Source organism: Mesoplodon densirostris, chromosome 3 (genome assembly GCF_025265405.1).
Source record: "Mesoplodon densirostris isolate mMesDen1 chromosome 3, mMesDen1 primary haplotype, whole genome shotgun sequence".
In the NCBI taxonomy this organism is placed as follows: Eukaryota; Metazoa; Chordata; class Mammalia; order Artiodactyla; family Ziphiidae; genus Mesoplodon; species Mesoplodon densirostris.
Genome location: NC_082663.1, coordinates 95467326 through 95755683, shown reverse-complemented (window position 1 = coordinate 95755683; position 288358 = coordinate 95467326). Strand labels below are relative to the sequence as shown.

At 38.4% G+C, this 288358-nt stretch overlaps 1 protein-coding gene across 1 annotated transcript; it reads right to left on the bottom strand.

The window, feature by feature from the left end:
• Window positions 1-57740: 57740 nt before the first annotated feature.
• KCNN2 (potassium calcium-activated channel subfamily N member 2) lies at window positions 57741-243507 on the bottom strand. The gene is made up of 9 exons (XM_060091854.1): window positions 243486-243507; window positions 241360-242642; window positions 240638-240733; window positions 196817-197235; window positions 102992-103133; window positions 83803-83913; window positions 67443-67570; window positions 60905-60974; window positions 57741-58028 (listed from the first exon to the last, which is right to left on the bottom strand). The coding sequence occupies exons 1-9, from the start codon at window positions 243505-243507 to the stop codon at window positions 57741-57743; spliced, it is 2559 nt and encodes an 852-aa protein (XP_059947837.1).
• Window positions 243508-288358: the final 44851 nt, after the last annotated feature.

Below are 288358 nucleotides of genomic sequence, written 5' to 3'. Positions count from 1 at the left end.
GATGTTATCAGGCATGTCAAGGCATTCTAACATCTTAAATAAGCCAGGCCAGGCTCAACATGTGCCTGATCATTTCTTCTCCAAGGAGAAAATTCAAGTCCTATCTTTTTAATCAGCTGAGCATCCTACTGGCTGCAGTTCTCCTCACTATTCGCACTGTTCCTATGGTTACAAGTCATTAGTTCTTTTAGGGAACTAGATGCCGTCTGATTCGTTACTACATATGTGTTTATTGTTTCCTCCCTTCCTTCCTCTTTCCCTTCCCTTCCCTTCCCCTCCCTCCCTCCCTCCCTTCTTTCCTTCCCTCCTTCCTTCCTTCCTTCCTTTCCTCTCCTCATTTCTTCATTCATTCATTCATAATGACTCTTTTCTATTTGCAAGACATTGGGTAATGTGCCACCAGGGATAAATAAGAAGAAAAAGATGCCCATAGTCTACCAAGAAAGATCACATTTGTATTCATATAATTATAATGCAATGTAGAAAGTGATACAGGCCATGAGAGTGATGTGAGGGCCAGCAGGAACTGAGAAGATGGAGAAGTCTCGTCTAGTGAAAAAAATCAGGAAACTCTTCATATCTTTATTTAGAAGTCTGAAAGTTTTATGGTGAAGAAAAAAAATTGATTTAAATAAGAAATATATCAGGGGCTGGAATTTAGTATGCTGATAGCCTGAGATAATTTGTTCTCCTCTTCCTATTTGAATTCATAAGGGGATTTTTGATGTTTTATTCTCTTAATCAGACCAAAGCATCTTGATTGCAATTAATCTATATGAACAAAGATCTGTTTTACTACACTCTTCTCTCCCATAAATATTTCATAATATCTGTGAAATCAATTCCAGAATTCTAGTAGAGAAACACTTTTTTTTTAAATTAATTAATTTATTTATTTTTGCTGTGTTGGTTCTTCGTTTCTGTGCGAGGGCTTTCTCCAGTTGTGGCAAGTGGGGGCCGCTCTTCATCGCGGTGCGCGGGCCTCTCACTATCACGGCCTCTCTTGTTGTGGGGTACAGGCTCCAGACGCGCAGGCTCAGTAGTTGTGGCTCACGGGCCTAGTTGCTCCGCGGCATGTGGGATCCTCCCAGACCAGGGCTCAAACCTGTGTCCCCTGCATTAGCAGGCAGATTCTCAACCACTGCGCCACCAGGGAAGCCCTAGAGAAACACTTTTTAAGAATTTTTTTTAATAAACATTGGACTTTCTCCTAATTAGAACAGAACAAAGAATCTTGGAGGTACAGGGGTCTTCAGAGACTATTATCTAGGTTAACTTACTGCCCCCACTTCATAGGTGAAGAAACTTGGGCCCAGAGAAGCAAAGTAACCTGTGTCTCTTGTAAATGACCAAGTTAGAAATGGAGCATGGATGAGAACCAAGCTTCCTTGTTTGCCTTCTCATGTTACCACATTTCCTCTTTTTTATAAGTGTATGGACTGTAGATCAAGTCAGCATGGGTAATGTATATGAAGTAGAACTGGGAGAAAGGTAGCAGCAGGAAGATCAGTTAGAATTTCTATTACTACAGAAAGGGTAGACAGTTTTTGTAGAAATAGCTTCTTTCTCATCTCTCTTCCTTTGCTTATGCTCATCCTTCCACACTGTTGCCACAACTTAGGAAATGACGGTTACTCCTAACATCTACATGATACCCAAGTAGACAAACTTGCTTCTCAGTATCGTTGGGTAATTCCCACACTCATACTTCTCATTTTACTCAAGGTCTAAGTGTGGATTTTGTTTTACCTCTACTTATTCCATCTTTAATGCTCTTCCTTTTTTTATGTAGGTCAGTGTTTCTAGTATATATTTTTTCCTTCTCTCTAAAGAACTTCTTTCAACATTTATTGCAAGGCAGGTTTATTGGCAACAAATTCAATTTTTTATTTGTTTGAGCAAGTCTTTATTTCTCCTTCACTTCTGAAGGATAAATTCACAGGGTTCAGAATTCTAGGTTGGTTTGTTCTTTGAAAAATTTAATTATTTCACTCCACTCTCTTCTCGTATGCATGATTTCTGAGAAGCTGAATGTAATTCTTACCTTTGTTCCTGTATGAGTAAGTAAGGTGTTTTTTTTCCTCTTGTTTCTTTCAGGAATTTTTCTTTAGCTTTGATTTTCTGTAATTTGAAAATGATATACCTTGGTTTCATTTTTTGGGAGGTATTTATCCTGCTTGATGTTCTCTGAGCTTCCTGGATCTTGGATTTGGTGTTTCACATTAATTTTGGAAAATTCTCAGGCATTAGTGTTTAAAATATTTCTCTGTTGCTTTCTTTCTTCTCCTTCTGGTATTCCCTTTATGTGTATGTTACGCTTTTTGCAATTGTTCCATGATCCTTGGATATAATATTCTGGTTTGTTTTTTGTTTTTTAGTCTTTAAGGATCCTATTGCTATATTCTCTAGCTCAGAGATTCTTTCCTCAATTATGTCCAGTCTACTAATAAGCCTAAATGTAGTCTTCATTTCTGTTACAGTGTATTTGATCTCTAGCATTTCTTTTTGGTTCGTTCTTAGGATTTCCATCTCTCTGCTCACATTACCCATCTCTTCTTACATGCTGTCTCCTTTATCCATTAGATCCCTTACACTGTTGTTTTAAGTTCCTGGTCTGGTAATTCCAACATCACTGTTGTGTCCAGTTCTGATGCTTGCTTTGTCTCTTCAAATGGTGTTTTTTGCTTTTTGGTATGCTTTGTAATTTTTGTTTTTATTTATTTATTTTTTTGATAGCCAGACATGATGCAGCAGGTAAAAGAAATGCTGTAATAGGCCTTTAGTAATGTGGTGGTATGGTGTGGGGGATGAGGAAATGTTCTAAAGTCCTATAATTGTCTCAGTCTTTCAGTGAACTACAAAAGTATCTCTCATTTTTTTCCTCCTCCTTTAAGGGGGACAGGATGGCTAGAGGGGGTTGAAGTTGGGTATTTCCTTTCCCCAGGTCATTAGGCTCTGATAATACCCCAGCAGGTTAGGCTCTGGTTAACTAGTTTCCCCTGAGATCAGGCCTTGTTAAGAAGAACAGAGTGCTGTGGCATATTTCAAAATGGTCCCTTTTCTCCTACTCCTGCCTGAAGGCTGAGGAGATCTTTTTCTTTGGTATTTACATGAGAACCTGGTCAAGCTCCTGCAGGTAAATCGTACAATATTGTGTGCCTCCCACCCCCATGACCAGATTCCCCTGAAGTTTTTAATTCTCAGAGTTGTCCTCACTGAGCCTCCAACAATTCATCAATTACAGTTCAGGTTTTCCTACCCTGGCACCTGTTCCCATGGGAGTTTCTGCTCATGAGCCTCTGATCTGGTAAGCCATGACTCTATTTGCCTGTCTCTCTCTCCAGTCTTGGGGCAATGTTTTGCCTGGTGTCCTCTCCACTCGTAGGTATTTAAGAAGAGCTGTTGATTTTTCAGTTTGTTTAGCTTTCTATTTGTTGTTAGGACAGAGTGGTGACTTCCAAGCTCCTGAGATCCAGAAACAGAAACATAAAAAGTCTTAAGTATGGGTTTTGAAAGTTTCTTCTTTATGGTTTATTTCACTAAGCTCATAGTAGTTAGATCCAAAAGAGGCACAATCAATCCTCCCTACCCATATATAAATAAATGTGTGTGTGTATGTGTATAATGTGTATGTGTTTTTAATTAGAAGCTCCGAGGGCATACTTGTTTCATTCCACACCGAATTTACTGAGCAGCTATGCTTCAAAAGTAATAGCATTATTCAGAAGTGTATTTGCGTTTACCAACACACACTGAATTAACGATTATGCTATAGCTTGGTGATGCAGCTGTAAAAAACCTAGGCAGAACAAAGAATGGGGATGAAGCTTGGAATATATATTTTTGTGTAAAAAATAATTTTTGTTTCTTTTGGTCTGAGAAGTCTCTGATACTGCGGCTTTGAGAATGCTTACAGTACTTTAGTCCAATCTCATGATACTTAAAGAAGGCTTGGCCTGAGGAAAGTATTCAGCATTTAGCTCAGGAAATTTAGTAAAATGTGGTAAATTCATTCTGGAACTCAAACTGCATCAACTGAGTATAATGAATGCATGGCACTGTTAGTAGGCACCATGGTAATTTTGCTAACTACAAAGAAATAAAGTCTTCCTCAAGGATACAGATGTCTATGTATATTGGTGAGAAAATATCGAACCAAACTCTGACTTTTGGAAAACATAAGTAAGCTGCAGGGGTTCTCAACACTTAGTAAGTTCTTTTCTTACTATTTATTGACTAAATCTTCTCTTTCCTGGACTGTTTGGCCTTTTATTCCTTACAGCCAGCAACCTGGGCTTCAGCCCAAATTGTCCACTCCAACCAGTCATTTCTAAAGCCTCTCAAGATCCTGACACTTTTCTTTTGTCTGTGGTCTATGGTGACTGCTTAGGGCTAACTTGTTCCATTTACTGAATTTTTTTTACCCTTCCTAGTCACCAGCTTAGCCTGTATGCTAACCCCCATCTTGATTTACTCAACATATTACTCTTCCAGAGACATCTCTGCTATGCACCTGACTTAGAACACTGTTACATCTCTCTGACTAAGCCCTGTCTCTTCCTTCATTTGTGAGTTTCTTGAGAGCCTACTTCCTCCACAAAGTTTCTTTCTTTTTTCATTTGTGTCTTCCTCTATTTGCTCCTGAGCACATGATACCTGCCCATAAAATAAACTGAAAATTCCATTTAGCTTTTTATCTTCCTAGCTGATTGTCACTGTAGCTCTTTGTCTATATTTTTATGTTTTTGCTTATGGTAAAATGGGTAGGTACAAGATTTAATATTTCAAAGTTTTCATTTATGTGGAGAGGTAGAGGAGAGTGAATTATTTGAAAAGCAGTTGGCCTGAATCATGATACATAGTATACACAGGAAAGACCTCTGTCTAGTACAAAATTCCTTAAAGAATAAGGCCTGGGTCAAACCCCATTCTCAGAAGGGTACATGTGATTCTAAGGCCAAAACTCACTCTCATAATAATTAGTGACCCCGTTTGTAGCCAAACTCTCAACTAAATGAGCAAATATAATCCATATTTTAGTGTATACTGGTTTATAACATTTTCTCCCTACAATTTGTAAATAACTTGACCAGTACAGCAATACCTATAAGATGTTAAATTTTTTTACATGTTGTAACTGTTTTTAACAATCTTGAGATAAGAAAAAATTTTTGAAGGCAGAACCTATCATTTAAAATATTGATAAATTTTACTAACATAAAGTTTAACTTGGTATGAACTTTCCCAACTCCATGTATTCTATGAAGGCAAAATCTTGCCAGAGTTAACAAAAATCTTGCCAGAGTTAACAAAAATTAGAATTCTCATTAGGCCATTCCCTTTTATATTCAGGCTTATATCACCATTATCAAAAGTGTTTACAGTAAAAATTATACACTCCTATTCAAGGGAAAGTTTAACACATGGGATTTCCCTTGTTCTTGAACCATACTGAGCACCAGGAAGGCCATATGCTTACCACAGGAGGTGGGAAACAGACAAGGATAAAGGGTAACCCCACCATCAAGGTGTCCATGGATCATACCTTTGCCTCTAGCTTTCCAGATGTCCAGAAACCCCATATCCCCAGGGTATTCTAAGTCTGATTTGATTTGATTTTCTATAAAATTTTATAAGATTTATGACCTCAAATGTAGATTTTTTTTTCCCATCATGGCTTTTTGGTTTCCTTCAGTATTTTCAATTTTTTTATTCTTTTCTCAATATTTATCTTTCCTCCTTTCCTTCTTTTCTTCTTTCCTTCCTTCCCTCCTCTTTCTTCCTTCTTTCTTTTTTCCTTCCTTGATTACAGAGGTTGAGTCAGTCAGATATTTCAGGTCATTACTCATGACCTTGATTGGTCCCTGAACATCCTCCTGTATTTTTTTTCCATTCTCATTTGCCACTTCTACTCTACAGGCCTCATCTTTCAGTGTTTTATGTATATCTTTTATTTGTGTAAATTATTACAAAATAAATGCTTTCATTTTTGTGCATGTGTGAGGGCTTATACCCTTCAATCCTCAATCTGTTTTATTTATTTATTTATTTTTTTCTTTTTTTGCGGTATGCGGGCCTCTCACTGTCGTGGCCTCTCCCGTTGCGGAGCACAGGCTCCGGATGTGCAGGCCCAGCGGCCATGGCTCACGGGCCCAGCCGCTCCGCGGCATATGGGATCCTCCCAGATCGGGGCACAAACCCGTATCCCCTGCATCGGCAGGCGGACTCTCAACCACTGCGCCACCAGGGAGGCCCTGTTTTATTTTTTTCATGCCCTTTTGGCCATTTGTGACACATCCATTTTACTATCTATGTCCATCTAGCTTGTTGCTTCTAATTGCTGCACAGTACTTCTGTAGAATGCCTTCACGTAGTTTATTTATCCATTTCCCTCAGACAAATATCTAAATTTCCTCCAAGTCCCCAATTCCACAAATAATGCTAAATAAACCTTTTTATGCAATTGTTACAAATCAGAGCAAATGTTTACTAGGAGTCACAATACATGTAGAAGTACCTCTGTCTTAATACCAAGTGTCTTAAGTAACAAGTCCTTGGTTAAACCCCGTTCTCAGAAAAAAACAAGGATTCCAAGGTCAAAATTTATTCTGTAAGTCTATATTCCCTGTAGATTGTGGCCATTGAAGTCTCTACTCAGTCAGTTAACGATTGAATAGAGATTTCTTAAATGCCTTGAATCAATAAGTCTTTTAGTCTTTGTTGAAGGTTTTGCGTGTGCGTGCTGGACCATGCATTTAACACTAAGGCAGCTTGCAAGTCTACCTTAACCTTTACTTTCTGCTTGTGCAGGGTCTCAAGGTCCACCAGAAGAAAGAGCTTAGCACCCTGTCAGGTGTTTCCTGGTCATATGCATAGCCCTGAACACTTGTGTGGCCTTCTAGATCTCCAGAAATATGTCAGAGCTTCTCAAAGTCAACTGTGAGTATCTCATTACTCAGATCTTCCTTTCAAATGTTTTGGGGTCAGGTTCTTGTTTGTTCAACTAGTATCATGGCTTTAGGCAGCTGTGTTTTTAAACAATTGTCATATATTGTTTTTGACAAACACCCTAGGTATGCGGCTTTTTCTGCAGGTAAACTTCAAGTCACGTCAAATAATGACAACGTTCTGAAAAGTTATTTAAAAAATTTTTTTCTGGGAAGCCATGAGATAAACCAAATAGCAACAATGCCCTGGTGATGGGACTTGAGGAGTGTCAAGGCCCCTTAATCCCCCTGTGATGGCAGCCTGACTGCAGGTTTTACAGCTACTGCATATGCAAGACTACTGGTTTTCAAGGTTACATGGAACTTACAAGAGAGGGATGGGAGTAGGCCAAGTTAATATTCCCTAAACACTGCCATTCTTAGTGAAGTTTTGCAGTTTTTCTTGAATAAGTTGCTCCTCACATTATTGTGAGCCTTTGGTTAATTTGCAGAGTTCCTAAAAAGTTGAGTTTGAAAAATTTACATGTGTTTTTACTGATTTTTATGGAAGAGCAGACTTATGGAGGTCCTCATTCTACCATTCCAGAAGTCCCAGCACTTGCATTTTTAAAAAAGTCTTAAGTATAAATCACTTTTTAAGACTTCTGTGGCTTCATCAAGTCCATGTTTCTTATATATTAGGAATTACAGATCCAAATTTCTACAGGAATCAAATGGGTGCCACAGATGAGAGAATGAGCTTGTGATAAGAATATAGGGAGTGATGGTAGGTACCATAAGCCCACCTTAGGGAGTGGCTCCTTCTCAAGTCCAGCCCATTGGTCTGCACTTGGAAATAGGGACCAAATATTGCCAGATTTTCCAGTTTACTGAAATAAGCAAGAAATTCAGATTTAAAAAGGAAATGTCTTTACATATATTACATACATTATTTCATGAAGCCTAATGGCACACTTCTGTGGATCAGATTCTACTATCAGGTCATAGACTTGTGTCCCTTATTAATGATTAATGATGGTATGAGCTAGGCATTGTCTTCATTTTTTTTTTCTTAGAGAAAGTAATATTAAGCCAAATTCTTTTCTTCATGGTAATTGTCCTCTATTTGTTATGTGGAGGGAACTTTTTATGAGTCCCATATTAGGAGTTTTGTTTTTAATTCATTTTGCAGAAGGGGAGGTCTATCCTTCTGGAGTTTTTGACAGGAGGCATGGGTTGCTTCTGGATAACTTCCTCTTTCTACCCCTACCTATAGGTCTCTCAATATGGTCTGATTGTGTAGACCAGGGCAAGAGTTTGTGTGTCTTCATCAACTTAGTAGTTACATAATACAATTCTGGAAAGGGTCAGCAATTGAAAGATGATGATTTGATTCTTATGGGATCTTGCTTGTGAGTTTTTTGGTAATTCTTTGCCATTAGCAGCCAAAGTGCTCTCTCTTGAAATATTCAGTGTTCAACTACAAGCATAACGAAGGACCACACTCTTACAAAGAAAAGTAGAGTTGGCAGGGAAGATCAGCTTTCTTTGTTTCAAGCAGGAACTCATTTAAACTATCTCAGACCTGACAGAGATGTTTTTTGGACTTCACCCACTTATTCTAGGAAATGATAAGCATTGTGCTTTGCTTACCTAACTCTAAACTGTAGCAGCTTGCCCTGAAAGCTTGTGAGTATTCAGTAAAGACAAACAGTTGATTTTCATTCTAGGCAAACTAATATAAGGTTATCTTCTATCCTACCTCGCCCAGCCTATGGAATCCCCCTGTGAATTAATCTTTTTTTTTTTAATTAATTGTGTTGTTCCTTCCTCTGGTCATTGCCATTGCTCTCTGTCAAGCCTTCTCTCATGCTCTAATGAGGCATTGTAAAAGAAGAATTACTCTCAGTTCTCTTCCCCAACAGAGATATATGCTTTTTCTCCCCTCTAGAATCCATAGCTTTAAAGCTAAAGTGATACTTCTTTGTGACTGTCCCAGTAATAAACCATAAGAACTTATCTTGCCATGAGGGTCAAATATAGCTGGGCAGCTTGAGGTGATGCATACCCCATCTGAAAGAGTAGACAGAAATTCTCTTTCCAACTTAGTTGTCTTCTCCTACTCCTCACTGGCAAAGATCAAACTACTGCTGATCTTTGGCAAACGTAGGCTGGATGTTAAAACCTGTCTTTTTTTTTTTTTTTTTTTTTTTTGCGGTATGCGGGCCTCTCACTATTGTGGCCTCTCCCGTTGTGGAGCACAGGCTCTGGATGCACAGGCTCAGCGGCCATGGCTCACGGGCCCAGCCGGTCCGCGACATGTGGGATCTTCCTGGACTGGGGCACGAACCCGTGTCCCCTGCATCGACAGGTGGACTCTCAACCACTGTGCCACCAGGGAAGCCCAACCTGTCAATTTTGAAATGGGTAGAAAAAGAGAAAATGAAATGGTTGAGGAACAAAAGAGTTTGAGAAGGAAAAGTCTAATAAAATTAATTTGTGAACAGGATAACTAGAGGTTGGATAAAATATCTGCTTTTCTGGATGTGGGAGGAGTCAGAAAATATGACTTCTAGAATTATCAGTTGTATATCTGAAGTGTAACTCGAAGAGACAGACTGCCACAGAAATATCCTATTCTCCCAAATAAGCACCTTTTTCTATGAGAAATGAAACTCAATGTGTCAAGAGGTTAAGAAGACACACCACAGACTGGGAGAAAATATTTGCAAAAGACATATCTGATAAGACTGTTATCCAAAATATACAAAGAATTCTTAAAATTCAACACTAAGAAGATGAACCCAATTAAAAAACGGGCAGAAGTCCTGAACAGACACCTCACAAAGAAGATATATAATGGACAAATAAGCATGAGAAAATATGTTCAACATCCTATGTATTTAGGGAATTGCAAATTAACAGTGAGATACCCCTACATATCTATTTAGAATGGCCAAAATTCAAAAATACTGACAACACCAAATGCTGGTATAGATGTGGAGCAACAGGAACTCTCATAGATTGCTGGTTGGAATGCAAAATGGTACAGCCCCTTTAGAAGACAGTTTGTCTGTTTCTTAAAAAAATTAAACATACTCTTTCTATGAGATCTAGCAGTCACACTCCTTGATATTTACCCAATGAAGTTGAAAACTTATGTCCACACAAAAACCTGCAAACCAATGTTTGTAACTGCTTTATTCATAATTGCCAAAAGTTGGAAGCAACCTAGATATCCTTCAGTTAGTGAATGGTTAAATAAACTGTGATACATGTAGACAATGGGATATTATTCAGTGCTAAAAGGAAATGAGCTGTCAAGATATGAAAAGACATGGAGAAACATTAAATGCATCTTAGTAAGACAAAGAAGCCAATCTGAAAAGGCTACATACCATATGAGTCCAACTATATGACATTGTGAAAAAGGCAAAATTATGGAGACTGTAAAAAGATCAGTGTTTACTGGGAATGGGAGGAGAGTGATAAATAGTGGAACACAGGATTTTTAAGGCAGTGAAACTGTTCTGTATGACATTATTGTAGATACATGTCATTATACATTTGTCCAAGCCCAAAGAATATACAGTACAAAGAGTGAACCTAATGTAAACCATGGGCTGTGGGTGATAATGATGTGTCAATGTAGATTCATCAATTATAACAAAAGTACCACTCTGATGTGGTGTGTTGATAATGGGGGAGGCTATGCATATGTGAAGGCAGGGGTATATGGGAGCTTTCTGTACTTCCCACTCAATTTTTCTGTGAACCTAAAAGTGGTGTAAAAAATAAAGTCTGTTTTAAAAGCCCCTCAATATGTACCATGGGGTTATATTGTTATGTTTGGTTCAAAAAATGGGAAAAGCAACTACTGGGATTGCAGCAAATCATCCTAAAGTTTGTTTGCATATTTAGCCCAAGTAGCTTTGTGTTAAGACTTAATGAAAACTAAAATAGTAAACATAGTTGATCAGATGGGCAAGATATATGATGAGAACCTTCTGAGTGGGAAATACTAAGTTCTCCCATGTGGTATTTGAAAATGTTTCTCTTCTCTTTCCACCTTTAAATGTGAGTACATTCATCATTCTGGTTTATTTATTCACATTTTCCACCATGTATTTTTTATAAAGGTGGTGTTGCCAAAAACAAAAGCATTAATCTATTGGTAGCCTGATGTGGGACAATTAATTAAAACTTTTAAGTTAGAATCAGTTTCTCAAAACTCCACACTCAGAGATGGGCTCTTTATTTCCCTGGTGTTTCCAAGGCTGGAACCTGCCCATTTAAAAGAAAGGAAAGGAAAAAAAACCATGTCCCTCTTCTGGCTATAATTTGGTGGTGTGACATGGAGGAGTAGCAATTCTAGATGAGATTATGGAAACCCACTCTATGAATGCCTCATTTTGCTCTTTTGATTGATCACAAGCCTGCTAGTAAATTTTTTTATGTGTAACTTTTTAAAAATAATTGAGCCCTCAGTAAATATGGGTACCTTTCTAAAAATTTTTATTTATTTATTTATTTACTTACTTACTTATGTTGGCCGTGCTGTGCGGCTTGTGGGATCTTAGTTCCCCAACCAGGGACTGAAGCTGTGCCCCCTGCAGTGGAAGTGGGGAGTCTTAACCACTGGACCACCAGGGAAGTCCCTATGTATAACTTTTTAATATATAATTTATTACTGAAGTTAGAATTCTCCCAGAGTGTTCTCGTCTATCCCTCAGATGAAATGCACTTGCTGCTCCTCTCGGACTTGTTCTACCTTGCCACTCTAGTTATCCTGAGGTATGTTCCTGGTACATTCAGAGTTAGCCAGACTTTCACAAAACATTGGATCCACTCCAGCATTGAGATACTCAGGAAAGGATTTAGAGTCCTTGAAGTAGTTTTTCCTCCATCATAAAGGAGATATTTACAACAACCTTGGGAAAGTTCTGACCGCTAGGGCTTTACAGATTATACACAGACTGGGAAGGGAGCATGCTTTTCATGATGGCTCTAGACTGGATCACTCTTGGATGATTCAAAACAAGATATTTAAAGACAACTTTATAAACCTTAAGTTCTAGATAGGAATTTTTATTTAGGTAAAATTTTCTGTTCAGTCATAGTTGAGGCCTTGGTTGTATTTGTCTCTCCCATGGGCACTTTTTTTCCACTTCCCTGTGAAGAGTTACGAGCACAAGTCCACAGTGGTTACCATTCAGGTACTGCTGCTCTCATAAGACTTTGGTGGCCTAATCCCTGGCACAGCACATGATTTTACAATTAGTAAAATTATGGCCAAAATCTGCTTATCAAAATAACTCTACAGAAAATCTTGGGGCAATGGCGTCCTCAATATGTCGAGTGTCTTTGTACAATTATAGTTCGATATATATAATTGCTGATGATCACCAATGGAATGAATGAGTGCTTAGAAAAATATAAGATGTGTTTAGTTCATGAAAGGAAAAGGTGGCTAAATACTTACTAGTCATCAAGTATATTAGGCCTCACATTTTCCCAGCAACTCAATCTTTCACTACTATTTAAAACTCTTGTAAAAATAATAAGAATTATCAATAATTTAGTAAATATTAAAAAAAAAATTAAAAACAGTATTATTCAGTGAACAGAGGGAGGTGAGATTATATGGGGAGGAAGACATAATCCTGTTAGTGCCTCATTCTGTGACTAAACTAGCCCCTTTTTTATTATTTTATTTCCAGCACCTGTAAAACTGATACAAATAATTCTGTCTTGTACCTTCTCACCAAATCATCCTAAATTTTTTTTATGCAACACTTTGAGTACCTCTAAGAGCAGTGATATAGAAACATAGCCCTATCTCCTTCCTCAAGCCTCAGCATCTTTTTTTTTCCTGGTTCCTGGTAAGATTCTTGCCCACAGTGACTGAAATCCAGGGCAGCACCCATACACGTTCTGCTCAAATGTATTTGCTGTTGATAATCATATGTGTGGTTGAGTCCACCCAAGACAAGTGCTCCCCTTTCTTCTTCTGGTGATATATAAGCTGCTGAATAAAAGAAATAAATGATTTTATGTTAGGATTGGAACCATATTTTAAAAAATGTTCCTAAGTAGAAAAGCATAAGAAAAATGAGAAAACCCTTTTTTTTTTTTTTTTCCAGTCTCTGAGCCTTGAACAGAGGTTTGATGCTCTAAAAATGTTTGACTTGGATCATGCTAGGGAAAAAATTGTACATTTCTTTTTAAGTAATGCTCTTGTTCACATCCTCCTTGCTTTCACAGAATATCTCTTTAAATACAATGGATTTCCTCATTCTCAGCCAACTTTTAAGAGTAGAGGTCACTTGCGTTATACTGAGGCAAGGTTACAATTTCTTCTCTGCAGAGGCACAAAGTTCTTATTCTGCAAACTTCTGCCTTCCCCTTCTCTCCTCCCAGCTACCCAGTCATTCCCAAAGAGGATAATATTAATATGGTAGATCTGGGGAATCTTCATGGAGTAGCTCCCCAAAAGTTGAGACTTCTCATAGAAGAGAAGGAGAAGGAGAGAATCTTTGGGGCTTGCTCTTTATATCGAAGTAAGTCACTTTCTCATGATAAGATGGCAGCTCCCTGCCACAGTTACCCACTCTCTAACCTAAAGACCTTCTTCAAGGACCCTGTGCTACTCTGGCCCAGATCCATCAGAGACCCACCATTTTTTCATATTTAGATAAAAGTGTGTTAAAATTGAAAAAGGTGGCTCAACTCAATTGTCATCTCTTCAAGAGAGCATTTCCCAGACTTTTAGACTGGACCCTCCTATCCCCTGGTATATATCTCTGACTTAGACAGTCACCATTGTATTGAAATTGTCTTATGGTATATCTGTTATCTTATGTATTTCTGTACCCTCAATTCCTGGGATATTGTATACTTTGGACACTGTACAACTCCAGGGTAACCATTCATATTTGTAGTCATCTTAGATCTGTGTATTTCTTATAACAGCTTTCAGGTGGATGGCAGTAAAGCATCTTGAGAAAGGGGCAGCACTTTGTGTTTCTTTAAATGGTGGCATTTGGACTTGTGACAGAGCTCATCTTTTTCATTGTTTTATCCTTGCAGTACAGAAATAGACAAGGTAATATGAAATTTAAACAACATGTTTGTGGGATAAACAGGTGAATGAATGTATTATGCTCTCAATAAGCACTTTTCAAACCAAATTAAGGTATCCAGTTTTTTGCTGCATTCCAAATCTATGCTCTCTTTCCAAATACTTTTTCTCAGTGGCTGTATGTGTACATAAACAGTTATAATTTCCTGCATTTCTGAGTGTGCCTAAATGGAGTCATACCTTTTCAAACTTTGGCTCTTTTTCACAATGTTCATTTATCACTTCCCAGACCAGTCACCCATCCATAACAAAAGGCCCTAAGTTGAACTGGCTCTGGCATTTTTAAAAACAAATCCAGTTTGGACTTGAGTTTCCCTCTTAAAATGCTGGTTTGTTAGGAGAACATCATTTAAGGTCCCCTTAGATCCATTAAAGCTAGTGATATTTTAATTAGCTTCAGTCAACAGGATTGATTAGAAGTCAACGAGAGCAGCTTTAGTGTAGTGGCAGTACACTTGGCTGTTTTTCCAAACTGTGTTATGAACTTAGTGAGTATAAACTTACATTTGTTCAATAGTTTTGTCACCCTTTATGGTAAAGGGTGTAAATTAGTGGCATTTAATAAAAAACACATGTATAAAAAGTACATAGTAAATATTAAATAGGCATGAATATATGATTACTAGAAAATAAACTTTCCTAATTATACAAAATTATTTTTTAATAACAAGGAAAAAAGGTAAAAGGCATCCCTAAAAACAATTAGGCCTTTTCTTGCTACTGGAAAGGAAATTATTTTTAATGTCAGATTTTTTCATTAAAAAATATATGGTTATTTTATAACTAAAATAATATAAAAATGTATAAAGAATTAAATTATTTTCTCTCCTTTGTCTTCCCTATGATAACCTAGTATGTACCTTTACCATTATTCTTACTCATTAAATCCAGGTACAATGTTGTTCATAAAAATGAGAGCCTACTGTACATGTTTTTCACTCTTTGCATTTTTCATTTATCCATGTATAATAGAGAGCCCTCAGGAGAGTGGCTAGAGATCTAACTTGTTTTTATTCCATGCCTGCATTATATGTTCTAGGATGGATATAACATAATTTATGCAACTATTTTCTTAGTATTGGATATTCAGATTGTTTTCCACTATGAGCAGTGATTCAATAAATATCCTTTGTCTTTATACATTGGCACTTCTTTTTCCCCCTCTAATAATTTCTAAAGTGGAATGTCTGGGTCAAAAAATGTATATTTAAAAATGTTACATTTTAAAAATATTTTAAAATATTCTTCTGAAATAATTACAAAATTATAAAATTTTAAATATTCTACTGAAAGGTTATAATAGCAGGCAGTTTTCAGACTAATTCCTTTTTTTTTTTTTTTTGACTTAACACAAATTTATTATTTTACAATCTGTAGTTCAGAAGGTCATTGCCAATGGCTTAAAATCAAGGTATCGGCAGAGCTGCATTCTCCTTTCTTAAATTCTTCAGATAAGTCTAGGTTACTTGAAGAGATCACCATTTTAAAAAGTTGTTTTTCAAAGCAACATGAAATATAAACCTAACTTCCATGATACTGTTCTCTCAAATCTATATTTAGTGTTTTTTTTAAAAAATAAGCATCTGACCTATCTAGAAATGTAGAAAATTAAGTTCTATAATCATGATTTAGGATACTTCATTTTACCTAGAAACATGCAAAAAATAAGGTTCAGGATTCATAAAATTCATCAAACTAAATACAAATTAGTAAATGCTGTACCTGATTCCAAGACATTAGTATATATCACATCCATATTTATTATTAGCGAGTAGGTGGTATCATACTAAGGAATTCACTGGACCTCCCTCTGATGGTTACATTCTCTCTGGAAGTGAACTTTATTACCTCATAGGGATGGGTCTACTCCATGACATGGAGGAGGAGAATGCATTTGTAGATTGCACAGTAAGTAAGTTAATTACATTAAATTGATGTTTCTGAAAGTGTGGTACATCCACCTCTGGTAGTGTGCAAAATCAATTTGGTTGTAAAAACAGATTTTTAATTTTAATTGTACTAGAATTTTAGTTTTTTAAATATGAACTGGAAGAAACAACTGGAATAGCAAACCCATGATTTCATATATATTTATGTTTATATATATACATCTGTGTATATACTTATTCTCACATATATGTATTTGTAAACACACATATTTTGCTTATACAATATTAAAGTGGGTATTTAAATTCAAAATGTAAACCTATTGAAAGAAAAATATTAAGTACAGATGATATATATATATATATATTTATATATAATATTTTTTCCATTTAACAAATAACTATCGAGTACTTACCAAGAGCCAGATGTTCCAGGGGCTGGGGATAAAAATGATAACTTCAATCCAGCAAAAATGGTGAAGCTGCTGTAAAAATTGTTGACGTTTGGGAAAACTTTTGAAAACACACATACCCATAATTTCATTTTCAACCAGAATGACTAAATCTAACGTGTATAAATGTTTTTTAGTATCAGCACTACATAGGTAGAAATCTCTCTATTTAACTTTCACTAACTAGTTAGAGTGTAATAACTGATGATAGTCGACAAACTGTATGTTGTCCAAACACAATAGAAGTTTATTTCTCACTGTTGTAATAGGAACGAGCAGGAGAAGAGGTTGGCAGGCCACCCTCCTTCATGCCATCTTTCAGGGTGGTAACGGGTAAGGGCTCTGCCATTTTCCACACAGAGCTTCAAGCCAACCCTGGGAGTTGTCTTCTCTCCTGACAGCTGCCAGAGGAAAAGACCATGTTAGGTTTTGTCATCCAGGCCTGAATCCAACATAGAACTCTTCCCCTCATATGCTTTTTGCAAGAACTCACTCAGGAGACCCAGCTGACTGCAAGAAAGACTGCAATGGGTAGGCTACCTATGACCATGAGAGAAAAAAAGAGAGCAGCCAGCAAACTCTGCCACTGTGGGTACCTAAATGTTCAGGGAGTCATCATAGTCTGTCTCCAATTCCCCAATCTTGGAATAATTATAAAGGCACCCTTTGGGTTATGCATGTAAGAAATAATGTAATACACATACTTTATTATCCTGTGGACCAGGATGCTGGGAAATGTTTATGATAAACACAAAATCTAATACCAAGATGGCTTAGAAACATTCTCTCTTCTTTCCACAGCAGACATGTCCAACGACTAAGCTCTATTGTGTCTCCACCTGCTCATCCTCTATACTCCCCATTTAACCTGTACAAACTGTTTTCTGCCTCTACCACTTGGCTGTAGGTTGACTCTCAAAGTCCATGTGGATTTTTCTCACCATTATATCTAGTGTATTCCTCTCGTCACTCATTCTCTTTTTTTTTTTATATTATTGACTACTACTCTTCTAATTAGCTATGTAAGAAATAAACAAAATGCCAGTGCTTCTGTAATAGCAATAGTATCAAACACAATAAAAAGCACATTACTTGCCAAGAACGAGTCTATGAGTATACAATTATTAATTAATCTTCATAAAAAGCTTTATGGGATACATCTGTTCTTAATCCTTTTTATAAATGAAGACGCTGAGGCATAGAGAAGTTAAGTGACTTGTTCAAGTTCACACAGCTAGTAAGTGATGGGACTGAGATTTGAACTCAAGCAGCCAGTCTTTAGATTCTGTGTTATCCTCTATGTTATGCTGATTTTTTTCCTTCATTTCTATTGTGAGCCAAATTCTGCCAAATCATGGAAACTTAACTCAACCTAATTTGTGGTAAATTCATATTTTCTCACTCAAATCAGAGCTCTTCCCCATCTTCTCCTTCTCTCCTAGATTTCAGGTTTCATGGAGTCCTACATAAAGTCAGGGCATGAGGGAGTGGTGAGCAACTCGTTCTCATTCTCCATCAGTTCATGCTGGCATTTGGATATTAACCTCAGTGTTTGTGGTCACTGTTACCCCTTTGCACTGCTCTCTATACTGCATCCTGTCACCTTGGACTTGTTACCCCTCAGTATCTTGTCAAAGGAATACATTCTGCTGAGGCTCAGAGATCTCTGCTTTCCCCTCAGACCCATCTCTCTTGATCCACCTCTATTTTAGGGCAGCATGCAGAACTTGAAACTCTGCAAGGCTATCCACCTTCTATACCCCTCAAAGGAACAGCCACACAACTTCCCTCCACTCTGGAATTTCTGGACATAACTGGTATCATATTGGCTTTCCCATGAGTCACATGGCAGAGGGTAAGACTGCCTCTTAGAGATCCCCTGGCATCTAAGTCTTTGTTGGTCCACTCTTCTCTGTCTCTGCCTTTTGGAAAAGTCTCCTCATCATCCTCTGACCTTTGAAAGTTTTTCCTCTTTTGCCTTCTTTGCCAGCTTGTCCACCCTGCTTTTCTGTGTCTCTGGTAGATTTCTTTCCTTTCTCCTTGACTCCTTTTATTCTTCCTGTCTCTAATTTGCAGACCTTCTCTAATGTTTAGTTGTCAGTTCTAATTTATTTCCCTGTCAGGGAATTCTTTATCTTTTCTCTTATGATTTCAACTTTCATTTCTTAGGGACTCCAAAATCTGAATTTCTACTCTTTATCTTTCTCCCAGACTCCAGTCCCTAGTGTATATAGACACCTTCGCCTAGATACTATGATTCACCTTCAATTAAACTAGACCTGTCTCAAACCAAACTGACCATCTTGTTTCAAAACTTGGGAAGCAAGTTCTATTGTGTTCTTATTCACTAGTGCCCTTCCAGGATTAGTAGAGCCTTCTAGTTAACATGCACTCAATATCAGTTGAATGAATGAATGCTTATTGAAGGTCTCATGCCTTCTGTCTTTCTGTTACATTCACAACTTCCTCATGGTTATACTGTTATCGTCTAATTCTCTCTCACCATTGAAGTTGATTGTTGTAAGATTTTGCATTTATTCTCCTTTTGTTTGACTGATTTGCTGGGACTGTTTCTCTCTTAGCAATTTTTCCTTGCTTGTTTAATTTGTTTGCTGATTTAGTTTTAGTTTATTTGTTGGAGACTGTTTCCCTTGTTTTCAAAAGCTTTCCCTCTGGTTTCTTTTTTTGTGGGATTAGAGATCCAGGTGCTTCAGAGTTCTGTGGTTTCCCCCTGACCCAGGGCTCTGGACCAAATCTTCCTCTAGATGGTGATTCTGACAGATGTCCAGAAAACTTCTATGTGAGTGTATTAGTTAATGTTCACCAGAGAAACAGAACCAATAGTGAGTGTGTGTCTGTGTGTGTGTGTCTGTGTGTGTGTGTGAAGAGATTTATTATAAGGAATTTACTCACTTGATTATGGAGGCTAAAATGTCCCAAGTCCTGCATTTGGCAAGCTGGAGACCTAGGAAAGCCAATGGTATAGTTCCAGTCCAAGTCCAAAGGCCTGAGAATCAAGAGAGCCAATGGTGTAAATTCTAAACTGAGTTAAAATTTGAAGGCAGGAGAAGACCTATGTATCAGCTAGAAGACAGGCAAAAGTAGAAAACAAATTCTCCCTTACTTAACTTTGTGTTTGATTCAGGCCTTTGGCAAATTGGATGAAGCCCATCCATTTTGGGGAGGGCAATCTGCTTTATCCAGTCAACCAATTTATATGTTAGTCTCATCCAGAAACACCCTCACAGACTTACCCAGAATAACGTTTAACCCAATGTCTGGGCACCCCATGGCTCAGTCAAGTTGACACATAAAATTAACCATCACTGTGAGTAAATCCATGAATGTGTGGTCATGCTAGAAAATAACCCTAACTGCCATCAGTTTGTTTTAATGTGGTGGGCTATATTTGGTTCATATTTATTCCGGTATTATATTCTATTAAATGAATGTACTTCAGTTTATTTCTTCAATCTACTATCAATAGACATCTGGTTAGTTCCATTATTTTTTAGAATGATAAACAGTGCTGCCATGACCCTCATTAATCCTAATCCTATTCTCTATTTTAATGCTTCAGTTCTTCCTGTTTGAGTTTCCCAAAACACCACAATTTGAATAGTTATGTCTATAGCACATGGTAATCATGGCTGCTGAGCCTCATGCTCCCCTACAAAGATTTTTTTTATGGGGAAAAGCCCTGCCAAATGCCCTTACATAGAAGTCTACATTCTTCTGTCCTGGCAGAGTGGAGCCTGAGGAAAGAGAGCTTCTTACAAAAGTGACCACAGTAAAGGGCAGTGTGAGATGGGAATATAATATGGTCTGCAAATCTAGTCCAGAAGAAAAGAGTAGGTGAAGAAAGAACCTGGTTCATGAAAAGAACTAGGCTTTTTAGACTGAGTATGGACTTCACTGCTTAATATATCAGTAAACTGGAATTTTTTCTTCATTTCTCTGAATCTGATTCCTCATCTGTAACATGGGATAATAGTGATTGCCTACCAGGATTATTGGAGGAATTAAAGTAATAAGATAATATTGCTATATCTAAGAATATTCAATAAAATAGTCCATTTTCTTTACCTTTGGGTCTATTTCCAAAAAAAAGTAATTTATATCACAATAACATAGATTATGGTGGAAATGTTCTCTATATGTATGGTCATATATTAGTAAACTCAAAAATAAGTTTTGAGCAGAATTATAGCCAGGCGCCTAGTATCTCTGTAAGAGGAACGTAAATCAATTTCCTGGAGATATTTCTCCTTTTTTTGGCCAGAATTCATTACCAGAAAGTTTGCAAAGTGCTATTCATTATGTCCGGGCCAGTAAGTGAATGTATGGCTTTTCGAATAGGTGAACTGTCAAAAGCTGAGGATGTTATTAATGTCTTGTTTAAAAACCATCACTGTCAAAGTGGTGCCAGACTGGGGGAGCCATGGCCACATTAAGCACCTAGAAAGAGGCTGTCAGTTAAGTGGGCCACTGGCACTCAATCATGTGTCCTTTTGTGACTGACTTCACTCTGATAGTGGGCGTTATATTTAATGGCTAAATCATTTTTCCTTCCAATCTGACTGGAAAAGAGTAAAACATGGAGGTAATACTATGTTATGCCAAAGGGGGACATGAATCAGGGAAACTGATACACTGAACTTTTAAACTCTGATTTTCAAGCTTTTAATACCATTTGGTGAGTGTGATTATCCAGTTTGGAAATTTGGAAATGATCTGCTCACTGAGAAGTCAATACTTTATTTCTTAAAACTGAAAAAGTATTGGAATTGTGTTTTCTCAGGGTGGTTCCCCTGATATTGGTAAAATTCTCTTGCTAGTCCATGATGGTGGTGATTTATTTTCATTGTCATTGCATCGTCCAAGCTCTTTTGAGAGTAAAGGTAGCATTCCTGTAGGATCTTGAATGCTTTGTAGTGTTTCAACAGAAGGATCATGACATAGTTCATAGAATACTGGCCTGAATCTTAAGGACCAATCATGAAAGAATACTTACTGAATAGTTATCATGTGCCATGCAATATGCTAGATGGTAGGGGCTTGATGGTAAGTGAAATATCCTTGCTCCTGTCAATCTTCAAAACTACAAAGGTAACAGATATTAATGAAATAATCACACAAATCTAAAGTTATAGTCTGTGATGAGAGAACTAAAGGAAAAACACATACAAATACACACATATACATGCATACACTCAAACAAAAGAGTTGTACAGTGTGGTGGAAATAACAAACTATTTAGAATTAGTTAATTCAAATCCTAACTCTCTTATTGGCTATGTCATCTTGGACACATCAATTAACCTGTGATTATTTTCTCTTCTGTTACAGTGAGAATTGTGAAAAAATCAAATTAAAACCCAATGATATATAAAGTGCCTGGTGCTATGCATGGCATAAATAAGCACCTAATAAATTGAAATTAATAATAATACTTTGAAGTTACTGAAAAATAGTAATATTAACTCTTTACAAAGTTGTCACTCACTTCCTGTAACAGACAAAGGCCTGAAAACTTGGAGTAAAGCAGGTTCTTTCTCTGTACATGGGTATGTGTTTGTCCATTGGATATAATTTTCTTATTGACTTACACTGTAATTTTAGAGAATATTTATCTTTTTTGAATAATGTGTGGCTTTTATCTTACTTCACCCTAATTTTTGCCCTCCCCTATTCTGTCTGGTGCTAATTATCTACTGTACAGCATCATTCCAGTGAAGTTAGGATGTTTTCTTTTAGAGTGGGGAATATTAATACAATGCAAACCATGACCTTATATTCACAGATTTACTTAAAGCAGGAACCACCAATGCATTTCGCAAATAATGTTTCCTTTACTCTGGCTTACGCTTAAAACTGTGGCATCAAACATGAATATATTTAGTGTATTCCTTACACTTTTTCTTAGGATTGTACCATTTATGGAAGCAACACAAAGTTTTGCTTTTTTCTCTTAAAATGTGATTTTTCTTGCAAAGATTTTACAAGTTATTGTTAAAATCTGGAGTAGGGAGGATGCACTGGAAGAAGTTAAGTATACTTTTTATGAGAAAAGGTCAATAATCAAACTGATTGCTCCCCATTCACAGTATCAAGAAGACAAGTTTCTAGAGATCTGAAAAAAATACATAAAAAGTTCGGAAAAATAAATACACAAGTTGGAACACAGCTTTATCTAAAATATTCTTTATTTTTTGTTCTAAATTGAATATAATATGTGACTAAACTGGCTGCTATCGGAATCCAGATTTTTGGTTAATGCATTTTTATTAGCACAATAATAATTTATCTTTATTAATGACAGGAAATCCTTTATGTTTATAGGAAAATCTTTTTAATGTTTATAATCTATTTTTTGGTCTTGAGGGAGAGTCAAAGCAGCTAAATTCTTAGGTGTGCGATTACTAGTTTAAAGTTAGGACTATCTTTATAACCTTTTTATAGTGTAGTATCTGTATATTCCAGTAATATCTAAAAGCAAGATATTAAACCTCTCTTGGCCTTGGCTTCTTTTTCTGTACAAGTAGGAGGCTTGTAATGAAAGCATCATATCTCCACCAGAGGATGCTGGAGAATAAAATAATTGGTGTCAAAGACTTTGTGAAGCATAACTCAAAATAGGAGTGTTAATAACTGCTTGAAAAATTACTTGTGGTTAGGTCTTCCACTCCTTGGATCTCCATGATGTTTCTATGAATTTTTATAACAATATGTATGACAGCTATAGTTCACTGGTCATTATTTCTGAATTTATCTGCCTATTGGATTCTGTACTCCTTGAAAGAATTGCTTTTCTCTTTTTCTTTATTCATCTTTGCATTCTCAATCTTCATTTGCTGCCTAGTTCCAGAAATATTTGGATGAATGAATGAATAGTGTTGAGGTAGGGGATAGAGGATTTTGGCACACCATTCTTGTTTCTGTCAATGTTCATTTATCCATTCAGTCTTTTCCGTTTTCCAGCCTCCCAGAGGAATTGTGTAAGTGAAGGGACTAGTATTTTGACACTAATAACAGGAAACAACATGCTTCTTATTGGAGAGTTGTGGGATTTGTTTAGAAAATTAATTAATGAAAACAGGGTGAGAAGGAAGAAAATTTTCCTTCTAAGAAATATTAGTATCTCTCTGCTTGTCCAGGATATCATAATGACTGGGTATTTATTTCCCAGTGAAATTAGGGCATCCACATTCGGCACTGTGTGATGAGTATATCATTGACTTCATAAATTCAGGGACAATTCAAAGGAATCATGAAAACTGTTCAGTACAAACTGATACAGATGAGGAATTGGAGGCCTCGTGACCTCACTTTTCACATCAACTTAATGGTAGAACCTAACTTAATTACTTATCTGCCAGTTCCAGTGCTGTGCTCTAACCATCCCATCTAATTTGATCTGATAGGTTCTGGGTAATTGCTTGTCTGTTGAGTTAGAATGATCAGCTATGTGGGCCAATATGTACTTAGCTAATTTTTCAGAGCCTTGAAAATTGACATCTTGGATGTACACACATCCTTTTATCTTCCCATGGATAGGAAATAAGAAGAGGAGTAAAAGATGATAGCTTTTGCTAGAGATGTTCCTCCTTGTTAGATGGTCTCCCACTTGAAGGACCAAATAAGAATCATACAGCAAGTGGGCATAGGGAAACTATGTAAATCCAGCTCCTTACACTGGAAGGGAGAGTACAGGGTCTTGATGGAATATTGCTGGTCTCTGGTACGTTTCAGTAAAATGAACATGAAATTCTCCTCAGTTATCAGTAGAATGTAGTTTATACAGATTAGGAGAAATCCATCAACGCTGTCCAATTCTGGTCTGCTTTTAAGGAAAAGTGTTACTTTTTGTATTTCAGGCTGTGCTTGGTTACTTCTGGCTCTGATTCTGTTGTTTGTCAGAAAGGCTGAGGGGAAAGTGAATGTTCTGGAATAGACATCAGAAGAAGAATCGGACTTACGCATAGTTTGGGGACTTGTCAACCCCATTCATGTGCAATTGGTGTACAATTACGGACAGGGTTCTCAGAGGAAAACATTACACATCTACCACTGTCATTGTTATCTATTAAGCTTAAAGGCTTTCTAAAAAACAGATAGCTTCAACTCGTGATAAAATTCCTCACACATAGGGCCTCCCTGGTGGCGCAAGTGGTTGAGAGTCCGCCTGCCGATGCAGGGGATACGGGTTCATGCCCCGGTCTGGGAGGATCCCATATGCCACGGAGCGGCTGGGCCCGTGAGCCATGGCCGCTGAGCCTGCGCGTCCGGAGCCTGTGCTCCGCAACGGGGGAGGCCACAACAGTGAGAGGCCCGCATACCGCAAAAAAAAAAAAAAAAAAAAAAAAAAAAAAAAATTCCTCACACATAGTTATATGAAAGACACTGGAGTGTAATACAGCAATATGCAAGGTGACAAGCTTGCAGTGTAGGAGGTCTCATTCATGGATTTCTCAAGCATGGTAGTAAATATTTGCACTTATGGAGAGCTAGAGTAGATTGCATTCTCCCTGTGTCCAGGTTCTTTGCCATATGACCTTGCAGCTCCTTCCACAAGAGGTGGGGTATAATTTTTTGCCCTTTAACTTGGAATTCCTACGTGGTTTGCTTTAGTCAATAGAATGTTATTGAGTATAGCATGATGAAAAGCTTGGGAAGTATTATGCATTTGGTTGTACTCTCTACCTTCACCATGAGAAGATGCCAATATTAGCCACTGGGTTTGAGAAGGAGGATGAGTCATCCCAGCAAAAATTAGCAAACTACTAACCAATGCACATACTAGAGAGCTAGACATTACTATTGTATGACACTGACATTTTGTGGTTGTTAAATAATATTATCATGGCTATAGTTAACTGATACATACCATTTGGTTAAGCAGAGTAACCACTTAAACGTCTGTCCAAACGGAGATTTTTAAAAGTGAAATACATAATAAGTACATGGGCCAGTATATGTAAACTGGGACTTGTCCTAGGTGAACCAAGATGTATGACCACCCTAAACGTAAAGATCTCTAAGCTTTCATTAACCCTAGAAGAGTTCTTGATGTGTCAGAATTAAATAAGTTAAAAATAAATAAACATACTCCATTTTTATCTATTTTACTTATTTTCTTAAAATTTATTCAGTGCTTGCTAGGAACCAGACTGATGGCAAGTAGCTTACATTTGATTAGGGAAGATAAGGAATAGAAAAATTATTATGATCATATAGGCAATTGGCATTTGGGGATTTTACGATCAGTGTTAGGACTTGTTTAGGCAACCAAGTCAATGGCATGTAGAAATTTGAAATTCTGCAGGGACGTGGTTTAGAATTGCTTGTACCTTTAAGCTGGTATGCAGAAGGAATTAATACTTAGTGAGTGAGCCTAGCCAACCGCCTTGCATCTCCTACTCAACTCAGCCTACGTGACCTTTTCTTTTTGAACTTCTCATAACTCTTGTGAGTTAAGAAAAATGCTTCCTTGTAGAAAACTGTGACCACCAAGTGACAAAAACTATAATGAAGAGCTGTACAGATAGCTAACTTGTACTGTGGGTATGGACACAGGAAATGTAAAACTCCCAAAAAAAATAGAATTGGGAAAAAAGCTAGAAACTACAGGCATATTTAAAGCTAGGACCTACAGGGGGGTTAGTTTTCTTAAACTTTTTCATAGTAAAAGTAAAGTAAAAAGTATGCAAATGAATGATTTACCCAGATTTAAAGAAGAATTCAGATCAGGGAGTAACTGCAGCTTCATCACAGAGACCTCAGATACTCAGATGCATGTTCTGATGCTGCAACACACCACACAGAGTTGCATTTTGATTACAAGTTTGACAAAGACTGACTGACTAGATCATATCAGCATGGGAGGCAACCGAGCCTGGGACCTTTACCTTAAATACCTTGCCAGCCATACAGCACCATTCTTTTGTCCTTACGTTATAACTTATACAGGTTATACAATGAATAGTCCTGACAGGCATGCAGGGGTAAAGAAACTTCATGTATCAGTATTCAATATATGGCAGGTCCTGAGAGCCTCTTCCATCTTCAGGGTTGATGTTATAAGGAATAGAATGTTATTAGCCCACAGAAGGCTTCCTTGTGCTTCTTCTTATTAATATACAGCTCCTCTTAGTAATTGCTATCATGATTTCTACTCCCACACAGATTATTTTTGAAGTTTACGTGCAAGAATAATACACTGCTTACTATTTTGTGGCTGGCATCTTTTGCTCAACATCAAGGTTTTGAAATTCATCAATGTTATTGGATGTAGCTGTAGTTTTCCATTTTGATAATATCTCGTATGGATACACCACAATTTATTCTTCGGTTGATTGACATTTGGATTATTTCTAATTTATAACTAGGATAAATAATGCTGCAATGCATATTCTTGCAAAAGTCTTTTGTTACACGTATGCATGTATTTCTGTTGAATATATGCCAAAGCGCAGAATTGCTTAGTCCTAGAGCAACGTTATTTCTAAGCAAAAACTGACAAAATGTTTTCCAAAGTGACTGTACCAATTTATATATATTCTTCTTCAGATTCTTTTCCATGATAGGTTATTACAAGATATTAAATGTAGTTCCCTGTGCTATACAGTAGGTCCCTGTTGTTTATCTATTTTATACATAGTAGTGTGTATATGTTCATCCCAAACTCCTAACTTATCTCCCCCCAACCCCCACCATCCCCTTTGGTAACTATAGGTTTGTTTTCTATGTCTGTGAGTCTATTTCTGTTTTTAAATAAGTTCGTTTGTATCATTCTTAAGATTCCACATATAAGTGATAGCATATGATATTATCAATAAGTTTTATTGGCAATCTTGTGTATGTATACTTGTAATATTATTGCATTTTAAATTTCAAGTTCCCTGTTAAATGTAAGGTTTAGGACCTTTTAAAATATGTATTATCCATTTGAATATCCTCTTTTGTGAGGTGCCTCTTCATGTCTTCTTTATTTTTTCATTGGAATGTCAGTCATCTTTTTTTTCTTTTTTTTTTTTTTTGCGGTACGCGGGCCTCTTACTGTTGTGGCCTCTCCCGTTGCAGAGCACAGGCTCCGGACGCGCAGGCTCAGTGGCCGTGGCTCACGGGCCCAGCTGCTCCGTGGCATGTGGAATCTTCCCGGACCGGGGCATGAACCCGTGTCCCCTGCATCGGCAGGCGGACTCTCAACCACTGCACCACCAGGGAAGACCAGTCATCTTTGTTATTGGCAGGAAGTCTTTATAAATTCAGAAAGTGAACCACTAGCTGGTATGAGTACAGCAAATGTTATCTCCCTATTCTGTGGCTTGCCTTTTCATTATCTTAATGATATCTTTTAAAGATTTTGTTAATTTTGATATAGCTCAATTTGGCAGTCTTTTCTTTTATGGGTAGTACTTTTATTCTGCTTATGATTTTTTGTAATTCAAATTATGAGATTGTACTCCATTATAATCTTCTATATGCTGCATTGTTTTCTTACATTAAAAAATTAAAACTTGATAGGGTAAATAATCTCTTCTTCTTCAGAAATGTCTTGAATATTCCTGGCCATTTTAATTTTCATGTAAACTGTAGCTTGTCACTTCCCCTAAACAATGGCTGCTTGAATTTTTATTGAGATTTCTTTGAAACTTAGACCATTTTGAGGATAAATGACTGACAGTGATCCTCATGGTAATGAGTTATCTAATTCATTAACACGAATATCTCTTCACTTACATAAGACCTTTAAAAATTATTATCGGGACTTCCCTGGTGGTGCAGTGGTTAAGAATCTGCCTGCCAATGGAGGGGACAGGGGTTCGATCCCTGGTCCGGGAAGACCCCACATGCCACAGAACAACTAAGCCCATGTGCCACAACTACTGAGCCTGTGCTCTAGATCCCGGGAGCCAGAACTACCGAGCCTGCGTGCCAAAACTACTGAAGTCCGTGCACCTAGAGCCCGTGCTCCACAACAAGAGAAGCCACGGCAATGAGAAACCTGGGCACGGCAACAGAGAGTAGCCCCTCCTCGATGCAACTAGAGAAAGCCTGTACGCAGCAACAGAGACCCAACGCAGCCAAAAATAAATAAATTAATAAAAAAAAAAGTCCTTTGTACACTGAACAAAGAGAGTCACACTGGTTTAAAAATAAAGAGAGAATATTTCTCCTGTTCCATGTTTTTTTTCTTAAATTACTATCAATAATGTTTTTTGACTTTATTATTAGAGTTCTTATGTATGTTTTTATAGATTTATTTTAGGTATTTCATACTTTTGGCACTATTGTAAATTATATCTTTTTTTTTTAATTTTATTTTACAAATTTAATCAGTTATACATATACATATGTTCCCATATCCCCTCCCTTTTGCGTCTCCCTCTCACCCTCCCTATCCCACCCCTCCAGGCGGTCACAAAGAACCGAGCTGATCTCCCTGTGCTATGCGGCTGCTTCCCACTAGCTATCTACCTTACGTTTGGTAGTGTATATATGTCCATGCCGCTCTTTCACTTTGTCACAGCTTACCCTTCCCCCTCCCCATATCCTCAAGTCCATGCTCTAGTAGGTCTGTGTCTTTATTCCCGTCTTACCCCTATGTTCTTCATGACATTTTTTTTCTTAAATTCCATATATATGTGTCAGCATACAGTATTTGTCTTTCTCTTTCTGACTTACTTCACTCTGTATGACAGACTCTAGGTCCATCCACCTCATTACAAATAGCTCAACTTCATTTCTTTTTATGGCTGAGTAATATTCCATTGTATATATGTGCCACATCTTCTTTACCCATTCATCCGATGATGGACACTTAGGTTGTTTCCATCTCTGGGCTATTGTAAATAGGGCTGCTATGAACATTTTGGTACATGTCTCTTTTTGAATTATGGTTTTCTCAGGGTATATGCCCAGTAGTGGGATTGCTGGGTCATATGGTAGTTCTATTTGTAGTTTTTTAAGGAACCTCCATACCGTTCTCCATAGTGGCTGTACCAATTCACATTCCCACCAGCAGTGCAAGAGTGTTCCCTTTTTTCCACACCCTCTCCAGCATTTATTGTTTCTAGATTTTTTGATGATGGCCATTCTGACTGGTGTGAGATGATATCTCATTGTAGTTTTGATTTGCATTTCTCTAATGAGTAAAGATGTTGAGCATCCTTTCATGTGTTTGTTGGCTGTCTGTATATCTTCTGTGGAGAAATGTCTATTTAGGTCTTCTGCCCATTTTTGGATTGGGTTGTTTGTTTTTTTGCTATTGAGCTGCATGAGCTGCTTATAAATTTTGGAGATTAATCCTTTGTCAGTTGCTTCATTTGCAAATATTTTCTCCCATTCTGAGGGTTGTCTTTTCGTCTTGTTTATGGTTTCCTTTGCTGTGCAAAAGCTTTGAAGTTTCATTAGGTCCCATGTGTTTATTTTTGTCTTTATTTCCATTTCTCTAGGAGGTGGGTCAAAAAAGATCTTGCTGTGATTTATGTCATAGAGTGTTCTGCCTATGTTTTCCTCTAGGAGTTTGATAGTGTCTGGCCTTACATTTAGGTCTTTAATCCATTTTGAGCTTATTTTTGTGTATGGTGTTAGGGAGTGATCTAATCTCATACTTTTACATGTCCCTGTCCAGTTTTCCCAGCACCACTTATTGAAGAGACTGTCCTTTCTCCACTGTACATTCCTGCCTCCTTTATCAAAGATAAGGTGACCATATGTCCGTGGGTTTATCTCTGGGCTTTCTATCCTGTTCCATTGATCTATATTTCTGTTTTTGTGCCAGTACCATACTGTCTTGATTACTGTAGCTTTGTAAAATTATATCTATTTTAAAATTTCATTTTCTAATTATTTTTTGCTGGTACAAGAAATGTAATTTTTAGACATTGGCCTTGTAACCAGCAATTCTACTGAGTACGTTTATTAATTTAATGATTTGTCTGTACGTTCCTTTGGGTTTTTATTTATGAAATTATGACCTTAAAAAATAACAGTATTATTTCCTCTATTCTGATTCTTTTACCTTTTTTCTTCTTTTCTTGCTTTATAACACTTAGCAGACATCCAGTTCAATGTTTAATACGATGATGGTATTAGTCTGCATTCCTGTATAATTTCTGATCTTATAAAGAAAATTTTCTAACATTTTAACTCAAGAAATTTTGTTCCCGGCTTGCTAGCAGTTATATTTTAATTTAATATGAATGGATGTTGGATTTTATCAAATGCTTTTACTGAATCAATTGAGATGATAGTATATTTTTCCTCCTTTATTCTGTTAATGAGGTGAATTACATTGATTGCTTTCAAATATAGAACCATCTTTTCATTTCCATAATAAGCTCAACCTCTTCATGATAGATTTTCCTTGTTATATGTTGCTGAATTTGATATTTTTAAAAGTATTTTTCACCTATTGCTTTAAAATCAGCCTATACTTTTTCTTCTTTTTAATATGCATGACAGGTTTTGACCTCAAGATTATGCTAACTTCATAAAATGATCTGGAAAGGTTTTCTCTTTTCCTATTCTCTGGAAAAGTTTAAGGACAATTGGTAGTAATTTTCCATAAGTACTCAGTGAATTCATTGGTAAAGCCATCTTGGTTTGGGTTTTTCTTCATGGATATGTTTTTAATTATAGATTCAATTCCCTAATAATTATATTAGGGTAGTCATTTTTTTTTCTGTGTCTCCTCAAGTCAGTTTTGGTAGATTATTTTTTGTAGGAATTTTTATTTCATCTGAATTTTAATGTGTGTTGGCATAAATGTTTATAGTATATGACCTGTAACTATTTTTTTCATTCTCTGTATTGCTTATTTATCCTTTATCTCATATTTCTTAAATTACTTTCACTAAGGTTTTATCAATTTTATTAATCCTTTCAAAAAACATCTTTTAACTGATTCTCTTCACTGTAATTTTGATTCTTTTTTATTTCTTTCTGCTCTTTATTATGCTCTACCTTCTATTATCTTTAAATTTGATTAGTATTTCTTTTTCTAATTTCTTAAGATAGATAACTGTAGTGTTGATTTTTCAGCATCTTAATTTTCTAGTAAGAACTTTTAATATATGAAAACAATGTAAGGCATAATTGATAAGGTGCAATTCTCTCTCTTAGATAACTTTACCTGCATCCTAAAAACTTTGCCCCTTTTAAAAACCATTCATTTCACATATATTTTATTTCCATTGTGATTTCTTCTTTGATTCATTGTTTAGCAGTGTTTTGATTAACCTCCAAAGATGTGGAGATTTTTAGTTACATTTTAAAAGAGTAATTTCTAGCTTAATTCCATTGTGGTCAGAGTGCATACTCTGTATGACTTTAATCCTTTGACAGTTTTGGAGACTATCTTTGTGGGTGGTATAAGATCAATTTTTGTAAGTGTTCTGTGTGTCCTTGCCAATAATATGTATTCGTCAGTAGCTTACCAGACATTCATTTGTGTCTGGCTTGCTACTATGTTGGTCAAATCTTTTATAGCTATACTGATATTTTTTTCTTTTTTAGTCTGCTTGACCTCAGTGACAACTGAGAGAAGTGTGAAAAAAGTTTCTACTTTCTTTGATTAATACAGCTATGTAGGCTTTTTTGGTTCAGTATTCTTTATGGTATCCTTTTCCATCCCTTTAATTTCAAATGTTCTGTATTCTTATATTTTTGAGTTGTCTCTAGAAGTAGCATACTATTGGGTTTAATATTTTTAAATATTTTGATGATTTTTAAAAATTTGGATATTTAGTACATTTAATTTAATATAATACTGATATATATGGTTATAAATCTACTTTAACATTCTTTATATTTAATGTTTATCATTTTCTCTTTTCTTGCCTTCTTCTGGATTAATTTTTATATTCTACCTTTTTATCTTCTATTAACTTGTCATATGTACACAATTTTTTTATTTTACTTTTAATAGTTATCCTAGTGATTATGTGTCCTTCACTTCTAAATGTTTATTATAAATTTGTATTTTATCCCTTTCCTGAGAATGTAAGGATCTTAAAATTCTTAAATTCTCTTTATCCCACTTCTTACTTAAACACTATTATTTTGGGGTGTATATTAATGAAATACATATGGTTAAACCTCATAATTCATATTTGTTAATGTTTTCTACTGTCAGTGTTTATTTAAATATCCCATTCATTAATCCTTTAGATTACTACTCTTCATTTCTTAGATGTCGGAGCTTCTCTCTAGCGTAATTTTTTTTTTCTGCCTAAGGAAATCCCCATAGTACTCCTTTGATTAAAATACTTCTCTTTTAATTTTTCAAGAAAAATGTTTTCTTTTACATCTTTTTGAAGGTAAATATTTGCTGGTTATGGAATATTAGATTGGTAGTTATCATTTCTTTGCTTCTGTCGAAGTTAGATATCAATTGCAGTTTTGCTTCTTTGGAGGTAAAATCTTTTATTCCTCTAGTTTAAAAAAAACTCCTCATTTAAAAAAAAATTCTGCAGTTTTCTTTAATGTATTTTAGCTTTTTTTTTTTAAATTGTGTACATCATACTTGGGATTCATCAGTTTGTGATGATGTGTTTCTCAGTTTTGAAAAATTCTCATCCATTATACTAAAATATTGTTTCCAATTTTCCATTAACTCTCTTTATCTGGGGTTCTAATTATGTGTATATGAGATTTTCTCCCTACATTCTTATTACATTTCTTTTTCTCATACTATTTTTGTGTCTTATACTCTTTTCTGTGTTTATATCTTAAAAAATTTTTTTGACCCTGCATCATGGACATTTTCTCTGACATCTCTTCCATTTTACTAATTCTCCCTTTCATGATGTCTTATCTGATTTTATCTTTTTAATTTCAGTTATTTTATTTTCAAGTTTTAAGATTTTCAGTTGATTCTTTTTTTTCTTTCTTTTCTATGAAAAAATTCTATCTTCTGTTTTGTTGAACATACAGTTGACCCGACCCTTGAACAACACAGGTTTGAACTGTGTGGGTCGACTTATAGGTGAATTTTTAAAATAAATACATATATATATACTGTAAATGTATTTCCTCTTATGTTTTTCTTAAACTTTTCTTTTCTCTATCTTACTCTATAGTAAGTGTACAGTATGTAGTACCTATAACATACAAAACGTGTTAATCAACTGTTTACATTACTGTTAAGGCTTCTGGTCAGCAGTAGGCTATTAGTAGTTAAGGTGTTTTTGTTTTTGTTTTTTTGTAGTAGTTAAGTTTTTGTGAGTTAAAAGTTATGTGTGGATTTTCAACTGCACTGGGGGTCAGTGTCCCTAACCCCTGCATTGTTCAAGGGTCAACTGTATGGGGTTCATTTAAAATTTATGTCTGATAACTCCATTTTGAAGGTCTCCTATGGGTTTTTTTCTATAATTTATTGTTTTTCTTGGCTTTGTAAAATGTTGTTCTCTCTCTTTTATAACTGGTGATTTTTATAATTGGGTTCAGGATATAGTATGTGAAATGATTTAGAGATAATGGGGAGCCTAAAGTTGTGCTTTCTGTTTTATCATCCCTTGCAGAAGAGCTACTTTTTTTTTTTTTATCACAGAAAGGATGGGTACTAACAATCTGAATAACCTTAATTCTTTTAGAATCAGAAATGATGTACATCTGAGGTTTAGGCTCTGAAACAGGGTCAATTTCTAGCCCACCCTTATTGCTAAGATGTCAATCTCCCCCTCTTCCTTTGTATGCCCTGAACTCTAATCCCTGTTACTTTTTTACTGTGATTGTCAAAAGCTCTGCTCAGCTTCTCAGTGTGGAATTACAGAATTGGCAGATAATGTGGGCAAAAGTAGCTCCCAATGTTCTACTCAATTATCCAGCTTTCCTTTGTCTTGCAGATATTGACTTGTAATTCTTCAATTTTAAAAATTTTATTTATTGATTGATTAACTCTGTAAGAACTTCAAATGGATTTTTAAAATAATTTTTTTCTAGTTATAGTTTCAGTAAGAGGATTGCTCAGATTTCTTTGTCTACCATTAGTGAAAACAGAACTCTGTGTTTAATAGAACTTTGACTGTAAGAAAGGATCATAGCCTGAGCGTGGCATGGAGGGAATCAAGATTGGACATACTGGCAGGATTTGGCTGATTAACTTATCTAAAATAGAATGCTGTTTAGGGAGAACAGGGAGAACCAGTGTCCAGTAGGGCCAGATGGTGGGTGGGTTTCACAGATAGAACTTAGGATTTTATCCTGTGGGAGAGTGGTAAGACACTCAGGATTTTGGAGTTAAGGAGAGAAGTAATGTAAGTGGCATTTTATAAAAATGAATTTAACAGCATACAGTCCTGCATGCACTGATGTCACAAAATATTGTATCTGATGCCAAGAAAAGATTTTAGTCTCACAGGAAGTACACTATATTTTGAATATCATCATCAGTTCTTGTGACTGTTCTTGCTCAAACCTTATTTTCTGTAGGGCATCCCTTATTTTAGACTTGGGATTCAGAAGTAATTTTGATGAACTAGTCCCAGTATATAGATTATGTTAAAAGTCAGATAGCCACTGGGGAGAGAGGGTATTTGCTCCCTTACACAATGGAAATCTCAAGAGTCCTGCAAATTGATACATGTCTAAGCTATAGATCTGATTCTTGGACTCCTCAGATATCTGCAAAGAGATTACTTTAAAAACCTTTTAAAAATCATTGAGTATTTATGCTATTCAGTGCTTCCCCATCGAGGCAGATTTATAATGCACACATCCTTTTCTTCATCAGGGAAACTCCAATGCTTTGGAACTGAGAATTTCAGAGCCATAAGGAACTTTAGAAATCATCTTAGTTCAACCTCCTTAATTTACAGGTCTGGAACTGAAGCCCAGATTATTTATGGAATTTATCCAAAGCCACACAGCTGGCTAATGACAGAGCTGGAAGTATAACCAATATAATTTGGATAGTAACCTTCTAGAGCACTTTTTATTCCAAAAAAGATTTTAAGAGATCTAACAAGTTAAATGCAACTATGAATATATAAATCAGAAGATTAAATAGCAAATTATTAGTTTATAGACAGGAAGACATTAGTAGTTTTTAAAATTCTGTATAAAATTATTAATATGTATACCAGAAGTGAGCTTCAGGGTACCCCTAAAATCACCTACATAATGTTGTATTACATGCATTTGTCTCTGGTAAAAATGTTTTCTTCCCCACAGTTCTCAAAGGAGTCCATGAATCAGAAAAGACTAAGAACCACAGCTATAACTTCTTAGATGGTTGGAGTTACAGTATAGCATTCATTCATTCAACAGTATTAGTTTAGTGCCAATTAGTGACAGGTACTTTGTTAAAGCCTGGGAATACAGAGATAAATGATACTATTTCCTCAGTGAATGGCCCCACATTCTAGTCAGGGAGATAGGTAAGATGTGATGTGACAAGGAAGTCATACAAACTCCTGATTAGATGATCTGATTCCCAGTTCACTTCTTTATCTGTCAGATCAAGATCACATTGTTAGAGCCTGAGTAGAAAACTGAAGCAATAACAGAATTAATCTAAGCTAATCCAGGTACATTTTACCTGAACTCCGCAGAGACACATGTCTGGATTCCTATATAAGAGAATATGTCTTACCCATTTTTGGATTTCACATCCAATACAGTATCAAGCACATAGGAATGTCCTAATAAATGGTTGTTAACTTTTGCCAATATTTTTTTTTTTTTTTTTTGTGGTATGCGGGCCTCTCACCGTTGCGGCCTCTCCCGCTGCGGAGCACAGGCTCCGGATGTGCAGGCCCAGCGGCCACGGCCCACGGGCCCAGCTGCTCTGCGGCATGTGGGATCCTCCCAGACCAGGCCACGAACCCGTGTCCCCTGCATCGGCAGGCGGACTCTCAACCACTGCGCCACCAGGGAAACCCCGCCAATATTTTCTTAAATCACTGACCCATGACTATCTCTTACTGCCTTGCATGAAGTTAGCAAATCAGTCTATTTTTTTCTTAGAGATAATTGAAAATGATGGACTATGGCAATAAAGAAGCTAATCACTTGCATAGTTAAGCACATCAGAATGGTCATTCAGCAAAATTTACATGCTTGGATGATTTTTAACTATACCAAGTACAGCATTTCTTAAATTTGCAATGTCAGTAGCTGTCAGCTTCTTTGGGTGCCAAAGTGTCCTAAATTGCTAGTTTTATGAAGGTAACAAAAATAACATTAAAGCCCAAACACTTCTAAAGCTTTTCACTGTTGCTAAAGACTATGATGATGGAATAAATAGCAAATGTGGGTTTCATAATGAGTCCATGAAATTGAAAAGCATTTTCTCTGGATAACAGTGGCATTTTTCTTTATAAAATGTATGTAGCATAAAAAATAGAATCTCCACTGATGCTTTCATAGAAATTAGTTTCTCTAAGAAGGACATTGGACTCGTGGTAGTGTTCATTTACTTTAAACAGAATTGTCAGGAAACCCATTAGAGAACATACAGAAATTTATGAATAGATAATTCATCTTTGGACTACCAAACCCCATGGCATTTTGGAAAACTAAAAACCATTGCTCTAGTTCCCAATTTTTATGTGTGTTATGACATAAGGGTCAGTTTTACTTTTTAAAAATATGGATATCTAACTGTTCAGTCCCACTTGTTGAAAAATTACCCTTTTCTTGTTTAATTATCTTGGTGCATGTGTAGACACACACACACACATATACATTACATATATTCTCTCTGAATATTTATAAATTTATTTGTAACTTTATGGACTCTCTTCTGTTCCCTTGATTTATATATTATACCATTATATCAATATCACACTGATTTCAAATAAATCTCGAAATCAGGTACTTTGAGTCCTCCAGATCTTTTCTTCTTTTTCAATGTTGTTTTGGCTATATTAGCTTATTTGCATTTGCATTTCCATTTTTTAATCAGTCTGTCAAATTTTACAGAAATACTTGCTGAGGTTTTATTGAGATAGCCTTAGTCTATAGATCAATTCAGGGAGAATTAATGCCTTAACACAATATTAAGTACTCTAATGTATGAACATGGTATACTTGAAAGATTAGAGAACTAGAAAGCGTGAATACTCTGGGCAGTCACACAGTCAGTTGATGGCAGAAATGGAGGAAGTCAAGCATACTAGCCAACCAGTATATTGCTGAATTATTCAACCCAGCATCCTTAAATGTGTGTATACCATACATGCCTTCAGCTGGCTCATGTCTGATTTGAATGTGTTGTCACCTCCTGACTTTCAGAGTATTTCTCCTCACCTCTTTGAGCCATGTCTGAAACATCATTTCAATTATAATGTAAAAGTGTTTTCTCTTTATGCAGCTGCACTATGTTGTATGATATGTAAAGGAGGGAAAATGTAGTTACTGAGTGAAATATTTCAAGAAACATGGGTATCAGGATGTCTCTGCCATGATCTTAAGTTGATTAAAATGGATAGACTGGAGAAAGCTGGTGAAACAAATAGTAATGGTTCTGTGCATATTAGTGAAGAGTTTTATTGTCTACACAGGAATTTTAGACATTGCTTCATTTGTTCCTACTTTAGATAGAGGAGCAGAGATGCAGGGGGTTGATAAAATGTGGTTTACAAATCCCATCCAACAGAAGAGCGGTGTGTTTCATGGTTGAAAACTTTGGCTTTTCACACAAAAGATTTTTTTTCTTTAATTCACCTTGCTTGTAATTTATTTATTAGCATCCTGGAGGATCCTAGCTCTTCTATTTTATCTTCAGGCAGCCCTTTCTCAATGTCTGAAAAAAAATTTTTTTTTTTATTATCTCTTCTGACTTTGGAAGAAACTCAACAAATCATGTGGTTTCTCTGGACCTCTGCTCTAATATCTAATAAGATGATTCTTAAGGGTTTTTTTTAGCACAGAATACTAAAATTTATTCAATTAACTGAAAAGGAGATAGGAAAGGAGGAACAAAAACCAGATAGAACACTTAGAAAAAACCCCAGCAAGGTGTAGACTTACACTCAGCTACATCAGTGATTACATTAAACATAAATGGACCAACCATTTCAGTTAAAAGCAGAGATTATTAGACTGGATTAAAATTGAAAAGCAAGACCCAATTATTTGCTGTTTTCAAGAGATTCACTTTAAAAGTAAATACACAGACAAATGGAAAGTAAAAATATGGAAAATGATATCCCTGCAAATACTAATCATAAGAAAGATAGATTAGCTCGAATGATTTCAGACAAAGAAGACTTCAAGACAAGGAGAATCACTAGAAATGATTAGGGTCACTTCATAATGATAAAAGGTCACTTCCTCAAGAAGGCCACATTAATCTGTCCCTGATGGTATCTGCCTCACATGCCACCTCCTCTCTACTTCATTCTTAAGTTTGGACATGAGACAATAAGTAAACATGTTGCAAATGGCTCTGAGATTTGATGTTATTGCTTTACATAACACAGCACTGTGGCATATACCAGGCAAACACAAATACGACTCCGAGGGCTTGGAGGAGAGGTCATAGAGACCTCTACAAGAAGGCATTCTTCATGGGAGAGGTGAGGCAGGAAATTAAACAACTCCATGTGCAGCAAAATTTCCTAAAACTTTTCTTGAGCCATGGTTTACCAAGTCTCACATGACTCAGTAGCTTCTCTTATTCCCCTTCCCATCTTTTCATTTCTTCACTCCTCAATCTTTTCTACTCCACATTCCTCAAGTTACTCTCTTAGAACTATCTACCCCCTTCTTTGGGCTTGTTCCTTCATTCCTGATTCATTCCATTGTCCTTGAAGATACAACAGTAGACCCAGAGCCAAACTACTCCTTAGAAGGTGAGGGAAGGAGAATGTTTGGGAATATTTACATTTTATTGCTAGTCTCTCTACCACAAATGTCAGATGGACTTAATGTTTTAGCTTTGAGACCTCCCTGATGTAAGGACCCAGCTATACACAGTGAAGACAATTAACTAGAACAAAGGAATGGTGACCTTTTTGCTTCTGAGGCTCTGGGAGTGTGGAAACCTGTGAAAAACCTGGTCTTAGAGTTAGAAGACCAGGACTCAACTTCAGGCATTGCCCATTACTGGGTCTGTGCCATTGAATATGCTTAACCAGCTTGAGACCTGGTTTTGCCACCTGTAAAATGGTGTTCATTTATCTAACAAATTTTCACACAGTCCAGCACTCTGCCTGTCAGTGTGTATATAGAATATTTTAAGATTGATTTCTTCTAAGGAAGCTGGCAATATGGTTTGAGTAGAAGGACATAAACATAATTATATGTTAATTATAATAGTACATCAGTGCTGTTGTAGAGAAATGAGGAGAGTGGGAGGGAGCCCAGCAAATGCAGCAGCCCACCTTCCTGGGCAAGTCGTGCCATGTTTTAAATTGGTAGATGATATTTTTTCTAGATCATGATGGTGGGGATTTAATTCCCAGGAAGGAAATGCAGTTCTGGATCAAGAGGCATAAATTCCAATGCCTTCAGGGGCCAAGCAAGTGATATAAATAAGCCAAGAGGAGCGGGGGTAGGCAGAGATACCAAAGGAGCCTGTGGTAAACGGAAGAGTGTATGCCTGTTTAGAGTTATTCGAGCTCAAAATTATTTTCTAAAAACTCTACTGACCAAACTAACAAAAATCTGTGGGCAGATAGTGGTAATTCCATGCATAATGTGTGTGAGGAACACACTGTAGGATGCTCGGGGGTAGGGGCAGCTAGCACAGTCAGGGAAAGTGCAAGGGAGAAAGGACATTTGGAACTAGGTGTGAAGAGCCTAAGAAGTTTAGGATTTGTCTTGTAGACAGCAGGGAGCCAATTGTGTTCTTCCATGAGGAGGAATGACATAACAAAGTTTGTTTTGTAGGGTAGTTTATCTCCCCCCTCCCCCATCCCAGCCCCCACCCCAGCAGAGGATGCCAAGATCTCAGAGACACAGTGGTCAAACCCATGGGAATGGTGATGAGGCCTGAACCAAGGCAGTAACAGTGAGAATGGTGATGGGCTTAGTAAAAGGAGAGTTGTGTGATGTAAAATAAAGCCAGTCTTCTGAGTTCTCTCAAAAGGGTAATATGAGGGAAAGCAATTTGTAACCAGCACAGTGTGATGCGCATGGGAGGTGATGGTAACCCCTTACATGCATGGAGTGTGGCTGGGGTCAGGTGTGGAGGGACTGGCGTTCCCTTCGTCCATTGTCATGGCCTCCAGGCTGACCTCTTTTGTGCAGAAGACAGGCCCGGACCTCAGCCTAAACCTGGCCACTTCATCTGGGCCTGGGTGCTCAGACTTCTTGCTGCCCCCCGGATGGCTTCTTCTTTGAGCCTTCAATTTTCTTCACTAAGAGAAGAGGCTAAAAAGAGTAGACACTTATATCTTCAGAAATGTTACTCCATGTAAAAAATAACAACACGAATACATCTTACAACTTCTAGCCAGAATCTGTTAGGCTGCTGCTATGGCAACCCCAACAGAATAGATTCAACAAACCCCTACCCGATCCCCTGCCGAATCCATATACCTGACAGTCACCCTCCTAGTGAGGCTGTCTCTCTTACATTACACCCACTACGTGAAGATCCAAAGCAAAGAGACAGAAAATAACATCTTCTAACAATCTGCTTGTCATTTAGAAAAAGCTCCCTGTATAAATGTCATGGAAACAAGCTGTTCTTGCAGAGAGAAAAGAAGAAAGCCTTGCCTCACTTGCTTCCCTTTCCATTTTAATCTTCCTAATAAAAGGGTAACACAAAGCAAATGTTAAGTGTTTGAAAGCAAATATCCCTGGAGCCTGGCCGTGGTGTGGTTCAGCCGTGTTCAGCCTGCTGGAGGGCTCCAAGCAGCAGGAGCTCCAGATCAAGTTCTAGGTGAAGAGTAACTGACTGCTCAAGATAGTATCTTGAGAACACTTAGAACTCCAAACGCACTGATAGGAGACAAGGAATATTTTTCTTCTAATCAGGATCAAAGATGCTTGCTAGGATACTGGCTGCAAGGCCAACATATTTCTGTTCAGTTAACAAGCATTCACGGGCACGTAGCACGTAGAATTCACCAGGCTTTGATTCTTTGAGGGGTGCCCAGATAAACATGAGTTTGTTCTCTGTTCATGGGTGAGAGGTCTTCTATGTCTCAGCTGCAGCAAGAGGCAGGGTGTGTTAAGGACCCGAGGAAAATGTGGAAACTGTCTGCCCAGAGGAAGGAGCATTTATTTTCAACTGGGATGAGCAGTGAAGGCTACAGAGGAAGGAGTATTTGAACTGAGCCCCAGAGGAGAGTCAGCATTCTAATAGCCTTTGCACATATGAATATGAATGCAGAGACATGTATGGTTTTGTGTGTTATGTAAGTGGGGTAATAATTCATTTATTTTCCAAGTTTAAAAAGAAAACTATAATACTATGCCTTGGAGAGCTTTCCATGACTGTATTAGACCTATCCCATTCTTTTTATTTTCTGTAAAGAACTCTTCTTATTATACCTGCCCCCTATTGACTATACTTTCCTCTTTATAGAATTGAGATATAATTTCAAACTTACAGAAAAGTTGTAGAAATAATACAAAGAACTTTGGTATAGCTTTGAACTAAATTCCCTAATTGTTAACATTTTTTTCCATAGTGATTTATCAGTCTCTCTTCAACCCCCCACTCCCTGCCCGTTTTCTGCCTCACAGCAGGTGATATTTTTCTGGATCATTTGGGAGTAAGCTGAAGACATTAAGCTCCTCTATGATAAATTCTTAAACATGTATTTTTAAAGAACAAAGCCTTGTCATTTATAATCACAATATCTTTAGCAAAATAAGAAAATTTAAGATTGATACAAAACTATTACCTAATCCATAGTCCATATTCAGATTTGCCAGTTTTCCCTGTAAATGTCCTGCATAATTTGTTTTTTCTCCTGGTCCAGGATCTAATCCAGAAACATGACTAGCATTTAGTTGTTATATATATTCAGTTTCTCTTAATCTGGAATATTTCCTCAGTCTTTCATTGTCTTTTCTAAAATTGATAGTTTTGAAGAGTATAGGTTGGTTTTTTAAAAAAAATCAATTTGCATTTTTTTGGGGTCTGTGTCTTTGGACTGTCTGCTAGTTCCTCATCACTAGATTCAGGTGTGCATTTTTGGCAGGAACATCACACACATGATGCACCCTCCTTATTGCATCATATCAGGAGGCATATGACATTGGCCTGAACCATTATTGGTGATATTATTTCGTTTCCTTAGTTAAGGAAGTGGTCACTAGGTTTTTCTTTACTTTTTTTCTTTCAACAGTAAAATTACAATTAACCCTTTGTAATTAGTAGAATAAGGTATTGGGAGATATTTTGATACTTTGTAAAAATCCACACTGTTCTCCACAAACTTTCACCCACTATAAGGAAGAGTATTGCTTTTTTATTTATTAAGCATGGATTCATGCATTCTTTTTTTAATTTAATGGGTTATAAATGATTAATATTCAGTATTTTTGATGCTCCAGTTATCCCAGATTTATGATTTTATGATGTGTGCATCTTCAGGCTGGGCTTTGTGCCTTTTATGTCCTCATGTTCTCACTTGAATATTTCTTACTCTCAGGCATAAGATGTCCAGGCTTATCTGAAACTTCCCTGCCCTATTCCTGGAATCTGCATTTCTACAAGGAGGATGGTATTCAGTGTTTATCAGAGACTTGTTTAAGAATACAAGATTGGAGCACTAGGTTTGGGATTTTTTTTTTTTTTTTTTTTTTTTTTTTTTTTTGCTTCTAGGTGTTTTCAGTAAACAGAATTAGGAAACAAGCACACAAACATATGTTTATTTAAAAATATATCTCTATCTATTTCTGTATCCATGAGTCCATACTGACGCCCCCAATTCCATTTCAGTGGCACAAGGTTGTTCCCAGCCTAATGCCATTCTGCACTGGTAACTCCCTTCTTCAACAGTGAGAAACCTGGTCCCACTGTCCTCAATAGATTTACTCATTTTCTCAACCTTCCACTATACAGAAAATAGTTTCAGAAACGCTAACTCACTCTACTGCGAAAAGCAAGCCTAATAAATTTCTTTAGACTGAGGTTCTTAAAGGTCTGTTGATTAGTTGATACTGTACCGAAGTTAATTTGTTTTTATAAGTATACTCTGGTTATGTAAGATGTTAAAATTAGGGAAAGCAAAGTAAGGGATATAAGGGAATTCTTGTTTTTTGCAGCTTTTCTGTAAATTTATGACTAATACAAAATAAAAAATTGTAAAATATTACTAAGGTTATTCCCCACTCAACACACGCACTTTGATATGGTTCTATTTTTCTTTTGAAATACAATGAGGTTTATTTTGTTTGTATTCTGTTTTAGGGTTTTTCCCATATTCTTGTTGATAGAATTTTTTGAGCACAAAAATATTAACATGATTCAAAAAGTAAAAATTGTTAATAATATGCACGGATAAGTGTCAGCTTCTCCTCCCCATCCCTTCCACCCTATTCCCACCTGTGCCCTGTAGGTGTAGTTTCATTACTTTCTGGCTCATCCTTCCAGTATGTCTTTTTGCAAAAATAGGTGTACTTTTCTTATTTTTCCTTCTTTTTATACATATATATGTATACCGTTACATATATATATGGTTACACTTCGCTTTCTTGACATTTATCAGTAAATCCTGGAAGTCATTCCCTATTTGTTCAGGGAGATCTTCGTTGTTCTTTTATGCAGCTGCATAGTATTCCGTTTTGAAGAAACATTTTAAAATGTCAGCATTTAGACACAGATACACCAGAAATACAGCTACACGTGCAACAACTCCTACAGAACAACTACTGAACGCTGGCAGAAGACCCCAGACCTCCCAAAAGGCAAGAAACTCCCCACATACCTGGGTAGGGCAAAGCAGAGAGATTCCCGCAGAGAGGAGCGGTGCCGAGCGGCACTCACCAGCCCGAGAGGCTTGTCTGCTCCCCCGCCAGGGCGGGCGGCGCTGGAGCTGAGGCTCGGGCTTCGGTCAGAGCGCAGGGAGAGGACTGGGACTGGCGGCGAGAACTCAGCCTGAAGGGGGCTAATGTGCCACAGCTAGCCGGGAGGGAGTCCGGGAAAACTCTGGAGCTGCCGAAGAGGCAGGAGACTTTTTCTTCCCTCTTGGTTTCCTGGTGCGCGAGGAGAGGGGATTAAGAGCGCCGCGTAAAGGAGCTCCAGAGACGGGCGCGAGTCGCGGCTGAAAGCGCGGAGCCCAGAGACGGGCGTGGGACGCTGGGGCTGCTGCTGCCGCCGCCAAGAAGCCTGTGTGCGAGCGCAGGACACTGTCCACACCGCCCTTCCGGGAGCCTGTGCAGCCTGCCACTGCCGGGGTCCCGGGATCCAGGGGCGGCTTCCCTGGGAGAACGCACGGCGCGCCCCGGGCTGGTGCAACATCACGCCGACCTCTGCCGCTGCAGGCACGCCCCGCACTCCGTGCCCCTCCCTCCCGCCCGGCCTGAGTGAGCCAGAGTCCCCGAAGAGGATGCTCCTTTAACCCTGTCCTGTCTGAGCGAAGAACAGACGCCCTCCGGCGACCTACATGCAGAGGCGGGGCCAAATCCAAAGCTGAGACCCAGGAGCTGTGAGAACAAAGAAGAGAAAGGGAAACCTCTCCCAGCAGCCTCAGAAGCAGCGGATTAAAGCTCCACAATCAACTTCATGTACCCTGCATCTGTGGAATACATGAATAGACAACAAATCATCCCAAATTGAGGAGCCAGGAGTCAGTGCTGTGCCTCTGAGGTGGGAGAGCGAACTTCAGGACACTGGTCCACAAGAGACCTCCCAGCTCCACATAATATCAAACGGCGAAAATCTTCCAGAGATCTCCATCTCAACACCAGCACCCAACTTCACTCAACGACCAGCAAGCTACAGTGCTGGACACCCTATGCCAAACAACTAGCAAGACAGGAACACAACACCACCCATTAGCAGAGAGGCTGCCTCAAATCATAAAAAGTCCGCAAACACCCCAAAACACACCACCAGACGTGGACCTGCCCACCAGAAAGACAAGATCCAGCCTCATCCACCAGAACACAGGCAGTAGTCCCCTCCACCAAGAAGCCTACACAACCCACTAAACCAACCTTAGCCACTGGGGACAGACACCAAAAACAACGGGAACTACGAACCTGCAGCCTGCAAAAAGGAGACCCCAAACACAGTAACATAAGCAAAATGAGAAGACAGAAAAACACACAGCAGGAGAAGGAGCAAGATAAAAACCCACCAGACCTAACAAATGAAGAGGTAATAGGCAGTCTATCTGAAAAAGAATTCAGAATAATGATGGTAAAGATGATCCAAAATCTTGGAAATAGAATAGACAAAATGCAAGAAACAGTAAACAAGGACCTAGAAGAACTAAAGACGAATCAAGCATCGATTAAAAACACAATAAATGAAATAAAAAATACTCTAGATGGGATCAATAGCAGAATAACTGAGGCAGAAGAACGGATAAGTGAGGTGGAAGATAAAATAGTGGAAATAACTGCTGCAGAGCAAAATAAAGAAAAAAGAATGAAAAGAACAGAGGACAGTCTCAGAGACCTCTGGGACAACATTAAACGCACCAACATTCGAATTATAGGGGTTCCAGAAGAAGAAGAGAAAAAGAAAGGGACTGAGAAAATATTTGAAGAGATTATAGTTGAAAACTTCCCTAATATGGGAAAGGAAATAGTTAATCAAGTCCAGGAGGCACAGAGAGTCCCATACAGAATAAATCCAAGGAGAAATACACCAAGACACATATTAATCAAACTGTCAAAAATTAAACACAAAGAAATCATATTAAAAGCAGCAAGGCAAAAACAACAAATAACACACAAGGGAATCCCCATCAGGATAACAGCTGATCTCTCAGCAGAAACTCTACAAGCCAGAAGGGAGTGGCAGGACATACTTAAAGTGATGAAGGAGAAAAACCTGCAACCAAGATTACTCTACCCAGCAAGGATCTCATTCAGATTTGATGGAGAAATTAAAACGTTTACAGACAAGCAAAAGCTGAGAGAGTTCAGCACCACCAAACCAGCTTTACAACAAATGCTAAAGGAACTTCTCTAGGCAAGAAACACAACAGAAGGAAAAGAACTACAATAACGAACCCAAAACAATTAAGAAAATGGGAATAGGAACATACATATCAATAATTACCTTAAATGTAAATGGACTAAATGCTCCCACCAAAAGACACAGACTGGCTGAATGGATACAAAAACAAGACCCATATATATGCTGTCTACAAGAGACCCACTTCAGACCTAGAGATACATACAGACTGAAAGTAAGGGGATGGAAAAAGATATTCCATGCAAATGGAAACCAAAAGAAAGCTGGAGTAGCAATTCTCATATCAGACAAAATAGACTTTAAAATAAAGACTACTAGAAGAGACAAAGAAGGACACTACATAATGATCAAGGGATCAATCCAAGAAGAAGATATAACAATTGTAAATATTTATGCACCAAACATAGGAGCACCTCAATACATAAGGGAAATATTAACAGCCATAAAAGGAGAAATCGACAGTAACACAATCATAGTAGGGGACTTTAACACCCCACTTTCACCAATGGACAGGTCATCCAAAATGAAAATAAATAAGGAAACACAAGCTTTAAATGATACATTAAACAAGATGGACTTAATTGATATTTATAGGACATTCCATCCAAAAACAACAGAATACACATTTTTCTCAAGTGCTCATGGAACATTCTCCAGGATAGATCATATCTTGGGTCACAAATCAAGCCTTGGTAAATTTAAGAAAATTGAAATTGTATCAAGTATCTTTTCCGACCACAATGCTATGAGACTAGATATCAATTACAGGAAAAAAGCTGTAAAACATACAAACACATGGAGGCTAAACAATACACTACTTAATAACGAAGTGATCACTGAAGAAATCAAAGAGGAAATTAAAAAATACCTAGAAACAAATGACAATGGAGACACGACGACCCAAAACCTATGGGATGCAGCAAAAGCAGTTCTAAGAGGGAAGTTTATGGCAATACAATCCCACCTTAAGAAACAGGAAATATCTCGAATAAACAACCTAACCTTGCACCTAAAGCAATTAGAGAAAGAAGAACAAAAACATCCCAAAGTTAGCAGAAGGAAAGAAATCATAAAAATCAGATCAGAAATAAATGAAAAAGAAATGAAGGAAACGATAGCAAAGATCAATAAAACTAAAAGCTGGTTCTTTGAGAAGATAAACAAAATTGATAAACCATTAGCCAGACTCATCAAGAAAAAAAGGGAGAAGACTCAAATCAATAGAATTAGAAATGAAAAAGGAGAAGTAACAACTGACACTGCAGAAATACAAAAGGTCATGAGAGATTACTATAAGCAACTCTATGCCAATAAAATGGACAACCTGGAAGAAATGGACAAATTCTTAGAAATGCACAACCTGCCAAGACTGACTCAGGAAGAAATAGAAAATATGAATAGACCAATCACAAGCACTGAAATTGAAACTGTTATTAAAAATCTTCCAACAAACAAAAGCCCAGGACCAGATGGCTTCACAGGCGAATTCTATCAAGCATTTAGAGAAGAGCTAACACCTATCCTTCTCAAACTCTTCCAAAATATAGCAGAGGGAGGAACACTCCCAAACTCATTCTACGAGGCCACCATCACCTTGATACCAAAACCAGACAAGGATGTCACAAAGAAAGAAAACTACAGGCCAATATCACTGATGAACATAGATGCAAAAATCCTCAACAAAATACTAGCAAACAGAATCCAACAGCACATTAAAAGGATCATACACCATGATCAAGTGGGGTTTATTCCAGGAATGCAAGGATTCTTCAATATACGCAAATCAATCAATGTGATACACCATATTAACAAGTTGAAGGAGAAAAACCATATGATCATCTCAATAGATGCAGAGAAAGCTTTTGACAAAATTCAACACCCATTTATGATAAAAACCCTGCAGAAAGTAGGCATAGAGGGAACTTTCCTCAACATAATAAAGGCCATATATGACAAACCCACAGCCAGCATCGTCCTCAATGGTGAAAAACTGAAACCATTTCCACTAAGATCAGGAACAAGACAAGGTTGCCCACTCTCACCACTCTTATTCAACCTAGTTTTGGAAGTTTTAGCCACAGCAATCAGAGAAGAAAAGGAAATAAAAGGAATCCAAATCGGAAAAGAAGAAGTAAAGCTGTCACTGTTTGCAGATGACATGATACTATACATAGAGAATCCTAAAGATGCTACCAGAAAACTACTAGAGCTAATCAATGAATTTGGTAAAGTTGCAGGATACAAAATTAATGCACAGAAATCTCTGGCATTCCTATATACTAATGATGAAAAATCTGAAAGTGAAATCAAGGAAACATTCCCATTTACCATTGCAACAAAAAGAATAAAATATCTAGGAATAAACCTACCTAAGGAGACAAAAGACCTGTATGCAGAAAATTATAAGACACTGCTGAAAGAAATTAAAGATGATACAAATAGATGGAGAGATGTACCATGTTCTTGGATTGGAAGAATCAACATTGTGAAAATGACTCTACTACCCAAAGCAATCTACAGATTCAATGCAATCCCTATCAAACTACCAATGGCATTTTTCACAGAACTAGAACAAAAAATTTCACAATTTGTATGGAAACACAAAAGACCCCGAATAGCCAAAGCAATCTTGAGAACGAAAAATGGAGCTGGAGGAATCAGGCTCCCTGACTTCAGACTATACTACAAAGCTACAGTAATCAAGACAGTATGGTACTGGCACAAAAACAGAAAGATAGATCAATGGAACAGGATAGAAAGCCCAGAGATAAACCCACGGACATATGGTCACCTTATCTTTGATAAAGGAGGCAGGAATGTACAGTGGAGAAAGGACAGTCTCTTCAATAAGTGGTGCTGGGAAAACTGGACAGGGACATGTAAAAGTATGAGATTAGATCACTCCCTAACACCATACACAAAAATTAGCTCAAAATGGATTAAAGACCTAAATGTAAGGCCAGACACTATCAAACTCCTAGAGGAAAACATAGGCAGAACACTCTATGACATAAATCACAGCAAGATCCTTTTTGACCCACCTCCTAGAGAAATGGAAATAAAGACAAAAATAAACACATGGGACCTAATGAAACTTCAAAGCTTTTGCACAGCAAAGGAAACCATAAACAAGACCAAAAGACAACCCTCAGAATGGGAGAAAATATTTGCAAATGAAGCAACTGACAAAGGATTAATCTCCAAAATTTATAAGCAGCTCATGCAGCTCAATAGCAAAAAAACAAACAACCCAATCCAAAAATGGGCAGAAGACCTAAATAGACATTTCTCCACAGAAGATATACAGACAGCCAACAAACACATGAAAGGATGCTCAACATCTTTACTCATTAGAGAAATGCAAATCAAAACTACAATGAGATATCATCTCACACCAGTCAGAATGGCCATCATCAAAAAATCTAGAAACAATAAATGCTGGAGAGGGTGTGGAAAAAAGGGAACACTCTTGCACTGCTGGGAATGTGAATTGGTACAGCCACTATGGAGAACAGTATGGAGGTTCCTTAAAAAACTACAAATAGAACTACCATATGACCCAGCAATCCCACTACTGGGCATATACCCTGAGAAAACCATAATTCAAAAAGAGACATGTACCAAAATGTTCATAGCAGCCCTATTTACAATAGCCCGGAGATGGAAACAACCTAAGTGTCCATCATCGGATGAATGGATAAAGAAGATGTGGCACATATATACAATGGAATATTACTCAGCCATAAAAAGAAATGAAATTGAGCTATTTGTAATGAGGTGGATGGACCTAGAGTCTGTCATACAGAGTGAAGTAAGTCAGAAAGAGAAAGACAAATACTGTATGCTGACACATATATATGGAATTTAAGAAAAAAATGTCATCAAGAACATAGGGGTAAGACAGGAATAAAGACACAGACCTACTAGAGCATGGACTTGAGGATATGGGGAGGGGGAAGGGTAAGCTGTGACAAAGTGAAAGAGCGGCATGGACATATATACACTACCAAACGTAAGGTAGATAGCTAGTGGGAAGCAGCCGCATAGCACAGGGAGATCAGCTCGGTTCTTTGTGACCGCCTGGAGGGGTGGGATAGGGAGGGTGGGAGGGAGACGCAAAAGGGAGGGGATATGGGAACATATGTATATGTATAACTGATTAAATTTGTAAAATATAAAAAATAAAAATATATAGTGGGAAAAAAAAAAAATGTCAGCATTTACATTGTATCTGATGTTTTGCAATTACAAGTAATGCTATAATTTATGACCTTGTTTGTATATACTTTCATAATGTTGAAGTTAAATCTTCAGAGAAAAAACTTAAAAGTAGGATTTCTGGTTCAAAAAGAAATCCACTGTAGTTTCCTTAAATACTGTCAAATTTCCTTCCAGGGGGTTGGACCCTTTGACATTCCCACCTGCAAAGTATTGAAGTGCTTGTATACCCACTTCCCAGAAAACTAGGTTGTCAAACTTTTAATTTTTGCCACTTTAATGGGTGAGAAGTGGTATATCAGTGTAGTTTTAATTTGCATTTCTCTTATGGATGAAATGCATATGTTGTGATCTGTTTAAGAATTAGTTTATATCCCTTTTTGGTAAGTCATCTGTTTTTTTGCCCATTTTTCTATTTTCTATCAGGGTTTTAGAACTTTTTCTCTCAATTTTAGGAATTCTTTCTCTATGTTAGAGATTTTGGTCCTCGGTCTGTGATAAATGTTGCAAATATTTCTTCCAGTTTAATCACCTTCTTTTAAGTTTGCTTACCATCTTTTCTTCTATCACTATGCAATAGTTCTTTTATTTTTATGTAGCCAAATTAATCAGTCTTTTATTGCCTCTGGAGTCTAGAAAACCTTTCATTATACCTAGGTTTTAGAGAAATTCATCCATGTTGTGTTCTAATACTTGAGTAGTTTTAGTTTTCACTTTGAGCTCTCTGATTCATTTGGAGTTTAATCTTTTGTATGATGTAAAGCATGGAACTAGTATTATCGTTTTAAAAATGCCTACCTAGTTCCTCCAGGTCATTTATTAAAAAGTACATCTTTCATGTTTCTGTTAGTTCTTACGCCAATTCTGATAATATTTATTTTTCTTGATACCATGACTATTAATTTTTGGTTCATTTGATCCCTCCAGGCTGAAAGGGATCTTAAAATCTACCACAACAATTGTTTTTTCTTTTATTTCTGTTAGGTTTCCTTTACATGCTTTGCTCTTTAGTGCATACAATTCATGTCAGCTTTCTCTTCAGTGATCAATCTAACGTAGTCTTCCTTTTATAACTTCTTATTGTTTCTCTTAAATTCCATTAATCTGAAATGAATATTGCTACCACTGTTTCTGTTTGTTTGCACTAGCCTAAATTATCTGCTGTAATTTGGGTTTTAACTTTTTTCTATAATTTTATGTCTTTTCTAAAAAGCACATGGATGCATTTTGTGTTGAACTCAATCTTATAGTTTCTGTTCTTGAAGAGTATAAATTAAACCATCTTGTGTACTTGTCAGGCTGTCATGTTACATTTTACTTTGGACTGCTTGCTTTGTGCTTTCTCATTTTTGTGCTTTCTCATTTGTATGCTTTCTTGCTGGTATTTTTTGTTTTTCCAAAATCATTTTAATTTGTAGTTTTCTAATTATCAAAACCAGAAATGAAAACACATGTTATACCTTTATTTTCATCCTCTTTATAAACAAGTTTTCATTAAATACTGTTGCAAAGGGTTTTTCCTCTAAACATTTAATCTTCAAATAAAATCAAACACTGCTTCTTAAAAAGCAGTATTTGGCTTTTTACTAATCTTTCAGGTCCTCTTTATTATTGAAACAGAAAAAATATCCTCTTAATGTGATTCTTTCTAGAAAAGAGAGGGGACAGGAATCTAATGCAGGTACAAAGGATTTCACACTGGGGATATTGCCCAATCACTGGAAAATTTTTGTTACCTTTTTTTCTCCACTGCAGCCTGATTTAAGAGCAATAACACCTTTGTTGCCAGTGCTCTCTGTTAAGAGAATTATAATCCTCAAACTCCCTGAACATGGTTTAGAACATATACAAGTAATATAAAATTAAGGTTTTAAAGAAAGTAAGTGAAAATGCCCTATTGCAGTCATATTTAAGGGATGCCAAAACTTCCTTATAGTATATATTTTTCCCTCTACAAATTCAAAAACAAAAATATTAGCTCACTTAAAGCCTTTTATCTAGTCACTGTGTTTTCTCTGAAGCACCGTGGTTTTATCCAACAGAAAGGCTTATTTTGGACTTATATTCCCCCAAATATGAATGTTTGACATAACAATTCCATTTATAAGCAGTATAACTAATGAAAGTGAGAATGAATGAGGTAGAGGGATGATAAGTAGTCAGACTCAGAGTGACACGTCATCACATTATATGTGTAAAAACCGAAGAGACAGGCTGCGTCTACTCTAGCCCCCTGAAAGGGATAGTTGGTGGCATGGTGAAGATTCTGGGCTTTTAGACAGAATAATGTAGATTTAGAATGTTATGACCAGAAGGTGTTAGATTTTTGTTGTATGCTGTACCAAATGTCTTCTTCCTAAAGCAGTTTTGATTCTTTCTTTACAGTGAAGATGCCGATATCTTTATTTTACTGTCACGTCTCATCCCTCACCCTCCATCTGAGGAGGGCTGGTGGCCACAGTCTCTATAAGCACGTGAAGTGTTGGCTTGCATGACTGAGGGCTCAGTAACTGCCCAGTTTTAGCAGAGGTGATAGGTGGCCTTGCCTCAGAGCATGGATGGGAACAGAGTTTGTTCTGTGACCTGAGTCCCTTGTCCCTCATATCCGCAAAATATCCCACAGTGCATGTTCATTTTTTCTTTGAGTTAAAGTCCTCAAATATTTTCCTTCTTTTACTTTAGCTGAGGGTACTAGGTTTCCCTGCCCCAAAATATTTTTTTTAACTGTTAGGATTGATTAACAAGAAATATTTTGTTTCCAGATTTTTCTTTTTTTTTTTTTTTGGCCACGGTAGATGACCGCAGGGAAATTGATAACTAAATAGCTGGGCTATGGAGAGAGGAAAGAGTTGCTTTCCTAACAAGGAGTAGAGAAGGCAAGTTATTAAGAAAGTGGGAGGCCTGGAGTGGAAGTATCCCTCTGTTCAGCTTCCTACTTGGCTGTGGTCTGTGGACCACTACCTTCCTCACACTCAACTTTTAGCTGGAACTGAAGTTGAGCGAGCTCCAATCCAGTGGTCCTAACACTGCCAGGATGAGCAGGCCCACTAGTTTCTAATTACTTTTGTAGCTGCTTCCCCTCCCCCACTACCATGTAGGGACAGCAAGAACATTGGGTCAGAGGAAAACCCATAACTGGAGAAAAGCCTAGGTCAGGGGGAAAAAATTCAAAGTATTTCTAACAGTTCAAAATAAGAAATATCTGTGACATTACATTTTCCATTTCTGGGTTCACTGACTTGTGACATATTTAGTAGAAGAAGTATTAGAAAGCATCACTGACAGGGCTTTTTTGTTGTTGTTGTTTCCTGGCCTAAGAAACTGAAATAGGGCATGCCCAGCAGGGCCTCTCGCAACAGTGACAGTGAGGAAAGAATTCCTCGTGTCATCCCCATTGATGCAGGGGCTCCAAGCCTCACATCTTCCAGGACTCTATTTGTCAAACCACCAGTCTTATCATTTTTTCTGAATAGACTGCCTTGACAGTTCAGCGAGAACACATACACTGTGTCAGGGAGGGTTACACAGACAGGGAGAAGTATGTGAAGGCTCATAGACTTGAGCCTATAGGGATGGATTTGGAAAAGTAAGTGAGCCCTTTGGTCCAAGTCTTGGTTGATGGTACCAGCACACCCGTAATCAAGTATTCCAAGTCCTAAGCATAGGGCACAATCACCATCAGCATTTCTGGATCATTTTTGTGAAGCGATTTTCTGGGATGACAAGAAGAAGTAAGAGTATGACAGAATCAAAGAGCATGTATACCTGTTGATATTCTAGGACCACATTAAACAAAAAAACAGTGATAGCATCAGGAAATTAATAAACGAATCCAGAGTCCAGTAACTTGTTCTAAGAATTAATTAGGTGAGGGGGAGAATTTATAACTTCTACTGAGAGGTATTAAAATTATAATAAGCTAGGTAATATTTTAGGGGTGTTTAATATTTATTGCCTTATATTGGAAATAGCATTAAGAATCTCTACCATCATTTGGTAAAATAAATGCAAGGCTTTACAGAGCTCCACTGATATCTGTGTCTTTTTATATTCCTTTTGTAGATGAGAAAAAGGGGGCTCAGAAGGATTAAGGCTGTTCAAGTAGGTAGAGCTATAACAAGAAGCAGATCTCAGTTCCAAACCCAATTCTGACTTGTTTTAACCCCCTATTCTTTCCATTTTGTCATTCTACTTCTCAAGACTGGGCAAAGTTGAAAGACAGTAAGGATGTAAAACTTTAATCCATCTCTCAAGGTTTGAATGAAACCTAACCAACAGATTTTTCTCCCAGTCCCATATTGTTTTGGAATATAGTTATTTGATCATTACAGATACCTTGTTGGAGAGTCTCTTGGAAAACTGTTGCCAATGGAGGTGAAATTAGGGAGAAAGCATATGAAATTTCCTAGATCTACTACCTGTTATGACTTTGGTTCATTATTTTTTTTGAGAGCATAGAGTCTTCTTTCTAGTGGCTAACCCATGACACTGTGTATAAGTAGGGGAAATGAAGAAAATCATTGAGGAAGGTGGTGCTATTGTAATTCACAATGATTTGTGGTGGTCATATGTTCTGGTACTGGCTGTAGAGAAAAGACAGGCTAGGATGTGGTCAGTTGAAGTGTAACAGACTCAATTAACATTAGAAATTTTGGAAAACAAAGCATACATTAGAGAAAGTCATAGATCTCACTAAAGACTGGTTATCTAAGGAGCCCTCAGAGGATCTTTCTTAAAGCCATGTGGGGAGAGGCTTGGTAATATCAGGTAGAGTTGGGTTCAATTCAGCAAATCGCTGACCACAAGGTCTATGCAACAGATGAGTCCTCACCTCCTCTTCAAAATTGTGGTTATTTGGTATTGTTTAAAATACACAAACAAGAGATCATACACTTTTGTTGAATCATCACCAGTCTTCATATACTTTGCATAAAGAAACAGGAAAAGTAAGATCAATTTTGGACTAAAGAATTACATCCTACATGAGCTGCAGTTAATTGGGAATAGGAGAATAAACAGCAGACAATGAAATCTAAATTAAAACTCACATTCTCTTCTCTCTTCCTCAGCCAGAGGAACAATACATTATTCTTGCCCTAATCTTCTAGTATTCTGGGATGGTGGGGCTAATTGATCAGTAAGATGATAATTAAACTGAAATATCTGCTATTCGGCCTTTTAGTCACAGTAGAGATAGCATATACAAGAACTAACTGCAACAATTGCAAGAAATTAATCATCTTTTCACAATATCTCTTCCTTACATCCAGTGTTCACACCAAATACTTGATATATTCTTGTATGTTACCCAGAATAAAAGAAAAATTTTTATTTCATCCATGAAGTAGAAATCCTGATGGAGTAGGATTTTGCAGTTTGTTTAACTCAGCAGTATGTTCTGGTAAGCAGTGCTCTAATAGTTTTTCTTTCATTTATTTCCAGGCTTTGTCCTACATGACATATATAAGACGTGTGAAAGAGCTTCATTTTCAGCCACTCTGGATGGGTAATAAATGGTAAGTGACTCTCAGGCAATCTACAGGAATCATACTTTTATGTCCTTGATGTTGAATGGAAATGTTTGATTTTTGCCTCAATTATAGAGAATAGTTATGAAAGTGATTTTGTTCATTGAATTATGCAAGGTGATGAATGTATAGCTCTAGTTTTGTGTTAAAGAAGAAAAATACTTGGTATACTAGCAACTTGCAATGTCGTAAGGTAGACACCAAAGGGTATGGTGTAGAATAAAGGAGAAGAGAGCAAAAGCAGATTTCTCTGAAAATGAAGGAGTCATTTTTAAGTTTAGGCCAACCCAAGAGGGTTGGTTTAAGAGCTGTCCAAATGAAGCCTTATTTTTACGATGTGTTACCCTTACCACTGACCAGCTCTTCCTGTGGACTCTCCAGACCACCATATGAGGGAAATCCACACTCAAAGGTGGTTTTTCTAAATCCACTGGATTCTTAGAGTAAATTTGGAAAGAGATGTGTTTGCAGCAGGACTAACCAGTTCCCTTTCACAGAAACCCATCTTAACTGCCCATGAAACAAGCGTAATAAAACTTGTGAAATTTACTAGTTGCCATTCACCTCCCTGTACCAAACATGTAAACACAGACCAAGAGTACAGACCATTTGCCAGATGGTATGTGACATGTTAAGAGTTACACTCATTTATGTTGATTATGCTATTAGGAGCTACGCAATCACATGTATATGTGAATAAGCATGTGTGTAATCCAAACACTTAGAGTGCATCACGGGTCCCTCATGATAAATAAATACATGTGAAGAGATGAAATAAGTAGTTTAGATCTAAAATTCTGCAACATTAGTTCATAGACAGTGGTACACCCTGATACTTTCTTCAAGTAAATTTGCTGGTAAGCTGGGAATAAAATAATTCTTGAAAGCATCTGTGCCCCTAGTTTATCTATAGGCTTTGATGTAACAGCATCACTTTCCACATAATTTGGAAACAAACTGAATTAGAAATGAGACATGGTGAACTCAAAAAGAATAGTAAGCTGGCTGGGTCAAATGGTTTTGACTATAATATTTCATAATGAGAGAAAAGTCTTAGTGACTAGGGTATGGAGTAATTGAAAAGTTTCTTCCAACTGGCAAACTGGGAAATAAAAATGATCAACATGCATCAGGTGATAATCAGTCATTTCACCTTGAAAATAATGTGAGAAGTGAACCTTTAGAAATCTCAAGTGACCAAACAAGTATGTGCAGAAATTAACTTTTTTTTATTATATATCATATAATGTAGTAGTAAAGTCTGAAGTGCATGAATAAAAAGTTAGTGAAATTACAGGAGGAACAATCTATATAGCAATAATAGGTGCATTCCCTGTGCATCTGAAAGAAAAAAAAAAAAAGAGTTTTCACTCATTTTGGCCTAAAACTTAGTGTTCAGGTTCCCAGGATTCTGACATCAGAACCCGGATAACACTGATTAGAACCATAGGGGCTTTACAATAAAAGCTAAAATATTGACCATATGATGGCAAAAAGTCTTATTTTGTGGTTAACTGATTCTCTTCTAGCTACTCTCTGATGAAGTTGGTGGTGCTGTAGAGGAGGACCGCCGCCTCCTTGACGAGGACCGGGACCGCTCAGCATCGTAGGGGACATGCTTGTCGTAGTTCTCCATCTGAGCCTCGAGGAAATCTCTCTGTTGCTGCCTCATGGTCTGGCTTATGATCCCAGGTAGGGCATGGATGCTACCAATCAAAGTCTCTAATTTGGTTTCCAGGGTAACGATCCTCTTCTCAAAGTCTTCACTCCTTTCATTTAAGTCGGAAATCATGTCATACATGATGTTCTGGGTCTAGAAAACAGGATTGAGAGAATAAACAGATGAAGAGCGAAGGTTTAATTACACTTGCCCTGGAAGCAAACTATCAATTCTCAGAGCTTGAGGGCTGGTCTCCTTTCGGTGACATGCAATGCAACAGTGGGGTCAGCTAACTGAACACTTGACATGGCAAAACAAATTCAGTGTGTCCGTTCAATGCCAGGATTTAGGAAAGAAAGATCTTAGGCCTTAATTTGATCCAGTTGCAGAAAATGGTGTGCAGGTATTGCTGGTGGTATGTTGAAGGATTTTAGGTGGTGTGCAGGTAGACAAACATGTTTTGATTTCATATTTATGTATATATTTTAATGGTTGTTAGAAAAGTTAGCATGTCAAATTCATTTTGCAACATGTAATACTAATTAGGGCAAGGCTGATTTTTAAAAACAAGCCGATTTAAAGAACAATACATAACAGTACAGATGGTATTGGGATGTAGCAGAAATTTTGAGCGTGGAATATGAATGAAGTTTAGGACAAACTGATTTGATCAAGTAATTTCATAACTTAAAGCAATTAAAAATTCCTGAATATCTTTTTGCTCTCCTATGTTCCAAATTACAGGCTCTCCATTGGGTCAAATAGCATTTTTATAGATAACTACTGAGAGAATAAAAGTTAGGGGAGACACTAAAGTTACCAGTCCACCTTGTTGGCTATGGCTGAATCAGAACTAAGTGGTTTGAAATAGGAAAATGCTTTTGGTGTCCTAGAGAATTTTGCAATTGGTTGTCCTGATCAAAGGGTATTCATAACTCTGACTCCCAGTTATAGTTCTGGAAATAGCCAGGAGATGGGGAAAGAAGACCTCAGCGCTGATCAGCTCAGAGCCAGAGAGGGAAGGGGGTGGCCAAGAAGGGAAGGCTGGAGACATTAACCTTAGCCCAGTGCAGCCTTTCCCAAGCCTAGACCCCTTTGGCTAAGCCTGTCCTCCTATCTTATTTCCCTCTATAATATGTGCTCTTATCCTGCTTAACAACCTCTTAATGGTGATAAATGATGACGAACGGATTAAATAAGGGAGTTACTGTTCGGAACACAGGCACCACCTTTGAGTTTCGCCAGGAAGACAGAGTGCATTAACTTTAGACTATATGAGAGCAACATCCACTTGTTCAGAAAATACTGAACCCTTATGGCATGGATAGTCCTGCAAACATAATAAGCATGGCGCTAAAGAAATAATTGAGGGGCTTCTCTGGTGGTGCAGTGGTTAAAGAATCTGCCTGCCAATGCAGGGGACACAGGTTCTAGCCCTGGTCTGGGAAGTTCCCACATGCCACAGAGCAGCTAGGCCTATGTGCCACAACTACTAAGACTGCACTCTAGAGCCCATGAGCCACAACTACTGAGCCCACGTGTCTAGAGCCCGTGCTCTGTAACAAGAGAAGCCACCACAATGAGAAGCCCATGTACCACAACTAAGTAGCCCCCACTAGCCGCAACTAGAGGAAAAAACCTACGTGCAGCAACGAAGACCCAACACAGCCAAAAAAAAAATAAATAATTGAAAGACACAGACTCTTGCCTCATAGATATATAATTTTACTTCAAGAGTATATCTATTATATATAATAGTATATATAATATGTATTTATATATGCTATATTACATATAGTGAAATATATTATTTTCAAGGGGTCTCTTATTTTTTCATAAAAATACTCAATTTCTTTTATCATTTGATCTAGGAGTGGTGGAAGAACCTGCCCCATCTTTGTTCATGATGTGTCCCAGTGAGAACAATGTGTGTAAATACTGAGCACATCTTCAGGCCTCATATGTGTGTGCTGCCCAGCTTAAATGAATGATATATGATCTCCCAGGGGTAAGTCATTAAATACTTCACTTATCATCTTCTATGTATAAGATATCAAATATTCATCTTCAACATATTTATACAGTATGTATTATTGATATACATTTAAAAATGAATATAATTGTGTTATTTCATGGGACTAGGAAAAACAGATGTAATTTTTGGAGAATATACTGGAGGCTTTATAAAGGACATAGCAGTTATAGCAAACAAACAGCAGGACACAGGTCCAACTGAGAGTTGCCTCTTTCAAAGGATTCATGTTAACAGGCTCAACACTTATACATAAATCTATTCTAATGCCTGCTATAGAATTTATAACATTGAAAGGTAATGTTGTCATTGTTGACAAATATTCACATTTTGAAAGTGGAGTTCACTCGAGAGGAACAACCAAAAATAAACCAGATAAAGCATATAATTGTGATAGAAGAACTGGGGACTATTAATGTCCTTTTAAAAAGTGGTATGAAGACCTTGAATAGTCAAAACAACCTTGAGAAAGAAGAAAGGTGCTGGAGAAATCAGGCTCCCTGACTTCAGACTATACTAAAAATCTACAGTCATCAAGACAGTATGGCACTGGCACAAAAATAGACATGTAGATCAATGGAACAGGATAGAAAGCCTGTTGCTTAAAATATATAAAAAATAATTTTATTGATGAGTCCTATTTAGCCCTGAACCTCATAGTAAAACCCAGGACGTGGTTCTGCTCTCATAGAGATGAGACTAAACTACATATAAGCATCCCAAAAGTACTATCTCATAGTCCACTTACGTTTCTTACTGAACTTCCAAATCACTGCAAGTAGGAAAGCTTTTGGAATGGGGTTGAACAATGTATGTAGGGAAAGTGCATATTAAGTAAGAGTTTCACAAGAATTCTTATAAGTTGGGCCATCATGTCAGCATGGTTTGTTGGTTTAATTTGTTAAATAAGTTTGGGGTGGCCTCCTCCTGAAGCATTATTGATTTCTATGCAGTGGTTAGTTCCAATGCAGTCATGAGGGCTGAGACCCCAGCTTACCTTTGCCAGGTCCACCAAGGTATTTGCTTGATCATTCAGTTTCCTCTGCTCCATTTTTACACTTCTTAATCTAAAAGACAGAATCTGAAGTCAGAAAGGTTCCTTTTCTTCCCTACGACTATCATAAGCCTTCCAAAGAGCATGCACAAAATTGACAAGAGCAAATAACTGCATGGATAATGCCTTGAATATTTGGCGTAAAGTCCAAACTGGTTGTGTATCTGGTACAATGAGAAGCATGCTTCCCCAACACCGCAAGAAGAAAGGGACAGAGAAAGAGATGAGGTGTCCTTAGAACAACTATTTACTAGGTAGTTAAAGTTGAGCTGAGAAAGGCTCATAAGGATTTAACCATATGAGAAAAACCAAAACATTCCTTAAAGACCCAGTATCATGACAAATAGACATAGGAAGAAAATTGCAAAGCAACTGGAATTTTATCAATGTTGGAAGCAGTGAGCACCTTCCTATGCCTATGTGACCAGATACAGGTGTTAGCCCTGTTTAGTCTGAAATGGATTGGGTTAGGTATTTGAACCTGATGAAACACAGTGATAAGTGAGATTCTCATTAGCAAAGATAAAACTTTTATTCAACCAGCAGCAAGATAACTCAAAACACATAATTCTCTTATTCATCATTGTATTTCACTTGACTTTTATCTTAAACTGCCATTGAATTTGAAGGGAAGCCAAAGCCATTTCCTTGGGAGAACTTCCTTTAATTTTTACTGTAGATAAAGGCACAGGACAATTAAAATGCCTGACAGGTGGGATCTCTTCTACTGGTAAAGTTACCTTTAGAAACTTTTAAATGTCAATGTGTATATCTGATTGACAGTCAAAAAGCTGGTTTTCTTAAAGACACATTCTGAATGAGTACCTACTATTCCTTAACTTATTCACAGTAATATTTCAACAAACATTTACTCAGTGCTTGTTTTGTAGCAAGAAATTAAGATTTTCCAACCAGAGAAAAGTAGTTGATTGTCCTTTAAGCCAACAATTCAAAGCCATGCTCCAAATGAGAAGCAGGTCTCTCTGAGCTACTTTGTGAAAAATCCACGCTAACCTTATTACTTTGATGACGAATCCTTTACAAAGTATAGTGTTAATGCTGGAGAGAGTACGCTTGAGTATTTCCCAATTTAAATTAAAGGTAATTGGTTAAAGGGATAAAAAAAATCACAGGGCAAGATTTTACTGCCAGGGAGATTTTTGTAACACATGTTCATGATGCTCAGTGATCTTGCTCTGAAATGTGGATATCCAATATGTCACCAAATCTGCTCCACAGTGAAGAGACAGTGCCTTCTGCCAGTAAGAGTTGAACTGACACCTGCTTACAACATGATCTTTAACAGTCTGAAACAGTTTAAGGTTAGAACTTGTGACTATGTGTTTCTTTATTAGAAGACTTGGAACTAATTTAACTGGCTCCTTTTTATGCTATTATAGTGATGGAATATGTTTTAGTCTAAAAGAAATTTACAAACATATATTTAAATCTAATATGTTGTGGAGAAATGTTTCTCTAAGTACTTACAAGGGTTAAAATTCTTGATGTGTGCCTTTTAAAAACAAGTCAAAAAAACTAAAAAACCACAACAAAAAACCCAAGCAAATCATCTTTAAACATATGTGGGTCATTACAGAGAAATGTTCTAGAAAGACTAAGTGTCAGACATGTAGTCTGTCCTCCTTGGCCCTAACCTGACATTCAGTTTCTTCATGTATGAAAAGAAGAGGGTTCAATTAGGACTTTGCTTTTGAAGTGCTGGATTTATACCAATAGAGGTGTTCTAGATGACTAAATGATACTCAAACAAGACATTAAGCAATACTAAAACAGATGGAGAGAGAGTTATTCCCTTTAATTCTCTTCCATTTCTTGATTATTATAAGAAAAATGTCTCAGGCTAGTCCTATCCTGTTTTTATCTCCTAACAAACACCTGCTCTTCCCCTGTTTTTAAAAAAAGAGGGGGCAGAATCTCAGCTCAGAGCTTTCTGCAGGCAACAGCTTGTGGCTAGAATTCAATACCAGTGTTTCAGTTGTCGACTGATGTTACCTTTACCTCCCTCTCCTTGCTGGCAGTGATATATTTTTAAATCCACTTATGATAGGGATTTATATCAAGCTTTCTTTTCAAATTTAGGTAAGTCATAGCAGAGTTGGCACATGAAGTTCGGGGACATCAGAGCGGAAGCCTCCAGCAACTTGTGAGGGTAGCACAGCCCTGAGCCCTACTAGCCTGGTTGAAGGGCCGACGCTGGTCCCTTGGCTGAGGTGGGTCCTTCCTCTTCCAAACACCAGAGCCTACTTTACTTCTCTTGGATTACTCACTTATGTTTCTGACAGTAGAATTTTGCCCATCTTATATTCTGCTAATCTGGAAAGCTGACATAGAGTAGCCCTGAACTTAAATCGTCTTGCCTTGTTGCTGCTTAGACTGCCTTAAAGGTAGGAGAACTGGTACAAAAAGCCTACATAAGCTGCAGCTGCCAGAATAAAAGGTAACATGCAGTTGTGTATTTTACTGCTTCCCCCCACCCACCCCGCCCCAAAGAAAGAAGAATAAGAAACATATGTTGATTTCTTCCTTGTGAACTTCACTTATCACAGGAAAATATCATGATTTTGGAACACATTTCCATAGCAGCAATCAGACTACTAAAATTCACAAATAAAGGATCCACTTGGGTGCATGCAGCCAGTAGAAAATTCTGCGAATGTTGAAAGGAGCGGCTCACACAACTTACTTCCGAGCTCTATTTTCATTTTGTTGAAATAAAAAGACAAAACAAAAGAAAAGAAACTGTAAAATATTCTGGAACAAAATAACACAGAGTGCTGTTCATTCATGCACAGGGGGCTCGATTCATTAGCTGGAAGGTCCTGTTAAGATTCTGCAGGATTTTGGCATATTGATCAGAAAGAAACGCTATGCCATTATGTTATCATCCTTCTGCATCACTACTATACTCCCCCACCTGAAAGCACATAGCTTCCTCCAGAACTAGAGTTCGGAAGGAAGAAGTTGTATAAAGTCATCTTGGCCTCTTTGAAACATGATGTTCAAGTAAACAATAGGAGACATTTTTGCCTAGTATGAATAGGATATGGTTACAAAGATAATATTCTAAACAATAGGATTATAATTTTTTGAGGGGGGTATGTCTTTTCCAAGTTGGGGCTATTGAGAAGTCAGGGCTATTGAGAAGCCTGGTCTTCTGAAAGGGGGGTAACCTAACACTCTTCTGTTATAGACATCACGTTTATTGGATTTCTTGGCTGTGAGACAAGTTCATGTTAATTGATGGGTCTCTAGCTGAGACCGAAGAATGAGAAACTGTCAAGTTGATACCAGAAAAAGTGGTTGAAGTTACAGAAACAGAATGCTTCATGGCACTAAGTGACGATCCCCAAAGACAGCTATGTTACTGAAAAGAGGACACAGGCCTGCAGAGTTAGGCATCCATCAGAGACTAGCAAGGTCATGTATCCAGGAGAGAGGCTGGGAAAAGAGAAGGAGAGTTGAGATAGAGGAGGCTGGTAGAAGGGGAGAGAGCTACTGCAAAAGCTCTCTGGACAAATCAGAGGAGAGCAGAGGCCAGGAGAGCTCTAGCAAGTCAACTGGTACATTTTTCCTCAAGTGGCAAGGTCCGATTTCACCCGGTGCTGCCTGACAAGGCTGGGGCAGTAAAGGCCTTGCCCTTAGGAATCGAGCCCTGTGTGCTTTCATGTATGCCTTCACTCACTAAGTTCAGTGAAAGATAATTATGGATAATTAGCATACCCTATCCACACCCAGCCCATCTACTTTTCACAAAGTATAAGTACCCTCCCACCTCAAAGGAAACCCAACAGCCCCAAAACTAATTTATAAAACAATTCAGAACATTTTTGCGTTGTTTAAAGCTCATCTACTTTAGAAGTACACAAGGCTACAGAAGAAACAATGAGAAATGTCTGAAAGAAGCAGAAGAATCACATGTGGTTTCCTCTGTTACTCTACCCAAAAGCAGCATGCTGAACAACGCATGTAACCTATACCACGAAACCCTTCAGATCATGTCAGTACAGCTTGTAGCAATACGCCAATTGCCTAGGGACAGTTTTTACACTGAGTTTCACCAAAGATTTTTTGCCTAACATTTTATTATAAGAATGTTCAAACCTAAAGCAAAGTTGAAAAAATTTTATAATGACCACCCATAAATTGTTCCCCAGGGTTTTGAGTGTGAATGTATTCCAAACTTAAGAGTTCTATGACAATTTATATAAATATAGAAATACTCACTATTTACACATGGCTACAGAATTATATGACAAAAATTGTCAAAGTGTTTGCTTTTTTTTTGATTATATGGAAATTTATCAATGGCATCAAAGGCGAGTCACATTTCATTACATATTGAACAGGTAAGTTACACTAACAGGAAGGGACACAAATACAGTCCTGGAGGAAATGGGATGTGTGGATGCTCAACCCAAAGACTGACCCACTTGCCTACTTCCACGTCATCTCACATCCTTTCCATCCTGGGACACCACATTTTCTCACACCCGCAAAGGTAAGTTTTCTTTTTAATAGATCTGAACAATATAGGTTAGTATCGAAACATTCAAAGTACAAAGAATGATTTCTCCACAGTATACCATGTGTAACCTCTTGTATGAATGTTGGGGTTATTGTGTTGTACAGTTTGGGGGCTGTAGGAATGATCACTCTACCAGGAAATTTTACCAGGTGACCCTTGAGGGAGAGGTAAAGGCTCAGGATCTCTCAGGGGACCCACTCTCTTAGGTCTAAGCTTCAAGGAGTCAAGATGTGGAGGCAAGTGGTCCTAGGTGGTGGCACTTGGTTATAAAGGTAGCTGTGAGCTCCAGGGAGCGAATTCCTGCTTGTGAGCCAGATCAAATACAACGTTCCTCTCTGTGTTTTTCACTTCTACTCTCTCCCAGACTTTGACAGAGTACTATCTTAAACTTCTTTTCCTTATATGGGGAAAATGCATAGTTGTGTGTCCAGTCAAGTCCCAGAGCTAAAGGAGAAATAATGTCACTTTGGTGTTGGTGTCAGCAAGGGAAAGAACATGTGTGAATTGCTAAGAGTAGCAATGAGGACCAGCTACTCTACCATATGTGCAGAGTCTCCTATTTTAGAGCTCAGGGTACTTGGATTTTATTTTCATTAAGAAAGGTAGCAGGGGCTTTCCTGGTGGCGCAGTGGTTGAGGGTCCGCCTGCTGATGCAGGGGACGCGGGTTCGTGCCCTGGTCCGGGAGGATCCCACATGCCGCGGAGCGGCTGGGCCCGTGAGCCATGGCCGCTGAGCCTGCGCGTCTGGCCGCAGCAGTGAGAGGCCTACGTACCGCAAAAAAAAAAAAAAAAAAAAAGAAAGGTAGCAACTTCTATACAAGTACATGTATGTCTATAATTATAGACATATTCCACATTTTCAGTGATACCTATTTAAAAAGGAGAGTGGATGGCAGGTGAAGAGGTAAGAGATGAATGCTTGGTGATTTTCAACGGAATGTGAGTGAAATGTACATATGAATTCCCTAAATATGTAAAATTAACACTTCAGCCTCAGAGCTTCCTGTCTGCTGTACTAATTAGCTCTAAGAAAACACATCTTCCTTTCTAATCAGGATACCTAGTATTTACCTACCTTTCCATGATTACCCTGGTAGGTTGCATGAGAAAAGCCACTTTTCTGACCCACAAAATGTGATGCGTCTGCCCTGCCCCATATAGAAATGGCATTAAGAGCAAGGCTGCATGGCATCATAACTGACACCCGCATAATGTACTTACGGTAAGGATGCTGCCAGCCTGGGGGAGAAAGACCTGGTGCTTTCAAATTATCATTGAAACTTGCTAGATAGAGATTTGTACTTTACAAGTCTATGATGGTAGGTATAACAATAAAATGGTACGAAGGACTTAAACAACTTGAATAACAGTGGCCTCGATAAAGTCAGAATAATGACTGCAAGGTCTATAGGAACTCTAAAATCTATAATGAACACGTAGCATCTAGAAAATCCCCCAAGTCCTGATTAAAAACTAATTTAAAAATTCGAGTATTAAGTCAATTGTATGTACTACCTTCATACAAAGATGCTTGGCAGTATGTTAAAATGTCTGGGTGGATCATAACATGTTAAATTTCTTTAAAGACTCTGTAGTAGATACAAACTAAACATCTTAGAGCAAACTATATGAATAAGTAAATCAAGAAATACAATTTTCACTGAAATTATTGCTTCTATCTAAAAAAAGAAACTGAATAGACACTTTATATTATGTGACTATTCTCCCAATAATAAATGATTTTTAATCATCAAATGAACTGACAAATGAAATCCTGAGAAAAATTATGGAATTATTAAAATGCCAAATAACGTCTTCTGGGAACAACCATGATAATGTTCTCTTTTTCCCTCCCTCATGAAAGAAGAATAAGCAGGTGCAAGAATTAAAACCCAGAGATACAAATGCAGAGTGAAAGAGGAGAATGGTACTTACTGATGAATAGCTTGCAAGAATTTCCGTTGATGTTTTCTGACTTTTGCATGATCAATCTTTTTTACTAGCTTTGTATTTTTGTAGATTAGCCATGTTTCCCTGAGTACATTGGCAGCTGCATTTTTCACCTGTTAGGAAAAGAAACAAACACAGCAGTTGATAAATTCCAGAGCAGAATCCTTTGCAACTTGGCTGGGTGTCATACTCTTCATCCCAATGATCATGGTAAGCTCTAGCACTGTTCAGTAACTGTATCTCAAAAATTTTTTTCTTGACTCTGTGCCTTTTTAAAAGTACCTGTATTGGGCCTCCCTGGTGGCGCAAGTGGTTGAGAGTCTGCCTGCCGATGCAGGGGATACGGGTTCGTGCCCCGGTCTGGGAGGATCCCATATGCCGCGGAGCGGCTGGGCCCGTGAGCCATGGCCGCTGAGCCTGTGCGTCCGGAGCCTGCGCGTCCGGAGCCTGTGCTCCACAACGGGGGAGGCCACAACAGTGAGAGGCCCGCATACCGCAAAAAAAAAAAAAAAAAAAAAAAAAAAAAGTACCTGTATCTGTCTGGGAATGCTTACCTTGAAATATGAGGGGCTAATGATCTCTTTTGGAGCTAACTTCTACTCTACCCCATGAGGAACCTTTCAACTACCTTTTCTTTTTTTTTTTTTTTAAATCAAGAGGTGCTGCTTTCTTCACCTTGTATCGCAGTTGCTCTCTCCATGTTCTTCATTTCCCTGGAGAAAGGCAAAATGCCAGAAGGCCAAGGTTAACCCTGTCCTTTGCAAGCTTGTGCGGCATTTCTGGCTGTGCACTACAGGAAGGGCATGTTTCCACTGCTGAATGTACAAGAAGACCCAGTCATCCAGCCTCCCAGGTGACTTAGCAAATTGCATGCTTGTTAGCACACTTTAATCAACTGACAGAGAATCTGTGTTGTCATGATTTTGTTGGTAATTTAAATATACTGCGTTTCACACGGACAGGACAAACCTGAAGGATAAAGGCATTATAGTAACAATGCCAAGACTTACTGCAGCTGATGGAAGGTGTGAATACTTCTTAGTGAGACTTCAATCACTTGTTTTCTTGATACTTTCAAGTCTTCAAAGATTCCTGCAAGTTGGTAAGCCCTCTTCCTTGCTCACAAGGCAAGAACTGATGACCCAGAGCTTTCACTTGTGCTTGTTGTTAGCTACTTATTCTGGGAAGTTGAGTCATTTAATTCTTTTGAGTGATGGATAAAGGATGTCTCAAAAGGAGAGCTGCAGGCTAGAGGGGGGCTGGGTGGAGGAAGACAACTTTTTAAAGACAGGCAGCGTGGTGGGGTAAGACAGAACAGTGAACTGGGCTTCAGAAATGGGTTCTAAGTTCTTGACTGTGGACCAACCAAGTCAGGTCAAGGAGACAAGCTAAGCTTGCAGGATTTTAGTTTGCTCTAACATGAGAAGGTTAGAGAGAATTATTGTTAAACTCCTTTTCAGCACTTAGATTTACAATAAGGAAGAGTATTAAAATTTACCAAAACTATGGCCCAAGTATGTATGTGTATGTTTTCACTTTAGCAGAGAAAACATCAGGTTGGGTGGCTGATGGTGAACCCTTTTTCATGGCGCTGAGTTTTCTTTTTGAGTGAAATTGTATGGCTAGAACCCACTTTAAGAAAATGGCTGGTTTCTGAAGACTGCTTTTAGTTGTGACTTCCTCTGGATATTCATTAGACTCTGCATGGAGAACATTCTCCAACCAACAGAAAAATGAAACGCGGGATGTTGAGCACCAGCAGTGCATGTAAGTGACATGTCCACAGTGAAGTTAAAAGGTGTTCCAGTGAACTCTTGCTCTTTGTTCTTATGGAATCATTTCTCTTCCTCACAAGGTAAGAGTCACCATTCAGAAGGCTCTTCCATCTGACACTGGTCTCCTTTGCAAAGGTAAGGAACTGGATGTAGTGTAATTTGCTGAGGTTGGAGGACCTTGCTTTTATTTTTAATTAAAAACTTTTTACTTTATATCGGGGTATAGTTGATTAACAATGATGTGTTAGTTACGGGTGTACAGCAAAGTGATTCAGTTATAACCATTCAAGTATCCATTCTTTTGCAAATTATTTTCCCTTTTGGGTTATTACAGGATATTGAGCCGACTTCCCTGTGCTATGCAGTAGGTGCTTGGCGGTTATCTATTTTATAGACAGTAGTGTGTACACGTCAGTCCCAAACTCCCAATCTATCCCTCACCCCCACCCTTTCCCTCTGGTAAACCATAAATTCGTTCTCTAAGTTGCTGTTTCTGTTTTGTAAATAAGTTCATTTGTATCATTTTTCTTTTAGATTCTGCATATAATCGACATCATATGATGATATTTGTTTTTCTCTGTCTGACTACTTCACTTAGTATGATAATCTCCAGGTCCATCCATGTTGCTGCAGATGGCATTATTTCATTTTTTTATTTATGGCTGAGTAATATTCCATTGTTTATCTGTACCACATCTTCTTTATCCATTCCTCTGTTGATGGACATTTAGGTTGCTTTCTTGTCTTGGCTATTGTAAACAGTGTTGCAATGAACATTGGGGTGCATGTATCCTTTTGAATTATGGCTTTCTCTGGGTATATACACAGTAGTGGGATTGCTCGGTCATATGGTAGCTCTATTCTTAGTTTTTTTAAAGGAAACTCCATACTGCTCTCCACTGTTTTACCAATTTATATTCCCACCAACAGTGTAGGAGGGTTCCCGTTTCTCCACACCCTCTCCAGCATTTATTGTTTGTAGACTTTTTGATGATGGCCATTCTGACCCGTGTGAGGTGATACCTCATTGTAGTTTTGATTTGCATTTCTGTAAATAATGATGATGATGTGACGTTGAGCATCTTTTCATGTGCCTCCTGGCCATCTGTATGTCTTCTTTGGAGAAATGTCTATCTAGGTCTTCTGCCCATTTTTGGATTGGGCTGTTTTTTTTGATATTGAGGCACATGAGCTGTTTGTAAATTTTGGAGATTAATCCCTTGTCAGTTGCATCATCTGCAAATATTTTCTATTTTATGGGTTGTCTTTTCGTTTTGTTTATTGTTTCCTTTGCTGTGAAAAAGGTTTTGAGTTTAATTAGGTCCCATTTGTTTATTTATTTCCATAACTCCAGGAGACAGATCAAAAAAGATTTTGCTGCAATTTATGTCAAAGAATGTTCTTCCTATGTTTTCCTCTAAGAGTTTTACAGTGTCTGTGCTTACATTTAGGTCTTTAATCCATTTTGAGCTTATTTTTGGTGTTAGTGAGTATTCTAATTTCATTCTTTTACATGTAGCTGTCTAGTTACCCCAACGCCATTTATTGAAGAGACTGTCTTTTCTCCATTGTATATTCTTGTCTCCTCTGTCATAGCTTAATTGACCATAGGTGTGTGCGTTTATTTCTGGGCTTTCTATCCTGTTCCATTGATGTATATTTCTGTTTTGGGGCCAGTATCATACTGTTTTGATGACTGTAGATTTGTAGGAGGACCTTGCTTTTAAAGGGAGAGGAGTGGGAAGTGACTAGCCAGCACTGCCTGGGGTTGGGACAGACCCTCCCTGCTAGCAAGGAGAAGGGCTGGCTACTGGAAGTCTCAGCTCTCTGAGCAGATGTACTGCCTGGAGGACTGGTAAGGGCCCTGGTATATCCTCCCTCCCTGGTTTTATCAGCTCAAGACACAGAGTAAGAACCTAGAACACAGACCAGTGAGGCAGCGAGAAAACTGGGAAAGAAGTGATGAGACAAGAACACAGCAGTTGAACATAGCAGTGTTTGGAATAGAACACAGCAATTAATTTTGGTTTGGATTCTCATCTAAAGTCTATAAAATTTTCAAAGGTGATCCAATGCTTGTCCTTAATGTATTTTAAATGATTCTTTTTCTTTGGGATGGTGGGGGAATGACTGGAAGGGAGTAGGGAACCTCAATTTCAGAGTGTACTGTGGTGGGCGATAACCCCTGGACCTTATATTGTAGGATTTGTATTCACTAAACATGCAATGTAGATGACAGGCTGAAAAATAATTGACTCCACATCTGAAAATGAAATCCCTACAGCTGCTTTTAAGAACTGTGAAATATATCCATTTATGGCGAAACATCCCCTTTCTAACTAACTAACTCCCTTTCAAATACAGGAATAAATCTCTCAAAGCATCTTATTTAACTGCTACTTTTCAATACAGCAGAAACAAAACAATATATCCAAACATAGAAAAACTTATCCTCTACTGATAATAGTAGATTTTTTTCCTCCTCGGTTCCTCATAGAGTTGAAAGGGAACAGAAGACAGGGTGGAAACACCTCAGTGTTTTACAGGTTTGAAGGATGGGAATTGTTACATGAAAATGCTAATCCAAACTTACAGGAAAAACGGGGGAGAGGAGAAGTAGGTCTGTGCATTTGTGATCATTGAGATGAAAGTTTATTTGCAGTTAAGAACCCTGCTCTATAGTCATGTAACAATGTAACTCTGGAGCCCCTGCTCCACTTTCCAGGGCATTTACAAAGTTTTAGAGGTTACGTCATTGTTTCTCCCTAGCTCAGTGCCTTTGGCATAGCTGGTACTAAATAAATGTCTATGGTGTTAAATTTGGCACCATAGTAATTTGTATCATAAAAACTTCTAATCATAACCATAGATGCATATTTTATCAACCAAAGGACCCTCCTGATACGAAGGGTGTACAGGTTTAAAGACGAGACCTAGGATCTAAAGGGGTCAGAGCATTTCCATTTTTCAACAAATGTATTGAGTCTCTATCACTTGCTAGATACCCTGAGAGTTGGCACGAGGGATTCACAGATATCTCTCAATAATTAGTAGCTGTATTATATGTTGCCAATTAATGTCCCAGTGCCACTATGAAATATAACTTATTTCCTCTACTTCACAGAACAAGGAAAGTGAAAGGTGGGCCCTTTCTTAACAGGAACCTTCTCTTCCTCTCTCCATTTCCTGTACCCCCAAAGACACACTCACACAGGGAAAAAGGAAAATAAGAACATTTGTTCTACCTCACTAATAGACATGTACACACTGCTATATTTAAAATATTGATAGATAACCAACAAGGACCTACTATAGCACAGGGAACTCTGCTCAATAGTCTGTAATGACCTAAGTGGGAAAATAATTTGAAAAAGAATAGATACATGTATATGTATAACTGAATCACTTTGCTGTACATCTGAAACTAACACAACATTGCAATCAACTATACTCCAATATAAACTAAAAATTAAAAAAAATAGTGGTCAACTCAAATGCAAGTCTTTTATCAGAAAAATTTTGAAAGGTATAAAATAATCAGAAATTTTAGTAATAATTTGAGAAAACAAAGGCCCTATAAGCCATTTATACTATTAAAAGTAGTAATAGTCACTAGATGCCTTCAACCCACTTTCATAGGTATAAAGGACATGAAATGTTATATTGCTGGCTCCTAGGTAAATATTAAAGCTATCAGTAGTAAGGTAAAATATATTTTTTATGTGAAACAATACTTTATAAACCACAAAGGCTCTTAAAGCTGATTGACTGTTAACTGAATGTTTGCTTCGTTCAACCCTATATGATACATACAATTAGAGAGTTATTTAGCAGGCTACTTTGTTTATAGATTTCCTTTGCTTTTTACTACTTTCTTTTTCTTCCTCTTGCCTCTCCCTTCAGAGGCTTTTTTGAGGCAGGAGAGTTTCTTGCCTCTCATTCTGATAATTATAGTAAAATGTTGCTCTATATGCTGTGGGTGATGCCTCCAGGATGCCTGGAGGACAAAGTCAAGGCCACTAAGCCTGTGCAGCTTAGTAGGACATCATGTGCTCTCACTGCCCCTGCAGCAGTGGGGCTGGATGTGCTCAGGGCACCAACCTTTCTTGCCAGCCCAGTTCTCCTTGAGACCAGGTATCTGCGGTGGGGTGAATAGAACAAGGCAAGGTCAAGGGATCCATGCATTTGTATTTTAACCCACTGGGATATGTAGCCAAGCAGGATATAAAAGCTACACACAGTAAATCCTCTAGAATTTCTGTTCACTTGTTAAGAGATATGCAAGAAACAAAATTACATAATTACATATAATTACATAATAGTGTTCTTATTATGGATCTTATTGAGAATTCTTAACAGGATTGGAAACACCCACAGTGGACATTAATATGTATAATTATCCTTCATGGTACATCTAGCGACTTCAAAAATTATGCCTGGGTTCTCAGAATTGCTTGTTTTCAAGTTTCTTTCCAAAATGAAAGTAGCCAGAGGGCCAAACTCCAAGATTTCTTTTTGGTTCAAACCTGAATGAATAGTAATAATAATATATTTCCTAAAGCTTTAGCATGGTAAACACATTGCATCTGTAAGGTCATATGCTACAAATCTATTAAATAGCTGGTTCTGTCTTACTAAGCCTACTGATAAGTTAGTGCTATTATGCTTTGATTTTTGAAATCCTTAGATTATTTAGGTTACATGGACCTATTGGCCATTTTTGAATTGCAGAGTGTCATGTAAACTTTTGGAATTACATAGGACAATCCTCCATTAATGCTAGTGCCCAGTGAATTGTGTGTTCTACTTTCAAACATAGTATTTTATGTGGTTAATGTAGTCCCACAGAGAAATGATTTCTGTATAAAATTGTTCCTCAAACTTTGTACATGGTGGATAATTTTTCATGGAAATTGTTCAGTTTAGTTAAAATACACACTGGAAGGCTTCCATTTCTTCCTGGAAGAAGAATCTATCATTTAAAGAAAAGCAATATGAATGTTAAAAAAGTCATATTAAGATTTCAGAATGTCTGTGACCATTATCCCTTTTGACCATCAAAAAACTTTGATGTAGTATTTCAGGGGATATTTTCATTTTTAATCTGTCATCTTAGTAACTATGTATGGCTTTTAGGTCCTTGTTTATTCTTGGTTATTATAATAATTTTTAATCGATCATTCAGTATTTTAGATTTTTTTATTTAAAAATTCCATAAATAACTAAATGGAATCAATGACACTCATTAATTGATAACTTTGTATAAAATAATAGAGAGAACCATAAAAGGGCTATTATTTTCATATGTTATATTGAGTATAATAATGGAATGGGAATCATAAACTAGAAATTTATGTTTGATTTTAATGCCATTTTAACGTTTGCTTTTGTACTTAGTGACATTTTGCCTGTAAAAATAAGACCTGTCAGCAAGCCTGCTCGAGTGTCTTTCTCAGACCTATTAGAGACTCTGTTCGCAAGAAATACTTCAAAGTAGCTGCACTTTTAAGCAATAGTAGTGAGATAATAGAATTAATAAAGCATCATAAGCATGATGGAGAATGTGAATTTTGAAACTAGAACAGTACTTTTTACTGAAAAAGCTTTCTACCAACAATATGACTACTAATTCAACATTATCTACAGGGAGTTTATCAAATGTATACAAGAACTTATGACAGAAAAGCAGTAACATCAGAAAACCTGATGACTAGGGAAATGAGTTCTAGTCACAAAAACTAAAGGAAGGTCATCTAGATCCATAGATCTAGATCCTGAATCCATATTTCCCTAAAGGGGACCCAAGAGCAATATTAGCAAGAGCACAAGTGCATTTTTCTGCCAAGCAGGTAGAAACAGAAATTTCATCTGATTTACTGAAGGAACAGCATTATAAAAGCTTAAAATTATCTGATCCCTGGAATATAGCAGTTAACTCAGAACCCTGACTACATTAGGTCCAAGTATATTTTTGTGAAATGAATACATTATTCCCAGGAAGAAGATGACAATCAACTCGGGATGGTCAAAGAGTATCTGTTAAGGGGACTTGTCCCTGTCTCCAAATCTTTGGGGAATAACAAGCAAAAGCAGTGGTTCTCACTGTAGAGGTTTTGTCCCTTTAGGAGACGTGGCAAAGTCTAGAGGCAATTTTGTTGTCACAAGTTAGAGGAAGTGCTGCTGGCATCTAGCTTCTAGTGAGTGGAGGCCAAGGATGCTGCTATACATGCCACAATGCACAAGAAAGTCCCATACAACAAATATCCAGCCCCAAAGGCCAATAGTGCTGAGGTTGAGGGACCCTCAGCTAAAGTAGCTAAACTGTAAAATCAACCTGGAGTATCTCCTGAAAGAAACTGGGAGACTTCTGTGATTCTCACATACATCCTCAGCAAAAGCAGTATACAACAATGTTAAATGGTAGATTTTTAAATCAAAGCCCTTGTCTTTTCCAACTGCTAAAATGTTTCAATAATAAAGATATGGAATATCAATATCCCAAAGTAAATGTAAAGGAATTACTGTTTTTCCTTCTCAAACATGGGGAAATCTGTCTAAATATGCTAAGTTGTTTTTTAAAATGTTTTCATTATGTGGATTCTGTCACAAGTTTTTTTTTTCCTATTGAAAAGAGTTATGAGTACATGGGTATATATGGATTATACGGTGTTTTAAGGTATTTTTCTACATAGTATCTGAAGTGTGGCATTAACTTAATTCCTGTGAAAACAATCTTCATGATAAAATTATTTGGATTATACAAGGGACTTTATGGAAGAGTTTTTTTTGATATTGCACAACTTCTGATCCTTAAGATACACGAAACATGTGCTACAATTTTGGATTAGATGTGGACTAATAATGTAATGTGCACGTATTTTCATTTCCTATGATATCTTTGAAGGTTACAAGAACCCCAACCTTCCAATCAGCTCTTTTACCTCTCTCCTTCCACCCTCTGTGTGCTTCCCTGTAACATTTAGAAATGTTCACGAATTTAAAGAATGAATTCAGGAACTGAAGAAAATGAGAGAAACCTGTGTAAAGTAGAAGACATTCCCAAGTGGTAAATCCAGGTTGAAAGCATGGTGGCAACTAAGTGTCTTTGATCATCTAGAATTGTGTGGACCTACTAACTGCAATGAAGTCTCAAAATAGTGTCTGATAGATAAGATGTAGAGTGAGTAAAAACACTACAATTAGAATGCTGCTTGAGACCTCTCTTGATTCTTTTATGGGTAAATTATGACAACATATTTTGTTATTTCAATGGCAGACCGATCAGATTCCATGTTGAGGAGTGATTATATAGCAAGATGACTGCTGTAAAATAATTTTGTTATTTTTGACCTTGTTATTTTGGTGTCTCAAGTGACTATGAAGAGAGGCTAAAAATTTAGCGTGATACGAATCTGTTTCTTTTTACATGGGATACCTAGCCTCTGGGTCTTGGCTTCCACATTGGTATAATGGCTATGATCCTAGCACTTCACTCAGGAAGTTGTAAGGATAAAACAAGTGTGCCAGCCACTGCTCTAAGGTGACATGCTTAGAGCAGCAGCTGGCACAGAGAGAGGGCTGTGTAAAACCTGTGATGACTGTTTTCTCCTGTCTGGATGCCATACCATTTTCAACATCTTTCTATCCCTACCTTGGGGTCCCAAAGGTAGTGGGTTTTTTTTCTTTGTCTTTGCAACCCCAGTCTTTAGAACAGTGACTGTCTCACAGAAGCTCAGTAAAATATCAGTTGAATCTCCTTCCCATAAAATTTTTATAATACACTGATGGTATATTCCTTCCTACTCAATCCAATATTGGTCTCCTCTTGCATGCTGCAAACTTAAATGTTAAGTGTGCCTATTTTAGCTTTATGTGGTTTATTTTTATACTTGAGTAAATACCAAGGTTTTCCAATTACTTCCTGACTGACCTAAAGTTAGGAAGAGTTTATTCTCAATGTTAAAAAATGGAACTGACTCCAAGAATGCCTTAACTTTAAACCATATCATTTCAGCTTCAGAGATCAAAGTAAAAACTATTATTGCCCAACACTGAGAGAAAACAGGAGCCCCGGACAAGATGGTGGGGTAGAAGGACCTGAGCTCAGCTCCTCTCACAAAAACACCAAAACCACAACTAACTGCTGAACAACCATCAATACAAAAGGACTGGAACCTACCAAAAAAGATATTCTACTTCCAAAGATAAAGAAGAAGCCACAACAAGATGGTAAGAGGGATGCATTTGCCATACAATCAAATCCCATACCCACTGGGTCGGTGACCCACAAAGTGGAAAATAATTATATTGCAGAGGTTCTCCCACATAAATATATCACAGAGGTTCTGAGCCCCACATCAGGCTCCCCAGTCTGCAGGACTGGCATCAGGAGGAGGAGCCCCCAGAGCATTTGGCTTTGAAGGTCAGTGGGACCTAATCGCAGGAAATCCACAGGACTGGGGGAAGCAGAACTGCCAGTCTTGGAGGACGCACACAAGGTCTCATGCACACTGAAACCCAGGGGAAAAAGCAGTGACTTCATTAGAGCCTAGATCAGACCTACCTGCTGCTCTTGGAGGGTCTCCTGGGGAGGTGGAGGGGCAGCTGTGGCTCGCTGCAGGGAAAAGGACACTGGTGGCGGAGGTACTGGGGAGCACTCATAGGTGGGAGCTGTCTTGGAGGCTGCCACTTTTGATGCCAAGACCTTGCCCCACCCAACAGCCTGAAGGCTCCAGTGCTGGGACACCTTAGGGCAATAACACAGCACCACCCAACAGCAGACAGGCTGCTTAAAAGCTTCCTGAGTGCACAGCTGCCTAAAAACACACCCCTTGATATGGCCCTGCCCACCAGAGGGACAAGACCCAGCACCACACACCAGTGGGCAGACACCAGAAGCAAGAGGAACCATAATCCTGCAGCCTGTGGGACTGCAAACACAGAAAGTTAGACAAACTGAGATGGCAGAGGACTACGTTCCAGACAAAGGAACAAGATAAAACCCCAAAAGAACAACTAAGTGGAGATAGGCAAGCTACTTGAAAAAGAATTCGGAATAACGGTAGTAAAGATGATCCAAGATCATGGAAAAAGAGTGGAGGCACAAACCTAAAAGATACATACAGGAAATGTTTAACAAAGATCTAGATAAACAAAGAACAAATAACCAGAGATGAATAATACAATTACTAAAATGAAAAAATACATTAGAAGGCATCAGTAGCTGAATAAATCAGGCAGAAGAACAGATTAAGTGAGCTGGAAGACAGACAGATGGTGGAAATCACTGTGTCAAAGCAGAGTAAAGAAAAAGTAATGAAAAGAAATGAGGACTGTCTCAGAACAACAGTAAATGCACCAACATTCACCTTATAGGGGTCCCAGGAGGAGAAGAGAGAGAGAAAGACCCTGAGAAAATATTTGAAGAGATAATAGCTGAAAACCTCCTTAACATAGGAAAGGAAACACTCACTGAAGTCCAGGAAGTGCAGAGAGTCCCATATAGGATAAACCCAAGGAGAAACACACCAAGACACATCGTAATCGAATTGACAAAAATTAAAGACAAAGAGAAAATATTAAAAGCAAGAAGGGAATCCCCATAAGGTTATCAGCTGATTTCTTCACAGAAACTCTGCAGGGAGAGTCATGATATATTCAAAGTGATGAAAGGGAAAAAGCTACAATCAAGAATATTCTACCCAGCAAGGCTCTCATTCAGATTCAATGGAGAAACGAAAAGCTTTGCAAACAAGCAAAAGCTAAGAGAATTCAGCACCACCAGACCACCTTTACAACAAATGCTAAAAGAACTCTAGGTGGGAAAGAAAAGGACACAACTAGAAACAAGAAAATTACAAATGGGAAAGCTCATCAGTAAAGGTAAATGTACAGTAAAGGTAGGAAATAATCCACACACAAATATGATATCAAAACCAGCAATTGTGAGGAGTGTTCAAATGCAGGATACTGGAAATGCATTTGAAACTGAAAGAGACCAGCAACTTAAAACAATCTTATAGACTGCTTTATCAAGACTTCATGGTACCCACAAACCAAAAACCAACAACAGATATACACACAAAAAAGAAATCCAAACAACACTAAAGATAGATAGTCATCAAATCAGAAGAGAAGAGAACAAAAGGGGAAAGGAAGAAAAAAGACCCATGAAAATAATCCCAAAACAATTAAGAAAATGGCAACAGGAACATACATATTGGTAACATAACCTTAAATATAAATGGATTAGATGCTCCAACCAAAAGACACAGACTGGCTGAATGGATACAAAAACAAGACCCATCTATATGCTGTCTACAAGAGACTCACTTCAGATCTAGGGACACATACAGACTGAAAGTGAGGGGATGGAAAAAGATATTCCATGCAAATGGAAATCAAAAGAAAGCTGGAGTAGCAATTCTCGTATCAGACAAAATAGACTTTAAAATAAAAGACTGTCACAAGAGACAAGGAAGGACACTACATAATGATCAAGGGATCAATCCAAGAAGATATAACAATTATAAATATATATGCACCCAACATAGGAGCATCTCAATACACAAGGCAAATGCTAACAGCCATAAAAGGAGAAATCGACAGTAACACAATAATAGTGGGGGACTTTAACACCCCACTTTCAGCAATGGACAGATCATCCAGACAGAAAATCATTAAGGAAGCACAGGTCTTAAATGGCATATTATATCAGATGGACTTAATTGATATTTATAGAGCATTCCATCCAAAAAGTGCAGAATACACTTTCTTCTCAAGTGCACATGGAACACTCTCCAGGATAGATCACAAACTGGGCCATAAACCCAGCATTGATAAATTCAAGAAAACTGAAATCATACCAAGCATCTTTTCCGACCACAAGGCTATGAGATTAGAAATCAACTACAAGGGGGAAAGAAAAAACTATAAAAAACACAAACATGTGGAAGCTAAACAATGTGTTACTAAACAACCAATGGATCACTGAAGAAATCAAAGAGGAAATGAAAAAAATACCTAGAGACAAATTAAAACATGATGATACAAAAGCTATGGGACACCTTTAACAGGGAAGTTTATAGCAATACAATCTTACCTCAGGAAGCAAGAAAAATCCCATACAAACAACCTAACCTTACACCTAAAGCAACTAGAGAAAGAAAAAACAAAACCCAAAGTTAGCAGAAGGAAAGAAATCATAAAGATCAGAGCAGAAATAAAATAGAAACAAAGAAATAGAAACAAAGAAAACAATAGCACAGATTAATAAAACTCAAAGCTGGTTCTTGGAAAAGATAAACAAAGTTGATAAACCTTTATTCAGACTCATCAAGAAAAAGAGAGAGAGGGCTCACATCAATAAATGAAATGATTGAAATGAAAATGGAAAAGTTACAACTGACACCAAAGAAATACAAAGGATCATAAGACTACTACAAGCAACTATATGCTAATAAAGTGGACAACCTCAAAGAAATGGAAAGATTCTTGGAAAGGTACAATCTCCCAAGACCGAACCAGGAAGCAATAGAAAATATGAACAGACCAGTCACAAGCACTGAAATTGAAACTGTGATTAAAGAATGCCCAACAAACGAAAGTCCAGGACCAGATGGATTCACAGGTGAATTCTATCAAACATCAAGAGATGAGTTAACACCTATCCTTTTGAAACTATTTTGAAAAATTGCAGAGGAAGGAACACTTCCAAACTCATTCTATGAGGCCATAATCACCCTGATACCAGACAAACATGCCACAAAATAAGAAACTTACAGGCCAGTATCACTGATGAACATACATGCAAAAATCCTCAACAAAATACTAGCAAACTGAATCCAACAGTACATTAAAAGGATCATACACCATGATCAAGAGGGATTTATCCCAGGGATGCAAGGATTTTTCAATATTTGCAAATCAATCAGTGTGATACACCACATTAACAAACTGAAGAATAAAAACCAAATGATCATCTCAGTAAATGTAGAAAAAGCTTTTGACAAAATTCAACACCGATTTATGATAAAAACTCACCAGAAAGTGTGTCAAGAGGGAATATACCTCAACATAAGGACCATATATGACAAACCTACAGTTAATATCATACCCGATGGTGAAAAGCTGAAAGCATTTCTTCTAAGATCAGGAACAAGACAAGCGTGTCCACTCTCACGACTTTTATTCAACATAGTTTTGGAAGTCCTAGCCATAGCAATTAGAGAAGAAAAAGAAATTAAAGGAATCCAAACTGGAAAAGAAGTAAACATGATATGACATGACACTATACACAGAAAATCCTAAGGATGATACCAGAAGACTACTAGAGTTCATCAATGAATTTGGTAAAGTTTCAGGATACAAAATTAATACACAGAAATCTCTTGCATTCCTATACACTAACAAACAACTGAAGGTCAGAAAGAGAAATTAAGGAAACAATCCCATTAACCATTGCATCAAAAAGAATAAAATACCTAGGATAAACCTACCTAAGGAGGTAAAAAACCTGTACTCAGAAAACTATAAGACACTGATGAAAGAAATTGAAGAGGACAGAAACAGCTGCAAAAATATACCATGTACCTGGATTAGAAGAATCAATTACTGTCAAAATCACTATACTACCCAAGGTAATCTACAGACTCAATGCAATCCCTTTTAAATTCCCAATTTTCTGCAGTTCTAGAACAAAAAGTCTTAAAATTTGTTTGGAAACACAAAAGAACCTGAATAGCCATAGCAATCTTGAGAAAGAAAAATGGAGCTAGTGGAATCAGCCTCCCTGCCATCAGACTATACTACAAAGCTACAGTAATCAAGACAGTATGGTACTGGCACAAAAACAGAAATATAGATCAACAGAACAGGATAGAAAGCCCAGAAATAAACCCACACACCTAGGTTCAATTAATCTACAATAAGGAGGCAAGAATATACAACAGAGAAAAGACAGTCTCTTCAATAAGTGGTGCTGGGAAAACCGGACAGCTACATGTAGAAGACTGAAATTAGAACATTCTGTAACACTGTACACAAAAACAAACTCAAAATGGATTAAAGACCTAAAGGCAAGACCAAATACCATAAAAGTCTTCCAGGAAAACGTAGAACACTCCTTGACATAAATTGCAGCAATATCTTTTAGGCTCCACCTCCTAGAGTAACGAAAATGAAAACAAAATAAACAAATGGGCCTAATTACACTTGAAAGCTTTTTCACAGCAAAGGAAACCAAAAACAAAATGAAAAGACAACACACAGAATGGGAGGAAATATTTGCAAATGATGCGACTGACAAGGTCTTAAACTCCAAAATATACAAACAGCTCATACAACTCAACAACAAAAAACCAATCAAAAAATGGGCAGAAGACCTAAATAGACATTTCTCCAAAGAAGACATACAGATGGCCAGGAGGCACATGAAAAGGTGCTCAACATCACTAAGTATTAGAGAAATGCAAATCAAAACTACAATGAGGTATCACACCAGTCAGAATGGGCATCATCAGAAAATCTACAAACAACAAATGCTGGAGACAGTGTGGAGGAAACGGAACCCTCCTACACCGTTGGTGAGAATGTGAATTGGTGCAGCCCTGTGGAGAACAATATGGAGGTTCCTTAAAAAGCTAAAAATAGAGCTATCATAAGATCCAGCAATCCCACTCCTAGGCCTATATCTGGAGAAAACCATGGTTCGAAAGGATACATGCACCCCAATGTTCATTTCAGCACTGTTTACAATAGCCAAGACATGGAAGCAACCTAAATGTCCATCTACAGACGAATGGATAAAGATGATGTGGTACATATATACAATGAAATATTATTCAGCCATAAGAATGAAATAATGCCATTTGCAGGAACATGGATGGACCTAGAGATTCTCATACTGAGTGAAGTAAGTCAAAGACAAATACCATATGATATCACATACGTGGAATCTAAAAAGATGATACAAATGATTTTTTTTTCTTTGCGGTACGCGGGCCTCCCACTGCTGTGGCCTCTCCCGCTGTGGAGCACAGGCTCTGGACACGCAGGTTCAGCGGCCATGGCTCACGGGCCCAGCCGCTCCGCGGCATGTGGGATCCTCCCGGACTGGGGCACGAACCCATGTCCCCTGCATCGGCAGGCGGACTCTCAACCACTGCACCACCAGGGAAGCCCCGATACAAATGAATTTATGTACAAAACAGAAACAGACTTACAGACTTCGAAAACAAACTTATGGTTACCAAAGGGGAAAGGTGTGGGAGGGGATAAATTAAGGGTTTGAGATTAACATATACACACTACTATGTATAAAACAGATAAACAACAAGGACCTACTGTATAGCACAGGGAACTCTACTCATTATTTTGTAATAACCTATGTAGGAAAAGAATCTGAAAAAGAATAGATATATGTGTATGTATAACTAAATCACTTTGCTGAACACCTGAAACTAACACAACTTTGTAAATCAACTATATACTCCAACATAAAATAAAATGAAAATTTAAACCAAAGAAAAAACACTAATATTCCCCTTGGAGATACAAGGGTGGTAACTTACTCTTTTTGTCAGTTGGGTGTCCATCATGAAGTTGTGCACGTGCTTTTCTGCTTTGGTAAGTTCCAGCTTCCTTGCGACCACAGCTACCACCAGGGCTGTGCAACCAGCACCCTGAAAACCAGGAGGGAAAAGAACCCCGAAGAGTTATTATTTTTGGTCTCAAGCACATTAAACAATGTTTTGTACTTAAGTACATTACTATAGTTTTTAATCTTCAGATAGTTATCAGTGTCTTCCATCAATATGACAGAAACCGCATGGCCAATACGAACAAGTAACATGCCTTTATCTTGATGGTAAAAAACTTAAAATAGGTGAACTAAGAACACATGTGTTTGTATCAAACACATTTTAATCATAAGAAATAAATGGTAAAACAGCAACTTGCTGAACTTTCAGGGACTTAAAAATAGAGCAAATCAGTTATACATGGATATACAAATTAGTGATTAGCATAAATGCACAGAGAGGAAATCATTTTTCTCTAAAAATAATATTCTATAATCTTCTGTGCAGATAAGACCAGCAGGTCTTCAGGACAATCAACTGTGAAAAGCCAGGAATGGAAACTGATGCATTATGTGCACAACTTCAAACGTGTCCACATGCAGAACAGAAAGGATCACAGTGATCTCAATCTGGACAACAGACATACGTGAAGTGCTGAAGGTCAGGGATAACAGCCTTACTATTCCAGAGGTTTACCAGCATGAAGAAAGTAATGGGCTACCTTTATTTTGAAAAACTCAACAGTGGTCCTTTTTTGAATTATAGGCTATTGTGCTGATCTCTTAGGAAGAGTCGTGTGACACTGTATGGTGCCCCAGAGATTAAAGCCTTCCTGCTCCATGATCAAGGTGCATGCATTCCAAGTTGTGAGGTATGGGGTCTTCTTTGTTGAAAGACCAGTGACTACATGCAGGGTCAGGAGGCAAGGCTGGGGCACCTACAGGAGGGCCCAGGCAAGGAAGTCCAGATCTCCAGACAGAATCTCAACCTTGGGAGGACCACAGACAATCAAGATTGCCTAGCCGTCTCAGTAGTCAGACAACAATGGGGCACAGGCAGGACCTACAGAAGAGGGCTGCAAACAATGAGACTTTACAATATTTGGGGATCTTTCAACAGACTGGAATCCTTTTAAACTACTTTTAAATAGCATCCCTTTTATGTTAGCTAAGATGGTTAGGATGCTCACTGTATAGCCATCCAAGAGTCTCAAATTTGCACAAGGTAACCTGGTTTCCCTCATTCCCAATAGGTCTAAAAATCATGAGTTATAATAGCAACTCTGCCCCTTAAAAATGTGGTCTACATCTTAAATATCTAAGTTTGAGGGAATGGTTATTACTTGTAGCATTTCCTTAATATATTATGAATATATTTTTATATCTATAATATTTAAAGACAATATGATATTTAAACAAGCAAGTCAGAAACTTGTATACATAATTTGCTCCTAATTTTATTTTTTACAAGGAATTCATATTTGTGAAGCACAGAAATAAGCCCAGCTGTGAAAAGAGCATCTCTCTCAGTGGTTGGAATACCAGTAAGTTATTTAGTTCTTTGTGCTTTCCTGAAGAGTCCACATTTTCTACAATGAATACATATTACTTATACAAACAAATGCTTACACATTTCAAAAATGACAACAGTTTGTAGTTTAAGAAAACATCTAGCCTAACCTTTACATATCTTTATTAACCTTAAAAAAACTCAACCTAGGAAAATGATCTTTCTTCATACTTACTTTTGTTTTATTAAATAATTAATTATAATCATCTCCATTTGAATTGATAAATGTAATTTAGCCATTCAGTTACTAACCAAAGAAGGAATTTTTGGTCTCACTGAATGAGTTTTTGCAACAAATATGGCAGGAGGGACAAGACTGAGGAGAAAGTGAGAAAATAAATACACTTGCCCTGTCTTGCTACAACTGGATAATTACAATCATAGAAACATGGCCTTATTAGTAAGTTGATACTGTTTAAATATAATGTTTCCAGAGGGTTTAAATATCCCCTTCCACCTAGCTCTATGGAGAAATCAGTATCCTCTGGAGAAATCAGTATCCTCAGAAATGAAGTGGTACTGATGATAGGATCAGAGAAAGAAGCCAGAAGGTATTAGACCTACCTGGTTTAACGTTCAGATTTTAGAGATGAGGCAATTAAGGCAGAGTAAGTGATTATTCAATTATGAACTCAGAGTAGCATTGGTATATTTCCCACCCTTTACCTTATCTCATAATACTTTTCTGTATATGTAAGATCACATATATTCTTACTTGTGGTCACTTCCATATTCATGACACAATATGAAGCACTGTATTTCAAAGCAAAACAAATACTCTTAGAGTATGAATGTTTAAAAATTGAGGAATATGGTTAGTTACCAAAATAAGGCAAAACGTTATTCTTACTTTATAACTGGTGCAACTTTTAAATCAGTGTTTTTTAAACTTAAATGTGACTAGAATCGTTTAAAGCTCTCCATGTGATTCCAACACAAAGTCACTGCTTTAAGTGAAGGACGATATGAAAAGAAAATGGCAAACTCCATTACTTACTTTCTAATTTAAACATGAGGTAAAGGTTCTCTACCAGAGTCATTTCACTTATGAAGACATTCTGATAAACAAGGAGCATAAAGGAAGAGGACAGAGAGGACAAGGTCAGAAATGTATGGGCTGTGTGATAGCTATCTTGATATTTTGGGCTGTGTATAGACAATGAAAGCAAGTGATTTTTATGGCTGGATACGAATGAAGGAAAAGAATGGCCTTTGGAAGCATCTACACCTATTATGTTGACTTTCAGACACCTGCCGCAAAATCTAAATAAGTTACAGTATACTGATGAGAGGCTAGCCTGAATTGGTGGATGGGATCAGTGGCCACTCAGGCTAGCCTTCTGTACCTACCCACAGTGTGATGGCATTTGTTTGACAGGAACAGGATCACCTGTTGCATGTAGGCTCCCAGGCGTTCCTCAGTCAGTGAGCCAAGGGAAAGTCAAGAGCTTTTTAATAAGCAGCAGATATAAAAATCTGAGGGGCTTCTACCACTGGAGAGATAGCTATAAGCGGCAGTTGGCACTATAAGCTGAATATTGTTCTCCTCTGGCAGGAGGCCACTGCTGCAATTCTTCTGGAAAGAAATCAAAATCCCAACAGGAGTGGAAAATCACTGGTATCAAGAGCCTTTGGAAGTTGATTTTTATTTGTGCTTATTCTTGAGTGATATTTTTTCCCACTGCTGGCCCATTTCTTGCTGAGTGTTCTCTAGCTCACCAAAGTCTTGTGTATTAAATGATTACCTCTGTTGTAAACTAGAGAAGCAAGTGAATCTGAAATTAAGTAATTAGTGAAACCATTGCCTATATCCCTCATTCCATGATCCTAACTGTACCCTTTAAATTGTACCCCAAGAGCCACTTAGAAACCTCTTTTTCTTCAAAGTCCATTACTCCTTATATGTAAGTCTTATACCTCCCCAGGTTCTTAATAAATCATAAGAGGTTTTGATATGTATAGAATCGGGTTTCAAAAAAGTAACTTTAAAAAAAAAAACTTTTAGAGTTATGCAAAATGAAGCTGGCTTACCCCTGAAAGGTGCAAGGTAAGTTCCTGCCAACACATTAATTGTTATAGTAATTTAAGTAATGGCATGATGTCATTGTCCACTCAGTGTCTATTTCCTGGACTATTCTGTTTCATAAAATGAATAGAATGAAAGTAAATATGCTTTTACAACATTTTCTCCAAATCTTGTCATGATCACAATGGATATAGAAACAGTTGGGACTAACATATGTTATTCTCTGAAATTAAGATCCCTGCATGCCTTTAACAAGATGAGTCATACATAGTCTTTTCACCAAAGTCAGAAAATGTATCCTGGTTACTTTTCTCTCATTTCATTTATGTTATTAAGAAAAAGCTAAGCAAATAACTAACTTGCCACTTCAAGATGCTCAGACAACTAAAAACTAAATAAAAAACACAACAAAACATGGTGTTTATGATGCCAATACATTAAAGTCAAAGGTTTAGGTTTTCCTTGGCTAGTTTATCATCTTTCCTTCTAACAAATTAGATGTTGCAAGAGAGAGAGGAGTGGGGGAGAGAGGCCTTGTCCTTAGAAAAGATAAGTAAGTATTAATGCTCGTTGTGCCAGATCAAAGTGAACAGACAAATGACAATCAGAATGCATAAGCTATAGGTGAATCCCAACACCTGGAGAGTCTTAGATGCTGCCAAATTAAAATGCAGTCCCTGCATAGCAAATGAAACAGTAAAAAAAAAAAAAAAAAAAAAAAAGACAACCTACAGAATGGGAGAAAATATTTGTAAACAATGTGACCGACAAGGGCTTAATCTCCAAAATATACGAACAGCTCATACAACCCAATATCAAAAAACCAGGGACTTCCCTGGTGACACAGTGGTTAAGAATCCACCTGTCAATGCAGGGGACACAGGTTCAATCTCTGGTCCAGGAAGATCCCACTGGCTGCGAGCAAATAAGCCCGTTCACCACAGCTACTGAGCCTATGCTCTAGAGTCCACGAGCCACAACTACTGAGCCCACTTGCCTACAGCCCATGCTCCGCAACAAGAGAAGCCACCACAATGAGAAGCCCGTGCACTGCAATGAAGAGTAGCCCCCACTTGCTGCAACTAGAGAAAGCCCACGCACAGCAACAAGGACCCAACGCAGCCAAAAAGAAAAAAAGAAAACGACTCAATTGAAAAATGGGCAGAACTCCTAAATAGACATTTCTCCAAAGAAAACATACAGATGACCAAGAGTCACATGAAAAGATGCTCAACATCACTAATTATTAGAGAAATGCAAATTAAAACTACAATGAGGTATCACCCCACACCAGTCAGAATGGCCAAAAAGTCTACAAATGACAAATGCTGGAGAGGGTGTGAAGAAAAAGGAAGCCTCCTACACTGTTGGTGGTAATGTAAATTGGTACAACCACTACAGAGAAGAGTATGGAGGTTCTTCAAAAAACTAGAATTGCCGTATGATCCAGCAATCCCATTCCTGGGCATATATCCAGACAGAACTACATTCAAAAAGATACATGCACCCATATGTTCACAGCAGCACTATTCGCAATAGCCAAGACGTGGAAACAACCTAAATGTCCATCGATAGAGGAATGGATAAAGAAGATGTGGTATATATATACAATGGAATATTACTTAGCCATAAAAACGAACGAAATAATGCCATTTGCAGCAACATGGATGCAACTAGAGATTATCATACTAAGTGAAGTCTGACAGAGAAAGAGAAATACCATATGATATCACTATATATGTGGAATCTAAAATATGGCACAAATGAACCTATCTACAAAATAGAAACAGACTCACAGACATAGACATCAGACTTGTGATTGCCAAGGGGGAGGTGGGGAGGGAGAGGGATGGGCTGGGAGTTTGAGTCTAGTAGATATAAACTGTTACATTTAGAATGGATAAACAACCAGGTCCCTACTGTATAGTACAGGGAACTATATTCAATAACCTGTGATAAACCATAATGAAAAAGAATATGAAAAAGAATGTATATATGTGTATAACTGAGTGACTGTTGTACAGCAGAAATTAGCACAACGTTGTAAATCAACTCTACTTCAATAAAAAAGTAAATTAAGATGTAGTGCCTTTCTCTGTTGTATTCTTCTCTAATATAGCACATACACTGAAAGCCATGTCGGTCCCTAGTATGTAAAAGAAGTTCAAGCAGCTCGTTTTCCCCAAGATCATTTATCACACAGTGTTTGAAAAATTCAGAGAAGTGACATATTTTTACTTTAGATCACTGGTGATGTTGATCCTACTAACACTTCTAAGAATGATTTTGAAACACCACTTTGGGATCAAGCTTTAATAACTTAACACACAAGCCTATGGAGAGGGAAATTCCTTTAATAGCACACCAGGGAAAGGTTTTGATTCTTTCCTTATTTAAAAAGGCATCTACCAAAGATTCAACATAATAATAATAAAATTTATAATTTTTTTTGAAACTCCAGAATACTCACCATCACAGAGAAGAGCTCTGCCAAAAATTGCTAAAGTTCAAATTATTCCAGTGTTAAATTAATTATCCTCCTGGGTCTTACAATAGCTCCTAAAAGGTCAAACTTTAGTTTGATAGCTGATTGATTGCCTATCACTAATGAAAATTTCTTAACATATTTTGAAAAATCATGCTTTCTACTGAAAATGCACCTGTTAATAAAATAGCTGAAAGATTAACTTGCATTTTAAAATATTAACTTGTTCTTCAAAGGGAAGGTAAAATGAGTACTTGAAAACATTACCCATGTTTTTGTCCCTGGGGTTGACTGATTCAATATCCTAGAACAATAAATACATTTTTTAGTGCACTTGCCTGACAATTATTCTTTCATAACGATACATAAAACAAGCATTTCTGGCAAGTAAGAAAGATTCTATAAAACATTTAGCTTCAGTATAATATCCCATTGGAGTTTTACAAGATCTCTTTAGGTTATGAAAATAAACAACATTCAAGATAACTTTGAAGATAAAGTCCCTCTGAGTGTCTTCAAATGCAGTTGGCCCTTGAACAAGGAGGGGGTTAGGGATGCCCACCCTCCTTGTTGTTGAAAATCCGAGTATAACTTATAGTGGGCCCTCCATAGTTGTGAATTCAATCAACCACAGATTGTGTAGTACTACAGTATTTACTACTGAAAAATATCTGCAATAAGTGGATCCAGGCAGTTCAAACTGGTGTTGTTCAAGGGTCAACTGTATTGTTGATAGAAGGGCAGAGGTCAGTTAAAATGTTCTCATCCTAAGGAAGAGGGAAGAAGGTGTGTGTGGGTTTTTTAGTTCAGTGATAAAACCTGGGCTTAGGAACCCCAACTCTCCTTTAGAGTCATTTGCTTGTTTAGCTCCTTCTTGTGTGCTTTGGTGGCTGGAAAGAAGGAAGTGGTACATAAAACGGGTCATCAACAATGAGTCATCCTCAGGTTTAAATCTCCTTATTAGCAATGGCGCCAATGTGAACGCACGTATTTCAGAGACAGGAAGGGCAGCTCTGCCAATTCAAAGTGCTGATAGTTTAGAAACTGTAGGTGGAAGTGTAGAGACAATGAGTTGAATACTAGAAGGTCACAACAACTTTCAGCTATACTTGCCTGTACCTGGAAAAAAGCAACTGTCTTATTTCTTAAGAAATTTTCTTGGGGAGAAGTGAAGGTCTGCTTAGGGCAATGGTGGGGAATTTAGCTTTAGGACTGAAAAGGCCCATCATCCCCTCCAGCTGCTCTGCACAAAACAGAAACTATGGTAAGTATTTAAAGATACGCTCTCTACAATGAGGCTTGATTTGATGAGATTCAATGAACATGTCAGAAAGTACCAAAAAACAAAAAGTAAGGTAAAAACCTCTTCAAAGTTATTATTTGATATTAAACACCTCATATCAAATTGCACAAGACATATAAAAGATCCTGGGATTTTTTTTTTCCTTATTCACACATGCAACACCAAGGAATGGCTCTAGTCTAGTTTTTCAGGACTCCTACTTCTACTGGCAGGGTAAAAGTAATCCTTAAATGCAAAGACAGGAAGTAGCAGGAATATAATCATACTTTAGGTTTAGCCTTCTTTAATACCAGTCATTCTATTACTATAAGCTCTGGCTAATTTATGGCTCTCTTTTGGAATATCTTCTGATTGAATTAACATGGTAGTGTTACTACCCTTCAGGGTGAAAACTACTGAACTCTGACAATTGACTGAGATGCCATGTGACCTTAAATCAAGACTCTTTGATACCTGGTAAATTTGATGATGACAATTATGAAGTGTTCTTATCCTAACGTGGTGTAAAAAAGTGATTACTGTTTTTTTTTTTTTTTGCTCCCTGAATAAAATTTTAAAAAATTAACTGGTGTGATTTTTAAATTGTTACAAAGTGGAAAACCTTTATGCATTGCTTTTGTTTATACAGAATTACTGATGGGATGGAAGAAGCTTAAATTGCTCAGATCTGAAGTCACCTCACTTTTGTGGAGGAATACATAGTGGACTTGTTGAAATCTAGGGTTTACAGGTCACTATCAGTAGAGGACCACTTATCAGATAATAACCAGTATCCCTAGGACTGTGCAGATATTGCTCCATATTTAAAAATAATTTATGCCAAAAAATGCAGTCATCCATACTCTAAATAGTTAAAGGGCCAACAGGAGATGCCATAATTTTACAAAAGTAGAGAAGAAAAAATTAAAAATGAATGACTTTCATTTTAATATAAGACAAGAGATACTCTTACCAATGAGGCTGTATTCTACTCTTGAAACAAACATATATACCCATAGGTAAGGAAAAATGATAGCATTCAGCTTGTGTTGTATTTTTATGTACAGATATAAAATGGTAGATAGGGTAACTTTTTAAATGCTAAGCAAATCAATTACTTTATTATAAAGTTGGAGATACTGAGAAACTAGCTGAGATACTGACAAAAAGCTAAGACACCATGATGTAACACTGTTATTTGCCTGCCTTCAACCAAAAGGATAAAGCCATTTAAACTTCATCCCAGAGTTTATCGTGACATCCAGAACAATAAATCCTCAGCACCTCCTCAAGAAGTTGAAGGATAGGGGATCGGAATCAAGGTGGTGGAGTAGTAGGACATGGAACTCACCTCTTCCCACAAATACATCAAGAATACATGTACAAATGGAACATTTCTCACAGAACACCTACTGAACACTAGCAGAAGACCTCAAACATCTGAAAGGACAAGAAAGATCTCCAAGTAATGGGGTAGGATGAAAGGGGCTGTGCAATTTAGGAAGCAGAGCTGAAATCTTTGCCCACGGCTGTGCAAACCGCAGATTCACACCTCCGCATCTGGCTTTGTAAATGCAGTGCCTGTGGAACATCTGAATGGACAACTGGTGCTCCCACGGCTGGGACGGGTCTGGCCTTAGCAGCTGTGGGCTTTGTGGGCACGTACACGTGGGGGCTGGGCTGGGCCAGGGTCTGAGATGCCTCCATAGCTCCCACAGTGGGTCCAGGTGTGTGACAACTGCAGTCCTGGGACCTGACTTTAGCGGACCTGTGCTGGTGGCTTTGTGAAAAACAAAGACTGAGAAGCACCAGGGCTGATAGTCAGCATACCCATGGTTACAGAGGGGCCAAGGGCAGTACTAACAACAGTGTGCTTTGTGAGCCTGCACAATGGATGAAAGGTGACATAGCAGAGTACACTCACAGGTGAACAGACCCAGTGGAGGAATACTCAGTGGCTTCTCTCCCCGTGGGAGCACTCCAATCCCGCCTACCTCACACTGCATATCAGAAATGCAGCTCAGAAACAGAGCTAGGGGCTTCTACTCTAACAACTAGGGAGCAGACCCTGCCCTGGACAGGTCAGTGACAGCCACAGAGCAAAGAGGAGGCCCTGTTCAATATCCAGTGCAGGCTCTGGTCACCACAACGTCAGTCACACCTCCTATCAAGGGGATAATGGCCAGAATACACTGAGGAAAGAGGTGGCAGGCATCCATACTCAAAACAGCCTTGACACCGAAAAATACTAATGAGTTTACATGCAGGCTACACAGGGACGTTCCCACATAAAAATAGTCCTCCAAGACCACAGTAGATAATTGTTCTTCCTAAACTCATAGAGCAACAGAAATGTAAGTAAAATGAAAGCAGAGAAACCACTCCCAATTAAAAGGTCGAGATAATTCCCCTGAAAGAACAAACAATGAAACAGATCTCTTCAGTCTAATAGTCATCGAGTTCAAAAAGGAGATAATGAAAAATTTGAAGGAATTAAGAAAGTCTATTGACAGAAATGCATATTACTGTAAAAAGGAACTAGAAACTATAAGGAGGAGCCAAGAAAATTTAGAGAATTCATTTGAAGAAACAAAAGCTGAACTAAAGGCTATGAATAGCAGAATGAATAATGCAGAAGAACAAATTAGTGATCTAGAAGATAGAATAATGGAAATCACCCAATCAGGACAGCAGACAGAAACCCAAATGAAAACAGAAAGAAAGCAGTATCAGAGACCTATGGGATAACATAAAGCATGCCAATCTACACATAATAGAGATCCCAGAAAGAGAACAGAGAATTGAAAATGTATTTGAAGAAATTATGGCTGAAAACTTCCCAAAACTATAGAAGGAAACAGATATCCAGATACAGGAAGCACAGAGGGTCCTGAACAAGATAAACCCAAATAGACCTACACCAAGACATATTATAATTAAAACGGCAAAAGTTAAAGAGGATTCTAAAGGCAGCAAGAGGAAAACAAAGAATTAATTGCAAGGCAACCCCCATAAGGCTATTAGCAGATTTCTCTACAGAAATGATGCAGGCCAGAAGGGAGTAACAAAATATATTTAAAGTCCTAAAAGGGAAAAATCTGCAACCTAGGATACTCTACCCAGCAAGATTATCATTTAGAATAGAGGGAGAAATAAAGAATTTTTTATTTCTAAATTTATTTCTAAAAACTAAAATTTTATTTCTAAATTTATTTCTAAAAACTAAAAGAATACAGTAATACTAAACCTACCCTAAAGAAAATATGGAAAGGTCTTCTCTAAATAGAAAAGTAGCAAGAATCTGTAGAAAAGAGAAAATCACAATTGGAAAGTAAATCACTTAAATAAGACAGTACACAGATTTAAAAAAATCAAAAAAATTATGTGAAAGCAATAACCACAATGAACAGAAAAAGGATGAAAATGAAGATGCAAAATAGGACATCAAAATCATAAAATGTGGGGGAAGAGAATAAGAAAATGTAGGGTTTTTTTTCTAGAATGTGTTTGAGCCTATATGACTACCAGTATAAAGCAGGTAGATATAGGAAGGGGTTATCATACTTAACAAACACAGCAACCACAAGTCAAAAACATACAATAGATTCACAAAAACCAAAAAGAAGAGAACATAAGCATAATACAAAAGAAAATCATTAAACTACAAAAGGAAAAACAAAAAGAAAAAGGGACAAAGAAGAAATATAAAATCAATGGAAAAACAAGGTTAAAATGGCAATAAATACATATCTATCAATAATTACCTTAAATGTCAATGGACTAAATGCTCCAATCAAAAGACACAGAGTGGAAGACTGGATAAAAAAACAAGATTCTACAATATGTTGCCTACAAGAGACACACTTAAGGGCAAAGCACAGATAAATTAAAAGTGAGGGGATGGAAAAAGATATTTCATGCAAATGGAAAGGACAAGGGGGAGTCACAATGCTTATATCAGACAAAATAGACTTTAAAAAAAAGGCTATAAAGAAACATAAAGAAGGAAACTATATAATGATATAAGGATCAATACAAGGAGAGAATATTACACTTGTCAATATATATGCACCCAATATATGTACACCCGAATACATAAAACAAATACTAACAGACATAAAGGGAGACATTGACGGGAATACAATAATAGTAGGACACTTTAACACCCCACTCACATCAAAAGGTAGATCTTCAAGAGAGAAAATCAATAAGGCAACAGAGATCTTAAATGATACAACATAACAGTTAGACTTAATTAGGACATTACATCCAAAAAAACCAGAATACACATTCTTTACAAGTACACATGGAACATTCTCTAGGATTGACCACATATTTGGGCACAAAACAAGCCTCAACAAATTGAAGAGTATAGAAATTATTTCAAGCATCTTTTCTGACCATAATGGCATGAAACTAGAAATCAACCACAGAAAAGAAACGAGGAAAGAAACAATTACATGGAGACTAAACAACATGCTACTATAAAACCAATGGGTCAATGATGAAATCAAAGAAGAAATTAAAAAATACCTTGAGGCAAATGACAATGAAAACACAACCATACAAAATCTATGGCATGCAGCAAAGGGAATTCTTAGAGGGAAGTTCATAGTAATACAGGCCTTCCTTAAGAAACAAGAAAAATCTCAAACAATCTAACTCATCTAAAAGAATTATAAAAAGAATAATAAAACCTAAAGTCAGCAGAAGGAAGGAGATAATAAAGATCAGCAAGGAAGTAAATAAAGTAGAGATTAAAAAACAATAGAAAAAATTAATAAAACCAAGAGCTTGTTCTTTGAAAGGGTAAGCAAAATTTACAAACCTCTGGCTAGGCTCACCATGAAGAAAGAGAGATGACCCAAATAAATAAATAAAATACAAAACCAAAGAGGAGAAATCACAACAGATACAGTAGAAATACAAAAAAATCATGAGAATACTATGAACAATTATATGCCAACAAATCTGACAACCTCAAAAAACTGAACAACTTTCTAGAAACATACAGCCCACCAAAACTGAATCAAGAAGAAATAGATAACTTGAACAGACAAATTGCTAGAAATGAAATCGAATCAGTAATAACTACAAACAAAAGTCCAGGACCAGATGGCTTCACTGGGAAATTTTACCAAACATACAAAGAAAAGCTTATACTGATTCCTCTCAAACTCTTCCAAAAGACTGAAGATGAAGGAGTACTCCCAAAGACATTCTATGAAGCCACGATCACCCTGATGCCAAAACCAGACAAAGACACTAACAACAAAGAAAATTACAGGCCAATATCTTTGATGAATATAGATGCAAAAATTCTGAACAAAATATTAGCAAAGTGAATCCAACAGCACATAAGAATGTCATACATCACGACCAAGTGGGATTCATCCCAGGTTCACAAGGATGGTTCAACACACACAAATCAATCAATGTGATACACCACATCAACAAAAGAAAAGGCAAAAACCACATGATCATCTCAACAAATGCAGAAAAAACATTTGATAAAATTCAACATCTATTCATGATAAAAACCCTTATGAAAGTGGGTATAGAGGGAACATATCTCAACACAAAAGCTATTTATGACAAACTCACAGCCAGTATAATACACAATGGTGAAAAGCTGAAAGCCTTCCTGCTAAAATCTGGAACAAGACAAGGATGCCCACTCTCACCACTTCTCTTCAACAATGTAGTGGAAGTCCTAGCCATAGCAATCAGACAAGAAAAAGAAATAAAAGTTATTCAGTTTCGAAGGGAAGAGGTAAAATTGTCATTATGCAGATAACATGATAATATATATAGAAAGCCCTAAAGACTCCACACAAAACCTACTAAAACTGATAAACTAATTCAGCAAGGTGGCAGGATACAAGTTTAACATACAGAAATTGGTTGCATTTCTTTACACTAATAATGAAATATAAGAAAGGGAATGCAAACTAACAACCCCTTTTAAAATTGCACCAAAAAAATACTTAGGAATAAATCTCACCAAGGACATGAAAGACTTATATGCTGAGAACTACACAGCATTAATACAGGAAATTAAAGATGATTCAAAGAAATGGAAAGCTATCCCATGCTCTTGGATTGAAAGAATTAATACTATTAAAATGAGCATACTTCCCAAAGCAATCTACAGATTCAGTGTGATCCCTATTAAATTACCCATGACATTTTTCACAGAAATAGAACAAATAATTCTAAAATTTATATGGAACCATAAAAGACCCAGAATTGCCAAAGCAATCCTGAGGAAAAAGAACAAAGCTGGAGGCATAAACCTCCCAGACTTAAGACAATACTACAAGGCTATAGTAATCAAAACAGCAAGGTATTGGCACAAAAACAGACATACAGATAAATGGAACATAATAGAGAGCCCAGAAATAAACCTGCACACCTATAAATGATTAATCTTGAACAAAGGAGGCAAGAATATACAATGGAGAAAAGAAAGTCTCTTCAGCAAGTGGTGTTGTGAAAGTTGGACAGCCCCATGTAAATCAATGAAGTTAGGACCCACCCTCACACCGTACACAAAAATAAACTCAAAATGGCTCAAAGACCTAAAATATAAGACAAGACACCATAAAACTCCTAGAAGAGAACATAGGCAAAACATTCTCTGACATAAATTGTACCAATGTTTTCTTGGGTCAGCCTTCCAAGGCAAAAGAAATAAAAACAAAAATAAGCAAATGGACCTAATCAAACTTACAAGCCATTGCACAGCAAAGGAAACTATAAACAAAATGAAAAAACCTACGGAATGGGAGAAAATATTTGAAAATGATGTGACCAACAAGGGCTTAATCTCCAAAATATACAAACAGCTCATACAACTCAACAACAAAAAAACCTAGAGACTGGGAGAAAATATTTGCAAATGATGCAACTGATAAGGGCTTAATTTCCAAACTATACAAACAGCTCATACAACTCAATAACAAAAAAACAACCCAATCAAAAAATGGGCAGAAGACCTAAATAGACATTTCTCCAAAGAAGACATACAGATGGCCAATAGGCACATGAAAAAGATGCTCAACATCACTAATTATTAGAGAAATGCAAATCAAAGCTACAATGAGGTACCACCTCACACTGGTCAGAATGGCCATTATTAAAAAGTCTACAAATAACAAATGCTGCAGAGGGTATGGAGAAAAGGGAACCCTCCTACATTGTTGGTGGGAATGTAAGTTGGTGCAGCCACTATGGAAAACAGTATGGAAGTTCCTCAGAAAACTAAAAGTAGAGTTGCCATATGATCCAGCAATCCAACTCCTGGGCATATATCCAGACAAAACTATAATTCAAAAAGATACAAGTACCCCTATGTTCATAGCAGCACTATTTACAATAGCCAAGACATGGAAACAACCTAAATGTCCATCAACAGATGAATGGATAAAGAAGATGTGGTATATATATATATATATATATATATATATATATATATATATATACACACACACACACACACACACACACACACACACAATGGAATATTACTAAGCCATAAAGAATGAAATAATGCCATTTGCAGCAACATGGATGGACCTAGAGATTATCATACTAAGCAAAGTGAGTCAGAAAGAAAAAGACAAGTACCATATGATATCACATGTGGAATCTAAGATACCACACAAATCAACATATCTACAAAACAAAAACTGACTCACAGACATAGAGAACAAACTTTTGGTTGCCAAGGGGGGTGGGATAGGGGAGGGAAGAATTGGGAGTTTGGGATTAGTAGAGGCAAACTATTATATATAGGATTTGTGAACAACAAGATTCTACTGTATAACATAGGGAACTATACTATAGTCAATATCCTGTGACAAACCATAAAGGAAAAAGAATATGAAAAAGAATATATATTATGTATAACTGAGTCACTGTGCTGTACAGAAGAAATTAATACAACAGTGTAAAACAACTATATTTCAATAACATTTTTTTAAAAAGAGGAAGGATAGAAGAATAAGGAAAAAGTAAGTAATTGCAACCATAATAGTTTTCTCTTGAAGGGTAATGAGGGACCTTGTCTATTAGGCAATCCTATGATCTTAGGTTTTTAAAATAATACCCAGGGAAAAGGAAGAGATCTTTGTCTCTTAAGCTCTCAAATATTAGTTAGGTCTTGGTAAAAGAAACATTTCTACTTGACTTGTTTGATCTATCACAATGGAATTCTTGTTCAGGCATTTCAGTGTAAAAAGTCCACTTGTTTTAGTATTTTCATAATCATCTATGTATAGCATTGTAAACACAGCCTAAAACTCGTTTAAAAAGCTTTGCATGATTGTCTTGGATTTACAATTTACATTTCAGGCAAGGAGAAGTTATTTTTTGATAAGACCATTTGTTTCTCTCTTAGAAATATTCTGGAAAACTCTCTCTCCTCATGGTTTAACAATATATTTCTGCCAAGACCATGGCAGAAATGTCCTAAATCTTAATGTCCTTGGCTCCCAAAAATATAACTCATGACATAAATTAAGCTATTTAAAAATTTTAAATTACATTTTAATTTTGAGTTTTTACCAATGAAATGTGAGCATCTAAGGTGATCATATGAAATAATTCATTAGCTTTATGAAGAAATAATGCAGTGCTAATTTCTTTATGTCTACATTTTTGAAATAGGAAAGCTTTGTAGGTATTAGCATTCAGATCAGCTGTATTTTACTTCAAAGTGAAAAAAAACACATAAAGGTATAAATTCTATCAAAATTTCCTAAACACAAGAATAAGAAAATTGAAATATAAAAGAACACAAAGAATCATAGTACTTCAGAGACAATACACAAGATGATTCAGGGATGGCCCTGTGCTCTCCCAGGAGTATTGTGAATTGCGTTTCTTTTTCACAATTTATTAAAGGCCAGAGAAACACAGAGAGATGACTCATGAGAAATGTGACAATGTGTATTTTACCTAAACATGCATTGCAAAAGTCCCGGGGAGAATAGGCCGGAAAAAGAAAGAAAAAAAAAAAAGGAAAAAGAAAAAAAAGCCTGAAATTTAAAAAAAGTCATATCTAGCTTAGACAATCCCAAAGTAACAAACTGGTATTTAAACTTCCTGATATCAAAAGCAAAAAAAAAAAAAAAAAAAAAAAAATTGTCTGACAAAAGAGAAACACAATTCATCTAAAGGAAACTAACCTTTTATATAGACTCTGAAAAAAACTTATGTTTTAGGAAACTATATTTGTCAGCCACTCTCTGTAATAGTTTCTAGGTAACTGCAATACATAGGCTCTTCATCCCCAGGAAATTTACATGGGATATAACCAATTCCCAGAAGCTCACCCCCAGAAGACTACTCTGTGGCCTGACTCTGTGGGAATTTATTTGGCCGATGGATAGAGACAATGCAACTCTACACAGTACTTCAATTAGGCTAGTCAAAGAGCACTCAATTTCTCTATATGCAAGTAAACAATTTTTGATCGGGTCAATTGTCTGTTCCTTAAGAGTGAGATGGAATGGAGCTCCTCAGCCTAAGGACAGAGGGACTGTTTTCACCATGAGCTTAGAGGACAGCAGTGAAGTCACTGTAAATTTCACTGCATATAACATTTTTGTGTCCATATAGATTAAAAGTGGCTTATAAAATATTTTCTAAAAATAAAATAAGATCACCAGTGACACCTAAGCAAGGAAGTAGTTCAATTAACTAAATATAAAATTTGTGCTGTCAGATGAGATTTTGCAGGAGCTGTTCTTGAGACATTAGGGACAGAGAAAAAAATGAAGGAAAGATAAAAGTACTACAAGATCCAGGCAAGGTTAACCTCAAACTTGGCTCTGATCCGTGGCAAATGAAGAGGTTTGCATAAACCCTGAGTCATACCTGATTCAAGAATAAAAGGGGCGTATCTTGCCAAAAAGCAAAACCAAGGAAATTGTTTCTAAGAAGCATAAGGGGAAAGACTCTGCAATTACCAGTTCTGTGTTTATAAATAGCATCATTTATGTCCCTTGTGGGCTTATTACGGCCCTCCAAAAATACATCCATGCAAATTTTATTTCCCAAAGCATTATACTATATAATAAAATGCTATCTTTTGAGGAAAAAGGAAGTGATCCAAGAGTAAACATAAAGGACCAACCAATTTTAATGAAAAAAAATCACTAATCACTAATCACTGTACTTTTCTTTTACAAGCAAACAATGTTAAATTATGACCCCAAATTATATTTTCCACGAATGGTCATCTTGTTACTACTGTAACCTTAAAATTAGCCCTCAGGTTTTATTTTCGCATCTAGCTATTCAGTGCTACTAAGTGGGAGAAGAATGTTCCCACTCTATGTATGTCATGGGCACTCAGTCCTTCCAGCTAGTTCTGACTCTTGGAACAATCTTCCTAGGCAGCTGCTACAAGGGTACACGCTGCCCTGGCCACCATTCAAAGGCCCTCGCATGGGGAGCCTGTTCCTCTCCTGCCAACTTGTGGGTGGACACAATGAAGGCATTGGGCAGAGATGCCTAACTTCAGACATTCTGGGAATTTCCTGACTAAGGAGCTTCCAGTACTAGTTCACATCCTTCTGTAGGCAGGAGCCAAACAAGTATCAGGATAATGCTCTTTGCTGTAATCCAATGATAAAAAGAAGATAAGGAATGGAGAGAACCTAGGTCACTAAAAGTGGTGCATCTGGCTTAGACATTTCAAAGTTCACACCACATTATAATCAATTTTAGACAATTTGCTAGCCTTTCATTTTCAGACATCTAAAACAAATGGTACACACCAGCCCTGGCCACGTCATAGTGTGTAAGGGGCAAGGAACATGTCTGAGCCTGCTAGGTGTCCCAGAAGAGTGACACATCACCACAGGCAGCAAACCTCACTCAAGAGGTCCCCAAGATCTGGCCTCCCACCCCCAGCCTCATGCCACTTTTCCTCTTTACTCTGTACACTCCTGGCCTGGTGGCCTTACGTCAATGTACCAAGCTCCTCCTTGCCTCACTCTCTTCAAATAAAATATTTCCTCTTCCTGGAATGCCTTTCCTTCCCCCCACTTTGCCTGGCTACCTACCCTTCCCACCTCAGTTTAAAAGTCAGCTTTCCAGGAATTTATTTCTCTTAGTAGATCCCATTCTTCTCCCTCAGTCCCCTTGAATCTGATCAGAAATCTTACTTCCTCACATACTTGTCACAAATGTACATAATAATCATTTGTTAATTATTTTAAAAAGTAGGCATTCCCCTGTAAGCTCCATGAAGGCAGGACAGAGACAGTTCATCCCTTTCCTGCTATATTCTCAGTTGCTAGGCCAGTGCCATAATCGGCACTCAACGAGTATTTGTTAAAACGATAAATATTATCTAATTATATAATTGGAAAAAAATGTAATTCTTCCACCGTTCAACACATTGCAAGATAGTTATTATGGTCCACATTTTACAGATGAGAGAAGTACATTTCAGAGAAGAGGATTTCACTCAAGTTCACATGGCTAATAGGAAATGGCAGAACTCAGACTTAAAGAACTTCTGACCTTGAAGCTGAAGCTCTAAGATCAGATTTGCTCATCAAATTAGCACATAGCCCACAAAGAGCATTCTAGCAGCACTCTGTCATCCATGGAGCTTCACAATGAAGAGAATTAGGATAAGAACTGTTGATGTTCTCTCCGAACAGAGAACTGATTTATTTATGCTGCCTTCCTGATGTTTGGAAATTGAAGTAGCGTACTATGACTTATGCACATGGATGGAATGGTCTAAAGTACTTTCTTGAGTGTTCATCAAAGAGACAGAAAGTGAAAAGACACTTACCATAATTCCAGTGAGCAAACAGACTCCTTTCCCACAGTATGTGTTAGGTACCATGTCACCATAACCAATGGAGAGAAAAGTTATTGATATCAACCACATTGCTCCAAGGAAGTTGCTAGTAACATCCTGTTGATCATGGTACCTGAAAAATAGCAAACAAAGCCAGTCCTTCATAATTAATCTAGAGTAGGGCTGCCAAGGGCAGTTGGATTCAATACAGTGAGTTTACTAAGTAGCGTCTATAAAGTGCTCTATTTAGAGGTTTTCAAAGCTCATTATTATAAATAAAATTGTAGTTCTACCTAAGCAATCTGGAAGACATCAGAATTTCTCAACTTTAAAAATAATCTGAAAGAGAAACTGTAAAATATGAAACTTGCTTTTCTCACTGGTTTAAGTTGATTAATGCACATTTATCTTTGAATCCTGCTTTGGCCTTGCTCACAACTCATCCTTCCTTGATGCCCACTGATGTGCCCAACTTGTGGAACAATATGCAGTGCCCCGATCTCCCTCCTCACCTTTGTACCAAAAGGAGCCACGGTGTTCCCTTTGCTACCTTTATTTCTTAATGGGCCAACTCCTAGTCATCTTTCAAAATAAGTTCAGGTGGGAGCCTTTTCTGTCTATGCTCCTCCCAGCCCATTTTTGGGGCTCCCTCAGTATCCCATATATTCCTCCATCACAGGACTACATTGTAACTGTCTACCTGGAGGTCCTGTACTAGCCATCCTCCTTGAAGATGGAAAATGTACCTTTGATTGCATAATCCATGCCCCAAACTGGAGCTTAATATGTTATTACCTCACCAGATACACACAAAGAGTTTATAGTCAAAAAGAGGGAGAGGGATGCAGTTTACCCTCATTATTCTATGAGGTGTCAAATTTTTCTAATGAGAAGAAGGACTTTTATATCAGAAACAGATATAAAATTTTGCTTGAATTATCAGTGTTAAACAGTAACCCTGGCCCATCGTGGGGCACTATTATCCACCATGCATACAACTGTGAGGCCATGCAAGTTGTTACTTTAGAGAAACTTGCCCTGGATGCATGCTCTGTGTAGTCATGGGGCAGAGTAGCCCTCCTCCATGGCAGTCACACCCCAGACTCTCTCTCTGGTCACTTCATCCAACTTCTGTAAGGACCACCCTTTCTTCCCAGCTCTCAGGTACCACTGGAGATGGCTTTCCCTTCCTTATTTCTTGCTCTCCAAAGTGTGCTGATAATCCCCTAGCTTGCATTCACTCAGTCCTGCCTTTCAGTTCGACGATATGTCTGTGTAGCCAGAGCTGTGGAGGCAAGGAGGCTGCCCCATGACCCGAGCACCAGGATTGATCCCATATACAACCTACATTGGGCCAGTGCATTCTCTCTCTCTCTCTCTCTCTTTTTTTTTTTTTTCTGTTCTTCATATAATTCCAAGGCTTCTGCATCTATAGCCCAAAGTGCAGGAGGTTTATAGAGTATAAGCTTTCCTCTGCAGTATCATACCTCTGAAGGGGAGACTGTGGATCTTGCCTCTGTCTTTGGATACAGAAAGGCCTATGTTTAACACTTTGGCACCTTTGTTTTCTAACAAAGAAGAGAGAACTAAGAAATGGTATTTTTTGATACTTTGGTCTAGGGAAAGAGAAACCTCTGCTTGGAGTGAGTGGAACCCCAGAGTAAGGAAGAGTGACGGCATCACCGTATCTTCAAAAAGAAAATGGAAGGGCACGCACACAGGCAGCCAGCCCTGCTCAGGGGCATCCTGTGATTCTCTGGTGGTGGGAGGGCAGCAACCTCCACCATTCTACCCCAGGGAACTGCCACTATGACTTAGATGCAGAGTCCCTTCTTCCCAGGATGGCTGGGTGGAGAGGCTGTCATTGCCAAAAGGAAGGTCAAGATGTACTCATATTACTCAGCCATAAAAAAGAATGAAATAATGCCATTTGCAGCAACATGGATGGACCTAGAGATTCTCATACTAAGTGAAGTAAGTCAGACAGAGGAAGACAAATATCATCTGATATCACTTATATGTGGAATCTAAGAAAATGATACAAATGAACTTATTTACAAAAAATACAGACTCAGACATAGAAAACAAATTTATGGTTAACAAAGGGGAGGGGTAAATTAAGAGTTTGGGATTAACAGATATACACTAATATACATAAAATAAATAAACAACAAGGACCTATTGTATAGTACAGGGAACTATATTCAACATCTTGTAATAACTTATAGTGGAAAAGAATCTGAAAAAGAATATATATGTATATATATATCTGAAAAGAATATGTATCTATCTGAATCACTTTGCTGTACACCTGAAACTAACACAACATTGTAAATCAACTATAATTTAAAAAAAGATCAATTCCTATCTTTTTAGGAAGCCAGACGAGTGCATTTCCTCTGAGAAACTCTGTTAAATAACATGCACATAGGATTAGGGTGATGCGATCCATGCTGTAGTTCGGCTACAACATGAGCTACCAGGCTCTGTGGACTGCTCGGGGAGCCTGCTATGCCTGTGTGATGAGGCTTCCATGGGGCCAGGTGGTTTTTATTTCAAACAAGACCCTTAGAAGTAAGCTTTGGATTAATAACCCACTCATGATATTGGGGCTTTCTATGAATAGTCCTCATCAAGCAGTTGCCTGAAACAGGGAATACATTACCCTGGTGCGGGTGTGGGCTACATGAGAGAGGGGAGGCAAAAGCTTCACGGCCTATTCAATTTTTAATTGTGAGACAAAGTTTCTTCTTAACAAATCATGATTTACACAAAGATTTGATATGTGTAAGAGCCAATGGCCCTAATTCCCTGGTGCATATGAAATATTTGTTGAGCCCTCACTATGTGTTCAACACTTGACTTGCATTTTCTCATTTTACATTGATGTTTTAAGACATGGACAACCTTTCTGGCTGAAAAAGCTATACTCTTCACCCTTGCTATATCAACAAAGTGTCCTCAATCACTACCCACTTAGAAAATGTGACCACATCTGAGTGATAACCTCAAGTTATTGCTACATTGCTAGTGACCAGAACACATCTCTAGGCACATGGTGTTTCTTTGGTAGAGCAACTACAAAGAGGAGTTTGAGATTTCATACTGTAAACAAAGGTCTTTAAAGGGGCACCTTCACTGCTGGTGCCCACAGGTAAATCTTCTCAACTTTGGCAAGGGTGTGAAAGTCTTTCTCATCTGTTCTTCCTGAAGCACTTTGATTTGGTTTTCAAAGTTTAGAGCAGTAAATGACTTTGAAAGTTACAATAAAAAGCATTCACTGACTCTTCTTTAGTTACCTACATTTAATAAATACACAAGTTTTAAATACAATTTAAATACAAATTGCTCCCATCCTCATTAAACTCTTCACCATTCTCAAGTATTATGCCGTTATATCATTCAGTTATTATTTGTTATATGTTATGCACGTTATATTGGGTCAGATACTGTAAAGCTGTATTGAAGGGCCTAATTAGAAACAAATATCTTTCTAGGAGTTGGTATTTAAGGGCTTGGGGTTCAATGGTAAATTATCTTTTTTGCTTAACAAATAATGAACCTACCTGAAAAAATGGCTCAGAATGGAAAAATAACATTTCATACTAATGTTTTTGTTACATTCAGGCATACTTAGTCATGACTAGTCAAGAAAAGGCAGGTAATTAGGGACCACATTAGCTACTATTAGAACAATAAAGGTTTCTTTCTTGGCAACTCAGAAACAAATATTAGACTTATCAACAGGATGACGTTTTCACTTAGAACACTTCCAGGTTTTGAATTTATGCCAGAGTCACACCACTGCAAACGATTAATATATACAATTTAAATGGTTAAAAAATTTCAAAACGTTTCTTACAGTGTAAGTTCACGTCACAAACTTACTCAGACAATTCCGACCTTCTCCACAAGGGAGCTATTCTGGGAAAGACTTGAAGAAACGACTCACATGGCAAATTTCAAATTCTAATGAATTTGAATGCTTGTTTACTTAAAATATATTAAAGAAGATTAAAATTAGTGTAAGGAATGCCTACTGATTGCAAGCTTTTTTAAAAAAGGACTTTAGCGTTTAGGGAGAGGACTTATTGCTGTTTTACAGCATTGCGTGTTTTAGAGACTTAAAGATTGTAAGACGTTTTAAAAGAAGTACAACGTTCCTTTTCTTAGTTTCCGTTCATTTCTTCATTCATTCTCAACTGTGGGTCTACCACTGTTTCTTAAATCACAAATATGGCAGCTTTCCATAATATTTGTTTAAATTCACAAGGGTGATCTTTCCAAGAGCATTACTGAATTCTTCCCACTCAATGAAGCAGCCTCTGCCCATCACTCCTGCCTCTCCCACAGCACCATTCCATAAGTAACAGGAGCTCTGGCCATAGTAATAGCTGGCAGTTATGCCATCCTCTTCCTCAGCTCTTTCTCTACAGGTACATTTCCTTCTGCCTAAAACCACCCTCCCCCACCTTCCTAGCCCTGATTTGTACTTTGAGAATCTGCTCATAACTCCCCTTTTCCAGACTCCACATAACATTTTTAGCATGGTACTCTAGGCTGGACCATAGGTCCTTTCTCTGTATCCTGGGAGCCTCTTATAGATATCTCTCATGCCATCAGTCAATGTCAACATGGGTCATAACACATATAATGTATACTTTGCTTATCAAACATGCCCCAAGAATCTAAATTATAAAGAATTTGAGGACAAAGATTATGCCTTACTCATTGTTTTATCTTCACTTAGAAGAATAGAGCAGGGAATTGGTGTTTATTGAATTAATTAATATGACAATATGAAACATTTTTTCTCAAACTGACTTGCCCTTGGCCACAATGTTAGGCCTTCAGGATCACAAATATAGAAGTACAAAAGAGGGATAGAAATGAGTCTTTCCCATCAATCAATATGAATCAGATTTGTCATGTTATGTTCCAAGATCTGTAGGCAAATTATAAGTTATCTTTACACATGTAAAAAATATTCAACAATGGAAGCTTATAGCTGACAAACTATGTTTATTAATCCTTTTCCATTAAACATACTATTAATACTATGAATAGCAAAAATATCTTAATTTTCAGCTCTGATCTCAAATGTCAGCCTCAGTTATATATCGAAAAGTATTATGGAGATGCAAATGCATGTGATCAATCTATCATCAATTCTCTCTCCTGAATCCACCATTCTCTCCTGAAATATTGCTAAAATGATAGTAAGGCAATTTTAAAAAGGTATAAGCCCACAATAACAAAAAAAAAGGAAAAGAGAAATCAGAGAATGAAAAATAACACATTTTTATACAAACAAAAGGGCATGGGGAATTCTGCTTCCAGCCAAGATGGAACAACAAAGGACTGAATTCACGCTGCTTCTTGAAACAACTACAAAACCAGACAAATATTTGAAACAATATTGAACAAGACATAGATAATCTAGAAACAAAGAACAGTGATCCCTGAGAGATGGTAAACAGCCAAAGCGAGTCATAAAATTGCCCCAGCTTAATGCCTCAAGAAAGATTCCAGAATGTAGCTCAGGTATGGAAATCAGCAGAGCCCAGAGGTCTCCCCAAGTTGAGGACAGAGCTGGGAATACAGGGAGGCCATGAGTTTATAGGGCAAAAAACCAGAGAGGAAACATCTGCACAGAGAGAGATCCAGAGATCTGCAGAAAGGTCTCCTTGATTATTCAGCCAAGTACGTACTGATCGATATGCACAAGTAAAACTGCAAGGTTGGAGAAGTGAAAATACCATATGTAAAGGGGTACATTATCACTTGAAGGTAGACTGTAGTAAGTGATACAATGTCAGGGGAAGATAAAACTGTGACAATTTAGTTATAATATACCTAAGTGTATAGGTATGCTATAACTCCTAAAAGAATCATTAAAATAATACACCAAAGAGTAATAAGTGATAATCTAATAAAGGATATAAGATACAATAAAAAAAGATAAGCAATCTAAAAGGAGGCAGAAATGGAAAAAAGGAACAGAGACTAGATGGGACAAATAGAAAACAAGTAGCCAGAGGACAGATTTACCCAAGCATATCTGTAACCACATTAAATATAAATGGCCTAAATACCCCAAATTAAAAGGCATAGATTATTATAGAACCCATGGAAGGTTCACAACTTGGAGAAACCAGATGTCATGCAATGAGTGGGTAAAGTCCAAAGCTGAAAACAGGAGAAATTTTGACGTCTAAGTATATGGAATAATAGATGCCCAGGTGCTTGCCCCTGCCTGGTATTGCTAGACAACTAACAGGAGATAGAGGTTTGTTCATTGAGGAAACACTGGAGATTTTGATCCAGGCCCCAGCTAAGGTCAGGAAAGATGTTTTGGGCTGAAAATGTGGTAATTAAATTCAAGTTTCCAAGCTGAACAACAACATTCCCAGTTTACTTTCTTCACTCCCTGTTCTTGACCCTATATTAGAACTTACTAATACAGAGAAAGAATATATTTCTCTCTGGTGAAACAGAATAGGTTCAGTGAAAAGAAATTCATTACTAACAGCAAGGATTTTCTAATGAAAAATGCAGCTTTCCACTTCTCCACCCATAGTGAATTTCACCAGATACTAAGCTCCTCTCTCCATACAAAGTTTCCAATTCCCACTCTTGAACGTGAAAGACTAGCAAATGATCAGCATACATTGGAAGTATACTTTCTATAAAAAAGATACTGACAAAAATGGGAGGGGAAAGAAAGAAGGAAAAAGGGAGGAAACAGAATAATCTGCAGACAATGGAGAGTGATGGGGTGTGGGACTCCTGAACTTTCTAAGTTATATCATGGAAGAACTAAAGGAAAATATAACATCCATAAAAAGGAACAGGATGCTACAAAGAAGTGCAATTAAAGAATAAAAAAGAGGGACTTTTAAAAAACTTAAAATTATGATGAAAAAAATAATCGCAATACAGTTAGAATATAAATTGGTAGGAATCTCCCAGAAAGTAGAACAAAAAGACAAAAAGAGAAGGGAAAAGGGAGAACAAAGAAGATATATTCTCAGAGAACACAGAGTGTCTAACAACTAACTTCAAAAGAAGAACATAGAAGTGGAAGGAAAGAAATGATAACTTTTTTTTTATTTCTTTAGTTTTCCAGGAAAACTGGAAGCCAGGCGTCTCTAAAGGAAAGTTCTACTTAGTATTTGCACAGAGAATAATGAAAGACCTGTGCCTAGAGGGATCATTGTAAATTTCTAAATACTAGGAATAGAGAGATGATCTTTGAAAGTTTCAAAGGGGAAAAATAGATCACAGATAAACATTAAAAATGGTTGCCTCGCAATAACAGACATATGGGTCAATGGAACAGAACAGAGAGCTCAGAAATAAACTCACACACCTATGGACAATTAATCTTCAACAAAGGAGGCAAGAATATGTAATGCAGAAAAGACAGTCTCGTCAGCAAGTGGTGTTGGAAAAGTGGGATAGCCACATGTAAATCAATGAAGTCAGAACACACCCTCACACCATACACAAAAATAAACTCAAAATGGCTTAAAGGCTTAAATATAGGACATGACACGATTAAACTCCTAGAAGAGAACATAAGCAAAACATTCTCTGACATAAATCGTACCAATGTTTTCTTATGTCAGTCTCCCAAGGCAATAGAAATAAAAGCAAAAATAAACAAATGGGACCTAATCAAACTTACAAGCTTCTGTACCACAAAGGAAACCATAAACAAAATGAAAAGACAACCTATAGACTGGGAGAAAATATTTGCAAATGATGCAACTGATAAGGGCTTAATTTCCAAACTATACAAACAGCTCATACAATTCAATAACAAAAAAACAACCCAATCCAAAAATGGGCAGAAGACCTAACCAGACATTTCTCTAAAGAAGACATACAGATGGCTGAGAGGCACATGAAAAGATGCTCAACATCACTAATTATTAGAGAAATGCAAATCGAAACTACAATGAGGTACCACCTCACACCGGTCAGAATGGCCATCATTAAAAAAAATCTACAAATAATAAATGTTGAAGAGGGTGTAGAGAAAAGGGAGCCCTCCTACACTGTTGGTGGGAATGTAAACTGGTGCAGCCATTATGGAAAACACTATGGAGGTTCCTCAAAAAACTAAAGATAGAGTTGCCATATAATCCAGCAATCCCACTCCTGAGCATATACCCAGACTATATAAAAGCTATAATTTTCGAAAGCTATAATTCGAAAAGATACATGCACCTCTATGGTCACAGCAGCTCTATTTACAATAGGCAAGACATGGAAACAACCTAAATGTCCACTGACAGATGAATGGATAAAGAAGATGTGGCATATATATACATACGTATACATACAGGTACAATGGACTATCACTCAGCCATAAAAAAGAATGAAATAATGCCATTTGCAGCATCATGGATGGACTTAGAGATTATCACACTAAGTGAAGTAAGTCAGAAAGAAAAAGACAAATACCATCTGATAGCACTTATATGTGGAATCTAAAACACGACCCAAATGAACATATCTATGAAACAGAAACAGACTCACAGATACAGAGAACAGACTTGTGGTTGCCAAGGGGGAGGGAGTGGGAGAGGGAAGGACCACAAGTTTGGAATTAGCAGATGCACACTATTATGTATAGGACGGATAAACAACAAGGTCCTACTGTATAGTACAGGGAATGATTTCAATATCCTGTGATAAACCATAAAAGAAAAGAATATGAAAAAGTATATATATGTATAACTGAGTCGCTCTGCTGTACAGCAGAAATAAACACATTGTAAATAAATCAATTATACTTCAATAAAATTTAAAAAAATACTAAAAATGGTTGCCTCTAACATTATTTAATTGTATTAACGTGTGGGGGGGGCGGTGAAGTGGGGAGAGGAAGGCGGAGGCAAACTATTTCTCCCAGATTTGTAGAGGGGAAGGATGGAGAATCTGGGAGAAGGAACTGAACAGGAGTAATTCCAGCTCTCTCTCTGCTCTGCCTGCCCACAGAGCAGGTGTATTTGGTTCTCTATATGGTAAGCTTCCCAGGCCAGGGGTGATCCAATACAGGGTATAAAGGTTCAGCTATGACTCCATCTAACTCAGTGGTGAATCATCAGAACACCAGGCAGCCCACTGGGATATAGGTCAAGTGGTGGTAACCAGATCTGCTTCACATCAGTAATGAAGCTGATATTTTGCTGTCTGCCAATTGAAGACCCAGAGAAGTATGATAAATTATCTCTCTCCAAGCTCCAAATATGTGCATGGAGTTTTCACCTAAAGCAAAAGCAAATAAAATAAGTGATCCAATTAATTAAAACATATACAAAGAAGTTCAATGAAGGGACATATTTAGGTTCAAAGGAGAAAAGTGCTGAGTGCCAAACGGCTCAGAAAGGAGGGGTGACATGTATCTCTTATTTGCCACTGATCCATATCAGAGGGGCGCACCTGTAGCTGCATATTAGAATCACCTGGGAAGCACTGACAATTACCTATGCAAAAGCCCCATCCTCAATCAATGAAGACAAGAACTCTGGGGGTGGGGCCATGACAGAGATTTTTTGTTTTAAAGCTCCTCTGGTAATTTGTATGTGTTGCCAAAGCTGAGAACTAACTATTAGCTTTATTTCAGAAGTTCTCATTCAGTAACACGTTGAGCTTCTATATGTATAACAGAACTTTTGGAGGCACTGGGAACATGCAGATGGATAAAAAATAGTAAGCATTCATGAGAAACCTAAAATGCAGAAAGGGGGAAAACTGATTGCAAGAAATAATAAGGTAATATACAAGTTGTAATAAATGTGAATATGAGCAGCAAAGGTAGATCAAGAAAAAATGTATATAATAGATTAGAAGTAATCACATGAGTGTCGAATATAACAGTGACACCTAAAATTATAGTTTTAAACTAAAAAAAAAAAGTAAAATTTTGTAGGTCCAAACGCTTTACTAAAAACCTGAGTAAGGGTGCTCTAAAGTGAAAACACTTTAATTATATGTATAAAACTACTCAAATAATTTACAGAAATCCCTGCAGCTCAGACAATTTGAATTGCCCCAATCTGTGTGACTTTCTCCTAATCCCTTCTTCATACTCCTACTTTTTTCCCTATCGCTGAGTCATGAAAACACAGACATGACTTTAGGACCTCGGGGATCCCCATATAGACTTCCTTCAATACCAACAAGTATCCAGAGAAAAGCAGCAGAGACAGGCTGTGTAATGTTACCTATAAAACCTAACTCATTTGGGCATAAGCCAGATTCAATTTTTATTAACTGCCTAATTCTTTAACTCTAAAACACCAAAATGAGTTTTCTACTTTGAATTTATTTTGCTCCTTTAACCTTGCACTTTTGGAATTTTTTCTTCTCTTCTGTTAATTTAGAAAAGTCAAAAAACTAAACACTTCTCTCTCTTCCTCTCTCCTTTCCCCCACACTTCCACTTCCCCTCTTCCTTCCTCTCCCTTTCTCTTTCCTCCGTGCCTGTGTGTGTGTGTGTGTGTGTGTGTGTGTGTGTATTTCATTCACAATACAGATACAGAAGATTGGTCTTTGGGTAGAGACCATCAGTGGGTATGTCTGTCTAAGGGCATAAGCTTCCTATGAAATACAGCTCAAAGTCCCTAAAGGAAAAGAGTATGTAACAGAACATATATGGATTTTCAAATTTGAAGAATTACATTCCTTATGTTTCCCTGAAAAGATGACAAAATGTTTTATTGTCTGACTCTCTATTATTCATTTATGCATTTTCATTTGTTAGAATGAGTTCAGAAATGACATCTGTCAATAAGCTAACAGTCTTAGATCACATACCTATATAATTATTTGACGATTATCTATGTTAAAGACCTATAGGAACACAATGGTATCACATCAACATAAGCTAAACAGACCTGAAAAGACTTATCAGCATTCAGGCTCTCTTTGATAAAGGGGGTTAGTGAAATATGCCCAGCTCTAGGAAAGAACTTTCAGGTCAGAGAGCCATGGAGATTAAGTCTAGTTCCTAAAAACGAAGATGGAAGAAGAGCCCAGGGCATAAGTGTCCATCATGAGAGATTTCCTCAATGCAGAACTCTATGTAAGCAGCAGTGCTCAATCATAGTGCACCTTAAGATGCTCTTGCTTAAGATCTTGAAATATAATTCAAATAATACAACTTATCTATACACATGATTTATAAAACAAAAATCAATATAATATCCTAAAGGTAATATAGAAAAATAAGAGAAAATTAATTTATAATAAACCATGTATTTCAATATCTAAATGCTCGGGCAAGGCTAACCTAGAAGATTTAAGAAGCAGTCAGTTGTTTGCACCTATATGTAAAAGCACTTGAATACAGTTCAGTCTGATGAAAGTGTATGGTTCTGAATTCAAATGCCACAGGGGCATGGTCATACCTAATGTGATTTTCTAAAATGTGAAAAACTTCTGGTCAAATTCCAAATAAAACAAATGACAATTTTCCCTAAATTTACACACTAATAACATTATTTAAAAATCAAGCGTATGTTACAATTGAGCAAAATATTTTATGTTTATATTTTAAATGGATTTAGGTCTAAACTAAGAAGATTATAAATAGGTTTTTAGTACACAGAATGTCTACCAGGTGAGTCTAAGGTCAAATGGGATACAGAACAGTTCTTTGTTGGGTGGGAATGTCCCACACAAACAGAATACAGAGCATCCCTGGCCCCACTGATTGACAGCAGAAAACCCCTTCTCTGGAATGGCTCCAGGGAACAAAACTACCCCCAGTGAGAACCAGTGGTCCAGAGTTTCAGGGCAGCTGGCACTGTGCAAGCAACAGCCATCAGAAAATCTGGAGCTAGCTTCATTTCAACACATCTAGAGAGCAGTGAAACTAGAAAACCATGGAATTTGGCACAAATTATATTCTTAAGCCCCGGCTACTACCCAGGCTATCAAAAAAAATACCAAGTTCCAGAGCAATGTTATAACCACTGCTTGCATTTCCACCAAAGTTCTCTTCCTTCTTTGTTTCTTTACTAACTTCCCAACCAATAGTTATTTTAATTTTTCTGGAGTGAGGTCCATTCCTTCTACTCCTAGAAGCATCCTCCACGCACTGCTCCTCTAAGGGGAAGGTGGAAGCTGCGAGACAGACCTGGAGCCACACTTGGTCAGATCCAAGATTTCCTTACCAGAAAGTCAATTTTTCAAGCATTCCCTTACCAAAATCACTTAGTACAATTCATGTCTGACACACGGCAGGCTCTACTAATAGCAGAGAGAGCATGTCTACACTGACCTGGCAGGCTGTGGTTGTTGAAGCCCCCCTACCCCCAACCCTCCATGATTTTCCATCAGTGTGACAGCCCGCAGAGCTATTTACTTCCCTTCTGGGAAGAGCGGCGGGCAGACAGTCACTAGGTGGCAGTGCCACACTAATTTATCCCCATGGCTGCCTGGCTGAGTTTGGGCCGACCAGTGCCAGAGTCAGCTTGTGAGGGGACATTCCTGGGAATACCTTCAGGTGAAAGCCCCTCTCCTGGGCATCCTGGAAGAACAGGTTGTTCCATTGAAGAAACAGCCTCTACAACTGATACACACAAGCCCAGGGCCACTCCTACACCTGCAGCCTCAGGTGTTACCAAGCATCTTAGGGGTATCATCTGAGGTGAGAGAGAGGTTTGTGTATGTGTGGGTCTGGATATGCATTCCATTCTAGATCCAATTAATATAGATCTAAGGTAGCTGCATATCTTCACATTTCAACCCTCTGAGGTTCTCTAGATCAAATACCAGACCATACCTTGTAAATCTGTAAGAACAAAAAAGTCCCTGTGGATTTTTCTAACCAGGCCATGTTGGAATTGAACCAGCATTTGAGGATATAGACATCAGGGTCTTGTTTACTCACTCTGAGATCGAGTTCAGGAAGGGTTGCTCTATATTCAGAGGTAGTGATCGCCCACCGCCCCCCTTAGCTTCTTTACCCAAAGCAGCAAGTCTTAATGTCCGAGCCTCCCTTGCTTCTATTGTGAGACTCACCCATCTACCTCCCAGGTGGCTGCCAGCACTGAGATCACGAAGTACTAGCCAAATGCTACTTGATCAGTACATAAAGACTGTGTTTGTGTTCTACTTGACCAAATCCCTCTCTATGTATGGCAAAGCAGACACAAAGAAAAGTCACTGCTTTTGCAAGTGTGCCTTCTTGCACGCAGGTGAGGTGGCAAACATTGGGGTTTTTCCGAGCATATCGGTAGCTTTTGGGTTTGCTCCCTTCTGTTGTCACTGTGAATGAGCACAGTGACTGGTACCACTGAGACGAGAAAGAGTGGAAAGAGGACTGGGGAAAGGGAGGAGGGGGAGGAAGCAGTAAGTCGGGCGCTATCCTGGCACAGCAAAGTAGCAGGGGGTGAGGGTAGATCAGTCAACAAAATAAAGAGAGTAAGAAGAAAGACGGATTGTTCAGCAACAAGAAGTCCGAACAAGAAAAAGAGAAATATCACAGCCTTTCTATGCCATACTGTTCCCCTACTCCTCAGCTGCCCTCCCTCCCATACACACTAGGACTTCAATCCTCAGGTGGGCAGGGGACGGGGATGGTACATTTCTGTGTCCCAGCATCTATCATGCATTCCTGAGAAATTTTCAACATCTGTTTAGGGCTCTCAGTCAACTGGAAAAGAATATACCCCAGTGATCCCAATCAGCCCAGCTCTAAGTTGCCACATCAACAGTAGGCAATTATCACGAACTGAATTTTTTTTTTTTCTTTTTTTGTGGTACGCGGGCCTCTCACTGTTGTGGCCTCTCCCGTTGTGGAGCACAGGCTCCGGACGCGCAGGCTCAGCGGCCATGGCTCACGGGCCCAGCCGCTCCGTGGCATGTGGGATCTTCCCAGACTGGGGCCCGAACCTGTGTCCCCTGCATCGGCAGGCGGACTCTCAACCACTGCGCCACCAGCGAAGCCCTCATGAACTGATTTTAAAGCTTGAGTTTTCAAAATACAGCAAATGAAAATTCCAACTTAGAACCTATGATGACAAGAAGTTTTAGCCTCCAGCACTTCATAGCTCCAGACTTTGTTTCCTGGATGTCCTTTTATTTCTCAGAGAGAGATGAGAAGCAGCAGAGAGTCAGAAAACTGAGCCACCAAACCAAGAAGAGAGCAGAGAGAGCTCTCAGGGACACTGAGCTGAAGGTGACTTCAGCAAGGCTGAGGTGAGGGATCGCACACTTTCTGAGAAGGTCATTTGCAGGGTTCACCAGTTAAATTTTCCTATTTCAATTCTAAAAGTTCATCTTTGAGGGCCTAATTGCATCTTGCTTGATTGAGCATGAGCAGCTTAAATATAGACTGCAACACCAAAACATCGTGAACGGAATTAAAACCCAGGTCTAGGTTCATGAAGGAGGAACACATGTGGGGAACAGACCTTCCTCAAACCCAACCTACTGTCGCCAAGGACCTGTCAATCTTCCACTGTGTAAAGTCCTCAGAGGTCTGCAGTTGAAACAGTATGTCTGGAAAAGGGCCAGGGCCCCGCTGGATGGTCCCCCAACTCGCCGACTCTGGTTCCAGAAGACTGAGCCAAAATCCCTTCCCTAGGACTGGAAACGTCTTCTTCCCCCCTCTTTGGGGCTTGGAGGCTGGGAAAGAGGAGGAGGGGGACCTTCAAGAGGGCAGAGGAGTAAGACATGGAGATCACCTTCCTCCCCACAAATATATCAAAAATACATCTACGTGTAGAACAACTCCTATAGAATACCTACTGAACACTGGCAGAAGACTGCAGACTTCCCAAAAGGCAAGAAACTCCCCATGTACCTGGCCATGTGTCTGACAGGGTCTTAGTGCCCCGGCCTTGTGTTAGGCCTGAGCTTCTGAGGTGGGAGAGCCGAGTTCAGGACATTGGACCAACAGAGACCTCCCAGCCCCACGTAATATCAGTTGGCGAGAGTTCTCCCAGAGATCTCTGTCTCAGTGCTAAGAACCAGCTCCACCCAACGGCCGGCAAGCTCCAGTGCTGGATGCCCCATGCCAAACAACTAGCAAGACAGGAACACAACCCCACCCATTAGCAGAGAGGCTGCCTAAAATCATAATAAGTTCACAGACACCCCAAAACACACCACCAGACACAGCCCTGCCCACCAGAAAGACAAGATCCAGCTCCACCCACCAGAACACAGGCACCAGTTCCCTCCACCAGGAAGCCTACATAAGCCACTGAATCAACCTTACCTACTGGGGGAAGACACCAAAAACAACGGGAACTATGAACCTGCAGCCTGTGAAAAGGAGACCCCAAAATCAGTAAGTTAAGCAAAATGAAAAGACAGAGAAATATGCAGAAGATGAAGGAGCAAGGTAAAAACCCACCAGATCAAACAAATGAAGAGGAAATAGGCAGTCTACCTGAAAAAGAATTCAGAGTAATGATAGTAAAGATATCCAAAATCTTGGAAATAGAATGGAGAAAATACAAGAAACATTTAACAAGGACCTAGAAGAACTAAAGAGCAAACAATGATGAACAACACAGTAAATAAAATTACAAATTCTCTAGGGAGGCGGACCTTCAAGATGGCAGAGGAGTAACACGTGGAGATCACCTTCCTCCCCACAAGTACATCAGAAATACATCTACATGTGGAACAACTCCTACAGAACACCTACTGAACACTGGCAGAAGACCTCAGACTTCCCAAAAGGCAAGAAACTCCCCACGTACCTGGGTAGGGCAAAAGAAAAAGAATAAACAGAGACAAAAGAATAGGGACGGGACCTGCACCTCCGGGAGGGAGCTGTGAAGGAGGAAAGGTTTCTATACACTAGGAAGCCCCTTCGCAGGCAGAGACTGCGGGTGGCGGAGGCGGGAAGCTTCAGAGCCACGGAGGAGAGCACAGCAACAGGGGTGCAGAGGGCAAAGCGGAGAGCTTCCCGCACAGAGGATCGGTGCCGACCAGCACTCACCAGCCCAAGAGGCTTGCTGCTCACCCCCCAGGATGGGTGGGGGCTGGGAGCTGAGGCTCGGGCTTCAGAAGTCAGATCCCAGGGAGAGGACTGGGGTTGGTGGCGTGAACACAGCCTGAAGTGGGCTAGTGTGCCACGGCTAGCCGGGAGGGAGTCCGGGAAAGAGTCTGGAACTGCTGAAGAGGCAAGAGACCATTGTTTCGGAGTGCTGAGGAGAGGGGGTTCAGAGCACTGCTTAAAGGAGCTCCAGAGACAGGTGCAAGCCGCGGCTATCAGCGTGGACACCAGAGACGGGCATGAGACGCTAAGGCTGCTGCTGCCGCCACCAAGAAGCCTGTGTGCAAGCACAGGTCACTATCTACACCACCCCTCCCAGGAGCCTGTGCACCCCGCCAAGGCCAGGGTCCCGTGATCCAGAGACAACTTCCCCAGGAGAACACACAGTGCCTCAGGCTGGTGCAACATCACACTGGCCTCTGCTGCTGCAGGCTCGCCCCGCATCCTTACCCCTCCCTCCCCCCGCCCTGAGTGAGCCAGAGCCCCTGAATCAGCTGCTCCTTTAACCCCGTCCTGTCTGAGCGAAGAACAGATGCCCTCAGGCGACCTACATGCAGAGGCTGGTCTAAAACCAAAGCTGAACCCCAGGAGCTGTGCGAACAAAGAAGAGAAAAGGAAGTCTCTCCCAGCAGCCTCAGGAACATCGGATTCAATCTCCACAGTCAACTTGATGTACCCTGCATCTGTGGAATACCTGAATAGACATCGAATCATCCCAAAAATGAGGCGGTGGACTTTGGGAGCAACTGTAGACTTGGGGCTGGCTGTATGTGATTGACTGGTTTCCGGTTTTATTATCATTGTTTAGTTTTCAGAGTGTATTATAATTGGTAGATTTGTTTATTGAGTTGGCTGCTCTCTTCCTTTTAAAAAAAATATATATGTATATATATTTCGCTTTTCTTTGTATGACTTTGTCTGTATAGCTTTGCTTTTACCATTTGTCCTAGGGTTCTGTCTGTCCGTTTCTTTTTTTTTTTAATATAGATTTAGCACTTGTTATCCTTGGTGGATTTGATTTTTGGTTTGGTTGCTCTCCTCTTTCTTTCTTTTTTTCTTATTTTTAATTACATTTTAATGTTTTTATTTTTAATAATTAAAAATTTTTATTTTAATAATTTTATTTCTTTTTATTTTATTTTTTCCTTCTATCCTCCCTCCCTCCCTCTCTCCTTCCCTCCCTCCCTTCCTGTCTTTCTCTCTTTCTTTCTCTCTCTTTTTTTTCTCCCTTTTCTACTGAGCCATGTGGCTGACAGGGTCTTGGTGCTCCAGCTAGGTGTCAGGCCTGTGCCTCTGAGGTGGAAGAGCCGAGTTCAGGACACTGGTCCACCAGAGACCTCCCAGCTCCATGTAATATCAGAAAGGCAAGATCCAGCCTCATGCACCAGAACACAGGCACTAGTCCCCTCCACCAGGAAGTCTACACAACCCATTGAACCAACAATAGCCTCTGGGGACAGACACCAAAAACAAAAGGAACTATGAATCTGCAGCCTGCGAAAAGGAGACCCCCAAACACAGTAAGTTAAGCAAAATGAGAAGACAGAGAAACACACAGCAGATGAAGGAGCAAGGAAAAAACCTACCAGAACAAATAAATGAAGAGGAAATAGGCAGTCTATCTGAAAAAGAATTCAGAGTAATGACAGTAAAGATGATCCAATATCTTGGAAGTGGAATGGAGAAAATAAAAGAAACGTTTAACAAGGACCTAGAACAACTAAAGAGCAAACAAACAATGATGAACAACACATTAAATGAAATTAAAAATTCTCTAGAAGGCATAAATAGCAGAATAACTGAAGCAGAAGAACAAATAAGTGACCTGGAAGATAAAATAGTGGAAATAACTATGCAGAGCAGAATAAAGAAAAAAGAATGAAAAGAACTGAGGACAGTCTTAGAGACCTCTAGCACAATGTTAAATGAACCAATTCGAATTACAGGGTTGCCAGAAGAAGAAGAGAAAAAGAAACGGACTGAGAAAATATTTGAAGAGATTATAGTTGAAAACTTCCCTAATATGGGAAAGGAAATAGTCAATCAAGTCCAGGAAGTGCAGAGAGTCCCATACAAGATAAATCCAAGGAGAAACATGCCAAGACACATATTAATCAAATTATCAAAAATTAAATATGGGGCTTCCCTGGTGGTGCAGTGATTGAGAGTCTGCCTGCTAATGCAGGGGACACGGGTTTGAGCCCTGGTCTGGGAAGATCCCACATGCTGCGGATCAACGAGGCCCGTGAGCCACAACTACTGAGCCTGCGTGTCTGGAGCCTGTGCTCCGCAACGAGAGACCATGACAGAGAGGCCCACACACCGTGATGAAGAGTGGCCCCCACTTGCCCCAACTAGAGAAAGCCCTCGCACAGAAACGAAGACCCAACACAGCCAAAAATGAAAAAAAAAAAATTAAAAGAAGGCTCAACATTAAAAAAAAAAAATTTAAATACGAAGAAAAAATATTAACAGCAGCAAGGGAAAAACAACAAATAACATACAAGGGAATCCCCATAAGGTTAACAGCTGATTGTTCAGCAGAAACTCTGCAAGCAAGAAGGGAGTGGCAAGACATATTTAACGATATGAAAGGGAAAAACCTACAATGAAGATTACCCAGGAAATCTCATTCAGATTTGATGGAGAAATTAAAACCTTTACAGACAAGCAAAAGCTAAGAGAATTCAGCACCAAAAAACCAGCATTACAACAAATGCTAAAGGAAATGCTCTAGGCAGGAAACACAAGAGAAGGAAAGAACCTAAAATAACAACCCAAAACAATTAAGAAAATAGTAATAGGAAGATACATATCAATAATTACCTTAAATGTAAATGGATTAAATGCTCCCACCAAAAGACATAAACTGGGGCTTCCCTAGTGGCGCAGTGGTTGAGAGTCCGCCTGCCGACGCAGGGGATACGGGTTCGTGCCCCGGTCCGGGAAGATCCCACATGCCACGGAGCAGCTGGGCCCGTGAGCCATGGCCACGGAGCCTGCGCATCTGGAGCCTGTGCTCCGCAATGGGAGAGGCCACAACAGTGAGAGGCCCACGTACTGCAAAAAAAAAAAAAAGACATAGACTGGCTGGATGCATACAAAAAGAGGACCCATATATATGCTGTCTACAAGAGACACACTTCAGACCTAGGGACACATACAGACTGAAAGTGAGGGGATGGAAAAAGACATTCCATGTAAATGGAAATCAAAAGAAAGCTGGAATAGCAATTCTCACGTCAGACAAAATAGACATTAAAATACAGACTATTACAAGAGACAAAGAAGGAAACTACATAATGATCAAGGGATCAATCCAAGAGGAAGATATAACAATTGTAAATATTTATGCACCCAACATAGGAGCACCTCAATACATAAGGCAAATACTAACAGCCATAAAAGGGGAAAGCGACAGTAACACAATCATAGTAGGGGACGTTAACACCCCACTTTCACCAATGGACAGATTATCCAAAATGAAAATAAATGAGAAAACACAAGCTTTAAATGATACATTAAACAAGATGGACTTACTTGATATTTATAGGACACTCCATGCAAAAACAACAGAATACACTTTCTTCCCAACTGCTCATGGAACATTCTCCAGGATAGATCATATCTTGAGTCACAAATCAAGCCTTGGTAAGTTTAATAAAATTGAAATCATATCAAGCGCCTTTTCCGACCACAAGGCTATGAGACTAGATATCAATTAGAGGAAAAAGTCTGTAAAAAATACAAACACATGGAGGCTAAACAATTCACTACTTAATAACCAAGAGACCACTGAAGAAATCAAAGAGGAAATCAAAAAAAAAAAAACCTGGAAACAAATGACAATGAAAACATGATTACCCCAAACCTAAGGGATGCAGCAAAAGCAGTTCTAAGAGGGAAATTTATAGCAATATAATCCAACCTCAGGAAACAAGAAAAATCTCAAATAAACAACCTAACCTCACACCTAAAGCAATTAGAGAAAGAAGAACCAAAAGAAACCCCAACATTAGTAGAAGGAAAGAAATCATAAAGATCAGAGCAGAAATAAATAAAATAGAAACAAAGAAAAAAACAACAAAGATCAATAAAACTAAAAGCTGGTTCTTTGAGAAGATATACAAAATTGATAAACCATTAGCCAGATTCATCACGAAAAAAAGGGAGAAGACTCAAATCAATACAATTAGAAATGAAAAAGGAGAAGTAACAACTGAGACTGCAGAAATACAAAGGATCATGAGAGATTACTACCAGCAACTCTATGCCAATAAAATGGACAACCTGGAAGAAATGGACACATTCTTAGAAATGCACAACCTTCCGAAACTGAATCAGAATGAAACAGATAATATAAACAGACCAATCACAAGCACTGAAATTGAGACTGTAATGAAAAATCTTCCAACAAACAAAAGCCCAGGACCAGATCGCTTCACAGGTGAATTCTATCATTTAGAGAAGATCTAACACCTATACTTCTCAAACTCTTCCAAAATGTAGCAGAGGGAGGAACACTGCCAAACTCATTCAATGAGGCCACCATCACCGTGATACCACAACCAGACAAAGATTTCACAAAGAAAGAAAACTACAGGCCAATATCACTGATGAACATAGATGCAAAAATCCTCAACAAAACACTAGCAAACAGAATCCAACAGCACATTAAAGGATCATACGCCATGATCAAGTGGAGTTTATCCCAGGAATGCAAGGATTCTTCAATATACGCAAATCAATCAATGTGATACAGCATATTAACAAATTGAAGGAGAAAATCTATATGATCATCTCAATAGATGCAGAAAAAGCTTTAGACAAAATTCAACACCGAGTTATGATAAAAAATCTCCAGAAAGTAGGCATAGAGGGAACTCACCTCAACATGATAAAGGCCATATATGACAAACCCACAGCCAACATCGTTCTCACTGGTGAAAAACTGAAACCATTTCCACTACGATCAGGAACAAGACAAGTTTGCCCACTCTCACCACAACTATTCAACATACATTTGAAAGTTTTAGCCACAGCAATCAGAGAAGAAAAAGAAATAAAAGGAATCCAAACCGGAAAAGAAGAAGTAAAACTGTCACTGTTTGCAGATGACATAATACTATACATAGAGAATTCTAAAGATGTTACCAGGAAACTACTAGAGCTAATGAATGAATTTGGTAAAGTTGCAGGATACAAAAATAATGCATAGAAATCTCTTGTATTCTTATACACTAATGATGAAAAATCTGAAAGATAAATTAAGGAAACACTCCCATTTACCATTGCAACAAAAAGTATAAAATACCTAGGAATCAACCTGCCTAAGGAGACAAAAGACCTGTATGCAGAAAACTATAAGACACTGATGGAAGAAATTAAAGATGAAATAAACAGATGGAGAGATATACCATGTTCTTGGATTGGAATAATCAACATTGTGAAAATGATTATACTACCCAAAGCAATCTACAGAGTTAATGTAATCCCTCTCAAACTACCAATGGCATTTTTCACAGAACTAGAACAAAAAATTTCATAAGTTGTATGGAAACACAAAAGACCCCAAATAGCCAAAGCAATCTTGAGAAAGAAAAACGGAGCTGGAGGAATCAGCCTCCCACACTTAAGACTATACTACAAAGCTACAGTAATCAAGACATTATGGTACTGACACAAAAACAGAAATATAGATCAATGGAACAGGATAGAAAGCCCAGAGATAAACCCACACACATATGGTCACCTTATCTTTGATAAAGGAGGCAAGGATATACAATGGAGAAAAGACAGCCTCTTCAATAATTGGTGCTGGGAAAACTGGACAGCTACATGTAAAAGAATGAAATTAGAACACTCCCTAACACCACACACAAAAATAAACTCAAAGTGGATAAAAGGCCTAAATGTAACGCCAGACACTATCAAACTCTTAGAAGAAAACATAGGCAGAACACTCTATGACATAAATCACAGCAAGATCCTTTTTGACCCACCTCCTAGAGAAATGGAAATAAAACCAAAAATAAACAAATGGAACCTAGTGAACTTAAAAGCTTTTGGACAGCAAAGGAAACCATAAACAAGACGAAAAGACAAGCCTCAGAATGGGAGAAAATATTTGCAAATGAAGCAACTGACAAAGGATTAATCTCCAAAATATATAAGCAGCTCATGCAGCTCAATATCAAAAAAACAGACAACCGAATCCAAAAATGGGCAGAAGACCTAAATAGACATTTCTCCAAAGAAGGTGATATACAGATTGCCAACAAACACATGAAAGGATGCTGAACATCACTAATCATTAGAGAAATGCAAATCAAAAGTACAATGAGGTATCACCTCACACTGGCCAGAAAAGCCATCATCAAAATAATCTACAAACAATAAATGCTGGAGAGGGTGTGGAGAAAAGGGAACCCTCTTGCACTGTTGGTGGGAATGTAAATTGATACAGCCACTATGGAGAAGACTGTGGAGTTTCCTTAAAAAACTGAAAATAGAATTACCATATGACCCAGCAATCCCACTACTGGGCATATACCCTGAGAAAACCATAATTCAAAAAGAGTCATGTACCACAATGTTCATTGCAGCACTATTTACAATAACCAGGACATGGAAGCAGTCTAAGTGTCCATCAACAGAAGAATGAATAAGGAAGTTGTGGCACATGTACACAATGGAATATTACTCAGCCATAAAAAGAAATGAAATTGAATTATTTGTAGTGAGGTGGTTGGACCTAGAGTCTGTCATACAGAGTGAATTAACTCAGAAAGAGGAAAACAAATACCGTATGCTAACACATATATATAGAATAAAAAAAAAAAGGTTCTGAAGAACCTAGGGGCAGGACAGCAGTAAAGATGCAGATGTAGAGAATGGAGTTGAGGATACAGGGAGGGCAAAGGGTAAGTTGGGACGAAGTGAGAGAATGGCATGGACATATATGCACTACCAACTGTAAAATAGACAGCTAGTGGGAAGCAGCTGCATACCCCAGGGAGATCAGCTCTGTGCATTGTGTCCTCCTAGAGGGGTGGGATAGGGAGGGTGGGAGGGAGATGCAAGAGGGAGGGAATATGGTGTTATATGTATACATATAGCTGATTCACTTTGTTATACAGCAGAAACTAACACAACATTGTAAAGCAATTATACCCCAAAAAATAGGTTAAATTTAAAAAAAGAAATGATATATCTTGTTAAAACCTAGAAAACATACTTTTTTACAAGCAGAGTATATAAGGGGAAAGAAATGAAGGGAAGAGAGGAGAGAGGGGTAACACGGAAGAAAGGCCAAAAGTGGGGAAAGTGAATAAAAAATAGTGGAAATTATTACATGTAAAACTGTGGGAAAACCTAAATAAATGATTGGAGAAAAATCACTACATAAGCCAGGAAAACTCAAAAACCTTACTACCTTAAAAAAATTAAAAATCAGCCACATTTTCTAGCATCATGCACAAATCGATCCCATAGCCTTCACTAGTTCCTAGTACAGTTTCCAACTACTCCAGAAAAAGAAAAACCAACTCAAAAGTCTTTCATTATCCTTCAATTTTTAGTATTTTCAGAATTTAGAATGGTAATCGAAACCACTCCTGGCTGTATGTATTCCACCTGCAGAAGCAAGGCGGGTAATGTGTACACTCAGTAAAGTGGGTTATACACTCAGCTCGCCAAATACACTGGAGATGATTGCTGATGCCAGATACAGCAGCAGACATTTTCCCCCTAAAGAATCATAATTTTAGCTTGCCAAATGGGTGAGATTCACTTTTTTTAACCAGAGAATTCAGGAATCAATAAAAAGGAATACTGCAAATGGAAACCTTGGTGGAAAATGACCTCTGCACTTGGGCTGTGTGCATGTAACCAAAAGCCATCAAGATCAGAATTACAACAATCAAACAAACCCATGAGCTTAAGCCTAGGAGTGTAATGCTTTTCAGTCATCTCTTCATCTCTATAGTACTATCACATGGCAATGATGTGTTCTCCTTAAACTCTATTCTTGTTAAACTGCACTAGCCAAATGTGAACCTACCAAGCCAGAAACATTTCCCTCTGCTAAAATGACAAGACTGGGCTTATAGCAGCCAAGTGCAACAGCTGGATCTAAAAGCAGAGTACTGTGCGTGATGAACTTAGATGATGAAGGGGTAGCTATGGAGGTAAAAGTCAATCGCTCATCACTAGCTTTCTCCTCCATCCTAACAAATCTGGTTAAAAATTACCGTGTGCATAGTTTGGTAACCATAGCGTGCCCCAGGGGATAAAGTATTTGCATGGGTTCTACATTCGCTGTGAGGCAGTGTATAGGAAATATCTAACCTGAAAACATACAAATTAGAATAGGAAGCATGAACTATATTACAGCACTGTTTAAAAGAACTTTCTGCAAAAAATGTGAAAATATTCACTATCTGTGCTGTCCAATTCAGTGGCCACTAGCCACAGATGCCTACTGAAGATCTGAAATGTGGCTAATGAAAATGAAGAACTGAGTTTTTAATTTTCATTTTAACCAATTTAAAATTAAAATTAAATATCCATGTGGGGTGCCTGGCTGCCATATTGGACAGTGAGGACAAGCAGGCCACACAGTGGTAGGAGAGCCACAGAACACACATAATCATGCTTTAATAACACAGTTGTTTTAATTCAGTAGTAACATTCACCCTGAACTTTCTCTCCACCAAAGTGAAATTGGGTAAAGAAGTACAATATATTCCCTGACTTCCAAGACCTTAAACTATATATATATATATATAGTTTTTTTTTTTACATGATATTCCATGTTCCATTGTCATTTGGTTACTTATTTTCTTGTTATGCTTCTTGGATAAAGAAAGAAGTATTTTAAATAAATAAATTGAATTTGGATTACCTTGTATATATTAATTCATTCAGACATGCAATGCTCCCCGAGTTCAGAGAGACTGCGCCAGGTGCTGGGGCCAGCAGGTCAGGCAAAGTACCCTACCCAACAGTTCTGAAATCCACAGGGAGTCAAGGATTACCCCTAGTCTCCACTGGCAGGCAAAGCACCCCTGTTCTTTCTATCAGACCTACTTTAGTCCCTTTGCATGATCCTGCTCATACCGTGGGACTCAGCTGGTACCCCAGGAGGAATCCACAAAAAGATTATATAAGGGCAGGTGTCTTTTGAGTTGACTGCTTTCCAAATCAGACAACCTGAACACCAGAGTTCTTCTCTCATTGTCAATATTCAAACTCTGCTCACATGGCATACTATTGAAAAAATGACAGAAGCAGGCTCCATATATATTTACAAGATAATCCTGCATATTGTTTAGTGGTATGTATACTGATAGCCAATACAGAAAAAAAAAGTTATGGGAATGGGTGCATAGATGATCTCTTACTACTCTGCATCTTTTGATATATATTGACATTATTTCAAAACAGATGTTTCTATGGTGTGAATATTCTATTTATGCAGCTACTTAGCTTGCATAGAAATAGTTAAGAAGCAGTGTGAAGAATCATGCAATCCACAACGGTTTTCTTTTGCTTCATTTGATTTAATGAATGTTTGTTTCTGAACTTGTATATTTTACTTAAAAATAACATTTTCATAAAGTCTCTCACTGGTGTAAAGTCAGCTGAACACTTTTTTTTTTTTTTTTGCGGTATGCGGGCCTCTCACTGTTGCGGCCTCCCCCGTTGCGGAGCACAGGCTCCGGACGCGCAGGCTCAGCGGCCATGGCTCACGGGCCCAGCCGCTCCGCGGCATATGGGATCCTCCCAGACCGGGGCACGAACCCGTATCCCCTGCATCGGCAGGCGGACTCTCAACCACTTGCGCCACCAGGGAGGCCCTAGCTGAACACTTTATACAAGTGTTGACTTCTAAAATTAAAGAGGAATTCAGGAATAACTGCCACACCTTATTTTTTCTGAGTTAGTCAATGGAGATAAGGTTTACTGTGGGATATTTTCCTTTCTATATTAAGGATATTAAGGATTATATGATTCTCAGTTTATATACACACATTATTAATATAAGGCATGCTTATCCTGCAATCACTTGGCAGGTGTCACTTCATATATTGTCCAGGGCATATCTTTCAAACCTACAAATATATATATATATATATATATATATATATATATATATTCAGCTCAGGGACCACTGAACTTTGTTTTCTGAGAATGACCAGCACAGACATATGGTGGCTTAAGAACAGAATGTGATGTATAGGTAATGAAGACACACACTGAACTCAGTACAATGTGGGGTGCAAGGGAGAAAACTATTTCAGGGGCTATTTGGGGGTTGGCTAAGAGGAGCAGCAGGCTTCCTGCAGGTCTGTGTCCTAATCCCCCTGGCTCCAAGGAGAGACAAGAAGTACAGTGTTCACCATGACACTTGGGGTGCAGGGGTGCACACCAGCCTCTGGGGAAGCTCAGGTCAGTCAGCACTGAGACATATAAATAGTACAGCTTCCAATCTGTGCCATTTCTGCAGCACACTGCTGTCCTCCATCCAGACCCCTCTCCTCTGTCAAGGGTATCTCCAGACACCAAGCTGCCCTGAATCAGACAAGTTGAGGGTGACCTTTATGCCTCATCCCTACAATCAAGGAACCGTGATGTTCTGAGGCATCCACCTGCAAACATTCCTAAACTGAGCCATTTCTTCTTCACCTAGCCTCTCCGGTCTTAATTCCTGCTTGTCTCACACTTGGATTCTAAACTCCAGCTGAAGAACTTTCACAATTCATGGGATATATATTGCTCTCACCCCTCCAGGCCTCTGCACATGCTGTCCTTTCTTCTTATACCTTAATCCCCCCTTTAGCCTGGCTTCTGGTCCTTCGAATCCAGTCTACAAAGTCATGTCTTAACACTTATGCCCCTCTTCCTCCTAAGAGTGAGTCAGGCAGCCTCTTCTGGATGGACTCATGGCTCCTGCACTGCAGTTTACCACCCACCACTTGTCCATAGGGGTGCACACTGTTTCTGGTTCAAAGCTACATGCCCAGTGCTGGTTAGTATTGTGACTGATGCATAGTAGATAAACAATAGATTTTTTTAGTGAATAAACAAGTGAAAGATTGCCCATTCTCACTGTTGTATTCTAGGTCTGGGATGATGGAGGCTTAGTCAATTGCAATAGACATTTTCCCAGCCTCCTTGTCCCAGCCTCTCTCTCTGCATCCTCCTCCTCTCTATGTTCCCTGAGTTATGTTTCTAAAACATAAATCTAACAATGCTATTTTGTCTCATAATCTTGGATGGCTCCCTGTTAAAAAGAAAAGTCCCAGCTCCTTAGCATAATATCCAAGGCCATATACAACTTGGTCCAACCCACCATTCTTGCCATTTCTTCCCATCACCAGCTACATGCCGAACTCCGCTGCTTTTGTCCCTTGGCTTCTAATTGTCCTTATCTCACTTCTCCATCTTCAACATCCATCCCATCTGAGAAGTATCCCTTACTTCCCTGAGGCACAAGTCCTTACAGATGTCACAGCATTTGTGTTAAACTGTAATTTTATTTTGTTATTTATTTGCCTCTTCCACTGGTCATTAAGAATCCAAAGAGGGAAAGTCTCTTAAATCCCACTGACTAGCTCAATACTTGGTTCCAGTAGGAGCCCAATAAATGTTTGAATACTAAATTTCAACAAGTTTAAATTCTATATGCTTAATCACTAAAGAGATTTCAATTTTGGAAGTTATTTGCTTTAAATAGGAACATAAAGGCCGGATAAATCAAACTTAATACAGGTGCATTTTGTCATGTAGCCAAATAGTAAGATAAATACATTACTGAGAATATTTATCCCCATGTTCTCACTTCTAGTTTGTATTGTTTTGTGTTGTAATATGTGGCAATTTGCTGGTTGCTTATGGGTCTCAACATTAACAAATTAATGAAATTTAGTGAATGCAAAGAAAATCTGATTTTTATTAGTTTTGGTTCAATGATTCTAAACCTATCAAATTAATTAAAATTGTTATTAATCCCTTTTCCCAAGATAAAATGACAAATTCCTTAATGTGTAGGATACTATATATTAATTTGTGATTCTTGTGTTTTTGTTCTTTTCTTAACTCTTCAGTTCAATTTTGACTCTAGAAGAAAGATATTTCTTACATAATCCCAATGAAGCAGCACCTAATGATTCTAAAATTCTTTCCGTTTGTGAAAAATGAAGATTAAGTGACAAAATGCTGGAAATAGCTTATAGATTATGTACTGCAACATATATATAATTGAAAACAATTTCAAAACAACTGTTATTGCTGTATTAAATACCCCAAGTTATTACCATGTATGTATGCCACAGATAAATGGAAATACAGCTTAGCTCCAAAGGGTCTGATTACAAAATCCACAGGACAAAAGGTAACAAAGGCCTCTGAAGAAAGTGAACTAGTTGATAAGGCTGGTAAGTAACACAGTCACCTGATTTTAAGTGGCAATCAACAAAACACTTATTAAATAAAACAGGATGTGCCCTTGGCAGTACAATGGTTAGGACTCTGCGCTTTCACTACTGAGGGAGCAGGTTCAATCCCTGGTCGGGGAACTAAGATCTCCCACAAGCCGCGTGTGCAGCCAAAAAATGAAGTTTCAAAAAAAAAAAAAAGATGGAGAAATAACTTAGACTTAGGAGTTTGGGATTGACATATACACACTACTATATATAAAATAAACAAGGACCTACTGTATAGCACAGAGAACGATACTCAATATCTTGTAATAACTATAATGGAAGAAAATATAAAAAAAGAATATATATCTATATATGTATAACTGAATTACTTTGCTGTGCATCTGAAACTAACACAACATTGTAAATGAACTTTATTTCAATAAAAATTTTTTAATAATTAAATTAAGAAACTAATCCCCTCTCTGTTACTTTCAGTTTAGAGAAAATTGGAGTACACTAATGACTAAAACTTAAATTTCTTCTTTCTGAAGTTTTTTCTCTACTTATTTATTGTCTTACTTTCCTACACTTATGAACTGATAAATGAATCTTACAAGCCATCCAGTTCAACCATCTCAATAATAGCTAAAGAAACAGGCCTAGACATGTGAACTGACTGTCCAAGGTGAGAAAAGTAATGATCATCAGACAGGAGTTAGAACCCAGGTCTTCTTACTTCCAACCACACACTCAGGCTTCCCCTCTTAAGTAAATCTGAGCTTTGCCAACTGGCATCCAGGTTTCAAGACTTGCTACCCATGGACTTATTTCACAGGTCTTCACAGATTATTTCTACTACAAAAATTTTAAAAGCTTCTAAAATCAGTACTTCATTAAATTGCTTTCCTGAGAGCCCTTGAGGGCAGAAAAATAATTTTAGTAAAATCCACTTATTCATAAGAAATTAAATATTTTATGCAATGGATAATTTGAGATCCTTGTGTTCATGTTCTTTTTTAACTCTTCAAACCAATGTAGACTCAGGAAGCAAGACATTCCTTACGTAGTCCCCATGAAGCACCTCATAATGATTTTAAAGTTCTTTCTCCATGAGAACAATGAACATTAGGTGACCAAATGCCGAAAATAACCTACAAGACTTCCACTGAAGCAGAAACATTTTAAATTGACTGTTGGTACTATATTAAAGACCCCCATGTGCTCGGGCATTTAAATAATCAGTCATTCTTTTCTTGAAAACACTTTAAAAATCTCTTATGCTGGCATTTGGGGTCCACTAAATGAGTCTCCAAACTGCCCTTCTGACTACACACTATGTTCCCAAACAGAACAACTAACTTGTGTATTCTCTCTTCAGTCTGTCGCACATCAATCCCTTGGTTCACAACTGTTACATATTCTTAAGGTCCTGTTCAAATGACACTTTCATACTATCATAGCATTTTCTGTCCCTTTCTAATTTAGATCGTTGTTGGTGTGGCACATCCTCCCGCTCTCCTCCTAGACTGTGAGCCCTCGAGCTGGGTCCTTGGTCCAAGTTTTCTTTAATTGCATCCATCAGCTGTGACAGCATCTGGCAAGGCCTGTTCCAGAAGGCACTCAAGGAGGATGTTGCTGAATGACGGCAGGAAGGAGGAGAATCTACCTCAGCTGAGAAGCACAGACGCAGCCACTGAATCCCAGGAAGCAGTAGTCCAGGTTGATGCAGAGTCTTGCCAAAGCCCACATAGGGGAATTTCTGATCATTAAATGCCAAATAACCAGCTAACTTTCTGCATCAAATCATCTTGACTGCTTACATATTTTTTTCTAAAATTCACTACTTAAACGTCCCAGTCCTCCTGACTTGACTACACAGGAGTTCCTTTTCGACTCATGAAAAAAACTTGTCTCTCTCTCTAGTTGACTCTAGGTATTTGTTCTGCTGTGATAGTGACACTGCACTGAGGAGTGATGCTTGTCCCCAAATGAAAAAGCATTAGACTGTGGTGTCTAATGTAGTAGCTTTCTCATTGCTTTGTTTGTCCTATTCCCATGCAGACAGGTTGTCACTAACTGCTGTTATCCCACTTCAGCAGTGTCCTTCCCTTTCTAATTTGCAGCTATTGGAGAAACGGGATTCCAAGCTGTGCTAAAATAGTGTCTAACGAAAGGCAAAAAATCTCTCATTGAGGCTGCCAATTATTTTTTCTATGAGTAAAGCACACTTCAGCTTTAAAACCTATATTTTTTGCTACTCGCTGACAGTTTTGATTTTTTCTCAGTTGAGTTTTGGAAGGACAGGCTGTTAGATAATTGTTCACTGGGGGCAAAGAGAGTCCACCCAAGGTCATGCGCCTCTTTTATGAAGCTTTTGTTTTAGATAGAAAGTTATATCAGTAATCTATTAAAGAAGGACACCTGTAGGTACTTCCATGGAAGCCTATCTGTGATAATCTGCTGAGTTAAAAGACAAACAGGATGTTGTAATCATAAGAATTATCTATTTAAAAAGTCTATACTGATATACAGTTTGGAAGAATACAAACCTATTATTATCATGGAGTTTTTGCTATGGAAATAGCAGTTATTGCTAGGAAGCAGGAAGGCTAAAGTGGGATGTTTTTGGTTTAAATTTAGTTATGTTTAGAATTTTGATTTCTAACTTCTCTGCATTATTGTCCTGAAACACACACTATACAATGATGCTAATTCTAGGAAATCTACTAAGACATTTCTCATATCACATCTGGTCAATTACTGAAAAAGTTTATGAAAATTAGAAACAATGTATATTCACTAATTGCTGGGTACAGGGCTGAATATATGTTTATAAGATCGGGGTTATTAATTGTTATTCAAATCATGTATAAGTCATTTATATTCTTACTAACTTTTGGTCTGCATGACCTATTAAAAGCTGAGGTGTATTAGTCTCCCTCTGTGATGGTACATGTGTAAACTTCTGCTTAGGATTTATTCATTATTTTATGTATTTTGAAGTTATATAATTAGACATACACAGACAAGTTTAGAATTCTTAAATCTTTCTGGTGAACTGTACCTTTATGTTATGTAATGATCTTTTTCACTCCTAATAAAGTTTTTGCTTTAAAGACTAATTTTATTTGGTATTAACAAAGCTATACCAACCTTCTTTTGATTAGTGTTTGCCTGATGTATCTTTTCCCAGTCTTTTATTTTCAACCTGTTCATGTACTTTAGATATATCTGTCAACTTTATATAGGTAGAATTTAAAAGAAAAATAATAATCTCATTTACTGCAATTACTAGTATCTGTGGGTTTGTTTCTATCATACTATTGTGAATTTCTAGTTGCCCTATTTGTTATATGCTTCCTCCATACCACACATTTTTCTATTCTCCATTTGCTTGGGTGTTATATGCATTCTAGTTTTCTTTTACTGGTTATCTTTACAACTTCCAACAAGAAATTTAGACTTTAAGTTCAATAACCCTCTTCCCCCAAGTGCTACATGGGCTGTAGAACTTAAATCTAAACCTTCTTTCTGAAGGACATCCTTTAGAAGTCCCTTTAGGGAGGATCCGTCGGTGGTAAATACCCTTACTTTGTGATTATCTAATAATGCCTTTACTTTGACCTTGTTTTTAAATGGAATTTAGGTAGCTATAAAATTCTAAATTGTCAAGAAGATTACCTTCTTGCAACACTTTGCAGACATGCCACTGTATTTCAGCTTCTGTCTTTTTGAAGTTGGGATGTCTACCTAAATAGGGGTAGTAATCACTGTGACAAGTTTCTTTTCTTTTTCTGATTCCTTTTAAGATCTTTTACTTGATGTTCTAAAATTTACTACAATATGTCTACATATATATTTGTTTTTCTTTACCCTTTTGTCATTTATTTGGCTTCCTGAATCTGAGGATTCATGTCTCATCAGTTTTTAAAAATTCTAAGCCACAACACCATTTTCATTATTTTCTTCTTCTGGAAGTCTAATCTGAGGTACTTGTACGTTCTCACTGTACTCATGTGTCTCTTAATTTCTTTCATATTTTCTATCTAATTCTAGACATAAAGAATATACACCATTCAAGAAATATTTCTTTAGCTCTATCTTCTGGTTTACTAATTCTCTGTGAGATAGCTGTGTCTAATCTGATACTTAACCACTGAGATTCCTGCTTGGTACTTTTTTTTTTTTTTTTTTTTTTTCTTTTTGCGGTATGCGGGCCTCTCACTGTTGTGGCCTCTCCCGTTGCGGAGCACAGGCTCCGGATGCGCAGGCCCAGCGGCCATGGCTCACGGGCCCAGCCGCTCCGCGGCATATGGGATCCTCCCAGACTGGGACACGAACCCGTATCCCCTGCATCGGCAGGCGGACTCTTAACCACTGCGCCACCAGGGAGGCCCCCTGCTTGGCACTTTTAAAGTTTCCCCCAGTCTTTATGACAGTGTACTTCTGCTTTATGCTTATATCTTTCTTCAATCAATTTAGACATATTTATTTCTTATTCTGCATATTTGAAGTTTTGAGGGGCCTAGTGTTCAATTTTTCTGTTTGTTATTTCTGCTTTCTCTCTTGGCGGTTTGTATCTTTATGCATTTGGCAGCCTTGGATGATTGAGAATGGGGTGGGGAAAGGTGTACATCTTAGGTCAGAAAGACCTCCTGCTGGACCTGGGTTGAGGTGTGCCCCTCTGGAGAGATTTGCATCTGCTCTGCCAGGTGACTCAGAGTGTCACATACCAGGGATTTAAAATGTTGGTCTCTCAACGGGCAGTAGTGTAAATTTAAAAGCATGTATGATTAGCCAGTGGTTATAAATTCTTCAAGGGAGACCACTTTGGACCCCACCATACCACCCAGGCTGGGAGATTGTATGTTTCCTGTTTGTTTGGTTTCCTTCTGTGGTGGGAGATTTTCTATTTAGTCTACTATTTCATTAAAGGTATATCCCCTTAGATCAGTGTGTTTCAAACCACTGTCAAGCCCTATTAGTAGATAGTGAAATCAGTTTAGTGCTGTGGTTCTCAACCTTGACTATGTGTTAGAATCACCCAGAGAGCTTTTAAAACCCTGACTCCCAGGCCACAAACCAGGACCAATTAAATCAGAATCACAGAGGGTGGTAGCCAGCAACGTATATTGTTATAGCTCCCAGGTGACCTGAATGGACAGCCAAGATTGAGAACCACCAAGATAGCAGCATTTTATAATAAAACAGAATGGAATACAACAGAACAAAGAGTACATTAGCATTGATCCTTAGTAAGAACTCTGTACATTGCTACAAGAGCTGCTGCTCAGTGGTGTGTGTGAGACAATGTATCGTGTTCTAATATATATTGTATTCTTTACTGCGGTTTTCCCTTAAAAAAAAAAAAAGAACCTAAAAACATTAAGCCTCTTGGTTACCAAGATTAGAAGCTGTCCTCAGAATAGCTGAAGCATGAGAGCCAGTTTCTTACCTGCATTCCTACTGCAATTTTTTTTTTTTTTTTTTTTTTTTTTTGCACGTGGAGATTTCCCTAACTTTCTTGGACATCCAGCTATACGTTTCCATTTCATCCAGCTCCTCCAGGTGTTTGGTAAAATGTTATCAGGATATCAAAACTACCATATTGCTGAATATGGAATTTCAGATTTCTTTATATACTTCTGGTGTCTTTGAAGTTTATTCAAAAACACACACTATAACGTCTAATTTTACACCTAAAATGTGCTCTAATTATATTCTATGGATATTAATATATTCTACAAAGACATCACAGAAAGTGATGAAGTGTGCCTTTCCAACACACCCACAACAGTACCACGCTTGTCATAGATAGATCTGCAGGAAGATTGTTTAAGATCAGGACTTTGGAGTTTTTGTTGCCCAGTTCACGACAGCAACAGGAGTTTTCAGAAGGGAAAATATGAGAAAACAGCCAGAACTCAAAAGGAAGAACCAGGGCAGAATTTCTTATTGACCAAATGCTAAAGTAAGATGACCAGCGGGCAAAGTGACCACATGTGAAGGGCACGTCTGCAGCATAGAAACGTTACCACTTCTCTATAAACTGGGATGAGGGAGGCATCAGAGACATGGTGTTTGTTGTTGCTGCCGTTGGCATGGCTAAACTAGCCACTGGGAACACTCAAGCACCTTCCCAAAGCTCTTTTGGACATTTTTCTGTGTGTGTGTGTGAGGTGTGACAATAAATGAAACTGAAAATTCTCTAGAAGGAATTAATAGCAGAATAACTGAGACAAAAGAAGGGATAAGTGACCCGGAGGATAAAATAGTGGAAATAACTATTTCCACAAAGCAGAATACAGAAAAAAGAATGAAAAGAATTGAGAACAGTCTCAGAGACCTCTGGGACAATATTAAATGCACCAACATTTGAATTATGGGGTCCCAGAAGAAGAAGAGAAAAAGAAAGGGACTGAGAAAACATTTGAAGAGATTATAGTTGAAAACCTGCCTAATATGGGGAAGGGAATAGTCAATCAAGTCCAGGAAGGTGAGGGAGTCCAATACAGGATAAATCCAAGGAGAAACATGCCAAGACACATATTAATCAAACTACCAAAAATTAAATACAAAGAAAAAATATTAAAAGCAGCAAGGGAAAAACAACAAATAACATTCAAGGGAATCCCCATAAGGTTAACAGCTGATTGTTCAGCAGAAACTCTGCAAGCCAGAAGGGACTGGCAGGACATATTGAAAGTGATGAAAGGGAAGAACCTACAATGAAGATAACTCTACCCAGCAAGGATCTCATTCAGATTCGATGGAGAAATTGAAACCTTTACAGACAAGCAAAAGCTAAGAGAACTCAGACCACCAAACCAGCTTTACAAGAAATGCTAAAGGAACTTCTCTAAGCAGGAAACACAAGAGGAGGAAAAGCCTTACAATAACAAACCCAAAACAATGAAGAAAATTGTAATAGGAACACACATACTGATAACTACCTTAAATATAAATGGTTAAATGCTCCAACCAAAAGACATAGACTGGCTGAATGGATACAAAAACAAGACCAATACAAATGCTGTCTACAAGAGACACACTTCAGACACAGGGACAAATAAAAACTGAAAGTGAGGGGATGAAAAAACATATTCCATGCAAATGGAAACCAAAAGAAAACTGGAGTAGCAATTCTCATATCAGACAAAATCGACTTTAAAATAAAGACTATTACAAGAGACAAAGAAGAACACTACATAATGATCAAGGGATCAATCCAAGAAGAAGATATATTTATGCACCCAACATAGGAGTACCTCAATACATAAGGCAAATGCTAACAGTCATAAAAGGGGAAAGCGACAGTAACACAATCAGAGGAGGGGACTTTAACACCCCACTTTCACCAATGGACAGATCAACCAAAATGAAAATAAATAAGGAAACACAAGCTTTAAATGATAAGTTAAATAAGATGGACTTAATTGATATTTATAGAACACTCCATCGAAAAACAACAGAATACACTTTCTTCTCAAGTACTCATGGAACATTCTCCAGGATAGATCATATCTTGGGTCACAAACCAAGCCTTGGTAAATTTAATAAAATTGAAATCATATCAAGTATCTTTTCCGACCACAATGCTAAGAGACTAGATATCAATTACAGGAAAAAATCTGGGAAAAACACAAACACATGGAGGCTAAACAATACACTACTAAATAACCAAGAGGTAACTGAAGAAATCAAAGAGGATGTCAAAAAATACCTAGCAACAAATGACAATGAAAACGTGATGTCCCCAAATCTACAGGATACAGCAAAAGCAGTTCTAAGAAGGAAGTTTATAGAAATACAATCCTACATCAAGAAACAAGAAACATCTCACATAAACAACATAAATTTACACCTAAAGCAATTAGAGAAAGAAGAATAAAAAAACCCCAAAGTTAGCAGAAGGAAAGAAATCATAAAGATCAGATCAGGAAAAAATGAAAAAGAAATGAAGGAAACAATAGCAAAGATCAATAAAATTTCTTCTTTGAGAAGATTAAAAAGTCGATAAACCATTAGCCAGACTCGTCAAGAAACAAAGGGGGAAGACTCAAATCAATAGAATTAGAAATGAAAAAGGAGAAGTAACAACTGACACTGCAGAAATACAAAGGATCATGAAAGATTACTACCAGCAACACTATGCCAATAAAATGGACAACCTGGAAGAAATGGACACATCCTTACTAAAGTACAACCTTCCGAGACTGAACTAGGAAGAAATAGAAAATATAAACAGACCAATCACAAGCACTGAAATTGAGACTGTGATGAAAAATCTTCCAACAAACAAAAGCCCAGGACCAGATCGTTTCATAGGCGAATTCTATCAAATATTTAGAGAAGAACTCATACCTATCCATCTCAAACTCTTCCAGAATATAGCAGAAGGAGGAACACTGCCAAACTAATTCTACGAGGGCACCATCACCGTGATACCAAAACCAGACAAAGATGTCACAAAGAAAGAAAACTGCAGGCCAATATCACTGATGAACATAGATGCAAAAATCCTCAACAAAATACTAGCAAACAGAATCCAACAGCACATTCAAAAGATCATACACCATGATCAAGTGGAGTTTATCCCAGAAATGCAAGGATTCTTCAATATATGCAAATCAATCAACGTGATAAACCATACTAACAAACTGAAGGAGAAAAACCATATGATCATCTCCATAGATGCAGAAAAAGCTTTTGACAAAATTCAACACCAAGCTATGATAAAAACCCTCCATAAAGCAGGCATAGAGGGAAATTACCTCAATATAATAAAGGCCATATATGACAAACCCACAGCCAACATCGTTCTCAATGGTGAAACACTGAAACTATTTCCACTAAGATCAGAAACAAGACAAGGTAGTCCACCCTAACCAATATTATTCAACATAGTTTTGGAAGTTTTAGCCACAGCAATCAGAGAAGAAAAAGAAATTAAAGAATACAAATCGGAAAAGAAGAAGTAAACCTGTCACGGATTGCAGATGATATGACACTACACACAGAGAATCCTAAAGATGCTCCCAGAAAACTACTAGAGCTAATCAATGAATTTGGTAAAGTTGCAGGATACAAAATTAATGCACAGAAATCTCTTGTATTCTTATACACTAATGATGAAAAATCTGAAAGATAAATTAAGGAAACACTCCCATTTACCATTGCAACAAAAAGAATCAAATACCTAGGAATAAACCTACCTAAGGAAACAAAAGACCTGTATGCAGAAAATTATAAGACACTGATGAAAGAAATTAAGGATGATACAAACAGATGGAGAGATATACCATGTTCTTGGATTGGAAGAATCAACATTGTGAAAATGACTCTAGTACCCAAAGCAATCTACACATTCAATGCAATCCCTATCAAACTACCAATGGCATTTTTCACAGAACTAGAACAAAAAAATTCACAATTTGTATGTGAAAAGAAAAGACCCCAAATAGCCAAAGCAATCTTGAGAAAGAAAAACGGAGCTGGAGGAATCAGCCTCCCACACTTCAGCCTATACTACAAAGCTACAGTAATCAAGACAGTATGGTTCTGGAATAAAAACAGATATATAGACCAATGGAACAGGATAGAAAGCCCAGAGATAAACCCACTCATATATGGTCACCTTACCATTGATAAAGGAGGCAAGAATATACAATGGAGAAAGGCAGCTTCTTCAATAACTGTCGCTGGGAAAACTGGACAGCTACATGTAAAACTATGAAATTAGAACACTCCCTAACAACACACACAAAAATAAACTCAAAATGGATTAAAGACCTAAATGTAAGGCCAGGCACTATAAAACTCTTAGAGGAAAACAGAGGAAGAACATTCTATGACATAAATCACAGCAAGATCCCTTTTGACCCACCTCCTAGAGAAATGGAAATAAAAACAAAAATAAACAAATGGGACCTAATGAAACCTAAAAGCTTTTGCACAGCAAAGAAAAACATAAACAAGACAAAAAGACAACCCTTAGAATGGGAGAAAATATTTGCAAATGAAGCAACTGACAAAGGATTAATCTCCAAAATATACAAGCAGCTCATGCAGCTCAATATCAAAAAAAGCACCAACCCAATCCAAAAATGGGCAGAAGACCTAAATAGACATTTCTCCAAAGAAGATATACAGATTGCCAACAAACACATGAAAGGATGCTCAACATCTTTACTCATTAGAGAAATGCAAATCAAAACTACAATGAGATATCACCTCACACCAATCAGAATGGCCATCATCAAAAAATGTACAAACAGTAAATTCTGGAGAGGGTGTGGAGAAAAGGGAACACTCTTGCACTGTTGGTGGAAATGTAAATTGATACAGCCACTATGGGGGACAGTATGGAGGTTCCTTGAAAAATTAAAAATAGAGCTACCATATGACCCAGCAATCCCACTCCTGGGCATATATCCTGAGAAAACAATAATTCAAAAAGAGTCATATACCAGAATGTTCATTGAGGCTCTATTTACAATAGCCAGGACATGGAAGCAACCTACGTGTCCATTGACAGATGAATGGATAAGGAAGATGTGGCACATATATACAATGGAATATTACTCAGCCATAAAAAGAAACGAAATTGAGTTATTTGTGGTGAGGTGGATAGACCTAGAGTCTGTCATACAGAGTGAAGTAAGTCAGAAAGAGAAAAACAAATACCATATGCTAACACATACATATGGAATCTAAAAAAAAAGGAAAAAAGGTTCTGAAGAACCTAGGGGCAGGACAGGAATAAAGACACAGATGTAGAGAATGGACTTGAGGACATGGGGAGGGCGAAGCATAAGTTGGGACGAAGTGAGAGAGTGGCATGGACATATATACACTACCAGATGTAAAATAGATACCTAGCGGGAAGCAGTTGCATAGCACAGGGAGATCAGCTCGGTGCTTTGTGACCACCTATAGGGGTGGGATAGGGAGGATGGGAGGGAGACACAAGAGGGAGGAGATATGGGGATATATGTGTATGTATAGCTGATTCACTTTGTTATAAAACAGAAACTAAGACACCTTTGTAAAGCAATTATACTCCAATAAAGATGTTAAAAATAAATAAATAAAGTGAGGTGTGAGATTAAGGATTCTTGCTGTTAAGCCCTTTTACTATTCTGTCCCCAGCACATCAAAGGATGCAACAGAAATATTTTTCTAATACTGCCATGTCCCACCTCTGGAATTCAACACTTCCTCCTATCTTAATCCTCCCAAGTGCCACTGACCTGGCCAAAATTCCATCCACCCACATGGGTTTTAGGAATTAGTTTCCAGTGCAGTCTGTCCAAACCTGGCTAAGCATCTCATTATCTAAAACTTGCAACTTCCTTCTATGTTACTGTTGTGGTGCTCCTACATTTTAAACTGTAAATATAGTAAGTATGTTCTCCTGGAATCATTATATAAAGAAATGTCACACCCAGACTATAACACTGAAATCTGGCAGATTGTGGGCAATCTGTTTTTTCTCTCCAAGAAAGTAAACAGCTGCACAGTTGCTTTAGAAATGCTAAGAAGTAGATAAAGGTGAAACGAAATATATTAACAGATTGACTGAGGTAAGATGGGGCTTTGCGTTTTGTTTTGCTTGGGTTTAACTGGTCAAAGCATTTAAATATGTTACTATGCCCATAGAACTGGATGATAATCCTTTGGGATAGATAAAAAGCAAGAGAAATGTAATCAGAGAAAAATAAATGCTGAAGGAAAGAAAGTAAGAGAGAAATAAAGCTTTGGAGAAAAAAAAATATTACTGCCCACCTAGATGAGGTTTTACTCCTTACACATTACCCAGGCACTGCTGCTTGACCTCCTCTCCCAGCATCACAATCTGCCACCTTCCCACGAGGGTGGAGATCCCCTTACACCGGACTATACTATAGGAAAGTAGATTCTTTAATTTCAAATTATATTTTAGGACCACCAATAATTGGAAAAATCCTTGAGTTTATCATAAAGGATCTGAATTATGTAACACTTTCAGTAGTATCCAAATCTGTAAATTTAACTTTTTATTTTCTACTTTTAGGTCTTTCCATCTTTAATCTGAAAGTTAATTGTCATGGAGGAATAAGCAGATTTTGCAGAGCACTGTTTATTTAACTGTAACTCATGAGTATTCACTGTAGAAAGCAGATCAGTTTTTTCCCCTACTGTATTAGAAAGCCAGTGCAGTAATAATATCTCATTTAGAATGTCTAAAATTTCAACAAATAACTCCTACATTCATCCATATCCTCCCTTCCTCTCTCTCTCTCCCTACTGGCTCCCTCTCTCTCCCTCCTGTTAGCAGACACTGTCTTCAATTCCTAGACTGCTGTTCCACTGTTCTGGGAAGAAGTCCATTTAATCTGTGTAGCAAATTTATTATGCTTTAAACTATCTCTTGGACAATTCTTTCAGGTTCTATATATAACCAAGTCTATAGTTTTTGTGCCAATTTCTCTTTTGGATAGCTTTCTTTGGATGAAAGACTTGTCCTTAAACTTTTCCTGCAGCAAGGCACACACAACCAATTTTATAGACATTAAGAAAACCAACCAATCAATAAACAAAAGTCTAAGTCTGTGCTACCCAAAATGGTAGCCACTAGCCAAAAGTGCCTACTTAAGTTTAATTAAAATTACATAAAATTTTAAAATCTGTACTTTAAAAATGTTAGCCACATTTCAAAGGCTCAATACCCATATATAGCTAGTGACTATCATACTGAATAGCACAAAAGAACAGTGCCATCACTGCAGAAAGTTCGACTGGACAGCATTGTTTTAAAATGTCTACAGAATTTGCAAAAACACTGGAAAACTGAAATACATGACTGATTTTTTTTCTTTCATGTTTTTACATTCCTTCCTTTAACCAAATGAAAAATCTACACAGATGTCTTTCATTAAATGTCAATGTTAGATATAGTCCAAAAATAGAGAAATAAAGTATATTATGAGGATAAAAAATAAACAACCCCCAGTCCAAGTGAGTTTCAGAATAAGCATCAAGGTCAAAAGTCAGGACTCTGAATGCAGATTTCATGGGGGGCTGATTTTCTAAGGCCTTATCCACCTAACCATATTTATACAAGCAAAATCAAGACTGTTGATATTAAGGCATTCTCTGCCCTCCTAATAGTTTAATGGTTCCATAGGGCAGTGGTCCCCAACCTTTTTGGCACCAGGGACAGGTTTTGTGGAAGACAAGTTTTCTAAGGATGGGGTGGTGGATGGCTCAGGTGGTTATGCATGCAATGGGGAGAGATGGGGAGCGGCAGGCGAAACTTCACTTGCTCACCCACGGCTCACCTCCTGCTGGGTAACCCTGTTCCTAACAGGCCTTGGACCAATATTGGGGACCCCTGCCATAGGGGAAAGAAGACAAACATCTGAACTGTTTATTACTATATTCATATGCTCAGGTCCAACACAGTGTGTTACTATCTCAAGGTTGATAGAAAACCATTCCTAAATCTATTACACTGACCAAACATCAAAAACCTCAAAAATACTACAAAATACAATATAAAGTGTTGGCTGCACCTTGCAGGCCTACAAACCTTATAGTGGGCCAGCCTTGAGACTGAAGAAAGAGCCCAGAGACAACAACAGAAACATCAATGGCTTATTGGACAGGGAGAGCTTAAAAGTGTGCTGGAGCCACACCCTACCAGGTGCAGCAGATGGTGGAGAGGACATGGCAGCAGGCTCCACTCCTTGGGAGAGAAGGAGACTACCATTCTGGGAGAAATTGAGGTCAGGTGGGCTCATCAATTACCAGGGAATAGTTGAGCCCTATAATGAAAAGAATTGGCTAGTCATGTGAATGACCAGGGACTGGTCGAGCTGGGGATGTAGAGAGAGCAAGATAACAGCCATAATGAATGGCCTAACCATTTTGATATTTATAAACTACAGCCAATAGATACAGCTTTTTTTTTAAGTTTTAAGTTAGAGTATGATGAGCTGCCGAGTGTCATTTCATATTTCACCTATGATTAAATGACCTTGACTACTCCATTAGAGCGGGAAAAGTGAAATGCTGCTTTCCTGAGAACACACAAGCAGATTAAAGCAAGCAACCTACCCTGCTACCCAGTTCCAGGTTTTCAGTGATAAGGACCCACAACTGGGGGATTAGCAGAATTTAAGGCAATCCTTACTAAGAAGCTTAATAACTAAAAGTGAAATAAAAGTTCAAATGCTCATTAATTTATTTAGTTAATGAACTGTGCCTTCTTGAAGATAACCCAAAATAAAGATAGTTTCCTTGTAGAAGAAATGACTAAATTTTGCTTTTAGATTCATGTAAAAATTTTAAATGGAAAGCCTCCAAAATGATTACCATCAAATACTTCATATTTACTCCTGAAGGTATGGAAGGGAAGACTTAATAAGAAGAATCTAAAAAGCCTAAGTTAATAAATAGAATTACAAACATGTAAAATAAAATGAATTCCCAGGGTAAAAAAGCAAAAAATTCTGTGATATTTATACTTGGGTCTCTGACTGAACTAAAAGATCTTTTCTTCTTTCAAAAGAAAATTTTGTCAAGAGTTAGACATACATCCACATGATGAAATACTATTCAGCAATTAAAAATAATGCTTCTAGACATTTGGGTTCTAGTCTAACACGTAGAAGCTTGGAAGTTGTCACTCCCATTCTCACAAGAAAAAGGCAAAAGACTGAATATCAACAACTATTCTTAGATCCACGGGAGGTCACTGGACAGATAACCACCCTGAAAACTAGAGCCACAAGCAGACACAGAAAACCAAAGCTTACCTGGCACAGAAACTGCTCAGCAACCCGCTCTAAAGCCAGTATCTGATAGGAACACTTCAAGGCTAATTGACTAATTGCTGGAGACTGAGCATGAACTAGCTTGAAAGATAAACACAACTCCCGGAGGCCTGAGCGTGGGGCGGGAGTGGCCAAACACGTTGGTGAGTTTCACCACCAGGAGCCCCACCAGGAGCCCCACCAGGATCTTAGGGGAAAGATCACAGAAAAATTCCATCCTGCTTCCAGAAAGAAGGGAAAAATAACCATTTTACAATAAGCCCAGAGCAATTTGTTTCCCTTAACAAAAGGCTGCACTCATGACTATTTTACCAGAGTCTAATCAAGTGGGGAAAGGGCAATAACCAACTGTCCCCAAAGTCTTACTTGAAGGAAGGGAATTGCCTAACTCCAGCCCCCTCTAGCTTTCTTATATCACCTAAAGGGGGGGAAAAGCACCTGAGAAGCATTTGTGAAGATCATAGCCCAGGGACCTGGGCTCACGAAAAGACTGAGACTTAATCATAGCATATAGAATGCTTCCCTCCCCCACACCTCACTACCACATCAATAGGGCTTCTGTATAATAATAAGGGATTACAATGGACCAGTTTACCTCAGTTCCTTTTACCCAATATCTTATGTCTGGCTTTCCAAAACAAAAACAAAAACAAAAAACAAACAAAAAAAAGAAGACATGCTAAAAGTAAAAAAAAAAATTGAGGAGAAGCAGCAGCAAGCATCAACCAGACTCAGATATCAGACATGTCAGAGACGTTGGAGTTCTCAGACAAGGATTTAAAATAATATAATTAAAATACTAAGGAATCTGATGGAAAAAATAGACAACATGCAAGACACATGAACAGTATAAGGAGAGAGAGATGGAAGCTGTAAGAAAGAACCAAACAGAAATTCCAGAGGTTCAAAACAAAACAAAACAAAACAAAACACTGTAAGACTGGATAGGCTGACGCTTGAAGATATGTCAACAGAAACTTCCAAAACAGAAGACAGATAAGAATAAACACTGAGACATGATACTATACATAGATAATCCTAAAGATGCCACCAGAAAACTACTAGAGCTAATCAATGAATTTGGTAAAGTTGCAGGATACAAAATTAATGCACAGAAATCTCTTGCATTCCTATACACTAACAACGAAAGATCAGAAAGAGAAATTAAGGAAACACTCCCATTCACCACTGCAACAAAAAGAATAAAATACCTAGGAATAAACCTACCTAAGGAGGTAAAAGACCTATACTCAGAAAACTATAATACACTGATGAAAGAAATCAAAGATGACACAAACAGATGGAGAGATATACCATGTTCTTGGATTGGAAGAATCAATATTGTGAAAATGACTACAGTACCCAAAGCAATCTACAGATTCAATGCAATCCCTATCAAATTACCAATGGCATTTTTTATAGAACTAGAACAAAAAAATCTTAAAATTTGTATGGAGACACAAAAGACTCTGAATAGCCAAAGCAAACTTGAGGGAATAAAACAGAGTTGGAGGAATCAGACTCCCTGACTTCATACTATACCACAAATCTACAGTAATCAATACAGTATGGTACTGGCACAAAAGCAGAAATATAGATCAATGGAACAGGATAGAAAGCCCAGAGATAAACCCACGCAGCTATGGTCAACTAATCTATGATGAAGGAGGCAAGGATATACAATGGAGAAAAGACAGTCTCTTCAATAAGTGGTGCTGGGAAAACTAGACAGCTACATGTAAAAGAATGAAATTAGAACTCTCCCTAACACCATACACAAAAATAAGCTCAAAATGGATTAAAGACCTAAATGTAAGACCAGACACTATAAAACTCTTAGAGGAAAACAAAGGCAGAACACTCCTTGACATAAATCACAGCAATACCTTTTTTTGACCCACCTCCTAGAGTAATGGAAATAAAAACAAAAATAAACAAATGGGACCTAATGAAACTTCAAAGCTTTTGCACAGCAAAGGAAACCATAAACAAGACGAAAAGACAACCCTCAGAATGGGAGAGAATATTTGCAAACAAATTAACAGACAAAGGATTAATCTCCAAAATATATAAGAAGCTCATGCAGCTCAATATTAAATAAACAAACCCAATCAAAAAATGGGCAGAAGACCTAAATAGACATTTCTCCAAAGAAGACATACAGATGGCCAAGAGGCGCATGAAAAGCTGCTCAACATCACTAATTATTAGAAAAATGCAAATCAAAACTATTGATGAGGGGCTTCCCTGGTGGCGCAGTGGTTGAGAGCCTGCCTGCCGATGCAGGGGACACGGGTTCGTGCCCCAGTCCAGGAGGATCCCACATGCCGCGGAGCAGCTGGGCCCGTGAGCCATGGCTGCTGAGCCTGCATGTCCAGAGCCTGTGCTCCGCAACGGGAGAGGTCACAGCAGTGGGAGGCCCGCGTACCGCAGAAAAAAAAAAAAAAAACTACTAATGAGGTTTTGATTTGTGAGGTATCACCTCACACTGGTTAGAATGGGCATCATCAGAAAATCTACCAACAACAAATGCTGGAGAGGGTGTAGAGAAAAGGGAACCCTCTTGCACTGTTGGTGGGAATGTAAATTGATACAGCCACTATGGAGAACAGTATGGAGGTTCTTTAAAAAACTAAAAATAGAATTACCATATGATCTAGCAATCCCTCTACTGGGCATATATCCAGAGAAAACCATAATTCAAAAAGACACATGCACCTCAGTGTGCATTGCGGCACTATTTACAATAGCCAGGTCACAGAAGCAACCTAAATGCCCATTGGCAGACAAATGGATAAAGAAAATGTGGTACATAAATACAATGGAATATTACTCAGCCATAAAAAGGAATGAACTTGGGTCATTTGTAGAGATGTGGATGGACCTCGAGACTGTCATACAGAGTGAAGTAAGTCAGAAAGAGAAAAACAAGTATCATATATTAACGCATATATGTGGAATCTAGAAAAATGGTACAGATGAACTGGTTTTCAATGCAGAAATAGAGACACAGATGTAGAGAACAAACATATGGACACCAAGAGGGGAAGGGAGGGTGGTGGTGGTGGTGGGATGAATTGGGAGATTGGGATTGACATGTATACACTAATATGTATAAAATAGATAACTAATAAGAATCTGCTGTATAAAAAAATAAATAAAATAAAATTCAAAAAACAAAAAGGAAAACAAAACAAAAAGAATAAATACTGAAAAAAATAAAACAGAATGTTCAAGAACTATGGTATAACTATAAATGGAATAACATACATGTAATGGGACTACCAGAAGGAGAAGAAGGAAAGGAAAAGGAGAAACATCTGAAGCAATTATGACTGAGAATTTCCGAAAATTAACGTCAGACACTAATCAACAGATCCAGAAAGCCCAGAGAACATTCAGCAGGATAAGTGCCAAAAAATCAACACCTAGGGACATCATATTCAAACTACAGAAAATCAATGATAAAGAAAAATCTTGAAAAAAAGGCTTAGAAATAAAAAAAGTTACCTATAGAGGGGAAAGAATAAGAGGCACACCAGATTTCTCAGAAATCATGCAAACAAGAAGAAGAGGATTGAAACATTTAAAGTCTTGAAGAGGAAAAAACCCACCAACCTAGAATTCTATATCCAGAGAAACCATCCTTCAAAAGTGAAGAAGAAATAAAGACTTTCTCAGACCAACAAAAATTGAGGGAATTTGTTGTCAGTGATCCTGCAAGAAATGTTATAAGTTTTTCAGAGAGAAGGAAAATGATACAGGTAAGAAACCTGTATGCATTTAAAGAAAATAAAAAGCATTAGAGAAGGAATAAGTGAAGGTAAATGAAAAAAAAATTTTTTCTTATTCTTAATTGATCTAACAGACAATAGTTTTGTTAAAATAATAACAGCAACAATGTATATGGTCATTATATACTATGGATAAATGAAATAAATGACAGCAATGATATAAGAGATAGGAGGAAAGAATTAAGAATACTTTGTTATAACAGACTCGCACCACCCAGTGAAACGATACAGAGGCATGCCTGAGAGATATTGCTGGTTCAGTTCCAGACCACTGCAATAAAGTGAATATTACAAAAAAGCAAGTTGCACAAATTTTTTGTTTCCCAGAGCATGTAAAAGTTATGTTTTCTCTATACTGTAGTCTATGAAGTGTGCAATAGCATTATGTTTATAAAACAATGTGCATACCTTAATTTAAAAATACATTGTTCTAAAAAATGCTAACTGTCATCTGAGATTTTAGTGTATCATAGCAGTAACATCAAAGATCACTGATCATAGATCACCATAACAAATAACAATAAAAAATTTCAAATATTGTGATAATTATCAAAATGTGAGACATAGACATGAAGTAAGCAAATGCTGTTGGACAAATGGCGCCAAAAGACTTGCTTGACACAGGGTTACCACAAATCTTCAATTTGTAAAAAATGCAGTATCTGTGAAGTCCACTAAAGTAAAGCACAATAAAACAAGGTATGATGTAGTGTTATTTGAAAGTGGACTTGGATTAGTTGTAAATGTCTACTGCAAACTCTAGGACAACAACTGGGGGGGGGAAATATATAATTAATAGGCTAAGAAAGTGGAATTATATAAAATGCTCAATTAAAACCAAAGAAGGCAAAAAGAGTGAAAGACAAAAAAAGAGAAGGAATAAGAGCAATGAAGAGAAAACAACAAACATGGTAGCTATTAATCCAACTATATTAATAATCACTTTAAATGTCAATGGTCAAAATACACCAATTAAAACACAGAGACTGTCAGAATGGATGAAAAACCAAGAGCAAACTACATGTCGTCCACAATAAACCCACTTTAAAAATGAAGATACATATGAATTAAAAGTAAGAAGATAGAGAAGGATATATCATGGCAACACTGATCAAAAGAAAGCCAGAGTATCTATATTTCAGACATAGCAGACTTCAGAGCAAGGAAAATTATCAGGAATAAAAAGTGGTTATTATATAATGATAAAAGAGTCAATTTTCAAAGAAGACATAACAATCCTTAATGTGTATTGGCCTAACCATGGAACATCAAATTATGTGAACCAAAATCTGGTAAAAATGCAGAAGAAATAGGTAAACCCACTTTTACAGGTAGAGACTTCAACACTTTGCTATTAGTCACTGAAAGATGAAGCAGGCAAAAATTAGTAAGGATGTAGTTGAACTGAACAGCATGATCAATCAGCTGGATCTAATTGGCATTTATAGAATACTTTAACAATAACAGCAGAATACACATTCTTCTCAAGATCACAGAATATTCACTAAGACAGACCACATTTTAGACCATTAAACACACCTTAAAAGTATAAAACAACAGAAATCATACTATAGACGCTCTCAGAGCACAGTGAAATTAAACCAGAAATCAATAACAGAAAGATAGCTGGAAAATTCCAAATATTTGTATATTAAACATACTCCAAAATAGCACAAAGGTCCTAGAATAAGACTCAAGAGAAATTAAAAAAATATTTTGAACTAAATGCAAATGAAATCACTACTTATCTTAATTTGTAGGGTGAAGTGAAAGCAGTATTTAGAGGGAAATTTATAGCACTGAATGCTTATATTAGAAAAGAATAAAGATCTAAAAAAATAATCTAAGCCCTGACCCTAGGGTACTAGAGAAAGAAGGGCAAATTAAGTCCAAAGTTAGCAGAAGGAAAGTAATAATAAAAATCAAAGAAATTAATAAAATTGAAAATAAGAAATCAATAGAGAAAAATCAACAAAACCAAAAGCCTGTTCTATGAAAAGATCAATAAATTGATAAATTTCAAGCTAGGCTAATGAAAAACAGAGAGAAAACAAAAGTTACTAATATCAGAAATGAAAGAGGAGTCATCAATACTGATCCCATGGGCATTAAAAGGATTATAAAGGAAATAATAAACAACACTATGCCCACAAACTTGATAACTTAGATGAAATGGACCAATTTCTTAAAAGATATAATCTACCAAAACTCACAGACGGAAAAAAAAAAGATAATCTGAAAAGGCCTATTATTGATTAAATAAATTGAATAAATAATAACTTTCAAAATAGAAAATATCAGCTCCAAATGGGTTTGCAGGTGAATTTTACCAAACATTATAAGGAAGAAATTATACCGATACTCTACAATCTTGTCTAGAGACAGAAGCAGAGGAAATATTTCCTAACTCATTCTATGAAGCCAAAATTACCCTAATAACAAAACCAAAGACATTTCAAGCAAGTCAAACTATAGACCAATATCTCTCAAGAATGTAGATGCAAAGATTCTCAACAAAATGATAACATATCAAATCCAACAATGTATAAAAAGAATTACATATCATGACTAAATGATATTTATTTCAGGTATGCAGGGCTGGTTCAACATTTGAAACCACATCAACAGGCTAAAGAAGAAAAATTAAATGATATAAAAAGATGAAGAGGGCCTCCCTGGTGGCGCAAGTGGTTGAGAGTCCGCCTGCCGATGCAGGGGATACGGGTTCGTGCCCCGGTCTGGGAGGATCCCATATGCCGCGGAGCGGCTGGGCCCGTGAGCCATGGCCGCTGAGCCTGCGCGTCCGGAGCCTGCGCGTCCGGAGCCTGTGCTCCGCAACGGGGGAGGCCACAACAGTGAGAGGCCCGCATACTGCAAAAAAAAAAATAAATAAATAAAAAAAAAAAAAAAAAAAAAGATGAAGAAAAAGAACTTGTCAAAATCCATCACCCGTTCATGATAAAAACTCTCAGCAAACTAGGAGTAGAGAGGAACTTCCTCAACTTAGTAAAGAAAATCTACTAAAGCTCTATGGCTGAAATCACACATAATGGTGAGAAATTAGGTACTTTCCTGCTAAGATCAGGAACATGGCAAGGATGTCCCTTCTTACCATTCCTATTCAACACTGTACTAGGAATTTTAGTTAATGTAATAAGATAAGAAAAAGAAATAAATGGTGTGCAGACTGGGAAGGAAGAAATAAAACTGTCTTTTTCATAGATGACATTATTTTATATGTAGAAAACCTCCAAGAACAAAGAAAACTCCTAAACTAATAAGCAATTATAGCAAGATTGTAGTATACAAGGTTAACATACAAAAGTCAATTGTTTTCCTATATACATGAAATAAACAATTGGATTTGAAATTAAAAACACAAACCATCTACATAAGCACTCCCCAAAATGAAATACTTAGGTACAAATCTAACAAAATATGTATGGGATCTGTATGATGGAAGTTACAAAACTCTGATGAAAGAAACCAAAGAAAAGCTAAATAAATGGAAAGATATTCAATTTTCATGGAGAGGAAAACAGAATATTGTTGAGATATCAGTTCTTCCCAATGTGATCTATAGATTTAATACATTCTCAATCAAAATCACAGCAAGTTATTTCATGAATATCTATGAAAAGACAAAAGACCCAGAATAGCCAATATAACATTGAAGGAGAAGAAAAAATTTGGAAGAATGACACTACTTGATTTTGAGACTTACTATAAAGCTACAGTAACCAAGACATGTGGTATTGGTGAAAGACTAGATAAATAGAAGAAAGGAACAGCATAGTGAGGCCATAAAACAGACCCACACAAATAGTCAGCTGACTTTTGACAATGGAACAAAGGCAAATCAGTGGAGAAAAGATAGTCTTTCAATAAATGGTATTGGCACAACTGAATATACACATGCAAAAAGAAAAGATGAATATAGACCCTGACCTTACACCTTTCATGAAAAATAACTCATAATGGATTGTAGCCCTCCATGTAAAATGCAAAACTTTAATACTTCTAGAAGATATCACAGAATAAAATCTAGGTGATCTTGGGCTTGGCAATAAACTTTTGTAGTCAACTCTAAAGGCACGATCCATTAAAGAAAACACTGATAAATTGGACTTCATTAGAATTAAAAATCACTGCTTTGCTAAAGACACTGTTAAAAGAATGAAACTATCAATATAAGCCACAGAGTGGGAAAAAATATTTGCAAAACACACATTCGGTAAAGGTCTGGCACATAAAATATACAAAGAACTCTTAAAACTTAACAATATGAAAATTAAATTAAAAATGGGTAAAATATCCAAACAGACACCTCTTCAGAAAAGATATACAGATGGAAAATAAGCATATGAAAAGTTGCACAACATCATGTCATTAGAAACTGTAAATTAAAACAAGATACTACTGTACATCTATTAGGATGGCTAGAATTCAAAACACTGACAACACTAAAATGCTAGGGAGGATGTAGAGCAAAGGAGCTCTCATTAGTTACTGGGAGGAATGCAAAATGGTATGGCCACTTTGGAAGATAGTTTCTTACAACTCTAAACATACCTTTATCATAGGATTCATCAATTGCACTCCCAGGTATTTACTCAAATGAGTTGAAAGTTATGTCCACACAAAACTTGCATACAAAGTATCTATAACAGCTTTATTTATAATTGCCAAAACTTGGAAGCAACCAACATTTCCTTTAATAGGTGGATAAACAAACTGTGGTATATCCAGACAATGGAATATTATTCAGTGCTAAAACAAAATAACTATAAAGTCATTAAAAGACATGGAGGGGCCTTAATGCATATTGCTAAATGAAAGAAGCCAATCTTAAAAAGCTACATATTGTATGATTCTAACTATATTACACTGAAGAAAAGAATAGGCAAAACTGGGAAGACAGTCAGAAAGATCAATGGTTGCCATGGGTTTGGGGTAGGAAGGGAGGAATGGATAGGTGGGAATGAATAGGTGGAGCACAGGGAATTTTTAGGGTAGTGAAGCTACTCTGTATGCTATTGTAATGGTAGACACATGTCATTATACATTTTTCCAAACTCAGAGAATGTACAACACCAAGAGTGAACTCTTATGTAAATTATGGACTTTGCTTGATAGTGATGTGTCAATGAAGGTTCATCACCTGTAACAAGGATACCACTTTGGTGCTGGATGTTGATGGTGGGGAAGGCTATGTGTGGGGAGTTGAGGGGGAATGTGGGAATTCTATTTTCTTCTCAATTTTGCTGTGCATCTAAAACTACTCTAAAAAATGAAGTCTATTAAATATTAAAACATGCTTCTATATCACAACTGTAATAGTATAATGTTAAAAAGGTACAATATTATATATAGTATGACCTCCATTGAGTGAAAGGCATTATGTTAAACACTAGGAAAAAGTGATGAAGAGAACAGATTACAGTCCCTACAGCCAAAGAGCTCACAGTCTGCGAGAAAGACAATCATCAAAACAAAAGGTCATGCAAATAAATATATGGTTGCAAACTATAACAACTATTTTCAAGAAATGTCCCAGGAGCCCACCACAGGCCTAATTTAGATAGGAAATGGGAGTAGCATGGTACTAAAGGCCAGGCAATGTGACTTTGAGGAAGTAACATTAAGACTGGGACCTAAAAGAGGAGTAGGGATTAACCTTGTGAAGAGATGGATGAAAGAACAAGTATGAGGATGTTTGTTCCCAGAATGGCATAGGTGCCCATCACTGGGGGAAGATAAGTATGGTAAACACACGTAATGAAGTGCTACACAGAACTAGCATGAATAAGCTAGATTTGCAAACAGCAGCATAGATGGATCCCAAAACAGTGTGGGGAAGGAAAAAGAAACTGAATGAGATTTATCACACAATACCATTAATGAAACTTAAAAACACATGCACTCACAGAAAACGCAATGTATCTTTCAAAGATGGACGTATCTCTAAACACATACTTAATAAAACTGAATGGCTATTTTTGTGAGAAAGGGAAAGGGCAGAGTAAGCATGGGATCTGAAGACAAAAACAATAATAAAATAAGACTAATAAAGACTAATATAGATGGAATGAATGGTGGAGTATGACAGACTCAATTCTGCAAGTGAAGTACAGAACAAGAAATGAAGACATTGGAAGGGGAATATGCTGGTAGAGGAAACAGCACATTCCAAAACACCAAGACAAGAAAAGTCTTGGCTTTTTGAGGAGCCCAGACAAAAGACTTGTGTGGTATTTGGAGCTACAAGAGGGGCAGAGGAGGAGAGAGTGGCTAAAGATGCAGTTATGGGGGAAGCACAGGCCAGGCTAGTGTGTCCTCAAGACTTCATCAGGGGCTTAGGATTACATCCTGGTTACAGAGTCTTGAGAAGTGAAAAGCCAATAAACAGAATGAAATTTAAAAAAAAAATAGAAAAGATAGAGTATTAACACTGACTACATCTGGATGAAATTATTTTAGGTGATCTTGTAAAAATTTTACCTGTGTTTTAAAAATACTTTAAAAATAAATACTTAAATATTTAAAGATAAATATTCATCTATACAATAAATATTGTATAGATAGAAAAGCAGGTTATTTTGAAAACATGTTTTTCGAAAGTGTTCAAAACTAATATTTTTATAGGTTCAAGGAACATAATTAGAATTATGCTTCAGGAGATTTCAACTATATAACAACATATTGCAAATATGTCTGAAAGAGCTAATATTTCCCTTTAAAGGGTGTAGTGGATTCATTTAATGCTTGTTCCTTTAAAGCATTTATTAGTTTTTATATTTGTTATTAAAACATTCTTTCAATATTCTAATGAGAAAATACTCATAAAAATGAGACTGAAATGAAAAACCACAGTCTAACAAAATTACTTTGTAAAATTGAGAATGAATACAGATAAAAGAGCGATCATCTTTTCATTGAATAAATATGAAAGATATAAAGAAACAGAAGAGGGAATAATCATTGAGTAGCCCTTAAATGCACTGAAATAAATACAGTTTACTCCCAACTTGTGACAGAATTAGGCCTGAGGCATTACATTCTGCTCTTCCTTATCCTCTCATGCATATATGGCCCTTTCATAAGAGCAAATGCCCATTACGATGCATTCCAATTTCACAAGAGACAAAGGCACATACAATTTAGGTCTGAAATAGCACTCTTAAATTAATGCTACTGAACAAAAGCAAAACAGAACTTTCCCTACCAGACATCATGATGTAGTCATAAAATGGAATAGTATACAGTAAAGAAAATGAACAAACCACAGATATATGCATCAATGTGAATGAATAAACAATCTATAATAGGAAAAAAATGAATGCTACTAATTTATTTATACACATCTATGATGGATTCACTCTGTCATGATGCAATGCTAAGTAGGGCAAAAGGCACCGTTAAAAAATTAAGCACAATAAAACATTTAAGTGCTCAAAGACCTATAGGTGATTTAGTTTATTCCCCACCTTATTAATAAGGCTCTCTCATAGCATCCAAACCAATCTCCAAAACTTTTTCAAGAAAGAAGCTTTCTTTATCTGGGGAAGAACCCTATACTAAAAGCTATGAGGAAATATTCCAGGAGAAATCAGCACACAAGAGGAACAGTCTTCTCTATATAGTGCATTTATCACCAGCTGGAGTAAAGCAGCTTCCAAGAATAGAATCTATAAACCCTGAGACAAACATTAACATTATTCAGGTTTTAATGAACAAGAGTGGGATGAGTTTGGTGGGAATTTATAAGCCAGAAAAATACCCACAGAGCCACTTGAGCTGTTGTCCTCCTCTGTAATTCCCCATCCCCACCTATTGGCCAATCCTCACATTGGCCAATCCCCCTCCTCCTCCACCAGCCCTATTTAATGACCCTCCTCTTCTTTCTCCCCTGTAGTCTGAGCACTCCCACCGCACCCACGTGTCAATTTTTTTGATACTATTAATTGGAAAATCTTTCCAAGAAATGGCAAGATTTCTAAACTACCTGGTGAGCAGAAAGAAGAGACCTTGGTGAGGCAGAAGTCAAAGAAGTTCCAGGCCAAGTTCGTTCCTGGGAAAATGTATAGGGTAAGAAGATAACAGTAAGGGAAACAGGTGTGTGCAGTGGCAGGACAGAGATGACTTCAGTATCTTTAAGGTCATAGGCAACAAGTATGTTCCCACGTGGTTTATTTGGAAAGAATCATTAAAATATCTATGAAATGTGAAACTGTCTTTCCTTTAAAAGCCTTATAGTGCTTCAACCCATGGGAAGATTCAGAACTTAATTTTATGTACTTCCATTAGAAAATCTGCCTACAAACTGAGGGAAAAGATTGGAAATGTAAAACTATAACCTTAAAAAGCACCTACTAGACATGATGTGAAATGAACAATTCAGGTGATTTTCCTCCCTTCTCAATATGAAACAATTCAATACATGAGTCTAAAAAAAATCTCATTTGGGTGGTATTCTTCATCCCATAACAGCACTGAAAAGTGCTACCATGTTTTAAAAACTTAGTTCAAATAACCATTGATATTCCAGGTATTCACATTTGGCAGAAATTTTAAGAATAAGTAAGATGGGGCAGAAAGTCAGAGAAGAGGGCCAAAAAGACATCAATAAATTCTTTCAAACATTTAAATAATTAATAATAATTATTCATAAACAGTCCTGAAAAAGAGGAGGGAATATTTCATAATTCATTCTATTAGCTAGTATTCACCTGATACTAAAATCAGTAATAAACATCAAAAGAAAAAAACTATAGACTGATATCTCTTGTGAATATGGATGCAAAAATTATCAAAAAATACTGGCAAACAAAACCTAGTAATATATAAAAATAATTATACAACATAACCAAGTGGGATTTATCCCAGGAACACAAGGTTGGTTTAACATCCAAAACTCAATTAATGTATACTATACTGGCAGAATAAAAAACAAAATTACCTGATCATCTCAATAGACAAGAAAGTATTTGACAAGGTCTAACACCCTTTCATGATAAAAATGCTCACCAAAGTAAGAATGTAAGGGAACTTCCTCAATCTGAAAAAGGCCATCTAATCTATGAAAAACCCTCAGCTAACATAACACTTAGTGGTAAAAGACTGAATACTTTCCCTATAAGGTCAGGAACAAGACAAGGATGTCCACTCTCACCACTTCTACTCAACGTCATACTAGACACTCTAGCACAGCAGTTCGTCAAAACATGAAATAAAAGACATTTATATTGGGAAGGAAGAAGTGAAACTATATTCGCAGATGACATGATCTTGTAGACATTCCTAAGGAATGCACTAAAAACATTAGAACTAATAAAATCAGCAAGGTGACAGGATACAAGATCAATATACACAAATCAACTGTATATTTGTAATGAACAATCCAAAACTGAAATTAAGAACATAATTCCACTTAAAATAGCATCAAAGAGAATATTTAAGAATAAATTTAAGAGACTTCCGGGTAAGATGGCGGAAGAGTAAGACGCGGAGATCACCTTCCTCCCCACAGATACACCAGAAATACAGCTACACGTGGAACAACTCCTACAGAACACCTACTGAACGCTGGCAGAAGACCCCAGACCTCCCAAAAGGCAAGAAACCCCCCCACATACCTGGGTAGGGCAAAGCAGAGAGATTCCCACACAGAGGAGCGGTGCCGAGCGGCACTCACCAGCCCGAGAGGCTTGTCTGCTCCCCCGCCGGGGCGGGCGGCGCTGGAGCTGAGGCTCGGGCTTCGGTCAGAGCGCAGGGAGAGGACTGGGGCTGGCGGCGAGAACTCAGCCTGAAGGGGGCTAATGTGCCACAGCTAGCAGGGAGGGAGTCCGGGAAAACTCTGGAGCTGCCGAAGAGGCAGGAGACTTTTTCTTCCCTCTTGGTTTCCTGGTGCGCGAGGAGAGGGGATTAAGAGCGCCGCGTAAAGGAGCTCCAGAGACGGGCACGAGTCGCGGCTGAAAGCGCGGAGCCCAGAGACGGGCGTGGGACGCTGGGGCTGCTGCTGCCGCCGCCAAGAAGCCTGTGTGCGAGCGCAGGTCACTGTCCACACCGCCCTTCCAGGAGCCTGTGCAGCCTGCCACTGCCGGGGTCCCGGGATCCAGGGGCGGCTTCCCTGGGAGAACGCACGGTGCGCCTCGGGCTGGTGCAACGTCACGCCGACCTCTGCCGCTGCAGGCTCGCCCCGCACTCCGAGCCCCTCCCTCACGCCCGGCCTGAGTGAGCCAGAGTCCCCAAAGAGGCTGCTCCTTTAACCCTGTCCTGTCTGAGCGAAGAACAGACGCCCTCCGGCGACCTACATGCAGAGGCGGGGCCAAATCCAAAGCTGAGACCCAGGAGCTGTGAGAACAAAGAAGAGAAAGGGAAACCTCTCCCAGCAGCCTCAGAAGCAGCGGATTAAAGCTCCACAATCAACTTCATGTACCCTGCATCTGTGGAATACACGAATAGACAACAAATCATCCCAAATTGAGGAGCCAGGAGTCAGTGCTGTGCCTCTGAGGTGGGAGAGCCAACTTCAGGACACTGGTCCACAAGAGACCTCCCAGCTCCACATAATATCAAACGGCGAAAATCTTCCAGAGATCTCCATCTCAACACCAGCACCCAGCTTCACTCAACGACCAGCAAGCTACAGTGCTGGACACCCTATGCCAAACAACTAGCAAGACAGGAACACAACGCCACCCATTAGCAGAGAGGCTGCCTCAAATCATAAAAAGTCCGCAAACACCCCAAAACACACCACCAGACGTGGACCTGCCCACCAGAAAGACAAGATCCAGCCTCATCCACCAGAACACAGGCAGTAGTCCCCTCCACCAAGAAGCCTACACAACCCACTAAACCAACCTTAGCCACTGGGGACAGACACCAAAAACAACGGGAACTACGAACCTGCAGCCTGCAAAAAGGAGACCCCAAACACAGTAACATAAGCAAAATGAGAAGACAGAAAAACACACAGCAGGAGAAGGAGCAAGAGAAAAACCCACCAGACCTAACAAATGAAGAGGTAATAGGCAGTCTATCTGAAAAAGAATTCAGAATAATGATGGTAAAGATGATCCAAAATCTTGGAAATAGAATAGACAAAATGCAAGAAACAGTTAACAAGGACCTAGAAGAACTAAAGACGAATCAAGCATCGATTAAAAACACAATAAATGAAATAAAAAATACTCTAGATGGGATCAATAGCAGAATAACTGAGGCAGAAGAACGGATAAGTGAGGTGGAAGATAAAATAGTGGAAATAACAGCTGCACAGCAAAATAAAGAAAAAAGAATGAAAAGAACAGAGGACAGTCTCAGAGACCTCTGGGACAACATTAAACGCACCAACATTTGAATTATAGGGGTTCCAGAAGAAGAAGAGAAAAAGAAAGGGACTGAGAAAATATTTGAAGAGATTATAGTTGAAAACTTCCCTAATATGGGAAAGGAAATAGTTAATCAAGTCCAGGAGGCACAGAGAGTCCCATACAGAATAAATCCAAGGAGAAATACACCAAGACACATATTACTCAAACTGTCAAAAATTAAACACAAAGAAATCATATTAAAAGCAGCAAGGCAAAAACAACAAATAACACACAAGGGAATCCCCATCAGGATAACAGCTGATCTCTCAGCAGAAACTCTACAAGCCAGAAGGGAGTGGCAGGACATACTTAAAGTGATGAAGGAGAAAAACCTGCAACCAAGATTACTCTACCCAGCAAGGATCTCATTCAGATTTGATGGAGAAATTAAAACCTTTACAGACAAGCAAAAGCTGAGAGAGTTCAGCACCACCAAACCAGCTTTACAACAAATGCTAAAGGAACTTCTCTAGGCAAGAAACACAACAGAAGGAAAAGAACTACAATAACGAACCCAAAACAATTAAGAAAATGGGAATAGGAACATACATATCAATAATTACCTTAAATGTAAATGGACTAAATGCTCCCACCAAAAGACACAGACTGGCTGAATGGATACAAAAACAAGACCCATATATATGCTGTCTACAAGAGACCCACTTCAGACCTAGAGACACATACAGACTGAAAGTAAGGGGATGGAAAAAGATATTCCATGCAAATGGAAACCAAAAGAAAGCTGGAGTAGCAATTCTCATATCAGACAAAATAGACTTTAAAATAAAGACTACTAGAAGAGACAAAGAAGGACACTACATAATGATCAAGGGATCAATCCAAGAAGAAGATATAACAATTGTAAATAATTATGCACCAAACATAGGAGCACCTCAATACATAAGGGAAATATTAACAGCCATAAAAGGAGAAATCGACAGTAACACACTCATAGTAGGGGACTTTAACACCCCACTTTCACCAATGGACAGGTCATCCAAAATGAAAATAAATAAGGAAACACAAGCTTTAAATGATACATTAAACAAGATGGACTTAATTGATATTTATAGGACATTCCATCCAAAAACAACAGAATACACATTTTTCTCAAGTGCTCATGGAACATTCTCCAGGATAGATCATATCTTGGGTCACAAATCAAGCCTTGGTAAATTTAAGAAAATTGAAATTGTATCAAGTATCTTTTCCGACCACAATGCTATGAGACTAGATATCAATTACAGGAAAAGAGCTGTAAAACATACAAACACATGGAGGCTAAACAATACACTACTTAATAACGAAGTGATCACTGAAGAAATCAAAGAGGAAATTAAAAAATACCTAGAAACAAATGACAATGGAGACACAACGACCCAAAACCTATGGGATGCAGCAAAAGCAGTTCTAAGAGGGAAGTTTATGGCAATACAATCCCACCTTAAGAAACAGGAAATATCTCGAATAAACAACCTAACCTTGCACCTAAAGCAATTAGAGAAAGAAGAACAAAAACATCCCAAAGTTAGCAGAAGGAAAGAAATCATAAAGATCAGATCAGAAATAAATGAAAAAGAAATGAAGGAAACAATAGCAAAGATCAATAAAACTAAAAGCTGGTTCTTTGAGAAGATAAACAAAATTGATAAACCATTAGCCAGACTCATCAAGAAAAAAAGGGAGAAGACTCAAATCAATAGAATTAGAAATGAAAAAGGAGAAGTAACAACTGACACTGCAGAAATACAAAAGATCATGAGAGATTACTATAAGCAACTCTATGCCAATAAAATGGACAACCTGGAAGAAATGGACAAATTCTTAGAAATGCACAACCTGCCAAGACTGAATCAGGAAGAAATAGAAAATATGAACAGACCAATCACAAGCACTGAAATTGAAACTGTGATTAAAAATCTTCCAACAAACAAAAGCCCAGGACCAGATGGCTTCACAGGCGAATTCTATCAAGCATTTAGAGAAGAGCTAACACCTATCCTTCTCAAACTCTTCCAAAATATAGCAGAGGGAGGAACACTCCCAAACTCATTCTACGAGGCCACCATCACCTTGATACCAAAACCAGACAAGGATGTCACAAAGAAAGAAAACTACAGGCCAATATCACTGATGAACATAGATGCAAAAATCCTCAACAAAATACTAGCAAACAGAATCCAACAGCACATTAAAAGGATCATACACCATGATCAAGTGGGGTTTATTCCAGGAATGCAAGGATTCTTCAATATACGCAAATCAATCAATGTGATACACCATATTAACAAACTGAAGGAGAAAAACCATATGATCATCTCAATAGATGCAGAGAAAGCTTTTGACAAAATTCAACACCCATTTATGATAAAAACCCTGCAGAAAGTAGGCATAGAGGGAACTTTCCTCAACATAATAAAGGCCATATATGACAAACCCACAGCCAGCATCGTCCTCAATGGTGAAAAACTGAAACCATTTCCACTAAGATCAGGAACAAGACAAGGTTGCCCACTCTCACCACTCTTATTCAACATAGTTTTGGAAGTCTTAGCCACAGCAATCAGAGAAGAAAAGGAAATAAAAGGAATCCAAATGGGAAAAGAAGAAGTAAAGCTGTCACTGTTTGCAGATGACATGATACTATACATAGAGAATCCTAAAGATGCTACCAGAAAACTACTAGAGCTAATCAATGAATTTGGTAAAGTAGCAGGATACAAAATTAATGCACAGAAATCTCTGGCATTCCTATATACTAATGATGAAAAATCTGAAAATGAAATCAAGGAAACACTCCCATTTACCATTGCAACAAAAAGAATAAAATATCTAGGAATAAACCTACCTAAGGAGACAAAAGACCTGTATGCAGAAAATTATAAGACACTGATGAAAGAAATTAAAGATGATACAAATAGATGGAGAGATGTACCATGTTCTTGGATTGGAAGAATCAACATTGTGAAAATGACTCTACTACCCAAAGCAATCTACAGATTCAGTGCAATACCTATCAAACTACCAATGGCATTTTTCACAGAACTAGAACAAAAAATTTCACAATTTGTATGGAAACACAAAAGACCCCGAATAGCCAAAGCAATCTTGAGAACCAAAAACGGAGCTGGAGGAATCAGGCTCCCTGACTTCAGACTATACTACAAAGCTACAGTAATCAAGACAGTATGGTACTGGCACAAAAACAGAAAGATAGATCAATGGAACAGGATAGAAAGCCCAGAGATAAACCCACGGACATATGGTCACCTTATCTTTGATAAAGGAGGCAGGAATGTACAGTGGAGAAAGGACAGTCTCTTCAATAAGTGGTGCTGGGAAAACTGGACAGGGACATGTAAAAGTATGAGATTAGATCATTCCCTAACACCATACACAAAAATTAGCTCAAAATGGATTAAAGACCTAAATGTAAGGCCAGACACTATCAAACTCCTAGAGGAAAACATAGGCAGAACACTCTATGACATAAATCACAGCAAGATCCTTTTTGACCCACCTCCTAGAGAAATGGAAATAAAGACAAAAATAAACACATGGGACCTAATGAAACTTCAAAGCTTTTGCACAGCAAAGGAAACCATAAACAAGACGAAAAGACAACCCTCAGAATGGGAGAAAATATTTGCAAATGAAGCAACTGACAAAGGATTAATCTCCAAAATTTATAAGCAGCTCATGCAGCTCAATAGCAAAAAAACAAACAACCCAATCCAAAAATGGGCAGAAGACCTAAATAGACATTTCTCCACAGAAGATATACAGACAGCCAACAAACACATGAAAGGATGCTCAACATCTTTACTCATTAGAGAAATGCAAATCAAAACTACAATGAGATACCATCTCACACCAGTCAGAATGGCCATCATCAAAAAATCTAGAAACAATAAATGCTGGAGAGGGTGTGGAAAAAAGGGAACACTCTTGCACTGCTGGTGGGAATGTGAATTGGTACAGCCACTATGGAGAACGGTATGGAGGTTCCTTAAAAAACTACAAATAGAACTACCATATGACCCAGCAATCCCACTACTGGGCATATACCCTGAGAAAACCATAATTCAAAAAGAGACATGTACCAAAATGTTCATAGCAGCCCTATTTACAATAGCCCGGAGATGGAAACAACCTAAGTGTCCATCATCGGATGAATGGATAAAGAAGATGTGGCACATATATACAATGGAATATTACTCAGCCATAAAAAGAAATGAAATTGAGCTATTTGTAATGAGGTGGATGGACCTAGAGTCTGTCATACAGAGTGAAGTAAGTCAGAAAGAGAAAGACAAATACTGTATGCTGACACATATATATGGAATTTAAGAAAAAAATGTCATCAAGAACATAGGGGTAAGACAGGAATAAAGACACAGACCTACTAGAGCATGGACTTGAGGATATGGGGAGGGGGAAGGGTAAGCTGTGACAAAGTGAAAGAGCGGCATGGACATATATACACTACCAAACGTAAGGTAGATAGCTAGTGGGAAGCAGCCGCATAGCACAGGGAGATCAGCTCGGTTCTTTGTGACCGCCTGGAGGGGTGGGATAGGGAGGGTGGGAGGGAGACGCAAAAGGGAGGGGATATGGGAACATATGTATATGTATAACTGATTAAATTTGTAAAATAAAAAAAAAAAAGAAAAAAAAAAGAAAAAAAAAATAAATTTAAGAAGGGAACAAAACATATACTCTGAAAAATATGAAACATTGCTGAAAGAAATTAAAGATTTAAATAAATAGAAAAAAGGAACGAAATTGGGTCCTTTGTAGAGACTTGGATGGACCTAGAAACTGTCATACAGAGTGAAGTAAGTCAGAAATAGAAAAACAAATATCGTATATTAACACATATATGTGGCATCTAGAAAAATGGTATACATGATCTTATTTGCAAAGCAGAAATAGAGACACAGATGTAGAGATCAAACGTAGGGATACCAAGAGGGAAAGGGGGGTGAGATGAATTGGGAGATTGGGATTAACATATATACACTATTGATACTATGTATAAAACGGATAACTAATGAGAACCTATTGTACAACACAGGGAACTCTATCCAATGCTTTGTGGTGACCTAAACGGGGAGGAAATCCAAAAAAGAGGAGATATACGTATACGTATAGCTGATTCACTTTGCTGTACCAGAGAAGCTAACATAACATTGTAAAACAACTATACTCCGATAAAAATTAATTTTAAAACAACTAAATAAATAAATAAATAAAAAGACATGTAGTGTTCATACATCAGAACATTTCTTCTTCTTAAGACAGGAAACACTCTCCAAAGTGATCCACAGATTCAATGCAATCCCTATCAGAATCTCAGTTGGCTTCTTTGTAGACACTGACAAAACTGACCCTCAAACTCACATGGGATTTCAAGAGACTCAGAATAGCCAAAACAATCCCGAAAAAGAGGAAGAAAACTGCGGACTGATGCTCCCCAATTTCAAAATTTACTAGCAAGCAACAATCATCAATTAATCAATCAATTTTACTACCAAGCAGCTACCAATCAAGACAAAACAATTAAAATAAGGATAGACATAGAGATCAATGGAACAGAAATAGAGAGCAAAGAAATAAACCCATACGGTCAACTGATTTTCAACAATGGTGACAAAAGCATTCAGTGGAGGAAAGAAGTCTTTCAAGAAATGGTGCTGGGGGGCTTCCCTGGTGGCGCAGTGGTTGAGAGTCCGCCTGCTGATGCAGGGGGCACAGGTTCATGCCCCAGTCCCTGAAGAGCCCACATGCCGCGGAGCGGCTGGGCCCATGAGCCATGGCCACTGAGCCTGCGCATCCGGAGCCTGTGCTCTGCAATGGGAGAGGCCACAACAGTGAGAGGCTTGCGTACAGCAAAAAAAAAAAAAAAAAAAAAAGTGGCGTATTCATAGAGTGGAATATTACTCAGTCATATAAAGGAATGAAGTATTGATATATGCTACAAGTACTGGTATATGTGTACTGTTACTCAATAAAACTATTACTTTTTTAAAAAAAAGATTACTGAACTGAAATAGACACAGTTCAACAAATGTTCATTGTCAGCATGGCCAAGGGTATGAGGTAGAACAGTGGGAAAGGATGAAGAATTTAATCACAGTAAGGGAAGTAGTTGTAATCAAGTCTAAAAGTTGAATAAAAAATTGCAGAAGAAGCAGGTAAGAAAAGGACATGAAGGTGAGACTTGGGGGTGAGAATCAATTCCATCTGAGGAAGGTGGCTTCTGAATTCCCTCTTTCCGGAACAACTGGAAGAAAAGGGCTGGCATGTCCATCTGCAGCGTGGGTAGATCTAGTGATCAGATGAGCACAGTCTCCATGTCCTGTGTGCGCCCTCAGTGAATAGCTGGGTCACTACTTCAGACTTCCTGGGAGGAAAGAACTCTCCCCAAAGCGGACTAAATGTTTAAATACTGACTAGGCTCAAAATTCATCAGAAATAATACCATATAACAACCCTAATAATCTGTTATTTTTACCAGAGTTGTGATTTTATGCTAAGAGCTACTAAATCATTTGATTAAGTTTATAAAACAGTGTTAGAAAGTTTAAGGGAATTTGATTTGCTCTAAGGTTAATTTCTTAGATTAATAAGAGTAATTTAAGGGTTTGAGAAGCTTGGCTTGTTTGTGCTATAAATGTTTCTTGCCAGGCATTTGAAAGGCTTAAAAAGAAAAATGAATATATTAAATTGTAACAGAACTTAAAACAGTGAAGGCAATTTAATTAACCAAGTTTGTAAATGAGAACGACTGTTTAAGAATTTAGTCTTATCAACTTGAATTAATCAATCATTAATAAAAGAAACAGTAAAGCTGCCTGTTTTTCATTTTACTATATTTATCAACAATATACTGAGATTCATAAGCTGAGCTTAAATTCTTAAGGGAGACTAGGTTTCAAGTATGTAACGTTAAGTAGATTTATTAAGATTTTACAACCTAAGTAACATAGACTCTTATTATGTAGAAAAGGCCCCAGACTTTCGTTAAAATACTAAGTTTTACATAAATTTCTTTAAATAACCCAATGATGCTTTTAAATACAGAGAGTAAAACTAGCCGAATTCCTTCATTCAATAAATATTCTGGAGTGCCTACTACGAGCCAAGCAGGGTTCTAAGCGCTGGAGATACAGCAGAAACTAGAAGAAATCAAGTCCTGCTCTGCATGGAGCTTATGTTCCAGTAGGAGAGATGGGCAATAACAAAAAAATATTTATGTATTTGATAATATTCCTAAAAACATATTTATATCATACATAAGCGTGGAGGGCAGGATGACTTAGAACATGGATTCTGAAGTCAGATAGCCAAGCACAAATGCTGTCTCCCTTATGTTCCAGCTGTGTGATCTCAATAAGTGACTTAACCCTTTGGTGCCTCAGTTTCTTCATTTATAAACTGGGCGGGGGGATAGTAATATAGCTACTGCGTAAGGTTATTAAGAAGTTTAATGAATTAATAGACGTAAAGCACTTAGAACATTGTCTGGTAAGCAGAATGCACTATGGATTTTGTTATATAGAATGTCAGGTAATAAGTGCTATGAAGGAAAATAAAGCAGAGTAAGGGGATAGACAGCAATGCATCTGGGAAGGGAGAGGGGACAATTTTCATTGTGTTGTCAGGACCCATTTCCCTGAAGAGGTGACGTCGGATCCAGGGGCTGAGCGTTGTGAGGAAAAGCACGTGCAAAAGTGGGGAAGGCATTCAGGGCAGAGGGAAGTGCAAAGGCCCTGAGGAGGGGCCAGGTTTGAGGACTGTAAGGAAGAGGAGGTCAGTGGGAAGCAGCCAGAAGGAAAGGCCTTTGGATTTGTTCAAAGTATAATGGAAAGTTCCTGGAGGGTTTTGGTGAGGAAAGTTACCTGATCTTATTTGCTTGTTGAAGGATTTCTGGCTGCCGGGTGGGGAATCTGACATAGGGGCAAAGTGGCCACAGGAAGCCCAGGTAGTAGGCAATTATGTGAGTCATTCTTTTTTTAATTTAAATTTTTAATTGAAGTATAGTTGATTAATAATATGTTATTCAGGTGTATAGCAAAGTGTTTTCGTGTGAATCATTCTTTACAACCTATTTTCCCTCGAGAATGAGAAATGGGGGTGGGCCTCCCTGGTGGCGCAAGTGGTTAAGAGTCCGCCTGCCGATGCAGGGGATACGGGTTCGTGCCCCAGTCTGGGAGGATCCCATATGCCGCGGAGCGGCTGGGCCCGTGAGCCATGGCCGCTGGGCCTGCGCATCCGGAGCCTGTGCTCCGCAATGGGAGAGGCCACAACAGTGAGAGGCCCACATACCGCAAAAAAAAAAAGAAAAAAAAAAAAAAAGAAAAAAGAAATGGGGGTGAATTGGACTAGACTGGTAGCAGGCAGGTACTAGAAGGTAAATGGATGCTGGATAACACTTTGAAGGGAGAGTCAACAGGATTTGCAGGTGAGATGCTTTTGACAGTCGAGAGCCTTATTACTCAAAATGTGGTCCTTGGACCAGCAGCATCAGTAGCACCTGGAAGCCTGTAAGAAGTGCAGAATCTCAGGCCCCAGGTCCCAGGCCTACTGAATATAACTTGCATTTTAACAAGATCCCCAGGTGATGCATCTGCACAGTAAAGCTTGAAAAGCACTAGTCTAGGGTGGTGCCATAGGCGTGGGTGGATGAGGTAGAACAGAGGACAAGGACAGGAAGCTCAAGAACCCGGGAGTCCAGGGTAACGGATATGCTATCTATGTGGGTATTGACAGCATGAGGAACGACCACTGCCATGTGGTGGAGAGAAAGTCAACAAATCTTCAGTGTGCATGGGGGAGTGGCCAAGAGGAAAGGAGAGAGTTGCTACCAGGAGCATCTAAAGCAGGTGCTGCAAAAGTGCTGGGGTCTTTTAAGGAGCAAGGAGAGAGAAACACTGGTCTGGGAGCAGAAACCAGGAGAAGAAGGACCCCAGCAACTCCTCTAGTGAGAAGGTAATTGAGGTGTGTGAGTGGAAAACACATAAGAAAGCTTCCAGAAAAGCAGGATCCTCAGAGGCAGCCCGCTTAGGTTACCAAATGTAACACTAACACAACATCCGACCCACAGCTGTCAAAGTGCCAAAAGTATCAAAGTGGGGCAGGTTTTGTTTTTTTGGGTTCTCCTGACAATTCAAACACACTGTGCAAATATCTGCATCTCTAAACATAAAACGCTTTAAAAGCATGCCAAAGTTTATTTAAATAATTTGCTAGTGGATAGGCGATAGTAATATATGCATACCACTTCAAAAGCACGGGTAAAAGAGTCTTTTTAATTTCTTAAATGAAGAGACCTAAACTCTTCACACAATAAGTCTTCAAAAGATTTTATTTTAATAAACCCTTATATGGCATTTAAAAATATTAACTTATTGAATCCTCAGAACACCTGTATGAAGTAGGTACCATTCTACCCCCACTTTACAGTTGAGTAAACTGAGGCCCAGAGAAGTTTAGGTAAGTTCCTCAAGATCTCACAGCTGGTAGACAGCAGAGCTGGGATTCAGAGCCAGTCCATGGAGCTCCAGGTTCTGTGCTATAACCACCATGTTGCTTCTTTTTAACTCAATACAGAAAAGTTTCTTCAAAAAAGATCAGAGACTCACTGGACTTAAGAAACCTTCAGCAAATTGTATTTATTTTCAAGGTAGACTTATTCCAACGTCTTTCCAGACAGATAAGAAATCAATCCTATATTTAAAGAGCCTTCAAGAGGCCATGCCATTACTGCCCTTGATAACTGATTCCAATGTCGGCTACCTGAGACTGCCACGGTATTCTTCTTCCACTTAACCTGGAACACTGCTGCTGCCATGTAAGCGTATTTCCCCTTTGCAGTTCTCTGACGATCAGCCTGCTAGGCTCTGAAATTTTGAATCCATTCCATTTCAGGGCCACCCCCCTCTTGCCCTTTTTTCCTTGCACATCCTAGAAATTTCCCATGCTGAATCATTACGTTCATTATTAAGTCCAAAACGCCCTAACTGCGATTCCCTTGCTAATCTGCTCTTAACTTGGAGCATTAGAAGCCGGGGACATCAAAGGTGTTGTGACCGAGTGTCCTTATGTGACTTGAGTGGAAATTACCTCCGTGGGGAGGCTTTGAGGACAAGCACGTGTCACCAAGGAGGTGTGCTGTTCTTGGGTCTCACTCTCAATAAACACAACCCAGAAGTTCTGGCTACATATACACGGAGGATCCAAAACTGCAATGACATTCTTACAAATCACCTCCACCTGTGTCATTAGCTAGAGACAAGAATAGCATTATCACAAGAAATCAGTGATAAGAATTCACTAGTATATTCAAAATAAACAAGGACCTACTGTAGAGCACAGGGAACTATATTCAGTATCTTGAATAACAGAATGGAAAAGAATCTAAAAAAAGAGATATATATATTTCTGAATATATATATCAGAATCACTTTGCTGTACACCTGAAACTAACATTGTGAATCAACTATACTTCAATTAAAAAAAAAAAGAATTCAGTGGCTCCTATGTTCGGGTGCATTAAGTGTCTCAAGGGTTGAGAATTAATGAATGAGCAGAAGAAGGCAAATGTGTACAATGATCTGCCTATGTGGATTTAACCTACGCCAATGACAGGCCGAAAGTGTGTACAGGGGCCTTAAATCTACAATGCAAATTTAGAATCCCTGAAATGCCTTTTTAAAATCCACCTTGGCTATCACAGAAACAAGTAAAGTGAATTTAGCATGAGCACCGTTGCAGGACGTTTATCTGCACATGGCAACAACCTGCTTACAAACACTGGGAGCTTCCCTTCCTTGCTTCTTCCGTGCCTCTATCAACATTTGGGTAAACTTCTTGAACATAATAGAATAATCCAAAGCTGCTAAAGCCTGCACTGCTAACCCCTCCCAGCCAGCTAACAAAGCCAGCTAACAAGTTCGTAATGCACAGTGGTCTTCAGGATCAGTCAGTGTGGGTTCAACCAAAGTCAGACCACCTTAACTTTCTGAGTTACAGACTGTCTAGCTACATCTTTAGGATAATCTGCATTTCAATACATCAAGAAACCTTTTTTAACCTAATCACCCACATGATATTGTAATAACAATGGCTACTATAGATCTGATTTTCTACTTCATGTATATTTAAATTTTATACATAAAGAGAAGAATTTGTTCATCCCCCAAGAACCAATGTTCACCCCCTTGAAGGTGCCATCACCCCTACTGAGGGTGTATGGGATAATGACGTCTGTTTTCCAGGGTTGTTAAGTGAAGAGTTAATGAGCATGACTGGGCACCAGGCATCATCAAGATCTTTCTCTTATGGTGCTGACGTCTTAGTAGTTAATCTATGTATATGCACCTTTCCCTGAGAACATGGGAACTATTATTCTTTATCATAACGCATCCGTGTACCACACGTAGCTAGACTGGGCTAAATAATGTAAATGGAGCAACAAAACTTGATCAACATACTGAGAACCCATCTCTAGAGCCCCTACTGACAGCCTCTAAACCGTCACAGAGCACAAAGCACAGAATTGGAGCTGGGAGGGATTGAACTGGTGAGTTTGCCTATGAGTAAATCAGATCTCTTTTAGATGTGTGTGTGTGTTTTTTTTTTAACCTCAATTCTCAGGAAGGAGGCCCTGAATGGAGCTACAAGCATATTTAGGTATTGATAGATAGTATGTCCAGCTAAAATCCTTACAAAAATGTATACACCCTTTTGAATTTGTGAAAATTTAAGGAAAAGCAAAACATACCCTACCACTGTGCCTTAACATAATTCAAGATGAATTTTTTTAAAACTCCTTTAATGCAAAAGAGACTGTTATTATTTAATACAATGATATTTAATGCAAAAGAGACTGTTATACATTTAGAAGTGGCTATGGGACAAGCTTTATTGCTTTTTCCATTTCTTCTACTAGCTAGCTGAACTTTTCAATAAAGTTATGGAATCAAATCACAGTAGCTCTTTTAAAGAGACGACAGTTTACATATAGTCATATACAATCATTTCATGGGCATAACCAGAGGGATGTGACCCTTTCCTTTTTTTCCCTGTAAATCAAAGTTCAGGGTTAGTTCTTCCTGACTGAGGATAATAAGAAAATCCTTGTTTTCCAGTTATTTTTAGGAAAAAAGCACTATTTGCTAAGTTTTACAGAGGCTGAATAAGCAGACTGAAGACTCATCCTCAGAGCATGGCAAGTCCTTCCGTCCCTTTGTGAAATAAAGCACAACTGTGTCCTGAGGAGTCAACAGACAGAACTACTGCTATCAGGACAATGAAGAGTGAAGGTGGCATCAGATAGAAAAGGGACCCTGTGACAGGTCTGAAGCAGATGCTATTGTTAGAGAGAAAATACAGTCTAGCTCTGGACTTTGTCTCATCGAGCTGCCAATGGTGTGCAAGCGGCAGGGGTAGAAAGAGAATGACAAATGCTCGGGACAGGTGGCCCAGGGATACACTTGGACCAATTTCCCCTGCTTCCTACAGCTCTAGAGAAGAGAGTTCAACCCTGCACTTGGCCACACTTGTGTCTCCAGTTCAGCCGTCCCTTCAACTATTTTTGAAAATAAGTGTTTTACCACCAGTTTTTCTTCTTTTAGCCTCAGCTGCGCTGCAAGTCAAGGTGACCTCAAGCAGAAATCATGTGCTCATCAGGCAAGTAAAAGGCAGAACTTGAAAGGGCTGCTGACTGGTGGGCAGGATGGAGGACAGGGGCGATCAGCATTGGCTCCTTCCCCCTGCTTGCTGAGCCACCTCCTCAGCTCTGTGGCACTCAAACAACCCCAAGGCTGGGTACGGGGCACAACTTCTTGCTTATTTATTTGTTTTTCAATATGTGCCAAAACCTTAAATTCTGTGAGGTCTGAGATAGGAGGGAGGGCTGCAGCACCTGTCTCCCGCTTCTTATCCAGAAGCAAAAGAGCTTATCATCCTCCAAACTGCTCTCCAACATATTCTACTGATTTGTCAGCTATTTATGGAGTAGTTACAGTGTGCCCAGCACTGGGCAACGCCTACTGATTCATCCACAGAGGAGTCAGAAGAATGTAAGGAACCTGTCACCCTTCTCAACCTGGCCCTGGATGAGACCCTGGCACTGCACGGGCCATCATATGTAGCTGACGGGTGGATAATTGAAGCAATGCGTGAAAGAGAAATAAATGTCTTAGAGAGCTCACGGTCTGATGGGTCCAACATGAATAGCCATAGCAGTATCATCCCAGGTAGAAAATGAGGAGAGATGCTTAAGAAGCTTAGAGATGAAAACGTTTTAGAAGCTTTGAAGAGAGAAACACAATGCATCTTAAACTCTGTATTCAAATGGTATTTCACTATAAATATTTAATTAAAATACTCCAAACATCATCAAATAGAAACAACCCCATATTTGTATCAAATAAACTCTGTTGCTAGGAAACAAGGTGTCAGCATAGCATGAGTCTTACTTCTTGCTCTAGTGGGATTCAGGAGGGCGGGGATGGAGGGGCGGCAGGGGGCCGGGGAGGAGACGACACCAAGAAACTCAGATTTAGCCAGCTAGTAAAGGCACTACAATTGTATTATCAAATTCTGGTATATTTAAAAATAGAATAAGTTGGTCCAAGGATAGAATCGTTTTTTTTTTTTTTCTTCAGGAGTTGATAGGGGTATCCTTTGAGGTTCCAAGCATGGCTTGACTGACACTTTGGTTGGTTGGCAGGATTTAAGAATTAAATTAATAGTTGGCAAGGTAAACTTGAAAGTCCCTCCCGTCCCTCAAATTCCAAAATTCTGTGACTCTGACACATAGATGTGTACATTTTTGGATTGTTGGTATAGATCACTCAGAATTAGGAAGGTGGGACCCTTCAGACATGTGCAAGAACCAGAGCATATTCGTTCCTAGCTGAATGTCCTAAGGAGTTGTCATGTGAATCTGAGGTTGTAATATTTTGAGATTTAGGCAGAGTTTGTAATATGACAGTAAAGCTCCTTATTCATACCTAGGCCTTGGGTAGAACAGATTGCATTATCTTTCACTTACTGAATTTAGATTATTGTCATTTCTCCACCAAGCTTGCTTTCCATACGTAGCTTTAACTTCCATTTCACAGAGACCAAAGGTCATCTGATCAGAATTCCCTTAATTTTCCTTTCTTTGAGCCTTAACTTCTTTTCCCCTCTTCCCTTATTTCCATCTCTTTAGTTGAAGACCAGGCTGGTCTTAACCACCTTATTCTCTTCTTTCGACATCTTTTTGGCATCTCCAAAAAAACCCCCTTCATTGCTTCTTCAACTTTCTCCTCCTGTATTCAGTGTATCTTTAAATCCCCACAACATTCACCACCTCACACAAGTTAGAACCTCAGATTGTTCTCTCAGCCTTCTCCCTGACCCCCACACATCACTGGGTACCACCTTCTCAGCACCTGGCACAGGGAAGAATATGGTCTCTTAGTCCAGGCCCCTCGCCTCTGGCCTAGATTCCGTGATAGGCTCTTGGCTGGTTTTCCTGTTCCCAGAGCCCTTTATAACAGGCTGCCAGGGTTTTCCTACGAAAGTACGGGCAGCGTTTACATTACTCAGATACATTACTCAGATACCTAAAACATGTCAGGCCCTCTCCAGTGACTCTAGCAGAGTTTCTGAAAGTGTAAGATGTAGGCAGTGACACAGGCCAAAGTTTTAGGAGGTACTTGAGATGAATTTCACTAGCACAGAGACTCGGGATTTAAGAATATCATTTTAATCATTTACTTTCACTTGGATCTTCTTGTGATCCTTTCCATATGTCTAAGAAAAAGCATCAGTTAGTGTCAGTAGGTCAAGATCAGGCCTTAGACATTTGCCGATCTCTTTTTAACAAGCCTATAGGCTCAGCTCAGAGCAGTAGTGAAGGAACAGTGTCAAATTAGAATTTAATAACTGTATTGAGTTTTCTGGACTTATTTAGAGCAAGTAATATGGGTTTCCTACTGACCGTAGTGATAGTAAATTTCCTTTTAAAGTAAAGGTACTCAAGAAAAATAAATGCCAATTTAGTAAAGGTTCTCATAAAAAATAATACAGGGGACACAGCACTACAAAGGAGGTATAAAGGAACAGAGCTATAGATGAAAATCCAGACTCCTCACTCTCCTGTGCATCAGACCCAAATGAGCTTAATCTCCAACCACAGCCCTTCTTCATAAATCCTCTGCTGTGGACCCAGAGGCCTCTCTGCCCTGTACTTCCCCTGCTCCATACCCTTATTTATGCTGTCCTTTCCATCTGCACTAGCCTTCCTCACTTTTTGACTGGCTGAAATTCTAGTTATTTTGAAGTCCCGAATCAAAGGTTTTCTTCTCTGGGAAGTCTTCCCATAAGTGTTTAACTTCTGATTTACTGATCCATGTGCTTGTCCTTCGGCTATGGTGCTTATTTTATTCTCTCTCATATTAGAGTTTGTTCACACATTTACCCTACTATATTGTAAATTCCTACAGGGCAAAAACTATGTCATTTATATATTTCTGCTCCCAATATAGATATTGAAAATGCCTATATATATATATATATATATATATATATATACACATATATATATGTATATATATTTGTAAATGAGATAATGAGTGGGGATTTTTGATCTTATTTCACTGTCTCCTCCAGAACCCATAGGTAGCATTTTTTTCTCTTAATAAATGAGTAACTTTAGAAACTGGTCTTAATATAAATAAGAGCAACTAGAGCTTATTGAGTGGAAAACAACTTATGAAACACTTCCTAAGTCCCTGAAGAGAATAGATTTTTATTAGTCTCCTCATTTAAACTCATATGATTCTGGCTTTTTTTTGCCTGTTTGTTTTTTGGGTTTTTTGTGTGTGTGTTGTTTTTTTGGTGGGGATGAGTAGGTGCTGAGCTGTGTTCCCATCTAATTAAGTCTGGGGACTTGAAGAAAGGACCTTAAAAATTAGAATTAACCACTTTTTCTTTTATCCAACAACTATTTATTGATGGCTGGCATGGTTCCAGGTTCTATGCTTGGTGCCAGGCACACAGAAAATCAAAGCTACCATTCTGCCCTGGAGGAGCTGAGCTGTGATCAGTTACACCACACTCTGTGAAAATAAGGACACAAGTCTTGCTGCTTTGCTTCAGGTGACTAGCAACTGACAGTAAATGAACTTACTGGACACCAGCTTTGTGTGCCAGCTCGTGTGCCGGGTACTGGGGATGTGTGTACTTCTCTGTTTTAACTGTATTTGCCACAGTGTACGATTTGTAACTTTCACCCCCTAAGACAGTATCTGGCCAATCAATAATAATAAGCTCCATTATTTTTAAATAATGGACTTGTAGAACCATGGACTCTAACGATTATAAAAGCACTAATCATTTGCCTGGCAAGATGCCAACTGGCCTTAATAGAACTTGCTTTCTGAACCATTCCAGTCAGTTCTGTGCCAGTCATCTATAAGTCTCTGATGATGTCCCATCCCATGAGGCTCACGTTTGCTGTGCCCAAAGCAAGCTCCAGGGGCCGACACAGTCAGGTTTAGTGACTTGGCCTCATCACCACGGAGGCCATGATGACAAGAAGGACTGACCTCACACTGATCCAAAGGGTACTGAAAAGATGGTACTCAAATTATAAATGTATATAATTTGATATAATATATTATTATTATTATTTTGCAAAGACTCAGCCATTCCTGGTCCTTAAGAGTCTTGCACACACACAGCCTGTTTCTATGCTTTATGGAAGACTAAGACACATCTAAACAATCTCCGTAATATGGAGATGTCAACTGGAGCAGCAAGAGCTCTGCTTCTGATTGAGTCATGCTTTCTCTTTGTGCTCAGGGGTGATTTTAGAAAAGATACATTAGCAGAATGGCATGGTTTTAGTAGACTACCAGTGACTAAATACTGATAATGAAAAACTGGGAAGCATACAGGTGGTTCAAACACTGTGCTGTCTTTCAAAACATACCAAGAAAATTAATTTCAATTTGAATAAAAGTGGACAAATTACAGATATTTTAAAATGTAATCTACCTTAACAAGACTTAACCCACATGTTGGCTTTTTTTCTTTTCTCTTCTTTTTTTTTTTTTTTTTTTTTCTTTTTGCGATATGCGGGCCTCTCACTGTTGTGGCCTCTCCCGTTGCGGAGCACAGGCTCCGGATGTGCAGGCCCAGCGGCCATGGCTCACGGGCCCAGCCGCTCCGCGGCATATGGGATCCTCCCAGACCGGGGCACGAACCCATATCCCCTGCATCGGCAGGTGGACTCTTAACCACTGCGCCACCAGGGAGGCCCTTTTCTCTTCTTTTTTTTAAAATTTCACCTACATAGGCTGGTTGACTAGTAACCATAAAGGATTTCTTCCTTTGCAAGAAAGTCTATAAAAAGGAAATGTAATATATGCTTAAATCAGAACACCCAAGGCTATGTGCAAAATAGATTGGAAAGTGCTTAAGACAACTTAAGGCTGTATTGGAAAGGTACAAAAATCTGCAGCATTCAAAAAATAAACTTGTTTGGAGAAAGAAGCGTGTTGCAATTTTTAGTCACATCCCACCTATCTGTCTTCAGAATGTGAAAAAACTGCCCATCAAAAACACTGGGTAAGGAAGGGGAACATTATTTTTACCTAGCTTGAAAACTGCTATGAAAAGATAGTCCTCTGGGGCCAGAGCAGGTGCAGCCAAAACAAGACAGATCTACAGCCACTGTGAAGGATCACATGGAATGAGGAGGTGGGGAGGGGGGAAGTGTGATGTGACACTAATATGAAATTCTTATCAGGCTAAAATGCCATTAAAGTTCTGGATATCCTATAAAACTCGTTTTGTGAATGCTTTCTTAATTTAATATAAAAATGTTATCACAACCATGATATTGTCCCAGATAGCTGGTATCTTAGCCAAATTATAGCTTCTTCCTTTATATTCTTCTGAGAAATGCATATGATATTTAGGGAAAAGACAGTCATGCTTAAGAGAAATAGCAAGCAAACCTCATGAGAGGGCTTAGAAGAGATTCATATAAGAAAGTCAAATGGGAAGGCCCATGTTAAGTACAATCAGCTGACTTGATAGAACCAGTCCTGTGTTTGGAAGCAGAGACTATAAAACAAGGGCAATCATGGTATGTTATGATGATCCCCCATTATATAACAGAATAAAGACTGTTTGACTCTTAAAGATGCCAACAGTAGGCAGCATGGAGCCACTGCTGGACCCACAGCTCAGTTTACACATTGTGGAGAACAGTACTGCAAGAAGACTTTAGATGATTTTCTGGCAAAGGAAAGTCATTATGCCAAGGACCACGTTTTAACAGCTTCAATTCTAAGTCTGTCTCAAGATCCACTCCTCTACAACGGCCAGATTAGATTTCTTAATGACTCAGCGTTTCTACTGATGTTACCCAAGGTCAGTGAAGTCAAAACCCAGGAGACTAGACCCCATGACAAATCAAAGGACTTCTTTCACATCTTGCTGCCTTATCTTAAGGTGGACACTGGAGGTAGTTTTTTTTGTTTTTTTAACATATATTAAAAATAGGGCTTCCCTGGTGGCGCAGTGGTTGAGAGTCCGCCTGCCGATGCAGGGGACGCGGGTTCGTGCCCCGGTCCGGAAAGATCCAACATGCCGCGGAGCGGCTGGGCCCGTGAGCCATGGCTGCTGAGCCTGCGCGTCCAGACCCTGTGCTCCACAGCGGGAGAGGCCACAACAGTGAGAGGCCCGCGTACCGCAAAAACAAACAAAGAAACAAACAAACAAAACTATGCTGGCATCTACCCAGTACTGGTCAATATAGCTTCGGTCACTGACTAACATTTGTATGATACTGGTACCTAATACTTGAGCCAATGTCAGTGTTTGATCCTTGGTCACCAGAAGTAGTTTATAGTTAGTCCTAAATATATTATAAAGATTATTTGAAAAAAAAAACAAACCTTCCTCATTTAAGCTGTGGCAAATATAAATTCATTGTCTGAGCCTCAAAGTAAAATTAGAAAAGTCCTTTGTAATTGATACTATCACATTGTGCTTGAAACAAACGTGACAAAAATGATGTTTCTTTAAGACTGGGGTCAGTAAACTTGTTTTGTAAAATGCTAGATAGTAAATATTTTAGGCTTTGCAGACCACATATGGCCTCTGTCATACAATATTCCCCAACCAGTGATTTAAAAAGGTAAAAACTGTTCTTATTGTGGTCTGTTTGAAAACAAGCATGGGTGAAATTTGACTCATGGGCCACAGTTTACAAAGCCCTGCTTTAGATATCTCAGGATCCTGGAAAGAATATTTTCATTTCCTCAATTCATCCTAATATTTGTCCCTATAACAACTGATCAGTAAGAACCATCAATTAAGACAAAGACTAATCCAGATAAGACCTCTAATGAAAAGTAAAACTGGATAAAGGGTCATGAAAAAAATCTCCTGCTATCTTTCAAAGAGCCTACTTGGACTCGTTAAGTAAGCACAGCACTGAAGGATGTGATATGCTCATATGAGGAAGTGAATCCTGGTGGTTTAAAACTCATGAGGCTTTTTTTCCCCAGAAGGCTGTGGTCAGGATTCTGGGAAGTTCTACAGACCAAGGGGAGCAGTACTTGCTGTGTACATTCCTCACAGGAGTAGTGCTAGGTTATCTATAACTGTTCAGGAGGCTTTCAGGAAGTACCTGTGACATGAAACACACTGCAGGACTGAAGTTGAGTGGCACAGAGGACAACACCAGTGATCTTAAAACATGGGAAGCTTCGTGAAAGGAAAGGTGGAATGTTGCTTTAGGGGCACTAACTTCTGTCCCTATGGTTCTCTACACTGTGGAGCTCCCTCACTAATGTCACCTCGGGGTGGGGTTTCCTCTGCCTTCCCCTTGCAAACCCCAGTCAGTGATCAGAGCCACACAGATGCTGAGAGCCCATAAAGCAAAGCCCAAGATCAAAGACCAAGAAGCTCTGTCAGAAGTCTGTGAGCTCCAGCAGAGTCAATGAAAATACTTCCAGGCTGAACACTGAGAAGTGTTTCAAGCGGTGCTGTACCATGCCTGTCACGCTTCCATGAGGCCTTCTGCCTGTCGGTCCAGCGCATAATGAAGGTTTCAGATTTCCAAGACCAATGTGCCTGCACTCTCCAAAAGTTCACTGAGTGCTACTTTTACCCCTGCTTAAAGAAATTTTAAATTAACACAGAGCTCCTCATTAACCTCTAACTTACTAAACAGCAAAACTCTAATTACTTGCCAATGAACCAGTATCCAGAAGATGATAAAATAAAGACGTAAGAATATTTTTCCACATTTAACATACACTATTCCCATTAGTAGTATTCTTTATAATGACTCTTGCAGGGTTCAACTTTAATACATGAAGTCACTCATGAACTGTTACAAAACAGCCTTCTATTTTTCTGACTGATGGGTACACGTTTGTGTAGAACTATTTCCCTTATAGGTCCTCATGGAGCTATGGTAGTGGTATTGCTCTTGACCTGACGGAATTAGATGACTTGTAGGGTCTCATCTGATGCAGATACTAAAGGGCTCTGCGCTGTAGGGCTCCAGATAGTACTAGATGTTGTTTTTATCTTTGAGGAGTTGAGTTCACGTGGGCCTTTCATATCCCCACTTGCACAGAGTGTAGAATACCATAGACACTCAAAGAATACCTTTAAAGTAGAGAGAAGACTCATCCTCTCACCTCACCAGGATCAGATAAGAGTTTTGAGCATATTATGCCAGTGACAAATGACTACAATTGCCTTCCTGGTTCTTCCTCAAGACCACATCAAACCTGCCTATCATGGCACCTTCATTCCCTTTACCATCCAACTATGCACCATCACACCCCTACCGCAAACACCTGTTCCCTCATGAGAAATGCCAATGACCATAGTAGGGCTAAAAGAACAGGGATCCAGATGATACAGGAGGTGAATGGTGGATGAGAAGAGGAACAAAAGCTATCAGTATTTCAGAAATGGAGAATCTTTAAACAGGAATACAAAACCTGACAGAGTGGCCTCTCACTTCACACTGACAACCCTGAGCTTCTTAGAAACTATTAAAAAAAACTACCTTACTACTAGAAAGCACAGTAGGCAGACCACCATAATAACAGTAGTAAATCTCAGAAACTCATCCCTTTCCAGACTTAGAACAAGTCAGAAATTCTAAGGGCTGGCCACCACTAAACCAGATTAAAATTACTAACCAAAGCTGATCTTTCTGTATTTGATGCTTCATTTTGTGCCACTTTCTAAGATACAAGCATAAAACTACCTCAAAATAATGGCAAGTGGAGATTCAGGATAATTCTCCATAGATACCTAGCCTGTCCCCAGTTTTGTTCAAAAACAGAGAGCTTATGATCACTAATATACCCAATCACATGAAATGCTGGGAACCACTTATTTATTTTTTAAATTAATTTTTATTGGAGTATAGTTGCTTTCCAATGTTGTGTTAGCTTCTAGTGTACAGCAAAGTGAATCAGCTATATGTATACATATATCCCCTCTTTTTTGGATTTCCTTCCCATTTACGCCACCACAGAGAATTGAGTAGAGTTCCCTGAGCTGTACAGAAGGTTCTCATTAGTTATCTATTTTATACATAGTATCAATAGTGTATATATGTCAATCACAATCTCCCAATTCATCCCACCCCACCCTTTCCCTTCTTGGTGTACACAGTTTGTTCTCTACATCTGTGTCTCTATTTCTGCTTTGCAAACAAGATCATCTATACCATTTTTCTAGATTCCACATATATGTGTTAATATACGAGATTTGTTTTTCTCTTTCTGACTATTTCACTCTGTATGAAAGACTCTAGGTCCATCCAAGTCTCTACAAATGACCCAATTTCATTCCTATTTTATGCCTGAGTAATATTCCACTGTACATACATACCACATCTTTATCCATTCCTCTGTTGATGGACATTTAGCTTGCTTCCATGTCCTGTCTATTGCAAACAGTGCTGTAGTGAACATTGGGATGCATGTGTCTTTTTGAATTATGGTTTTCTTGGGATATATGATAAGTAGTGGGATTGCTGGGTCATATGGTAGTTCTATGCTGGATTATATGGCAACTCTATTTTAGTTTTTTAATGAACTTCCATACTGTTCTCCATAGTGGCTGTATCAATTTACATTTACAACAGTGCAAGAGGGTTCCCTTTTCTCCACACCCTCTCCAGCATTTATTGTTTCTAGATTTTTTTAATGATGGCCATTCTGACCAGTGTGAGGTGATACCTCATAGTAGTTTTGACGTGCATTTCTCTAATAATTAGTGATGTTGAGCATCTTTCCATGTGTTTGTTGGCCATCTGTATGTCTTCTCTGGAGAAATGTCTATTTAGGTCCTCTGCCCATTTTTGGATTGGGTGGGTTTTTTTTTTAATTGAACTGCGTGAACTGCTTGTATATTTTGGAGATTAATCCTTTGTCAGTTGCTTCATTTTCTCCCATTCTGAGGGCTGTCTTTTTGTCTTGTTTATGGTTTCCTTTGCTGTGCAAAATCTTCTAAGTTTCATTAGGTCTCATTTGTTTATTTTTGGTTTTATTTTCATTACTCTAGGAGGTGGGGTGAAAAAAGATCTTGCTGTGATTTATATCAAAGAGTGTTCTGCCTATGTTTTCCTCTAGGAGTTTTATAGTGTCTGGCCTTACATTCAGGTCTTTAATCCATTTTTAGTTTATTTTTGTGTATGGTGTTAGGGAGTGTTCTTTTTTTTTTTTTCTTTTTGCGGTATGCGGGCCTCTCACTGCTGTGGCCTCCCCCGCTGCGGAGCACAGGCTCCGGACGCGCAGGCCCAGCGGCCATGGCCCACGGGCCCAGCCGCTCCGCGGCATATGGGATCCTCCCAGACCGGGGCACGAACCCGCATCCCCTGCATCGGCAGGCGGACTCTCAACCACTGCGCCACCAGGGAGGCCCTAGGGAGTGTTCTAATTTCATTCTTTTACATGTATTGATAGCTGTCCAGTTTTCTTAGCCGCACTATTGAAAAGGCTGTCTTTTCTCCACTGTATACTCTTGCCTCCTTTGTCATAGATTAGGTGACCATAGGTGTGTGGGTTTATCTCTGGGCTTTCTACCCTCTTCCATTGGTCTATATTTCTGCTTTCGTGCCAGTACCATACTGTCTTGATTACAGTAGCTTTGTAGTAGAGTCTGAAGTCCGGGAGCCTGATTCCTCCAGCTCTGTTTTTCTTTCTCAAGATTGCTTTGGCTATTTGGGGTCTTTGTGTTCCCATACAAATTGTAAAATTTTCTGTTCTAGTTCTGTGAAAAATGCCATTGGTAATTTGACAGGGATTGCATTGAATCTGTAGATTGCTTTGGATGGTAGAGTCATTTTCACAATATTGATTCTTCCAGTCCAAGAACATGGTATATCTCTCCATCTGTTTGTGTCATCTTTGATTTCTTTCACCAGTATCTTATAGTTTTCTGAATACAGGTCTTTTGCCTCCTTAGGTTGGTTTATTCCTGGGTATTTTATTCTTTTTTGTTGCAATGGTAGGGAATCATTTCTTTAAATCAAGAAAGTTACTAAATTTAAGTTTTCACTATGTTCACTGGCAAAAGATATTTTCGGCCAGTCTAACTCAAGCTGAATACTTTGAGCCTTACATTGTGGCTTTTGTACTTACAGGCCATCATTCTTACATGACGTTTCATAAGAGGTTTTAAAGCTACAACAAGAGATATCACCAAGTCTGCTAAAACTTATTTTTAAATTGCATCTTCTGTTAGAATATTAAATACAATTTGATAAACTAAAAGAGTATATTTTATGTAACAATAGCTTTTAGAACATGAAATCTATAAGAAGAGACATGAACACAAAGGTATTAGGTACTAGTCACTCAAAAATCTTTTGCCCCTGAGCCAATGTGAAATACTGAGTGTCAAATATCAATTGCCATGTCCCTGTGATTTTTACTATGATATCCTGTCACTGTGATACAAAGTGCCCTATGAAGGATAGTCAAACAAGGGTCATCTTGTCAGGTAGCCCATGGCTAGAGCATCACTCTTCCAAAGTCATGACTGTGGACTGTCATAAAATCTAGCGAGGTTACACAAAGAAGAGAGGGAGCTTGGTTTTTAACAGTCTCTACCTTCATCCTTAAAATGGGGTCAGACATGTTATAAATGTTTGCCCTTGGTCACGAAGAGAGCTGTGGATCAATTAAATCAAATTATTGCCTCAGGCTTCCCTGGTGGCACAGTGGTTGAGAGTCCGCCTGCCAATGCAGGGGACACGGGTTCGTGCCCCAGTCCGGGAAGATCCTACATGCTGCGGAGCGTCTGGGCCCGTGAGCCATGGCTGTTGAGCCTGCGCGTCCGGAGACTGTGCTCCGCGACAGGAGAGGCCACAACAGTGAGAGGCCCGCGTACCGCAAAAAAAAAAAAAAAAAAAAAAAAATTATTGCCTCAACTGGGGGAGGGAGGGAAGAATCTTAAGTATCCCTGTGGGACGCAAGTCAGGAACATCTTCACCCTAAGTGTAAAAATGACAGATAGTGTCTGGACTTAATTTTTCATAATAATACAATCATCAAAGCAATGTAAGAACTACAAAGGTAGTTGAGCTGAAAAACCATCTCCCTTGCTTCTTCCTCTCTTCCTGTTACTAGAAAATAGTGGTTACTAGAAAAGCAAGACTTCAGGGTAGGAAAAGGGCAGGAAGGAGAAGCATATGAAGCAGCAAACTTAAGGGAGTCAAGTCTCTTCAAAGAGTTCACAGACCCCTATGTGTGTGTAGGTGGCTTTCTTCTTGTATGGCTTTGGGAGACAAGGCTGATTTAGAGAAAGGCAAGTATACATGGCTTTACCATGTTCAAAAAAACAGGAATGAAAATGAAAAGACAAGTCACAGAAAATATTTGCAAAACATATACCTGATAAAGAAACGGTAGCTAGAATATATAAAGAACTCTTAAAATTTAGTAAGATAAATGACCCAATTTAAAAATGGGCAAAGTATTTAAATAGACATTTTGCCAAAGAAGACACACAAATGGCTAATGACCACAGGAAAAGATGTTCATCATCATTAGTCATTAGAGAACTGTAAATTACAACCACAATAAGATACCACTTTATACTAGAATGGTTATATAATTATATAAGACTACACACACACACACACACACACGCACACACACATATATATATATGACTGACAGTGTTATATATCCATATATATGTATATGACTGACAATGTTGTCAAAATGTGATGAAATTGGAATCCTCATATATTACTGATTGCTGGTGGGAATGTAAAATGCTGCAGCCATTCTTTTTTTTTTTTTTTTTTTGCTGTACGCGGGCCTCTCACTGCTGCAGCCTCCCCCACTGCGGAGCACAGGCTCCGGACGCACAGGCCCAGCGGCCATGGCTCACGGGCCCAGCCTCTCCGCGGCATGTGGGATCTTCCCAGACCGGGGCACGAACCCGTATCCCCTGCATCGGCAGGCGGACTCTCAACCACTGCACCACCAGGGAAGCCCGCTGCAGCCATTCTTAAGCATTTACCTAAAAGTAACAAAAATGTATGTTCATACACAGATTTCTATACCAAAGTTCACAGCAATCCTATTCATAATAGCCCCTAACAGGGACTAAATGTGTATCAGTTGGTGATGTATGAACAAAATGTGGCTTATCCTTACAGCAGAATACTATTCATCAGTAAAAATGAACCAACTATATACATACTATATAATGTGGCTGGACATTAAAATCTTTAAGTAAAAGAAGCCAGATGCAAAAATAAACTACATATTATCTGATTCCACGTCTATGAAACACTCAGAAAAGCCTATCTATGGAGACAGACAGCATATCAGTGGTCGCCTGGAACTGGAGGGAGCAGGGACTTAATGTAAATGGGAACAAGATCTTGGGGAGGGTGATGAAACTGTTTTAAAACTCAATAGTGGTGATGACTGCATAGGTGTAAACAATTACTAACAACTATTGAATTGTACAATTAAAATATGTATATAAATTACACCACAATAAAGTTGTTACAAAAGAAACCCACAAGCATGATAAGAATCCTCTTTTCTTTTTACACTTTAGCCAAAAATTATGGTGGAACTCTGTGTGAAGTTTTTTTATTCCTTTATTTATTCACCAAACATTTATTGAATAATGGCCATGTACTCAAAATGGCTTTGACTTTGCCACCATGCTATGTTTAAATATTTGATGACTGGGCCTTTTCCAACATCCCTAGGAATTTGGCAGTGATCAGACTATTTATTAATCCATGGGATTCTGAATCAGGGACAAAACAGGGCTGAAAATGGCAGACTGGGGGAATTCAAGGATTGACAATCCCCTCTGCGGGGCCTCAGGAAGCATCAATAGACCAGATTCTGGTCAGGCAGGTTGGCAAGCAGGAGGGACACAGTTCATCCAGTCCCTCTGAAGGGAGTCAAGCCAAGCAGCCGTCCTGTGAACAGCTGGTGCTCTATACCACAACACCAGCTTTGGGATACAATTCTAACACCCACCTCATTCCCTAACTGAATTCTCATGACACTAAGCAAGCCCACTGAACTGTACTAAGGCTATAAAAGTTTAACATTATAATAGAAGGCAGATTTGTCCAAACTCTATAAATGTTCAAAATTTGTACATTTTATCACATATAAAGGCACTTTTTGTTCTTCAATTTCTTTTGTTATTCTAGTGCTATTTTTCAATACAGTAGCATTAAAAATAAATGATATAAGGGATATGAAGATGTAGTATGTATATACAATGGAATATTACTCAGCCATAAAAAAGAATGAAATTATGCCATTTGCACCAACATGGGTAGACCTAGAGGTTATCATACTAAGTGAAGTAAGACAGACAGAGATTCCACCTATCACTCATAGGTGGAATCTTAAAAAAAGATACAAATGAACTTATTTACAAAACGGAAACAGACTCACAAACTTTGAAAACAGACTTATGCTTGTCAAAGGGGAAAGGTGGGAGGGAGGGATAAACTAGGAGTTTGGATGTACATATACACGCTACTATATATAAAATAGGTAGTCAACAGGGACATACTGTAAAGCACAGGGAACTCTACTCAATATTCTGTAATAACTTATATGGGGAAAGAATCTGAAAAAGAATGGATATATGTATATGTATAACTGAATCATTTTGCTGTACACCTGAAACTAACACAATATTGTAAATCCACTATACTCTAATATAAAATAAAAATTAAATTTAAAAGAAAGATACAACTAAAAAATAAAGGATATCAGCTTTAAAAAGAAACAGAACGTAGAAAATCCTTCAGGCAGGCAAGTAGGGAACACTTGAGTTTTTGCCAATCAAGCCCCATTGATGTCTAAGACATATATTAATTTTCTTAAAGACAAAATAGCTTGAATGTCGGGACATCTACACTTAGACTTTATGTTCTTTCTTTTTATCTGGCACAGTCATTCTGAAGCTGGAGAGAAGGAGGACACTGCCCAGAACTGCATACACACACCCTGTGTAATGTACTATATGGATGACCTAAAGGGTTTTCCAAAATGGGAAGACTCTCAGAACCCATACTGCATAAAATCTGGACATTGGCATGGATGTCAAGATGGGAGGACTGTGATGAACAGACTAGGTCAACGAAGTTGGATTTCTAAGCTGTTCGGCTTCTCACTTTTTCTGCTTGAACATAACCATTGCTGGTATTTTCAAACTGTACTCATGGAAACAGAATCTCAAAGCATCTTGCCAACAAATATTAATTCTTATTGTTGTCTCAGGAGGTAGACCAAAAAACAAACCCTATCTACATAGGAATGAAGAGAAAATCACGCTTGAGAGAGTACTGGCTTGCTTTCTGTAAGACTTTAACAACCAATTTATTTGGCAAACATTACATTGAGCACCGATGCTTTGCAAGGCACAGATGCATGATGAATGCTTTCAAACTGCAGACTTTTATAACTTGAAAGGGCCCATTTTAAAGTTGTGACTCATTTATGGGCCTGAAAATGCTACATCTGTATATACGAATCAGACCCTGGACGTATAAGTTTACAAGGTATTACATGACCATCATCCACAAATTACAAACACATTGATGAAATGCGTAGACTTTACCTAGCAACAGCTGAAACTTGAAGTGGTAAGAAATAATCTAATTATCCAGGATACTGTAATAAATCAAGGTGCCAGCAGGATGCATAGTTTATGACTACTTTTACAACTACTGAAGAAACTTGATGACAAGTAACATGCTTCAAATTTAAGTAAATCAACAGGAAATGAGGCATCTCTGGGGATCAGGGCTTGAAAAAGGGTGGGCCTTTGAGTGAGTCTACTAAAAATGTAAAAAATAAATCATAGATGGCAGATCAAGAAAACAAGCTCGTGTTCTAAAAGTGTAGCCTCTCATTTCGCATCCCCCTACATGTGATCCTATATAAATAATAAAAAAATAAATAAATAGAACAAATGAAACTTTCAGATCCCAGCTACCTCTCCTTCTTGAAAAACTGGCTTATATCACATTAAAAAAATAAAGCAAATGAAAACATTTTTGAAACGAGAAACTTGAAAATTAGAACTTACATCATTTAATCATCCTAAATAGTTTATCACATATTGAAACTTAAAGTTCAGTTTTATGTAAAATTGGCCTCTATATAGAGGAAGTCACAATGTATATGATTTGAGAGTAACAGGTTCACACCTACTTATAAAATGGTAACCACCACAATGGTTAATTAATTTCCTAGATGTAAATAACTACCATTCTATAATTTGGCTTTATTGATTCTCAGGAATAAGGGTATTCATTTTACCTTAGTATGTACAAAATTTAGATGATATTCAGGGCCCACATTCAATAGAAAATGGAGGCCTAAATCAGATGTCCTCTATGAATTGGTGTTAAAAGTATAAAAAGCTGTTTAGTTATAAAATAAGATATTCTAATTCTACAAGGACTTTCCTTAGCAAGGCCTCCTTCATAATACTGATGTCTGAAGACATAACCAATTCTTGTGCTAAAAACAGCTATTTTATATGAAATATATGTTGTATAAAGTTTCATTATGGGGCATGATTTGACATAGGATATAACATTCTATGTTATAATAAAATAAGTTTCAACTGCATTTCAGAAATCACCTTCCAAGCAATTAATAAGAATGCAATGTGACCATTAGTGACAGAATTTTTTAAAAAAGGCTAAATTGGTTAATGGAAGAAATGAAACATGCTTTTAAGACACTGAATAGTAGATTCTAAACACAATTCAAACTCCACTCCTCAGGTTGCCTTGGAAAATTTAAAAAATAAATACTAAATATGTTTTCATCTGTTTTTAGTGATGGAAAGAATTTATTCTTAATCCACCTAAAATGCAGTTTAGATTACTAGAAGCTATTCAAAATAAATTTCACTGTTTGCTTCTCTAATTTTCCCACTTTGAAAAAAAAGCAAAGCATTCTTAAGTCATTTTTAGAAAATTTACTCTAACTACTGCCTATTAGTTAATGCACACAAATGTTCTTAGATTAAAACAATGAGATGAATAAAAAGAGTGTTTTTAGCTACTAATGTCTTAACTAAAGGAATCTTTTCCAGACACAGAAACAGTGCCAGCATGCCTAGTTTATTACACATTTCTACAATGTCACTTTTCTGCTTGGTAACATTGCCAACGAAGCTCCCAGTTTGCCTTTCTTTCCCCTTCTTCCTCTCCATCCTAAAGTTGGCTCCTCTCCCACAATATAAAACTTGTAGAAAAATAAAAAGAATATATTGAACCAAGAAACATTTCTAAAAATTTTCAAACTGTATAGAAAGTTACAACCCCTTTCTATAACCTTTGGAAACTTCAGTGTTGACATAGTACTATGTTGGCTAAACAAATGTTCTTCTCCCCTCTTGGATATTCTCAATGCACATTCACATATTAAATGCTCTGAGAAGTAAAAAGGAAAAAAAACAAAACACTCTTCTTTATGTAATACAGCACTGGCCCATGGTATCCAGTCCTACCCCTTGTAAAACAGCTACTAACCTTCCTCCGAAACAGTGTCCAGTGAAACACACTTTGGGATGAACAATTCACCTATGCCATCTTTACAGAGCCAGTGAAGCCTCAAAAAGATTAGGTCAGGATAGGGTAATTCCCAATTTTCAGGACCACAAGCTCTGGAAGTCAGACTTCTTCTAAAATATAAATGTTCCTGAAGTTTCTCCTGAACAGCCTCAGGCCACACTTCCCAGCCTGCTTCAAAAGGGAGTGTTCTTTGCAGGCCTGATGTCACCTCAACACAAGGCCAGACCAGAATCAGAGAAAGAAGGGATATTGTAATCTGGTCTGGGGCAGCCTCCTTCTGACAAGTGTAGGGCACAGAAATAATGTCAGACACTTCTTGCTCTGCTTCCTCTTATCAAAGAGAGAAAGAGAGAAAGAGAGAGAGAGAGGGAGATGGAAGGAAGAAGGGAGGGAGGGAGGGAAGGAGGGGGAAAGGAAGGAAGGAAGGGAGAAAGGGAGAAGGAAGGGAGGGAGGGAGAAAGGAAGAAGGAAGGGAGGGAGGGAGGGAAGGAGGGGGAAAGGAAGGAAGGAAGGAAGGAAGGAAGGGAGAAAGGGAGAAAGGGAGAAGGAAGGGAGGGAAAAAAGAAAAGAAAGAAAAAGAAAAGAAAAAAAAGAGTTCTTATAACTTATAGGTAAATCAGAGGTACATGATCTGCCAGGGAAAGTAATACCATCAGGAATAGATGCCTCCTATAGGATGCCCTCCTCATTAGTGGAGAATATTTTCCAGAAACCTCTAGATGTGCTGTGCTCAGTAGACGGAGACAGATAGTTTTGCAAAACAAACTGCTCCAGAAAGCCATCTGCCTTTCTCTCTCTCTCTCAAAATCTCTCCTTTAAAAAATATTTTTAGAGTTATTCTAATAAACTAAGAAGAGAATTTCTGTCAGGTGTGAATCCCCCTTTATAGGGAATATTTGCATGAATCAAAGATGGACCTGGTGGAGCTCATTCAAATCCAAATTCCAAACCAAATAATAAGTGAGTTGTGTATTATATTTAAGTATTGCAGATTTCACAAAGGAAAGGAAGGAAGGAGAGAAGGATGGATGGCCAGAAGGAAGGCCAGAGAGTAAACATCTAAGGAAGTGAAAGATGCAGGCTACATATGTTCAAAATTAACTTGGAAAAACAAAGCAAATTTAAAAAATATCTTTGTATCTTACACATTGCAGTCTAGAGATTGTGTGCAGCAAAATGGGAAGTTTAATGAAAAACAGAATGTGGAAAATCTCCTACTATCACAATGCTGGTGAATGATTTTCTTCTCAACACTTGTACAATTATAATATATTATCTTTGGAAGAGAAAAGCTTGTCAATCCATGTAGTTTGCAATGAAGAATCCAAGGCAAAAAGAAGCAAGCTGGTTGACCCGAGGTCACTGAGCCCCTAAATTGCACTACTGGGACGAAATCCCAGGATTGTCCCAGTCATGGCTGTGGGCTCTTTCCCTTCCCCAACCCATGGATTTGTTCCCTTTAGGTAACTGTTGGCTGCAGACTCTCATTCTTGATATGAAACAGACAATTTTCACTTTCTCGTGCCTTTTTATATGAAAATAAGGATGATCCATCATCTAACAATCTCAGCACGTTAAAAAGCACACATACTTTGGGTTGTGAGAAGGTTTGGCACAGCTTGCCTCAGGCTTTCTGTGTTTAGGGACAATGGGTTAAAAAGCTAAGATGAACGATTTTGAAAAGAAAATGAATGACATGTGCACGATTTTGAAGCTGTGTTATTGAATTGGCCCTTGGGAAGCAGATGCACTAGGGACCACCCATATAAGTGTATGTGTTGTTCAATTATGCTTTTATCTCCATTGTTATGTTGTTATGCACAACATTTAAGGAAGAGTAATCTTCATAAACTAAATAGGTATATCAACTAAGGTTTTCCATATTTATTCTTGAAACTTTATAGGTACAGCTGCTCCAGAAAATATGACAAGCCTCTAAATACCATGATTACTAGGAAACAAAGCATTACCATAAGCAGTCTACCTTAATTAACAGGAAAAACTTTAAAATCTCAAGTGCCATATTTATGTAGAGAAGTTCTAAAAAAGATTCAGGTACATAATATTAAACACTAGTCACTACAAAATTTCTCATAAAAGCAGGTGGACTCACCAAACATGCTGGCCTCAGCTCCCTCCCTAGACCCCCTTAAAATGACTAGAAAACAAACAAAAAAAAGCACAACCCCACAGGGGTTATGAGTGACAAGACGGTAATAAAGTAGCTAGAAAGCCAACTGACCAGTGATAGCTTGAAAAAAGAGAATTCTAGACCAGCAGTGGGGAAACGTCAGGAAGCAACCATATTTGCACTGAGAACCAGCAACCTTGCCCCTGCCTACACACACACACCAAAGACTCAGGAATTCTCGGCACCAGTACCTCTATAAGAGGAGATAAATGACAGAGCTTTCAACGTGAGGACAGGTTCAAATACTGCATAAAAGCAGTTAGACATCTACATTCCCTCTTCCACTCTGTGTAACTGGTAATGCCTTTTGCCAACCTGGAAGAAGTCTGCAGATATATTGTCTGGAGAGGTAAAACACAAGGTCTATGGGCTGACTGCAGGGCGTTAAGCACTGGAGAGAGTAAGCCTATTCCATTGCAACTAGGAAGATAAATACATGTTCACATATTAACTGCTGAGACCCCTTCTTTGCCCCATCTTTCAGTTCCCAGAACACTGCCACCCAAGCATCCACTTTCATGGCAGGACAGTAAAAAACACTTCCCATGAGCCAGCTGGATTGTTCAGAGAAAAATTAAAATATGTAAAGATACTGAAACCGGTGTTCCATGCACCCACCCAAATTACCCTGTAGTGAAGTCCACAGTCGACAGTTCTAGATGTGTACAGAAAGCTTCTAATCAGGTCTTTAGTGCCTCAATCTTAAGTATGAGTGGACAGCTAAGGTTACTTAAATACTTAAGGAAAGCTTCTAAAACAGACAGAAGCCAAAACCAAAAACAAACAAAACAAACCCCAGAAAAATACATCTTTGGGGAAACAAAAAATATACAAAGGGAAAAATTTCAAACATTATCATTAATATATCTAGAGAAATAAAACAGTACATCTATGAAAAGAAACCATGATGCTAGTTTAAAAAACGGGCATTTGAGGATCAAATATGAGGCTTTGAAAATTAATACACAGTAAAGAAGAAATAAAATTCCAAAAGAAAGAGTTTGAAAGATAAATTGAGGTTATCCTCCATATATGAAGGGAAAACAGAGATGGAAGACAATACAGAAGGAAATAAGAAAAAACTAATAGAGGAGGGCCAATACCCATAAACAAAAAAAACAGGAACAAAAATCATTAAATAATTCAAGAAAATTTCCAAGAACTGAAGGAAATTAATTCCAAGATTGAACAGGCCCACTGGATTAAAATAGAATCACACCATGATATACCCTGGTGCTATTTTAGATCACTGATTCTAAAAGTTTCCAGAAAAAAAAAGGGGGGGATTAAAAAATGAGAATAGTATCAGACTGCTGGACCTTGGATGCCAGAAGAAAATGAAGTCTTCAATATTCTGCGAGAAAGTGCTTTTCAGTCTAGAGTTTTCTATCCAGCCCAGTGATCAATGAAGCAAGAGACAAGAATGAATGCTGCCATACCTGCAAGTTCTCAAAAAATATCTCTCTCACCCAGTACCTTTCCTCAGAAGCTACTGGAAGATGGAGCTTCCAAAATGAGGGAATAAATGAAGAAAGAGGGAGAAATGAGGTTCAAGAAAAAAGGTACTCAACATACAAACAAGGCAAAGGAAATCCCCAATACGATGGAGTTTACAAAGTATCCAGAAATTCAAGTTCAAGGTGAAATGGATAGATTTTCCCCAATATATAAATCCAATATAGAAAACTGAGCAAATAAAAAGAGGCAATTATTAATTCCAGAGAAAATTTTAAAAATGTGCAGAAAAGGCAAAATGTTTATAATATACTACATAGTTCAACTACAAGTGCAGTTCACATAGTCATAATAATGTAAATATGCAATATAGATTATTGGTATTTACATAACTTACTGAGAAGAAAAATTACTTTTTTGGTGGGTAGAGTCGGGAAAGTGTGTACATGAAAGTGAAAGAAAACTAAAACTCCAACTTCCTTAAAAATCTAGATGAAAAGTCTAAAGGTAGCAAATAAGCAATGCCATTTAGAAATATGGAAAGCAATTACTAAAGAAATGGCTAAAGGAATTTAAAGTGATTGCTTCTGGAAAGTAGATATGGGTGAGGTGTGTTCTGAGTTTGCTATTTTTGCAACAATTCTCATACAGATATTTCCTTTGTTAAACTATTTGTGTGTGTGTATCTGAATGTTTGATTTTCAAAAACTAAATTTAAAAATACCTAGCTACGACAAACACCAACATCCTAATACTTAACAGTTCTATAAACTCCTAAGTCATTCCTATATGTCTATTGCTAATTTCAACTGGAATTTTCTTCACCAAGGTCACAAGAGGTTCCCCCCTCATTATGATAGAGTTCCTCTTGTTTACGTAACAAATCTATTTTTGCTTGTTTGTTAAATGGCAAGGTGAACATCACAGGTGCTCTAACTGATTAACCTAGACTCACTGAACAGTTCCTGAGTTCTGAGACTGTCTAGGCTCTACACCACCAGAGCTCTTCAGACAATAAAACAAATACACACAGTCTCTTTTCACTAACTGTTGAGAGGTCAATAAGACCAAATATACACATATAAGCCCCTTATCAGTAATCACATGAACACTATTATAAATAGCACTACAATCAACAAACCACTTTGAGACATTCCCTAAAGTTCAGACATCTTGCATCCCCACTTTTCCACTGGATTTCTGTCTCAACAATAATCAATACTATAACTAAAGAGGTGCCAAAATGATTCAGTATTACCATTAAACAAATGTTTCCGATGGAAGTCTCCTATGCAATTTGTAGGTCTCCAAGTTTTGACAAGGATTATAAAGGCAGCCCTCTACTGAAAACTGATTAAATTAGAAAAGAAAATACATAATCATCAAGACATTGCTGTATGCAAGGTATCTTAAGAAAAGTTCTGTCGCACTCATTTAAAAGAAGCCCATTAGAGAACCCCAGATTTTCAAGAGTGAGTCTCTACATGCCTCTAGTCTAAAATGTGTTCTTTCTCCCACTTTCAAGGACACCATAAGACAAATTATGTTCTCAGGAAAAGAAACAAACTTACCTTTCACAAGCTCGGACAGTCCATGCGGCAATTATCCATAATGAGATACTAAAAACCAAGAGTACAGTTCCTGGGCATATAGTCATTAAGGTCTTCATAACAAAACGCGTATTGAAGTTTATCTTATTAAGTGCTCCAATGCTTCTAGAAGAGGCATCAGTGAAAAGTTTGCTGTGTAAAAGCATGACTCTGGCAATCAGATAGAGTCTTAAGAACATTGGTATAGATAAAATAATATCCACATCAGCGGTGGTGGTGGATGGGGCATAGGAGAAGGCAAGCCGGGCCGTCCATGTGAACGTATAATTCCCAGGTATGGGATGAATAGCACACACCAGTATTTCCAAGCAGATGAAGAAAATACGCTCATAAGTCATGGCTATTCTCCAGTCATCTGCTCCATTGTCCACCATGAACAACTGAAAAAATAAAGTAGAAAATCAGCTTCAGTATGGCATGAATGGTCCACAAGTGTTAGTGCAGATTTTTAAAATACATAACAGGTGACTTTTAGCAATCACGGCGAGCTCTAGGTCATAACTTCTAAATGCTAGCCCGTGCACCGCAACGGAGAGTAGCCCCCACTCGTCGCAACTAGAGAAAGCCCGCATGCAGCAATGAAGACCCAATGCAGCCAAAAATAAATAAATAAATAAATTTAAAAATAATAAATAAATAAATGCTAGCCAGGTACACTATTTTAAGAAAATGGTATTGGCACAAAAGGAGAACTTTATTTTGTTAACAATTAAAATTACAAACTTGCTATACAGGAGCCGAAGATATTTTGGAGTCCGTGCCCCTGAACAATCACGTTAGTGACATCATTTTAAAATAAGGGGCTTGGGCCTGTCAGTAATGTATCTCCCCCTTAGATGAAGTCAGAAGGACTTGCCTTATAACAAGTTGCTCTCCTCTTTCAGGGTCTGGATCTAAACCTTGCACAATTCTAGTCATATTCTCAGTGAAATCTATTTACAGTGCCTCTGCAATCAATTATACCCTATAATGCAACAATGTCTGAGTGTTCTTAAAGGAAATCTTATTCTTGGCTTCCGAGAGGAAATCACAAGGGACCATAGTCAAATGTGGCAAAAACATTTCTTCCAGCTTCCTCGCTCCTGCTCTATTTTTTATCTCTTTTCTTCTGCTCTCCCATAGCCTTCCCTTGGATTATTAATTTGTTTTCCATCTTTCTTTCTCAGTTACCTTTTTCCTATTTCTGTCATTCTTCACTCCACAATGAAAGAAAACAAAAAGAAAAGAAAGAAAAAGGAGATAGATAGACGATAGATAGATAGATAGATAGATAGACAGACCGACCATAAAAGGAACAGAAAAGAATGTTTCCTGTCTTCGCTGGTTGTTCAGTAAACAAGTCCCCCAGGCTCTAGTCCATAAACAACCAAAGGCATCTGGAAATGTGTGGTGACATTTCTGACTGCCTCAGTGACTTGTGAAGGCTACTGGCATTTAGAGCCAGGAAGCCAGCGGTGCCAAGCAGGCTGCGATTCTAAGAGTCCCACGCACAAAAAAGACCTGTCTGCCCAGAATGCTGACAGTGCTCCCCCACTGAGAAAGATGACATATTCTTTGCCTTTTGGTAAGTAGCCAACTTATGTAGAAAGCATGAGATGAAAGCAACTCAAGTGAGAACAGTGTGTTCTCAGGTAAGTGAGTCGCAAAGGAAGTCGGCTGAGCAGACCCCCAGGATGACTAGATTCTATGATCTCTGATCCTGTAGGGTCAAAAAAGAGTCATTTTCCCACCACTTAAATGGTTACAAATTCCCATTCTAGGATAATTATTCTGCAGGTCATAGCTACTGCCCATGCTGTTGTTCAAACACTGCCATCAACGCTAGTTTGCAAGGACAGGAATTTGAGGACAAAAATGATCACTTCTTTCTGGTACTTCAAAAAGTTAGAGAATAAGCAGAATCTCTTGTCAAAATTTTAACAAATTAAGTTATGGCAACATAATGGCTTTGGGTATGCCTTTATTATATCTTTTTATCTAGGGACCTCAAAGTGTTTGATAAATAAATGCTAACAGACAGTACAAATTAGATTTTCCAGTGTCCAATAAAGCAACAGATCATAAATAAAGCTGCCAAGTTGGCTATATAAATATTCCTGTTCAGTTCACCACTTTCAATACCACGTTGGCATAATGGGTTTCATTAATAAAGATATACAAAAGATAGTATAGAAATAATGGTAGACATCTTCTAAACTTTATATCAGTACGTATTTACTGGGTACTTTATAACTCTAAAGGAATGTGACCCCAAAATATTTTAAGGTGTTTATGTCCAAAAGAATGTATCCCTCCAACTAGTTCCTTTGAGAGGCTCTGTATATTCTAGAGATGCTATCACGGCTCTCTTTGTTAATTGCTATCAGGGCCTAGTATAAGTCACGTAAGAAAAACAGTATTGTTATTTAAATCTACATTTCCATTTCTACTGAAAATGGTATTACCCAGTTTGTCTACTTTCTTCACCAAACATGGCTCTGAACGACTTGGCAAAACATCAAATCCACCCCCAAAAGAAGTACCATGCACCAAGACTCCGGCTGAGCACAATTCCAAGACAGGCTTTGCCCACACCATTCTGGGCAACAGCAGCTTAAGTGCAGAATGAGTACCTTCCCAGGTCAGTGGTAAAGAAATGTATAATTCTCAAATATTACTTCCAGTCTCATGTCTTTCTAGGCCTGGCCCTCCTCCCATCACTTAGAGAGTGCTTGTTCCTCTGACCTCAGGCTACTCTCTTTTTCCAGGCCCCTTTTCATTGACCCCTCTGTTCACTTCCCTAACTAGGCTGGTTCTCTCTATTTACCATCACTTCAACCATTATGTCATCGGTATTCTCAGCAGCCTTCTCCTTTATATTCTGGTGGACCTGCCCTGGTAACTTTACATCTAAGACCTGCAGGTGGGCTGGGGTCACCACATGCCTGTGCCTTCAAACTCAGCTGAACCCTTAGCATCCCTGTGATCATGCCCCAGCTCCCTAGAGCTTCTGCCCTGAACAATCATCTTTCTCCTCTAGAGCCAATTTTGTTCCCCTGTCAGTACACTTTCCCCCAGTATCAGAAATATCTCTATTTTAGACTTCAGCCACAAACTCATGCACATCTCACCTTTTCTCCTTATTTCCCTTCTCTTTTGTAACACCTATTTAAAGCAATGTTACATGAAAACCCAATTCTCCTGCACTGACAGCCTAGTTCCTGTGCTTTCTCCCTCTCAGCAGAGTATACAAGCAAGTTCAAATCTGTACTGTTCATTAAAATCAAAGCAACACAAACAAACAAGGACCCCCACTGGCTCTATGTCTGCCCTAAGCGGTGTTCATTTTCTCACTTTTCTTTCAGGCCTCAACACCCCCATGGGGCTTCTGTCCTCATCACCCCACCAATATAGCTCTTGCTAAGGGTCACTCAAAATACCTTAATTATGAGATCTGGTCCTTCCATCTTAATTTTTATCTCACTTGATCTGTCTGATATAAATCACTCCTTCCTTCCTAAAAAAGATCTTTTTTCTTGGCTTATGTGACATATTGCTTTTTTCATCTGCCGCCATGCTAAAGAACCCATCTCAGTTTCCTTAAAAGGCACCTTCCTCCTCCCCATTCAAGTGCCCCTGCTCTACTGAGGTCCATCTCTGACTCTTCTTTCTGTACTTTCCTAGGTGATCTCTTCCCTGCCTTTTATCTGCACCACCAGATTCCTCCTACTGGAAGCCAACCTCCATCCTCCAATGACCTTCTGAAAACGTAAATTATATAACCTTGCCATCAAGATTAAAACCATTCCAAGCCCCCCATTCAGCAATCTGGATTTGCCTATCTATTCAATCTCATTGCCCGTTACTCTTCTTACATTTTCCTCTGGTTGCAGATTTCAGAACATACTACCTTAATTGTGCCTCTATGTCCTTGTACATTCTGTCTTAAGGACTGGAAAGTCTTTCCACCTAGCAAATTCTTATTCCTTTAAGACCAATTCCACAGTCACCTCCTTTGGGACGCTGTCCAGGCCCCAGACAAATCTGCAAACCCCCCCACCGTTTGTTACACCACGATCCCTGTATGTGCCTCGTATTGCTGCTGCCACAGAGGACAATAGGGATTTTTTTGTCAGACTGTCACCCCTACTTGTCTGTGAGGCTCCTTGAGGGCAGGATCCACATCTACCTAGTAGAGAATAATAAACTCTTGGAAAATGAACTACCTTGCTATTTCTCAGTTAATATTGATTAACTAATCACTGGACAGGTCCTAACGCTAATGATACATGCTCATGGGAGATGAGAATACTAATGCAGAACATAAGTGAGATAAATCTATGACATTTTCCAAATTGATACAGAACACATCCTATTAAATGTTCAGGCATTGCAGCAGCATAATTTTGCAATTCCATAACACGTTCAGTAACGTTCCCAGAGAAAATTTCTATCGTGTAGTTGCTTTCTACTATCAGGGGTTTAATCAACACCTAAAATGATTTTAATTCTTGGTTTTATCACAGCACATACCTCAATGCCAAAGTTAAGAAATATTTCCTCTATTTTTCACATAATCCCTACCCTTAATTGCTGCTTACTCCTTTGTTCATTCATTTATTTACTAAATATTCAGTGTACTGAATACTTACTATGTGCCAGGCACTATGCTACGTACTAGCCACACAGTAGGATTTATAGCAGAGAGTCTGCCCCATGGAACTAACTTTCACCAGGAAAGAAAGAAAAAATCAAAAAAGCAGACCTAAAGCAATTTAATGAAGTAATTATGCCTGTGGATACTGCAATGAAGGAAACAAATAAGAGATGAAATAAAGAACAATAAATTGGTGGTGACAGCAGATGTGGTCATCAGGGAAGACATTTTGAGAAGTACCATTTAAGGCAACACCTGGACAAAGAGAAAAGCCAGTCATATAAACTGCCAGGAGAAGAACATTCTAGGCAGAGGAAATAGCACATGTAAAGGCCATGGGCTATAAAAGCTTAGCATGCTTAAAGAAATGAAAGAACACCAGAGAGGCTGAAAGTTAACAATCAAGGGGCAGAGTGAAAGGAGATGAGCTTGAAGAGCCAAAGATGGACCAGACATGCAGGACCTTGTTGGCCATAGTGTCAAGACTGGATTTCAGTCCAAGTGCAGTGGAAACTCACTGAAAGGTATTAAGCAGAGGAGTGACATGATGTGATTTACAGATAAAAGGTCTGATCCTACTGCTGTGGGAAAACCAGAGATTACAAGGGAGGATACTAGTTAGGAAGTTCTATTGCATCTGATTATTTGTAGTTAGTATCCCCCTGACCTAGACCAGGGTGAGTAGGGGTTGCCATGGAAATGAATATAGTGGGTGCACTAGAATAGTTTGGAGATCTTGCTAGAATTTGCCGATGGGCTGAATGTGGGAGTGATTAAAAATAAAAAAAAGAATCATAGATAACTGAGTTTCTACTCTGTCAAACACAGTGGATGTCTGTGCCACTTCCTGAATATAATGGGTCGGATGCAAGGAGTGGGGTGGTTCCATTTTGGCCACTGTCATCTGAGTATAGATGCCAAGTAGGCAGCAGGATATGCAAGTCACTCAGAGGAGAAGTCTGGACTATTGAAATAAATTTGGAAGGTGTCAGTATTTAGGTAGTTTTATGAGATCCAAAGAAAAATTAGAGAAAATGAAGAGGACAGGACACAAGGCCAAGTCCTGAGGAACCCCAAATGCGGAGGGCAGCTGGAACATCAAGCCCTTCTGTGAAGTAGGAAGAAAAGAATGTGTTATTTTTGGAGTCAAGGGTGAGGTCAATTATTAACTGTAAAATAATATTTACCAAATTCAGAGCTATGTTAATGTATTCAATATTCTATACAGAAAATGAAAACACTCTAAACATCACAGTTTTTCATCATCTGATTCCATGTCAAGTTAAAATCCAACTGTAAAAATACTCCCATTACATTCCATATGGTCCATATAATATATATATGATCTCTTTTAGGCTAACTTGTGGGGGAGTTAAAGTAATCAAAATGACACATTAAACCATCTCTATATTCATTTATCATTTTGATGTTGATAAAAGAAGAAAGATTTTAGGGCAAAAGCATGACAGTTTCATCTACTTTAATTCTAGAGCTGTGGTTAATGGTCTTTGCCAGAGTAAAGTAACTTGTAGGCAAAACAGAATATGCCCTACGAATATATCCCACCACAAGCTTGAACTTTACAGTGCAACTGCTTTATATTTGCTCAGATACTCCAAACATAATCTACTTCAAGCTCATTGTCCAAGGTGAACTGGCAGTGAGAGTCATCAGCAGGAAGAAGGTGGGAGAGGTCTGACATAGTGATCAGGTCACATGCTGGTATGGGGACCTCTGCTCAGCCAGCTCAGGAGAGCGAGGGACTCAGCTGCAGAAGCCTCAGCTGCCTTTGACATATGATTTTCCTCTTCAATGAGGTTGAAAGCTCTATGGTCTGATCTGGGACAGTGTCTTACATATCCTGGGTTTCCTTTCTGGTAGAGAATTCACAGCAGTGCTCAGCAAAATAGTGGTGCTTGAAAATCATTTTGAATAAAATAAATTTAGGCATGTATTGGTTAAGAAAGTAAGTATAGGTAGAATAGCCAAAAAAACTCTGAAAAGAAACAGTAATAGGGAGAAGCAGCTCTGATAGATTATTAAACAAATTAATGATTGAAACCATGTGGTACTGGCACATAAAATAACAGAGTGGCCAATGGGACAGGACAGAAAGTTCAAACTAGACCCAACACACTGGGAATTTCACAGGATTACAAAGGCAGACAATCAAATCAGTGGGGGAAAACACAGTATATTAAAAAATGATTTGGGGACAACTAAACAGACATCTGGAGAAACATAAAGTTGAAAGGATGCCTCATAGCAAATACATCAAGAAAAATTCCTGGCGGAGGAAAGATTTAGATGTAAAAATGAAACTATTAACATATTAGAAGAAATCACGTGAGAATTATTTTGCAAGCTCACTAAAAGGACGGCCTTTTTATTTATTTATTTAAGTAGAGTTGATTTACAATGTTGTATTAGTTTCAGGTGTACAGCAAAGTGATTCAGTTATACATACATATGCATTTTCTTTTTCATATTCTTTTCTATTATGGTAAGAAAGGCTTTTTAACTCTGAGAAAAACACCAGAGTCTTAAAAGAAAATACTGATACATTTTTGGATTGACTACACTAATCTTTTGTTTTCTGCACCTGGCCAAAACTATAACAAAGAGAATAAAAAAGACAAACACCAAACCATGCAAAAACTCTTCACAACCGTTATCACAAAAAACTAATTTCCCCAACTGTATAAAATTTCTTATAAATCCTTAAGAAAGAGATGAGCAGCCTAACAGAAAAATAAACAAAGGATACAAATAGCAGGTCATGGAAAAGGAACTAAAAATAGCTCTTAAACCTATATAAAAAAAAGATGCTCAACTTTAATCATAAGAGGAAAATGTGATACCATGTTTTTGAGCTGTCATATTGAACAATACCTAAAAGTTTTATAACACACTATATTAGTGAAGGTGTGGAGAAACAGGAACTCTCATACATTGCAGGGGGAAGTGTAAATTGGTATAAACCCTGGGAGGGCAATTTATCAGGTCATAAATGTACATACTCTTTGATCATGCAATTTCATTTCCTTAGATGAAATTTGTCCTATTGACATATTTACCCATGTGAGAGCAAACATGTATGATCTTTTGTTACAGCACTGATTGTATATGAGCAAAAGACTAGAAATAATCTCAATATCCACTAATAGGGGAGAGGATTAAACAAATTAGAGATGTCCACAAAATGGAATAGTATGCTGTTAAAAAAAGATGATAAAATTGTTATATACTATTTAAGAAAGTGGTCTACTTTTTTTAGCATCTTTATTGGAGTATAATTGCTTTACAATGGTGTGTTAGTTTCTGCTTTACAACAAAGTGAATCAGTTATACATACACATATGTTCCCATATCTCTTCCATCTTGCGTCTAAATCCCTCCCACCCTCCCTATCCCACCTCTCTAGGTGGTCACAAACCACCTAGCTGTTCTCCCTGTGCCATGCCGCTGCTTCCCACTAGCTATCCACCCTACGTTTGGTAGTGTATATGTGTCCATGCAACTCTCTCACTTCGTCACAGCTTACCCTCCCCCCTCCCCATATCCTCAAGTCCATGCTCTAGTAGGTCTGTGTCTTTTTTCCCGTCCAACCCCTAGGCTCTTCATGACATTCTTTTTTTCTTAGATTCCATATATATGTGTTAGCACATGGTATTTGTTTTTCTCCTTCTGACTTACTTCACTCTGTATGACAGACTCTAGGTCCATCCATCGCACTACAAATAACCCAATTTCATTTCTTTTTATGGCTGAGTAATATTCCATTGTATATAGGTGCCACATCTTCTTTATCCATTCATCTGTTGATGGACACTTAGACTGCTTCCATGTACTGCCTATTGTAAATAGAGCTGCAATGAACATTGTGGTACATGACTCTTTTTGAATTATGGTTTTCTCAGGGTATATGCCCAAGAGTGGGATTGCTGGGTCGTATGGTAGTTCTATTCATAGTTTTTTAAGGAACCTCCATACTGTTCTCCATAGTGGCTGTATCAATTTACATTCCCACCAACACTGCAAGAGGGTTCCCTTTTCTCCACACCCTCTCCAGCATTTATTGTTTCTAGATTGTTTTGATGATGGCTATTCTGGCCAGTGTGAGGTAATACCTCATTGTAGTATTCATTTGCATCTCTCTAATGAATAGTGATGTTCAGCATCCTTTCATGTATTTGTTGGCAATCTGTATATCATCTTCTTTGGAGAAATGTCTATTTAGGTCTTCTGCCCATTTTTGGATTGGGTTGTCTGGTTTTTTGATATTGAGCTGCATGAGCTGCTTGTATATTTTGGACATTAATCCTCTGTCACTTGCTTCATTTGCAAATATTTTCTCCCATTCTGAGGGTTGTCTTTTGGTCTTGTTTATGGTTTCCTTTGCTGTCCAAAAGCTTTTAAGTTTCATTAGGTCCCGTTTGTTTATTTTTGTTTTTATTTCCATTTCTCTAGGAGGTGGGTCAAAAAGGATCTTGCTGTGATTTATGTCATAGAGGGTTCTGCCTATGTTTTCCTCTAAGAGTTTGATAGTCTGGCCTTACATTTAGGTCTTTAATCCATTTTGAGTTTATTATTGTGTATGGTGTTAGGGAGTGTTCTAATTTCATACTTTTATATGTACCTGTCCAGCTTTCCCAACACCACTTATTGAAGACGCTGTCTTTTCTCCACTGTATATTCTTGCCTCCTTTATCAAAGATAAGGTGACCATATGTGCATGGGTTTATCTCTGGGCTTTCTATCCTGTTCCATTGATCTATATTTCTGTTTTTTGTGCCAGTACCATACTGTCTTGATTACTGTAGCTTTCTGGTGTAGTCTGAAGTCAGGGAACCTGATTCCTCCAGCTCCATTTTTCATTCTCAAGATTGCTTTGGCTATTTGGAGTCGTTTGTGTTTCCATACAAATTGTGAAATTTTTTGTTCTAGCTCTGTAAAAAATGCCAGTGATCGTTTGATAGGGATTGCATTGAATCTGTAGATTGCTTTGGGTAGTAGAGTCATTTTCACAATGTTGATTCTTCCAATCCAAGAACATGCTATATCTCTCCATCTATTTGTATCATCTTTAATTTCTTTCATCAGTGTCTAATAATTTTCTGCATACAGGTCTTTTGTCTCCTTAGGTAGGTTTATTCCTAGATATTTTATTCTTTTTGTTGCAATGGTAAAAGGGAGTGTTTTCTTAATTTCACTTTCAGATTTTTCATCATTAGTGTATAAGAATGCCAGAGATTTCTGTGCATTAATTTTGTATCCTACTACTTTACCAAATTCATTGATTAGCTCTAGTAGTTTTCTGGTAGCATCTTTAGGATTCTCTATGTATAGTATCATGTTATCTGCAAACAGTGACAGCTTTACTTCTTCTTTTCCAATTTCGATTCCTTTATTTCTTTTTCTTCTCTGATTGCTGTGGCTAGAACTTCCAAAACTATGTTGAATAAGAGGGGTGAGAGTGGGCAAACTTGTCTTGTTCCTGATCGTAGTGGAAATGGTTTCAGTTTTCACCTTGAAGACGATGTTGGCTATGGGTTTGTTATATATGGCCTTTATTATGTTGAGGAAAGTTCCCTCAATGCCTACTTTCTGCAGGGTTTTTATCATAAATGGGTGTTGAATTTTGTCGAAATCTTTCTCTGCATCTATTGAGATGATCATATGGTTTTTCTCCTTCCATTTGTTAATATGGTGTATCACATTGATTGATTTGCGTATATTGAAGAATGCTTCCATTCCTGGAATAAACCCCACTTGATTATGGTGTATGATCCTTTTGATGTGCTGTTGGATTCTGTTTGCTAGTATTTTGTTGAGGATTTTTGCATCTCTGTTCATCAGTGATATTGGTGTATTTTTCTTTCTTTGTGAAATCTTTGTCTGGTTTTGGTATCAGGGTGATGGTGGCCTCATAGAATGGGTTTGGGAGTGTTCCTCCCTCTGCTATATTTTGCAAGAGTTTGAGAAGGATAGGTGTTAGCTCTTCTCTAAATGTTTGATAGAGTTCGCCTGTGAAGCCATCTGGTCCTGGGCTTTTGTTTGTTGGAAGATTTTAAATCACAGTTTCAATTTCAGTGCTTGTGATTGGCCTGTTCATATTTTCTATTTCTTCCTGGTTCAGTCTTGAAATGTTGTGCATTTCTAAGAATTTGTCTATTTCTTCCAGGTTGTCCATTTTATTGACACAGAGTTGCTTGTAGTAATCTCTCATGATCTTTTGTATTTCTGCAGTGTCAGTTGTTACTTCTCCTTTTTATTTCTAATTCTATTGATTTGAGTCTTCTCCCTTTTTTTCTTGATGAGTCTGGCTAATGGTTTATCAATTTTGTTTATCTTCTCAAAGAACCAGCTTTTAGTTTTATTGATCTCTGCTATCGTTTCCTTCATTTCTTTTTCATTTATTTCTGGTCTGATCTTTATGATTTCTTTCCTTCTGCTAAATTTGGGGGTCTTTTGTTCTTCTTTCTCTAATTGCTTTAGCTGTAAGGTTAGGTTGTTTACTTGAAATGTTTCCTGTTTCTTAAGGTAGGATTGTATTGCTATAAACTTCCCTCTTAGAACTGCTTTTGCTGCATCCTGTAGGTTTTGGGTCGTCGTGTCTCCACTGTCATTACATAATGACCCAGGGATTGATCCAAGAAGAAGATATAACAATTGTAAATATTTATGCACCCAACATAGGAGCACCTCAATACATAAGGCAAATACTAACAGGCATAAAAGGGGAAATCGACAGCAACACAATCATAGTAGGGGACTTTAACACCCCACTTTCACTAATGGACAGACCATCCAAAATGAAAATAAATAAGGAAACACAAGCTTTAAATGATACATTAAACAAGATGGACTTAATTGATATTTACAGGACATTCCATCCAAAAACAACAGAATACACATTTTTCTCAAGTTCTCATGGATCATTCTCCAGGATATATCATATCTAGGGTAACAAATCTAGCCTTAGAAAATTTAAGAAAATTGAAATCATATCATGTATCTTTTCCGACCAAAATGCTATGAGACTAGATATCAATTACAGGAAAAGATCTGTAAAAAAATGCAAACACATGGAGGCTAAACAATACACTACTTAATAACGAAGTGATCACTGACGAAATCAAAGAGGAAATCAAAAAATACCTAGAAACAAATAACAATGGAGACACGACGACCCAAAACCTATGGGATTCAGCAAAAGCAGGTCTACTTTCTTAAAGTCACTCAGTTTAACAAACAAACAAAAAAGGCATTCTATATGCTACTAATTGTATAGCTTTGTTATGGGAAGAACATATAGTCATCTTTGTATGTGCATAAAATATCTTTGAAAAAATATTCTAGAACTTAATGAGAAGTGTTGCTTAAGGGAGGTAAACTGAGTGGCTGGGGATGAGAGATGGAAGGGAGACTTTTAATTACTTTACTTTTTTATTTACTTTTAATTATTTTTAATACTCATTTTGGAACCATGTGAATAAATAAATGTAAATTAATTAATAACAGAAATAAAGGGAAATGACTGTTAAAGAAGAGAGGAAGGGAAAATGAGGATGACTGAGGTCATGAGACATTCAAATGCCCCCTAACAAATAGTTTACATGTGCAAACCTGCTAGACTAAAGAACAGTAACTGACATTCAAAACAGCAATCTACAGAACCAAACACACTGAATACAGTTTTTATCTAAAATATTCTGCTTACCAAGGCAAGACCTTGAACCATTACTTCACACAACTGTTTTCAACAGGATGAACAAAGATAAGATTTCTTGGTTAACCTTTAAACCAAATATTCAATAAAACCGAGCTCTCTTTTCCATTCAGTTACTGAATGCTTCTATTTTTAAGGTTCTATGAATACAGCCTCTTGGTGTTTGATGAGGAAGTGAAATATAAATGAATGATTACAGTGCTGGTGGAAATTACCAGAACAAAGGTGTGAAGAAGATACTGAGAAAATACACAGGAGGCTCCATCATAGGCCAGTACAGAGTACCCACCCCTCCCTTCCACTGCCATTGCCTGGCCTCTTCATATAACTCAGGACTATGAACTTCCAAGTTGAGTTCTAGGATATTTGGGGGATAATGGCCCAAAAGAAAACAAACAAAATGTATTCATCCAGAAAAGAAGCTCCTTCCTCAGGAAACAGCTTTTGGATGAAATAGAGTGAAAAGCCACTAGAGAGGCAAGACAAATAATGAGGATTTCTTCATTAAGGCATTGCCAAGACTAAGTCAACATAGAATTCAGACCACAACTGCCTGCCACAGAGTAGGTCAAAGGACAAACAGGGGAAGAGAGAAGATGTCAATGGTTTCACTGAGATTTCCTCCAAGACTCTCAGCCCAGGACTGTGGGAGGAAAAAACATAAAAGCTATGTTCAGAATGCACATTCAATGCTCATTCCTGAGCCAACTGGGAAGAAACAAGCAATGCTGATGTCTGTCATGCCCTCATCACCCACCCTGTGGTCTTTCCTCACTTGTGGAGCCTCTTGCCCATTCCAGCAGCCCTGTGCACTCATGCTGCCCTGAGAGTTTTCTGCATCCAAGGAGGAGGATTTCAAAACTAATACAGTAAAATATTAATCACTGAATTGTTAACTCCTTCCAGGGTGAAGAGTGTAAAGAACTTGCCTGGAATGCAGGAAACCAAGGCTCAGATTCCAGAGAGTCTAACTGGTTATATGACTTTAGGAAGTCATCCAAACTTCATGGACTTATTTCCATGACCAGTAAAATGGAGATAATGTTATTAGCCATCTCTGAAAGTGTTATAATGATGAAATGAACACACAGCATACATTGTGGCCAACACTGTTCCCTGGCTAAGCCAGTGCCAATTCCCCTCCCTCTTCTCTCTTGCCCATCTCCATTCTAGAAATATCCACTTTCCCAGACTCTTTTCAGGTATGTGTAGCTATGAGATGTAGTTGTGACCAGAGGTTATAAGCCAAAGGTTGCTGGAGGACTTACTAGAATGTCTTTGCTTTTTTGGATAAAAATGACATCTGGCTGGCAAAGCACTCTTTGTTCCCTTCCTCTGTCCCTAAATAGAGGTGATACCTGGGTCTGCAGCAGCTATCTTGTGACAATAAGAAAAAGGCCAAAGGGATCATGGTCATTGCAGCCCTGATATCTTAAGCCACTGAGCCAGCAACCATGTACCCTATTTGTTTAAGCCGCTGTTAGCTGGGTTTTCTGTTATTTGAGCAGCTAAAAGTATGCTACATTTAATTTAATATACATTAAAGTGCTATGTAAAGGCCTATAAAAATAAAGAATAATCATTAAATTAAACACTTAATGGAGAGAGCAGCCAATAATTCAAAAGGGATGCATCTCAAATACTGAAATTTAAAGCACAATAATTATTGAGTGGTAGAGTTATTTCTGGGTGGGAGGCTTTTGTTCATGCCTTTTAAATATCAATCAACTGCTCAGAATATCACATAGTGTGACTCATAGGAAATACACACGCATGTTTTGGAGCCAGAGAAGCTTGGATTTAATTTCTGACTTGACCACTTACTAGCTAGTGGTTTGGGGGCAAGATACTTAATCTCTCTAAACCTCAGCTTGCTCATCTACAAAAAAAAAAATTTAAGATAAAATCAACCTTGTATGATTATTATGAGGCAATCACCCACTCTGCAGACCCCAGTAAAAATGACCCCATGAATAAGTAATAATATTCCACAGATCCTCAAGTGGGGCAAGAACATGAATTAAATATTAACTTGTGATATGAAAATGAGAAAGTCATGGAAGAGGAGGAAGGGAAGTTCATAAGGAAAGACAGATTAGAGCAAAGCCATTATTGAGAGGAGGTCTAGAAAATTCAACTGTACCTATTTTGAAAGAATTCTTATCCAGCTCCAAGTTTCTGAAATTATCCTCTTCTGACTTAGACTAGGGCTTTGTCTACAAACCAAAATCCTAGACTTGTCCAGTGGGGTCCAGTGATATAAGGTTATCATAAACCCATGCCCTACTGCTCTTAAAACTTATTTAAAATCTTAACCCCCTTTCATGTCGCTTCTCACAAATGGGCCCACATCTTCTACAGGCCACTCAGGCATTTTACACATACTCATGTATTATTGGGTAATTATAGTCACAGTGTCTTGAAATTCACGCAAATTGTGTCTAAAATTATTTTTGAACTTCCATAAAGATAGAATAATTATTCTTCCCCTTTTGGTTCTCTCAACAGAAGTGATATGACAGAAAGCACAAAGGTGTATGGCTTGGGAGGTTGTGCTCTAGAATCTGGCTAGACTCAGGCAGATCTAGGCTTCACTCTGACCTTCTACCACTGACTAGCTCTGACCTCAGAAAAACCATTTAAAGTTTCTAAGCCTGAATTTCATCATCTGATAAGGTCTAATTAGAGACTCTCTCTCATGGGAATGAAGGACAACTGGATGAGACAGTGCTCAACAAATGTTAGTTTCTTTCATAATAATTCATTTCAGTACTGGGTCAACAGGTGGCCTCCAATGAATGTACTCTTACCTAACTGAAAGGAGAGTAAGAAGAGGTGGACACAGACACTGACATCACTAATTATAGTATTGGAAAGGAGGAAAATCAAGATTAGAGCAAACAAGAAACTGGAATAAAATTCCTCCATGGTCAATTTTTTACTACTGTTTCATTGACATGCTTATGTTAACTGTCCATAAATTTTTGTAAGCATCCTGAAATCATTCTGGGAGTTGATAGGGGACAAACCACAAGTAAAATAAAATAAATGTGTTATGTCCTAAAGCCAGGAAATAATTGAATATGAGTGAATCAGTTGATTCTAAAAATTTATTCTGAAATAAAAACTGTATATTTTCACTTGAAGCATTACAGCAATTAATTGCTACAGGGCTAAAATGTAGCATCATCACCTTAGTTATTTCAAACACTTAAAAAACTAGCTAAAAGCCCGTTCACATGTATTAGCCCATTAGCCCTTATAACAGTCCAATTAAAGCACAAGCAATTGAAAGGATTTGGTCATAGTCACATGGTGAGTTACTGAAAAGCCTGGAGTTAAAGTTCAGGTCCTCCAGAATCCACATTATTTGATGGGGGCATCAGGCTGAACTGAAAAGTTAGATGCAAATCAAACATTTGTAAAGCAAACGCTTACCCACTAATTTACATTATGATTTTGAAAGTGTCACATCTTTACTCCCTGATGATCTTAGGTGACAGTGGCTCCACAGAACCCCTGCTTCACTGGCAGAAGCAAATACTTAAATAAACTTGCACATTACATTCAATGCCCTGTGGTAAGAGAAATAGACTGCTTCCTTGTTTAGCTTTTCTCCAAGTTAGATATTCTTCATCCAGAATACTTTTTAAAAACTTTTGTTGTAACTTTGGTTGTATAGAACCTCAAATTGCACACAGTACTTGAGATGAAACTTAAAAGTTGTTTTAAAGTGTACTTAACTTACCACATGTTAATTAGGTCCTGGCACTGCTTTAACCTGTACGTGTATTAATTCAACTTAAATAATACCCTAAAAGGGTAGATAAAATTTTCATCTCTCTCTTAGGAATGAGGGAACTGAGGGGCTAGGGAGCAAGCCAGGGTTATATGGTGCTGAGGTATGGGTCTGAGATATGAACCCAAGCACTCCTGCTTCAGAATTTGTGTCCATAATAAGTCTACCGCTGCACATCACATATTTACCCAGTTATAAAACAATTTTTAGGAAGAAAACAGAGACAATGCTAGCAACGATATCAAACAAACCCGTGTATTATTGACAAGTTTGGTTATCTAGGGTGCTAACATTCAACTAAGGTGAAACAAAGAATATACAATAAGGAAGGAAACAGCAGATTGAAGGAAGAAAATTATCGTATTTAGTAAATCAGTTGTAGCAGGAAGTCCTGGCAGAGAGGAATGATATACACAACACACAATACACACACACACACACACACACACGCACACGAAGCAGACACAAGGTCTTAAAAGACCCCACAGTCTTAACTCATTTAATGAAAGACCAAACAATCTTGTACAGCTCAATCACCCAAAGGACATCATGGCATTACGACACACACAATCTCATGTTCCAGATGACCATGCTTCCTTGAACAAAGGCTCTCTGAGATTTAACTGATGCTCTCTTGAAAGGCAGGGGTATGTAGAATCATTAGACCTCTGTCTAAATTTTAGAAATATTTCTATCTAAACTGTTAAAATAAAAGTTGGTATGGAATAAGGGATTATCATGTCCTTCAAAGTTCTAAAAGAAAAAAGAGTCAGCCTGTATACCTCTATACATAGGTAAAATCTCTTTCGGGGGAAAAAAGGTGAAAGACATTTCAGACATAAAGATGAAGAGCAGAATGGCTGCTAAAGGATTTACTACAAGCTCTGGAAATAGGACCCAGAAAGGAGTTGGAAGAGGGAAGGAACAGGTAAGAATGCTAGTAAATCTAAATAAAACATTGGCTGTAAATAATTATAGTCGTCAACATCATCATAACGACTAATTTCGATGAGGTTGGAACAGCAATATATAAATAAAAAATGGACATCAATGACATAGATGGAGAGAGGAAGGGAGATTAAATGAAGGCCTCCGAGGGTCGTTACACTGTATGAAAGAAGGAGAGAAATTCTGATTGACTTCAGACACCATGAAATATATATATTTGCTACAAATTTAAGAAAAAATTAGAGAAAAAATAAATTTTTAAAAGTCCTCACATCGCCCAACATAAAGAAAGAAAGGAGAAAGACAGAAGTCATGAAAAAATGTTATGAGCTCAAATTAAATGTCAGAAATTGGTACAAAAAGAACAGTTGCTATAATTAATGTAGCTGAATGAGACTAGACATCCAAAATACAGTGCCGAGTGAAAAAAAGCAAGTGGTAAAATGATAGACACAGCATAGTATCTCTGTGAAATTTAAATAATTCCAACTACTATAGATTGTTTATAAATACACATATATTTAGTGCACACATCAAAGCATGGACTGGAAATATGTACACACATTTCTGAATGGCATTTGCCTCTATGGAAGGAAGGGGAAAAAATGAGACTTGGACGAAAATAAAGAATATTTTGAGTTTGGCTGTAATGTTCTGTTTCACCTATGATAAATACAATCTGAGGGGAAAAGAAACAAAAAACTTCTACTGCTGAAGGGCAAAGCCTAGAGAGTCTCTGGGAAGAATCCCTTCTGAAATGTTGGGGAATCTCGGCTCAGAGTCTCCCTCCAAGTGCTGGGCTGTGCGTCCTTTCTTTTTTCCTTTCTCATGTACAACAAAAAGGCTCTGTTGGAGCTGAAACCAGTGGAGAAGCTGTGAAAGAAGAAAGTCACCCGCAAGATTCTACACGCTCGGCTGCTCAGAGTCTTGGCAACTGGGAACACATCCCAGCAGTGTAAGAAACAAGAGCCCCAAGTCTGAGTACAAACCACAGGGAAGAATCTTTTTTAGTTGTTGTTTATTTTTATTTTTCTAAGTTCAGCCCTCAAAGTTAGCTGCACAGAGCTTTATGAAACACATTAAACCCAGTCTGATGACACTCAAGGTTAAGCAAAAAAGCTCTTAATTGTAGCTTAGTGTTGAATTCTCAAAACTTCCTTTCTAAAACATTGTACTTTACTCTTTCATGACTTTTTTTTTTTTTTTTCCCCCGATACGCGGGCCTCTCACTTCTGTGGCCTCTCCCGCCGCGGAGGACCGGACGCGCAGGCTCAGCGGCCACGGCTCATCGGGCCCAGCCGCTCCGCGGCATGTGGGATCCTCCCGGACCGGGGCACGAACCCGTGTCCCCTGCATCGGCAGGCAGACACCCAACCACCGCGCCACCAGGGAAGCCCCATGACTGTTTTTATATTAATAGTTACTTTCTGAGGGAGACGCAAGAGGGAAGAGATATGGGAACATATGTATATGTATAACTGATTCACTTTGTTATAAAGCAGAAACTAACACACCATTGTAAAGCAATTATACTCCAATAAAGATGTTAAAAAAAAAAAAAGGAGCTTAGCACCTAAAAAAAAAAAAAAAAAAAAAAGTTACTTTCCTGATTTGAAAACATGACAAGGTAGACCTTAGGTGGCAAGTCTGTCACAACTAGCCATGCCTGTAATTAAGTCCGAATCATGGGGACTAGCTCTGAACAGTCAGTCACGGCTGGTACTGGTGACTTTTAATAAAGACTACACATTTGTATTCTTTGGATTCAAATCAGACCAATATTCTTGCTTAGTGCTCTAATAAAGATGAAATAACCAGAGGGGCCACAATGAAGTTAGTGTTCTCCAGAGTCCCTGTTAGGTCCATTTCACTCTAATGCTCTGGGGAATGACACATACTGAGGACTTATTACATGACTGCCAACTGGCCTAACATAAAAATACTTCATCATAAAAGCAGGCTGTAGAAAACAAGGTAAAAATAAAAACCTACCTACTTCTTAAGGGAGGTTCTCTATCGAAAAGCAGAACCACCAACCTTGTGGATAAATCAGTGGTGGTAAATAGAAAGTGGAACCAATTCCTGGCAAAATAAATCGGAGAGGCAGAAAGAAAATATTATCTGTTATTTTAGCCAACTAGTTCTTTGCCTTATACACAATATCAGCTGTCCCTCCTTATATTCCTTAGGTGGTTATTTTAGAGACATAGAAATTAAGAATGAGAAGAACAGTCTCGCTCAATCTTTCAGATGACAGGAATTTTACAGTTCCATAACTCTTCTGAACATGTTAAATTCAAAACTTAAGGTTATTGCCAATAAGTGAAATTGAGGATACATGATTTTTAAATGTGCAGAGAATACACAAAAATCGGAGGAAACATAAAGAAAGAAAACCAGTTTACTATATGTTTCTACACTCTAAAATTTGCAGAGATGAATGATGGGATAGTCTATTACAAATGAGACTTCAATCAAATTTAATGGAGCAAACATTTTGAGCCTATATGACATGCCAGCTGCTAGCAGAGACACAGAAATCAGTGACAGCCCATGACATCAAGGAACTCACAACAATGCAGGGGAGAAAAATCTGTGTAAATCAGCAGTTAAAATTTTGTTGAAAAGACTCCACTGCACTCAAGCATTGTGATCTTGGGCAAGTCTCTGTATTTCCCTATACTTCACTTTCTTCAATAAAATAATAATACCTATTTCACTAAGTTATCATATGACTATAAGACAATGCAAGTATGGCCCTTGGCATGCTCCCTGGCACACAGAAAAGGCTGAACACATATTACCTGTGTGAGTCATCGTGGTTTATGATAGTATTACATAGTAGTAGGATCATGGAAAGATGCAATACAGAAGGACAATGAGGTCAGCCTATGGGGTCAGGAAAAGCCACAAGAGGGAAAACTGAGCTGGGTCCAAAGGCAGACGGATGCAAGTAGTATGTTGCAGGCAAAAGGTGTAGCACATAACACACAGAGGCACAGAAAGCTGAAAGAATAGCACAGCTTTGGCTCTCCAAACAGTTTGGGACGGTTCCATTGATGTGTGTGTTTGTATTTATGTGTGTGTGTGTGTGTGTGTGTGTGTGTGTGTGTGTGTATAGAGGTGGGGGGGTGCTGTTAATGGATAATGGGGCTGAAGGGGTGGGAAAGATCAGATCGCAAAGAAACTTACAGGCCGTGAGGATTTGGCTTTCCTTCCACAGTATTCGCTATTTGCATTGAAGGTGTTTCTCATGGTTGGTATCAGTTATATAAATCAAGATGAATATGTACTTGTACATTTCAAATCAGAAACAGTACAAGAAAAAAAATTTTAAGCTTTTAATGACCAGGGTTTAACTTCTGTTCAATGTTGTAGAGAAAGGGAGAAAGGGAGAGAGAAGATTAAAAATGGGGGAGGGAAGGAAAGAAGAAAAAAGAAGAGGAAGGAAGGAAACAAAGGCAGGCAGGCAGGAGAGAGAACACCAATGGCCTGACAGTTGATTAAATCAGACTCCAATTTCCACAATGGCAAATGGGGCAACATACCTGCACACCTTGAATATTATGAGGTAGAGCATTTCACCACACCAAATTCATTCCACATTTATGAAAATAAACTTCCTAAGATAGTGACAAATCTGTGCGTGTAAAAAAAGCATAACTAAGTTTCCCTAATGATTATTTTTGAAACTGAATAGCTTCTTTACTCAGAGATTCATAACTTATTTGTACAGAGAAGTGAACATAAATTATACATTTAAAATAGTTGAGACGGGATGGCATGTGTGTGTCACACAGGCCACCACTCACTTCCCCATCCCATACTCATGGCAGACATGATTAATCAATCCAGATCCTCACCAGTACAGCCCTTCTGTGGCCTCAAGAATCAATCTCAAAGCTGCCCTACAGTGACAATCAACCAATAGGAGTTGATGTGTGAGAGGAAACTTATTGGCCACATGCAACTAGAATATATGTCTGCTTCCCAAGAAATCTTTCCCTGAGCTACCATGCCACTTGGTTTGGTTGAACATGGGGCTACACTTGGGAAATATGTCAAATAAAAAGTTGTGAGACCTGAATTAGGGCGTTAAGATGGGAATCCCAGATTGGAGCACAGATAAGGAACAGACTCAGATACCATCAAATTTTATTACATTCATCAGTGTTCTTTCCCATCCTCTACTTCACTTTCATGGATAATTGAACATTGGCTTCTATCCCAACACTGTGGCTCTTTCTAAACAACCCCTAGAGACAGATGAAAAAGACTAAATAAGACATATTTTCTAGAACGATTAATTATGGATAAAAATTGTTCTACCACAGTCTCCTTGTATCAACTATGGTGAAGTGAAAGTAACACAATGTAAAATTCAGAGGCAACATCTCCCTCATCTACATTAAAGTAAACCAAATGTTTGAACATCATACGTTTTCAAGAAGTGGTTGCTTTATTTCATGGTTATAGCTGACACAGAAAATAGTATTTTTCTCATATATTTCAGATAAAATCACAACTAAAAGTAAGGGCCACGCTGCAAAAAGAAAATAAAAGAACTTTTGAAGTCCTAGATCTGAACTGCATTCTCAGTGTTGCTACTCACTAGCTGAGTAAGAATTATAATCTAGATAAAATGAGACAATGTATATAAATATACTCAGCACAGTCTTTATTCATAGTAGGTATGGAACACATATTGGTTATTCTGATACATACTAGCTATTTGACCTCTCCAAAGAATAGCTATGAAGCATGTAGCTAACAAACCCTGACCTCTGTTTTACATAGCTCAACAATTTCCACATTAGTCATGGTCTTCTATTCCTACCCCATATCCACTCAAAAGGATTAAGTGATTATTAAGTCTTCCAATATCTCCCCTTTGCCTTGTCTTTCCTTCTAAGACCATAATCATCCTCAGGCAGTCAATCTTTTTGCATATTCCTTGAAGAATAGTGCTTTCATCTCATCAATAACTTAGCCATCATATTTAATTTTTGATATAATCATCAAATATCATATGAGTGTAGAACAATAATAAAATACAGGGGCAAAACATACAGACTTTTGTAGGCTGGAAGCTCAAATTCAGAAACAGGAGACTTGGACTAAAAAAAACCCTATCCAAACCCTTCCAATAACTGCATGAAACTCAACTAAATGGTTCTTCCACTAAAGGTCACAGATTGGTTATTACAGCTTAACACCTGGGCAATTTGGAAAACTCTTTTCTGAGATACTTATTTGTTCCTATTGACCTCAATGGCTACACTCAAGGAGGTTCACACATTCATGAAATGTTTATTCCAACCATTTTAAAGTCAGGGAACATGATATTAAACACAAACAGCCCAGAGAGAAGCTCTGAACATGAACAAGTCCAATCGCATGGGGTTAACAGAGTGAGCTGCTAATCCTGGGAGTGGCCGATTTCCAGGGATGGACATATGACCAGCAATGTGAGAGCAGATGCCAGCTGTCCTTTAGTTTTATGGCAGAAAGCTGAACCAGTGGGCAAGGGGAACAAAAGTCTCTCATTAGACAAGAGAACTACTGACTCCTGAGAGGGAGAGAAATTCTCCCCTAGGTGACTTTTCTCTGTTAACTTTCTCTTTTTGTCTCTAACATCCAGAGAAAGAGGCATCTATGCAAGCACCTGAAAGCTTGCATAGAAAGCAGTCTCCTAATGTAATCATATGGACACAGAGCACATAAATGCCAACACGAGAATAAACATAAGACGAGATTTACTATTTTCCCCAGAGGTAGCAATAATCGTGTGTAGATACCTATACATCGAACAATTATAACTTGAGTTCAGGCTGGCGAATATCCACTACAGACAACAATTTACTTAAGGTACTAAAGCTCCCAAGTAGCTGTATATCACAGAAGGATCAGATCTGACAGTTGACTTGGAGATATTATGGATGCCAGAGATGGTCACCTATTAAGACTAACTGAAAAGCTGGAAAACGTGTTTTAACAGTCATGGAAGGCAAGGGTTACAGATTATTAATAAAGGAAAACCAAAAGGAAACATATGCCCTGGGCTTCTAAGTTGCTTCCCACTGTGCAACCATTTTCTAAGCCTATTTCTGAACCATGATTAAAATATGGGAAAAGCTATATACATGAAAGGACATTAACCTCATGGCCCACCTTTTAATAGGATGAAAATCTGTCATTCTCTTGCAAGTACAGGTCTCCAGATCCAAGACCATGATCACATTATATCAGATTACAAAGAAATCTACACAACCAAAGGATAGGTACCACCACCTCCTACCACTGGCCAGCACTGGCCTGACACTGTCAGGAGAAAACATGGAGGGCAGAGGCAAGCTAGCTCCTGCCCCGCTCCTCCTCTGGTTTAGGTCCACGAGAGTTTCGGATGACAGCACACAATGGAGCAGCTTGGGGGCAAACAGCTGTGTAACTGCCCGTGAGAAGGTAAAGCATATCCATAGAAAACAACCCAAGGAGGCTTAAATACTCAATTATACAGAATGGTAATCAATACAAACATTGCTCAGAAAAAGAAAAAAATAAAGTGTCTGAAATAATCAGACAAGGCTTCACAGAGGTGGTGGTGTTTGAGATAAACTGAAAAAGTCAGAGGGTATTTAGTAAGGATCAAGGAGTAAAAGAGGACAAGCATAGTGGAAAACACCACCACCATCTTGTAGGGGATGGAGGGAGTCCCAAAGAGGAGGGTTCTGCCATCAAACAGAAGTACTGGAAGCTGACCTGTCACCTCTTAGAGCCTCGTGATTCACAACCCCCTCCTAAAAAGACCAATGCATCCTAAGCACAGCATTGTTGTATCTGGATACACTCATTTTCACATTTCTTTCAGCCAAATGTACAAAATCTGTCTCTTTTGATAGAGTTATGAGGAATAGAAACAAATGCACTGCTACAACTTCACACAGTGATATCTAACTATACTTGTGCTCATTTTAATATCTGGTTTTAATAATTTAAAGTCACAATGAATTACAAATAGTGAAAGCTAAACTTCTTTTGTGATATAGAAATTATGGTAGGAAAATACAATAGATTAGAAAGAGCTTATGCTAAGATAAGACACACTGATTAAACTATTATTAGTATTAGAGTGCCATACCATCTTTTCTAAGACTGGTTGTTTTACACACATGGTCAATTATCCTTCAGTGAACTGAGAAGCAGTAGTGATGGCCATCCCCATTTCACAGATGACCGTACAGGGATAGATGAGACGACTACCCTAGCTCACTATCATAGGGATCTCAGCAAGATGTATGAACCCTAGATGCACCCAGTGCAGGGCTGTTCACTGGTCTGCTCAGCCCTGGGAAGCAGAAGCAGACACGACATCTGCCCTCAGGGAGCCAACAAGGTCTGAGTCAGAGCCTGATAAATGCTGTTGTAATAATGACCCCATTAATGGATCCTGAAGGTCACGCTGTGCCAGGCACTTCACAGTTCTCTCCCAGCCTGACTGCCTCTTCAAACTCCATGATGTCTTATCCCCAGTGATACATGAGAGACTGAGGATCACAGAGGTCATGATTAGTGATGGCAAGTACAATAAAGACAATAATAATGCCACAGTCTGTGTGATTACTATGCGTCCAGCTCTGGGCAAAGCACATAATCTCAGTATAATCCTCTGCACAACCTCATGAGATAGGCTCTATTCTCCCCATTTTACAGATGAGAAACTGAAGCTCAGAGCTGTTGATAGGTTGTCAGAGGGAACTGGTAAAAGTTAGGGAAAACTGGGTTTGAATCAAGTTCCATTTCTCATCGGGGCTTTTATCACTGTGTTAAATAGAAGGGGCAGCCAGAAAAATAAGGAGGGAGGCCAAGTCAAGGTGAGTGAGGGTCTGGGCAGGGAAGGCTTCCTGGCAGAGATGATTCTTGAATTGAATTTTCATGCACCAGCAGGATTCAGGAAAATAAACTGGAAAGGCATTTCAGGCACAGAGGCATGGAACGTGTGATATCCTTCAGAACTGCAAGTGATTCAGTCTTGCTGGAGCCGAAGTGGTCTATTTGGGCGATAAAAACAGGGCTGAGCGGGGCTGACAGGCAGACAAGGGCCACGTCACGAGAACCGTGTTGTGAAGTATCTGCATTAAAGCATGTCCCCACTGACAACAACAGAGAGCCATGCAAGGATTTTAGAACTGTTGTGACAGGATCAGGTTTATGTTTGGGACAGACATCCATGTAGCAGTGGGGGAATGGACCACCAGAAAGAAGCGGGGGGTGGGAGGAGAGGTGTCAAACTGGAAACAGAGAGACTACATTCATACACATTAAAAAAAATAAGGGTAACAACCAAGGCAGAAATTCCCAAAAGGAGTTTCTTCTGACATGTTCCTCTGAGATGCTTCTAGACTGTGTGTTGTTTACTTACAGTTTTAATTCATTATGTATTAGAACACATATGCAATTATACTATATCATAATTTCATAGATATTGTTACTTAAGATGAGGCTAAAAGAAGGGAGCTGATTGAAAGAAAAATATTAAAATAGCATAAAAATAAGATAATACAAATATTAAAATACGAATAATGTATTATATATACTATATGTTATTTAAACATATTTATATAAATTATATATAACTATATATTATTATATATTATATATTTATATTATAATTTATAATATATATACAATGTATATTGAATTATATTTAAATATTACATATTTTCTAATGTTAGATTATTATATGTACATTATATTCTATATTTTATTGTCATAATATAAACATAAAATATTAATGAAATGTAAACAAAGCAGAGATTGTAGGAGAATCTGGGTAAAGTTGAAGTTCAGGAAACACAAAACCAAGGCCCTTGAGAATGTGACCAGAAAGCAGAGGTAACTCAAAAGACACTAAGGAGGAAATACTTGTAGGACCCGGTGACTCTACTGGGGGTGAGGAATGGGGAGGGGAGATGAGTGGAGGAAAGAGCAAGGGTCCTCAGTGGGGCCCTAGGTGGTTGGTAGTGCCTTCTGGAAGATAGCAAGCATGAGAGGGCAAGGAGGAGGACTGGGCAAATGGTAAGGGGGTAAGGGCGTGTGGGGCTTCCAAGGGGAGCTGTCCAGCAGGCAGCTGAGAATGGAGATGATCCACAAGAAATATATTATAACTTTAATCACTGGGGAACAGAAATCCACAAATTAATAAATTATACATACAACCAGAATTCCAGACCTAAAGGAAAAAGCCAACATTCTGTATGGCTTCCCCAATTAATTTGTGATTTTTTTTGTGATAAAACGTGGAGTTAAAACACTTTCTTCAAAATTTGAAACAAATGAGCCTCCTTTCCTAATTGAGGTCAGCAAACACCAACAGGGTCATAAGAATGTAAACCACCCCGAGCCTAGCTTTTCAGAGACTAACTTACAAAACACCAAGGACCACACAGGCCCAGTGTCTCATCACTGGCCTCCACCGGAAAGGATTCTGAGTTCTGAGGCTCCCACTCAAACTCTCCATGAAAGTACTGATAGTTCCTACCACAGCCATTCTACTCAGTTGTGATGATGTAACTCTAATTCCCACAGGCCATTCACCTCAATCCCAGAGTGCAGATCCTACAGGGAGACTGAGGGCTTGTATCACAGCACAAGACTTCTCCCCTACAGAAATCTGCATTTCTCAGGTGCGAGCAGGTCTACCTGAGCCTCTGCTCATCACATACCTTAAGAAGCCTAAAATTGGAGCAAGGAATAAAGTAACTTATGAAACAAAGGCAGAAGAAACAGTTCTGTGCGTATTTCTCTCTGTCTTTGTTGACCATCCTGGGCTGTAACTCAAAGGTCAGCAAATTTTTTCTGTAAACTAAATATTTTTGGCTTTGCAGCCAAACGGTTTCTGTTGCAACCACTCAACTCTGCCCATAGTGCAAGTTGTAGTGCAGAAGTAGCTGTATATGGCATGTAAATAAGTGTGTGCCAATACAACTTTCTTTATAAAAACAGGTTGGATTTACCCAGGAGGCCAGATTTGGCCCATGGGCTATAGTGTGCCAACCCCCTGCCCTAACTAATCAAGTATTTGCCTTCTCTGCCCAACCTCCCTCTTAACCAGAACGTGGTTCAACTACCTTGAAATATTATACATTATTATCCAACCCCCTTCCCACTTTGAGATCTTCCTAGACTCTAGGCTCTGCTTCCCTGCTTGGGCTATAATATTTGCTTAATAATAGCAATGATGGAAGAGTAGTAATAGAAGGGGTTAACATTTATTGAATGTGCCATTTACAATGTGCCAGGTATCACACAAGGTTCTTCATAAAGACTGTCTTACTGAATCCTCAAAGCAATCTAGTGAGATAGGTATAATTCTCATTTCCATTTTACAAATAAAGAAAATGAGCCTGAGAGGTGTCAAATTTTCTTCTCATGGTCACCCAGGGTGAAGCTGAGTTCTAACCCCAATCTATCTGGATCCAGAGCCAAAGTTAAACGCCACCCTGGGCTGCTTCCCAGAAGTACATGTGGTTGTCCAGTTAGAAGATGTCTATATGACCACTCCTCCTACACTTTCCTCTGGGGGGTGGGGCATACTTTGTGTTGCCACGCACACTCTGGTGGACAGTGACAGGCCCTGACAGACGGCATCTATTACCTTCAGGCAGTGGCTCTTCTACTTTACATAAAGTTTTAACATTCAACATAAACCCAGGTACAAGACCAGATATGATGCACCATGACCGGAAAATGTTATATCTGTGCCTATTTGTCCTCCCTCCAACAACAGTGATGCACCCAAGGGTATTAGAGATCAGCACATACCCTCAACTCGTTCCCTAGGTTCAGAGTCAGCCAGAGAATGCTGACACGACAGGAAATCTCAAAACACAGCATGTGTTCCCACAGAAGATTCTCCAATGAAAACAAAGCTGCAGAGGCTGCCTTTTCTCCACTGTATATTCTTGCCTCCTTTATCAAAGATAAGGTTACCATATGTGCGTGGGTTTATATGTGGGCTTTCTATCCTGTTCCATTGATTTATATTTCTGTTTTTGTGCCAGCACCATACTGTCTTGATTACTGTCGCTTTGTAGTATAGTCGGAAGTCAGGGAGCCTGATTCCTCCTGCTCCGTTTTTCTTTCTCAAGATTGCTTTGGCTATTTGGGGTCTTTTGTGTTTCCATACAAATTGTGAAATTTTTTGTTCTAGTTCTGTGAAAAATGCCAGTGGTAGTTTGATAGGGATTGCATTGAATCTGTAGATTGCTTTGGGTAGTAGAGTCATTTTCACAATGTTGATTCTTCCAATCCAAGAACATGGTATATCTTTCCATCTATATGTATCATCCTTAATTTCTTTCATCAGTGTCTTAATAATTTTCTACATACAGGTCTTTTGTCTCCTTAGGTAAGTTTATTCCTAGATATTTTATTCTTTTTGTTGCAATGGTAAATGGGAGTGTTTTCTTAATTTCACTTTCAGATTTTTCATCATTAGTGTATAGGAATGCAAGACATTTCTGGGCATTAATTTTGTATCCTGCTACTTTACCAAATTCATTGATTAGCTCTAGTAGTTTTCTGGTAGCACCTTTAGGATTCTCTATGTATAGTATCATGTCATCTGCAAACAGTGACAGCTTTACTTCTTCTTTTCCGATTCAGATTCCTTTTATTTCTTTTTCTTCTCTGATTGCTGTGGCTAAAACTTCCAAAAGTATGTTGAATAATAGTGGTGAGAGTGGGCAACCTTGTCTTGTTCCTGATCTTAGTGAAAATGGTTTCAGTTTTTCACCATTGAGGATGATGTTGGCTGTGGGTTTGTCATATATGGCCTTTATAATGTTGAGGAAAGTTCCCTCTATGCCTACTTTCTGCAGGGATTTTATCATAAATGGGTGTTGAATTTTAGTGGTGCTGGGAAAACTGGAAGCTACATGTAAAAGAATGAAATTAGAACACTCCCTAACACCATACACAAAAATAAACTCAAAATGGATTAAGGCTAGACACGATCAAACTCTTAGAGGAAAACATAGGCAGAACACTTTATGACATAATTCACAGCAAGATCCTTTTTGACCCACCTCCTAGAGAAATGGAAATAAAAACAAAAATAAACAAATGGGACTTACTGAAACTTAAAAGCTTTTGCACAGCAAAGGAAACCATAAACAACACGAAAAGACAACCCTCAGAATGGGAGAAAATATTTGCAAATGAAGCAACTGACAAAGGATTAATCTCCAAAATTTACAAGCAGCTCATGCAGCTCAATATCAAAAAAGCAAACAACCCAATCCAAAAATGGGCAGAAGACCTAAATAGACATTTCTCCAAAGAAGATATACAGATTGCCAACAAACACATGAAAGAATGCTCAACATCATTAATCATTAGAGAAATGCAAATCAAAACTACAATGAGGGGGCTTCCCTGGTGGCGCAGTTGTTGAGAGTCCGCCTGCCGATGCAGGGGACACGGGTTCATGCCCCAGTCTGGGAGGATCCCACATGCTGCGGAGCGGCTGGGCCCGTGAGCCATGGTCGCTGAGCCTGCACGTCCGGAGCCTGTGCTCCGCAACGGGAGAGGCCACAGCAGTGAGAGGCCTGCATACCGCAAAAAAAAAAAAAAAAAAAACTACAATGAGATATCATCTCACACTGGTCAGAATGGCCATCATCAAAAATTCCACAAACAATAAATGCTGGAGAGGGTGTGGAGAAAAGGGAACACTCTTGCACTGTTGGTGGGTATGTAAATTGATACAGCCACTATGGAGAACTGTATGGAGGTTCCTTAAAAAACTAAAAATAGAACAACCATACGACCCAGCAATCCCACTACTGGGCATATACCCTGAGAAAACCGTAATTCAAAAAGAGACATGTACCACAATGTTCATTGCATCTCTATTTACAATAGCCAGGACATGGACACAACCTAAGTGTCCATCAACAGATGAATGGATATAGAAGATGTTGCACATATATACAATGGAATATTACTCAGCCATAAAAAGAAACGAAATTGAGTTATTTGTAGTGAGGTGGATGGACCTAGATACTGTCATACAGAGTGAAGTAAGTCAGAAAGAGAAGAATAAATGCCGTATGCTCACATATATATATGGAATATTTAAAAAATGGTCATGAAGAACCTAGGGGCAAGACGGGAATAAAGACACAGACCTACTAGAGAATGGACTTGAGGATACAGGGAGGGGGAAGGGTAAGCTGGGACAAAGTGAGAGAGTGGCATGGACATATATACACCACCAAGTGTAAAATAGATAGCTAGTGGGAAGCAGCCGCATAGCACAGGGAGATCAGCTCGGTGCTCTGTGACCACCTAGAGGGGTGGGATAGGGAGGGTGGGAGGGGGGGAGACGCAAGAGGGAAGAGATATGGGAACATATGTATATGTATAACTGATTCACTTTGTTATAAAGCAGAAACTAACACACCATTGTAAAGCAATTATACTCCAATAAAGATGTTAAAAAAAAAAAAACCAAAAAAAACAAAGCTGGAGGAGCTGAGAGGGATGGGTTATGTAAAGACACCCAGCAGGGACCTCAGAGATTCCTGGGTAGGAAGGGCTCCTCTCAGAAGAAATGAATCAATGGGCAAATTTAAAACAAGTCAATGAGATGATTTGAAAATCCTGCTGTTCTTATCTTTTTTGGTAAAGAGGACCAGACCTGTAGCACTTCATTGTAATTTTCCCCACTGTGTTTAAGAAAAAAGGGTGAAAGTCATCAACTTTTTTGACCCCACTGTAAATGTACAGGTCATCACTATACCAAGAGAGGAGAGAGGAAATGAGAGCCAATTAATAAAAATTTGTATTCAGCCTGGGAATTTAGCTAGAGCACATAACACTGGGGTATCTGAGCTCATCACCTCCACCCCGTCAGCCACCTGATCTGATCCTATTCCTTTGTATTTGTTGAATTTGGTTCCCATGTGGCTACATATCATAATTCAGGTCTTGAAGATGAGCCCTCATCCCACACTCCATCACACCGATCATCTTGCTGTGGTGACGCGTGTTCCTGCACAATAGTGCAGAAAAGACCTCTTGTTTTTGGGAAAACGCTGCAGAGAAAATGCTCACCACTAATTGTGCTGTGTGGTCTCTGCTCAGGACGTTCTGACATGGGCTTGAGGGACTAAGTCCTAAACACACATCTGCTTTCCCTCTGTGGCCAGCTGTATAAAACTGCAAAGAGACACACTTAATGGATTCATGATTTCGAAATAGCTGCCACTGAAGTAATTTGTGTATACAGCATCAGACTAAGCGAGACAGTGAACATGACAGCGAGTGGGCTGGATCTTCATCCCCCAATGTAAGGAGCACCCAAGGGACACATTCTGAGATGTGAAGCAGAACATGGCCCAAACGTAACAACCAAAAAATAGGAATAGTTGTCAAAAAGGATAAAAAAGATTGTGTAAAGCAGATATGCTGAAAGAAAGAAAAAAAAGAATACAGAAGATTAAGCCTTTAAAAAATGATATTTAAAAAATCTGCAAGAGCCAGTGGATTCCAAATCAAAGATATTTTGAAAAATAGTTTTCAGCCTTAATACAGTATTGTTGCTTTTTATCCCCAAAACAAGCAAATTAGAGATTTCTCTTTGTATCACTACTGCTTAATTTTTGAAAGTCTGCCCAAATGCATTTTCATTAAGTACCCTCTTTGACATTGACAAATGCGAACAAATAGTGAGAGTTCTTGACTAAAATACTAATGGGAAAGAAGTAAAATTCTGTTCAAAATAATTTTCAACGACAGCATTAAAATTTACAATATTACCCATAGGTTTAAGCGATAAGCTGAAGCTTTAAACTAACAGTATGTTTACTAAATAAATATATCTTCAGTTGTTTTTGCTTCAAAGGACAGAAAGCAATTCATGCTCTTTGAAATAAAAACATTTTTTCCAAATATGGGAGGATTTACCAGTATGAAAATTGGCCTAAGGTAAGTTTCTAGAAGCCAAGACTTTTCATCTTAAAATTTCATAGCTAAATCCACATAAAAGAAATTAAGTGTTCAGTCAATAACTCTGCTTGGGTATATGTCTGGAAGTACTAGATATACCTGTGAAAAGGCATGAGGTGACTATAATAAAGCCCACAGCCATCACTTCTACATCACTTTATATGTATGCAACTTGAATAAATATTCAGCCTAATTATTATTTTTCAATATTTTAAATGACCTGTGACCTTAAAAATAAATCCAATACTAGGATATAATTTCCCTTACTCACTCAACAAAAATGTAAGCAGTTTAAGGATTAGCACCTGTGTATTTTTTTTTTACATCTTTATTGGAGTATAATTGCTTTACAATGGTATGTTAGCTTCTGCTTTATAACAAAGTGAATCAGTTATACATATACATATGTTCCCATATCTCTTCCCTCTTGCGTCTCCCTCCCTCCCACCCTCCCTATCCTACCCATCCAGGTGGTCACAAAGCACCGAGCTGATCTCCCTGTGCTATGCGGCTGCTTCCCACTAGCTATCTATTTTACACTTCGTAGTGTATGTATGTCCATGCCACTCTCTCACTTTGTCACAGCTTACCCTTCTCCTCCCCATATCCTCAAGTCCGTTCTCTAGTAGGACTGTGTCTTTAGACCTAGAGTCTGTCATACAGAGTAAAGTAAGTCAGAAAAAGAAAGACAAATACCGTATGCTAACATATATATATGGAATTTAAGAAAAAAAATGTCATGAAGAACCTAGGGGTAAGATAAGATAAGATCTGTGTATTTTTTACCCCTCTTGACAGCAGACGCTATCCTCAAAAAAGCACTACCCAAGACCGCGACAACCACACTATGGTGCTTAACGCCTCCTCCCCAAAATTCAGTAGCTTGTGTCAAAACTAATATATAAATATCGAATGCAATTTCCTTGGAAGACCAAAACTTCCTGATAGAAAGAAGACTACCTCAGTGAATAAGACCAACAGTGGATGCATATCCAAATTTCAATAGTCAGATTGCTTGGAAACAACCCCATCTCAATACCTTCTTGATAACCATTATAGATAAATACATAACTAGGTAAAAATGCTCAGATATTCAAGAAAGCACATGACAAAATTGTAGATGTGAAACACTGGCTGTTAACACTTGTCTACATGGTTCAGTTCAAAGTTTATACTGTCTGAACCTCAATGTGTTTTATAAAGTCAAAAAGCAAAGAAAAAAACTCACCCAACAATAACACATTGTTCAAAAGGAGAGATAATACAGACTCAACTAATGGTCATTTGAAATGAAACAGAAGAGAAGATATAAGCTGTCTGATAAAAAGTAAACCCAATCACTGAACCAATTATATTTTGAGATGTTACTTGTCATATTGACACATGAAAATTCTTCTCAATTCTTTCCAATCAAGGTACTCCAAGCATGGCTGAGGGTGGTGGCATACTAAACAAAACTCTTGCCAGAGATAAACCTAATCCAGAAAAGGAAAAAAAATGCTTTTTTATTTAAATATCCTGTAGACCTACAATGAATACAGACAGAAATGCTGTCAGTTACAGTCCTTTATACATATGCCTTTGGCTGTTTATTACCTCTCATCCTTTCAGCAGGGGTTTAATACCAGAATTTTCCATTATCAAATTATTCCCTTTGCTTACTTTTCAGGGCACTGCACTTAACTCTTTTAAGTCACCAGGGTCCTAATTAGTAGGAGATGCCATCAGCTGTGACCTGGATGTCTGAAGGAGTTAATGTAGCTCAAAAAGAGCCTAGCTTCCAGCCAGAAGCCACACCTATGGTGTGTTTATAGGGGAAATGGCTATTTTGGTAAAAAATGGTGAGCCTTAACATTATAGTACTCTAACACTAGTTTACTGATCTGAAACCTGACAACCAAAATGAACACTTACCTCCTCAGATGGCCAACTTGCCCACAGGGAAAATCTAAACTAAGTTTAAAAAAATATTGGCTGTCCTTAATGGAGATCAAAGCTTTTATTAAAAAAAAAAAGAATGCACACACATACGCCTATTCTAGATTAAGTGTGAGTAAACTAATGAACACTGTTTGAATGCACACCTTTTTTTTTTTTTCTGTTCCCTCCTGTACGACTTGTAAAAGAAGAAAAAAATATCACTGTTGCCCAGAGCTCAGAGAATCTGGGCTCCAATTCCTCCCCTTCCACCCCAACGAACCCCGAAATAGCTAACAATAACCAGCAGCTGACACCTAAATAGCCCTCACCACATGCCAGGCAGCATTCTAAGTGCTTTATATATATATACACACAAATATATACACTCAATCCTCACAACAACCCAATGAGAGAGGTACTCTATACTCCCCATTTTACAGACAAGGAAAGGGAAGTACAGAGAGATTAAGTAATATGTCTAAGGTCACACAGCTAATTAGTGGCAGAGCTGGGTACAAGCCCAGACAGATTGGGCTCCAGAAGCAGCACACAAAGCCACGAGGCAATGCTGCAAAAACAGTAAACAACTCAAAGGAGAGTCTGATTGCTTTGCTTTGCTCAGCAGGAAAGTTTGTAGAGAAAAATTTCAGAAATTATGGTTTTTACAGCTTCCTATAATAACAAAGACTGGGAACATCTGTGGACAAAGTTATCTTCCAATACTGCTTTTGCATCATTTCTATATAAACTTTAATTATTAAGCAGGAATACCCTTTTACAAACTTGCTTAGCCAAGATTTAGAAAACAAAATCGTGGAGAAATAGGAAGCTATAGGAGACTCCAGGGGAGCACATTTCTAGATTCACAAAGTAGGACAGTACTCAAAATACTAATCAGTAAATGGATCCTAGACACTCCAGAAAATAATCAAATCAGTTATTTAACAAAGTGGTTTGTAAGTACTTTAAAAATGAAAGGCATGATATAAACCTTTGGAAGGACCATTTGACAAATTCTCAATTGCCTTAAATAATATCCTTTAAGTAATTTCTGCCTTGGCAATTTATCCTTAGGAAATCATCAGAGGTGCTTACACAAGTTCATCTGCAAAGGTATTTATTATACAAATATTTTAAATAGGGTCTTTCTAATTTTTCTTAAGGGTCCAAAAATAAGGGAAAGGATTAAATTGCTTATAGCTATATGATGCAAAAAAAATTGGAATGTTTAATGGCATGGGGAAATGAATAGAAAATTACATGAAAAGAACACCAAATTTCCTTATCCTGATATATAGCAAATATCAGGTCCATCTACTTCATATAAATACATTATATCACAATAATAATTATCTCTGGGTGGTGAGATTAAACTAACATATTCTTTTTCATGTTATCTATGTTTTACAGATTTCTAACATAAATGTTTACTAATTTTATAATCTGCAGAGAAAAACAAAATCTTTAAGAGAAAAGGCATTTGGTCATGAAGGCTAATATGTTATAATGCTTAAAGTGATAAGCTCATCAGTCTTGTTTCCTCTTGGATATCATGAATAGACTGGCAGATCATGAGACTGCACAGAATACATGGATTTCAGCAAGGGATCCGACAGTCCTCATGACATTCTTGTAGAGAAACGTAGGCTGGCTGATAGTCAGGGTTCAGAGAGTTGTCAGTACGTGAAAAGCTGAACCAAATATCATGGATGAACTGATGGCTAACTACAAAGAAGGTCCTACTTCTCAGTTCTGACCGTGGCTCACTCATGCCTTGGGCATGGGTACCCAAGCTACACTTTTCAAAGTCATGGCTAGTGAGAAGCTAGGAAGAAGAGTTGGATGTGTGAAAACTGGGTAACAGCCACTAACATTGACCATGTTTCTGGAACAGAATTTAGCACTGATGTGGGTCTTTCCAATGCCAGAGCCCCCTCCACACACAGCATTTTCCAAACCTAAGTAAGTGTTTGTCAAATAAATATCACAATTATGATTCAAATAATTCTGACAGGCTAAAACACTCACCTGAAACCAAGATGCTATTTAACAGAGTCAGTAAATGTAAAGCCCTACATTCAGTTCAGTAACAATTTTACAAGTGTACTTGGCAACAGTTTGTGTGACGCAATGACCATTTTAGACTAAATAACAGTCGGCATAATGGAGGATTTTTGTTGAACGGAGGTAACAAGTACACTGGCAGATCCCATCTGAAAGTACTGAGTACATTTCTGACCTTACTCAAAGAGGGAATTCAACAAAACAGAGTAAGTCCAGAAGAATATGATCAGGGACATTCTAAGCCTGATCGGGAAAATTCAAATAAACGGGGACTATTTAATTAGGTGGGCATTTAAAGGGACCTAACCAATATTTAAATGTTTGCTCTGTAATTCTGGGAAGAGAAGGAATCAATTTATTCTGTTATACTGAAAACTACAGTCTGTGTTCTGTTTCTACCATTGCACTGAAACTGCTCATCAAGGTCAGCAATGACCTTGAACTTGCCAAATCCAAAAGGCACCTCTCTACCCGATATTAACTGACTTCATGGCATTCAGTACACAGCACTGTGCCCTCCTTCCAACACTCCCATTACCACCTCTAGGACAAGTCATTCTTATCTCTTTACTACAGTTCCTGCTTCACACAACCTCTAGATGTCAGAGGTTGATCCGCTCTCGACCTTCTTCTCTCATTCCTCTATTTTCTCTCAGTGATTTTATCAATCCCTGGGGGTTTAAATAGTCTCTACGCTGATTACTCGCCAATTTAAATTTCCACTCCACACCTTTTCTCTGAACTCAGGGTTCTCTTGTATCATCAGAAGCATTTCCATCAGAAGCATTCCTGATTCCACATGCTACCCTTCAATGTGAGTTCTCCCCTGTCAGCATAACACACTCAGTTGCTCCAACCAGAACCCTGAGAATCATCTTTGCATCACCCCTTGCCCTCGCCTGTCATATCCAATCACTAAGATGTCCATTCTACCTCCAACCTGGGTCTTGAATCAGACCACTTCTCTTCATTTCCACCACTGCTACCCAAGCCAAGTGAGAGTCATCTCTAAATGTGACTTGCCAAGGGTCTCCAGACCAATGTCCTCAGAGCTTCAACAAAAGGTCTGCTTAAACAATAAGCTGGATCATGACTCTTCTGTGCTTTAATGATGGCCTCATGCACTTTGAAGAAAACATCACAAAATTCTTATAATGGCCTTAGGACCCTTCAGTATCAGAACCCTGCCTATCCCCTCTCACCCCATCCAGTACCACTGTCGCCCTGCTTGGGCCACACTGGTTTGCTCTCAATTGTATAAGTGCAGGAAACTCCTTTCAGTCACGAGGGCTTGGAAAAGGTTGTTCCTCCAGGCTCTGCCAATAGCTGGTAACTTCTTTTCCTTTATGTCTCAGCTTAAAAGTCACTTCCTTAGAGACTGCTCCCAGGACCACCCTGTCTGATGTGTACAACCCTCTGCCCCCAATTATTTTCTATCACAGCCTTTCATGGCCCCTTTATGACACTTATCACAACTTCCAAGGATTTTCTTTACTTAATTTTTGTCTCTCTCCTTAACTCCGTCTGCTTGGAATGTCAGTTCCAAGAGGGAAGGAACCTTACTGTCTTATTCCTCATTGTATAAGCAGAGCTCAAAAACGTTTTCAGTGTTGAATATGGGAAGGAATAAAACCAGACTTCACCCCCAACATAAGGAAAATCTTCCTAAAATTAAGAGGAATGCAATGGCAATGGAATGGACAGCCTTGTACAGACAAACTGACCATCACGGGAAGAGGGTTCAAGCAGAAATTGGGTGGCCACTTTTATCTGAGATGACATAAAGGGAGTTTCCATGCTGGGTGGGATCCTGGGCCAGATAACAATTCAGGTCCTCTCCATACAGTTTCCAGTTCTATAAAGAGAATTCTAAAGGAGTTTCAGGTTAAACATATACTCCCAAAGTAGCAAACACCATATTTCCTAATGAGCGGAAATTCTCACTAAAATGGCCCCATGAAACCACTTTGTACCCTGACCAAAAGTAACTTCCTGAAGTTAAATCATTGCAGGCTCCCTCTGTCCACCCTGCCAGTTGTGGTTTGGGACAATGACAGCCCACAGTGGCCTCCTTTCCGAGCTGTACAAAACGTGGCCCAGAAACGAGTTGGCAGATCAAGCGAACCCACTTGCAGTAAACCTAAAGTTCCACTCTTCATTCATTTGTGATGCTGCTCTGTAAGCACACCAGGATAGCTTTATTTAGTGTCATACCCATTAATAATGCAGAGATCTTTATACAGGCAGGCAGGGAAAATTGGTCCTGAGTGATTTCGTTACTACAGGGTAAACACGAAGTCAAAGGGACTGAGAGTCTCATTACAACTCTGTAGAAGTTGCTGGCAATATAGACAGTGGTTGTGGAGCTGACCACCACACAACAAAGCAATTCAGGCAAGGTATCCACCTCATGATCTTCTGGAGTCTTACAGTCAAAGAGTTAACTCTTCTCTCCCTCATACTATAGATATACGAGAGACCTAAAGACCAATCGAAGACCATTCCTTCTACTCTTTTAGTTTCCTTCATCTCTAACTTTTTTTTAAGTAAAAAAACCAAAAACGTGGCCAATACTTGCTTCTGATGGCACCTTTACAAGGATTGGTCATTTTGGCAGCAGATTAGATAATGCACCACTAGATATTGCAAAATGTTGCAAATAAGCCTATGAGGCCATGAGCTTTGTCCTTAAGGAATTTTTCACCAAAAAAAAATGTTTTTTCAGGAATATAGTAAACTTTACAAAGCCAAAGATATTTAAAATGCCTTTTTATAACATTCAGTGTTAACAATGCTGCGGGGAAATAATGTGCAGGGAAGCAGAGAATGAGAACTCTGAAGACCTTTCTAAAGGGCTGGTGGGCAGTACCTTTCCATTTAAAATACAAACTCCCTTTGATTCAGCAATCTGTCTGCTGGATATATACCATATGTGTATCCTCTACTTAGTAGATTTAAAGAGTATACAAGAGTGTTCATTTTTATTATGGCTTATAACAGAAAAAGCTTAACAGTAAGCCACAGTGCATCCATAAAATGGGATAATAAACAGTTGCTAAGAAAGAATGAGATGGGTTTCCATGTGCTGACAATAAAAAACATTCAAGATATATTAAGCAAAAAAAGCACAGTATGTGTGTCTCTAAACACAACTAAATATTCATTTTTGAAAATTCTGGAGAAATGTATGAGAAATTTAAAAGTGGTTGTCTCTGAAACACTGGACTGAGAATGTGACTATCATATTCATTTGAAGCTCTTCTGTACTAGTTATTTTCACTATGTGTAGTCATTATTATTTTATTAATAAGAATAATAACTATATGCAGTATTTTCTGCATGGTCTGGAAGCATCTACTTGCTCTCTGCAAGAGTGGGAAAGTGAGCATTCTTTCCTACTCTCCACGAGGTGAGCCAGAGTCTACTCAGTGGGCACTTAGCCACCCCTCCTCAACCAGTCCAGGAGACTTCAGAGGTTGCTGAGGTCCCTGCCCACACTCACTCCTTCCCGCTTTGTGTGGCCTACATGCACAGGTAAGGGGAAATTTTCATTTCTGCTCTTCCACTTTTAGATGTATATCATCCATCTCTGAAAAGCTAACTTAAAGGAGAATGTGTAGAGTTATTCCACTGCAAGAGATACCAGGGGAAAATCAGTGTTTCCCTTAGTGCTGTTTATTCTATAATTATATTATTACCAAAACAAAACCAAGGAAATAAAACCATTTTCAACTTTAAAGTATAGTACTCTCCATTCTGCCAAATCCCATGAGAACCAGAAAGATTACAGTCCAAGGGGTTTTCTTTCCAACTTAGAATCTTGTATTTGCCTATCTCAAAATACTAAACAACTCTTTCAACTAAAACTGCTTCCACAAGAGAAAGTCGTGTACACTAAAGTTGAAAAGATGAAGTGCAATCTACATTCAACTTATTTGATGTTGAAGATCTTAAAGAGTACTTGAACATTGTTTTGTTCTTATTTCATCAAACAAATGCTTCCAACCCTACAGAAGAGGGGCGAGAAAAATCACAGGAAATCATGTCTGTTTTTCCTATTATTTGACCTTGGACTTGAGGTGGGGAAGCTACTTATTTAGTATCAAGTGACCTTTCCAAACTGTATAAAACAATCCCCATAGTACTTTTCCTTTGTCAGAAGGTTGTGATACAAAGGCATTTGCTAAAATTTATTTTATGTGTCTATTCATCATTTTTTGACTTTACTGATGAATATAGAAAGTAAGCCCAAATGTCTATTTGAAAAAATCTAATATCTCCTTAGCTGAAAATCTGCTCCCACTAAATCTGATTTTATATAAGCTTTCTGACCCCGCCCCCCCCCCAAAGTAATTTCATTTTTGTTTTGGGGGGATGTAAAAGTAATTAGTGAAATGAGCAAACTATAGCCTGGTGAATTGAGCTGTCTGTGGTACTGAAAAAATGACACTAAAGCTGAAATGTACTGAGCTAAGCTCTTACAAAGCCTCTCCATCACACTATTTTAATTCAAGCACTTCTGTCCATGACTCACCTGAACCATCTTATTTTGATAGACTGTGTATAAACATTTTATAAAAGGTCACATTGACTTGCTTTCCAAGGTTCTCCATGGAAATGTCAGGGCCTCCCCAAGCTTCGTTAAAGCAATTCCGGTGGACAGAGAGCCAGAACATTGGCTATAACACTTACTTTTCCTGAATGCAGTAAGAAATCCTACCATGTACCAGAAATCCATACTAGCTAGCTCTCACTATCCAATCATCATACTGCTATGCTAAAAAGAAAAAGAGGAAGTGTCACATTAGACTGCATGCTATGCCCAAGAACACGCTCTGAACGGCAGCATAACCCCTGCATTGAGTTCCTTAACTCAAAGCTAATCTATATACTTGGAATTCTTAATAGTAAACTGAGAAGTACCTATTTGCTTAAAGCTTATGAAAGAAGTACATCTATAGCAGTGACATCAATAAGTTAAAAAGGGGTCAATTCATCATTTCCCACACATGGATACATTAGCCTATGCACTTGATTTTACCATGTTTCAGAGTGAACTATTTCAGCAGCAATCACTGACTACTCTCTGGATAAATTAGAACATGTTTTTCTGGTTCTTGATTTCCAGCTCAGGGTCTCCACATTTATTTGGTCCTTTTCCATTTCATATTTTTAAAAAAGCATCTCAGATAAGAATTTGGAACTTCAGCTTGAGGAAAACAAAAATCACTCTAGATTAAACACTGAATGTAAAAGCTACATCCAAAACAACTAAATGATATTACCTGAGCATCCATTTTGAAATTATCTTAAGTGTGGTTGGTTTAGCAGAAACCATGTATCAGGTCAGATAATTCCAATTATAAAAATCTAACTTTTTGTGATGTTTATGTTTCCCCAACAATAAAGAAGTTCACTGTGCTTATAACCCTTAGAGCGGGAAGTCGTGTCCTCATTTTTATCACCCGTGCTCTTTGTACTCTAATCAATATATCTATGCATTTGTATAACAGAAATGGTCCTCAAAATTAGCCAGGGGTGGAATTCTTTCAAGTGTGAAATGATCTTTAAAAATATGACTTCTTTTATTTGTATTACTTTCTCTAAATTTTAAGAGTTCTAATATAGTATCAAAAATTTTTTACAACATGTAATTAACATCTGGCCAATGTTAATGGCCAATGTCTTGTCCTCACAAACTCCAATAAGTTATTTCCAAAAAAAATCTCCCATAATTCTTAAAAGGTTAGCATTTTTAGGAAGACACTTTGTTCTTGGTGTTAATACCATCAAATGTCCTCCGCCTTGAATGCTTGTTTCGCTGTGTGTTTTTCAGAAGGAACAGGAATAATACGAAAGCTGATGTTTTATTAAAAAAAAAAACAGCAAGGTCTCATTCTAGGGTGGATTAAATACAACTACTCTGGTCTTCAAGCCAAAAAAAAAATTAAATTACTTGATTTTTATAAATACCTAAGAAGATTTTAGAAAAACCGTTTAAGTCTAACCCTGTTCAAATACCAAACGTTTGGATTTAGAGAGGAACCACAGACAAAGACATGTCCATGTTCAGGGTTGCTAACAAGCAGTAGCAGAGCGCAGCAGGAAGCATTCTGGGTGGAAGCTAGGAGGACAGGCCTGGTCACGCTCTGCACTGTCTAGCTGTGGGATCTGGCAAGCTGCTCACCTCTTCTGACTGCAGGTACCTCATCTATAAACCAAGTCAAAGGGCCATTACACCTATTTTGTTTCCCAGCCTTAAGTGTCTACCCTTCAAGTCAAAATGAAAAGATACTCTCATGATGCTTAAGTTACATTTTAGTATTACTTTAAAATGTTTGAAAGAATCTCAAAAGCCCACGATCATTAGTGCTGAATTAAAGATGGACCTGTGTAAATTATTAAAATTTTAAAGGGTCCAAATGTGTTTGCCTTGTTTTGGCAGTGCAGTTTTATTACTTACCGCTAAATATTCTCACTCTTTCTAATTCTCACTCTCTATCCTCCTTCCTTCAAAATCACACTTTTCAAAGTCTTTGCAATTTGAAAGTATGATGAAGTAATTTCTCCCCCCTCATGTGGGGTCATGTGTATCTTTATTTTGCTTGGGCAAATTTGGTTTCTTCCATATTTAGTATGTTTTTGCAAATTACTAACTTAAAATTAATTTAACTTATAATTAACGCTGTTATTTAAATTCAATGGCAACTCCTAAAGGAAAGCAGCCTAAATTAGAGGGTTTAACAGTTCAGCCAAATGCCTAACACCTGATCCAAAACAATCAGAAAATGCATATTAGTGTAAGTTCTAAACTGGAAAATCTCAATCTCTCTTAATTTTTGAAAACTCTAGTTATTTTATTCCCAAACCTTAATATTCCTTTAACTGAAAGCTACAGCAAAATAAACAACTTAAAAGACAAGCCACGAATTTTAGACGGATTATTGTGAAATTGTCAGTAACAGTCAAATCTAACAATAGAGTTCCTGGCTGCATTTAAACAAAACAAACATTTTCCTAACAAGTTCACTCACAAGGGCAGTGGCCTTTGCTCTTAAATGACATTTTTAATAAATAATGTAATGATTATACCTGAAAATCTACCAAACTACCAGATATACAGAATTTGTATTCTTAATTTACAACAGATTTTTTTCTTCAAATTTACAGTAAGATATAGAAAAGGTCAGAGTTTTCTTCTTGTCTTATTGATATATATTAGCAAGGAATATCACGGGCCTATTTTCTTCTCTAAGCTACAGTTATGGAAGGCGATATACATGGGCACAATCTTCCATAATGACCCACCCATCTTGTTAAATGCTTATTAGACAAGAATACACATTTACCTGGCAGATTAAGGCTAGTATATACCTGGCCTTGAGGAAAACAAATACAGTGACTGACATGGAGAAGTGGATCTACCTAAAGAAGAGAGGGGAAAATCTGAAAGGTTTAACAAATACATCCTGGAAACTACTGCACATTTACATGCTGCACTGTTTGTTTTGTTTTTAACTTCTTGAAAGAACAGGTCAGGTGCTAAGGTAAGAATACAGCATGTGTCTTCTGTAACCTCAAGCAAGGACACGAGAGCTTGGAAAAAAGCGTTTGCTGCCTTGCACTTCCCCCGGCTGGAGTCATTCATAAACAGCAGAACCCCGAAGTTACCTGTATTTCCCTGGCGTGGTACACGATGATCAGACCGAGCAGGATGATCGTGGAGAGACTGATAAGGCATTTCAGAGCTAAGGAATACAGCGACGCCTGCAACACAGACAGAAGCACTTTTTTTAAAAAAAAAAAAAGAAGCACTTTTAACCACCGTTAAGATCCGGGGCGTCGGTCAATCCCCAGCAAGGGGACCTGAACTCCCAGGAGGAGGATGGGGGTCGGGGCACCTGTCTCGGCTCTGTGATCTGTCAGATCACTTGGCCTCACAGGAAAGTGAGAGAGGAGATCCCGGAAGGCCAAACAGCGGGGTCCGCGACAACACAGACCCAAGCACAGCTCGTGGCTCTCAAAACCCGAGAGGAAGTTATCCTTGAGTTTAAGCGCTTGGGTTTGAAAGGGGCCTCCGACATCGTGAGCACCGGGAGAGGAACAGAGCATGCTTTCCTCACCGACTCCTGAAATCACTTCTTTAACGTGCCCAAACGCACTGGGCATTCACTGCCTCCAGAACTTTGCGCGCGGAAAAGCTTCCTCTCCAGAGTTGCCTTGCGGATTAGGGGAGCGAGTCTCAGCGGTGCTCGCCGTCCCGGCGGGCACCTCCGATTGTCCGGGAAAAGCTCGGAACTGGCAGGCAGAGAGTTCCCACCAGCGCCCGTCCCAACCACCCGGTGTCCGGCTCTGCGGCCCGGAAACGGTGAGCAAAGGGCTGGAGCACTTACCTTGTCGTAGGCGCCCCACGACAGCTCGGTCTCGATGACCATGACCACGATGCCGAACATGCCGAAGATGAGCGCGTAGTCGCTGAGCCGCTTGCGCTTCTCGAACAGGGCGCGCCGGTGGCCCAGCTTGTAGCCAATGTTCTGGTTCTTCTTTTTGCTGGACTTGGTGCCACCGCTGCTGCCATGCCCGCTGCCACCGCCGCCGCCGCCTCCAGCGCTGCCTCCGCCGCCGGCTCCGTAGAGCGCCAGGTTATTGGAGTTGTTGTGCTCCGGTTTAGATACCACGATCTCCGGGGCTGAGGACGAAGCGGCGGCGGCCGCGGCTGCAGACGGGGAGGACGCGCCGCCACCTCCTCCGACAGACACCGGGGGCTGTAGGGGCTGTGCCTCAGAGTCCATCTCGTGCAGGTTCCGGCGGGACGCGCTCAAGTTGCTGAGTGGCCGCATGACGCCCCCGTTGTACCTACAGCTGCTCATGGCTATTTCGGTGAAGGGGTTGCTCTCGCGGCGCGCCTGGGGCTGGCTGTGCTGGTGGTGCGCCGGGTGCGGGTGGTGGTGGTGGTGGTGGTGGTGCGAGAGCGGGGGCCCGGAGCCCAGGCTGCCGAGGCTGCCCGTGGGGCTGGCGGCGGGCTGCAGGCTGTGGCACTGGTGGTACTGGGAGGCGGACGCCGGCTGCTGCGCGTACTGCTGCCGGAGCGCACTGGCATGGCTGGACGGCGTCAGCTCGCTCACATTGAGCTGGCTGCCCCGGCGCGACGAGCAGCAGCAGCAGCACGACGAGCCTGACAGCGGCGAGGAGGTACGGGTCCGGAAGGCGCCGCCGGGCGAGGAGGTGCGGAGCAGCAGGGACAGGTTATCCCCCGCCCCCGCCCCCGGGGCACCGGAGGAGGCGCAGCTGTTGCACCGGAGGCATGGGCTGCTGCCGCCGCTGCCCTGCTGCTGGTGCGCGAGGTGCGGGGGGTGGTGAGGGTGCGGGAGGGGCGCGAAGGGCGGGCACGGCTTGTCCTGGCTCTGCTGCTGCTGCTGGCAATGCAGGTGTGAGGAGCGCGGTGGCGGTGGCGGCTGCTCCGAGAAGAAGCCGCGCTGGAACTGCAATGGGGTTTCCATGTCAGGGCTGTTAAAGCTGCAGGGAGACCAGGCGGTGGTGCACCCTGCGCAATGCGTTATGGTAGGGAGCGGAGACTCCTGCTGCTGGTGCGAGGAAGGGCCCATGCCGGCTCCGGTAGAATCCAGGCGGCGCGTCCGATTGGTTGGGCTCACCAAAACAATGGGCATGACATCACCTGCGGGGACCAAGACTGAGTTTGCGGTGCGCGCGGTTTAGGGGAGTGTGTGTGAAAGAGAGAGAGAGAGAGATTGGGGGGGGGGTGGAATCTGCAGGATGAAAACCCTCGGAGGCGCAGGACAGGGTGAGGGCGGGGGTTCCACCTGCTGTTTGGGAGCACCCGTGAGCACCACCAGGGATGGGGAGCCCCCAGGTAGTGCAGCGGGTCTGCAGAGGAAGGAGGGGAAAACAGGCGTCCCCTCCTTCTCGTGCCACCACCCCCCTAACTAGTGCCGGACGCGCAGTCTAGATCCCCTGCACCGGGCACTGCAGCACGTTGAGCCACCCCAGCCAGGGGGTCAGGCGAGGGAACAGTGCAGAACCCGGGCCACTCCTCCACCGGCATGCACGCCTCTTAGAGCTGCAGAACAGCAGCCTCCTCGCCCCACGCCCACTTCTCCCTAATTGTCCCGCTGAGAGTGGGCTGCCGGCTGCCCGCCAAATAACTGCGGGGGCACCCACTTTGGAGAGAAAAAGTTTGACGACTAGCTAAGCCAGTGCAGCAGGGCTTAGTGAGAACCCCGGGGCCTGAGCTCCTGTTTGGCCGCTGCGAGATCCGAACGGGTTCGGATCTTCCCCACGCCGCTGGTCTCTGGCGCCGGGGAGTCGGGATTGGCTGCGTGGTGCTCTCGCCCTAATGCGTTGCGGCGCGGGTAGGGTTAACCTCCTTGGCGCCTGGGCCTGGGGAGGATGGGGGCGGGGCCGGAGGAGGGGATCCCCTTCGTCCGCGGGAGGAGCCCGCGAGGGCTTCCCGGGTCCCCCTGGCGGGGGCGGAGGGCTTTCCCCGTCACTGCCTGCTCACATTTGCACCTTCTGCAGAACATGAGGGGCTGGCGCCCCCGGCCGCCAGGTCCTGGACTACGGCGCTCAGGCCCTCTGGCCGCCCCAGTAGGTAGGTCTGCGGGCTTTTCCTGCCTTGGAGAAGAGGCTTGCTCGAGGGTCTGGGGAATGCTCAGCGACTGCCGGCCACCAGCTTGTCTTCTGTTCTTCCTCCTCCACACCTGCAGCACAGACACAAAGCAAAGGCGGATCACTGAGGCGCAAACACCTAGCATCTTCTGTGCCAAGCCCTGACTGCGGCGGGGGCGGCGGATCCAGAGGGGCCTGGCGCGGGCTGATTCACACCGGCAGTCATAGCCTGGCTAGGAAATTATTAATAATAACTCGGACTGAATAATAGCTGCCTGGGAACAGTGCTGGAGTTTTGCTAGAATTAGGTGTCATATTTATTTATTTGCTAATAAACTAATAAAAATTACGCTTTGTGTCTCACAAATTTCCTGTGATGTGTCCTTCTTTTGGGCGATATACTAACACAAAGCGGTAGGGGACCCTTTCAAGGGTTCGTTGTTACTGCTCCATCTTAAGTCTTTATCGTTTGTATTTCTTTGTAAGTTGAGATTCCCGTCTCCAGAAAAGGGAATGAAATACACTGGCCAGTTGAATATTTGTTTCCCTTTTAAATCGTGATTTTAAAGCATGATTTTTATGATAGAAGTTATAACGAGTTAGAAATTAAAGTGAAAGCAGATCACCCTCATTAGGTAATTGGAATTCTCAGCTGGATCCAATTTCTTGATATTCTACTCGGCAGCTACCCTAAAGTTGCTTACCAGGTACCTCCTCCTAAGAGAGAGTTTGTGTTTTCAGTGCCTTGGAGTGAATAATTCATTTTAGGATATCCTTTGGATATGAGTTAAGCAATTTTAATTTTTTGTGCATGCAAGTAAACAGATGCAGAAGAAAAAAAGGGAGAGGGTTGCTTTTAGTCCCACAGAATTTGCATTTCTCTGTAGTCTTGGTCAAAAATAGAATTTGAATGGCTAAAAGCTGGAGACAGCATTTTATTTTTATATTCCATTATGATTTTTGGTAATTTAATAAAACTTGTTTAGAATTTTGATCATAGAATCTTTGTGGTAGCAGAGTAGATCTGCATGAATTGTGTGGTGAACATGACTATTAAAAACAATTCTAATGAGTAACTTGAAATTACAATGAAAGCTTCCAAATTAAAAATTTTTCACCTTCTGGTGTGAAACAAAATTCAACTCAAGCACAAAATCCACAATACATTCGTTTTCACTTTATAACAAATTATATGAGCTTCTTCTCATTGTTACACATAGCTGACTAAGTGAAAGAGTTTGACTCATCCTTCCAAACCTAAATACATCAAATACACTGATCATGGTAAATTAATACTTTCATTAGCCTTTGGTAAATTTTGTTGAAAGACTACATCAATCCCCTCTCCAAATATCACAATAATTGTTACCAGCACAAAATTAGATATAAGGTTCTAAATTTATTAAAATGTCATTTTAAAAAGTAATGGCTGCAAAAAAAAACAAACCCCAAAAAGTGATGGCTGCATCTTCTATTGTCAAACTGACTTTCTCAAAAGCAAATTCAAAGCTTCAAAGAAGTTCCATAGATAAAATAACAGGGAAAAAATTATTGTATCTTTTGCCATGTATATCTCTATGCCTTAGTACCGGATTAGGTGCAGTGCCTTTAGTCATGCAGAAACAGAGTGTTTGCTGAGATTTCCGACAATGATGGAGTTACCACTGCTCACAGAGGGGGATCAGGGGAGGAAAGGGTGCACAAGGTAAGAAAGAAATGGAGATTTGACAAACAAAATGAGGAACTGTCAGAATACCAAAACTCAGATTACCAGTGCTTTCACCTAGCCAGTGCCTTACAAAAGCTCATGAAATAATATAGTAATGTAAAACCCACTGTGATGGAGAAAGAGGAGAGCAAGTCAGTCAGATATTTATCATCTTTCTGTTTCAGGGAATCATCTGATCACATACACTCAAAAAATCTTCTTGCTAATAAATGTCTGTATTTGGAGAGTACAATAATCCACTATTAGTATGGTGATGAAAAGCAACAAGATGCCCCGACAACTTTGTTTTACTTTTAGCCTGAATTCTCATAACTTTATTGTTTGGGGCATGTTACACTATTGGGTTATAACAGGGGCACATTTAAGAAGTTCTCCTTTTCATCAATCCTCTTTTCTTTATAAAATTAACAAATGGATTTTAAGCTTATATGTAAACTTTTCATATAGCATACCATAATTTTGCTTTTTTCCCCATATATAGGATTACAGATGTGACATGTAAAGTTAAGCAGTTAGAACAACAAAGACAATATTCTTCCATGTGGATAGTACTCAGCACATAGTAAACACTCATTTATATTTGTGAGAGTGAGGAGGGAAGGAGAGGAAGAGAATTACGAAAGATTGAAAGGCGACAATACAAGGGCCTATAACCTCCAATAATAAGCTCTTGGAAAATTGCAGGTGCTTCTCTTTCTGTCATTAAGATATATAAGTGCTGGAATTTCTCTAGTTTAACACCAGAGGTCATACTCATCCACAAAATACATTTCAAATACTATCAGTTAAATACCTTTATTTCCAGTGTCACATTCTTGTAAAAATTCCCTGGTTTCTTTTTTCCTTATGGATTAGAAAGATTGTTTTTCCACATTTGTTGTATTTCAAGCTTGCGGACAGGCACATACACATAACACCCCCAAAGCACTCCACAAACACTTAACAACAGTCTTAGAAGTATGGTTTTCCCAGACCACAGGGGCTTGGGAAAAAAGCTTTAGGTTGTTTGCCCTCGATCCCTCACTTTATGCAGATTTATATTATGCCAATGGTTTTTCTAAAAAATAATTCTCTTTTTCAAAGGAATTATTAGTCTGTGCTCTCTCTGTTCCTTAAAAATGCAGGACTCTTGAATTTGGATGTTTCTGATCTATCTGCAAAGGCAGTCAGAACAGCTGATGCAGGGGTCCAGGGCATCTGTTTCCCACACTGAGTGCTCTGAGGGATACTTTGACCTACACAGTAAATGTTTTTCTGGGATTTTCTTTTTTCTTTGCCTGGTTAATTATTTGGTGGTGCCAAGCACAGGGGTTGTGACAAGACACAGCCTCTCTGAACTCAGTTTGCTTAGCAGTCAGTGCAAATGGGGACTTGGGATAATGTCAGAGTCGCTCCTTGCTTCCCGACATGTCTCATGAAAAACACTTCTTCTTAAACCACGTATTGTCATCCTAACTTCATAAGAAATGTACATTTTAGAATATCACTGTTACACGTATTCTTTCGCTTCCACATTATTACTAGAAAGTATCAAGACCTGAATGAGCTTATTGATGATAGTCTTGTTAAGTAATACCACCATTATTCAGGGATTAATTATCCTGTTAGGGCCTATTCATTAACATCATTAACTTTTCCAAATTTGTTTTACCCTTATCCTTGCCTCCTACCATTTCTCAGCTAATTAGCATATCTATAAAAGTCTCAGTAGTGCCAAAAAAAAAAAGAGATAGAACTTATACTAGTTTTGTTAGCAGAATTGAACTATGTTACACAATTAAATAGGTGAACATGTTGAAATTATTGACCATAAGTCTTTTTAAAATAGTCTATGGATTACATAAACAAATATCCCTTGGCAACTAGAAACACACATCTGAATCTAACTAGAAAGTCATAAAAAAGACAGTGGATAGCACATTCTAGTTTATAAAGCAGTTTCTCATGTGTTACTTTATTTGCATCTCTCAAGAACCCTTATGCAAGGAAGGGAAGTTTTTTTTTTTTTTTTTTTTTCCGGTACGCGGGCCTCTCACTGTTGTGGCCTCCCCCGTTGCGGAGCACAGGCTCCGGACGCGCAGGCCCAGCGGCCATGGCTCACGGGCCCAGCCGCTCCGCGGCACATGGGATCCTCCCAGACCGGGGCACGAACCCGTATCCCCTGCATCGGCAGGCGGACTCTCAAACCACTGCGCCACCAGGGAGGCCCAGGAAGGGAAGTTTTTATGATCATCTCTACTTTACAGGTAAGGATAATCCTGCGATGTGGGCTACCCCAGGTCACACAGCTGGTGAGTGGCAAGAAAAAGCCAGACTTCAAGTACATTCTTCTGAGTCTGTCTGATGAGTCTGTTGAACACTCCTCTAGCCTCTCCTCCATAGCAGAAAAATTACCTATTGACTCTATCAACTCATACAGGCTGGTACTCCGCTAATAGTCAAGGAATGGACAGCAGTGGCTTATCATTTCCATTTACTGCCTTTGAATGACCTCATGAACATATCCTCACTGGCTTGATTGGGATTCTGAGATTCTTAACTACTCCCCTTTCGTTAACTTCATTTGATCAACAGAATAATTCATGAGGATCTAATACAAGTGTGGATGAAATGGCAGTGCTGTATGCATACAGGTCCAAGGTGCCCAATTAAAAAGTGTTAAAAAAATAAAGATTCGATTCTATTCAGACACAGTCTTCCGCTGACTTTGCTGGCAGCCTGGGCATTTCTCATTTTTGCCAATGTCCATAGTAAAAGCTGAAGGCCATTGAAGACTACTTATTAGCACTAACAGAGTCCATTTTGTCTTTTTATGTAATAAGTGAGAAGAAAGAGGCTCAAGCTCTTTGCTCTGTGGCTTAGAGGAACTCTTCTGCAGTCCTGCAGGGATCCAGCCTGGCTCTCGGCTCTTGTGCTCTGGTAGAGTTGTCTTCTCATTGCATCTCCCTTTGTGCCAAAGAGTGAGCAGGGAACCAGAGAAAGGAGGTAGGGCTCTATGCCACAGGCAGAGATAAACCAGTGTGTCTTACAGCAGTAGAGAGTTACCAAAAGTGGGATCAAGGATATGCAAAACCATTCCTAAGTATGGAGGTCAAAGCTTCCACTTGGTGATCCCGAAGTTTCATGGTGGCTCAGTGCTCAAACATAATGATGCTACAAAAGTTCTTGAAGTTTGTTTTCCCTCTGAAATCCAATGTATTTTCCCGTCATTATTTTCTCTTCTCTTACAGGATTAGGATCCATGATGCATTAGCTCTTTTTTCTCTTTTCCTGTTAATTCCATTCCCATATGTTATTCATCAACCTTCTATGTTTTCCTTTTTCTTTTCCACCTCTTGCCAAACAGGCTCAGGAAATCAATTAATCATCCTTTGTCTATCTTTATATTACTATTTCCCTTTCTGGAACTATTCGTAAATTCCTACTCCCAAATAATTGCTTTAGGGCAAGGAGAGAGCTGGTGCCCACTCATATAAAGGTGAAAAGCATGCTTTTCTAAGTAGAATTAAACATAATGTCATCAGCAACAAAACACTCTAAATGCTGATAAATCTTGGTTTCACATATTCATCCTCATCCAATAAGCCAGATTTTTCTTAAAAATGACTTTTATTCTGTGTTGTTGATGTTTTATTTTTTAGCTATAAATTTAGTAGCACTTTTTCTCTATTATTTCTATCCATATGCTACAAAATGACATACGTGATACAACATAACAGAAGAAAACACAACAGATATATACTACACAAATATAATGACAAAACACACTATTTGACACAGTGTTTTACCCTTGTTCCTTAGAACGAGTGCTTCTCAAAAATGTTTTAATTAGTCAAAACTACTGGTTACTTTTGTTCACAAGTCAAGTTCTCTTAACAAGGGGTATTTCTTGGCTCTTGTAACTGAAAATATCATGATTAGGGAAGACTTCAATGCTGTTTGTTTCAGAGGTTAAGACATCATCAGGTTTCCAGCAACTTTCTTGTCATTGTCCTCTTGCATATATATTGGTCAGACTAATTTACCTTATGGTGGGAAAAATGACTGTAGCAATTCTAGGCTTCATATCTACCACTGTGCTATCCAGAGGGAAGCAGATCACCGCTGTCCCAACATTCCAAAAACCCTCTTGACATATCTATTGAACTATCTCTATTCACCAATGACATGATTTTGTAGTTAGAAAATCCTAAAGAATCCACTACAATATATTAGAACTAATAGACAAATACAGCAGATTTCTGGATACAAGATTAATATTTAAAATGTCAACTGTAACCCCAAAAAATGTCAATTGTATTTCCCTACACTAGCAATGAACAATTTAAATATGAAATTAAAAAACAGTTTCATGTGCAATACAATAAAAAATGATCAAGAATATATCAACAGAAATGTGAAACTTATACACGAACTAAAAAATATTTTTGAAAGAAATTAAGGAAGACCTAAATAAATGGACATACATCCCATATTAATGAATCAGAAGATTTAATATGGTCAATACTCCCCAAATTGATCTATAGATTCTCTCAAATCTTTATCAAAATCCTAGATGATTTTTTTGGAGAACTTGACAAACTGATCCTAAAATTCAAATGGAAATACAGGTAGCACAGAACAGTCAAAACAATCCTGAAAAAGAACAAAGTTGAAGGACTCAAACTTGCTGAATAAAAACTTACTATAAAGCTATAGTAATCAAGATAATGTATGATGGAATAGGATAGATATATAGATTAATGGAACAGAATTGAGAGTCCAGAAATAAACCTTTATATTTACAGTCAATTGACTTTTGACAGGGTGCCAAGATAATTCAATGGGAACAAAAATAGTCTTTTCAACACATGATACTAGGAAAACTGGATATTCACATGTAAAAAGCAAACTTGGAATTCTTCCTTATACCATACATAACAATTAACTCAAGTGGATCAAAGACTTAAGTGCGAGAACAAAAACTATAAAACTCTTAAAAGAAAGCATATGGGAGAGTCACTATGATCTTGGGTTAAGTAATAGTTTCTTAGACATGACACTAAAAGCATAAGTTACAGGGCCTCCCTGGTGGCGCAAGTGGTTGAGAGTCCGCCTGCCGATGCAGGGGATACGGGTTCGTGCCCCGGTCTGGGAGGATCCCATATGCCGTGGAGCGGCTGGGCCCGTGAGCCATGGCCGCTGAGCCTGCGCGTCCGGAGCCTGTGCTCCGCAACGGGGGAGGCCACAACAGTGAGAGGCCCGCATACCGCAAAAAAAAAAAAAAAAAAAAAGCATAAGTTACAGAAGAAAAAAAATAGCTACATTGGATTTCATCAAAATTTTATGCTTCATAGAACACCAAAAGTAGAGTAAAAAGACAAATTACAGAGTGGGAGAAAATATTTGCAAATCATAGATGTGTGGGACTTGTATCCAAAATATAAAGAACTCTTTCAACTCAATAATGAAAAGAATAAATAATCCAAAGGCAAAGTCTCTGAACAGACATTTCTCCAAAGAAGATATAATAGTGATAAATAAGCACGTGAAAATAAATACACATCATTAGTCACTAGGAAAATGTAAATCTAAACTACAATTAGATACTTCATAACCACTAGGATGCCTTTAATCAGAAAGACATATAATAACAAGTGTTTAACAAGTTATAACAAGTGAGAGGATGTGGTGAAATCTGAACACTCATACACTGCTGGTGGGAATGTAAAGTGGTACAGCAGCTTTGGAAACCAGTTTGGAAGTGCCTTAAGATACTAAATGTAAAGTTACCATATTACCCAGCAATTCCACTCCTAGGTATATAGTCAAGAGAAATGAAAATATACATCTACACAAAAACTAGCACATGAATGTTTATAGCAGCATTATTTATAATAGCTAAAAATTGGAAAGAATTCAAATGTCTATCAACTGGTGAGTGTATAAATAAAATGTGGTATATTCTTACAATGGAATATTATTCATCAGTAAAAAGAAATGAAGTACTGATACATGCTACAACATGGAGGAGCCTTGAAATATGGGAAAGAAAACCAGTCACAAAAGACCACATGTTGTATGATTCTATCTATTGGAAGTGTCTAGAATAGGCAAAGCTATAAACAGAAAGTCACATTAATGGTTGTCTTATGCTGGGGATGAGGAAGAGGCAGTAAATGGGGATTCATTATTAATGGGTACAGTGTTTCCTACTGATGTAATAAAAATATTTTAAAATTAGATTGTGGTAATAGTCATATAACTCTGTGAATTTACTAAAAATCATTGATTTGTATACTTGGAATGGGTGAATTGTACAGTATATGAATTGTATCTCAAGAAAGTTGTTAAAAACTGATGAGAGAAATAAATCCCCAAACAAAACTGAATGCTAAAATGGAAGTATCAATTTAAAATGAATAGTGCCAAGGCAACATTACATAAAATTAGAGAGGAGCAGGAATATGTTTCTTAAGTGACACGAATGACTATTATCTATGAATTTTAGGGAATTTGAAGATTCAAAATTTTTTTATCTGAGCCTCTATCTAAATGGCTTAAAAATCCTAACAGTATCATGATTCAATAAATATCCAAGAAGAATTTCAGGAGAAAAATGAGCTGTGGCATTATTATTTTAATTGTAGAATGCAGATTTCTCTTACATATAAGTAATAGATCAGGTATATTTTGTACTGAACTCTACAGTTAAAAATCACTGTCATCATATGATTCTAACAGACAGTGTAAAGGAACTAAGACTAAAGCAGTCTCTGAAGATGACTCATAATGGTTACTTGTGACCATTAATTAATTTCTCTGTAATGTGTTAGCTCCATTACCCTTCAGTAGTTCAGACAAATACTTATAGCATGATGAAACTAAAGCCTTTTTTAAGAGGTTATCTGGGACAATTTGGGAAGTATATGCTCTTAGTCTTGAGGGTTGGCAGCAAAAGTGCACTCTGCACCCAGCCCACAGCACGTGGTTCTGCTGTTTGAAGCAAACGGCTTAAAGGACTCAGCAGTCAGGAAGACATAGCACAAGGCAGACACTGTGTAGGTGGCAGAGGTATCATTTGATATTGACAAGTGACTGTAGCACCAGGATCAGACTTACTTCAGTGCTCACTTTTAAGGAGAGACCAGGGGAGTCAGAGGCTCTCTTATGAAAGCCGAGCCAATGCTCAAAGCTGTCTCATGAATGGTTGTCTAGGGGAGCTCAGAATTGGGTATTAAATCAGGGGAATGCAATATTCCTGACGATTTCCCATTCTTACATGAAGAACTAATTTGTTCATGGAGTTTCTTGTTTGTTCGTGTCTTTAGACAAGATAAAGGTCATGTTTTTGCTTAAATTTATTAAATACTTTGCTAAAACAGTTTCTTTTTCTTCCCCTTTATTTTAGTGGCCCCATAGATGGTGGAAAAAGAGATGCAGAAAACAGAACACTTTGTTCTGGAAGATAAATTATATGAAGTGTACTAAGCCATTGAAATGAGATTAATCAAAAAGATTTTTCTAGGTTATTAAGCAGAGTTCCAAGATAAAGGGCTCTTATATTTCCTGTTCTAGATTTTAGTATTTTGCTTATCCCAAGATCAGGACTTTGGAGAACAACAGAGAGAACAATTTTAAAAATGAGCTTTACCTACAAGTAGTAAATTCTGACATAATTGATGGGGTGCCACTTGCTACTTTAGCATGCCTGAGTGTTCACTTTTTTTTATTAGATCTCCACTCAAAGGGAGGGGTAGAGAAGTTAGTTTTGCTTGGATTCACTAAAACGGGGCAAGGAAGGGTCTTTCACTTCACTTTTGTCCCTTTCTTTAACAAGTAGCAAAGAAAATATCTTACATTTGTATGTCTTAGACTTATAGTCCTTAGGAGGCCCTTATGATGTTTTCTTTTCTTTTTTCTTTTTCTCATTTTTTTTCCCCTGAAGGGACTGTGGATTTTCCTAGGAAGCAGCCTTCATTCTCGAAGGTTTAAAGAGGATCATGGTCTCACAATCTTCAGGAGAAGTCAGAAAATGCGAGAAGGATGAAATCTTTCAGATAACTAACTAGAGAAACCTCAATTCCCAGCAGACTGGAAGAGGAAATTGGTAAGAAAAGGGAACATTAGTTCAAACTTAAATGTAGTAATGGATATGACACAGACTATGTCCTCAAGAAGCTAAAAGGACAAGGTACTCTCTTTCTTTCTTGTTCAATTTCTAAAAACAAGGAAACTTGCTTCAAATAAATGTTCAGAAAAGCTTTCTAAACCTCCTTTATGTAGCTGACCTAACTAGACTTTAAAAACACAACTCACTAGACGTAAGAAGAAAATAAAGGAGATATAGTTTTATGACCTTAAGATGGAGAAGGTTTTCCTAAACAATTGCCTAAACGCAACAGCCATAAAGGAAAAGACAACTGATTTTATCTTATAGCATTACAAGACGTCCATAAGGACCAAAATCAAAAAGACGAGTGCCATATTTAACAGACAAAAGGTTAATCTTGAGAAATATGTTTCTAAAAACAGTCTAAGAATTTGATATGAGAAAAAGAAAAGAAAACTGGACAGAGAAATAATAAAAGGATATGAACAAGCAATTCAAAGAAGATGAAATGTGAATGGTCCAAGAAAGCAAAAAAGACCTCTGAATAATCAAGGAAATACAAATTGAAACAATTTGTATTTCCATTAGACTGAATAATACTGTATAATGCATTGGTAAGGATGCAAGACACCAGCTTTTTCATACACCATAGATAGAAGTGTATACTGGTAAAGCCTGTTTGAAACCAATTTGACAAGACCCCTCAAAATGTTAAATGAACAACATCTTTTCAGTTAACAAGTCCACTAATGGGAATCTATTCTTTAAAAATATGCGCATGTGTGCACAAAGATATATTTACAGTGATGTACATTATAGGAAAACAAAACAGAATAAAATAAATGCCCATCAAAAAGCATCCTATAGTTTTTTTTAAAGGATGAATAAGACCTATAGAATTATCACCAGTACTCTTATCATTAAAGCAAACAGAACAAATCATACAGTATGATCACAAATATAAAAATTATATGCTTCTATCTGTATATAAATTCATAGGATGGAGACCATCAGGATTGTAGTGGTAAGTGTGGAGGTGTACATGTGGCTGTGGGCATGAGGGCAGTTTTTAGGTGTTGCTTGCTGGGTGAATCTTAAACAATGAATACATTTTTGAAAATACAATAAAAAGAAAGAAAGGAAAATAAGCCCATATTGCTCAGGCATGTGAACCTATCCCTTCCTGATCTCTTACATGCCCACCACTGTATTTCCCCATATTGCAACAAATGATTCCTCATCCCAATTAGTATAAGGTTCATGGGAGGTGTCCAGTAAGTGTTTGTTGAATTAATACTTAATTAAATTCATAAATTTAAAGTTGTTGCCTTAGGAAAAAAAAAGTAAAACCTAGAGGCTATGCAAACATCCAAGAATCAAAGTCTTGTTTCTTTATTTACTGATGTATCAAGTGAACTAGTAAACTTATAGATGTGAACTTAATTTTTGCTTTGCTTTGTTTTGTTTCATGGAAAGGAAACTTTACCATAGTCTTTAATCAAGGTTTCTAAATGCCCTGTGTTGGTTGTCCATGAACTCCAGGTGGCATTTTCCATCCCAGGGTTAATTAGACCTCCACTGAAGTCTTTCTATGTCTCCAAAATGGAAATGGTTGTAATCATGTGGGCAACAATTGTGCCAGAATCAGATTCTAGCTATCAGATTTTTATAGGGTGAGAGCAAAACTAGAAATGAACCACAGATTGGGCCCAGTTTTACCAATGAGGTAGCTGCGTATTTACCTTTTGGGGGTAAATGATCTTTTTGGCCTTCAGGCAAACTAAAGTAACAATATCCTAAACTTTGCTACAAAAAGTTAATTTTGCTGCATCTCATAGATTTAGTATGGTTGCGTTTTCATTGTCATTTGTCTTAAAGTACTTTCTGATTTCTTCTTTGATTTCATCGATGACCCATTGGTTTTTTAGTCTCATGTTGTTTAGCCTTCATGTGTTCGTTACTTTTTTCCTGTTTTTCTTTCTGTGGTTGATTTCTAGTTTCATTCCATTGTGGTAAGAAAAGATGCTTCAGATAATTTCTATACTCTTAAATTTGTTTAGGCTTTTTTTTGTGACTTAGTATGTGGTCTATCCTAGAGAACATTTAATGTGTGCTTAAAGAGAATATGTATTCTAAGTCTTTTTTTTTTGGATGCAGTGTCCTGTAGATATCAATTAAGTCAAACTAGCCCATTGTGTCATTGAGGACCTCTGTCACCTTATTGATTTTCTGTCTGGAAGATCTGTTCATTGATGCCAATGGGGTGTTAAAATCTCCTACCATTATTGTATTCCTGTCATTTTCTCCCTTTATGTCTGTTATTACTTTCTTTATATATTTAGGTGCTCCTATACTGGGTACATATATGTTAATGAGTATAATATCCTCTTCTTGTATTGATCCCTTTGTTATTATATTGAATATAATGTCCTTCTTTGGTCTTTCTTTATAGCCTTTGTTTTAAAGTCTTTTTTGTCAGGTATGAGTTTTGCTATCCCCACTTTCTTGTCATTTCCATTTACATGAAGTATATTTTTCTATGTATTTGCTTTCAATCTATGTGTCTTTTGCCCTGAAGTGAGTCTCTTGTAGGCAGCATATTGTCAATTCTTGTTTTTTTAATCCAACCTGCCACTCTATGTGTTTTGATCAGAGCATTTAGTCCATTTACATTTAATGTAGTTATTGATAGGTTTGTTCAAACACATTCTCAAAGAGCTACATTTTTATATTTCCCTCCCCCCCATTTTGTGCTATTGATGTCCTATTTTACATCTTCATGTTTATCCTTTTGGTGTTAATTGTACTTATAATCACTTTTACAAAGTCTTTTGATTGTTTTTTAATCTATGTTATTATTTAAGTGATCTTCAATCCTTTTATATATTTGCCTTTCCTATTGTGATTTCCCCTTTCCTATAGATTCTTGCTTTTTTTTCTATTTAGAGAAGACCTTTCAATATTTATTTTAGGGTAGGTTTAGTATTTCTGAATTCTTTTAGTTTTTGCTTGTCTGAGAAATACTTTATCTCTCCTTCTATTCTAAATAATAATTTTGCTGGGTAGAATATCCTAGGTTGCAGGGTATTTTCCTTTAAAGACTGTGAATATATCATGCCACTCCTTTCTGGCCTGCAAAGTTTCTGTAGAAAAATCAACCAATAGCCTTATGGGGGTTCCCTTGTAACTGACTCTTTGTCCCTTAGAGCATACTTTTTAAAGGCATCAGTGAGTTGATGCAGAGGCACAGAATATCAAGAATTACAGAAGGTGTCTAATCTCATACAAGCCATGTGATGTATGTGGGGAGGGGTTTGTGGAATGTAGATGCAAGTTCCCTCCAGAAAGATTTCTTCGTTGTTAATAGTCAAACTAACATATGTGACCTGAAAGTAAGTGTGTCATAGTAAATTCTTAACAACCTCAACTATAGTGAATTCTTAGAAAGCTAGAATTATTTGTAGAAAATCAGTATGCTGAGATAAATTTAATGATTTTGTAGTTAATTCTTTCTAAAATGAGTTGTATATGTCCCTACTTTATTAAATAGACCATGATGTACACTATTTAAAGTCTTATTGATTACTCATGATTACCATCTGTAATGATAAATTTTGTATGTAAACTGTCAAGATATTTGGTGAAACACTGATTGTTAACAATGAAGAAATCTTTCTGGAGGGAACTTTTTAAGATATTATGAAAACGTTTTAGTTTCTGTTTTGTGACTTATTTTAACCAATAGCAAGTTTGCGTCATTATCAAGTAAAATTGAAAAGATTAAAAGTCCTTAAAACTTCTATATTTTGGCCATAAAACCGAAACTATGAATATAAAAGTCTAAATCCTTCATCATTAATATTCTAAGAGTAAAATCTCTCTAATGATATATTTTTAGAGAAATTTATATTATACTCTGGCTATTGTTCATTTTAATGGAAGACACCTGCTTGGGAAGGCAACATCAACCATGGGAAAGATGTATGTATCTGTATGTGTGTGTGTGTGTGTGTGTGTGTGTGTGTGTGTGTGATATCACACATACACAAAGTGATCTTCAGATTATAGTCATTTGGAATATAATCAATTGGATATAGATAATGAAAATATTTGTAGACTCCATTATAATTTGGTTGTCAAGTGGTAGGCTGAGACAACTTAAAAAGACCACAAGCTTTCACAGTCTGCTCAATCTTTTGGCAAGTAATCATTTGAATTTCTCTTTTTGTAGGTGAACTTAAATATTTGCAGATAGAATCACTAAAATCCTTTTGGGAAAAATGTTAACTTCTACTTTATTTCATAATGCATTTTTTCATTGTGTAATGGAAAACATTTGGACTTTGGAGGCAGAAATCCTAAATTCAAACTCTCATTTGAGTTATGTATCCATAATGCAAGTGTTTCATCTTTTCTAAGCAAGTTTCTTCTGTTGTTTGTGGTAGGATGAGTGAAAAAGTAATGGGTGTGTTTTCTTCCCTCTTCTCTTACCCTTCTCAAGAGGAAGCTAGAACTTTGTATCTCAGACTGGGACTTTCTTTATCCACCAGACAAGAGGCAAATAAACTGGGCTTTGTAGATTGAAGGTCTAGGGAGAGGTTGCAAACTCAAATACCTCCAGGGCCCTGCCTGAAACATGTGAGTAGAGCCCTTAGGGTATAAGATAATAGGGAGTTGTAGGGACTGTGGTAACTGGGAAGTATCTGCCCCACTGAAAGGAAGGTCACCCAATTCAGCTGAATCTAGCTGTTGCCATCCAGGTCTGAGGACTTAATATTGCCAGAGTTCCTGTGTTTTTAAAAGAAGTATGAAACCCAACATGTTACATTAACTCTCCTAATTTTTAAATATTTGTAGCTTTAAACATTTTTTTAAACACAAGGCAGTAGATGGGAATGTTCTCTGTTGAGAGCTAGTCTAATACCACCAGTCTGCAACTTGAGGCCAGGACCATAAAGGACTGAAACGACATGATCTGACAAGGTGTAGAGGTTGGAATGAACCAAAAACTGTAGTCTGGGAAGGGGACCCGGGTTACAGGTTTTCTGAGTGGCCAAGACCTCAGCCTTCTGAAATACACTACTCGGGGCAGCAAGATCCCAGCAAGAGCTGGCTGTCTAGGTGATTATGAGAAACCACACTGTGTACTGTTGCTTGGAGAATGTTTGTGATGATTTTCTGGGAATGGGAAGGGAAGGAAAGAACCACCAGTGGAATTGCCCTCCTCTGAATAGGCCAAGGGCTTTAGGCACAAAGCAACAGCAGACGCTGGCATGAAGGACTGACCCATAAGTCCCAGGGTTCTTGGATGGGAACTGAGTTTTCTCCCTTATTTTGCAGGAACATCTTCAGTAACTTCTAAGAAAGGGTGAGCTGGAAGTCAATAGGTATCTGTCTCCTATCCCATTAGTCAACCCTTCACTTGCTTTACCTTCAACCCTAGTGGATATGCTGTCCCAGGCTGCTGGGGTCACAAGAGGGGTTAGGGACAGAGAAATTCCAGCTCCCACTCCCACAAGGAAATCCCAAACCCAGAAATAAAGCTAGGTTTTCCAAAGCTGTAACTGTAGTACTATTGTTAATTTCCTCATGGATTATATCCAATTCTATGGGCTGGTGCTGGTATCTAGCCTCCCTATATAGTAATGTAGAGTAACTAAAAAAGCTATAGAGGAAGGAAGACTAGATTTAAATCCTGCTCTACTCACTTTCTAGTCAGATTACTTAATCTTTCCAAATTTCAACATTTTAATCTGTAAAGTGAGGACAGTGCTTGCCTTTCTGGAATGTCATGAGATTGACTCATACTGGTACTTACTAAAGGTACCAAAAGGACCTTTAGAACACAAGTTAGATGTGATCTGAAATATACAAACTCTTTTACATGTACAACAAGATTATTATCTTTCCTTGTTCCTAGATATGTATGTCTATTTAGAAAAGATCAGTGGCATCTTAGATCTACTTTATCATCACATCCCTGTGCTTATTACTGATTCATGGAAGTCCTTTTAGCTCCAACCAGTTTTCAGTATTAGGATTTCAGATGGAAACAGCACTTGAATAATTTGTGTTTACCTACCAAACTGTGCATGAAAAATAAAAAGGAAAGCAAAACTTAAAATACAGATGTAAAAGTACAATGTTGGCTTAATGGACCTTAAAAAAAATTGCTCATAAAAAGTACTGCAAAAGGTACTCAAAGTGCATAGCTGGTTGATTTTGTTCAAGGAAATGACTTGAAAGCCTTGAGAAAAATGAAAACATAGCCAGCCTCTCTAGCTGGTATAAATTCACTACATCTAATCTTTTATTCCCAGTGACTACATTTATCAAAGGTGCAATTCAGACTTGGAGCCTTAGTTAATTTTTCTGTCTAATGACTGAAGGCAAGTCAAATGTAAATAAAACTTTTAATATGTGAGCTTATTTGTACCAGAAAGAAAAAAACTCTAGTGGACTAAAGTTACAAATTCATGCTGGGCTCTGTATGTTAAAATTCAACACAAACCAAGAGTAGACTTTTTTTTCCCTAGATGAAAACACTATTGACTATAGTCATTCACTAAGAGCAACCTGAAATTCTCACAAATCAGCTAGCCTTGTCCTGGCAAAAGGAGAATAAGGAGAGCTCTGGCTACATTCTTAAACTTTGTGTATTTGTTCTCTATGGCAGTTTAGCTGTAACTAGTGCTAAACTGCCATAGAGAACACAAGATAAGAAAATGTTTACTCTGTATACTCTTGTTACATAAATAGATTGTGTCCACTTTTTCATATGTTGACATGTTGTTCCATAAATACCTGCAAGTTGCTCTATTACTGTATGCAGATGTTCTTGTCTCTAACTCCATTGGACACCTTTCTTCTAGTTTGACATCACAACGAAAATGTCTTCCAGGTCCCTCAACCTAAGTGAGTGCAAGTGGTAACTCAGCAATTCATCCAACACTCCTCTTAGATCTTGTCTACTGCTTGATTGCCTGTGTCTGTCTATGGCACCAAGTTGCCTATGGCATAAACCTCTTTTCCTCAACTCTCTCTTTCATCACATGCAGTATTTCAGCATGTTCTGTCAATATTGCCTCCCAAATCTAACTCAAATCTCTCCATCTATGCTCTGGTGGCCATCCTTTCAACTTGATCATTAGAACAGCTCCTTAACTAATCTTCCTGCTTCCACTTGTGCCCTTTTCAAATCTATTCCTATACAGAAGGCAAGGTGGTTTTATACCAAATATCAGTTTGTATCACCCTTAAAGATCTTTCTGAAGGAGCCGTCCTCACTATCCTTTCAGGGGTTCTGCACGTCTGTCCCTTATTTGGTTTCTTCATAACAACTAACAAATTGTAATTATTTTATTCATATATTTGTTTACTTTTTCAATCTGTCTCCCTCACTAGGATATAAGGAGTGTTGGTATAATACGTTGTTCGATGATTTATCCCTAGTACCTAGGACAGTGGATGCACATAAATTTTGAAATGAATGAAGGAATATCTAGAACTGGTGACAAGATGACTAATATTACTTGAGTACTCTGTGTTCTAGGAATTCTGGTTGGCATTTCAGATACATTATTCAATTCCTTTTAAGTAAGAATTAATAATAAGGCTTTTAAAAGAATCTAGATATCATTTCACTTTCCTGCTTTCCTGAAATGATCATACATACATGTACACACATACACTTATAGTGATTTTCTATGCTTTTTTTTTTTTTTTTTTTTTGCGGTATGTGGGCCTCTCACTGTTGTGGCCTCTCCCGTTGCGGAGCACAGGCTCCGGATGCGCAGGCTCAGCGGCCATGGCTCACGGGCCCAGCCGCTCCGCGGCATGTGGGATCTTCCCGGACCGGGGCACGAACCTGTGTCCCCTGCATCGGCAGGCGGACTCTCAACCACTGCGCCACCTGGGAAGCCCTCTATGCTTTTTTTGAAGACATCTAAGGCCAGATACTCCACAGCTTCTAAGATGTTCTTCTCTGTGTTTAATGGCTCTTTCTTATATGTAAGTGCTTTAAACATGTTTGCTTTCATGAAGCACTTTGCAAAACTTGGTGAACAACTCTTCATTCTTATTCATATGCTTAAAGGCAATTATGACCACCCTTCAGCCTTGAACAATATCAACTAATTACTTTAGAATGTCTTCAAGAAGTCAACTTTCAATCATTTCCATCATTTAGTTTTTGAGAGGGTAACTTGGCAATAATATAAGGACCATAACTTAAATCAAGACCAGTCCTCAATTAGGTTCTTTCCAATCTTGAAGACATTTTCTCATTCTTAATCTCACAGGACTTTTAGTTCTTTTCAACTATTCATCTGCCTCCATTTCTTGAAGCTCTTTCCATTCTTGTTTTTCTTGTGAATCCTGGACCTTCTCCCATGATCTCTAACCTCTCTTTCTGTTTCTTTTGCCCTCCCCTTCTCTTGACTTTTAAACTTCAACAACATTCAAGGCTCTATCATTTGCTCTGCTCATTTCCACATGTACTTATTTCTTTCATTTTTTCCCATATATGTCAATTATATACTGAGATATAATTGACATATAATATTGTGTAAGTTTAAAGTGTACAATTTGATATATGTGTGGGTGCATATTAAAAAATAATTACCACAATTAAGTTTGGTTAACATCCATCACCTCAAATAATTAAAAGCTTTTTTTCCTTGTGATAAAACTTTTGAGATCTATTCTTTTAGCAACTTTCAAATGTACATACAGTATTGTTAACTATAGTCACCATGCTGCACATTACATCCCCAGAACTTGTTTATCTTATAGTTGGAATGTTGTACCTTTTGACCACCTTCATCCAATTGCCCTACCCCACTTTCTCCACCTCTGGCAATTATGAATCTGAACTCTGTTTCTATGAGCCCAGTTTTTTAGAATCTGCATATGTATAAGTAAGACAATATATGTCTTTCTCAGTCTGACTTATTTCACTTAGCATTATGCCCTCAAGGTCCATCCATGTTATTGCAAATGACAGGATTTCCTTCTTTTTATGTCTAAATAATATTCCAGTGTAAACATATGCCACATTTTCTTTATCTATTCATCCACCAATGGACACTTAAGTTGTTTCTATGTCTTGGCTATGGTAAACAGTGCTGCTATGAACATAGAGGTATAGATATCTCTTCAGAATAGTGATTATATTCCTTCAGATATATACCCAGCAGTGGAATTGCTTTATCATATGGTAACTTTATTTTTACTTCTTTGAGGAACCTTCATACTGTTTTCCATAGTGGCTGCACCAATTTACATTCTTACCAACAATATTCCCACAAACTCATTTCTATGGATATAGACTTCACCCACATTTTATGAAGACCACCCCAGACCTCTCTATATTTTTCAGTAGCGTGAGTATATTCAGGTGACTTCTGAGTCAGATGATGGTAGTGAGGTATACACAACCCAATGGATGATATTAAAATACTTAGGGATGGGGCTTAACCCGACAGAAAAGATGTGGAAAATAAGAATAGAGAATTCAGAAGGTATATAAGAGGTTTGTGAGACAGTTAACTGTCACTGTGTAAGGAGTGGAGGGTTTCTTCTACAAAAGAGAAATATTAAATAGCCTTTAAGTGTCCTGAAAGCTAGACGGGGAGAATCCAATCTAGTAGTGAAGGATGATTTTTGCACCCTTTGTAGGAATGAAGATGTATGCAGGGGGAATTTAAATCTAGGAGAAACCAGACTTCACTGAAATGGAAGGAATCTGAGTCCCCAGCAGTTATATTGATGATAGGAAGTACACAATGTGCCCATCTGTGCCACCAGTGGCATCACTCTAAAAACACATGACTTTTGAGACCTCTGTCCTGTTCAAATATCACTGGTTAATAATAAACCTTACATCACTCACATGAGTCAAATTATTCTCTTTATGAGTAGATAGTTTTTATCCATGGGAAAGTTTAGAATATAGACATGAAATAAATTAAATGCATAGTACTAGTACTTTAGTGTGAAAGTCAAGATAATTTCCATATTTGATTTTTCTTAATGATTGTAATGTGTGAGAAAAGTTAGCAATATTAGAAAATCCAACAGATTAATCTGAAATCCAGTTTCAAATGTAAAAATAATTTTACTTGTGATTTTTTTAAGTTGAAAGTTAAAATTTATTAATTCTGTTAAAACTACTGATATATATAAAAGTTTGAAATTATAAATGTACTTACAAATATATAAACTTTACTAGATTTATAAGAAATTGCATATTCATATTTGGAAGGGTTTGCTTGTTAGGGTTCTAAATCCACCAAATCAGACATGTGAAGTGTTTAAACATTGAATTAATTGTAGCAAATTTATACATGCAATTTAATGTTTAAGGGGATTAACTAAGCTAGTAAATTGGGCAAATTGTTTAATGGGGTTCACACTTAGATTTGGTAAAATTGAATTTAGCAAAAATTATTCAAAGGATCCCTTAAAAATAATTGCTCTTATTTTATATGATTGAGAATTATAAATAAAAATATTTGTAAGTTTAATTTAAGGGGTTAAGGAAAACTACATTGTAAAATTTATACTTTAATAAATTCAGTATTAATTTCAAATTTAAGTAACTTTAAATAATTTTTTCCTGTACACAAAAATTTCCCTTGCACATAAAAATGCCATTGTGACCAGCTTAACTTCAGTCTCCCACTTATAACTACACAGTTAGTTTATGTAGAGCCTTACTTTCTGTTTCTTTTGTACTACCTCTCTCCTATTTTTTAGTTTTTTTTTTAATTGAGGTGTAGGTAATGTACAATATTATATAAATTTCAGGTATACAACATAGCAATTTGTAATTTTTAAAGATTATATTCCATTTATAGTTATTATCCCTGTGCTGTACCTTCCCTGTGCTGTATTCCCTGTGCTATACCTTCCCTTTTCTTTTTGTGTAAGGATACGGTACAGAGATATTTATGTTTTGCCATTTCTACTGCAGAAATGAAGGAGAGATATTTCATCTTCCCCCATTCTAAGAAGCTTCATGTTCTGAATCTAGGTTCCAAAGTCTAAGGTGGTCAATAACGGGTTCAGTTACAGAACCAAAAATAGAAGCTGCAGAACACCCATGGGATTACCCCTCTTACAGACTGCCTGGAGAGTACAGGAAAATTGAAGAAGGTTTCTGCTAGAGGGCACCAGCAAGTAAAACTGCTCCCACATTTGTAGAAGTGATTCTGCTTCCCTGAACCTTGAGAAACAGCGGTGCTGGATGGGTTCATTATACAAATATAGTCTGCCCTCCATATCCGTGGATGGGGAACTCACAAATAACGAAGGCTGACTATATTCATTGTATTATGCCATTTTATATAAGAGATTTGAGTATCCGCAGGGGTCCTGGAACCAGTATCCCCCTCAGATACTGAGGGACCACCATAGAAACCACCATCTCACTGGCATATTTGCAACTAAGTGATGCAAAATAATGTTTGTGACAGTCCAATAAGATAGATACATTTACAATCACATGACTGTTCGAAGACCACGCAAGGGAATGAGAAATGTAAGCTTCTTGGGATGGTAAGAGAAAAATAACTCATCATTTTTACAGCAGAAAGAACAAAACACAACTGAGTACCTCAGTAAATTATCCTGCCACTTTTTGCCTCCAACTTAACTGGCTCCATATCTTACTCTTTCTAGACTTGGTAAATAACAGACAAGCTCATAAAATTATAATGTTACAAGAAATGCCCTAGACTCCATGCTTCCATGTTTCAGGACAGTGTATAAAGGAAGGACTTTGTCTTTGTGTGTATCTACATTACCCAGCACCTGGTGGGCATTGAAGGATTATAGTGATAAAATATCTAAAATATTGACTTATGTTTCCAGAATTACTAAGCAAATAAATTGAAGAAACTACACTACATCTGTAAAATGGAAGTGTTTAGAAGACAGCCAAGAATCTCCCCAAATATTTTCCTTTACTAAAATATCCCAACAACAATAATAAATGTAATCTACAGAAATATAGAACTACACCAGTTGGTGACTGTTTATAAAATCACCTGCATGGAAAATATCAGAAGTCAGCACCTGCGATGCCCAACAGCTATGACACCAGCACCTATGAAACCCAGCACAAATCAAATATATTTTATCCATTCAGAATAAACCACCCCAAAAAGGGAAAGGATGTCTGTGCTGTAAACTTTTACAAGAACATTATTTTGGAAAGGAAATATTGGTTGATGATAACCTTCAGTGTAAAAATACCAAGACAGCATATGTGGGAATAAAATTCAGTCTATAATTAAGGCATAAAGAAGAAAAAGGATAAAGGAAGCTCATTTGTGTTCAAATCTATATTCCGCTTTTAGCTTTTTTGCTTGTTCAATCCCTACTGCAATTTTCATTCGGTGGCAGGTTTGCCACGTGTCCCCTCCACGCTTTATCTCCACATCGCATTCCCCCCTCTCTTCCTTCTTCATACTCTATTTAAAATTTTAAAAAATGTGCCACTTCTTCCTTCAGGTGCTCTCTTTATTCTCACTCATATCAGCATTTCTTCTTTCAGACTGTAAACTTTTAAAGGGTATGAATCATCATATGTTGCCCAATAAACATGATTTTTATGGGTAGAAAAAGTACCCACTAAAGTGAGCAAGGCCTGTATTATTATGAGGTGAGGTCAGATGATATATCAGTGCAGGTGGGGACAAGTGGATTTCCCCAAGGAGGAGTTAGGTGACTGACATTGAGAGTACTCTTACCAATTCATATTTGGGGTCACCACCAATGAAAGCAGGGAAAGGGTAACATCTGAATGAGTCAAGGGAAATGTAGGGGAGAATGGTTCTTTGGATTCTGTGAATGCTTAATTCAATTTACCAAGCAGTTAAAACTACTATGAGGTGCCCCTCTATGGTTTTCAGCTGATGTCCTCACCCCCAAAGTCAATGGCAAGTGTATGAGAGGTTACTTCAGCAAGTGTGGTGGTGAATGAACTGTGCCCATGGCTTGCTGGATACAGACAGTTCTGTCACTATGGGGGAGCTGGGCAGGAACCCAAGACCACCTCAGATCTTATTCTCCTCAGATCTGGTTGAATAACAACCCCAAACAAACTATATATTCCTATCATGAAAACTGAGACATTTCCAGCTTTACTTATCAAATCATCACTCATTTCCCCATCATATGGCTTCACCATCTACTAAATATTTCTGGAATCTTCTATGCTACTTCCTTTCACTGGGTTATTTTTCCTTGCAGGGGATGGGGAAAGTGGAGGAGACATTCTCCAATGTCTGATAAATTCTTATCTATCCCTCAAGACACAGCCTTGCTGCTGAGGAGACTGGAATACTCAGTTCAGGCAGTAGGAGATCATCCACTTCTTGCACTAATTAATTATCAGCATGTCCCTGTCACATGCTCTCAATCTCTTCTACTCCACCCTGCTCTAGACTGTAAACTCCTTGAGGGTAGAGAATATCTTATACTTTTAATCTGTATGGCCCCGGAAATTCAAAATCCTAGAAAGGATAAACAAAGGAAATGAATTAATTAATCCAGTCTTTGCCTCCTTGGAACTCCCAAAGAGCTCGTGCATACCTCTCCCTTGTGGAACTTTTAGGTTTTTAGCTTTTGTATTGGAGACATTTTTGCATACATAAAACTCCCAACTAAACTCTTAGCAACTTGCAAATAGATTTGTGCTTGGTTCTGCTGCAGCCCCAGCTGGTAAGCACAAGTCCTGGAATTGAGCAGGGGTTCAATATATATTAAAACAATGAAGGGGCTAAACCTAGGAATGAGTGTTTTCTGAGCAGAGTGTGATGTTGCGTGGGAGAAAAATTGTAATACCTTTCAAGAAATGCAGTCCTGTTACTTACAGACACATTTATCATTTAAAATATGTTATACCAACTGTAGTCTGATAGATGTTTATGGAGAACATACTTGGTCACTTGTTGAAGAAAAAAATTAATCACTGTTTTTATGTAATCAGTGCTTCTAAAGTACTTGAGGGTACTTGAAAGCAGTTGATTTTCTTAAGTAGATTAATTATTTATACTATAATTTGCATAGTAAATTCTGCACAGAGCATAAAGCTTCATTTTATCACATTCTCTTAAAATACCACAAATTTTATTTTAGTAGAATTCAAATTAATGAGACTTCTTTGTTTCCTGATGTTTTGTTAATATTAATAAAATACCAACATGTCTTCTTGGCCTTCATGTGGCTGAAGCATTGCTGAATGAGGCTTACCCCACACCACACTGCCTTCTGCAGACTGGGAGGGGAGAACAGAACCTTCATAGAACAGCTCAGCTTCCCTTACTCAGCACCCCTGTCCAGTGGTCCCCAGCTCTTCCACTTCTAGCTCATCAACTACTCTTTCTGTGTCTCCAAACTGTGAGGTCTTCTAGTTCTTTTTCCTCCCAAACTTTCCTCCACTCATTTCCATCTTTTTCCTTCTAAGCTATCATTTAGCTTTTTCTCCATGCCTCAGAATTTTGCCATCTTTATTATCTGCTTATGCTCAGAACGGGGCTACCCCTTCAATTGTTGTACCAAAGCCATCAAGCAAACGGTTGGCTCTACAACACTTCAGCCAGTGATAGAAACACAACAAATAATCCACTAGAGAAGTGGAAAATTTGGTGGGGAGTTCATTCACGATGATCAGGTAGATGTGCTTTGTAAATCAAGATGTTTGTATAATCATTAGTGTTCTTTTCCCACTTTGCCATCATTTAATTAACATTGAGTGCCTGCTAATTTGCTGTGCACTCAACTGAGATATACAATTGAGTAAGCCAAGGTCATCCTGTCCAGCAGGGATGTATGGTTTAATGTGAGAGAAAGATTCTGCTCATGGGTAATTACCACACAAGAAGCAAGTTCTCCAGTGTGAACAAGTGCCCATAGGGCCCAGAGGAAGAAGCAACTACAACCATCAAGGAAAGCTTCACAAAGAAGTGACTTTTGAACTGTATCTTAATGATTGAATGGGCATTTTTCAAATAGACAGATTGAGGTCAGTTTGCTCCAAGAAAGGATGCATCCTTTGTAGAGCCCTTGGAGGTGTGAGAATCATATACATTGAGAAACGCAAACATTAGACTGTTATGAAGAGGTTGGTGTGCTTACAGGTAGCAGGAAATGAGGCAAAAACAAATTTGTGCAGCATGATAGGGGTCACTCTAAGAGCACTGTCATGTTGCATATAATGGAAAGTCTTTAAAAGTCTTAAAGTATGAAGGCATTCATTATGTTCAGAATGTGATGAATACGTAATTTGAGCATAGACATTCCTGGAAATTGAAAAGTGGTCAGGGGACATAAATGGGAAACGTGAGGAGTACTCCATTAGAAGAGAGAGAGAGAGAGAGAATGTGGATAAGGGGTTCTGGATGGGTAAGAGTGTTGATAAAGAGTGGCCTGGGACACTCGGGACCTCTTGAAGTGCCTGAACTGGGCACAATAAGCCTGACGCAAGGCCACTGCTTAGCTGAGAAGATGGAAAAATCTGAGTACAGCATCAGCTTTGTAGCTCGTGCTAGAATTCACTTCAATTGCAGGCAACTAGATAAAGGTCAAGTTCCTAATAGGAGAATGAGCTGTACACAGTACCAACATAGGTAGCACCAACATGCTCTGTAACACAATGGAGCCTTGGAGCCATCTAAGAGAGCAGGGCTCACAGGGGACAGAGTCCATTTTCCCTTCTCTGTTGCAAAACTCTACAGAGGGTGGTTCTCACAAGGGGAGTTCAGGGCTGCTGCCTGCAGAGAAATACTATGCTCCACAGAACATCAGGAGAAATGATGGCACCCTAATGAGCAGGACAGAGCAATATTAGGGCCCCACCACTCTTAGCAGAGCAGTATCGGCAGGCAGGAGAAGACATGGGGAGAGCTTCTGGGGATTCCAGATTCTTGAGGGAGCTAAACTTGGCAGGGGGCTTGGCATCCTGCACCAGTAGATGGGTGTAAAGTGCCAAGGACATTCAGGGATGGACGGACACTATTAGTATCCATGGAGAGGAAAGTCAGAAGAGCTATTTAGGTTACAGAAAGAACAGTTAACTGGGAAGACAGGAAAGGAAATATAGACACAAAGGTTGGCTATAAGGTTATTGGAACTTTCTAAGTATGGAATGATGAGGGCAGGAATGCATTGAGGATATAGGAATATAATTAAGGAATGTATGAGATAGAAGTATATTCTTTTTTGGCGAGCTGAAGGGACTGTTGTTGAATGTCTTGTGGCATTTGCTATCCTAGGGCTAGCAGTGTGAGGTGCAATTATCTGAAGCACCAGAAACTGACCCCTGGTGTCCATTTGGCACTGCTTACAATGACCTAGCTAAGATGAGTTGGGGGGGGCAGTGTTCTTCCTATAGGAGGGGCTGCTCCAAAGCTCAGTTTCCCATAGAACAGTGACTTCTTTTTTGAAGAAGGGGGCTGCAAGGTAGGCCCCCACGTGACCAGGCACTGGGTAGCTGGTTTCCAAAACCACATCTGGAAACAGCTGTCCCTCAAACATGGCATCAAGATCTTTGTTTATCCCCCAATAGCAAAGTTGCATTAGTACTAGAACCATCATAAAAGAGGATGGGAGGTGGGAAAGAACAGGAACATAAACTGTCCCAGCAAAGCATCCTGGGATGGTGAGAAGGTGGCAGGGTAGTGGGGGTGGTGTACCTTCCCTTTACTTGCTACTTCATGGCTTCATCAGTTTCTCCTGCCCTCAGTAAAGTCTATTCCTTAACGCATGGTACTGTGCTGCTGGAGAATTTGTCTCAGACCCTGCAGTATGACAGCTAATGATAGGTCCATTAAAGGATTCACCTAGCATGACCCAGGGTAGAATCTTAATGAATGATTCAACAACAGTTGGTACATCCTGGGGTTATAAATTTTAGTAAGAGTATATAACATGATTAAAATTGTGGTTAGGGCCTCCCTGGTGGCGCAGTGGTTGAGAGTCCGCCTGCCGATGCAGGGGACACGGGTTCGTGCCCTGATCCCGGAGGATCCCACATGCCGCGGAGCGGCTGGGCCCGCGGGCCATGGCCGCGGGGCCTGTGTGTCCGGAGCCTGTGCTCCGCGGCGGGAGAGGCCACAGCAGTGAGAGGCCCGCGTACAGCAAAAAAAAAAAAAAAAAAAAAAATTGTGGTTAGACTGGAGACTCACCAAAGAATATAAATAAAAGCCAACCACAAATTGACTAAAACATTGACAGTGGTACAGAATAAAAGGTTCTAAGAGCTCCCACAACAATCAGGATGAGTTTCAATGAAAGACACGACATACATTAAGTGCTCAAAGTCTTTAGGATCTACATCTTTACAGAAGGCCACTTGCCCCTCCAATAAGTAATATCCATAGGTTTTCTAGTGAAAGTAGAGTCAGAGGTCAAGCAAACAGATTGGCTGATTCAGGTAACAGTATTTTTAGAAGGTAATTAAAATTACGAGAGTACGAACTACTTGCCCTTATTATATTTTCATATACCACTTTGATTTATAAAATTGAACGAGCTGAACTCTCCTTTGGGAAGTGAATAATGAAGACATCTTTGCCCAAGTTCTCTCTCACCATTGGTCCAAGAGAAGTCACAGCACAAAAAAAGAAAGCATGGCTGGAGACTCTTTAAATGACAGTTATGACCAACTCACTGCCAATATCAGAAAATCACCCTGTTGATTCTATAAATTTAGTTTGATCTAAAATTTAATAATTTTTCTAATTCCAAGCTTCTGTGCCCTACACAGTTTTATTTATTTGTGTGAGACAGTTATTCCTCAGCTCTTACAATATAGTTAAAATCAGTTTAAGATAATTATTTTCTTTCAGGATAGATATGTGACTTTTGCCTGTGCTTTGAAGTGATGTAATTATGGTAGCTGTGTTAATAGATCAAAAAGCACTTCACCAAAAATGTTTACTCGAATCCCATTGTGAAGTGAAGGACATTCAGAAGGTCACCTTGGTTCTGGGATCTGTGGGACTCTGCTCCTGCATACAACAAACTGATATAGAACCAACTTTCAAACATCTAATTCAAGAGACAGATGAGAAAATTAAAGCCAGTGATGCTTTAATACTCACCAAGAGTTTATTTCAAATGACTGTTGAAAATGTGTCTTGTAGGGTGAACGCTGGGATCATTAATATCTCTCATAGTATCAAAATCAAGAATTGTTTTCATTTGATTGCAGGGAAAACGTGCCACTTTATTGACAGCACAACACACTGTTTTCATTTCTTTCCTGCTTTCATCCTACCTCACCTCTCACTTATATTTGTGTGTGTGTGTGTGTGTGTGTGTGTGTGTGTGTGTGTGTGTGTAATTTGCTCCTGCTCTCTTAATTCCTCTACATTTTGAACAGTACTGGGTGGGAAGAACTAGGTAGAGGAAGGAGAATATTTCACGTTGGCAGTATGTTCCCTCAGCTTGTAAACAGCATCTTCTCTCTGTTCCAAGTCAGAGTCCACTGTTGGTAACAGAACAGAATTTGGTGGGTCCCAGAAAGAAATAGCTGCTACAGCCAGGAGGAAACTTGCCAAATGGAAAGGCAAGGACAGGACCAAGGACTTGGAGTACACAATAGATTTTAAAAATGTAATTTATCTAAGAATGAAATCTCATCCTTAAAAATTCTTTGTTGGGATACCTAGTGTGGCCAGAAGGCTGTGAAGGCAACCTGATGTAGGAAGAGAGCTGAACTTGGACCAGAGGGCATCAAGGGAATTCTAGGCATGGTATGGCAAGGTTTGGTCTCTCATGGGCTTTCAGAGAAATTGTGGAGAAGCACAGTTTTCTAGATGCACCCATGCTTTACCACAGGGCCACAGGAAGACCTGGCCATGGTACTCTCTTGCTGGAAGCCTCTGATGGCTTATGTTGGTGCAGAGTAAAGCACACACTCTTTTGCCTTCCCAAGCTGGCAGGAGCTCTGTCTCCTACCATTCTCTGTTGAGTACCCACGGTCCAGCCACATCATTCTTCTCATTGCCCTCAGAGTGTACCTCTCACTTTCAGTCTTTGGCTACTTTGTCCATATTGCTTCTTTTACCTAGAATGTTCCTTTACCTCCCATGCCCCCTCTATAAAACTCTACCCACTGTTTTGGGTCCATTTCAGCCTCTGTTAGACAAAATTAATACTTCACCCCAAAACACTCGCTTTGATATCTCAGTATGGCTGAATATCTATCTCTGCTTTTTTTTCTCTCTCTCTCTTTATTCCTCTCCCATTCTCACCCTCTTTCTTTCTACACACACACACACACACACACACACACCCTCTCTCTCTCTCACTTGCTCTCTCTTGCTCTGCAATTCCAAAATCTTCCAAATTCTGAAAGCTGAAAGTTTTTCTTCATAATACATTTGGTGGCGACACTGGAATTGAATTTACTTATAATCTTGATTTACTTCACTATTATGAGAATTTGTGCATTTTCTGTACCCTCCCCCACCCCCCAAAATAAATAAAACATATGCTTGACCACAGACTGCTATTCCAGACCTCACTGAAAGTATTAGATCATATTTGTATGCAGTACTTCCCTAAGACTTATGTGGGTTCCAAGAACCAGAAGTGCTCATGGAAATTTTCCATACACTCCCTCCTCTTGGATACAAAGAACTAGCTGGGGTGGCAAGTCCAGGGCAGAAAGGCCCAGGCCCATATCCAGACCCACAGGGGCCCTTCTCATTTCTCTCCTTTGGGGCACTAGCAAGTGGCCCAAGGATGCCTGTGTATGTCACAGCACTTCACTCCACAGTCAGGCTTATCTGCGGGTCTTTTCTAGATAATCCCATCTTTATTATAGGCTTTTGCCAGATGGCTGGAGGTCGATCTCCTTAAGCTTCCTAAATGCTCCTGGTTTGAATGAGGGTATTTCTTAATCTCAATATTTTCTGAATTATTAGCAAAGGCTGTACAGCAATACCCTTGGTTTTTTCTTTAGAGCACGCTTTCCCGATATTGAATCTCTTATTTTTAGCATCTTTTGAAAATTGTATAGGCTAAGAATTTCCCAAATCATCACACCCTGGTTCTGTTCATCCCCTCAATGTATCTCTCTTCTTTCATTGTACTGTAGGTAGCAAGAAAAAAACATGCTGCACCTTCAACATTTTATTTGAAAACCTCCTCAGGTAAATAGCCAACTTCATCATTTACAAAATCTGCTTTCTACATACCTAAAGGACACAATTCTGCTAAGGTTTCTGCCACCATATATCAAGGATCCCTTCTTCTTCAGGTTCTAATAAAAGTTCCTCATTTCGTTCTGAGTTCTCACCAATAGTTACCTTCCCTTCCATATTACTACAACACTACTTTCACAGTAATTTAAGTATTCTTTAAGGCAATTTATGTATTCTTTACCACGTTCCTCATTTCTGAGTCCTCACTAGCTGAGTCATCAACATTCAAATTCCCACTAACAGCCTATTCAAGACAATCCAGGCTTTTTCTATCATGCTTTTCAAAATTCTTCCAGCCTCTGCGCAATGCCCAATTCCAAAGCCACCTCCACATTTTAGTTATTTGATACAGCACCATCCTTCTTCCAGGTACAAAAGTCTGTATTAGTTTATATTGCTGCTATAACAAATTATCACGTGCTTAGTGGCTGAAAACTAGTCTATCATCTAACTGTACAGTTCTGTAGGTGAGAAATCCGACATGGGTTTCTGTGGGCTATGTTCCTTTGTGGCAGCTTTAGGGGAGAATCTGTTTCTTTCCCTTTCCCAGCTCCTAGAGGCCACGGTATCCTTTGGCTTTGACACTCTTCCTCCAGCTTCAAAGCCAGCAACATTGCATCTTTCTGACCCTTCTTCCACACTCACATCTGCATCTGACTCTGACCACAGCCAAAGAAGATTTTTCATTGTAAGGACTCACGTGATTAGCTTAGTCCTATGTGATAATCCAGATCAACCTCCATATCTTAAGGTGCTTAACCTTAATCACATCTGAAAAGACCCTTTTTTTTTTTCTCATAGGAATTAGGACATGAACATCTTTAGGGGGCCATTATTTTGCCTACTACATAGTACTTACTTCACATTTCATGGGCCTTGGTACAGCATGTGAAGAATATATCATAACAAAAGTTATTCTTTAATGAAGTTGACAAAAAGATGATCAAATTAGCAATCATCTTCATGCATTGCATTTTAGCTCATACTCAATGAACACCTGTTAACAGGTTAATTTGGATTCTAGCAAGATTGGGTTTATAATAATAATTATTGTTTCTATTTTATAGGGCTTTATAGTACACAACGTGCTTTCAGATCTCACTGATTAACTGATTAAATCTGTTGATATATTAATATCATGATATTTATTCCCGATGCTCAACATGTTTTCTGTCATGTTATCCAGACAGGAAAAACAAATCACAAAATATCATACAGTGAATGCAACATTAATGTTCATTAAGTTAATGTAATTTATACTGTAAATGACAAAATAAATATTTTGCTTACCAAGTTAACTTTCAGTTTTATTATCTTTAATGATTTAAGCTTAAGTGGTTGAACTTTAACTATTAACTCAAGGGAGATGCAGCATTTGGTGCTTATGATGGTACCAAAATGAGATGAGTACACCTATTAATTCCAATTGGTAGATAAGAAAACTCTGGCACATGGACTTCAAGCAACTCTGCTAGAATTTTATAGCTGGTTAGTAGCAAATACAGGTTTAAACCTAGGAAGTATGACTCCAGAGTCTATGCTCTTAACCACTATCCTTTGCAGCTTCCTGATGAAATTTACTGTTAACGGTGGCTTAATAATTAGGTAACCTTAATGTAAGCTGAGTTCCTCATTGTCCAGTCTACGCATGGACTCATTTAAAAGAAGAATAGTAATTTTATTTTATTGTGTTTAAACACATTACCATCAAAATCTCAAGTATACTCAATCTCTCAAGGAAGTAACAAAGGAGGAATTGCACAAGATCACCAAGGTGCTCCTCAAGCCTGTCTCCCTCACTCTCAAAGTCTCTCACATGTTTTGCTGTGGCCTCAAGCATCTATAAGATATTCTGCTACTCTGCTGTCCTGGAGTCAAATGTGTGTGTGTGTGTGTGTGTGTGTGTGTGTGTGTGTGTGTGTGTAAGCATGGACAAACACTCACACACTAAATCCCAAGTTCAATGAAAAGAGGACTGGGACTCAACATATCTGATTTATAACCCTTGAATTGTAACTAATTAGCAGCTTGACTTGCAAAATAAATGGATATGACTACATGAGATTTACGTTTCCAGCAAATTTTGAAAATTCAGCCTCCAAGTGGAACTTGGAGATTACTTTAAGAAAAGTCCTCGTTTTTAGTTGAATGATGATTTTAAAAATTTCAAGACTTGAAAAAGTTCTTTTAACCTACTAAACCTACATTTTTGGCCTTTAATTAAGCTATTTAACATCTCTTTTTTTTCAGTTATGTTGAATGCTAAGTGGAGTGACTGAACTAAGAAAATTTCAAAGTTCCTTCAAGAACCAACATTCTATCATTCTCTGGTAAGTACCTCATACTACAGCGGGTTCTACAAATAAACTAATTTTGAAATACAGCCAAGAAATGGGAAATTCAAACTGTTAAGTCTTCATGTTATTTTAGCTTAATTGTGGGTTTTATTGTAACAGGATATCGAATGGGACTTCCAGTTGTCTTAGAATTTCATTTAAAGCTTCTAAGCTGAGGAAACAGGGGGCAATAAATTCTATCATATTCTGAAGGGAGAAGCCAGATAAATCTCTACAAACCTCTATAAAACTTCCAGTGACAATCAGACCTAAGAGTTGATATAAGAGAAGGCAAGAGATCTATTACAGAGAGGAAACTTCATGAAGGATCTTTCATAGTTGAAAACATTGTGGCATTTACCCTTCCTGCCCTGTGCTTTTAATTCCTTGCCACCAAATCAAGTGAGGGGAGGGCAAGACAGCTACTCACAGAGAACAGTTGTTTTCCAGAAGAGGACACTCTTATTTCATTCATCCCCCAACTTGCACCAAAGTCCCTGTAGTAACTAGGCCTGCCCATGCTGCCACCAGAGAAGAGGAGCATAACAGGGTTCTTGGCAGAGCTCAGGGGTCTTGGGGTTTGGGAGCACATATGAACCCAAGACTCCTCACCTGGAGAAGATGAAGGTGGGAAAATGTTTGAAACAACCCTCAATATAAGATAAGGAAAGAGGACAACAATGGGGGCAAACTGCACTTCTGTGGTTTGGAAAAGCAAGAGTTTCCCAGCAAGCAACTCAATACTAAAGAAGGTAGCTAGGATCAAGGTGCACTGAAAGGACTGCTCCCTGCAAAGATGTGGGGAAATAGAGATGCACCAACTGGGACAGGAGCTGGGGAGGGACTTTACGGGTTCAGCTGGAGACTATGTCACCCCATCAGGGACTTGTACAATATAGGGGACCCTGTGAAGTGGGTGTCCTCTCTAGTGAACCTCATGAAAAAGTTGCATTTCAATGCTTGCCATGACAGAGAATATTTGACACCTAAGAGAACTGAGAGAGGCAGCATCAGCTAAACAAATAAAGACAGAACAGAACTCCCCTCCCTGACTTTCACAAGAATAGGGAAAATAAAGTATATTAAGGGTGACCTTCACCAGCAAGTCTACATTCTGGGTGGGAAGGCAGAGAAGTCCACTGACCTCTTCCACAGTCAGGCTCCTACCATGTTCTCTTTGGTGGGATGGGGCTTCCAGCCCCTCTCCATTGCTATGTGCACCCTGAGTTCCCTGACAGGGAGCTTTCCTAAGGGGATGAGGTATTTCCCTGAAGAGCCCTGCAAGGGTAAGTAAGAAGACACTACATAGGTGGATTTCCATGCAGCTCAGACTCAGCCTTTGCTGATGCCCTTCTGTCATCATTTGGCCATTTGCCTCAACACGGTGGAAATTCATAGTTGAAATCAACTCTCTCATACACAGCAATTTAGAATATAGGCTGAAGCTCAGAGAGATAAAGAGGAATCTTTTTAGACCCATAAATATATTTAAAGCTGAGATGAGTTGCTGGAGAGAAGGTCATTGTTTCACATGAAAATATCTACTCTGCTATGGTTATTATATTTCTTGTTCAATGTAAATAAATCTTTATACAGTCACGAAAAGGTCTGATTTAAGTTGCATTCAGGTTAAACAAAATGTAACATAACACAATTATTTCTTGCTCCTAAATCAAAACTCATAAAATATAATGTTTTATAATACCTTACTCAATATTCCATTATCATACCAAAAATGCCATCATTTTCCCCTTTTATAAAAAGAAATTCAAACCAAAGACGCTTTGTACCAACCCATCCTCTATCTCACTCTGTAATGTTTCTATGTGATAACTGTGATACATATAATCTGCTTATATAAACTTTCCATCTTTCTCCTGGTTATTAGTCAAAGGAAGAAATCTAATGTTTCCCTTGACACAGAGCTCAGAGAAACACCTCCCATTTCCAGCCCAACCTCTTTCCCTCTTTGAAGTTCATGGGAATTATGGAGAAAATGGTCAACAATGATACTCCACAGTCTTCTTCTTGAATGGAAGTGTTAACACAAATGTAGAAACAGTTCCCCATTTCCCCCACACCCACCAAAATGAATGAGTAATCATAAAGGAAAAAAAGATTCAAGGGTAATCATGTAACTGATGTACTGAATGGGTTAACTTCATAGGGTGAAATCAGGTAAGAGCTTTATTTCCCTACCACTTCTTTTAAATAATTCCTGTCCTTCCTTAAATCTGGATGATCTCTCAGATCCCATACCTTTTTTGAGTACTATAGAATATTAGGGCTAAAAAAAATGGAGGCATATTTAAATAGAACGTTATAATGAATTCATCCAATTCCAAGCTTCTCCCTTCCCACCAGATCTGGCTCAACCAGTGATTCCATAGCCAGGATTGGAAGTGGGGGGACATGGTCTGTTCCTCTCCATCCTTGATGCATCTCCTTCCCCACTCTTCTAAGGGAAGGCATGAAACGGGACACAGTGAAAGTAAAGGAGCAGAGTTTTGTTGTTGTTGTTTGTTTGTTTAGCTGATGCTGCCTCTCTCGGTTCTCTTAGGTGTCAAATATCCTCTGTCAAGGCAAGCACTGAAATACAACTTTTTCATGAGGTTCACTAGAGGGGACACCCTGTTACAGGGTCCCCTATATTGCACAAGTCCCTGATGGAGTGACATAGTCTCCAGCTGAACCCATAAAGTTCCTCCCCAGTTCCTGTCCCAGTTGGTACATCTCTGTTTCCCCAAGTCTTTGCACAGAGCAGTGCTTTCAATGCACCTTGATCCTAGCTACCTTCTTTAGTATTGAGTTGTTTCTGGGAAACTCTTGCTTTTCCAAACTACAGAAGTGCTGTTTGCCCCCACTATTGTCCTCTTTTCTTATTTTACATTGAGGGTTTGCAAACATTTTCCCATCTTCATCTTCTCCAGACAAGGAGTCTTGTGTGCCCTATTTTTGGCAAGTCAACTATGGGAGGGAGTAAGGATTTCTGAATATATCTCCAAAGCCTGCACACGGTAGGGTAGAAAGCAATGAAGACTAGAATGATAAAAATTAGGACGGCATGACTAATGCCTCAATATCTTTGCACATCAGTTTACCCACAGATAAATCCTGATTCTCCATGTATCTTTCAGTTCTAACACTTAAATTGTTCAGCGAGAATGGTTAAATAGAACACAACCAAAACATTGAAATATCACATGTTTATAATGGAAATATGGAAGGAACACATTCCAGGGGGTATGAAACAGGGTTTATGAAGGAAGAGAATTTAAAACTGTAACTATGATTTTACTCATAGTGTCTAAATTTAGTCAGCGAACACTGAGTAAAATTATATTACATAAGTAATGTAATTCTAGTGACTAACAAACACTGAATAGTAATATGGTATAACAATTGACATGTAATAATTATAAGAATTATCACATGACACCATAAAGCTCCTAGAAGAGAACCTAGGCAAAACATTCTGTGACATAAATCTTACCAATGTTTTCTTAGGTCAGTCTCCCAAGGCAACAGAAAAAAAAAAACACAAAAATAAACAAATGGGACCTAATCAAACTTATAAGCTTTTGCACAGCAAAGGAAACAATAAACAAAATGAAAAGACAACCTACAGAATGGGAGAAAATATTTGCGAATGATGAGACCAACAAGGGCTTAATTTCCAAAACATATAAACAGCTCACACAACTCAACAACAAAAAACCAAACAACCCAATCCAAAAATGTGCAGAAGACGTAAATAGACATTTTTCTGAAGAAGGCATACAGATGACCAAGAGGCACATGAAAAGATGCTCAACATTGCTAATTATTAGAGAAATGCAAATCATAACTACAATGAGGTACCACCTCACACTGGTCAGAATGGCCATCATTAAAAATTCTACAAGTATCAAATGCTGGAGAGGGTGTGGAGAAAAGGGAACCCTCCTACACTGTTGGTGGGAATGTAAGTTGGTGCAGCCACTACGGAAAACAGTATGGAGGTTCCTCAGAAAACTAAAAATAGAATTATCATATGATCCAACAATCCCACTCCTGGGCATACATCCAGGCAAAACTATAATTCAAAAAGATACATGCACCCCTATGTTCACAGCAGCACTATTCACAATAGCCAAGACATGGAAACAACTTAAATGTCCACCGACAGATGAATGAATAAAGAAGATGTGGTACAAATATACAATGGAATACTACTCACCCATAAAAAAGAACAAAATAATGCCATCTGCAGCAACATGGATGCAACTAGAGATTATCATACTAAGTGAAGTAAGTCAGAAAGAGAAAGGCAAACACATATGATATCACCTATATGTGGAATATAAAATATGACACAAATGTACCTACCTACAAAACAGAAACAGTCTCAGGAACATAGAGAACAGGCTTGTGGTTGCCAAGGGGGATGGGGGATGGGGGTTGGGGGAGGGGTGGAGTGGGAGGTTGGAGTTAGCAGATATAAGCTATTATATATAGAATGGATAAACAACAAGGTTCTACTGTATAGCACAGGGAACTATATTCAATACCCTATGATAAACCATAATGGAAAAGAATATTTTAAAAAGAGTGTGTATATATGTATAACTGAATCACTTTGCTGTACAGCAGAAATTAACACAATATTGTAAACCAACTATACCTCAATAAAAAGAATTATCACATATAATTCTATATTCTCATATAATCCAGCATTATATTAAATTACAATTATTATTATAAGTATGTAATTATATATATATTGTATGATAATATAGTAAACTATAGCTATAGTTTATGTATTGTTTGAAGTCTCAGCTCTTTCAGATCTGGGATTATAAATATACCCATTAAACAAAGTATATACTTTACAGATAGCTACATAAGGGGTCATCCTTCAGATTTTACTAGGAAAGAAGTTACTTAAGAACATCAAACAAAAAATGAGTGATGGGCTTCCCTGGTGGCGCAGTGGTTGAGAGTCCGCCTGCTGATGCAGGGGACACGGGTTTGTGCCCCGGTCCGGGAAGATCCCACATGCCACGGAGCGGCTAGGCCCGTGAGCCATGGCCACTGAGCCTGTGCCTCCGGAGCCTGTGCTCTGCAATGGGAGAGGCCACAACAGTGGGAGGCCCGTGTACCGCAAAAAAAAAAAAAAAAAAAAGAGTGATGACAAGAATTTGGCAACGGACTTCAACTATTCTAACAAGAATTCTAGGCAACCTCTGCTGATAGGGCACTTAGAGAACCTGTCTTTAAACTGTATTGCCTTTTCCTCAAAGCACAGCTTTATCTTGCCCAAGCAAAAAGGAATCTAAATAAAGAAGCATTCTAGAGAGTAGAAACATAATCAGTGCAATTGAAGAGAAGGCAGGTAACGAGCAGGACACTGCCAGGTGTGGGGTAGCAGCCACTATAGTGCTCATTGGCTGCCTGATTGCAGCAATGCAGAGATGGAACTAAAAGCTTAGGGGATACGCATCGATTTCTAGTTCTATTACAGGATAGCAAATATCCAGGTGTTCTGTTGGTCTGTGGCTTTGGTATGCCCATTAGCTCTGGCCCCTCTTGGTCCCTTTTCTGTTTTCCTCAGTGTCTTACAACCCATTTCATGGTCACATTCGCTGTGAAGTTTGGCAGGCACACTGGCCTTGGTGGGCAGTTCCTTGGCAACACATCATGTTCATTTTGCTCAATACGTGATTACTGGGGAATTGAGTACAATAGCTAATGTGTAAGTCTCTTTCATTTCTACTGGTATTTCTCCTTTGTGTTCTGAATGGTCACCTCAGTTCTTTGACATGAGATCTGCTTCTTGCTGCCTTTCTCATTACTTCAACTCCATACTACTGATACCACCAATAGCCTCCTGACTGTATAAAGCACTTTATTTCTCTGAGCCCCTACTTCTCATTTGAAAAATGGCATTAGCAATGAGATAATCTCCAAAATTCCTGTTCCCTCGAAGACTTGCTACAGCACACACCTCACAGAAGGGCAGGACTCTTCAGAGTGGTCAACACCACCATAAGACAGCTAAAGCCAAAACCAGGAGAGGAGGGTGGGTCTCAGATACGAAAGTAAAACCCCAAGAAGAATCAAAGTCAGAAAAAGGTTAATTCAAGTCAACACAGGTTTGAGCTCAACAATTACAGTCTAAGGGAGAAGAGATGATTTTTGCTATAGCTGCAAGCTTTCAACAATGATGGAATAAAATTGGCTTGAACCATTTGGGATCTTTTGATTAAGGGGCTGGGATTTCTAAAGTCAAAATTACCTTGGAAGGGGAATGCTTAACTGAAAGTGAATTGAGAAATGTTGCACTTGTAACACTTCACTCAGCCTGAAGTGTTACAAGCTTTGTAAGCTTTGTAAAAAGTGTATTCCTTTAAGCTGCAGTTGAGACATTACACAGCTGGCTTGCTGGAAAAAAAAAGATCAGTAATTCCAAATTTCTGCAGTCCACAGAAGTCTCTATTTTTTTTTTTTTATTTCTACAAGATCTCAAGGGGCTCTGTCTCAAAAGCAGAAAGTTATGGTAGCAGCAGAGTCGATCGAGGCTCACTAGGAAGAGAGATGACAGAATGCAGCAAGTGAAAAAAAAAGAAATGATCTTGGAAGAAGTTGCAAGGAGGCCACTTCTGAAAAACCCCTCTGAAAGGCATTTGCTGGTCAAAGGACTTTAGCATGAGCCCAGAACCTGGAATTTATTACATAAACATTGACTAAGTGAATGCAATGATTCAGAGAGAGCACCCTGCCCTGCTCCTTTCCCTGCTTTTTATTTTGTGCATGTGTGTATATGAACTCAGGTGTGATTACTACACTCCTGTGTGAATATGAGCATATTTTAAAATTATACATACAAGCCTCAATGTTATGACTTCATTGGAGCATGTCTTAAATGGTTGACCTAGACAGTAATATGCATTAAATATTTCTACACACATGTGTTTTAACATGATTGGTTGTGGTATGTTTTCTCTAAGGATTTATCTCTGGGCCCAGGTTAATAGCTTACCATACACCATCATTCCTGAGGACCCTGGCCTTCTGAACTCAGAATAACATGGGATCAAAGTGAAACTACTCACTTTTTTTTTCAGCAATTCCTACTGGGGAAAAAGTGCTCCATCGTGTATCTGGAGATTTCCCTCCCCACCAGATGGGCAATCTTCAACAGCATACCTAATCTCTCTGAGCCTAGATTTTGGTATCTGTAAATCAAGGGGGTTAAGCCAATCTAGAGGTTTCCAAGTCTTGTTTTCTGAAGTCTTAAGTTTCCTCAGAGGTATCTTTGGTGCTACCTCGAGGGCCAGGAGGAGGCTCAGGTGACCTCTGATTGTAAGAGAGCAGTTATGCTTCTGTTTGTCTTACATCTTGGGACCCTGCACAGGATGTCAAGGGAAAAAAACCGTTTATCGCTAAAGAAGAATGTGTCATAATCTAGACCTGTAAATTCTGTAAGGTACCATATCACACCTTCTGTAAGTTAGGAGAACTCATGGCCACTTCCATTTTGGGGGCTCCTGATGAAGATAAGCTAAAAAAGATTCCAAAAATGACAAATTACATAAGGTATGTGAAGAACATCTTTCAGTGATGTCAGTGTTTCTCGTTCCTGCGTGCATCAACTCATTTGGAGACAGCCTGTCAATTTGAGGTCCTTGGTAAATATAAGGAAAAGGCTGAATGGTTTTCTTGTCTCCCTCCAAATCACACTCTCAGAATAATACCTGGTTCCTGCCAACTTCCCTTCTCTATGTATCTGCGAGTCGTAGATAACCCTCACTTCTAGGATTGGAATATTCCCATAAAATGACTCCACAGGAAAGCTCCTCTATCAAGCACCTAAAGAACTCGTAAGTGTTCTTCATATATTTCTATTACATCTTTCTAGATATCACCTTATTAGATGTCTTAACAGGGTTACTTTATTTCAAGAAACACATTATTCCAACAATCAAAATATTTGATTAGCCCAAACCCAATACAATAAAGAAATGTGAATGGGTCTCTGAATTTGCAGTAATGGGAGCTGACAACTATTGGAGTCTATGTTAAATCAGTGTTTCTTACTTCACAAAAGGTGAAAATCTAGCAAAATATTTCATTTTTAAACCATCTAAATCCCGGAAGAAGCAATAAAATATGAGATGAATCATAAATAATGAAAAAAAGACCCATTTTTTAGACATAGAAGTGAGGGATATATAAAAAAAGTTTTTGCTTTCCATGGGTGGCATTGTATAAAGCTGTTTGTTTTAGTTGTGTACCATGGAATGCATTTATTTTGTCTTTTGATAGTTCTGTAAAATAAATGCTGGCACTGCATTTGACCAGATACCTAAAGAACTCAGATTATTAGGGGCCTGTAACTGGTGAGAGTGTTGCTGGAATTAATTGGATTCACCAGGTACAACAGTTTTTGAGAAATGTAACCCACCACACAACATACAAGGAGACAGGAGAATGGTAGGTGTTCATGTCTTCTTGAGGCAAAGAGAGTTGAGAGCAATGAAGCTTTGTTGAGAGGATTCTGATTCCTATTTCTTCCTGTTGTAAGGGGTCTAGTTGGGGTCCCTGATACCTTTTAATTCCATTGATTTAGCAGCTTAGGAATCAAGCTTAGCTGCAGGGGTACAGGCCAGCAATCAAACTTGTGTGATCTTGCTAGAAACCAGCCTTGGTGACACGCTCCAGCCTGCTGGTTTCAGTTTATCTTTGGCACTTGCGGATTTAACCCTCAGGATTTTGAGGCTTCCCAAGAGCACCTGAAGGTCCATGCCACGTAGCAGTTTATCATTTTGTTAAGGAATAAACTTGACTCTCAGGCTTCAAAGCTTAATATGCAAGAAGGAGTCACTTAGCAAGTTTACTAGGCCTAGGTGGTCTCTAAATACTGATAACTCAGGCTGGCCATTTTTGTTCTACACATTTGCTACATTGGCAATACGTTTTGGTGGTAAAATTCATATCCTTCTTGAAAAGAAAATCTTCTGCTAGTTCAGTGATGAAAATGAGGGGAATAATGTAAGCCCAAGGCATGGTTCTTAGCCAGAAAATAAAGTACTTTTGAGCAGTGAACAGTATTAGAAAAGGCAACACTATAAAGATGGCAAAAAGATCAGTGGTTTCCAGGAGTTGCTGGGGTTGGGAGGAAAGGGTGAGGGAAAGGGACAAACAGGTGGAGTACAGGGCATTTTTAGAGCAGTGAAAATATTCTGTATGATACTGTAACGTTGGATGTATGATATTGAGCACTTGTCAAAAGCCATAGGACTGAACTACACAAAATGTAAACCCTAGTGTAAACTATGGACTTCAGCTAATAATAATGTATCGATAGTTGTTCATCATTATAATAAATGTACTACAGCAATGCAAGATGATCCTAGCAAAACCATGTGGGGAAGAGGAGGCACATAGGAACTCTTTCTGCTCAATTTTTCTATAAACATAACACTGTCCTAAAAATAAAGTGTATTAATGAAAAAAACTGTATCAGAAGGTAGCTCAGGTCTACACAGCAGGAACAACTACATAAATACTGTAGAAACAGAAAAAGTGATCCATGGAACCATTTAAGGAAGGACTATGCGCTGTGCAAATGAGAAACAAAATGTTTATCAAAATGAAATAAATCGTTATCTGGTTATGTTAAAAAAAATTTAACTGAACAGTGATATTCGAATAAGCCAAAAGCCCGTACAAGTATTTCTATGAAGCAACCAGTAAGACTACCAGGCTGACCTTTCCCATGAATAAAATTTAGGAATTGTTTTCGGAAGTGTTCTACGCTGTGAAATTAATAGGAGAGGGCCGCTTAGCTGCAAAAACATGTCTTCAGAGTTGAAGAGAGGAATGGACACATATTAAAGGAAGATTCCTTTTGCAAATGTGCATATCCAGGAAGGAAGAAGTAATTTTGGAATCTAAAGAGTCTGAGGGCAGACCGTCTTCTCTGATATCTAGCAAATACACCCCAGGATTCAGGGTCACCTTCCCAAGCTGCTGTGACTTACTTCACACTTCTGTGTAATACATTTTGTCTTCATCTTCACCCTTATCCACACCTCAGCACATTTTATCATCACTGAGGCAGTTTTGCTGATTTACATTACTAGCAAACGACGATAATGTAGTAAAGGGTTGGGCTTATTTTAGTCTTTAAAGCTATATACATACAAATGACTTAAGCTCATATATCCAGAATTGTTAAGGGTCTGAAGAGTTCAGTTAAAGTTTTCAGTTATAGCTAACTGTTTTGTGGAGTGGAGGAATGAAATATTCCTTGAAATGAATCCATTGAGGATTCTTGAAGGCCTTGGGAAGGTTCCCTTTTGAATGAGAAGGTCTGCTTTAATTTAAAAGAATTGAGAACATTCAGTGCCCTGGCAGAAGGAAAGTGAAAATCCTGTTGAATTTCAGAATAAATGTTTGAATGATGAAGCTAACTGTATAGGAGCAATGCAAATGGAAGCCATATGAACAAAAACAAAAGAAACATATAAAAGCAACTCAGGCTAGTATATACTTTTCTATAGAGATCATAACAAGATTCCAGAGAGGCAGGGTAGCTTATAAATGTAATATCAGTAGAGCGAATCAGAAAAAAATGTTTCTAGCTCAAAATATAATTAACCAGGCACTTTGCAATTACTGACAACTTGTGTTTTTCAGTCTTATCACAGATATTCTTTGAGCTACATATGTTACTGAGAAAATTAGCATGTTACATAGCTATAACATTCAAGGCATTACTTTGAAAGGCACCACATATAAAATAAACATTGCCTTGAAAACTGGGAGATCGCCAGGGAATTATGTCAAATGCAGTCCTCTCCAGTTATGTCTGATTTTTCCATTTTATATCTTCCTCAATCATTAGGGCTTAACCCCTACAGGAATTTACCCGAGGATAGCTTACATACCTCAGCAAATATAAATTTTCCAGGGGTTCCATTTGATCCTTAGAAGGCCTTAGGCATTAGTGCTAAGAATTTGGGGCAGGATAGCTGTTCTGGAAAAGGGCAACACTTGGGCTCTTGACCATACGGGGGTTTGTACAGAACAGAAGATGGAACTAGGCCTGGTCTGTGTGGACATTTACATCTTCTCCTTCTGTTTCCACAGAATGAATCCAGGGGAAAAAGGCTTAGTGGCAAGCCAAATCAAATGATTTGAGTTATTTTAAGAAGAAGCAGTTCATTGCACTGGTTGACAAACTTAAAATGCCTGGACAGCCTGTTCAAAGAGCCAGCAGCAGGAAGAGGAGAGATTGTGCCAGAAACTCAGGCCAAGAAGCACTGAGAGGGCTGGTGCAGCCCTCCTCCTGTAAATTAGCATGTCAATGGTCCTACCCCCCAGGGGTCTGAGAAAGCCAGGGATACTATTTCCACAGTGGGTTGGTTCCTAAAATCTTCCTTTCCATTCATTCTATCACTTTCTAGGAGTGGGTCTGTGATTTACTGATATAAATAGAAGTAGATAGCAAAGGGAAATAATTCATTGTGAGATCTGGATTTCTCTTCCTCTCAACGTTAATAGCTATTGTGTGTACTGCACTTCACAGAATTCAAAGCATTATAGTTACTGTATTTAGCATCTTACTGAACCTCATAGCACCTTGTGAGATGGTATGACTTTTCCCACTTAGAGTTGAGGAACTGAGGCTCAGGGAAATTGTAACTAAGTGGTTCGATGTATCAACATAATAAGTGGCAGGGCAAGAATTTGGAAATTCAGATTAAGTGGATTTCACTGAAAACGGCACCAAAGGTCCATTCCTAATGCATGCAGAAAGACCTTCTTAGTTACAACAGTAAGAAACTGAGCACCTAGTAAACATCTGGCTGTGTGCTAGGTACTCTGCATGCTTGACTCCTGAATCATCATAAAACAAAGCAAAATGAGAGAAAAACATCTTCATTATCAAGGCAAGGCACAAAGTGGATGGAGATGACATGAGAATGATTTTCCGGGAGAGAGGGAGCCTGCCAAAGATGGTGAAAATAAACTTTTTGAAAGGAAAATTTTAATTTTCATTCAACTCTAAATGAAGAAGTCTCTGCCAAGGGGTGCTGGCCAAAAGCAGCCTCTCACTGGATAGATCCACATTCATGGTCATGGCTATTAAACTGCCGAGATTCTTATTTTATAAATCAGTTGTTGCTAATAAAGTCAGGTTAATTTCCAGAATCCACAAACGAGACGGTAAACCAAAGGCCATTTTACCTCTATTTTTACCTCTTCTTTCAATGACCACAAATATATCTGGGCTAAGTCATTTCTAAGTCAGTGCAGTTATCTTTTGAGGAGGAAATTTACCGATGCCTAACTAAAAAAAAAATGCACTCCATACAGAGACACAAGGTCACTTTAAATATA

Excerpts from the sequence above, each read along its gene's own strand:
- KCNN2 (XM_060091854.1), bottom strand. The coding sequence starts at position 243,507 with ATGTTCTGCAGAAGGTGCAAAT. Across the intron at positions 197,236-240,637 it reads ACCACGCCAGGGAAATACAG|TTGTTCATGGTGGACAATGG; the intron begins GTAACTTCGGGG and ends TTATTTTTTCAG. Across the intron at positions 60,975-67,442 it reads TTCTTGCAAGCTATTCATCA|ATTAAGAAGTGTAAAAATGG; the intron begins GTAAGTACCATT and ends TCTGTCTTTTAG.